General features: G+C 50.6%; 3 protein-coding genes and 2 long non-coding RNA genes across 8 annotated transcripts; 3 read left to right on the forward strand and 2 right to left on the reverse strand.

Annotated features, from left to right (window-relative positions):
• Positions 1-8,047: 8,047 nt before the first annotated feature.
• On the reverse strand, positions 8,048-40,933 carry LLGL2 (LLGL scribble cell polarity complex component 2). Of its 2 annotated transcripts, none has more exons than XM_021541656.3 (26): positions 40,852-40,933; positions 33,656-33,762; positions 27,449-27,546; positions 26,361-26,442; positions 24,991-25,106; positions 24,271-24,429; positions 23,406-23,568; positions 23,099-23,231; positions 22,260-22,314; positions 21,922-22,076; positions 18,469-18,686; positions 17,906-17,973; positions 16,801-16,954; positions 16,599-16,703; positions 15,554-15,846; positions 15,143-15,296; positions 14,712-14,862; positions 13,911-14,027; positions 13,230-13,396; positions 12,302-12,548; positions 11,452-11,602; positions 10,887-10,924; positions 10,394-10,441; positions 9,830-9,872; positions 9,060-9,121; positions 8,048-8,722 (listed from the first exon to the last, which is right to left on the reverse strand). In XM_021541656.3, exons 2-26 carry the CDS (start codon positions 33,728-33,730, stop codon positions 8,715-8,717), a joined length of 3,060 nt encoding a protein of 1,019 aa, XP_021397331.2. In that variant the 5' UTR covers positions 33,731-33,762; positions 40,852-40,933; the 3' UTR covers positions 8,048-8,714. The 2 variants fall into 2 exon arrangements, with proteins under 2 accessions (XP_021397331.2, XP_021397330.2); XM_021541655.3 differs by having other exon boundaries at positions 12,302-12,566.
• A 1,537-nt stretch (positions 40,934-42,470) lies between these two features.
• TSEN54 (tRNA splicing endonuclease subunit 54) lies at positions 42,471-52,323 on the reverse strand. 2 transcript variants are annotated; one of them, XM_021541653.2, is made up of 11 exons: positions 52,279-52,323; positions 51,942-52,094; positions 50,813-50,876; positions 50,589-50,672; positions 49,312-49,410; positions 48,305-48,357; positions 47,866-47,964; positions 46,132-46,760; positions 45,616-45,676; positions 44,812-44,928; positions 42,471-43,718 (listed from the first exon to the last, which is right to left on the reverse strand). In XM_021541653.2, exons 1-11 carry the CDS (start codon positions 52,305-52,307, stop codon positions 43,568-43,570), a joined length of 1,539 nt encoding a protein of 512 aa, XP_021397328.2. In that variant the 5' UTR covers positions 52,308-52,323; the 3' UTR covers positions 42,471-43,567. The 2 variants fall into 2 exon arrangements, with proteins under 2 accessions (XP_021397328.2, XP_021397327.2); XM_021541652.2 differs by having other exon boundaries at positions 44,806-44,928.
• A 27,333-nt stretch (positions 52,324-79,656) lies between these two features.
• Positions 79,657-82,146, forward strand: LOC144247228 (uncharacterized). The gene is made up of 3 exons (XR_013340945.1): positions 79,657-79,919; positions 80,875-81,159; positions 81,593-82,146. It is a non-coding gene; the product is annotated as an uncharacterized LOC144247228 (long non-coding RNA).
• A 9,171-nt stretch (positions 82,147-91,317) lies between these two features.
• LOC144247229 (nucleolar pre-ribosomal-associated protein 1-like) lies at positions 91,318-93,852 on the forward strand. 2 transcript variants are annotated; one of them, XR_013340946.1, is made up of 3 exons: positions 91,318-91,614; positions 91,850-92,020; positions 92,975-93,852. XR_013340946.1 is itself a non-coding variant. In XM_077787352.1 (3 exons), exons 1-3 carry the CDS (start codon positions 91,861-91,863, stop codon positions 93,700-93,702), a joined length of 381 nt encoding a protein of 126 aa, XP_077643478.1. In that variant the 5' UTR covers positions 91,758-91,860; the 3' UTR covers positions 93,703-93,852. The 2 variants fall into 2 exon arrangements, 1 of the variants encoding a protein (XP_077643478.1); XM_077787352.1 differs by lacking the exon at positions 91,318-91,614 and having other exon boundaries at positions 91,758-92,020; positions 92,975-93,171; positions 93,679-93,852.
• Positions 93,853-95,424: 1,572 nt separating this feature from the next.
• On the forward strand, positions 95,425-198,340 carry LOC144247230 (uncharacterized). Its single transcript, XR_013340947.1, has 3 exons — positions 95,425-95,540; positions 96,174-96,297; positions 197,017-198,340. It is a non-coding gene; the product is annotated as an uncharacterized LOC144247230 (long non-coding RNA).
• The last annotated feature ends 18,764 nt before the right edge of the window (positions 198,341-217,104 follow it).

Here is a 217,104-nt window from a genome sequence, read left to right on the forward strand (position 1 = left end):
CCTTAATGAATCTTGGAGAAAAGCCCTGGGGCTCTTAGCTTCTAATGCGTGTGTGGCAGGGAGGAGAAACTGCTCTGAAAAATTCAACTCTTGAGGAGGAGGAAATGGCTCTAACAAACTCCATCAGCATCAGGTGGAGCCTCTTCAAGGCTCTGCAAAGCCCAGGCAGCACCACAGCTGCTGCTTTGATTTCTGTGATTTGTCAGAAGCCTCAGACATTTGGGTTTCACCCTGGGAGGGCTGAGATGAAGCCACTGATCACATTCCCTTCAGACTCCTGTCTGCTCTGAGCTACCTGAGATGAGAAAGGCTAAACTGGTGCTGTGCAGATACTCCCTCCCCACCCCAGTCTCCAGCCTGGCTGTCCCAGCACCTCTAACCTGAATTCTCTGCACAGAATGAGCACATTTGTTTGCCTTTTAAAGTGCTCCTGGCAAGATGCTGGCAGTTGGTTCATATCTCGTTAAGGGAGAGGCAGATAAGCACCAGGAAAGATGAAACCCTTCCAGATTTCAGCTCCAGATCCCCAAGTAGACCGGATAGTGGCGTTTCCTAAAGATTTCTTCATTTATGCAAAATACCAGGTCCTTTCAGCCAGAATTCAGCCACTATGATTTAAAAAAGGTATAAGAGAGTGATAAAACATTAGAATCATCTTTTCACTGCAAATTCTTAAGTCAATTACATAAAGGAAAAGCTTTTGATGCTATTGCATAAAAGAGATATGAAAGGTAACTCAATTTTTAAAAATTACTAAATCACAAAAAAAAAAAAAAAAATTAGTAGAAACTAGCTGTGATTTGTCAGAGAAATTACACTTTGCATAAACTCCCAACCACCTTGTTTGCTTGGTCATAGCTCAGGTAAAGAGATTGGTCAAAGCTATTCTTAAGAAAATCTGGTTTTAAGATAAACCCCCTAAACATATAATTGGGTCTCCTCTTGGTTTGACTCCACAGCAAGTAGAACTGACGATTCAGGCAGGATTGAAGCCTGTAAGACTTGTTTAAAAAAATATTTTTTTAATGTATCCCCCCTCCTTCCCTCCACCCCTCATTGCATTCATATAAAATATCTCCACTCTTGCTTGCATATCATATGCTGCCTCATATTGACAGAAAATATTCTCCTTTGAGCCTGTACCCCAGGCTACTGAGGGAGAATTCCTGACCTCTCCTTCCTGACCTCTCACTGTTTCAAACTGGTAAGGGCTCTGCTGCTTTCTTCCAGCTATTTTAGGACGAGCCAAAAGGTCTCCAAGGGCCTCTTCCCCAGCCATAACCCGAGGAAGCCAAATCAAATATTCATTGCAAGGAGAAACCAAAACAATTAAGTTACATAGGTTTGAAACCAGCCTCCTTAAATATTTCAGGAGCACTTTGTTGCCCAATTGTCTGCCGTTCAGCAGGGCTGGATGATCCTGTTCCACTGCAAGGCAGTGGCCTGTGGCCCCAGCCCAGGGGTCAGAGACAACCCCAGGCTCTGGGCAGGGATGGACCCGAGCTGGGTGAGCTGGAGGACTCTGTCAGGGCTCAGACTTCTCCCTTCTAATCCACTGAGTGACCTCTGTGGTTTGTGTCTAAAAGGAGCAAACCGAGGAGGCAAGGCCAGGCAAGCTGACCCTAAATCCAGTCCTGGTTTGGTGGCAGCAGAGCTCCTGGCAGAGCAGTGCCAGCAGCATGGGCAGCAGCCAGAAACTGCCCCATGGCTCATCCCACTGCTCCTTCACTGCTGCTGTGCCCTGTGCTGCTCTCAGACTCTGCATGTGATGTTTGTACTTTCATTTTACTGGGCACACCTGGGTGGCCTCCAATGAGCCATCCTTGCTCTCCTTCCCCATTTCTGCATAGATGGGAACCATGGGTTTGATAGAGAATTCCTCTGAGTCAGTGAAATCCCCTGGATTTAAACTGGGTTTCAACCCAATTATACATGAAAGCAAGAGGCTTTTTAATGGTGGGGGGTGGGCTACAGCCCCAGGGCTGTTCTCCCGTGGGAAATGAGTGCTCTGCAGAAAGCAGCTGAGCCCCCAAATACAAATCAAAGGCTCAAAGTGGAATGTCAGATTGTGCAGACTGAAATGATTACACCCAGGTAGCTGAAAATCCCCAGCAGATTCTAATAAGCTTGTAGAGATAAAGGTAGAAGGAATCATGCAGCTAAGAGTGAGGTCTCACTTTACAGCCAAACTGATTTTGTGGGGCCACTCCTTCCTTCCAGTGTCTTCTGTTTTCCCCAGCTGTTTCCTTTACACCAGGCTGGTGGTCACCTCAGTGCAATTTGAGCTTACAGGTAAGTTGAACTTCCTCATGCTGAACTTCTTTCTAAATGAGAGGCCTGCTTGCCTGGAATTGCCCTTCCTGGTTATTCCCTTACTCCAGATCATAAGGCATTAGTTAGTTAAAAATTAAATTTAAAAGAACACATGAGCACCAAGAGAAGAAAGGGAGCAGGAACAAGCAACACAGGAGGGCAGAATAGACCTTGGCCACAAAGGTGAAACTCTTCTGGAGCTCCTGAGCACTGGAGGGAAAGAGGAGGAGGCTACAGGAAGGCCACTGTACCTGGAAGAAAGTTTGGACTGGAAACTAGGACAGAAGCATAAAGCATATTATCCTAGTGGAATAACAAACTTTCATGAGATATTGGGCCACTCACATTTTTTATGCCCTGTGATATTGTCCTTACCATTTTGAGGCACAGGCACTGTTGTTATGCTTTTCCTGAAGATCTGAAACAAACTGGGAGTCACTTGCTAAGCCAGGCATTTGAAGACACTCAAAGACTCTTCTCAAGGGGATTGCTTCCAAAACTTGACATTTATTTTATAGGATGACAAACATTTTCTCTCATTTAATATTAACTACCCTGTATCTTATGCTCTGTTCCACTGCAGATATTTAACTCCCTTAATCTTCTGCAGATAAATCCCTCTTCATTTTATGAGAAGTCTCACCTCTCCAGAGAGATCCTCACATAAATCTCATCAGATATCACTGTGACAAGGAAATGGTTTACAGAATTTGAGCCACTTCTGTGCAGGATACATTCCAGTGGAAAGCTCCTTCTGTGCATAAGCAGATCCAGAACAAATGTGAGCAAGTTCACCTGCAGAATCAAGCCTGGTCAGTCTTCTGAACAAGAAGTGATCACAGCTACTTTCTGTTTCTGCTCAAAGAAAATCCACCAGGTTAATGGTACCTGCATCCCATGTTATTAATTAATGAGGTACATGGAGTTATGATACATTAATTCATGCCTGTGAATTGAGTTACTGAGAAATGGGCATTTTTCTTGTGCACTAAAAATTACTAGTTGAAGATCTTAGCCTCAAACAGGATTTTTTAGTGGTTTAAACAAACCTCTAAGAAATAGCTGAATGGGCAGAGAACTGTCAGGAGGTGTCTGCCTGTGCAACATCAGTTAACAGAGATGAACTGGAGCAGGAGAGGTTTCTATCCAATCCAAGGTCTGAGGCTTTAAAAGGGCAAAGCACTTCAGAGAGATGACATGATATTATTTCACTTTGAAATCCTCATGCATCACTTATCACAGTTTCAAAAGAGGGTGTTTTAAGGATGGACCCTGGATGCTTCACAACAGGAATCCCAGTGCCTGGATTGACTGCTCTTAGCAAAGGGCTCCAGGAGACTTTAGGGCTGAGGTATTGCCACCTGCTCTGGAGCTTCAGTAAGTTAAGTATAAAATTAAACCAGTCTTTTTTAAAGGTTAAATCCATAGTAAGTAACCATCACTTAATGCTTAGATTGTATTATTTCCATAAACTGTACCTTATGGATCTACCTGGACAGAACTGAATTTCCTCATTTTTTTTTCACATCCTCATTACTGTTAATTTACATTCAAAACATCTTCCTGTAATGAAAGTACAGGCAAATATCACCAGGTCTGAACTGTGAGCAAACTGTCACAGCACTGACAAGATCACAGGTAATCAAACTGATTAAGGACTGTGATACCTTCTTTGGTCACAGCCTGCATTTTATCTGCTCTTATCTGTGTCAGAATGAAGTCAGGAGGATGTGTTTGTCTACAGAACAATCACACCCTTGAAAAACACCTCTCCCAAATTCTATTCCTGTGGCTAACCTGCAGTTTGGAATAAAGCTCCCCCAGCTATAGCTGAAGCCACTTTTGTCTCAATATACTGCCTAAGAAATAACACCAAGCCTTTTTATTCTGCCATATTCTCTGCTTCCTTGGACTTGTACCCCATCAAGGCTTGAGCTGCAATATCTGACTTTTGGGGTGATATTCAGCAGCTCAGAGATGTCTTTGTGTGGCCAATTAGGCTTTTTTAGGAGCTCAGCCTGCTTTTCAAGGGCTCAGCACAGCAATCTGATGCAGGTAAATTCTCTTTAAGGAAGGAGAGTGTGAGCAGAATCCAAGCTTCATTTCTTGAAGACCCTGCCTTAAGCAATCAGTGATTTGCTTTAAACAAATGAACAATATGTAGAGTCTGTAGGAATAAGCACACAAGGCACAGACTCATCTGCCAGAGGAACAAAAAGGAGGAAGAGATCCTTGTCTTTGGAAGGGCAAGAGTCAGGGACAGGCTGAGCTCTGCCCTTGGAGAGACAGGTCCTTCCAACCTCAGGTGACTGCCTGATGCTGTCAGCACATGCTCAGGACCATCCATCTTAATAGGGTCAAAAAGCTCTTTTAAAATTTAACTTAGCTCTGCATGCAAGAGCTGTGCCACAAAGAGCTAGAGATCAGTTTCCACTCATTCAGCAGGGGAAGAGCCTCAAAGTACCTTTTTATCTGTTTTCCTCCCTACTGAGACAGGCCACAAGTGCAAGGAGCCTTTTGGCTCTCCTGTCTTGGTTGTGTTCCCAGCAAACCCATCCCTCCCATCCCCATGGATGAGCCAATATGGATAAAAAGCAAGATGGAAATGAGCAGTTTGGTCATACATCAGTTTCATTACAAGAAAATCACACTTGGGAGAGGCCATTTCTACCTGGGCAACAGTTGGGACAGATTTATCAAAACCTGAATGATCTCAAGGACCATCCTACTGCTACAGCAGCCTTTTCACACAGGGATTTGGAAGTCCTCTGGGAAGCTGCACCTAACCCAGAAAGCTTATCAGACACCCCCATCATCAGGGTGGAGAAAAAGGTTGAGGAATAACCCAAGCACTTCGGGCAGATATTGAAGGAATTTTTCCACCTGGTTTATCCCAGGGAATCAGCTACAGCTGCAACACAACTTTGGGCTTTGCTTAAAAGAGATAAAGTCTAACGTGGTTTAGCAAGGACTCCTGGGTTTTAGAAGAAATTTTACACTAAAGTCTGTCTCATCTTTCAGCCATACCAATTCCTGCTCCTTTTAAAGACATCCCAATCCATGAGGCCACATAGGCAGTGGTTTGGAGGCTGAATTCAGGACCATAGTCCAGGCATGAAATCCTTTAAGTTGCCACAAACAATATTCTAAGAAACAGACCAATTAAGCTGTAAAAAAAATAATTCATTCTCTCACTAACCAGACAGGCCTCAGGCTTCATGACCAAGATGAAAAGTGCTTCTCCTTCCAACATTATGTTCTTCTAACAGAACTGTTAAACAAATTCTGCAAATATTCAACTGCTAAACATCTGAGGAAAGCTTGTATTACTATTGAAAAGTTAAAAAAAAAAAAAAAGAGCTCCAGGCCAAGCTTTTTTAGTAGAAAATTTGGCAGCAAACACACCACCCTATAAAAGAGCTCACATTACCAGAAAGCATTTGACCTAAAACTCGGGCTACTATGAAACAGCATCCCATATTAGGGACCCAGTGTGTACTCAGATGTGGAAAATTTGTTCCTGAGTTTTGATCCAAGACTGTCCCCTCTGCAGAGCAGCAGGTCTGTAAGGGTCAGGGAACACTGTGCCAGCATTGCTGGAAGGATTTTTTCAAGTCAGTGTTAACAGCAGCTCTGGTCCTGCAGCCAAGGGCCACTTGCCAGTGCCAGAGCCCAGTGAGGCTGCACAAAGCAGGAGAGGGGGGAAGCAGTGCCAAAGCCTGACTGGCAACAACCTTAATAAGGGCCAATGAACCCTCAGAGTGCTTCCAAGCATTAAAGCATTAGCTCTTGGAGAGGGCCAGCAAACTTCTATCAGATGCCAGACAAGGAGTTCAAGTGAAAAGTAGAGGTAGGCACAAAACTCGAGGGGTTTGGCAGCAGCTGAATCCTCTGATCAGAAGCAGGCCATTATTTTTAGTGTCAGCTGAGGGGCAGGCTAAGAGTAACCACAAGGCTCAGAAGGCAGTTCCTGAAAGGGAGAGATGAAAAGGGATTTTTTTTTTCCCCCCTCACTGCATTCAAAAGCTGCTTACATTCATTCATTGAAGGCTCACCCTTCATGATCATCTCATCCCATCACCGGTTTTACTTGCTGCTCATTTTCTGACAGCACCAAAAATACACCCTAATTCTGTCACAAGCCTTTCCATCCCTTCCTGCTCAACTCAGAACACTACTGAAAGCACAATTCATGAGTTCCAGTCTTGCCCTGTTTTGTTACTTTGAAATTTCTCCTGTATTTTAGGCATAGGAGCTCTAGAAGGACTCTTAATGTCTCTGCCTACAAGAAGTCAGGATCTCATTCCATTGAATCCTTCAGTTGCAAAGCTCTGCTAGAAAAAAAGAATCTGCTATATCTCAGCACATATCCTTAACTACTCAATCACATTTGTAGTCTGGCTTGTGCTTGAGGAAAATAAGAAGCCTGATTAATTTTTTTTTTTTTTTTTTGCTGTTGGTTTTGAATCTAAATGCACTTTAGAGTTTACAAAAAATGGTAGCATTTTTCTGACTCCCTCACTCTTCCAGTGGACCTACTGGAGTTTTCAAGTTATGTGGGTGAAATATAGGGAGAAGATAATAAATTGCTTCTGCCCTTTCTGAGTAGGACTGTCACATCTCTTCCTTCAAGCATGCCAACAAATAAATACTCAGAAAAGGCTTTAGAATCAATCCATCTGTGAGGAGCAGAAAGAAGTAGCTGGGTGCACCAGGATGATGCACATGCACAGGCTCCAGCTCACACCAGCTCAGAAGCTGCTTATTAAACCATAATTTCCTGTACATTTGCAGAATCAATGCCTGGCACAAGAGGTAGAAGCAGCAGGACACTTCCCTGCCAGCTTCAGTCCTGCAGCAAGAGACAAGGAAATATTGAAGCACACAGAAAAAAGGAAGTGAAAACTACTTGGGAAATGGAAACTGAAAGAGAAGGCTCTCTAAAACCTCATTAGCAATAAATTAGGTCTCAAAGGAGGTATTACTAATTTTAGAAGGAAGGGTGCCTGAAGCCCTGAAGCACCAGCAGAGCAACTCTGCAAGCATTTTCTCCTGCAGAACAGAATGTGCCATCCTAGTGCTGTAGGTAAGAAAGGATTCCTCAGCCTTGCTTGGGAAGATCAAGAGGGCTCCCAAAGAGAGGTAGAAACAGGAGGGCTTCCAAGGAGAGGTTTCCAAAGTGTGCCAAGGACAGTTACTCTGCTCCATTCCAGGAGGATTTAGTTCTTCCACTGTGACTGACTGTCACAGTGCTACAAGCAAGTTACAGTAGAGAAATTTCAGAATACTTTGTCCCTTTTCTTAGCAGGAAAAAAAAAAAAAGTGCTGTTAAGTGAGGGATAAAGGAAAGCAATTTTAAGGACGACCAAACTGCTCTCTGCAGAGTTTTACCAGCTTCAATTCCAAATCCACTGGCAGACAGCACAGCAGCACTGCCAGATCAATCCTGTCTCCCTTCAGTGTTATCGTGTACATTTATTCAGGACAAACCAGCAATGATCTTCCAGGGACTATAATCTGAACCAGTGCCCTTTCCTGGCATCCCCATAGGGATTGCAGGATGGTGACACGATCACTTTGCTCCTCCCACCCACCACCTTGCTTCGCCTCCAGGAGTGCTCTTTGCCTCCCTCAGCTCAGAGGGCAGCTCCACCTTCTCCCAGGGATTGGTGGGCAATATGAAAGAAGCTGTTGAAGGACAGAATAGATATGAGAGGAGACAAGGATCACAAAAGGGAATTCAGAGTTTTATTGCAAAAAAAAAAAAAAAAAAAAGAGCAATGTAGTGTTCAAACAAAAATCAAATTCAATTAGTTTTTCCTCCAATTTGAATGGCTACAAAAATAGATTCTACCCAAATCCATAAAGCCAGTTAACAGTACCATAACAAACAAACCCCAAAATTACTCATGCAGATACCATATACAGCAGTCACAGGAATCTAGCATATATTACTTAATGCTTTTTTCTTAAAGTAAATTTCTAAATGTTTCTTTTAAAACTGAAATACCCATAAGATTTTTAAAAAATGTACAAAAAATAATTGTTGGAGGTAACAGTGTGCGTTTATTAAAATCCTGCACCAAGGCAGTAAAACATTTATAATTTAAAACCCAGCCCAGTAGAAAAGAGAAATGTGCAAACATTTGAATGTTAGATGTACTCAGAGGCTTGTGGTGCATCAGACCTGGCATCCACTGCTGTCCTAAAGCAAGGTGGGCTCCAGCAGGAGAGGTCTCCAAGAGGCACTGAAGGGGAGCAGAGGCAGGAGCACAGCACTGGAGCTGCAGCTCCCAGTCTGGCTGCTGGCAGCACTGGTGCCTTCTCCCCAGGGACGGTTTGCCCAGTCAGTGGTGTTATGGCACTCGATCCAATGCCACGATGTCCTCCGTGAGTTCTGGTCAATCTGCTGCAGGAGGGAAGAATGCAAAAGCCATTTGAAAAGGCAGGCAGTGGAAGCTGATAGACTCAGATTGCTGCTGGGAGCTCTGGCTACCTCACCAGCTCCCTTGGTGATAAGGCTAAGAGTCAGGAGCCTTCAAATGATTTTTAGCTCTTCCTTTACCACTGGTGTAGCACGTAAGGTGCTGAGCAGTGTTCACACAATGCTCAGCCAGCAGATTCCCACCCTGAAAATTCAGGTCAGAGTTCTGCACAAAGCACTGAAATAAGCTGAAGCTTATTAAGAAATTTCATTCTACTTTCTGCTTCCTTTGGCTACTTCAAATACCTTTAGCCTCACCTACCTCCTCCATTACTTAGTCCATGTCCTAATGGACTTCTTGCCGAATTTTTTTCTGCATAACTCCTGCAATGACACAAGAAGAGATTCCTTATTGCAGTGCAGTCTCATGCCATCCACTCCCAGATGCCAACAGAAGACCAGGATGAGGCAGTGTCCAGAGGAAGTGCACAGAGCAGAGCATGTCAGGCAGTCACTGATCCTTCCACACCAGCAGTTACCAGTCCCATCAAGCTTCCTGCATCCTTTGCAGACAGTAGTCCTTTGCCTACACTTGGTAGCCCCTGACCATTCTAGGGAGATGAGATAAAGCCCCGCAGCCATGGTGGTAGCTCAGCTCTATTGTACAGACAGAATGGGAGCAGAGACACTGAACACATCCAAGGGACAGTGTCAAGCCAGGATTAAAACTCCAGAGTCCCATCCTTGACCAACTTAGCCCATGTGGCCTGCCCTTAGATCAGTATGGGTTGACACAAATAGAAACCTGTATGCGAATACTCAGAGTCCTGTTCCTTGGGGATGTGGGAATGTGATCTCTCCTGCTTTTCGGAGAGAAAGAGACAAAGCATTATTCATTAAAAAACGTCAAGGGACAGCATGTGAAAGAGAGCCTGCCTCTCATTATTGCCCTTTGGTACCTTGTGGGATGCACATGTGACCAGATTCCAGCAGAAGGATCCCTGCCATCGAGTGGCATCCCCCTGCTGCCACCTCAAGCTGCCCTCCCCTGCCAGCCCCAGCCATCAGGAAGAGAAGTTGGTTGATACTCACCCTCTGCCCCCCTCCAGAGTACTCTGGATCTCCTTCAGCACTTCTGGAAAGCAGAGAGTTAAAGCAGTGAGCCAAACCAGAGAGAATCTGCTTTCAGGCAGCTGCCTGACCACATTCCACCTCCTCACTGAGGAGCCTCCAGAACCTGCCTCCCACAGCTCAGAGGTCAGTCCTTAGATCATCGCTGCCTCTTCAACCAGGTTTTTACTGGGCAGGCTGGCACACAGGCCTGAAGCAGCCAGTTGCCAGAGGAAATGTTGCCAATCTCTGTGTAGGAGAGCCCCAAAGAAACTGTCTGTTCCAGCTGTCATCTTACACAAGTCCTATTGGAAATAAAGATCCTTCTCTTATCTCAGCAGGGAATGCAGCTCTGCAGAACAACCCCTGCCCAAGGGCATGGCTATCTGTCCAACCCCTCATTTCTGGGGATTCAAGAAAACCCAGCATTTCCAATCAGTAATTACAGATCCCTTGGAACTGGAGTTCACAAAATTCCCAGAAGCTTTCTTCTTTTCCCACCCAGAAAGGCACCTTCCCTCTCAGCAGCAAGACTATCTCACTCACTTTCGTCATTGAGTAAGGCATGTTCCATCAGCCTCCCAGACTTCCTTTCTGAAAAAAAGTAGGAAAAATTGTTTTACCTAACAATATTTTCCCCTTTTCCTGAAATAAGTGCAGTTTTGGAGAAATGCACAATTGAACTGGTTTTTCTTCCCACATAAAGTACTTTTTGACTTTACTGAATGCTTCACAACTAATCCTTAAAGTCTCTCACACACTTAACTGTTTTTCTCAGCAATACTGGTTTGGATAACAGAAGATCTAAGTCCAGACCTTTCCTCCAGCAAAACTCTATCCTTTAAGAGACTCTTCCACATGTAACTTACTTCAGAGCTATCAACTAAAATACAGTCCAGGCAGGTCACAATGTTTCCCCCACATGCTTCCTTATTTTTCCCTTTTTTTAGGTAGAAATTATCAACTGTAGCAATAGGAAAGACATTTTGAGATTTACACACACCATGCTACCCTCAGTACACTTATTTTTTTCACTTACCATCTTCTCCACAGTCACCTGAACTCCTTCCTGGTCCCCTAAAAAAGGAAAGGAGGCAGAAAACAATTACTGATGCTGAAGAACAGAGGTGCAGAGAATTCCTGTGTGTTCTTGGCAGCTACAAGAGGCTCCAGTGCACATCAACTAAGTGGTCTGCTGAGTGTGGGAAGGGCTTCACCATATGCAGGTGATGCAGAAGTATGCAGACACTACAGAACAGTTCTAAACTCCTGGAATAAAATTCCTATAGGATCTCTGTGAGTGTCAGATCTACTGTTACTCAGTGATGTTCCAAGAGAAGGAACATTGGATCTCTTTTCACAGAGCAACCTCAGCACTTGGGAACAAGCAAAGCAAGCCAGGGCTGTCTTTCTGGAGTTTGTGACTCCAGCTTAGGGATACCAGTTCCAAAACTTCCAGCTTTGTCCTACCACACGTACTCCAAAACCATCAGGGGAAGGTTGTATTTCCTGATGCCAGCCCCTCTACGGATGTTAACTTCAAAGGGGTTTTCTTTCCTCCCTGTTCAGACACAGTCAGTGTGCAAGAGTGTTACAGACATTACCTGGAATTCCTTGCAGCATTCTCTGTGCCAGATTTGTGCACGTGGTTGTTGCTTGTCACTTCTGGCATGTCCACGATGCACCGGGGCTCCACCAACCATTTGGTGGAAAGGGAAAACCTCTCAAACTCCGATGGTGAGATCAGATAGAAACCTGCAGGGGATTGGGAATTTGTGAGGGCACTGGGAATTAATAAAGGCAATTCTCAGGAAACAGTTCCAGAACTAAAGGTGATCCTAAAAAAGGAACAGATCTAGGCATGATCTATGTTTGGCAGGAAGGGTTTGTCTTTCCTTCTATCTAAGCAAGGGGGATCATTGAGGAAGATATTACTCCAGCTTTCTTCTGGTTAACCTGCAATTTAAGGTTATGCTGAGACAATTCTGTTGTCCTGTGCTGACACTTGGGAAAAGCAGCACAGAAAGATGCAAAAACTGAACTGAAAAGCAGCGATCCATCTTTAGCAGGATCCCAATTTTGCAATGTGAGTGCTGAGACACAAGGCATGTACAGGAGGCACAGTGGAGCCATTTCCCAGGGCCTGCTGCTTAGAGAGCCATTTGCCTCACACCAGACAAGAGGAGGGTGGCCAGGTGGAAGTGATCTAAGGGGCACATCCAAGCTGAAAACCACTATTCACTCCTGTATTCATTAACAGTAATGGAATAAACTCTCCCCTGCTTCTTCCAATTCATGTGCTGGTACCTGCTGGCAGCTAGTACTGCCCAGAAACACACAGTGAACACATTTCTCAGTCTCACACGTGTACACAGCCAGCTAAAAAACACTAAGCTGTTTCCCATTGTCTCAAACACACAACAAGAGGGGTGATCTGGGAGAAGCCCACCTCACCTTGGCCATATTTGGTGAAGACACAGGACGCAATGCCACTCACATCCTCCTTGCAGATGCAGGGGTAGCGGATCTGCAGCTTGAGGAAGGGCAGGGAGATGATCTGGATGTCTCCCAGGTTGGTCAGCACTGCCAGGTCGTTCTCACTGTAATCATCAGTCTTGCAGCTGCCAAAGTTGGCAACAGTCACCTTCCGTACCCTGCAGCCCTCCAGGGCTGTCAGCTTGAGCTTCAGTTTGGAGCTGACCTTGGGCAATGTGAAGACCTGTCACAGGAATGAGACACTGACACCTCTTCCTGCACAAAGGCAGCAGCAGCTCCCCAGGACATCTGCTGCTCCCTGCCTGGATAATGTTTCCATTCACAGGGAATGCACACAGGTGTAACCAGAGCCAATCCCCTGCTCATGGCATGAGAATGAATCAGCCACAGGCAGTGTGAAAATGTCTTTCTGTTCTGACATCAGTTTTACCCTTCAGGCTGTAACCACACTTCTCCCCCATTTTTTCAAAACTCTTCCCTATTTGGCTACAAATTAATACAGAAAGAGAGCAGGGTTTAAGTTAGTGTGCAAAACAAGAAACTTTTAAGCTACTTCACAAAAATACAAAAAAATTCCTGGTTCTGTACTAACAACAGAAAAGCTCTTACCCAAAAGCAGAGGCAGCCTTGTCCAAAGAGTATTAATGTAATACAGGCATAGAATTTCTATATTCAGCATGTGCAGCACTATGCTGAACACCAGTTTGCCAGCACACACCTGATTTATGGACTGTACCAAACAGAAGTGCTGTCCCAGGGCTGTTCTTCAGGTACAGGAGAACAAGCACTCCTGAGAGTTCTCTGTCCACTGAAGCAGAGCCCAGTGCTTTAGCAGATTTCATGCACAATTCATAGGCACCTCTCTCTCTCAATAGGTGCCACTCACCTTAAATTGCTCTTCAGATACCACCAGCAGCTGGTGGCTACCTTGCATATCAGGACTCTTGGAAAGGTCATGTGCTACTTCTAGTGGTTCTGGGAGGGGAGTGCTGCGTCCATCCAACACAAGTATCCCCACAACAGGAGCCCTGTGCATCAGCTGAATCTCTTTGGCTAGACAGGAGAGATAAGGAGGAAAAACAAACAGAAAAAACAAACAGGAGTCTAGTCAGAAACATTGTTAGAAACTCTTTCACACCCTCTCATCACTGGAGACCTATATACTGTGGTTATAGAAATGCTGCCTAAAAAGATTTGGTGGTGGTGAAGGGCATTAGGGCATTCTGATTGGACTGACCTGTGTTGAACAGAAACCATTGTCATATAAAGACAACAGGCCTAGCTGTCAGAACAAGGGACATGTGCAGCAAGGGTTGATGGCAAACTTCAGTGACAGCTGACAAAAATTTACATTTCTGAACTGATTAGGAAATGAGACTGAGACACATCAAGCAGTGCTGGAGCTCCAGCTCAGCTGCTGCAGTGAGCATTGCTTAGCTCAGACACTGCCACACTTGGCTCCAATCACTGATAAGCAGCACTAATTGAGCAACCCTACTTTTCTGGCCATAACTCCTGTGAGCCATAGCTCAGACCCAACAGAACCCTGCTTTCAGGAGGCACTTACCCTGCTCTGCCCTCACAGGCTCATCCATCCTCCTCTCAGCTGGAGGAACACGTAAACAGAAAGCATAGACTGTCCCTCCATTGGTGCCAGCCCACAGGGACGGGCAGTGCCGGGAGCCTGGAGTGACAAAAAAAATCCCATGAGCAAGACAACATCCATGATATAACAGCTTTCCTTGGCTGCACAAAACCTCCCTCTGTTTGCACCCTAAGTATCTTCATATTAGGGGAGACCTGCCAGGCACAAACTGCAAGTTCTTAACATTCTTTTCCTAATAAAGGTCCATCAGCAGCCCTTAGAAAGGGCACTGCACCTGAGCAAAGGCACAAGTACCACCACATGAACCACCACAATTTCTGTGTCAAGTTTTCACACATTTATATCACAGATGAGCAGAACAAACTTCTGCATGCTATCAGTTTGGGCTCTGATGCACAACCAGCCACCACCTTCACTAAAATTAAAAGGCCTTGCTGGAGACAGGGGTGAACTTTAGGGGAAAGAGAGAAGGAAAAGTTTATACTATAAAGTCAGATGCCAATATAGCACATTTGAAAAATCATACATAGAGACTTGATTCAAAGATGAATGGCCAGCTAACTGGATTAGCAAGGAGCCCAGAATGGCTAAATAACAATTCTACATGACAACATATGCTCTTGTTCTATATCAGTTTTTCAGCACAGCACAAAGTAGGACACAGGAGGTGCTGAGTTTTCCTGGCAGTAAATCCTAATACACTCCTTGGCAGAAGCAGTAAAAACCCATTTGGAAGAAGAGAGAGATGTTTTTCCTACTCACTGTCTCTCAGGAAGGTATCAGCAAAATACAAGGTTCGCACAAAGCCAGTGAAAGAGTCTTCTGCTGAGCGCGCTTCGATCTTGCGCTGGACCGGGGCCAGTTCCATCTCCTGCAACATGTCCTGGTCAAACTTGGCATTTGCTTCTTGCACCTTCACAGGTGAGGAGACACTCGGTCAGTAAGGGGTAGACACAGCAGGGAGAGAGAGGGAGCATGGCAGCAAGAGAAAGGCACACCAATGAACTTGTCCTCTGATCTTTTCTAAAAATGTGCCTGATTTTATCTAACAGGGCAGCATCAGAAATTGCCATTTTCCCCTCATACCAACAGCTATTGATTTGATAGCAGGGCTGAGACCACCTCCTGCTCCAGGCAGTCTCAGCAGGCTTCAAGCTGCAAACAGACAGACCCCAAAAAGGTGAACTCCTCACCTCTGAGGCATTCCCACCACCTCCTCTCCGCTTCCTACTGGACACGCGGCTTCTTCTGATCCGCCGGAATGACTGCCGGAGCGACTTCTTCAAGGATTTCACTCGGGACAGGGGACCTTCTAAGGCCAGCTGATCACTGGGATGCAGTGTGCACCTGGAAGAGGGAGACAGTAGCCACATGGTCACTTTCTACTGGGTGGCAATCACTCCCAAGAGTCCAACAGGACACACACAAATGTCAGAACACACACATATATTCTGGAAGATCTTCAAGAGTGGAAAAAAAAGCAGCAGAGCTTCTTGCTACAGTGACAGCTCTTGAGAAATCTTATCACACCTTGCTTTCTTAATAATTCCAGGTCATCATTAACATAAGGATTACCACAGACCCCCTGGAAAAATGACACTTACTTGACAAAGACCAGTCGCTTCTGCTGATGGTCAAAAAGCCCAAACCCATGACTGGTACCAAAGGCCACAAGCTTCCACTCCGAGTGCAGGGCCAAAGAGGTGACCACAGCTGGTGGCTGACATTGGACAAGGACAAATGGCTGAAAACCAGCTTCAAATCGAACAGGCCCATCTCGAGTTTTTAGCTTCTCATGACCTTTCCATCGATAGCCCTCTTGGTCCTGCAGGAGATCTGCTTCAGCATGGTCCACCATGTGTTCTGCATCCTCATCATTCAGCTCCATCACCAGCACCTGGAAGGAAGAGAACAATCTTTGCTGCAGCTTTTACTGTGCAGACAGATCTCCAAGCTGCAGCCTTTCCCTATAGCTGCTAAACTACTGCACCTCTCAGGACAGATAAATAACAGCAGATAATGTCTAAAACCAGCTAGAGAAAGCAGAAAATCCCAGGATGGTTTGGTTGGAAGGCACCTTAGAGATCACCGAGTTCTAACCCCTGCCATGCACAGGGACACCTTTTCTGGTCAGAGCTCCATCCAACCTCACCTTAAACACTTTTAAGGACAGAGCATCCACAACTGCTCCAGGCAACCTGTTACAGTGCCTCACCACCCTCACAGTAAAGTTCTTCCTATCTGATATATAATCTAAACCTACTCCCCCTTGTTCTGTCATTCCAGGACCTTGTAAGCAGTCTCTATCCATGTTTCTTGTCAGCTTTCAAGTACCAGGGTGAAATTATGTGACCCCAAACCTTCCCTTCTCCAGGCTGAACAATCCCAATTGTCTCAGCCTTTCCTTGCAGCAGAGCTTCTCTATCCCTCTAATCAACTTGGTGGCCTCCTCTGGACTGACTCCACCAGCTCCATGTCCTTCCTGTGCTGGATGCAGTGCTCACAAGAGCAGGGTTCCATGAATCACTTCCAGAAAACAGATCAATTTACCATGAGAGAAATTAGTGTTTTCAATTTTAGCAGATCTCCAGATGACACTGAAACCTGCCCTGAAAACAATGTTTATGCTGATTGTTCATATTCCAATACCTGTCCTGCTGTACCAGCTACAGCCAAGTATCCACTGTATTTACACAGGTAGATCTTCTGGATCCCAAGTCTTGGATCATCACTGTAAGGATCGAAGGTACCAACCTAGGCAAGAGAACAGAGAGGGGCTGGTCTTTAACTGGGGCAGGAATCAGAATTCCCCAGGTTTTCAGGAAACTTCTACCAGCAGCAGCTCTCTCACCTTGCGGAGTGGGGGCCATTCGTCCTCCCCCAGGGTGTTCATGTTGTCATTGGGATCAGCATCCGTGAGGAACACTCTCACTGTGCTCAGCTTATAAAGGAGGTGCAAGCAGACACCAGAGGCATCCCAAAACCTCACTGTGCCATCCTCATGCCTGGCAGGGAGGACACAGCAGCACACATCACACAGGAGAACAGCACGTGGAGGGGAAAACAGAAGGGAAAATACAAAAAAAAAACAATCCACAAGGAGAAAGATTTTTGGCTTCTTGTGTATTTTTTGTGGTTTTTCATTTTGTTTCTGGTTGTTGGGTTTTTTTCAATTCAGGTGTTCTTGGTGATCTGACATCATTATACTAATTTAAGATTATGCCAAAAAGACATGGAAAAGGCAAAAAGCTTAGCATATGGAAGGAAAAACTCATCCAGGCAAAAATACTGTTACTGTGAGGAAGGGAAAAAAAAAATTTTAAAAAATTTCAAGCTTTAATCTCAGTTCTCCAGGTGTAAATTTGCAAGTCTTCCAACACAAGGGTAGGAGCTTCTAACAAGCTCTATCAAGAATGAAATGTGAGGAACAGCCCCCTGAAAGTCTCAAAAGTGCTTTGAAAAGAAAATGACACATTTTTATGCAATGAGACAATCTCTTGCTAGCTACTTCCAACTCTTAGCTAGATCTGTTCATGCTGATCAAAGCAGACAGGAGTCCAAGCTAACCTCTATTTTAAGACTCAGAGTGTAAGGCACAGGCAAAATGCTGCAAAACATGAAAGATTAAGCTTCACTTTAACACTGCTGCCTTTGAACCAGGCTGGATTAGCGCCTGCACTCCTACACACTTTGGGAGTAGGGGCAATGGGTAACACATCAAGACTAAAAATCAGACACTTTCTGGGTTATCTGTGGACATCGTGACCTGTTTGCTTAGAAGCAACAAAATAAATTTGCTTTACAAAGCCAGCAGCACAGCTTTGAGAAGCTGCACTGTAAAGCTGCAGTCTCTGCCCTAAAAGATGATCAGACTTTAACTCCATTAGAAAATGTCAGTCAGTTGAAAAAGGAGAACTGGAACTGGAAAGGGCTCCCTGATGGTTCTCAGTACCTACCCTGTTAGCAGCAAGTCCCTCTGTGGAGGATCTGGAGCAATGTTGGTGCCACCATCAATCGGCCATGGCTACAAACACAGTAAGAGAAGTGTGTGACTGCCTAGGCAGTGACAGTGTGCAGAGAACAAAGTCAGCAGGAGGGCATGAACCCCAGTGCAAGTGGCAGTGAAACAGTCCATGCTGTCAGCTTTTGTTGGGATTAGATGTTCCCATTCTGACACCAGCTGTGCCTTTTAGAAGGCATTCTACACATTTCCTTGACAAGCTTCATGCTTTTACATGAGAACTTTGTTACCACCGACAGCTGGGAACACTCAGACTTCCCCTCTGGCTTGTCAAAGCTTAAAAAATATCACATTTTAATTCCCCAGTGTAACTGTACTGCTTTGGGAAAAGGCCTCTCTTGACCCTGTTAAGAGGCAGGACAGTGTCTGCTGGGGCTGAACCCTCTGCAGATCATCAGCAACACAGACCACCCACACCCTGGGCAGTCACACTGACCTGAACACGTAGGAACACGGGGGGGACATGGGGCAGGGGGAGGGGACACACGGCTGCCATACCATACTGGAGTAGTGAATGTTCTGCTTGCTCCCAGCGCTGATAATCCGCTCCCAGAGCTTCAGTGGGATGTTGGAGACGTGGTGAGAGCAGGTGATGGCTGAGCAGTGCAGGGAGGCCAGGTATGGAGGGTGCACTGCTGGCCAGCCTGCACTTTTCAAGTCTATGACCACAAGCTCTTCTTCTGCCAGCACCACCAGGGCAGAGGGGTCATCGAATTCTGCAGAAACAACATTCATTGTGGCTGACAAAACTGACCAGCCAAGGTCAGTGCAAACAAGCTTCCTGTAAGGCTGCTTTGAAAACTGTAATCACATACCTCCACATGAACGTTTTTGTTGAAAAAATCTTTAAATGCTTCTGTGTTAACTCAGCCTATTGAGTATGAATGGATCTGAAGACACTCACAGCAAATTTTACAAGATTTACTGCAAATTCATGTTTCTTTACATCACTCCTGGGACTGTGACAATGACTTTTAAGAGATTCCATTGCAGAGTATAAAATTAACAATGTTAACAATGACTAAATAACACAAAGTTCATAGTTACTACTGTAACAGCCAGAACTCCAAAGACTTTACCTGCAGCTAATTAACAGCACTGGGTGGAAAGACATGCATACACCCCAGCAGTGACCCATTTAGTGCTGTCCATCCAGGCTAAGCTGCTTAAACATGCTAATGCCTTGGGTTCTGCAGAATGCTTCTCTGCGCAAACTGACAAGTATTTACAATTCAGCTCTTTTACTTTTCATTTTCTTTTCTTCTCATATGTTGTGACACATCCTCTAGACTTTCTTTTTAAAGATGTGTACATCATCTAATAATTCTTATGTGTATTAGGAACAACTACAAAGGAAATATGTTAATATAAGTTGACTGGTGACATCTGACACAAACAAGAATTATAACTCAGGTTACAATGGAAAAATCTTGAGTGAAAAAAATTTAGTCTACAAGGACATTATTGCAGCAAGATTGACGAGTCAGCTACAGCAGCAAACTGGTGGAGAAAACCAAAACCACAGACCAGATCACAGCAGTGACAATTAACACAGCTACAGAAATCTGAATTAATATAAACCTGGATTGGGGTTGATAAACAATGAGCTATTAGTAAACTACCTATCTAGCTTTTCCCCAACCTTCCCTCCTTTACTTGGTTGATTACCTGGTATACACTTGCAAGACAGCACATACCAACACTGTTCACTCAGCAAAATTAAATTCAAGTAATTAGTACTTGGCATCACTAGTGAGGCACCCCAAGTTTCACCTCTGACTAGGCCCAGCCACAACACATCACTAATTAGTTCAGTTTCATAAAGAAAAAAATGTTTTCTATTCAGATTTACTTTGTTTTCCTATGTACCATCATTTGCAGTTGCCCACAGGACTTCACAATAAAGCTAATAATATCAGCCCTGCAGAAAGTGCTCTGTTTTAACAATTTTTTTCCCTGCAAAACCACACATCTGAGCTCATTTCTTGTGGCAAGAATCTATTTTAAGTTGCTGAAGTAGCAGGCACAGCAGTAAAATTTGCCATGATTGCCACACACTCACCCACCTAACTAAAAAAAAAAAAAAAAGTAACAGGAAGGGCTGGCCTTTTAAAAAACTGTTTCCACAGCATATTCAGGGTAGTGAAAAGTCACCAGCTACGACCATGCTGCAACGCATTAGCTTTGTGCTTATTAAATTAAGTGGCTTTGGTATACAATTAATACCTTGGTATTGCCATTGCAGGGAAGACTGCTTAAGGGCAAACAAGGCAAGCTATGTAGATCCACTAAGCTTAGGCAATCAGCCACAAGGAACCTTGTCAACCACAGAAACCTCATTTTATTGTCAAAAACTTCCTCATCTGAGTGCAACAGTTTCAGTTTCCTGTAGCAGCTCCTCTCTGAACCCACCAGCAGTGGTGTTAACTGGATAATTCAATTCCTGGGAAGTAGAAATATAAAGCCTGTTTGCTCAGTTATTTCATCCTAAAGGATTTCTAATCATGTCCAAAACCTGAACCCTAAGCAGTCCAACTCTGAACTAAAAACCTCAGATTTCTTTCATCTTTAATACTGTTGTTCCATTATCCAGAATCTCCACTCTGACAATTTCATAGAAAGGGTCTCCTTCCTTAACACCAAGAAGTATTGAACTTGAAGTGTGAAACAGTACCTCAAGTTTATCAGGACAGTGAGCTTGAAGATTTAGACCTGTAGGTTCTGCACACTTGGAGATGCTTAGAAAGGCAGTGTTGTGCAGGGAAAATCAGTAACAGACACACACAGGCACTTCTGCTCAGTTACACTTGGATCTCTCTGCTCTCTTTTCAGTGACCTGAGAGGGTCTGTTCAGATCTAGAAAGAGAGGCAAGAGGGAATCCAAAAGCTGTTTCCTTCTGCCTCTTTTCCCAAGACATTCCTCCCCTGGATCCATGCTCTGCTTGCCAGAGCAGGCCAGAGGGATCCAACCTGCACCGACAGACCAGGATGTGGAGCTGTGGCTGTCACCACCCTCCCTGGCAGGACACAGGACAAATTGGGTTGGAAACCAGTCTAGCAGGCAAATCAGAGACTAGAAAGCCTGAGAAGATCCAGTAACAGAAGATTTACTTAAAAGCTCCTAAGAAATTTGCAGTTTAGTTTGATCCTGCACATTTTTGGAGCTTGAAATAGCATTTTATACTCAGTTACTCCAAGTTAACCAGAAGCAAGAACTACACCAGCATTAAACAAAGAGTTATTGGGGAAAACCCTTTACAGTTTCATGAAAAGAATGTACAGTTACTGCAGAAGTAAGGGCAAGAAAGCTCTTCAACAGAAGCAAGAATCTGACAAGCTCTACACAATTCCAGGAATGAGAACTATTCAGTTTACATTCATGTTCAGCAGCAGTAAGGAAATTAAGTTCTCCATATACTGACCCTTGGTTCTCTGTCACCCTTTGCTGACTTGTTACCCAAAGCTCCAGACACAAATCCAGGTACTAATTAAAAGAAGCAGTGTCTCAGTGGGAGTAAATTCTGGTTTTAATTATTAGCCTCCTTTGAAGTGCTATTTCCAAACAACAATATTCAGATCCTCATTTCACGACCTGGTCACGTCCAATGTCCAGCTTACACAGATATAAGCTTAAGAGATCTTTTCTTATTAACAGAGTAGCCTATTTTTTCTTTTTTTTTTTTTTGAGGCATGTACGGCATTTGTAACCAGACATTTATTTACACCAGTGTTTTACATTTCACTTTTGAATGGGAATCTTTCACAGCTGGACTCAATCTTAAGGGTCTTTGCCAAATGAAATGATTCTGTGATTCTCTGCTGAAGTCCCAGAAACTCCCCAAACAACTGACTGACCTCCTTATCACATTTCATATGCTATTTATACCAGGCAGATTTCCACACACATACACAGCTACCCTAATTCCTCAGTAATGCCCTTCCATCACATACCTGCAGCAGGATCTGAACTGAAGATTATAAAGAAGTCTATCACCCGTGAGGTAAAGTCAAATGCTGTTTGCTGGCTGCCATGGATAACAGAGATACTGTGCCGGTCCCCATAGCTAGCTCGGGGCATTCCTCCTTGGAATATTATGTAAGGAAGCCTTAAGAGAAAGAAAGAGTTAAAGTGGTCTATGTTGAAGTAAGGAGCAAGAAATTTTTTTTTTTTTAAATGTCAAAGAAAGTTTGACAACAAGTCATTATAATGTTACTCTAAAGGGTTTATATGGCATTGCACGCTGCACCCATCAAATAGATGAGATTGGAGGGATACACCACAAACTCACCCATTTTTTGTTGTCTGCCAGTAGATCTTGGAGATGGCCTTGCAAGGAAAAGGACCTGAGAAAACAAAGTTATTTGCTACAATTCAAGAAGTGCATCTTTCAGCAAAAATTGCTGATTCTGCTTCAGCCAGGTCACCTCACCCTCCACCCCAAGGGGAGCCACCTAAATTAGTAGGAGACAGCACCACCTCCCTAGACCAAGCCACATCAGACAAATCTTCTGGGACATACTGACCACAGAACTCCACAGCAAAACACATCTTAGGCTCAGGGGCAGCTCTAAACCATGCTGCTGATGGCTACCAGGGAGTGAAAGTGCTGCTGGAGGAGCTGATTAACTAGAAAGGATTGCTAAAATCACAGCCATTCCTGAAACTAACATAAAGTGAGAGCTTTAGAAGCTTCTTTGCACTCGAAAGGTGAGGTCATCCCCATTTGATGGTTTCCAGCAAATCAGAAGCTTCATTTAATCACTGCTCAGGTCAACAAAAAATATACTCAGCTCACTATTAATTACACAGGATCCAAGCAACTCCTGCTGAACAGGACACCAGCTAAAACAAATAGCTGAATCATCAACACCCTTCTTCATAAGGGGCACTAATATTGTCAAGACTTGCTCTCCATGTTCAGGAGAGATTTCAACAATGCAAAGGAGTTTCAAATCCAAGAGAAAATCTGGGCTGAAATCCCTCAGTCGAGGCGTACAAGCCATTCAAGAGGCACTTCTGCATTTTGCTATTAAACACTAGGGAGAGCTCTGACTTGAATATCCTACACAAGCTCAGAATTAGTTTGAGTTTGGGCATATACACAACAGTTAAACCTCACTTACTGACCATAAGGCACAGTGTTTTCCAGAGGCTCTGCCTGCCTGCTGTCACTGGATACTGGCCACTGGCTGTAACTTCCATCGTAGTGACAACTAATGAATTTACTGCCATCCCTCTGCCAGTAAAGGTTCTCCAGTTGCTGAAAAGAAAGCCATACAAATGATTGCTCTCCAGAGAGTTTTTATCTCCCCAAAACAACCCGTTTTTACTAAAAAAGCAGCTTTGTCAGGCTCTCCCTGCACCTGATTTGTCTTCAGAGTGTCAGTGAGAGCTCTTCCTGCCCTGCTGAACTGACTCTGGATTGAATGAATACCTGGCTGCCCAGGAAATGGTGTGTTGCTTTGTTATTCTGCAGATCCCAGAGGACAATCAAGCCCCTACTGTATCCAATTAGGATCTGGTCTGGGTTCTTAGGATGCTCCCGAAGGGCCTCCACCAGCTCACAGGATCGCCTGTTGCAGTTATCTTCTGGTATCCTGCAGGAGCAGAGGAGAAAACCAAGAGAAGCTGATTCCAGGTACTCCCTGAAGGACTGGAACAAAAGGTGTAAGAACAAGAAATTAAGCAACTAAGTTGAAATAGGTAATTACAATCTTCCAACAAATCCTCCAAGTAGCAGAAATATCTTATGGGACAAATCACACCAGGCCTACCACATGGATATGCATCTAGTCCTGTACAAGGAAAGGCCAAGGTTTACAATGAATTCCAGGACTGGATCCCAGGACTGTAAAGACAGTTTGAACCACCCATCCTATTCTCTTACGGAATAAAGGTTAGATGGAAATGTCAGTAGAAGTGAAGGACAGTTTTCAGCAGCACCCAAGCAGTGATAAAAACCCCATTTGAACAAAGCAGCACCAGATATTCTGCTAGTAGTTGAAAAAATAAATGGGTAATTACAGCTAAACAAAATATTTTTTTTTCTAAAACTAAACACAAGGTTTGCAGATTCACCCCAAGTGTACACGCTCTATCTCCACAGTGACAACACCAGGCTGGAACAGGACAGAAATTGTTACTTAACACACACCAGGACCAAAAGTTACTTTCATGAGAGTCAGACAGATACGGACAATACCTAACACAACAGCGAGGCCCCAGCACATAATCTGGGGTGACACTTTAACAAAGGATGTGTCTGGTAATGGGATTCCACGTCTTGTTTGCTCACTCACCGCTGCAGCACAGCCTCGGGGGTGATGGTCCTGTCCTCCAGCACTCGGAACGAGGGCAGCTCCACCACAAAGATGTTGCCACTCTCTGTGCCGAGGTACAGCACTTCCCGTGAGGAATGGGGAAGCACGGCTGTCACCTGGGTGGCACTTGGTGGAGAGCTGGGGATGCAAAGAGACTTTTGTTACTGAATTTGGGAGAGGAAGCAACATAACAGGGACATTTATCAGTGGCATTTGTTTTGGAGGCATGATTTTTTTTTTTTTTAAGAAGGAAAACATCAGCTTTAAAATAAATTATGTCAGAAATGTTTGACAAATGCACAAAGAACCAGGCATCTTTTTTACAGAATTCTCTCTAAGTGTTCCTAAAAGTAGCTCACCTAAAACTGGCAAGATCAAGTGAAACTAAAACCACAACAGCATTTCCAACAGCATGACTTAAGGCATGGTTAGATTTACCTAACACTACGATTCACTCCTGTACTCACAGCAGTGAATGCACAATATTTTAAAAGATGTCACCCTTTGCACTGGTTGAGCACATTTAAAAGCTGGTCCCCAAAGCCCTAGCCAGCCCTTGGCTGGTTTCCATGGATGCCATTTCAATGGATTCAGAAGAGTGGCAGGGTGTAAGAACTGGACAGGCTCTAGCTTAAACAACAGCAGAATTTTCTGACCTGCTTATCTCCACACCAGCTCCAAGCCCCTCCTGTGCCTTACCCAGGTGGCCCCTTGAGGGTGAAACGATGCTCCTCCCGCAGCTCAGATGTTCCTCCATGCTGCTTCAGGCTCCAGAGGTGCAAGCTGTTATCATCCAGCAGTGTCACCAGCTGGCACTGCAAAATGACACAACTTGCTTTTTTAAGAATGCCAGTATTATATATAACACAGTAAATTTAGCAGTAGATTTGCTGCTGTTCATAATTCCCTGCTAAAACAGGACTGGGGAGCTGGTTCAGTTTTTTATGGCAGTGGTCAAACATTGCAGCAATGGGATTTGGGGGGTAGAGGAAGACAAGAAGTAGCCTAGAGGCTAAAAACCCTGTTATAAAGGCACATGTTATCACTGAGGGGGATGACAAGGATTTAGGAAGAAGATCAGCCTGTGCTGTAAAGCCCAGCCATGCAGCTGCAGGCTCTATCTCACCTCCTCCTTGCTCAGCACAGGTCTCCTGAACACACCCCAGCTTTGGGTGGGGCTGATATACTCTGCTACACCACACTCCTCACATTCTTCATGTCCAACCTCATTCTGGAGAGTTGTGTCAGAATCCTTTTATGAGCCCAGCCCTGCTGGCTGGATGTTCAAATTGGAGCATTTTACCTGCTGCAGCCACACCTGGTGCAACACTCCCCATGGGAGTTTCAGTTTATACCATTAGTTAAGCAAACAGACACCCAAAACCGCCTCAAGACTTAAATCCCTCTCATAAAGAGGCCACTTGTGCTACACTGGGGGCAACAGGGAACAAAGTCTGCGACCAAGACACCAGTCTGGACAGTCAAGGGAAAGTGGTTAGACAGCCACCAGACATTTGGAAAATTCTGCTTTCCTATTTTTAGAGTGTGGCAATAACTGTTCAACAATCCCCATGAGCAAAGAGTCGATACCCCCAAACAAAAAGGCAACAAACTTAACAGCAGATGAGGTTAGCAGTGCTGTTTTGAGCTCCTGAAAATAATTACATCAGCTCAGCAGCAGCTCCTGTTCTATCTGTTGTACAGAGGAAGGACTACACAGTCCTGCTGTAAAAATAGGGGCTGCAAAAGGAAAAGGAAGTTCTTGCTTCTGCAGCAGATTGCCTGAACTATCCTGGCCTTATTACCATTCCCAAGATGTTGCTGGAGATAAATGAGTAACAGTTATGAACAATAAAGCTACTCTTTAGTTTAAAGCTTCTCTTTTAGTTTTATTGAGCATCTCCACAGCAACAAGCGCCACCGAGAGCACAAAACACACTGGGATAAACACTCCCAACCAAGCAGCATTTGAATATACTTGGTAATAGGAGCCCAGATCCCTGGAATAAAATCAACACCTGTTTAGGAGAGATCTCCATAAGTCACAGAGGTACTGAAAATACACTCACCTGATCAGGTATAAAGTGAATCTGCATTACAGTGTTGTTTTCTTCATGTAAACCCATGAACTCCACCCCGGGAGCACCATATCTGATGAGTTTGTTGAGGATCTACAGTATTTAAGGTGATCCACAGCTACAATTAATTGATAAGAAGCTTGCTAGCAAGCAAGACAAAAAGAGATTAGTTTTAAACTACATTTTACTGTTGGTCAGCTGGACTGCAAAGAATCAATGCAAATCTACTTTTGATTTTACATGCTTGTAAAATTTGCAGGCTGTGCTCACTGTGGAAAACAGGGAAGTTCACTTCTTCCTTCAGTATATGCAGAAGAGGTGCCTGGACCCTGTTTTTTCTCAGGGATGTTCAGTGATTTCCCAGACACTACAATACTGCTTAACTAATTTGTAACCAGGAGACAGATGGCTACTGCCTGCTTGTGGAGTCCAGCCTCTCAGTACAAACAACACCAGCAGTGAATGATTAAACTGGCAGAGACAGCAGCAACTTTTCCTTTCTGGGCTGGGTGACATGACTGTTTTACAGCTCATCTAACGCTGGTCTCTGCCATGAGAGTCATCTCTCACACAGAAAAATCTGACAGACTGGATGTCATTAGCTACAAAAAATAACTTACCACCTTCAATGTTTAGGTCTTTAATTCCTGGATGGTCAAAAACTCAGGAAGTAGAAAGTATTTCTGACTTCAGCTTTAACCTTTGAAATAGAATTGCTTTAGGGGAAAAAAAAAAAAAAAAAAGGAACCCTGCCCCAAATATTTAAACAACCCTGGAATTTACAATGTGAAGGATTGCTAAACTTAGGCCAGATCTAGTCTGACCTTCTGCATAGCAAGAGCAGAGTCTTGTTTAACATCTGCATCAGCTCAGCTTCTGTTGGAGCTGTAGCTCAGCTCTGGGAAAGACAATCCCACACTGATCAGACCAAAAATTACTCCAAACCCTGGCAAACTGTTTCAGTGTTCCAGTAACCCTTGCTTGCAAATTCATACTTAATCTAACTTTTGAAGCATCTTCAAAGCTGCACTAATTCTGTTGAGGTTAGAGAACTCTCACCCAAGGTGTTCAAAGGATACAATTTGATGGCTCCTGATCGTGTCCCAATGGCCATGAGACGCAGAAAAGGGCTGTAGCCCAGGGCACTGGGCTGGTGGGGAAATCCATGTTCCACAGTCTGGGGGAGAGAAGGAAAATCATGATCAGCAGCTTGTTTCATGGGCATTGCTGGGCAGAAATTCAACATGGCATGGCAGTCTGAAAAACAGCGCTTAATGGCAGCTTTTTCTGCTGAAAGGTGTTCAAACCTTTTTGATTTGCTGAACAACAGCCTAATGATGGATGTGTGCCAAGAATCCCTGGCTCCACAGCCAGGATATCCAAAAGTGTAACAGAAATGAAAAAGAAATATTCTGAAAACAGTAGCCTGAGCAGCTCTTGATGTTAAGATTATAAATAACTCTGCATAAGCACAGCTTAGTCAGCCAATACAACACACTCCATCACTCCACATCAGCTGCACTTCTGTAAACCAACTGCTCAGCACAATTTCAAAGTCTGACACAAATACTGTGCACTGTAAGATGAGCTTTATCTGCCAAATTCCACACAGGTCAGCCTTCCTGACCCCTTTTTGGTGATTGACATGAAGAAATGGTGCAAAGCAATGCAGAGCTGTGAGTGAACATCAGTGCTCATCAAGGAAGCAAAACAGACTTTCTATGAGCAGCCAGGAAAACTAATGCAATCCATATCCTTTTTCCAGAGGGAACATGAGGAACACTGGAATTTAATGAGAGCAGGAGCCTGCTAGGCCACCTCAGAGTAATTCAAAGCCATTTGGGACTAGAAAGATGTCACTGTCACAGGGAGCAGCGTGGCTTGGCCTTGGTGGCTTCCCTAAAGTACACACCACACTGATGCATTGACACACCAGGAAATAATATCCTGCCATACTTACAGGATGCCACCAAGCTGCTTAGAAAACAGCTTAGTGAGGTTTTCAGAAGTGCTAATGCACAGCTCTTCTCCTGGTTTAGGCAAAACCAGTATGCACAACACACAGGTAAAGAGGACTGCTGTGCCCACAGATTAATAAGGAAGATTAAGAGGGATGCTTCCTGGAAAACGCTGATCCTTAAAGGCCCCATTTCTGGAAATTACCTTATTCTAAGGCAAGCTAGCCAGCTACAGAATAGGAATTCATTACACTCACTACTGAAAAAAAAAACAAAACCAAAAACGCAGAGAACTCTCCATCTACAGCACTTTCAACTCATTCCCATCCTCATTTCCATCATGTCTGAAGCAAAGCTACAACATCACTTAAGTTTTCTGCTTTGTTCAGCCTAAAAGTAACACCTGGACTTTATTTTCCTGCATAGTGATTTCCCAGCTTAATCCCCTGCAAGAGAATCAAATGGAGCTGGTTTCATTTCCGTGGTCAGGCCATAGCCCGAGGTGCCCCAGCTGCTGCAAAGCACTTTAATGTCCTGCTCAAAGACAGCACAGGAGGATCCAGCTGACTCCAGAGTCTGCCAGTTTGTTTCGGTTTTACTCGTTTGATCACAATTTCTAAGCTGCAAGAAAAGATCTCCCTCCTCTAAATACTGGGTACCCCAGCCTGAGGTTCTCTTAAGGGAAGATGAGACTCTTTAGAAGATAAAACTAAAAATATTGGAGCATTTCCCAATTTTCTGCTTGCCAACTCATTAGGCTGGGCAAAACAGTAAGATAGTATTTTTTTTTACCTTTTATAGGTGGTAAGCCAAGATTAGTACTACACAAGCTCCAAGACCACTGAGTTTACTTCCTTTTTTGATAACTTAATCTCCAGCCTTAGCTATTTATATTCTAAGAAGGTAATTTAAGTGTTAGGTTTGCATTATTAAAAACAAATTTTGAGAACTCAGTCTTTTTACTGTCCCACTTGAAACTGCTGCTAACCAACCTTTGCATAGCTACACATATAAAACTTACTAGAGAAGGCTGTATGAAATTAGGAATTTATCAATGGACTCCGAATTGAAACAGGGCAGTTTCCTGACCCAGCACAGGCAAAGAGGAATTTCTCTGCACTGTGATAGCTACTGAGGCAACACAGAAAAGCTTCCTAATTGTCAAAGTTGTGGGAGTATAAAGCTATGGTGCAAAATTCTGGGAAGAAGATCCAAGGTAATGTTATCTCAACAACAAATCAGACATTTAAATGAATCAGGTGTAGCACAGGCAATAAACACCATTCCACTCTCACCCAAAACAAAGTGAGGAACTTGTTAGGGAGACACCAGCGTAACTCCCCCTGATAGTTTTAGTTTCAACTTGTTCACAGTCACTGCACTGTCATGTTATCAGCACAACCAGGTGCAATTTTCAGTGACACATCAATTAGAAACTGTGATTATTCTAAGATTTCATCCATCCAAAAGATAAAGCTTTAGCCACAACTCTCAGAAAACCATGACTTATACAATACTGTACTGCCTGTTAGGAAGCTGTCAACACCAGCCTTAATATTGGCCTAATTATATCTTGGGTTTGATGTGTTAATTTGTAAAGACATTAGACAAGTCAATAAAAGCTTTAATTTTCGAGTATGGGACCTATGAACTGCACAACCAAGTGTGTATGATTCAGTAATAATAATAGAAGGATGATTTTTTTTTTTCCTCCAGGTTTTCATTCAACCAAAAATTTGAAGTACTCCCCAATTCCACAGACACGTTTACAAAAGAGAAGTATCAGTAACAACCACAGTGTGCTACACAACTGCTCATGGAGAGCAGTAAATGTAATAAAGGTTTCTGGTAGCTCTGAATCTTCAACCAAGATGCCCATAAGCTGCAACAAAGATAGTTCTCTCTTATGTCATTTGTTTCCACAGCTGGACAGTAAAGGCTTCAGGGTGGGTTTTGGGCTGCATTTGACACCACCCGGGTCAGGCATTCACATTCACTATCCTGATTACCCAGATCTTTTCCTTGTACTTATTTGCACCCAATTGTTAAATCACATCAAGGCTGCTTTGGGCTGCCCTCCCTCCCTCCCTCCCCTCGGCAGCTTTCATCAGTCAATCCTTTCACCTCCCCAGCAGGTAAACGCAGCAAGGGGGAGAGAAGGGGGCAGGAGGCAGCAGAGGTTACAATGGAGCCTTTCAGCAGAGCTGAAATAAGAAACTGGAGTGCCCACAATGTGCCCTCCTTCTCAAAAGGGTCTTTGTTTCTATGGGGAAAGGTAGGAGCTTTTTCTCATTCTCCACAGATTTGTCAGACTCAAGCAAGCCTGGTGTCAGCAACACTGACAAAAATGCTTCGTGTCAGTCATATTTACTGCAGGAAAAATGTGGCCAAACTGAACAGTTGTTCCAGCCCACACTAAAGCTGTGCTGATGAAATTCAGCTCTGTCTTCCTCCTTTCACTTGCCTCTGTTTCTCTCAGATTGTTTTATGACAGAGCAGAGACAAAACCAACCACAGGCAATACAAGCCCTGTCTCTTTGTTATTTTATCTTTTGAAGAAACAATGAAGCCTGTATGTGCTAACTCCAACTTTGCTTAGACACTAATTCAGATTTCAGGTAAGCTCTCCATCACACCCATCAGCAAAGGGGCAGGAAGGCTGAAAACAGGGGAAAAACCATGAAGCCATAAATTAAATGCAATGCTCCCAGTTGGGTAACATTCAGCTGTAAGACAGGCTGGTTCACCTGTGTGTTACCCATCATCTAGTCTGACAATGCCAGCCTGAACATGTTTCTTCTGCAGGGCTTGGACTGAGCCAAAGGCATCCAAATACTACTTCCAAAAGCAGGATAAACTCAAAAGAAGTAGACTGCCAAGTTCACATACCTTATCCTTCATTCTCTCCACTGAGCTAAAAACAGATTCTTGCAACAGGTACACACAAGTATGGGAAGTTCTTACTCATACAGAGAAACAGATATGCAAATTTAGGAAGGTGTTTTATGAAACAAACACAACTTTGAAGACAGTTTGAAGTGCTAGTCCAGTCATCAATCAGTCCTTTAAAACCATCTGGACCACCTCTTATGCAAAACAGAAATGCAAGAGAGAAGCAGTAGGAAGATCACAGCCTATTTACACCTGACAGAGTAAACAAACAAACAAAAATCCACCACCACCAATTAAATACACTTTCTTAATTGAAGTCCATTCTAGGTCAGCATGGTCAAATACACTCCACTACACTAACACTAAATCTGTGAGGCATCATGCATTTATATTCAACTTCAGTGTAAAACGAGGGCAGGAATCCCCAGCACCTTTAAGGTACAGACCATGCCTTTAGTCATGGCCCGCATCACACACTGAAGAGGTGCAAATCCACCGTGCAATTTCTCTGATCAGCAACTTTACAGGCCCACAAAATATTTCCCAAGCAGGTTCTTAACCAGAAGTCTTTCAAAGACCTCAAGTAACAAGTGTTTAAAAACCTGCTTACCAGCCCTAATGTGCTTGCTCTCATAGCACATTAGACCAGGACAGCTTTGGCACACAAAGCACTATGATTCTTGGCTCCTTAAAGCCACAGCCTTCAACAGCTCAGAATTAAGGTCTGACTTTCCCAGATTTTCTCATTTTACCTAGCTGTGAGTAGATGTTTAATGCATCAAAGGGTAGACGCTTTCAAATGACCCATTATCTCTAGAAATACTGGAATGGGACACACAAGACTTAGGAAAAAAAAAACAAAAACTCACTTTTATGCAAGAAATAAGTAGTGTGTAAAAGATTCTGGTATAATGTTCATTCTCTTCTGATTCTTATTAGAAAAGAACAAGTTACTGTGGCTTAAAGGTGCAAATGAATTTTACAAGGCCTTTAATTACCAAGCTGTTAATGAGAGCAAACATTAGGAAGTGTCCAAAGTAGTTGTCTCCCTAGAAACAAGATGTCATATTTACCTTCAGGACTGAATCAAATGGAGTCACAAATCCTGATGTCAGCTTCTAATATATTTGGAAGTTTTCCTCTGCTGCAAAAGTTACCTCCTTCAACCCTGTTTTGCATTATCCAAATTAGTGTGTCTCTGGCAGGTAAAGCTTAGCCAAACATTCTCATAAGAGAAAGGTATATTCAAGGAAGAGCCATCCCTAAAATAGCAGAGTTTTTCCAAGATATATATAATTTTAAATGCTTATAAGCAACTCCAACCCATCCCTGGGAAACTTTTCTGTAGCTGACACTGCATTTAGCCAGATGCAAACAATTCAGACCTGGTCTGCATTCACTGATTTTTCTACTGCATCTGCACTAGGATTTCCTGGTAGTAGCAGGCAGAAAACAGACCCGAAGCACTCTTGAGTTCCTTTGTCTCCCCAGTGGCAGGGAGGTATGCATGGAATTGGTGTTGCTCAGTACCAATTACATTAAATCATTTATCTCAAATATCCACAGTTCCACTTCAAGTATCCATCTACACTACAATTACAATGAATCAAGAAGGTTATTTCCTAGGCTGATTTCATTTATCCATTACACTTTGCAGCAAAATTCCATTTAAACCTTGGAAACACAAAACTTACAAGTATATTTCTGCTCCCCAAAGAAAGCATAAGTAGCCATTAGCCTAGCCATGATTTAATACTAGGCATTTTCAAAGATAAAAGCATTATGCTCCTGGCCAGAGCTAAAAAAGAAAAATATCCAGAGTGTTGGATAGATAGCACAGGCATTGCAATTTCTTCTTCACAGAGGGAAGGAAAAGATTTAGAAACACATTCAGACTAAGATAATAGTAAATTCATTATTAATGGCCATTGTGCTGCCTAGGTGCTAGCACAGCCTTTTAAATGCACATTTAAAGCAGGGGTACACTTGTAAATCCGAAGTATAACAAGGGACAAAGAACTCTGGCTTCAGCTGCATCACAAGCTGTGGTTTATATGTATCTTTAGAAAAATGTTTATTTTCCTAACAAGGACTACCTATAACAGAAACAGTTCCAGCACATAGCAGGACAAGTGACAGACCACTCAGAGGATAGAAAAGCTGCTGTGAAGATCTCTCCTTTCAACAAGTGCCACTCAACAGCATCACAATATCCTTCCTCTGAGAAAAGGAGACAGGATTGAGAACACGCCCAGGACCTTAAAGGAAACTACTCAGGCATGTTGGGGGAGAAAAAGGCAGAACTGAAAAAGAGAACAAACCAGCACCTCTCCTAAATTTAACTTTTCCACCCACACTCAAGTGGTTTTTCCCTTCTTTTGCAGGATGCAGTGGCTCAGGACAGATTTGCCTTGAAGTCTGAGGAAAGCCCCGTACCTTGTTAAACTGGAAAAGGTCACGCTTGAGCCTCTCTCGAACTGGGTCGTGGCCGGGTCTTAAGAACCTTCTCATTTTCCTTGCTGTAGTATCTTGGCAACAAAATCCTAACAAAATAGAAAAGAAGAGTCTATATAATTAAAAAAAAAAAACAAAAAAAACCAGCCAGAGCAGAAAGCAGGCAGAAGTAGGTTATTTATTTTGGTTTAGCAGGTAACAAATCACCCAGAGCAGACTGAGACAACATCACTATCGAGTGACTAAAACCTGATACCAGTCTAACACAGCTCTCTGGTGCAGCACTTCACAATTCTACTTTCACATTGATAAAGCAAACTAGTACAGGTAAAACAAGAGGATTCTGAAAAGGGTTTTGCACTTGGCCATTTTGTGATCCTTTGAGTTGATGCTATCCAAAGAAAAAGAAAAACTCCAGCATTTGCATAAACATTCAGACAAACCCAACCTAAAGGCCAACTCCCAGGCTCAGGCATTATTGACTAGCATCAGTTTTCACCCCAGGTAACCCTCCAGCTATTGAGCCAAAGAGAGAAAGAATCCCATTTTCAGGTCTCTCCATGGGCACGGCAGAAAGGGCGCTGCGCTGCCTGCAGGGGAGCTGCATTAATTATTAACTTGCTTTTGTAAAATATCAAGCCCAACTCCCCGCTTGAGGTGGGGGTAGGGAAGGGAATTTCGCACCTGCAATTCACTGTGCAGCTGAAGCACAAAGCAGCGTCCCGGTGGCCAGTCTCTCACAGAGACAGAAGAATCCAAGCAGGACAAATGAGACCTGATTCAAGAGCCAGAAATCACACGAAAAATCCCAAGCTCCAGCTTCCTACTCTGAACAGCTCAGGAGCTGTCACATCTCCCCTCTGCACAGGCACTAAGTGACAAGTAAACCCTGCCAACTCAAGAGCAAAAACTTGAATTCACATCCTGAAAACTTACCCTGGTGTTAGTGCTCCTGCCTGCCCTGGCCATTTCTCACAGTCTGCAGTTTACAGACACTTCACTCAGTATTTTATTTTAATTTGCTGGACAGAGAGCAATTTTCCAGCTACTCTGTACATGACACACATGTGCAGTGGGGCCAGAACTTCTGATGTGTAATGAAGTGTCAGAATGGATATTATACATGGTCAGAAGAGGTTCATACACACCTACAGTAAGATGGGGAGCAGGGGACTGATGTTGCATGAGAAAGAGAGGGGCCAGGAGCACCAAAGGAACTGGCAAGTGAAAAGAGGGGCTTGAACCCTTTCAGACAGTGGGGCTGGAGGTGAGTGACTATGGGGATGAGCTTTCACACCTATAGAGACAGGAACAGCACAGCTGGAAACAACTGCTTCTGTGCTCCTGCCAGCAACAATGGCCTTTGGATAATGACCTAAAGCAGCCACTCCTGAAGAGCTTGAGCTGTTTTTCAAAGGGTTCCTAGCAAGGCCTTGCACCAGCTGTGAAGGTCCAAAAGAAGGAAATGGTGTGATAAACAGGATGCTCCACAGGCATATTTTGAGAACTCCCTTTAGAAACTCCCTGAGCTTGAACTTGTACCTCTTTGTTGCACTACTGCCCTTTTACCTTTCCTGCTCACACTCCAACATCTCCAGCCACCTGTGCAGCACTGCCCTGAGCTCACCAAAGGCCTGTAATGCAGCCCTGGTTCAGAGGACCAGAGGATCACATGAGGATCAATCACCTGAGTCACTCAGGCCCTAGAATTACTAGGATCTACGTGACTGGAATATGTCACCTACGTGACATTCCAGTCACCGAGAATCACTGGCAGCACCAGCCACCAGAGAAAAACTGGCTCTGAGCAGGGCAGCTACAGCTGCTTGTGTTTGTGGGCCACCAGCACATGCAGGGTGAAGAATGTGCACAGAAACAAACCTATGAGGACCTTGGAAAAGAGAGGAAAAGTGTCGTTTACTTGGAAAGTAAATCCTTCTACAATGATTTAGCACCTCAACTGAAACTTCAAAAATAGTGTCAGATCATAAGACATCTTTTATTAGACATCCCTGAGAGAGAGACATATTTTCACAAAGCTACATTCACTTTAAGTTAGCAAAAGTTACAGAGCAGTGACAAGGTGCTGCGCAATGAAAGGACAGCACATGATGCCCATGTAGAATACACAACTTGCCCTTAGCCAGACAAGGAAAGGAAAGTGCCAAGAAGACACACCCTTTCCACTGTCAATCAATATCCTGGACCTGTTAAACGAGGCAAACCCACAGAGAAACTCTACTAATTACTGTCCCCACTTTAGAACAAAAGACCTCAGCTGTGCCAGCAGAGACAAAACTCAGTGTTAGGAGCAAAGAGGGGGCTTGTATTGAGAGAGACACAACTTTACATTTAAAAACTTGCTCGAATGTGTTATCCTAAAATATTAATGGCATCCTGAAGCATGCTGTTTGAGCCTGCTTATGCAAGAGCTCCAACAGTCACACTCCAGCCCACAACAACTTGTTCAACAGGCTAAGAAGTGTAGTAGTTCTCAACTGAGCAGTAACTCACTTGAAGAACCATCACCCTGAAGGGCTGAGAGGATCAGAGAAGGCAAACCACAAAAGTCACCTCTCACAGACTGATATACTTTGGTCAGTTTGTGACCAAAGAACCTTTGAGCATCACAGGATGGGAAAGGACGAGAGGACAAGCAGTTCTGAACAAAGGCAAAGAAGGAATAGCATCCACTGCAGCACAGGTTGTCCAAGAGTTATTATCACAAGTTTACAAGGCTCTTATCAAAGAGAATAATTTTGGTTTTAGTACAATAAGGAAGTATCTCTTCCAATTATAGAAATAGATTCCACAATCTGTATAATCTTATCTTCCAGATGCACATTTACATTTTAGCAGTTTAGTTTCTCTCCCACACACCTTTGGAGTCTTACATAAAACTCCAGCCCCAAGTGCTCTGCAGTTGTCTGCCAGTCAGCATTTACAACCATCTGGTAACAGTTGTGGCTACCAGTAGCCAGAGAGGAATTCTCCAGTAGCCTCTGAAGCTATGCCAGGTCTGCATGTATCTAATGTTCTTATTTTCCAGGGAAACAATTCTTTCGGCTTTCAAAGACAAGTCTTTTACCAGAAACTATGTGCAACATTCTCTTCTTTTAAGATGCATTGAGGGAAGCTGTCTAGAGGCAACAATAGCCCAAGGCTGAGCCAACCCAAGTTTTGCTGGTATTCAGGACATGGACACCTGACAGCAGAGCTCAGGGTGCCCCAACATCAAACTCCTGCTGCTTCCTTACCTGAATGCTCAGCTAAATATACAATAAAGTCGCCTTTTTCACCTCCTTGGATTAGATCCCGACACAAAGCAAAATCTCCTCACTATTCATGTGGAGAGGCAATGAAAGCATGAGTGGCAAGACAGTCCTGTTTCCAATCAGACACTAAGGAGCAGTTTAAGATCACAACCAGATTTCACTCTGTCCTCCTCACTCAGCTCCATTCATTTCAGACACCGTGAGATGTGGCATGTGAGCTCATATTCAACAGGAGGACAAATGCTCCTTCCCAGGAGCAGCATTAATTGTTCCTCAATTGCTGACTAGCAACTGCTGAGTGTCACCAATCCAGAGCTCCACGTTTTCCTTTGGCTTCCTTGCTTCTGCACACAGCAATGTATCTTGATGCCCATGCACAGCTTGCTGAGACACTCTCCATCATTTTCTCCATCAACTTGGCAAAGGCTGGCAGGGAACTACGCTGTGCAGAAATTTGTTGGACTTTTTCCTTACATCCTCTCATGAGAGTGGAATTTCCAGCCAAAATGCTGTAAGTCCCAATCACACAAGTTAATCCAGTCTAGCAAGAAGAGGAAACCCAGGTCAGAAGTTTTTATTACATAGACAGTATTAAGTGTGGATGCAGTCTCAAGTGAACCCCACAACAAAAACATACCCATAATAAGTTTATTTTGCTCACGTAGCAGATTTGCAAGGTACCATCTGTGTGCTTCCTTGGCAACCTTTACTCAGCTTGAACAGGTTTTCAATGGGATATAGTTCAAAAGCTTTCTTTTCAAAATGCCAGCAAGTATCTCAAGAACTCTTAAATCCTGCCTTGATTTAGGTTTCCTTCTCATTCCTTCCTCAGCACTCCTTCCTGCTTACAGGTCCTTAAAGAGAGAATATCTACCTATGCAGCTGATAACACTTTATCAACCCTGCTAAAATAAAAGAGGCCTTATCAAACAGCTTTGTTTGAACTCCAGGCAGTTGGTGCTGCTGAAACAAAAGGTCACTCCCATGGCCTTGTCTGAACCAGGTTCTCTCCTGCACCCAGGAGTTTGCCCTGTTGCTGTTACCAACACAGTCAACAGTGAGACAATAGAGGCTGGGTCAGCTGCACAGCAAAAAGCTCTTCCTTAGCACCAGCGATCTCACACCAACAGAACTGAGCAAAGTATCACTTAAACACCAGATTTATCACATTTTTCCATTACAGGTGCCATGACTCACTGTGAAAGGACAAATTTAAGAACAATTTTAGCTTGAAATCAATGAAACGAGCCTGAGCTATTCTTTAACTGTTCACCTCTACCACCCTGCTTGGCTGTGACACACTGTCAAGGCAGATACTCAAGAAAAGCACAAACCAAGCAGAACAGCTAAAGCAAGGGAAGGAGCAGTTGCAGTACACAGAGAGAAGTGTAAGACACCACCTCCTCTTCCCAGGAGAAGGAAGATGCTCTAACATTAATCTCAGTTTAATGAGACCATGCAGAGATCTCCTTTACACAACTGCTGAGCCACTGCTACCCCCTGCCACTTGCATTTTCATAAACAAGAGAGTGTTCAGGTGCACCTTGCATACAGTAGTCAGCAAGGAAAACCAAAAGATCCTTTAAAAGGAATTTACTTCAGTGAATCTGGAGAGACAGTGAAATGAACAACTGAACAGACTGTGGTAACACTATGTGCAAGTGGCTGCCCTCCTAAAACACAAACAATATTAAACAAACTATCAGACATCGATTCTCCAAGAAGCCTTTGAAAATAATTGAGAAGTAATCACACAACTCAGGCAAGTTCATGTACTGCCAACAGCCTTGTACTTGGAATTACCAGGAACCGCCCACCTGCAATGAATTTGGGAATTGTGCAAACCTTGTGTGTCATTAGGACTCCTATTGTGTTCTCCTTGTCATGGGGGCATGACAACACAAAGTTTCAAAATGCTACAGCAGAACAAAGTCTTTGCACTGAACAACATTATTGCCCATGATGCAAAACCTTTTGTAGGCTTTGCTAAGGAGCGTGAATCAAACAGAAAAGGGGCTTGTAACTTTGGAGCAGCACTTTACAAACAGTAGGTCAATGGAGCAAACCATGAAAGCATTTGCTTCATAAAGCAACATAAAGAGATCCAGCTTTGAGAAATGCGTATATGAGAACTGGAGTTTCCACACAATTTCTGCATAGAAACCAAACCAGTGCCTCCTTTGGTATTTTAAAGAAAAATTATTGTACTAGCAGTATCACATACTCTTATTGCCATGCAAGACATAGGTTTAAAACCTCCCTTGGTCTTTGACATTTCTCAAGCTTCTATTGTCAGCCAAGAAAAGCCACACCTCTTCCATAAGCAATTCCCAGGAATAATTATGTTACCATACCAAAGGCCACTGGAAGATAAAGGGCTCTCAACTGGTTTAACTCCTCCAGTACTTTTCTTTGGTCAGCTGTTATAGCAGATGCAATTTGTTCAAAACCAAATAAAAGACATTCCTCAGTACCATCCTATGAAGATGTTTGAGAACTCTTCTCCCTCTCCAATACCACAAACTATATAGAGCCCCTTGACAGGCTACAAGCAGCACTGAGCAGGATTAGGGACTGCTCACTACTGGCACAGATCATCCTCATCCTCTCCACGGGTCAGTCTACCCCGACAAGGAACGTGCCAGGATGCATGGAGGAGCCTTGGGACGTACCAGCACTTTGCATTCCACTTGCCAGAAGCAGCAACTTCCCGATTCAAAGTTAAGATCACCAGGCAGCTGCTCTGGGCACACAGCTTCAGCTGGGACTTGGTAAAGCCAGATATTCCAGTTGACTGAAGTGCTCTCAGATGACTACAAAGAGCAGCATTCCCCATCAAGTAAGACATGACAATGGACTTTTACTTCTACCATCTCAGTGGAGCTGTCCCCCTCTCCTGTCACACCAGCACAAGGTTTTGTGTCATTGGCTGCAGAAACACACACCCGGGAGTGTGATTCAACTGCTCTACACCATCAACAAAACTAAACACAAACAGGCAAAGCTTTCTCCAATACCAAGGTTAAGCCCCAGCTCCAGGAGGGGAGATACCAGCAAGAGCCTGTTCCCGTGGCACAATGAAGGGCAACCTGAGACAAAGGCTGAACAACTTCCTTCACCGTTTTATTACACCTGTTCGCTGCCTGCTGGAATCAACGTGCTCTTTCATTCAGCGAGTTCTCAACTTCGGGGAGGAGAAAGAAAAACCACTAGTAGTGACAAGATGCATTTAATACGGGCATAGGAAATAAAAAAGAGAGAAAATGCTAACAGAATATCCCACGGGACTCAGAGTCACTGCAGCTCTTGTCTTCTCCAAGACCCGCTGCTCGGAGCCAGCGGCAGCACTGGTGCTTGCGGGGCCGGGCTGCGAGCGGGGCACCGCTGCCCGCGGGACCGGGCGGGAGCGGCTCCCGCAGCCCCGCGGAGGCTCCGCGCGCCGGGAGCGGCCCCGGGCCGGTCCCGCTGCAGGGCCCGGCAGGAAGTCCCGGAGCGGCCACTGCCGCCACCTCCCCCGGGGAATCCCGGGATGCGGAGCTGCCGCGCTCCGGCCGTGCAGGCACAGCGCGGCGAGCCCGGGACCGGACGCAACAGCGAACAAAACGCCAGCAGCCCTCCGCTGCAAGTTCCACGGGGAGACACTGCCGGAGTCCCCGGGTGCGCCGGGGCTCCAGGTGTGGCCGGCCCGGCAGGGCGGAGAGCCGGGCACCGGCGGAGTGAACCCTCTCGGGGGAACCAGCGAGCACCTGCCGGCCCGGCCGCGCAGCCCAGCACGGGCGGGCATGGCGGGGCCGCCCCGGAGAGCTCCGCGGGGCCGTGCCGGCCGGACCCCGCGCCGGGACCCCTCCCGGGAGCGCCTCCCGCCTCCCGCCTCCCCGCGCGGCCCCAGCGAGCGGCGCTCACCTGCGGGGGCTGGGGCCGGGCCGCCCCGGCCGCGCTCCGCTCCGCGCCCGCTCCCCCTCAGCTGCGCGGCGGCCTCGCTCCGCGGGCACCTCCGGGCGGGGCGCGGCGGGGCGGGGCCGCCCCGTGGGCGGAGCCACGATATACAAACCGCGCGCGTGGGCGTGGCCTCGCATGCAAATAAGCCGCGGCTCTGCCTCCCTTTCGGCCAGCGCACTCATGAATAATTCAGCAGCGCGCTCGCTGTAGCCAATCAGGGAGCGGCACCGCGCGGCTCGGGGAGCGCGGGCAGCCGGCGCCGGGAAAAGGCCGGGAAAGGGCGGCGGGGAAAGCCGGGGCCGGGCTCCAGGGCCCTTCCTCCGGGCTCCAGCCCCGCGACGGAGCTCCCAGCTTTCACAGCCCTGCCTGCGAAAATAGGCAGACGTTGCAAAGAGTCGAAGCACTCGCTGGAGAGAGGAATACCAAGTCCCATTGCACCGCCCCGCAGCAGCCACCCTGCGTCCTGCTGCAGGGAACAGTAGATGGACAAGGAAGCTGTATTTATGTAAAGGGCAATGGCTAGGTGAAGGTCTGCCCTCTCTGCATCCATGCAAAAACTTGAAATTACCTCTGACAAGGGTCCAGTAACAGTATTTCACCCGCGTTTCCAAAAGTGATGTTTTTCAATTAAATATTTGGTTCTTTCATCTTCTTGCAATGAGCAGCTAATCTGCATCCCAGGCCAAAATGGAGCAGTGGTATCAGTCTGGATCATGCTCCTGTTCTGGGGTGGGTAAAGGCACCATCAGATGTTACAGTGCTGAGCAAGACAGCCACAGTTTCTCAATCCTCTCTGCAGTGGTTATTAAACTGTAATTGTCTTGTGCTGAATCAGGGAGTCTCTGCCCCAGTGAAACTCACTGGGTGGCTCTGGTAGACTTCATTGATACAATTCCACCTTGGCATAAAGAGATGAGACTGATTGAAATCAACAGGAGTGAGTTTGACCTAATTCCAGGACAAACTTGAGCTTTGTGGGTCAGGCTGCACTTCTCCTGGCTGCGCCTGTTCTTAGAAACTCCCTTGCCACTGCCTTTAATCTGTAAAACAGTCTGAGAGAATGCTGAGGGCAGCCGGGGCTGCCAACCCCGGCTTTAGCGAAAACTATCAGAGCCAAAGCCCTGCTGGAAGGAGGAAGAGGAAGGGGAGGGAGCGTGGGAGGAGCCGCCAGACCCCTCACCTCAGGAGAGCCCCGCCACTTCCAGCATCTGATAACTGGGGCGTGTGTGCGAAACAGGCGCTGGCAGCAGAGCCGCGGCACCCCGGGCTATGATACCTCTGAGCACGCAGGAGGAAGATGAACGAGGAAGAGGTGTGGAGTGCCGACAGGAACTGCACGCGGATGCAGGGACACCTCCGGGCTCTGAGTCACGCTGCCCTCCCCGGGGTCAGGGCAGCGGCTGCAGCCAAGCACGGCCGGCGTAGGAGCAGGGTTACCAGGGTTACGCAGCCACAGGGCTGCATGACCTTGAGCAGGCATTCACCAGCTGCTGCTTCTGCTCGGGTCCCAGTAGCCTCCACAGCCTCCCTCTGCATAATTTAACATTTCTAGGGTAATTAAGAAACGCACCAAGGAGCCTGCGTCGTTGGAAAAGGGTTTTTTTTATTGCTCAGCCTTCTCCACATGTCCAAAAGGAATTAAAAAAATACCAAATAAAACACATCTAAACCAGTTGCTATTACAGTTCTGAAAACTTTGATATCAAGCACAGCCATGCTTAGCTCACCTCCACCCACTGAGCAGACCTTCTGACACCTGGCACTTTTGGCATAGAGGCTAAAGCAAATTTGGTACCTAGATATGCTGGTGGAGACCAGATTGGAAAACTCATGAGGAATTTGGAGCCTTTTTCTTTACTCAGGGACCTCCCACGTGCAAGACAAATAACAAGGATCCACAGCCAGGAAAGAGGATGTTGGGCTGAAAGAGAGGGGCTGCAGCTCAGCCCTGGTGAGACTGCCAGATGCAGTGTGCTCATAGTGGTGGTCAAGTTTTAGCACGGCTTAACACTGGGTGGCCAAAATGAAGCTCAGGAGGCCAAGCTGCCATCTGCAATGCTCTGGGACTTTCTGTGGCCTCTGGCTCGTGAAACTGTGTTCAAGGCACAGTTTCCTGCTCTTGAGTGTCTGGACACTTTCCTCCAGGTGACTGAATTTATGGCTGTGCCTTTTTCAGACCAGACTCTGATCTGATGGTCGTTGACACAGCTGAATGACAGAGGCTCAGGCCACCAGCACTGATCAGCTTATTCTGTCCCTGATTTACCTCAGTGACACTCCAACCACTCCACTGATATAGCACAGTGGTTTACTTGTGACAAAAGGATCACCAGCAAAGTGTTTTCTAATGGTCCACAGTCAGCAAAAAATTACTCAGGAAAGCAGGCTGGTGGTCCATGAGGTGAGAAAGCCGGAGAGCCAGTGGTTTCAAGAACAAAGCAGTGTGTACTCCAGCCCAGAAAAGCCCAGCTAAGCCAAACAGACTTGTACGCTGTAAATTAACCATTATGCCTGAGCCATCTGTGTGGGTGAAGTCTGTAACAGCCAATAAAGTGGCCAACTTCCCAAAGTTCCAGTTATCCCAGGCTCTGTTTTCTGTAATATTTCATTAATCAGGAAAACAGCTCCTGAGTAAAGCTCTTCCTTTTATCCCATCCCATTTCTCCAAGTGATAGCAACTTCAGTGATTAATATCAACAGGCAGCTTGAACTCCTTCAGTGAATAGAAGGTGATTTCTCCATGATCCACCAGTGCAAAGACCAACGGGACATCCCCACTCAGATACGTCACCTGCTTCAAAGCCCGCAGGGAGGGGATCTGCTCATCAAAGCTACAGAGAGAAAAAAACATCCTGTTTGTTCTCCAAGCAAGAGGAACACAGAGGCAAAGCTGTCCTGGCCAGCCATCACAACAGCTCCCTTTGGCCTGAGGAGCTGGTGGTGATTCTCCTCATCCACTGCAGTCCGAGCAAAAAGCTGCCAGCCCTGAGAGTGAGTATCCAGTATGCCAGGAACTGGGAGCTGTTGAATCCTTTGCCAAAAACAAGGATAACTGCACACTGCTCCACGCTGTGCCCACTAGATACGGGTCACAGTGATATTGGCAAATGGTCAATCCACTGCAATCTTAATATCTTTGTGCTGGAAAGCTCTTTAGGTTGCTGAGATCAACATCTGACCTGCTTTCTCCCTCCTTTTAATTCTGCAGAGTATGTTAGCTCATCAAGGAAAATATTTATGCAACAAGGATCATCCTATTGGTTCATGACATACCTTGGTAAAACTGCATTACCACCTTCCTTGCTCTGTCTACTACAGCTGCAGAGAGCAGAGGGACAGTTTCAGTAAAGTAAAATGAGAAAAGGCAGAAACTGAACTTTGTACCTAGCTATGGAGTTTAAGTACCAGGTCCTGGATCCAGCAAGAAAGGGGACACCTACCCTCTGTTCTTGGTGATTTTAACATTACACTTGACAAAGATCAAAATGCTGAACCCATGGCTCAGAGCCTGTAGTAAGTTCTGCAGAAATTCTCTACAGAAATCCACAGTGAATCTGCACCGACTGAGGATTCAGCTCCCATAGCGCTGGGTTCTACCTGAATTTCACAAGCATTGCATAAAAGCTGTGGCTTCTTTCTCCTGACTCCCAGCGATACTCAGACATACTCAGAGCAGCAACCAGATGACCAAACAGTGTGGGTTGAATGCAAGGGCAGGGGGAAGGGGGGGAAACTGCCACAGACACCAACAAAGCAGGAGGAACTGAAAGAAAAAAAAAAATCCTGTGCGGGCAGGACCACCCTCAAATGAGACACTCTGATGATCTGTAAAGCTCACAAGATGCTGGGTCATTTACAGATCATTAGCACTTCTTTTCCACAACAACTGCAAAGTTTCAGAAACAGCACAAGACTCACTGGTACCTCCGAACACACATCCTGACATGGGGCTTCCCAGGGTTTGTCTTCTTAAATTTGGACACTGCGTCTGCTTGATACACGTTGAAGTCTATCTTCATGGCCTCTGGGTCCTCCTGCAGCCTGCAGGGGAACACACCCACACAGGTACGGGATTGAAACACTGCAGAGTATGAGTACAGCAGAGAAAAGAGAGAGCAAAAACTCCCTTCATTTTGGGTCTAGTTCTGACTAGTTTGGGTCTCCTGAAAGGCTTCACTCCTCAAAAGACTGAATTACTCCCTGCAACTGAATTACTTTCCAGAGCTTTCCTGTAGTCAGACCAGAGCAAGATCGTGGCTCACATCTACCCCACGCCCTCACAAGAAGCAGCACTAACAAAGTCAAGAGCAAAGCACTGCAGGGACTGCACACAAGCACCACACAGACTCTGAGGCAGAAGCAGAACCCCAAGTCCCAAAGCCAAGGTTTTGTAACCACTGAAGCAGGGATGGCAGCACATTCCAAGGATGAGGCACAGGTGAAACCCTATAAAACCTCTGGCTCTGCAGAGGGAAGGGCAGGATAAGATGCTGTTTTAATTGGCCTAGAAAGCCCTGGCTCTGTTGCTGCAGGACCTGGTATTCATGGAAATGTCACCCCCTCACTAGAGATGCTAGGGGGTCATGGAGCAGGGCTCTCTTGGCACCCTGGATATGTGTGGCAGCTCCTAAACTGCTGCTGGGAGCACCTCACAGACCTCACAAGCAGGGACAGTCCCAAGACACTCCTGCTCCCCAACAGCTCCAAGCTGACTGGCTGGATACTAACCGGGAGGCTCCATCCAGGATGTGGGAGGGCTGCAGCACACTGATCTGCTGGAGGAGCGCAGCTGGAGGGAGAAGGAACGAGAAAGGATCAGACCAGCAATTTCCCTCCCAGGGCACTCCAAGCACTCCACACCACCCACGAGCCTTCCTCCTCTGACAATGGTTGGCAGCTCCACAGTCACCACTGGCTACTTCAAAGACCTCAACTTCCTCATCTCCTCCCAGCACACAGCCCAGACACTCTGCAGTTGCTTTGCACCCTGACTGCACATGCCTAAAAGCCCAGCAGGAAGGACTGCAATACAGCAGGACATGGGGAACGGATTAGAAGCCCTCCCAAGGCCCTGTTTATCCTGGCACTTGAGTGGGTTATAGAAAGATTCTCCTGCTCAAAATACTGTCCCCAAAACTGATGTTCAGCTTCAACATGTCATCCCTTTTGCTGCTGCATACCAAGCACTCTTTCTCAGAGCTGGGGGGGAGAGAATGGTCCCTGTCAAGTTCCCAGAGCCACTACCTGGCGAGGTCACTTCTTCTGGCCACAGCAGCGGTGTGACAGCTTGGTCCCAGAGGTGTGCTGGTCGCTTCCAAACCCTCTGCTGTCTCCTCTGCTCCAAGAGGGCTTTGTACTCCTGCCAGTTGGAGCAGTGCCTCACCTCCTGGTCGGCATTGACACTGCTCTTGTACCTGCTCTCCCTCTCCCGCTGCTTCCTCTCCTTCCGTGACAGCTTCTCCTGTTTCTGGTTGATCTGTGTGCACCAGGAAGCTGCGTCCACCTCCCTGCCTGGCACATTCTCTGGCAGGAGCCTGCTGTCAGGGGAGGGCAGATGTGTGCACAGCTGGTCTGAGGCCATGTTGGGAAAGGTGATGGTGGTAAAATCCCAGCGAGGTGCATGGGTGCCAGTGCTGCTCTCCTCTCTCTTCTCAGCCTGCCTGCTGGAGGAGCTCAGAGAGTCCTTTTGTCCTGTATCAAGAGGAACTGGCATTGACTCCCCCTCTGCACTGCCAGCATCTGATTCCTTTGGCTGCACTGACAAGGGCTTTTCATCCATGGGAATGGAGTCTCCATAGTAGTTTCCATCTTTGCTGGAGGTCCCTCCAGCTTCTGAAAGGTCCTCATATACTTTATGTTTCTTCTCATGCAACCTAAAGACAAAGGAACAGTAAAAAATTCAGGAGAGCATGTGATAGAGCTTGCTTTCCTTTAAATTCTGCTTGCTCCCCGCTAACAGGAAGAAGGCAGTCTGCCAAGCCTGAAGGACAGCAAAGGTGGCAGGAACCCCCAGATAGGTCTGCAAACCCTTCACAACAACCTCCTTGTTTGAGACAAATGAGAAAATAAAAAGCAGGCCAAAACTAAACAGTGAATTGCCAAAGGCAGATTAAACTTCTGGGAAGTCATGCACAAGGTTTGACTTCAACGCCCAAGAGAATCTCAGCCTTGATTTGTATAGACAATGCTCCCAACCTGCCACACCAGGTCCACACCCTAGACACTGACCCAAACACCTCCATGCAAACACTATGGACTTCAGCCAAAGCAGCACAGACCAGGCAGAAACCTGCCTGCCAGCACCTCTTATTCGTGTGAGATTCAGACCCTGATTCCAGAGAAGATGGGGCAGTTCTTAGACCAGCAGTTTAATCTCCCAGTTCCTACAATCCCACAACTTCTTAGGCATTGATTCACTGTCAGCAGAGACTCTCCAGCCTCGTCCTCCCCGTTTCTGAAAGGCTGACGCCACCTCCTGGGAACTGTCAGAATTATGAGAAGAATTACTCATTGTCAGGTTGTGGTGATGTTTTGGACATGTGCAAGCCCTAGGACACAACTCTGCTCTCTGCTGCTGAGTCTTGGCAGGTAAGTTGGACTGAAGAGGTGGATAAATGCAAGATGTGCACTGTGGTAGCTGTGCTTCTGCTAAAAAAAAAAAAGAGTAGAGGAAGCACCTGACACGTGTTCCTTTTGCACTGGCCTCTCCACCCTTCTCTTGTGACATCTCAGCACCACGGGTGGAAGACTTGGGGACAACTTTCCCCTCTTAGCCCTGGCATGACACACACATGTGACAAAACGGAATACTGCAAAGCGTTCGGGAAAAGTGCTGCACTGCCTGGGGACAGCCAAGAGCAACGGTGCCAGACAAGGTCACCCCCAGCAGGAGGGCCTGGGGACACTGCAGCAAAGCAGCTGTTCCTGAGCCAGTATGGCCTGAAGGGGGTGGGAGAAGGCTTTGGGCTACATCCTTACCAGGGGCTGGAACTTCTCCTCCTCTTGCGATGGTGCTTCCCAGAGCTCTTGCAGTGACTTTCCAAGTTCAGCTGCCTCTCGTAGGGAGATGGGACAGTGCTGGAAGGAGAGACCAACACAGAGGTTAAGAGCAGGGTGATGTAGAGGAACTACCCTCTGCTCAGCCCCCAGGATACAGCAACCAAAGACAGAGAAAATGGCAAAGTGTGCCTAGGATGGCCCTCAGTTCATGCCCCATTTCATGTTCCAAATCACCTCCTCAGGAGGGAGGAGCAAGGAAGGGTAGAGTGCCACTTTTAGTCTTTAATCCTCTCAAGAGGTGGAATACAGGGCCAAAATCCTCTTCTCTGGTCCCACTCCCTGGGGCCAGGCAGTGGGTATAGAGGGTCTCAGGGTCTTCAGGAAGGAGAATGTAGCACGGGAAGGAAAAATTGGTTACCTGGGGTCAAATCTCAGTACAATATAACCCAGTTGCTTCAAGTGGCTGAACACCTTAGAGCAAAGGAAAGCAAGAAGATTAAATGACAGCTCTAAACACAAACAATTTACCACTATGACTGAGTGATGTCCTGGGGTTACTTTATGATGCTCATATCCCCATTCACCTCTTCAGCCCAGAAATAAGTTTTGCACCTTTAAGATTGGTTATGAGTGCAAAGGTGGGGGAAGAAGAAGCATGCAGTTTGTTTTCAGAAACTGCACTCACTCCTCCAAATTCCAGCTCCTGGACTGTGCTGTCTGCAGACAGACAGATGGTGGGACAGAGCTCTCCTTTGCTTTCAGTTAGTTTTTCACTAGCTGAGGCAGAAAAGTTCCCTGGACTGTGGTTTTTCTTTTGACCTGTTTCATCTTCTCTGGGCTGAACACCCAAAGGAGCACTGGCAGCTCACAACTGGCCCACTGGGCCAGGCCTGGGCCATGGCATTTCCAGCACCAGAGGGACTGATCAGAGACTGAGTGAGCCAAGCTATAACCCACGAAGGGGTCCCACAAAGGGGACTTTCTAGTCCTCTCTTTTGGAGCAGCAAGAGGTTTTATTGCTTAATGTATTTCATTTTCTTGTGCTGGTGAATGCTTTGCCTGTTAAATAAACAATTTTTTCTACTTTTCTCCAAGGAAATCTTTTTCCCAAACCAGTTGTGGGAGGGGCTGCTTGAATTTGCTTTCTAGAGGAAAACTATTTAGAGGTTTTTCTCCCAAAATTGCCCTAAACCAGGACAATGAACACACTGTGGCACTGGCAGAGGAGAAAATGCCAGGCTCAGGACCCACAGCAAAGGTGGGGAAATGGGAACTGAACACCTGGAAGAAGGTGAGTGGGAACAACTGAGGATGAATTCCGTCCCCGATCATCCTACCCTGCTTCCAGCCACTGGAAGAGCTTGTGTGGCAGAGGCTGGGCTTCCTGCCTTCATCCTCCTCCAACAGCTGGAGGTCCCAACACACCTGGTAATGTGACAGGCTCATTGCCTCCTGGCACAACAGGGTCTCGTAGGCTTCCTGGATTGACAGGGCCACATCTCTGTAAAAGAGCTGGACAGAGCCCTGCAGGGCAAAAGCTTGGTGTGAGACACAGGAACAAATCTATGCAAGCTCACACCCTGTCCTTTCCCACTGGTCCTAACAGCTGGGTGGTCCCAGCACCCTCCCTGACATGATATCCACCTCTCCCCATGTGCCACCTGGACTACTTACAGTCCCTTTCCCATACCCAGTTCCCCCATACCCTGGGTTTGATCAGCCAGGTAAGAATTTCCCACCCACAGCTCTCAGCTCCTGCTCCAGCATCTGTTCAGAGGATGCAGCTGGGAGCAAAATGCCCAGCTGCTAAAATAACCACTGCTTGGAGAGATAAATTAACTTTGATGATCTGAGTGATTCAGGATACAGCCCAACAACAAAAGCACTTATGACCAGCACAACTGAGAACTGGAGCAGAGGAATGAATGGCAGTTTCAGGTGGCATCAATTGGTGCCTCCTCAGAAGTATTTACTTCCTTTACAGACACAGAGATCCCATAGATAACTTTCCCAGGGAATAGCAAATGACCTCCAGGAGGCTGTTTTATGCTACACCTCTTTTTCCTCCTTTTTATATTTTTAAACGGTGTTTACTCATAAAGAAAACAAAACCCTAGAAACCTTTTCCATGCCATAGGCTGAAGGTATCTCACTGACCTTTTCTGCTTTTGGGGGCATTTTGTACTCAGCATCTGACTGATTTTTATTGCCATCAATTTGTTTACAAACTATTTATCAGAATGCCTGGGGTAAAAAAGCCCCATCTTTGCTGCCAAGATTTAAGAGATGGCATCAGACACTCACAATCTGTTTTGCTAAGGGATAAAAGTTCCCTTTAGATCAATGCACCAATTCTGGAAAGACCAAAAAAACCCCTCTCTACAGCAAAGAAATCCAGCTGAGCCTTATGCTGCATTTCTGCAAGCAGAGGAGCACTGAACACAATGTGGTCTCACTAGTCTGTCTGCCACAATTAAATTTATTTCTGCCATACATACTGGGAAGAAATCCCAATCAGCAGCCCCAAAGGTCTCTGCTTAAGATCAATGAGCTGGCCACAGATCCAACTAACACACTCGGTCAGTGACACAGGGGCTGCCTCAGAGTACGGAACCCATAGCCTGGTGACAAACAGGTCCATCAGCAACACACTAAAAGAGACAATTCCTTGTGAACCAGGTGTTATGCCTCATCCTACTTACACACTCCAGCAGGTACAGAGCTTCCTCGGGCAGCAGACATTGTTTGCCTCGTTCCGAGAACCCCATGGTGTGCCAGAACTTTCCCTGGAACAGGAGCACAAATCCCTGATGGGTTCTGGCTGTTCCCTAATGACAGCCAGGCTCCCTCCCTTTGCAAGAAGCAAATTAAAGAATCTGTGAGGCAGCAGGAGATGATGGCACTGAGCACACTCTGTAGCACTCACCGCAGGGGACTTCAGCTCCACAATGCCCTGCTCCGGTTTCCACTCAGCCTTCACCAGATTCCCCCTGAGAAGAATAAAGATTAGTTTGTTAACCCTGAGAAGGTTAAAGACTGAGGTTTGTTAACCCTGAGTAGGTTAAAGATTAGTTTGTTACTGTTAGTGTGGTCTACAGTCAGCTGCTGGTGTAGCAACACAAAACAAGCTCAGGAAGGTGTCAAAAAGGCAGGTTTCCAGGTGGCATTTTTACAAGGCTTTAGAAAGCCATCATCCTCTGGGTCTAGCAGCACACTTTATCATCACCAGCCAGTTAAAAGTGTCTTCAGTCAGCACCACAGAGACATGTCCACAGGCTACAGCAGCTTGCTGGAGATGCACAGCCTAAGCCAGGATATGTGGATATTGAGGAACTAACACAGGTTGCCCAGAGCAGCTGTGGCTGCCACATTGCTGTAAGTGTTCACAGCCAGGTTGGATGGGGCTCTGAGCAGTGGAAAGTGTCCTTGCCTATAGCAGGGAGTCCAATGGGGTGATCTTTAAGGTCCTTTCCAACCCAAACCATTCTGCGATTCTGTGTCATACAATTACTCGGTTGCTGCCAAGACATCCTCAAATCACTGTACCCCACCCATGGGAACTCACAGGGAAAAGTTAATAGTTGCAGGCCAAGCAGAGAAGGTGTACATTGAGAGGTGTGAATGTCTCCCAAGTGATAAGCACCAAAGTCTGGCAGCACTGTTGAACCCACCAAAACTGATAAACCAGGGACACTGACACCTGGTCAAATCTGCACAAGGCCACACAGGAGCATCAACAAGACACTCTGTAACTTGGATCATGCCCAAGGCGGCAGTGGCTCATACCTGCAAAGGTTACAGGATTATAGACGCACCTATAAAAACCAAGAGCCCTGTGAGGGACTTTCTGAAGCCACAGGTGTGCCACCATGTCCCTGCGCTCCTTCGGGGGCAGCCAGGCTGGTCGCACGGGCACTGAGTGGAGGAGAGCTGCGGGCGGCTTTACTGCGCTGACCAACACCTCCTGCTACCACATCTCGCTCCCACCCGTGACCCCGAGCTGCGCTCTGCCCGCACGGGGCAAAGCCATTCCCAGCTCCCAGGGATGGACTTACGGCCGCTCCGGGCGCTCCTCGCAGAGCAGCCGCCACTGCTCCTCGCAGCAGCGCCGCAGCCTCTCGGCCTGCCGGGCCGAGCCGTCGGGGAGCGAATCCTTCTGCCCGCGGGGGCTCCGCGGGGCCTGGCGAGCCTCGGGCTGCTCCGCCGTGCTGCGGGCGACAGCGGCGTGCTGAGGGGCGGCAGAGCGGACCGCGGCTCCCCCGGTACCGCCCTGGCGCCCGCATGGGTTCCGGTACTGCCTCCCCCATCCGCGATGCGCGGGCTCCCCGGGTGCTCCCGCGCCCTCCCGCAGCTCCGGTTCCCCGCCCCGCTTTCCCCTCCCGCCCGCCCCACCTGAGGCGGCGGGCCCCGCCGGCCTCCATGGGCACGCGCCGGGCCAGCGTCCTTCCGCCGCCGCGCGCGAGCGCCGCCCGGCGGGGCCGCGCCGCTAGCGCGCCCCCTGGCGGCCCGGAGGACCGGGCACCGGCAGGGAGCGGGGGGAAAAACAAACAGCTAAATTATTGCTAATTAATATTAGGTCCAGACTCGGATATCTGCTCTGTCCGCGGTTTCTGGGGAGAAGTGCAGCACCTGGAACACCCGTCCTTCCCTTCTTTCCCCCAACCATGCTGTCACAGGACCTTCTATCACGTTTTCCCCCTCCTCACTGCATTTTGCCCTTTCTTAAATACATTTCCCCAAAGAAAAACATTCTTAATTAATAAATTCTTAGTAATTATAATATAAATAATTCTTAAATTCTCACCAATTCTTAAAATCTTATCAATTCAATAAATTCTTCAGTACATTTCCCTAGCATCACTGACAGGCTGTGCCCTGCCATGGGTGTTGGAAGCACATGGGACCAGCCAGACCAGTCTGGAAGTGGCTGTGTCCTGCCCACTGGGGCAGGAGGATTGTCCCTTCAGTGGTGTCACTATTTCTCCTGGCTCAGGCTCCAGCAGTGGCTGGTGCCTTTGCTGGAGTGTGCAGCGATCCAGCGGGGCCTCACACCTCTGCCAGCATGGCTGGACTGGCTGCCAGGGAAGGCATGGACAGATCTGATGGGGAAACGCACCAAAAGTTCAAGTTTCACCTCAAACCCGTCTCCTGTTGCTGTGGGATATCTCACAGGAGGCACTGAGCCTCAAGTAGGAAAAACACAGCTTTTCTCCCCACTAGAATCCCTGGTTCCAGCTATGGTTTCCCAATAAAAGCCCTTTGAAAAGATGCCAACAAAAGGAGATGAATGTAAAAACCATTCCCTTCCATTTTCCATTTTAAATCATTGCAAATATTTAATTTTCGCTTCCGGCCTCATTATTTCCTCTCCCTGAATTGAGCCTTCACCTTGTGAGGGGGTCAAGTGATTTTGGCCAGCAGTGCCTCTCCATGGCACACGAGGAGACAAGGACCCCCCACCGAAGTTGTCCCCACCTCAAACTTGTGCTGCCCTGATAGACCCAAGGGAGCCCTACAAACTGACATCAGGAACCTGGACTGCTGAGTTTTCTTTCCCAGGGAAAATGGAAAAAGGATGTGCCCAGGGGCCCCTGGCCCTGGGCCCCTGGCCCTGACTGCAAAAAATCCTTATATCGAAGGATGGACCCCACACCGAAGTTGTCCCCACCTCAAACTTGTGCTGCCCTGATAGACCCAAGGGAGCCCTACAAACTGACATCAGGAACCTGGACTGCTGAGTTTTCTTTCCCAGGGAAAATGGAAAAAGGATGTGCCCAGGGGCCCCTGGCCCTGACTGCAAAAAATCCTTATATCGAAGGTTGGAACCCACACCGAAGTTGTCCCCACCTCAAACTTGTGCTGCCCTGATAGACCCAAGGGAGCCCTACAAACTGACATCAGGAACCTGGACTGCTGAGTTTTCTTTCCCAGGGAAAATGGAAAAAGGATGTGCCCAGGGGCCCCTGGCCCTGGGCCCCTGTCCCTGACTGGAAAAAATCCTTATATCGAAGGATGGACCCCACACCGAAGATGTCCCCACCTCAAACTTGTGCTGCCCTGATAGACCCAAGGGAGCCCTACAAACTGACATCAGGAACCTGGACTGCTGAGTTTTCTTTCCCAGGGAAAATGGAAAAAGGATGTGCCCAGGGGCCCCTGGCGCTGACTCCAAAAAATCCTTATATTGAAGGATGGAACCCACACCGAAGTTGTCCCCACCTCAAACTTGTGCTGCCCTGATAGACCCAAGGAAGCCCTACAAACTGACATCAGGAACCTGGACTGCTGAGTTTTCTTTCCCAGGGAAAATGGAAAAAGGATGTGCACAGGGGCCCCTGGCCCTGACTGCAAAAAATCCTTATATCGAAGGATGGACCCCACACCGAAGTTGTCCCCACCTCAAACTTGTGCTGCCCTGATAGACCCAAGAGAGCCCTACAAACTGACATCAGGAACCTAAACTGCTGAGTTTTCTTTCCCAGGGAAAATGGAAAAAGGATGTGCCCAGGGGCCCCTGGCCCTGACTGCAAAGAATCCTTATATCGAAGGATGGACCCCACACCGAAGATGTCCCCACCTCAAACTTGTGCTGCCCTGATAGACCCAAGGGAGCCCTACAAACTGACATCAGGAACCTAAACTGCTGAGTTTTCTTTCCCAGGGAAAATGGAAAAAGGATGTGCCCAGGGGCCCCTGGCCCTGACTGCAAAAAATCCTTATATCGAAGGATGGACCCCACACCGAAGTTGTCCCCACCTCAAACTTGTGCTGCCCTGATAGACCCAAGGGAGCCCTACAAACTGACATCAGGAACCTGGACTGCTGAGTTTTCTTTCCCAGGGAAAATGGAAAAAGGATGTGCCCAGGGGCCCCTGGCCCTGGGCCCCTGGCCCTGACTGCAAAAAATCCTTATATCGAAGGATGGACCCCACACCGAAGTTGTCCCCACCTCAAACTTGTGCTGCCCTGATAGACCCAAGGGAGCCCTACAAACTGACATCAGGAACCTGGACTGCTGAGTTTTCTTTCCCAGGGAAAATGGAAAAAGGATGTGCCCAGGGGCCCCTGGCCCTGGGCTGGGGCATCACTACAAAAAATCCTTATATCGAAGGATGGACCCCACACCGAAGTTGTCCCCACCTCAAACTTGGGCTGCCCTGATAGACCCAAGGGAGCCCTACAAACTGACATCAGGAACCTGGACTGCTGAGTTTTCTTTCCCAGGGAAAATGGAAAAAGGATGTGCCCAGGGGCCCCTGGCGCTGACTCCAAAAAATCCTTATATCGAAGGATGGAACCCACACCGAAGTTGTCCCCACCTCAAACTTGTGCTGCCCTGATACACCCAAGGGAGCCCTACAAACTGACATCAGGAACCTGGACTGCTGAGTTTTCTTTCCCAGGGAAAATGGAAAAAGGATGTGCCCAGGGGCCCCTGGCCCTGGGCCCCTGTCCCTGACTGGAAAAAATCCTTATATCGAAGGATGGACCCCACACCGAAGATGTCCCCACCTCAAACTTGTGCTGCCCTGATAGACCCAAGGGAGCCCTACAAACTGACATCAGGAACCTGGACTGCTGAGTTTTCTTTCCCAGGGAAAATGGAAAAAGGATGTGCCCAGGGGCCCCTGGCGCTGACTCCAAAAAATCCTTATATTGAAGGATGGAACCCACACCGAAGTTGTCCCCACCTCAAACTTGTGCTGCCCTGATAGACCCAAGGAAGCCCTACAAACTGACATCAGGAACCTGGACTGCTGAGTTTTCTTTCCCAGGGAAAATGGAAAAAGGATGTGCACAGGGGCCCCTGGCCCTGACTGCAAAAAATCCTTATATCGAAGGATGGACCCCACACCGAAGTTGTCCCCACCTCAAACTTGTGCTGCCCTGATAGACCCAAGAGAGCCCTACAAACTGACATCAGGAACCTAAACTGCTGAGTTTTCTTTCCCAGGGAAAATGGAAAAAGGATGTGCCCAGGGGCCCCTGGCCCTGACTGCAAAGAATCCTTATATCGAAGGATGGACCCCACACCGAAGATGTCCCCACCTCAAACTTGTGCTGCCCTGATAGACCCAAGGGAGCCCTACAAACTGACATCAGGAACCTAAACTGCTGAGTTTTCTTTCCCAGGGAAAATGGAAAAAGGATGTGCCCAGGGGCCCCTGGCCCTGACTGCAAAAAATCCTTATATCGAAGGATGGACCCCACACCGAAGTTGTCCCCACCTCAAACTTGTGCTGCCCTGATAGACCCAAGGGAGCCCTACAAACTGACATCAGGAACCGGGACTGCTGAGTTTTCTTTCCCAGGGAAAATGGAAAAAGGATGTGCCCAGGGGCCCCTGGCCCTGGGCCCCTGGCCCTGACTGCAAAAAATCCTTATATCGAAGGATGGACCCCACACCGAAGTTGTCCCCACCTCAAACTTGTGCTGCCCTGATAGACCCAAGGGAGCCCTACAAACTGACATCAGGAACCTGGACTGCTGAGTTTTCTTTCCCAGGGAAAATGGAAAAAGGATGTGCCCAGGGGGCCCTGGCCCTGGGCTGGGGCATCACTACAAAAAATCCTTATATCGAAGGATGGACCCCACACCGAAGTTGTCCCCACCTCAAACTTGGGCTGCCCTGATAGACCCAAGGGAGCCCTACAAACTGACATCAGGAACCTGGACTGCTGAGTTTTCTTTCCCAGGGAAAATGGAAAAAGGATGTGCCCAGGGGCCCCTGGCGCTGACTCCAAAAAATCCTTATATCGAAGGATGGAACCCACACCGAAGTTGTCCCCACCTCAAACTTGTGCTGCCCTGATACACCCAAGGGAGCCCTACAAACTGACATCAGGAACCTGGACTGATGAGTTTTCTTTCCCAGGGAAAATGGAAAAAGGATGTGCCCAGGGGCCCCTGGCTCTGGGCTGGGGCCTCACTACAAAAAATCCTTATATCGAAGGATGGACCCCACACCGAAGTTGTCCCCACCTCAAACTTGTGCTGCCCTGATAGACCCAAGGGAGCCCTACAAACTGACATCAGGAACCTGGACTGCTGAGTTTTCTTTCCCAGGGAAAATGGAAAAAGGATGTGCCCAGGGGCCCCTGGCCCTGACTGCAAAAAATCCTTATATCGAAGGTTGGACCCCACACCGAAGTTGTCCCCACCTCAAACTTGTGCTGCCCTGATAGACCCAAGGGAGCCCTACAAACTGACATCAGGAACCTGGACTGCTGAGTTTTCTTTCCCAGGGAAAATGGAAAAAGGATGTGCCCAGGGGCCCCTGGCCCTGACTGCAAAAAATCCTTATATCGAAGGATGGACCCCACACCGAAGTTGTCCCCACCTCAAACTTGTGCTGCCCTGATAGACCCAAGGGAGCCCTACAAACTGACATCAGGAACCTGGACTGCTGAGTTTTCTTTCCCAGGGAAAATGGAAAAAGGATGTGCCCAGGGGCCCCTGGACCTGGGCTGGGCCCTGACTGAAAAAAATCCTTATATCGAAGGATGGAGCCCAGACCAAAATTGTCCCCACCTCAAACTTGTGCTGCCCTGATAGACCCAAGGGAGCCCTACAAACTGACATCAGGAACCTGGACTGCTGAGTTTTCTTTCCCAGGGAAAATGGAAAAATGATGTGCCCAGGGTCCCCTGTCCCTGACTGCAAAAAATCCTAATATCGAAGGATGGACCCCACACCGAAGTTGTCCCCACCTCAAACTTGTGCTGCCCTGATAGACCCAAGGGAGCCCTACAAACTGACATCAGGAATCTGGACTGCTGAGTTTTCTTTCCCAGGGAAAATGGAAAAAGGATGTGCCCAGGGGCCCCTGGCCCTGGGCTGGGGCCTCACTACAAAAAATCCTTATATCGAAGGATGGACCCCACACCGAAGTTGTCCCCACCTCAAACTTGTGCTGCCCTGATAGACCCAAGGGAGCCCTACAAACTGACATCAGGAACCTGGACTGCTGAGTTTTCTTTCCCAGGGAAAATGGAAAAAGGATGTGCCCAGGGGCCCCTGGCCCTGACTGCAAAAAATCCTTATATCGAAGGTTGGAACCCACACCGAAGTTGTCCCCACCTCAAACTTGTGCTGCCCTGATAGACCCAAGGGAGCCCTACAAACTGACATCAGGAACCTGGACTGCTGAGTTTTCTTTCCCAGGGAAAATGGAAAAAGGATGTGCCCAGGGGCCCCTGGCCCTGACTGCAAAAAATCCTTATATCGAAGGTTGGAACCCACACCGAAGTTGTCCCCACCTCAAACTTGTGCTGCCCTGATAGACCCAAGGGAGCCCTACAAACTGACATCAGGAACCTGGACTGCTGAGTTTTCTTTCCCAGGGAAAATGGAAAAAGGATGTGCCCAGGGGCCCCTGGCCCTGGGCCCCTGCCCTGACTGCAAAAAATCCTTATATCGAAGGATGGACCCCACACCGAAGTTGTCCCCACCTCAAACTTGTGCTGCCCTGATAGACCCAAGGGAGCCCTACAAACTGACATCAGGAACCTGGACTGATGAGTTTTCTTTCCCAGGGAAAATGGAAAAAGGATGTGCCCAGGGGCCCCTGGCCCTGACTGCAAAAAATCCTTATATCGAAGGATGGACCCCACACCGAAGATGTCCCCACCTCAAACTTGTGCTGCCCTGATAGACCCAAGGGAGCCCTACAAACTGACATCAGGAACCTGGACTGCTGAGTTTTCTTTGCCAGGGAAAATGGAAAAAGGATGTGCCCAGGGGGCCCTGGCCCTGGGCTGGGGCCTCACTACAAAAAATCCTTATATCGAAGGATGGACCCCACACCGAAGTTGTCCCCACCTCAAACTTGTGCTGCCCTGATAGACCCAAGGGAGCCCTACAAACTGACATCAGGAACCTGGACTGCTGAGTTTTCTTTCCCAGGGAAAATGGAAAAAGGATGTGCCCAGGGGCCCCTGGCGCTGACTCCAAAAAATCCTTATATCGAAGGATGGAACCCACACCGAAGTTGTCCCCACCTCAAACTTGTGCTGCCCTGATAGACCCAAGAGAGCCCTACAAACTAAAATCAGGAACCTAAACTGCTGAGTTTTCTTTCCCAGGGAAAATGGAAAAAGGATGTGCCCAGGGGCCCCTGGCCCTGACTGCAAAAAATCCTTATATCGAAGGATGGACCCCACACCGAAGATGTCCCCACCTCAAACTTGTGCTGCCCTGATAGACCCAAGGGAGCCCTACAAACTGACATCAGGAACCTGGACTGCTGAGTTTTCTTTCCCAGGGAAAATGGAAAAAGGATGTGCCCAGGGGCCCCTGGCCCTGACTGCAAAAAATCCTTATATCGAAGGATGGACCCCACACCGAAGTTGTCCCCACCTCAAACTTGTGCTGCCCTGATAGACCCAAGAGAGCCCTATAAACTAACATCAGGAACCTGGACTGCTGAGTTTTCTTTCCCAGGGAAAATGGAAAAAGGATGTGCCCAGGGGCCCCTGGCCCTGGGCTGGGGCCTCACTACAAAAAATCCTTATATCGAAGGATGGACCCCACACCGAAGTTGTCCCCACCTCAAACTTGTGCTGCCCTGATAGACCCAAGGGAGCCCTACAAACAGACATCAGGAACCTGGACTGCTGAGTTTTCTTTCCCAGGGAAAATGGAAAAAGGATGTGCCCAGGGGCCCCTGGCCCTGGGCCCCTGGCCCTGACTGCAAAAAATCCTTATATCGAAGGATGCACCCCACACCGAAGTTGTCCCCACCTCAAACTTGTGCTGCCCTGATAGACCCAAGGGAGCCCTACAAACTGACATCAGGAACCTGGACTGCTGAGTTTTCTTTCCCAGGGAAAATGGAAAAAGGATGTGCCCAGGGGCCCCTGGCCCTGGGCCCCTGGCCCTGACTGCAAAAAATCCTTATATCGAAGGATGCACCCCACACCGAAGTTGTCCCCACCTCAAACTTGTGCTGCCCTGATACACCCAAGGGAGCCCTACAAACTGACATCAGGAACCTGGACTGCTGAGTTTTCTTTCCCAGGGAAAATGGAAAAAGGATGTGCACAGGGGCCCCTGGCCCTGACTGCAAAAAATCCTTATATCGAAGGATGGACCCCACACCGAAGTTGTCCCCACCTCAAACTTGTGCTGCCCTGATAGACCCAAGAGAGCCCTACAAACTGACATCAGGAACCTAAACTGCTGAGTTTTCTTTCCCAGGGAAAATGGAAAAAGGATGTGCCCAGGGGCCCCTGGCCCTGACTGCAAAGAATCCTTATATCGAAGGATGGACCCCACACCGAAGATGTCCCCACCTCAAACTTGTGCTGCCCTGATAGACCCAAGGGAGCCCTACAAACTGACATCAGGAACCTAAACTGCTGAGTTTTCTTTCCCAGGGAAAATGGAAAAAGGATGTGCCCAGGGGCCCCTGGCCCTGACTGCAAAAAATCCTTATATCGAAGGATGGACCCCACACCGAAGTTGTCCCCACCTCAAACTTGTGCTGCCCTGATAGACCCAAGGGAGCCCTACAAACTGACATCAGGAACCTGGACTGCTGAGTTTTCTTTCCCAGGGAAAATGGAAAAAGGATGAGCCCAGGGGCCCCTGGCCCTGGGCCCCCGGCCCTGACTGCAAAAAATCCTTATATCGAAGGATGGACCCCACACCGAAGTTGTCCCCACCTCAAATTTGTGCTGCCCTGATAGACCCAAGGGAGCCCTACAAACTGACATCAGGAACCTGGACTGCTGAGTTTTCTTTCCCAGGGAAAATGGAAAAAGGATGTGCCCAGGGGCCCCTGGCCCTGACTGCAAAAAATCCTTATATCGAAGGATGGACCCCACACCGAAGTTGTCCCCACCTCAAACTTGTGCTGCCCTGATAGACCCAAGGGAGCCCTACAAACTGACATCAGGAACCTGGACTGATGAGTTTTCTTTCCCAGGGAAAATGGAAAAAGGATGTGCCCAGGGGCCCCTGGCCCTGGGCTGGGCCCTGACTGCAAAAAATCCTTATATCGAAGGATGCACCCCACACCGAAGTTGTCCCCACCTCAAACTTGTGCTGCCCTGATAGACCCAAGGGAGCCCTACAAACTGACATCAGGAACCTGGACTGCTGAGTTTTATTTCCCAGGCAAAATGGCCAAAGGATGTGCCCAGGGGCCCCTGGACCTGGGCTGGGCCCTGACTGAAAAAAATCCTTATATCGAAGGATGGAGCCCAGACCAAAATTGTCCCCACCTCAAACTTGTGCTGCCCTGATACACCCAAGGGAGCCCTACAAACTGACATCAGGAACCTTGACTGCTGAGTTTTCTTTCCCAGGGAAAATGGAAAAAGGATGAGCCCAGGGGCCCCTGGCCCTGGGCCCCCGGCCCTGACTGCAAAAAATCCTTATATCGAAGGATGGACCCCACACCGAAGTTGTCCCCAACTCAAATTTGTGCTGCCCTGATAGACCCAAGGGAGCCCTACAAACTGACATCAGGAACCTGGACTGCTGAGTTTTCTTTCCCAGGGAAAATGGAAAAAGGATGTGCCCAGGGGCCCCTGGCCCTGACTGCAAAAAATCCTTATATCGAAGGATGGACCCCACACCGAAGCTGTCCCCACCTCAAACTTGTGCTGCCCTGATAGACCCAAGGGAGCCCTACAAACTGACATCAGGAACCTGGACTGCTGAGTTTTCTTTCCCAGGGAAAATGGAAAAAGGATGTGCCCAGGGGCCCCTGGCCCTGGGCTGGGGCCTCACTACAAAAAATCCTTATATCGAAGGATGGACCCCACACCGAAGTTGTCCCCACCTCAAACTTGTGCTGCCCTGATAGACCCAAGGGAGCCCTACAAACTGACATCAGGAACCTGGACTGCTGAGTTTTCTTTCCCAGGGAAAATGGAAAAAGGATGTGCCCAGGGGCCCCTGGCCCTGACTGCAAAAAATCCTTATATCGAAGGTTGGAACCCACACCGAAGTTGTCCCCACCTCAAACTTGTGCTGCCCTGATAGACCCAAGGGAGCCCTACAAACTGACATCAGGAACCTGGACTGCTGAGTTTTCTTTCCCAGGGAAAATGGAAAAAGGATGTGCCCAGGGGCCCCTGGCCCTGACTGCAAAAAATCCTTATATCGAAGGTTGGAACCCACACCGAAGTTGTCCCCACCTCAAACTTGTGCTGCCCTGATAGACCCAAGGGAGCCCTACAAACTGACATCAGGAACCTGGACTGCTGAGTTTTCTTTCCCAGGGAAAATGGAAAAAGGATGTGCCCAGGGGCCCCTGGTCCTGGGCCCCTGGCCCTGACTGCAAAAAATCCTTATATCGAAGGATGGACCCCACACCGAAGTTGTCCCCACCTCAAACTTGTGCTGCCCTGATAGACCCAAGGGAGCCCTACAAACTGACATCAGGAACCTGGACTGCTGAGTTTTCTTTCCCAGGGAAAATGGAAAAAGGATGTGCCCAGGGGCCCCTGGCGCTGACTCCAAAAAATCCTTATATCGAAGGATGGAACCCACACTGAAGTTGTCCCCACCTCAAACTTGTGCTGCCCTGATAGACCCAAGAGAGCCCTACAAACTAAAATCAGGAACCTAAACTGCTGAGTTTTCTTTCCCAGGGAAAATGGAAAAAGGATGTGCCCAGGGGCCCCTGGCCCTGACTGCAAAAAATCCTTATATAGAAGGATGGACCCCACACCGAAGATGTCCCCACCTCAAACTTGTGCTGCCCTGATAGACCCAAGGGAGCCCTACAAACTGACATCAGGAACCTGGACTGCTGAGTTTTCTTTCCCAGGGAAAATGGAAAAAGGATGTGCCCAGGGGCCCCTGGCCCTGACTGCAAAAAATCCTTATATCGAAGGATGGACCCCACACCGAAGTTGTCCCCACCTCAAACTTGTGCTGCCCTGATAGACCCAAGAGAGCCCTACAAACTAACATCAGGAACCTAAACTGCTGAGTTTTCTTTCCCAGGGAAAATGGAAAAAGGATGTGCCCAGGGGCCCCTGGCCCTGGGCTGGGGCCTCGCTACAAAAAATCCTTATATCGAAGGATGGACCCCACACCGAAGTTGTCCCCACCTCAAACTTGTGCTGCCCTGATAGACCCAAGGGAGCCCTACAAACTGACATCAGGAACCTGGACTGCTGAGTTTTCTTTCCCAGGGAAAATGGAAAAAGGATGTGCCCAGGGGCCCCTGGCCCTGGGCCCCTGGCCCTGACTGCAAAAAATCCTTATATCGAAGGATGGACCCCACACCGAAGTTGTCCCCACCTCAAACTTGTGCTGCCCTGATAGACCCAAGGGAGCCCTACAAACTGACATCAGGAACCTGGACTGCTGAGCTTTCTTTCCCAGGGAAAATGGAAAAAGGATGTGCCCAGGGGCCCCTGGCCCTGACTGCAAAGAATCCTTATATCGAAGGATGGACCCCACACCGAAGATGTCCCCACCTCAAACTTGTGCTGCCCTGATAGACCCAAGGGAGCCCTACAAACTGACATCAGGAACCTAAACTGCTGAGTTTTCTTTCCCAGGGAAAATGGAAAAAGGATGTGCCCAGGGGCCCCTGGCCCTGACTGCAAAGAATCCTTATATCGAAGGATGGACCCCACACCGAAGATGTCCCCACCTCAAACTTGTGCTGCCCTGATAGACCCAAGGGAGCCCTACAAACTGACATCAGGAACCTAAACTGCTGAGTTTTCTTTCCCAGGGAAAATGGAAAAAGGATGTGCCCAGGGGCCCCTGGCCCTGACTGCAAAGAATCCTTATATCGAAGGATGGACCCCACACCGAAGATGTCCCCACCTCAAACTTGTGCTGCCCTGATAGACCCAAGGGAGCCCTACAAACTGACATCAGGAACCTGGACTGCTGAGTTTTCTTTCCCAGGGAAAATGGAAAAAGGATGTGCCCAGGGGCCCCTGGCCCTGGGCTGGGCACTCACTGCAAAAAATCCTTATATCGAAGGATGGACCCCACACCGAAGATGTCCCCACCTCAAACTTGTGCTGCCCTGATAGACCCAAGGGAGCCCTACAAACTGACATCAGGAACCTGGACTGCTGAGTTTTCTTTCCCAGGGAAAATGGAAAAAGGATGTGCCCAGGGGCCCCTGGCCCTGACTCCAAAAAATCTTTATATCGAAGGATGGACCCCACACCGAAGTTGTCCCCACCTCAAACTTGTGCTGCCCTGATAGACCCAAGGGAGCCCTACAAACTGACATCAGGAACCTGGACTGCTGAGTTTTCTTTCCCAGGGAAAATGGAAAAAGGATGAGCCCAGGGGCCCCTGGCCCTGGGCCCCCGGCCCTGACTGCAAAAAATCCTTATATCGAAGGATGGACCCCACACCGAAGTTGTCCCCACCTCAAATTTGTGCTGCCCTGATAGACCCAAGGGAGCCCTACAAACTGACATCAGGAACCTGGACTGCTGAGTTTTCTTTCCCAGGGAAAATGGAAAAAGGATGTGCCCAGGGGCCCCTGGCCCTGGGCTGGGCACTCACTGCAAAAAATCCTTATATCGAAGGATGGACCCCACACCGAAGATGTCCCCACCTCAAACTTGTGCTGCCCTGATAGACCCAAGGGAGCCCTACAAACTGACATCAGGAACCTGGACTGCTGAGTTTTCTTTCCCAGGGAAAATGGCCAAAGGATGTCTCCAGGGGCCCCTGGCCCTGACTTCAAAGAATCCTTATATCGAAGGATGCACCCCACACCGAAGTTGTCCCCACCTCAAACTTGTGCTGCCCTGATAGACCCAAGGGTGCCCTACAAACTGACATCAGGAACCTGGACTGATGAGTTTTCTTTCCCAGGGAAAATGGAAAAAGGATGTGCCCAGGGGCCCCTGGCCCTGACTGCAAAAAATCCTTATATCGAAGGATGGATCCCACACCGAAGTTGTCCCCACCTTAAACTTGTGCTGCCCTGATAGACCCAAGGGAGCCCTACAAACTGACATCAGGAACCTGGACTGCTGAGTTTTCTTTCCCAGGGAAAATGGTCAAAGGATGTGCGCAGGGGCCCCTGGCCCTGGGCTGGGCCCTGACTGCAAAAAATCCTTATATCGAAGGATGGAACCCACACCGAAGTTGTCCCCACCTCAAACTTGTGCTGCCCTGATAGACCCAAGGGAGCCCTACAAACTGACATCAGGAACCTGGACTGCTGAGTTTTCTTTCCCAGGGAAAATGGAAAAAGGATGTGCCCAGGGGCCCCTGGCCCTGACTGCAAAAAATCCTTATATCGAAGGATGGACCCCACACCGAAGTTGTCCCCACCTCAAACTTGTGCTGCCCTGATAGACCCAAGAGAGCCCTATAAACTAACATCAGGAACCTGGACTGCTGAGTTTTCTTTCCCAGGGAAAATGGAAAAAGGATGTGCCCAGGGGCCCCTGGCCCTGGGCTGGGGCCTCACTACAAAAAATCCTTATATCGAAGGATGGACCCCACACCGAAGTTGTCCCCACCTCAAACTTGTGCTGCCCTGATAGACCCAAGGGAGCCCTACAAACTGACATCAGGAACCTGGACTGCTGAGTTTTCTTTCCCAGGGAAAATGGAAAAAGGATGTGCCCAGGGGCCCCTGGCCCTGGGCCCCTGGCCCTGACTGCAAAAAATCCTTATATCGAAGGATGCACCCCACACCGAAGTTGTCCCCACCTCAAACTTGTGCTGCCCTGATAGACCCAAGGGAGCCCTACAAACTGACATCAGGAACCTGGACTGCTGAGTTTTCTTTCCCAGGGAAAATGGAAAAAGGATGTGCACAGGGGCCCCTGGCCCTGACTGCAAAAAATCCTTATATCGAAGGATGGACCCCACAACGAAGTTGTCCCCACCTCAAACTTGTGCTGCCCTGATAGACCCAAGACAGCCCTACAAACTGACATCAGGAACCTAAACTGCTGAGTTTTCTTTCCCAGGGAAAATGGAAAAAGGATGTGCCCAGGGGCCCCTGGCCCTGACTGCAAAGAATCCTTATATCGAAGGATGGACCCCACACCGAAGATGTCCCCACCTCAAACTTGTGCTGCCCTGATAGACCCAAGGGAGCCCTACAAACTGACATCAGGAACCTAAACTGCTGAGTTTTCTTTCCCAGGGAAAATGGAAAAAGGATGTGCCCAGGGGCCCCTGGCCCTGACTGCAAAAAATCCTTATATCGAAGGATGGACCCCACACCGAAGTTGTCCCCACCTCAAACTTGTGCTGCCCTGATAGACCCAAGGGAGCCCTACAAACTGACATCAGGAACCTGGACTGCTGAGTTTTCTTTCCCAGGGAAAATGGAAAAAGGATGAGCCCAGGGGCCCCTGGCCCTGGGCCCCCGGCCCTGACTGCAAAAAATCCTTATATCGAAGGATGGACCCCACACCGAAGTTGTCCCCACCTCAAATTTGTGCTGCCCTGATAGACCCAAGGGAGCCCTACAAACTGACATCAGGAACCTGGACTGCTGAGTTTTCTTTCCCAGGGAAAATGGAAAAAGGATGTGCCCAGGGGCCCCTGGCCCTGACTGCAAAAAATCCTTATATCGAAGGATGGACCCCACACCGAAGTTGTCCCCACCTCAAACTTGTGCTGCCCTGATAGACCCAAGGGAGCCCTACAAACTGACATCAGGAACCTGGACTGCTGAGTTTTATTTCCCAGGCAAAATGGCCAAAGGATGTGCCCAGGGGCCCCTGGACCTGGGCTGGGCCCTGACTGAAAAAAATCCTTATATCGAAGGATGGAGCCCAGACCAAAATTGTCCCCACCTCAAACTTGTGCTGCCCTGATACACCCAAGGGAGCCCTACAAACTGACATCAGGAACCTTGACTGCTGAGTTTTCTTTCCCAGGGAAAATGGAAAAAGGATGAGCCCAGGGGCCCCTGGCCCTGGGCCCCCGGCCCTGACTGCAAAAAATCCTTATATCGAAGGATGGACCCCGCACCGAAGTTGTCCCCAACTCAAATTTGTGCTGCCCTGATAGACCCAAGGGAGCCCTACAAACTGACATCAGGAACCTGGACTGCTGAGTTTTCTTTCCCAGGGAAAATGGAAAAAGGATGTGCCCAGGGGCCCCTGGCCCTGACTGCAAAAAATCCTTATATCGAAGGATGGACCCCACACCGAAGCTGTCCCCACCTCAAACTTGTGCTGCCCTGATAGACCCAAGGGAGCCCTACAAACTGACATCAGGAACCTGGACTGCTGAGTTTTCTTTCCCAGGGAAAATGGAAAAAGGATGTGCCCAGGGGCCCCTGGCCCTGGGCTGGGGCCTCACTACAAAAAATCCTTATATCGAAGGATGGACCCCACACCGAAGTTGTCCCCACCTCAAACTTGTGCTGCCCTGATAGACCCAAGGGAGCCCTACAAACTGACATCAGGAACCTGGACTGCTGAGTTTTCTTTCCCAGGGAAAATGGAAAAAGGATGTGCCCAGGGGCCCCTGGCCCTGACTGCAAAAAATCCTTATATCGAAGGTTGGAACCCACACCGAAGTTGTCCCCACCTCAAACTTGTGCTGCCCTGATAGACCCAAGGGAGCCCTACAAACTGACATCAGGAACCTGGACTGCTGAGTTTTCTTTCCCAGGGAAAATGGAAAAAGGATGTGCCCAGGGGCCCCTGGCCCTGACTGCAAAAAATCCTTATATCGAAGGTTGGAACCCACACCGAAGTTGTCCCCACCTCAAACTTGTGCTGCCCTGATAGACCCAAGGGAGCCCTACAAACTGACATCAGGAACCTGGACTGCTGAGTTTTCTTTCCCAGGGAAAATGGAAAAAGGATGTGCCCAGGGGCCCCTGGCCCTGGGCCCCTGGCCCTGACTGCAAAAAATCCTTATATCGAAGGATGGACCCCACACCGAAGTTGTCCCCACCTCAAACTTGTGCTGCCCTGATAGACCCAAGGGAGCCCTACAAACTGACATCAGCAACCTGGACTGCTGAGTTTTCTTTCCCAGGGAAAATGGAAAAAGGATGTGCCCAGGGGCCCCTGGCCCTGACTGCAAAAAATCCTTATATCGAAGGATGGACCCCACACCGAAGTTGTCCCCACCTCAAACTTGTGCTGCCCTGATAGACCCAAGAGAGCCCTACAAACTAACATCAGGAACCTAAACTGCTGAGTTTTCTTTCCCAGGGAAAATGGAAAAAGGATGTGCCCAGGGGCCCCTGGCCCTGGGCTGGGGCCTCGCTACAAAAAATCCTTATATCGAAGGATGGACCCCACACCGAAGTTGTCCCCACCTCAAACTTGTGCTGCCCTGATAGACCCAAGGGAGCCCTACAAACTGACATCAGGAACCTGGACTGCTGAGTTTTCTTTCCCAGGGAAAATGGAAAAAGGATGTGCCCAGGGGCCCCTGGCCCTGGGCCCCTGGCCCTGACTGCAAAAAATCCTTATATCGAAGGATGCACCCCACACCGAAGTTGTCCCCACCTCAAACTTGTGCTGCCCTGATAGACCCAAGGGAGCCCTACAAACTGACATCAGGAACCTGGACTGCTGAGCTTTCTTTCCCAGGGAAAATGGAAAAAGGATGTGCCCAGGGGCCCCTGGCCCTGACTGCAAAAAATCCTTATATCGAAGGATGGACCCCACAACGAAGTTGTCCCCACCTCAAACTTGTGCTGCCCTGATAGACCCAAGAGAGCCCTACAAACTGACATCAGGAACCTAAACTGCTGAGTTTTCTTTCCCAGGGAAAATGGAAAAAGGATGTGCCCAGGGGCCCCTGGCCCTGACTGCAAAGAATCCTTATATCGAAGGATGGACCCCACACCGAAGATGTCCCCACCTCAAACTTGTGCTGCCCTGATAGACCCAAGGGAGCCCTACAAACTGACATCAGGAACCTAAACTGCTGAGTTTTCTTTCCCAGGGAAAATGGAAAAAGGATGTGCCCAGGGGCCCCTGGCCCTGACTGCAAAGAATCCTTATATCGAAGGATGGACCCCACACCGAAGATGTCCCCACCTCAAACTTGTGCTGCCCTGATAGACCCAAGGGAGCCCTACAAACTGACATCAGGAACCTAAACTGCTGAGTTTTCTTTCCCAGGGAAAATGGAAAAAGGATGTGCCCAGGGGCCCCTGGCCCTGACTGCAAAAAATCCTTATATCGAAGGATGGACCCCACACCGAAGCTGTCCCCACCTCAAACTTGTGCTGCCCTGATAGACCCAAGGGAGCCCTACAAACTGACATCAGGAACCTGGACTGCTGAGTTTTCTTTCCCAGGGAAAATGGAAAAAGGATGTGCCCAGGGGCCCCTGGCCCTGGGCTGGGCACTCACTGCAAAAAATCCTTATATCGAAGGATGGACCCCACACCGAAGATGTCCCCACCTCAAACTTGTGCTGCCCTGATAGACCCAAGGGAGCCCTACAAACTGACATCAGGAACCTGGACTGCTGAGTTTTCTTTCCCAGGGAAAATGGAAAAAGGATGTGCCCAGGGGCCCCTGGCCCTGGGCTGGGGCCTCACTACAAAAAATCCTTATATCGAAGGATGGACCCCACACCGAAGTTGTCCCCACCTCAAACTTGTGCTGCCCTGATAGACCCAAGGGTGCCCTACAAACTGACATCAGGAACCTGGACTGATGAGTTTTCTTTCCCAAGGAAAATGGAAAAAGGATGTGCCCAGGGGCCCCTGGCCCTGACTGCTGAAAATCCTTATATGGAAGGATGGAGCCCAGACCGAAGTTGTCCTCAACTCAAACTTGTGCTGCCCTGATAGACCGAAGGGAGGTCTACAAACTGACATGAGGAACCTGGACTGCTGAGTTTTCTTTCCCAGGGAAAATGGCCAAAGGATGTGCCCAGGTGATCCCCCAAATCCTGTTCAAAGTACTCACCGTCCTTCCATGAGACAGCCCTGGGAGCCCCCCATAAACTCCTCTTCTCCAGCAGCTCCATGCAAAAGCTGGATGTGGCAAAGCCTCGCCCTTAAATAACCTCCCCCCAGAGGGATCCGCCCCTCTTCCTCATCATCTTAACAGCTCACACCTGTGTCTGTTCTGAGCCCTCATCAAGTTAGCAGCTCACACCTGCCACTGTTGCCACTCTCCAACAGCATCTCTTGGTCTCTCCCTCTCCAGCACACAGCCCACTTCTCACAGACACAGATCCAACAAAACTCTGCTACAGGTGTCGGCTTTTCTTAATCCACCTGGTTACATGATTAAAACACATACATGCATTGATGGTCATTGAGAGAAAGCTTTTTCCTGGAGAAAACAATCCTTTTGCCGGCACACTTTGATACACCTTTGGAAAAAGCAGAATCTGCACAAACTCCTAAGACCCCTGCCGAGGAACCCAGCCCTGCCTGGGAAACCCAAAGCAGCAGACCTTGAAAAAGGAGGGGAAAAGTCAAGCTTGGAGTGGAAAAAGAGGATAGAACTACAGCAGGCTTTAAAAATGCCTGCACAGAGCAATAGTGGGAACCAGACACATTTATTCTTTCCTTGCTTTCTGCGATAACATAAATAGGAAGTAAGAACACGTTAAAAAAAAGGCAGAGCTAGAATTTTACAAGAATTTATTTTGGCAGGCTGCATGACAAACACCTCTTCCGGGACTGCGATGGCTTTTGGGGAATGTTAGAGAACAGAGGCAAAGGCCGGGAGCCCTTTTTGTTCCCTTCAGGACCTGCAGCCATTTTCCCTGGGAAAGAAAACTCAGCAGTCCAGGTTCCTGATGTCAGTTTGTAGGGCTCCCTTGGGTCTATCAGGGCAGCACAAGTTTAAGGTGGGGACAACTTCGGTGTGGGATCCATCCTTCGATATAAGGATTTTTTGCAGTGAGGCCCCAGCCCAGGGCCAGGGGCCCCTGGGCACATCCTTTTTCCATTTTCCTTGGGAAAGAAAACTCAGCAGTCAAGGTTCCTGATGTCAGATTGTAGGGCTCCCTTGGGTGTATCAGGGCAGCACAAGTTTGAGGTGGGGACAATTTTGGTCTGGGCTCCATCCTTCGATATAAGGATTTTTTGCAGTCAGGGCCCAGCCCAGGTCCAGGGCCCCCTGGGCACATCCTTTGGCCATTTTGCCTGGGAAAGAAAACTCAGCAGTCCAGGTTCCTGATGTCAGTTTGTAGGGCTCCCTTGGGTCTATCAGGGCAGCACAAGTTTGAGGTGGGGACAACTTCGGTGTGGGGTCCATCCTTCGATATAAGGATTCTTTGCAGTCAGGGCTAGGGGCCCCTGGGCACATCCTTTGGCCATTTTCCCTGGGAAAGAAAACTCAGCAGTCCAGGTTCCTGATGTCAGTTTGCAGGGCTCCCTTGGGTCTATCAGGGCAGCACAAGATTGAGGTGGGAACAACTTCGGTGTGTGGTCCATCCTTCGATATAAGGATTTTTTGCAGTCAGGGCCACGGGCCCAGGGCCAGGGGCTCCTGGGCACATCCTTTTTCCATTTTCCCTGGGAAAGAAAACTCAGCAGTCCAGGTTCCTGATGTCAGTTTGTAGGGCTCCCTTGGGTCTATCAGGGCAGCACAATTTTGAGGTGGGGACATCTTCAGTCTGGGCTCCATCCTTTGATATAAGGATTTTTTGCAGTCAGGGCCAAGCCCAGGGCTAGGGGCCCCTGGGCACATCCTTTGGCCATTTTCCCTGGGAAAGAAAACTCAGCAATCCAGGTTCCTGATGTCAGTTTGTAGGGTTCTCTTGGGTGTATCAGGGCAGCACAAGTTTGAGGTGGGGACAACTTCGGTGTGGGGTCCATCCTTCGATATAAGGATTCTTTGCAGTCAGGGCTCAGCCCAGGGCCACGGGCCCCTGGGCACATCCTTTTTCCATTTTCCCTGGGAAAGAAAACTCAGCAGTCCAGGTTGCTGATGTCAGTTTGTAGGGCTCCCTTGGGTGTATCAGGGCAGCACAAGTTTGAGGTGGGTGGAGTTTGGGCCCGGATTGTATTTTTCTATGTTCATATTTCCTGCACTCAGCTGCCCACCCAGGACTGCATGGTGCTCTGCGTGAATTCAAGCTCTTTTCTCTAGGAAATCATGCTCGCCAGTCCCGGTTCCTGAAGTCAGTTTTCGATTTTTGCTTGGGATCATCAAGGCAACCCCTCATCGACATGAAAGCAGCTTGGGTCCACAACACATCCTTCTCCATTCAGATTTCCAAGGGGCAACCCTTTTTTCATGGCTTCTGGCTCTTGGACTCTCTCACTGGCCCTATTCTGTGTGAAACATGGCTCTCCCTCTTCACTTCCTGATGTCAATTTTGAGGAGGTCCTTGTCTCTTCCAGGACAGGCAGAATTCTTGCTGTCAGCAGTTTTGCTGCTGGAGAAATCCTGTGCCATTCAGAACAAAAAGATGTATCAAGTCACCTGGGGCCACAGGCCTTGTGACCTGACCTCTGCCCTTTTTCCGTGTAAAACCTACCTCACCCTCCCTGTGTGTTGATGTGTGTTCACTGGAGGCGTGCTGCTCTCCAAAGGCAGTGAGAGTTCCTGGTGTTGGCAGCTGGTGTCTGCAAGAAATCATTCACTGTTTGCAATTTTGGAAGCACAATTCCTGTTTGGCCAGGGGAAAGACTGTTAATTATCTTGGCAATGAAAATCTGGCACCGCATTGTTGAAGGGTCTGGCAAAGGGCTGTGTAGGGGAGGGAACACCCCACAGGACCTTTCTTCACCTCATCCCCCACTCCTAGGTGTAGCAGCTCCCCGTGTGAGCAGCTGCTTTCAGTGCAGCTACCTGGGCACACCTGCACAGGGAGCTGCTAATCCAGAGGGGCTAACAGGGGTATCCCAAGTGTCCCTCCAGGAGCTATGGCTGGAACATCCAGCAGGGACCAGGGAGCAGCTGGACCCACCCGGGCACGAGCATCCCTTTGAGAAAATGCCAAGGGAAGAGCCCTCTTGCCAAGGGGCAGCACCTGAGCAGGCCGGGCAGCATGTGGGGTTCCACGGGAGAGCTTTCAACTTTCCCCTTTTATTGTGTCAGTCCCTCCTTAGAACCCCCAGACCTTCCACAGCGCTCCCAGAAAAAAGAGGGGTTATGGAGAGAAAAGGGGTTTAAATTGTGGGAAAAAGCTTCCTTTTCCATTATTTCTTGTGTTCAAATCATGAGGGAATCCATTTCCCCTGCAATTTGTAATGCAGGGTGTATTCAATATATATTCAAGTATTGTTTATAGAAAGATTTTTTTGTTTTTGTTTTTGTTTTTATTTGGTTAGAGGCAGGGCATTAATGGAAAAAATATGAATATACATTTTATTTTGATATTGTTCTAAATATGGAAATATATATTCAATGTATACAGATATATATAAAAATATAAAATAGAAATAAAAATAGTATTAGGAAGAGATAGACTATAAATAGCACCATACATCAATCTACATTTAAAATGTAAATTTGACTATAAATGCGAAAAATAGAAATAAATTTAAATGGAGTTTAAATAAAGGGTTTTTAAAAAAGATTTTTACTTGGATAGAGTCAGGTTTTTATTTTAATCAATATAAACCTTTTAGAACTCTAAATCTAACTATAGAAATATGTAAGCAATCTATTAAGATATGTATAAAATCTAAAATATAATAAAATATAATAAATGGAATAAATGTAAGGAATTATGAAAATACAATTATATATAAATATACATTATAAATCCGAATGTGAATATAAATGTGAAAAATGTAAAAATAAACTCTATTGAAATGCAGTTTAAGAGGAAAGGTTTTTTCTTTCGGTTCCTATCGGGTCCGAGGCAGGTTTTTTGTTCCGTTCTTTCCCGCGCGGATCTTTGGGGCATTCGCTGCTGACGGCGCAGTGCTGCCGCCGTGTGGGCAGAGAGCGGCACTGCAGCCCGCCGCCCGCGGCCGCCATCTTGGGAGTGGCGTGGCGCGGACTCGCTTGACCTTCTCGAGAGGGCGCGAAAACGAGGACGTTGAAATTCGAGGACCCGTGTCTGTTTTTTACACCGCCTGAATTGCCCGCACCGCCGGCGCCCCCCGACGGGATTTTCCGCGGCGGTTACGATGCCGTGCACACGGGCTGTGGGGTCAGGAGCGCCGCGAGCGTGCGGGTTTTTGGCGGGAGCCGACAGGCATCGGCAAAAGATGCCTGTCACCATCAAGGTCCCCACGGACCGCCATCTTGTCGCGGACTCACTTGACAAGTGCTGCCACCTTGTGGACACAGGGCGGTACTGCAGCCCCGCAGCCAGCGCGACCCCAAAACCACCGGGACGGCCCCGGGACCCCCAAAATTCCCTTACGGACCCCAAAAACACCCCTGGGACCCACAAAATTCCCTTCGGGACCCAGAACACCCCCCTGGGACCCACAAAATTCCCTTCAGAACCCAGATAACCCCCCTGGGACCACCAAAATTCCCTTCAGGACCCCGAAAACCCGCCTGGGACACCCAAAATTCCCATCAGGGTCCCCAAAATTCCTCCTGGGAAGCCCCCAAAACTCTTTGAGACCCCAAAATTCCCTTCAAGACGCCAAAATTCCTCATGGGACCCCCCAAAACCCCCTGAGACCCCCAAAATTCCCATCAGGGTCACCAAAATTATTTCTGGGACCCCCAAAAACTTCGTGAGACCCCCAAAATTCTTTTCAGGACCCCAAAACCTCCCCCAGGACCCTAAAAATTCTACTCGGGACCTCCAAAATTCCCCCCAAAAACCTCCGGAGACCCTCAAAATTCTCCCCAGGAGTCCAAACCTCTCCCTGGAATGCCTAAAATTCCATTTGGGACCCCAAAGCCCCCCTGGGAGCCCCAGAATTCCCTTCAGGACCCGGAAATTCCTCCTGGGACCCCCAAAAACCCCCTGGGACCCCCAAAATTCCCTTTGGGACCCCAAAACCCCCCTAGGACCCCCAAAATTCCCTTCAGGACCCCAAAATTCCTCCTGGGACCCCCCAGATACTTCCAGACACCCCCAAAATTCCCTTCAGAACCCCAAACCCTCCCCAGGACCCACAAAATTCTACTCGGGACCCCCAAAATTCCTCCCAAAAAAACCCTGAGACCCTGAAAATTCTCCCCAGGACTCCAAAACCCCCCCTGGGACCCCTCAAAATTCCCATCAGACTCCCCGAAATTCCTCCTGGGACCCCCCAAAACTCCTTGACACCCCAAAATTCCCTTCAGGACCCCGAAAGTCCTCATGGGACCCCCCAAAACTTCCTGAGACCCCCAAAATTCCCATCAGGGTCCCGGAAATTCCTCCTGGGACCCCCCAAAAACTTCGTGAGACCCCAAAATTCCCTTCAGAACCCCAAACATACCCCCAGGACCCTCAAAATTCCACCCAGGACTCCAAAACCCCCCCTGGAATGCCCAAAATTCCCTTCGGGACTCCAAAACCCCCCCTGGGACCCCTAAAAATTCCCATCAGAGTCCTCGAAATTCCTCCTGGGACCCCCCAAAACTCCTTGAGACCCCCAAAGTTTTCTTCAGGACCCCAAACCCACCCCCAGACCCCCCAAAATTCTACTCAGGACCCCCGAAATTCCTCCCAAAAAAACCGAGACCATCAAAATTCTCCCCAGGACTCCAAAACCCCCCCTGGGACTCCCAAAATTCCCTTCCGGACTCCAAAACCCTCCTGGGACCCCCAAAATTCCCATCGGGGTCACCAAAATTCCTCTTGGGACCCCCCAAAAACTCCCAGAGACCCCAAAATTCACTTCGGGACAATAAAACCTCCCCAGGACCCCCAAAATTCTACCTGGGACCCCCAAAATTCCTCCCAAAAAAGCCCTTAGACCCCCAAAATTCTCCCCAGGACTCCAAAACCCCCCCTGTGACTCCCAAAATTCCCTTCAGGACCCCGAAATTTTTCCTGGGACCCCCCAAAAACTCCAGAGACCAAAAAATTCCCTTTGGGACCCTCAAAACCCCGCCTGGGACCCCCAAAATTCCCTTTGGGACTCCAAAAACCCCCCTGGGACCCCCAAAATTCCCATCATGGTCCCCAAAATTCCTCCTGGGACCCCCCAAAAAACTCCCTGAGACCCAAAAATTCCCTTCAGGACCCCAAACCCTCCCCAGGACCCACAAAATTCTACTCGGGACCCCCAAAATTCCTCCCGAAAACCCCCTGAGACCCCCAAAATTCTCCCCAGGACTCCAAAACTCCCCCTGGGATGCCCAAAATTCCCTTCAGGACCCCAAAACCCCCCCTGGGACTCCCAAAATTCCCATCAGGGTCATCGAAATTCCTCCAGGTCCCCCCAAAAACCCCCTGAGACCCCTAAAATTCCCTTCCGGACCCCAACCCACCCCCTTGGAACTCCCAAAATTCCCATTGGGACCCCAAAACCCCCCCTGGTCCCCCAAAATTCCCTTCCAGACTCCAAAAACCCCCCCCGGGAGCCCCAAATTCCCATCGGGGTCCCCAAAATTCTTTCTGGGACCCCCCAAAAACTTCCTGAGACCCCAAAATTCACTTCAGGACCCCAAACCTCCCCCCCAGGACCTCCAAAATTCTACTCGGGACCCTCAAAATTCCACCCAAAAACCCCCTAAGACCCTCAAAATTTTCCCCAGGACTTCAAAACTCCCCCTATGACTCCCAAAATTCCCTTCGGGACCTCAAAACTTCCCCCAGGACCCACAAAATTCTACTCGGGACCCCAAAATTCCTCCCAAAACTCCCCTGAGACCCTCAAAATTCTCCCCAGGACTCCAAAAACCCCCTGGGACACCCAAAATTCCCTTCAGGACCCCAAAACCCCCCCTGGGACCCCCAGATTTCTTTTCAGGACCCCTGTGGGAACTCATAATGTCTCTCAGACATTTTTAGTGGTTCCAGGCCTTGGTCAGAAGCATTTGGGACCCTGGCAGGCAGCTGGAAACAGCTGTGATTGTGAGTTTGAGCCATGGAATGAGTTACCAACTTTGGAGGTGGAACAAGCAATCACAAAAGGTTAGATAGTATAGTAAAAGTAATTACAAAGTAGAGGGGAAATTTTTTTAGTATTGTACAAGGGGGTTTTAGCACATGTCCAGGGGGGTTTTCACTTTGTACATGGGGGTCAGGAGTTCTAAGATGGAGGAAAGTGGGCTGATCCTGTTCTTCCTCCTTCTTTTTCCTTACCTCCATGTTCTTGGTGATGTTGGCACTCACAGATTGGTTTAGAGTAGAAAAACACTTGGCAACGTAGGTAGTAGGTACTGGGGAATAATTGTAAACATGTTATACGTAATATATCTTATAAAAGATAGCAGCAACCCTGGGTGGGGGGAGAGACGAAGAAGGCAGCAGATCGAGAGGATGTCAGGGTGTGTGTGTGCCTCTGCCCAGGCCGCTGATCAAACAGCCGCAGTCCAAGAACATAATCTGTTAGATAACTAGCGATAAACTGCCTTGAGACTGAACAGCTAAAGCCTGCGGAGTTTTTCTTTGGAAGCACGGGTTGGAGGAGGAATTTCACCACATGAGACCCCAGAGAAAGGCTGGGGCTCTCACAGACCCCAAATTCCTCCTGGGACCCCCCACAAACTCCCAGAAGTCCCCAAAATTCCCGTCAGAACCCCAAACCCTCCCCAGGACACACAAAATTCCACTCGGGACCCCCAAAATTCCTCCCAAAAAACCCCCAAGACCCCTAAAATTCTCCCCAGGACACCACAAGCCCCCCTGGGACACCCCAAATTCCCATCAGGGTCCCTGAAATTCCTCCTGGGAGACCCAAAACCCCACTGAGACCCCCAAAATTCTCTTCGGGACCCCAAACCCCCCACCGGGAGCCCCAAAATTCCCATCAGGGTCCCCAAAATTCTTTCTGGGACCCCCCAAAAACTTCGTGAGACCTCAAAATTCCCTTCAGGACCCCAAACCCACCCCCAGGACCCTCAAAATTCTGGTTGGGACCCACAAAATTCCTCCCAAAACCCCCCTGAGACCATCAAAATTCCCTTTGGGACCCCAAAACCCCTCCCGGAACGCCCAAACTTCCATTTGGGACCCCAAAACCCCCCCTGGGACCTCCAAAATTCCCATCAGGGTCCTCGAAATTCCTCCTGAAACCCCCCAAAACTCCTTGAGACCCCAAAATTCCCTTCAGGACCCCTAAATTCCTCCTGGGACCCCCCAAAACCCCCTGAGACCCCCAAAATCCACTTGAGGACCCCAAACCCCCCCCAGGACCCACAAAATTCTACTTGGGACCCCCAAAATTCCTCCCCAAGACCCCCTGAGACCCCCAAAATTCTCTCCAGGACATCACAAGGCCCCCTGGGACACCCAAAAACCTCTCCAGGACCCCAAAATCCCCCCTGGGACTTCCAAAATTCCCTTTGGGACCCCAAAACCCCCCCTGGGACCCCCAAATTTCCCTTCAGGACCTCAAAATTCCTACTGGAACCCCCCAAAAACTCCCAGAAATCCCCAAAATTCCCTTCAGAACCCCAAACCCTCCCCAGGACCCACAAAATTCCACTCGGGACCCCCAAAATTCCACCCAAAACCCCCCTGAGACCCTCAAAATTCTCCCCAGGACTCCAAAACTCCCCCTGGGTTGGCCAAAATTCCCTTTGGGACTCCAAAACCCCCCCTGGGACCCCCAAAATTCCTATCAGGGTCCCTGAAATTCCTCCTGGGACCCCCCAAAACCCCCTGGGACCCCCAAAATTCTACTTCAGGACCCAAACCCTCCCCAGGACCCACAAAATTCTCTTTGGGACCCCAAAATTCCTCCCAAAAACCTCTTGAGATACCCAAAATTCTCCCCAGGACTCCAAAACCCCCCCTGGGACGCCCAAAATTCCCTTCAGGGCCCCCAAAACCCCACTGGGACCCCCAAAATTCCCTTCGGGACCCCAAAACACCCCCTGAACCCCCAAAATTCTATTTGTCACCCCAAAACACCTTCTGGGACCTCCAAATTTCTCTTTAGGACCCCTGAAATTTCTCCTGGGACCCCAAAAACTCCCTGAGACCCCCCCAAAAACCTCTCCAGGACCTCAAAACACCCCCTGGGATCCCCAAAATTCCCATCAGGGTCCCCAGAATTCCTCCTGGGACCCCCCAAAAACTCTCTGAGACCCCCTAAATTCCCTTCATGACTCCCCAAACCCCCTCTTGGGACTCCCAAAATTCCTCCTGGGATGCTGCAAAGACCTTCCAGAGCCCCCCAGGACCCCCCCAATTTTGGGTCCTCCCCCAATTCGGGGTTCCCCCCGATTTTTGGGTCCCCAGGCTGGTGGCTCATGAAGACGACCCCGACTCGGACCCCGAACTCCCCCCGGATTCAGCCCTCCATGTGTCCTTGGTATCAGAGGCTGGAATTGCAGAGTTGCCACTTTACCCGCAGACGTAATTTTTGATGTGGTTGTGCCACTTGAACAGTATTTGAAATCTGTTTGTGCTCTTGCAGCAGCATTTCCGAACCACAATGGAAATTTAGCCCTTCTGCCTGGGGCTGCTCACAGAATCGTGGAATCCCAGAAGGGTTTGGATGGGAAGGCACCTTTATTTAAAGCTCGTCCCGTTCCACCCCTGCCATGGGCAGGGACACCTTCCACCATGCCAGGGTGCTCCAAGCCCTGTCCAGCCTGGCCTTGGACACTTCCAGGGATCCGGGGGCAGCCACAGCTTCTGTGGGCAACCTGTGCTGGACAGCAGCTTTGAAAGGCAGAGTGAAGTACAGCTGGGATTTTTGTGCTGCCCCTAACTTTGAAATTGCCTGGCAAATGTGCCTTTGGGGTTTTTTGGGGTTTTTTGTTTTTTGGTGGGTTTTTTTTTAGGTTTTTTTGGGTGTTTTTTTTTTTTTCTTTTTTTTTTGTGACTAAAAAGCTACCTTGTGTTCCTGGAATGTTGCATTCTACCTCTGTTGTTTTCCCAGTAAGTCTGGATCCTCTGCTTACATTTTTTCCTTCGCTTATTAGATGTCGTGGATGTGCTGGCTGTTCTGATGGAGGGCAGTGATGGCTTAGATGAAGGAATTGTGTTCTCTTTCAATGAAGATGTGATTATCCAAACATTTCCCTTCAGTGCTGTTGTCCCTGCTGCATGAGCAGCCAGGAATATGCTGTTGTTTCAGTCTGAAAACGGAACAGGTACAGGGTTTTTTTTTATGTTTTATGTGTCATTTCTAGCAGTGGAGTGAAAGCAGCATCACTTCTACCCTCTTGTAATAATTTTTTACCATTTATCATTTTTTACCTTGAGACATTTTATTATCTTCCCTGCAGGCCGCAGGAGGTTCAGATTCACAGTGCTTTGTGCTCAAGAGGGGCATTGAAGCTCTGTAGGTGCTTCTGCCCTTTTTCCCTGACCCTGAAGAGAAGGGACACTGTCCCTGCATGGACAGTCTTGGTCTGGAAGTAGTTGGCCTCAGTAACAGCGTTTTAAGGGCAGAGCGTGGCGATCAGGAGAGGAAGGTGGTTCTCGTGCCTGTGGGCAGCTCTTCCCGAGAGCAGGGAGAGGGGACTGCATTGTTAAGTAGGAAGTGGATGCGTTTCCCAAGGAAAACTTCAGAAATTGAGCTCCAGGGGCAAACACTGTGAGGTTCTACCACCTCCTTGAGGACATCCTTAAAACCACCGGGGCATCAGCAGGGCTTGGAGTAGGACTGGCCAACCCCAGAGCACCTGACAAAGCCCTCTGTGTGTGTGGCAGTCGAGTAGCACCTGGGGGGTGCTGAAAGTCCCAGTTCTGAGAGAAAATTCTGTTTAACTTGTACACGTTGGCTGGGTGTGTCCCCCCAGTACAGCTCGGTTCTTCTCTGAGGCGGTGCCTGGCAGGGTCTCTCCCTGTTAAGGGCCGGGCGTGTTTTTGGCACAACACAGCAAAGGTGGATTATTTGCTTCAGCAAGAGCTGATGATGTCTGGAGGGTTTTTCAGGTACCTCAGCGGCCAGGAGCACCTGTCTAGGTCACTAGGAACACTTTTTGATCTCGTTCAGTTCTTTTCTGCATGAGGCTGTGTGGGCTGCTGGCAAGGCCCAAAGTAAGGAAGGTTGCCCCAGTGTCCATGCTCATGTCAATAGTTTAATTTATTTGGCTTTTCTAGGAGCAGACGTCGTGGAGGCCCTTGGTGCTGTTTTCACTGGCCTCCTGCACTCTCTGAGAGAACCCCTTGCTCCCTGCGTGGCGTTCCAGCTCTGTGACAAAGCTGATAAGTATCCTCAGCTCTACCAGTTTAACCAATACTATAGACTCTGGATGCCCAAGCAGTCCCAGGAACCTGTGGTATGGAATCCCTGAAGTCACTGAATTCTTGAGCCAGTATTCCTATAAAATCCTCGCAGTCGACAGAGGTTACATTTCCATCAGAAACAGCGTTTTTATTGAGGAGGTAATTCTGCATCTCTTGTTGATCGTGCTGGGGACACACGTTTGCTCCAGGGCTTTTCTCTGTTGACACAAGAGGTCTCTGTGGTGTTTGGGAGGCAATGCCAGGGCTCAGGACTCATACAGAGACTCCTCAGCAGGCACAGCAAAGCCTGGTGTGCGCTGTGGCCTCTGTTTACAGCACCCGGAGTTCCCCCGGGTGGGTGGAGGATCACAGGCCCCATGGCTGGGTTTGGTGAGTTTTTCTCAGCTCAGCAGTGTGAACACTCCAGATGCCCCTGGGGAGACTGCTGGGCAGCTCTGTTCTAGCAGGACTGCACGCCTGTGCTCCCAGAGCTTCAGTTCAGAGCTCATCTCAAAACAAAGGCAGCTGAAGAGATTTTTGTTTCATACTCATCACTGTTTTTCTCTTCTGCTTTTTGTTTCGCTTTAAACAGGTTGAAAACCACAAGGAGTTAAGCCAAGAGCCTCCTGTGGCACCGGATTCTGTATTTGCCGCTTTGCTGAAGGGAGCCTGGGAGAGAGGAAGCAGTACCTTCCTGGAAGATGGTGTTCAGACAAAGTGGAGAGACTTGGCTTCCCGGCTCCCCCCACCTGAGCAGCTTTTGCTGGGAGTAAAGCACGTGCTGCTGTACCCGAAACCCACAGTGGAGAACTTCAGCAGATAATACTGTAGTTATGCTTTGTTTACTTTATGGCACAAATTACAAATGACTTGGCTGCTAAAACTTAGGTTCTAGTGCTGTAGCTCTTTTTCCTCGACTTGGCTCTGAGGGCACGCAGCACCGTACAAAACTGCACCTAATTTGTAAACAAACGTCAGTTGTTCTGATTATTGAAGCCGGGCTTTATTCAGTTGAATTTCGAGTGTGTGCTGCGCCCAGGTCCTTTGTACAAATAGGGTACGGAGGGTGGGGGAACCAGAACTGCACATTCTTTGTGATATGTATGGGATTTTGGGGAGGTTAAATAAAAAGGAGATGCAAAATGAGGGAATTGCTTTTAGATGTAACTATTCTTGTCCTAAAGGAGCAAGTGTGTGTGTGTTGAAAGAGCCGCAAGCCTTTAGGGGCTGCAGTTTGTGTGCCCTGTGCTGAGGTGCCCTGAGGAAATGTGTGAGCCGGAGGGAGCCGGGGCCGGGCGGAGGGAGCCGAGCTGTGGGAATGGGCGAATGGAGGCGGGTGCGGGCGGGACTAGGCGAGCGTGGCCGAAAGCGGCCGAAAGGGGCCGAGGAGGCGAGCGGAGCCGAGCTTTGCCGAGTCCAGCCGAACCGAGCCGAGCTCTGCCGAGCGCAGCAGCCCTGGCAGGGCGGGGCGCCGGGAGGGATCCCCTCCTGTCCCTCTCTCTCCCGCTCCATGCTCCTGCCCGTGTTCAGTTACCTCTCTTTCCCCCGTTTCCGTGTCCCCCCCAAACCCGGCTCCTTCCTATCCTGTCCCTGCCCCGCTGCTCCGTCCATTACCCCTCTCTCCCTCCTCTGTGCCCCGTCCCTCTTGCCTCCCCTGCCGGCCTTTAAATCCGAATTATAAATCCGAATGTGAATATAAATATGAAAAATACAAAAATAAAATACATTGAAATGCAGTTTAAAAGAAAAGGTTTTTTCTTTTGGTTCTTGTTGGGTTAGAGGCAGGGTTTTTTTTGTTTGCGTTCTTTTCCGCGCGAGATGTTTCGGGGCATTTGCTACCGAGGACGTTCCGCAGGGGACGGCGCCCGTTCTTTTTTGCCGCCGGCCCCGCCCCGCGGCCCCGAGGCGAGCGGCGGCTCCCGGCGGTGGCGGGCGGCAGTGCTGCCTCCTTGTGGACAGAGAGCGGTACTGCAGCCCCCCAGCCAGCGCCCGGCAAAACCACCGAGACGGGGCGGGAAGGGCCAGAGCGGCCCAAAAACCACCGAGACGGGGCGGGAGGGGTGAGAGGCGGGAGCGAGCGGCGAGCGGGGCGGTGTCTGTGAGTGAGGGGAGGGCTGGAGGCGGCTCCGCGGCGCCGAGGATAGCGGCGGCGCGAGCGGCTTCCTGTCCCACGCCGGCCGCTGGCCGTACGACAACGCATTTGAGACTTTTTGTCCCTGCACGGCCACCGTTCGTATAAGAACGCAGTTTAGACTTTTTGTCCCTGTACGGCCGCCGTCCGTACGAGAACGCATTTCAAGCTTTCTGTCCATGTACGGCCGCCGTCCGTACGAGAACGCATTTCAAGCTTTCTGTGCCTGTACGGCCGCCGTCCGTACGAGAACGCATTTCTAGGTTTTTGTGCCTGTACGGCCGCCGTCCGTACGAGAACGCAGTTTAGACTTTTTGTCCCTGTACGAGCGCCGTCCGTACGAGAACGCATTTCAAGCTTTCTGTGCCTGTACGGCCGCCGTCCGTACGAGAACGCAGTTTAGACTTTTTGTGCCTGTACGGCCGCCGTCCGTACGAGAACACATTTCTAGGTTTTTGTGCCTGTACGGCCGCCGTCCGTACGAGAACGCATTTCAAGCTTTCTGTGCCTGTACGGCCGCCGTCCGTACGAGAACGCAGTTTAGACTTTTTGTGCCTGTACGGCCGCCGTCCGTACGAGAACGCAGTTTAGACTTTTTGCCTCTCTCTGGACGCCGTCCGTTCGAGAACGCAGTTGATGCTTTTTATCTCTCGGAGGCCGCCGTCCGTATTGGAACGCATTCGTTCTTTTCGGGCCCTCTCCGGCCGCTGTCCGTACCGGAACGGTTTCTGCCTTTCTGTCTCGCGCCGGCCGCCGTCCCCCACGTGTCGCGAGCCCGGCGCCGCCGTGATGGCGGCGAGCGGTGTGACCGGGCCCGGGCTCGCCCTGGAGGCGCTGCTGGAGATGGGATTCGGGACCCGGCGCGCGCGAGGGCGGCGGCACCGCTGGGACACCGAAGGAGTGCCGGGGACAGCGGGGGAGGGCGGGCGGGAGCAGCCGGAGTGGACCCGGTAACGGCACCGGGACCGGGAATGGGATTACTGGGGGGGTGGGGGGGCGGGGGTAGACACGGAAAGGCCCCGGAGACTCCGGGACTCCCGGGACGCCTCAGGCCCCTCCCGCGACCCCTGCAAAAATAACCGGGAGCCCCCCGGTCCCGCAGGGCGAAGGCGCTGGCGCTGACCGGGAACCGGGGAGTGGAAGCGGCCATGGACTGGTGAGAGGGGGACCCCAAAAACACCCCCGGGACCCCCAAAGAAACCCAGCGGGATCCCCGAAAAACAGCCCCGGGACCACCAAAGAAACCCAACGGGATCCCCCAAAAACAGCCTCGGGAATCCAAAAATTCCCTTCAGGAGCCCCAAAAATCCCCCTGGGACCCCCAAAATTCCATTCGGAACCCCAAAACCCTCTCGTTGTTATAAATTGTGACACGGCAATTTGAAGTGTCTTAATCCAATAAAGCAATTTTATTGAAAATAGCAAGCGAGTAAGGCAGGCAAAGCACAGCGCTGGGTTGGGACAGAACACAAAATGTTCTGTCCCAACCTTCCTTTTATCCCCCCCCTTCTCCTTGCAGGCGTGACTCTCCAGATGTAGTCTGAGTCTGGTCGTTGTGATAGCTTCTAAGTCTCTTCTTTTGAGATACAGCAAGCAGACCAGATACACACACCCAGGACTCTAATCTCAACCTCCTTATCACCTTGTAAGCAAATAAGCATTTCAAAGACACACCAGTACATTCTTATGCAAACCAAGGTAATCGAGCATATCACAGTGAACAAATGATCTTCCACTTATCTCATCGTGATCCCCAAAAACCTCCTGAGACCCCCAAAATTCCCTTCAGGACCCTAAACCCCCCCCAGGACCCCAAAATTTTACTCGGGACCCCCAAAATTCTTCCCAAAACCCCCCCCCTGAGATCCCCAAAATTCTCCCCAGGAATGCAAAACCCACCCCAGGATGCCCAAAATTCCCTTTGGGACTCCAAAAACCACCCTGAGACCCCCAAAATTCCCATCAGGGTCCCCAAAATTCCTCCTGTAACCCCCAAAAACACCCTGAGACCTCCAGAATATCCCTTCAGGACCCCAAAACCCCCCAGGACCTTCAAAAATCTATTTGGGACCCGCAAAATTTCTCCCAAAAACACCCTGGGACCCGCAAAATTCCCATCAGGGTCCCCAAAATTCCTCCTGGGACGCCCAAAATTCCCTTTGTGACCCCAAAAACCACCCTGAGACCCGCAAAATTCCCATCAGGGTCCCCAAAATTCCTCCTGGGACCCCCAAAAGCCCCCTGAAACCCCCAGAATTCTTTTTAGGAACCCAAAACTCCACCCAGGACCCCCAAAATTCTACTCGGGACCCCCAAAATTCCTCCCAAAAAACCCCTGAGACCCCCAAAATTCTCCCCAGGACTCCAAAACTTCCCCTGGGACTCCCAAAATTGCCTTTGGGACCCAAAAACCACCCTGAGACCCGCAAAATTCCCATCAGGGTCCCCAAAATTCCTCCTGGGACGCCCAAAAGCCTTCTGAGACCCCCAGAATTCTCTTCAGGAACCCAAAAACCCCCCAGGACCCCCAAAATTCTACTCGGGACCCCCAAAATTTCTACCAAAAACACCTTGAGACCCCCAAAATTCTCCCCAGGACTCCAAAACTTCCCCTGGGATTCCCAAAATTCCCATTGGGACCCCAAAACACCCCCCAGGACCTGCAAATTTCCCTTTAGGACCCCTGAAATTCCTCCTGGGATGCCCAAAAGCCCCCTGAAACCCCCAGAATTCTTTTTAGGAACCCAAAACCCCACCCAGGACCCCCAAAATTTTACTCAGGACCCCCAAAATTCCTCCCAAAAACCCCCTGAGACCCCCAAAATTCTCCCCAGTGCTCCAAAACTCCCCCTGGGACTCCCAAAATTCCCTTTGTGACCCCAAAAACCACCCTGAGACCCGCAAAATTCCCATCAGGGTCCCCAAAATTCCTCCTGGGACCCCCAAAAGCCCCCTGAAACCCCCAGAATTCTTTTTAGGAACCCAAAACTCCACCCAGGACCCCCAAAATTCTACTCGGGACCCCCAAAATTCCTCCCAAAAAACCCCTGAGACCCCCAAAATTCTCCCCAGGACTCCAAAACTTCCCCTGGGACTCCCAAAATTGCCTTTGGGACCCCAAAAACCACCCTGAGACCCGCAAAATTCCCATCAGGGTCCCCAAAATTCCTCCTGGGATGCCCAAAAGCCTTCTCAGACCCCCAGAATTCCCTTCAGGAACCCAAAAACCCCCCAGGACCCCCAAAATTCTACTCGGGCCCCCCAAAATTCCTACCAAAAACTCCCTGAGACCCCCAAAATTCTCCCCAGGACTCCAAAACCCCCCCTGGGACGCCCAAAATTCCCATTGGGACCCCAAAACACCCCCCAGGACCTGCAAATTTCCCTTTAGGACCCCTGAAATTCCTCCTGGGACGCCCAAAAACTTTCTGAGACCCCCAGAATTCTTTTTAGGAACCCAAAACCCCACCCAGGACCCCCAAAATTCCTCCCAAAAACCCCCTGAGACCCCCAAAATTCTCCCCAGTGCTCCAAAACTCCCCCTGGGACTCCCAAAATTCCCTTTGTGACCCCAAAAACCACCCTGAGACCCGCAAAATTCCCATCAGGGTCCCCAAAATTCCTCCTGGGACCCCCAAAAGCCCCCTGAAACCCCCAGAATTCTTTTTAGGAACCCAAAACTCCACCCAGGACCCCCAAAATTCTACTCGGGACCCCCAAAATTCCTCCCAAAAAACCCCTGAGACCCCCAAAATTCTCCCCAGGACTCCAAAACTTCCCCTGGGACTCCCAAAATTGCCTTTGGGACCCAAAAACCACCCTGAGACCCGCAAAATTCCCATCAGGGTCCCCAAAATTCCTCCTGGGACGCCCAAAAGCCTTCTGAGACCCCCAGAATTCTCTTCAGGAACCCAAAAACCCCCCAGGACCCCCAAAATTCTACTCGGGACCCCCAAAATTTCTACCAAAAACACCTTGAGACCCCCAAAATTCTCCCCAGGACTCCAAAACCCCCCCTGGGACGCCCAAAATTCCCATTGGGACCCCAAAACACCCCCCAGGACCTGCAAATTTCCCTTTAGGACCCCTGAAATTCCTCCTGGGATGCCCAAAAGCCCCCTGAAACCCCCAGAATTCTTTTTAGGAACCCAAAACCCCACCCAGGACCCCCAAAATTTTACTCAGGACCCCCAAAATTCCTCCCAAAAACCCCCTGAGACCCCCAAAATTCTCCCCAGTGCTCCAAAACTCCCCCTGGGACTCCCAAAATTCCCTTTGTGACCCCAAAAACCACCCTGAGACCCGCAAAATTCCCATCAGGGTCCCCAAAATTCCTCCTGGGACCCCCAAAAGCCCCCTGAAACCCCCAGAATTCTTTTTAGGAACCCAAAACTCCACCCAGGACCCCCAAAATTCTACTCGGGACCCCCAAAATTCCTCCCAAAAAACCCCTGAGACCCCCAAAATTCTCCCCAGGAGTCCAAAACTCCCCCTGGGATTCCCAAAATTCCCTTTGGGACCCCAAAAACCACCCTGAGACCCGCAAAATTCCCATCAGGGTCCCCAAAATTCCTCCTGGGATGCCCAAAAGCCTTCTCAGACCCCCAGAATTCCCTTCAGGAACCCAAAAACCCCCCAGGACCCCCAAAATTCTACTCGGGCCCCCCAAAATTCCTACCAAAAACTCCCTGAGACCCCCAAAATTCTCCCCAGGACTCCAAAACCCCCCCTGGGACGCCCAAAATTCCCATTGGGACCCCAAAACACCCCCCAGGACCTGCAAATTTCCCTTTAGGACCCCTGAAATTCCTCCTGGGACGCCCAAAAACTTTCTGAGACCCCCAGAATTCTTTTTAGGAACCCAAAACCCCACCCAGGACCCCCAAAATTTTACTCAGGACCCCCAAAATTCCTCCCAAAAACCCCCTGAGACCCCCAAAATTCTCCCCAGTGCTCCAAAACTCCCCCTGGGACTCCCAAAATTCCCTTTGTGACCCCAAAAACCACCCTGAGACCCGCAAAATTCCCATCAGGGTCCCCAAAATTCCTCCTGGGACCCCCAAAAGCCCCCTGAAACCCCCAGAATTCTTTTTAGGAACCCAAAACTCCACCCAGGACCCCCAAAATTCTACTCGGGACCCCCAAAATTCCTCCCAAAAAACCCCTGAGACCCCCAAAATTCTCCCCAGGACTCCAAAACTCCCCCTGGGACTCCCAAAATTCCCTTTGGGACCCAAAAACCACCCGGAGACCCGCAAAATTCCCATCAGGGTCCCCAAAATTCCTCCTGGGACGCCCAAAAGCCTTCTGAGACCCCCAGAATTCTCTTCAGGAACCCAAAAACCCCCCAGGACCCCCAAAATTCTACTCGGGACCCCCAAAATTTCTACCAAAAACACCTTGAGACCCCCAAAATTCTCCCCAGGACTCCAAAACCCCCCCTGGGACGCCCAAAATTCCCATTGGGACCCCAAAACACCCCCCAGGACCTGCAAATTTCCCTTTAGGACCCCTGAAATTCCTCCTGGGATGCCCAAAAGCCCCCTGAAACCCCCAGAATTCTTTTTAGGAACCCAAAACCCCACCCAGGACCCCCAAAATTTTACTCAGGACCCCCAAAATTCCTCCCAAAAACCCCCTGAGACCCCCAAAATTCTCCCCAGTGCTCCAAAACTCCCCCTGGGACTCCCAAAATTCCCTTTGTGACCCCAAAAACCACCCTGAGACCCGCAAAATTCCCATCAGGGTCCCCAAAATTCCTCCTGGGACCCCCAAAAGCCCCCTGAAACCCCCAGAATTCTTTTTAGGAACCCAAAACTCCACCCAGGACCCCCAAAATTCTACTCGGGACCCCCAAAATTCCTCCCAAAAAACCCCTGAGACCCCCAAAATTCTCCCCAGGACTCCAAAACTTCCCCTGGGACTCCCAAAATTGCCTTTGGGACCCCAAAAACCACCCTGAGACCCGCAAAATTCCCATCAGGGTCCCCAAAATTCCTCCTGGGATGCCCAAAAGCCTTCTCAGACCCCCAGAATTCCCTTCAGGAACCCAAAAACCCCCCAGGACCCCCAAAATTCTACTCGGGCCCCCCAAAATTCCTACCAAAAACTCCCTGAGACCCCCAAAATTCTCCCCAGGACTCCAAAACCCCCCCTGGGACGCCCAAAATTCCCATTGGGACCCCAAAACACCCCCCAGGACCTGCAAATTTCCCTTTAGGACCCCTGAAATTCCTCCTGGGACGCCCAAAAACTTTCTGAGACCCCCAGAATTCTTTTTAGGAACCCAAAACCCCACCCAGGACCCCCAAAATTTTACTCAGGACCCCCAAAATTCCTCCCAAAAACCCCCTGAGACCCCCAAAATTCTCCCCAGTGCTCCAAAACTCCCCCTGGGACTCCCAAAATTCCCTTTGTGACCCCAAAAACCACCCTGAGACCCGCAAAATTCCCATCAGGGTCCCCAAAATTCCTCCTGGGACCCCCAAAAGCCCCCTGAAACCCCCAGAATTCTTTTTAGGAACCCAAAACTCCACCCAGGACCCCCAAAATTCTACTCGGGACCCCCAAAATTCCTCCCAAAAAACCCCTGAGACCCCCAAAATTCTCCCCAGGACTCCAAAACTCCCCCTGGGACTCCCAAAATTCCCTTTGGGACCCAAAAACCACCCGGAGACCCGCAAAATTCCCATCAGGGTCCCCAAAATTCCTCCTGGGACGCCCAAAAGCCTTCTGAGACCCCCAGAATTCTCTTCAGGAACCCAAAAACCCCCCAGGACCCCCAAAATTCTACTCGGGCCCCCCAAAATTCCTACCAAAAACTCCCTGAGACCCCCAAAATTCTCCCCAGGACTCCAAAACCCCCCCTGGGACGCCCAAAATTCCCATTGGGACCCCAAAACACCCCCCAGGACCTGCAAATTTCCCTTTAGGACCCCTGAAATTCCTCCTGGGACGCCCAAAAACTTTCTGAGACCCCCAGAATTCTTTTTAGGAACCCAAAACCCCACCCAGGACCCCCAAAATTTTACTCAGGACCCCCAAAATTCCTCCCAAAAACCCCCTGAGACCCCCAAAATTCTCCCCAGTGCTCCAAAACTCCCCCTGGGACTCCCAAAATTCCCTTTGGGACCCCAAAAACCACCCTGAGACCCGCAAAATTCCCATCAGGGTCCCCAAAATTCCTCCTGGGACCCCCAAAAGGCCTCCTGAGACCCCCAGAATTGTTTCAGGACCCCAAAACCCCCCCAGGACCTTCAAAATTCTATTCGGGACCCCCAAAATTCCTCCCAAAAACCACCCGAGATCCCCAGAATTCTCCCCAATGCTCCAAAACTCCCCCTGGGACGCCCAAAATTCCCTTTGTGACCCCAAAAACCACCCTGAGACCCGCAAAATTCCCATCAGGGTCCCCAAAATTCCTCCTGGGACCCCCAAAAGCCTTCTCAGACCCCCAGAATTCTCTTCAGGAACCCAAAACCCCCACCAGGGCCCCCAAAATTCTACTCGGGCCCCCCAAAATTCCTCCCAAAAACCCCCTGAGACCCCCAAAATTCTGCCCAGGACTCCAAAACCCCCCCTGGGATGCCCAAAATTACCTTCAGGACCCCAAAACATCACCCAGGACCTCCAAATATCCCTTTAGTACCCCTAAAATTCCTCCTGGGACCCCAAAAACTCTCTGAGACCCCCAAAGTTCTCCCCAGGACTCCAAAATCCCCCCCTGGGATGCCCAAAATTCCCTTTGGGACCCCAAAACACCCACCAGGACCTGCAAATTTCCCTTTAGGACCCCTGAAATTCCTCCTGGGACACCAAAAACTCCCTGAGAGCCCCCCAAAAACCTCTCCAGGACCTTAAAACCCCCCCTGGGACCCCCAAAATTCCCATCAGGGTCCCCGAAATTCCTCCTGGGACCCGCAAAAACTCCCTGAGACCCCAGATTGCTCTTCACGACTCCCCAAAAATATCTGACACCCCAAAATTCCTCCTGGGATGCCCCAAAGGCCTTCCACAATCCCCCAGGACCCCCCCCGCCCCCCCCACTTTAGGGTTAGGGTTAGGGTTAGGGTTAGGGTTAGGGTTAGGGTTTGGGTTAGGGTTAGGGTTAGGGTCAGGTTAGGGTTAGGGTCAGGGTTAGGGTCAGGGTCAGGGTCAGGTAATTTTTGATGTGGTTGTGCCACTTGAACAGTATTTGAAATCTCTCTTCGTGTTCTTGCAGCAGCATTTTCGAACCACAATGGAAATTTAGCCCTTCTGCCTGGGGCTGCTCACAGAATCGTGGAATCCCAGAAGGGTTTGGATGGGAAGGCACCTTTATTTAAAGCTCGTCCCGTTCCACCCCTGCCATGGGCAGGGACACCTTCCACCATGCCAGGGTGCTCCAAGCCCTGTCCAGCCTGGCCTTGGACACTTCCAGGGATCCGGGGGCAGCCACAGCTTCTGTGGGCAACCTGTGCTGGACAGCAGCTTTGAAAGGCAGAGTGAAGTACAGCTGGGATTTTTGTGCTGCCCTTAACATTTTATTGCCTGGCAAATGTGCCTTTGGGGGGTTTTTGGGTTTTTTTTTTTTTTAGTTTTTTTGGGTGGTTTTTTTTTTTTTTTTCATTTTTTTGTGACTAAAAAGCTACCTTGTGTTCCTGGAATGTTGCATTCTACCTCTGTTGTTTTCCCAGTTAGTCTGGATCCTCTGCTTACATTTTTTCCTTCGCTTATTAGATGTCGTGGATATGCTGGCTGTTCTGATGGAGGGCAGTGATGGCTTAGATGAAGGAATTGTGTTCTCTTTCAATGAAGATGTGATTATCCAAACATTTCCCTTCAGTGCTGTTGTCCCTGCTGCATTAGCAGCCAGGAATATGCTGTTGTTTCAGTCTGAAAACGGAACAGGTACAGGTTTTTTTATGTTTTATGTGTCATTTCTAGCAGTGGAGTGAAAGCGGCATCATTTCTACCCTCTTGTAATAATTTTTTACCATTTATCATTTTTTACCTTGAGACATTTTATTATCTTCCCTGCAGGCCGCAGGAGGTTCAGATTCACAGTGCTTTGTGCTCAAGAGGGGCATTGAAGCTCTGTAGGTGCTTCTGCCCTTTTTCCCTGACCCTGAAGAGAAGGGACACTGTCCCTGCATGGACAGTCTTGGTGTGGAAGTAGCTGGCCTCAGTAACAGCGTTTTAAGGGCAGAGCGTGGCGATCAGGAGAGGAAGGTGGTTCTCGTGCCTGTGGGCAGCTCTTCCCGAGAGCAGGGAGAGGGGACTGCATTGTTAAGTAGGAAGTGGATGCATTTCCCAAGGAAAACTTCAGAAATTAAGCTCCAGGGGCAAACACTGTGAGGTTCTACCACCTCCTTGAGGACATCCTTAAAACCACCGGGGCATCAGCAGGGCTTGGAGCAGGACTGGCCAACCCCAGAGCACCTCACGAAGCCCTCTGTGTGTCTGTGGCAGTCGAGTAGCACCTGGGGGGTGCTGAAAGTCCCAGTTCTGAGAGAAAATTCTGTTTAACTTGTACACGTTGGCTGGGTGTGTCCCCCCAGTACAGCTCAGTTCTTCTCTGAGGCGGTGCCTGGCAGGGTCTCTCCCTGTTAAGGGCCGGGCGTGTTTTTGGCACAACACAGTGAAGGTGGATTATTTGCTTAAGCAAGAGCTGATGATGTCTGGAGGGTTTTTCAGGTTCCTCAGCGGCCAGGAGCATGTGTCTAGGTCACTAGGAACACTTTTTGATCTCGTTCAGTTCTTTTCTGTGTGAGGCTCTGTGGGCTGCTGGCAAGGCCCAAAATAAGGAAGGTTGCCCCAGTGTCTGTGCTCATGTCAATAGTTTAATTTATTTGGCTTTTCTAGGAGCAGACGTCGTGGAGGCCCTTGGTGCTGTTTTCACTGGCCTCCTGCACTCTCCGAGAGAACCCCTTGCTCCCTGCTTGACGTTCCATCTCTGTGACAAAGATCCCGAGTCCCTGAAAGCTGCTAATTATCCTCAGCTCTACCAGTTTAACCGATACTATAGGCTCTGGATGCCCAAGCAGTCCCAGGAACCTGTGGTATGGAATCCCTGAAGTCACTGAATTCTTGAGCCAGTATTCCTATAAAATCCTCACAGTTGACAGAGGTAACATTTCCATCAGAAACAGTGTTTTTATTGAGGAGGTAATTCTGCATCTCTTGTTGATCGTGCTGGGGACACACGTTTGCTCCAGGGCTTTTCTCTGATGGCACAAGAGGTCTCTGTGGTGTTTGGGAGGCGATGCCAGGGCTCAGGGCTCATACAGAGACTCCTCACCGGGCACAGCAGAGCCTGGTGTGTGCTGTGGCCTCTGTTTACAGCGCCCGGAGTTCCCCCGGGTGGGTGGAGGATCACAGGCCCCTGGGCTGGGTTTGGTGAGTTTTTCTCAGCTCAGCAGTGTGAACACTCCAGATTGCCCCTGGGGACACTGCTGGACAGCATCCATCCACTCTCTCCATCTACTCATTTGTACCCAGGAATGTAGGAAACTCTGACTGGGGACGGGCAGTAGTTTTGAAAATCATGCCCTAGCCTTTTTCTCTAGGAACGAACCAAGAGAGTGCCCTGAAAGCACCGGAGGGGCTGCAGGGGCTGAAGGGAACAGAAAGGGCTTCCGGCACCTTTTGCCTCCGTTCTCTGCCATTCCCCAAAAGGCGTCGCAGTCCTGGAAGAGGTGTTTGTCATGCAGCCTGCCAAAATAAAGACCTGTAAAATCCTAGCTCTGCCTTTTGTTTAACGTGTTCTTACTTCCTATTTATGTCATCACAGAAAGCAAGGAAGGAAGAAATGTGACTGGTTCCCACTATTGCTCCGTGCAGGCATTTTTAAAGGCTGCTGTACTTCTGTCCTCTTTTTCCACTCCAACCTTGACTTTTCCCCTCCTTTTTCGAGGTCTGCTGCTTTGGGTGTCCCAGGCAGGGGTGGGTTCCTCGGCAGGGGTCTTAGGAGTTGGTGCAGATTCTGCTTTTTGCCATGGTGTATCAAAGTGTGCCAGCAAAAGGACTGTTTTCTCCAGGGGAAAGCTTTCTCTCAATGACCATCAATGCATGTATGTGTTTTAATCGTGTAACCAGGTGCATTAAGAAAAGCCGACACCTGTAGCAGATTTGTGTTGGATCAGTGTCTGTGAGAAGTGGGCTGTGTCCTGGAGACGGAGAGACGCTGTTGGAGAGTGGCAACAGCAGCAGGTGTGAGTTGTTAAGATGATGAGGGCTCAGAACAGCTACAGGTGTGAGTTGTTAAGATGATGAGGGCTCAGAGCAGCCACAGGTGTGAGTTGTTAAGATGATGAGGGCTCAGAACAGCTACAGGTGTGAGTTGTTAAGATGATGAGGGCTCAGAGCAGCCACAGGTGTGAGCTGTGAGGATGATGAGGAGGGCTCAGAGCAGCCACAGGTGTGAGCTGTCAGGATGATGACGAGGGGCGTGTCCTGCCAGGGGGAGGTTATTTAAGGGTGGGGGTTTGCCTCAGCCAGGTTTTGCACGGAGCTGCTGGAGGAGTTTGTGGGGGGCTCGCGGGGCTGTCTCCTGGAAGGACGGTGGGCGCTTTGGACAGGGTCCGGGGAATCCCCTGGATACACACTTGGATACGTGGAACATTGCTCAAAGGAGGAGCCCAGGGACAAACCTTTGTGCCGAGAAGCAGCAGCCAAGCAGGTGAGCCGGTGCGCTTTTATAACAGGGACTTTTCCCCTTTCCCTTTGAAATTTCGTCATCCTGAGGTTGAATTGGAGGGGGCAGTCCTGTTGTCCCCCCTCTTAAGGGGTTTGGACTGAGGTAAAAAGCCCCCTTTTGCCATCATTTGAGGCAAGCCGCTTCTTTTCTGTTCTTCTAGGGGACGCAGTTGAAGGGGAGCGCACATTTCTTTTCCCTTGTTGGGGTGAGGTGAGCGCCGGAGCATGGCGTCAGTGTCGGGGCTTCAGAGGAAGGGAGCTGCAGCCGTGGCAGCGCTGGCAGGGCGGGGATCGCGCTGTGCCGCTGCATTCGGGGCGCTTCTTCTGCCCCCGGCCCGGCAGCGAAGGGTCCGGCGCGGAGCCCTGCCGGCAGTGCCGGGGCTGGCCGGGGCGGAAGGGGAGCTGGGCGCGGCTGGGCTGCCGCGGGCCCGCCGGAGCCGCGCCGGTGCGAGCCGTGCGGAGCCGAGCGGAGCTTTGGCCGGGCCGGCGGGCGGGGGAGGCGGCGCGGGCGCCGCGCCGGTGCCGGCCGGTGCCGCCGCTCCGTCCGCTCCGGGCGCGGGGCTCGGGCGCCGCCGGGGCCCCCCGGGCCCGGTGCCGGCCCCGCCGGGCCGGGGGCAGCGGGCGGGGGTCTGCTGGCGCGGCGCCGCCTCTTCCTGCCGGAGCCACGCTGCGCCCGGGGCCGGGAGCGCGGCTTCGCGTTCTCCAGCCTTCCTCGCTGCGGTGTTTCTTTAGGGTCTCATCAATGTGTTTTAAGGATTTTGGGGCTATTTTTAGAGCTCTTCTAGGAATATTTAGAGATATTTTTTAAAGGTTCTTTGGGGGTTTTTAGGGGTGTTTTAGGGGCTTTTTAAAGTAGAGTATTTTTATTGTATTTTAAGGGCATTCTGAGGCTATTTTCATGTTTTTGTCGGGGTTTTAAGACATTTTGAAGATGAGGGGTTTTTTAGGGCATTTTTGTGGGTTTTTTAGGGTCTTTTCATGGCATAGAGGCTGAGGGACAGCTTGAGGGTGACAGAGGCTGGGAGCTGAGGGAGGAACAGGGGAGGGGACAGTGGGTGACACAGAGAGATGCTGAGGGGGGCAGGGGCAGCTGGAGGGTGACACAGAGAAGCTGGGGGCTGAGGAGCAGAGGAGAGGGGGCTTGAGGGGCAAAGGGGGGTTCGAGGGTGACAGCCAGAGCCTGAGGGCTGGGGGGCTGAGGGAGGGGTCAGGGGTGAAGGGAGAGGGTCTGAGGGCTGGACAGTCCAGTGGAGATCAGGGCTACAGGGTACAGCTTAGGAGGCAAGTTAGGGTACAGGTGCAGCACCCCTCACCCAGCCCTAACCTCACCCTAAGCAGCCTTTTCCCTTTTCACCCCTAACAACAGCAGCACAGCACAGCAAGCCTGACAGCGAGACCACACCGGAAGCCTCCCAGTGGGACAGGGCAGCGACCCTCGCACCAGGACAACGCCAGAACCCTCAGAGGACAACAGGACCCGCTGCAAAAAGGTAGGGATGACATCTGTGGGCTAGAGGGCAACAGGAAGGGGTTTGGAGGCAGAGCAGGCTTCCTTGAGTGTTTTTTTTTGCAGGGCTATTAGGGGATTTTTGAAGGCTTTCTCTGGCATCTTTTAGAGAATTGTTATACCTTCCTAATGGCTATTTTAGAATTCCTTGGTGTATTTTTAGGGTCAGGATGAGGGCGAGACAGGATGCCCACTGAAAATGTGGAGCATTACTGGAATGCTTTGGGAAGGTGCCAGTGGAGGGCCAGTGGGTAAGGTGCCATGATGCTGGTCTGAAGGTTGTGAATTCTGAGCAAAGCAAAGTGGTTGTGGTTAGGGTTATATGGTGGCAGATTTCCCAAGGAGAAATCCAGCACAGAAAAAATCAAGCCGAAGCTTTGTACTGTCAGATTACAACAGGTATTCGGCATGAAAAAAAATCCCTGAGTACTTGGGGGTGGGAGATGCAAGATGAGGGAAATCCAGTGAGGATTTGACATTGAGGACGCAAAAGGAAACGTGGGACCAGAAAACCAAGGGGATCGCAGGGCCCTGCCAATGAATGAGGGATATCTACATAGTGAAAGCAAATTCAGAAGCCCAGATTCCTGATGTCAGTTTGTAGGGCTCCCTTGGGTGTATCAGGGCAGCACAAGTTTGAGTTGGGGACAACTTCGGTCTGGGCTCCCTCCTTCGATATAAGGAATTTTTGCAGTCAGGACCAGGGGCCACTGGGCACAACCTTTGGCCATTTTCCCTGGGAAAGAAAACTCAGCAGTCCAGGTTGCTGATGTCAGTTTGTAGGGCTCCCTTGGGTCTATCAGGGCAGCACAAGTTTGAGGTGGGGACAACTTTGATGTGGAGTCCATCCTTCGATATAAGGATTTTTTGTAGTGAGGCCCCAGCCCAGGGCCAGGGGCCCCTGGGCACATCCTTTGGCCATTTTCCCTGGGAAAGAAAACTCAGCAGTCCAGGTTCCTGATGTCAGTTTGTAGGGCTCCCTTGGGTGTATCAGGGCAGCACAAGTTTGAGGTGGGGACAACTTCGGTGTGGGGTCCATCCTTCGATATAAGGATTTTTTGCAGTCAGGGCCAGGGGCCCCCGGGCACAACCTTTTTCCATTTTCCCTGGGAAAGAAAACTCAGCAGTCCAGGTTCCTGATGTCAGTTTGTAGGGCTCCCTTGGGTGTATCAGGGCAGCATAAGTTTGAGGTGGGGACAACTTCGGTGTGGGGTCCATCCTTCGATATAAGGATTTTTTGCAGTCAGGGCCAGGGGCCCCCGGGCACAACCATTGGCCATTTCCCCTGCGAAAGAAAACTCAGCAGTCCAGGTTCCTGATGTCAGTTTGTAGAGCTCCCTTGGGTCTATCAGGGCAGCACAAGTTTGAGGTGGGGACCACGTCGGTGTGGGGTCCATCCTTCGATATAAGGATTCTTTGCAGTGAGGACCCTGCCCAGGGCCAGGGGCCCCTGGGCACATCCTTTTTCCATTTTCCCTGGGAAAGAAAACTCAGCAGTCCAGGTTCCTGATGTCAGTTTGTAGGGCTCCCTTGGGTGTATCAGGGCAGCACAAGTTTGAGGTGGGGACAACTTCGGTGTGGGGTCCATCCTTCGATATAAGGATTTTTTGCAGTCAGGGCCAGGGGCCCCTGGGCACAACCTTTGGCCATTTTCCCTGGGAAAGAAAACTCAGCAGTCCAGGTTCCTGATGTCAGTTTGTAGAGCTCCCTTGGGTCTATCAGGGCAGCATAAGTTTGAGGTGGGGACAACTTCGGTGTGGGGTCCATCCTTCGATATAAGGATTTTTTGCAGTCAGGGCCAGGGGTCCTTGGGCACATCCTTTTTCCATTTTCCCTGGGAAAGAAAACTCAGCAGTCCAGGTTCCTGATGTCAGTTTGTAGGGCTCCCTTGGGTGTATCAGGGCAGCACAAGTTTGAGGTGGGGACAACTTCGGTGTTGGGTCCATCCTTCGATATAAGGATTCTTTGCAGTGAGGACCCTGCCCAGGGCCAGGGGCCCCTGGGCACATCCTTTTTCCATTTTCCCTGGGAAAGAAAACTCAGCAGTCCAGGTTCCTGATGTCAGTTTGTAGGGCTCCCTTGGGTCTATCAGGGCAGCACAAGTTTAAGGTGGGGACAACTTTGGTGTGGGGTGCATCCTTCGATATAAGGATTTTTTGCAATGAGGTCCCTGCCCAGGGCCAGGCGCCCCCGGACACATCCTTTTTCATTTTCCCTGGGAAAGAAAACTCAGCAGTCCAGGTTCCTGATGTCAGTTTGTAGGGCTCCCTTGGGTCTATCAGGGCAGCACAAGTTTGAGGTGGGGACAACTTCGGTGTGGGGTCCATCCTTCGATATAAGGATTTTTTGCAGTCAGGGCCAGGGGCCCCCGGGCAGAACCATTTGCCATTTCCCCTGCGAAAGAAAACTCAGCAGTCCAGGTTCCTGATGTCAGTTTGTAGGGCTCCCTTGGGTCTATCAGGGCAGCACAAGTTTGAGGTGGGGACAACTTCGGTGTGGGGTCCATCCTTCGATATAAGGATTTTTTGCAGTCAGGGCCAGGGGCCCCCGGGCACAACCTTTGGCCATTTTCCCTGGGAAAGAAAACTCAGCAGTCCAGGTTGCTGATGTCAGTTTGTAGAGCTCCCTTGGGTCTATCAGGGCAGCACAAGTTTTTGGTGGGAACAAGTTCGGTGTGGGGTCCATCCTTCGATATAAGGATTTTTTACAGTGTGTTCCCTGCCCAGGGCCAGGGGCCCCCTGGGCACATCCTTTTTCCATTTTCCCTGGGAAAGAAAACTCAGCAGTCCAGGTTCCTGATGTCAGTTTGTAGGGCTCCCTTGGGTCTATCAGGGTAGCACAAGTTTGAGGTGGGGACAACTTCGGTGTGGGGTCCATCCTTCGATATAAGGATTTTATGCAGTCAGGGCCAGGGGCCCCTGGGCACATCCTTTTTCCATTTTCCCTGGGAAAGAAAACTCAGCAGTCCAGGTTCCTGATGTCAGTTTGTAGAGCTCCCTTGGGTGTATCAGGGCAGCACAAGTTTGAGGTGGGGACCACGTCGGTGTGGGGTCCATCCTTCGATATAAGGATTTTTTGCAGTCAGGGCCAGGGGCCCCTGGGCACATCCTTTTTCCATTTTCCCTGGGAAAGAAAACTCAGCAGTCCAGGTTCCTGATGTCAGTTTGTAGAGCTCCCTTGGGTCTATCAGGGCAGCACAAGTTTTTGGTGGGGACAACTTTGGTGTGGGGTGCATCCTTCGATATAAGGATTTTTTGGAATGAGGTCCCTGCCCAGGGCCAGTGGCCCCAGGGCACATCCTTTTTCCAATTTCCCTGGTAAAGAAAACTCAGCAGTCCAGGTTCCTGATGTCAGTTTGTAGGGCTCCCTTGGGTGTATCAGGGCAGCACAAGTTTGAGGTGGGGACAACTTCGGTGTGGGGTGCATCCTTCGATATAAGGATTTTTTGCAGTCAGGGCCAGGGGCCCCCGGGCACAACCTTTTTCCATTTCCCCTGCGAAAGAAAACTCAGCAGTCCAGGTTCCTGATGTCAGTTTGTAGGGCTCCCTTGGGTGTATCAGGGCAGCACAAGTTTGAGGTGGGGACAACTTCGGTGTGGGGTCCATCCTTCGATTTAAGGATTTTTTGCAGTCAGGGCCAGGGGCCCCTGGGCACATCCTTTTTCCATTTTCCCTGGGAAAGAAAACTCAGCAGTCCAGGTTCCTGATGTCAGTTTGTAGAGCTCCCTTGGGTCTATCAGGGCAGCACAAGTTTGAGGTGGGGACCACGTCGGTGTGGGGTCCATCCTTCGATATAAGGATTTTTTGCAGTCAGGGCCAGGGGTCCTTGGGCACATCCTTTTTCCATTTTCCCTGGGAAAGAAAACTCAGCAGTCCAGGTTCCTGATGTCAGTTTGTAGGGCTGCCTTGGGTGTATCAGGGCAGCACAAGTTTGAGGTGGGGACAACTTCGGTGTGGGGTCCATCCTTCCATATAAGGATTTTTTGCAGTCAGGGCCAGGGGCCCCTGGGCACAACCTTTGGCCATTTTCCCTGGGAAAGAAAACTCAGCAGTCCAGGTTCCTGATGTCAGTTTGTAGGGCTCCCTTGGGTCTATCAGGGCAGCACAAGTTTGAGGTGGGGACAACTTCGGTGTGGGGTCCATCCTTCGATATAAGGATTTTTTGCAGTGTGTTCCCTGCCCAGGGCCAGGGGCCCCCTGGGCACATCCTTTTTCCATTTTCCCTGGGAAAGAAAACTCAGCAGTCCAGGTTGCTGATGTCAGTTTGTAGGGCTCCCTTGCGTCTATCAGGGCAGCACAAGTTTGAGGTGGGGACCACGTCGGTGTGGGGTCCATCCTTCGATATAAGGATTTTTTGCAGTCAGGGCCAGGGGCCCCTGGGCACATCCTTTTTCCATTTTCCCTGGGAAAGAAAACTCAGCAGTCCAGGTTCCTGATGTCAGTTTGTAGGGCTCCCTTGGGTCTATCAGGGCAGCACAAGTTTGAGGTGGGGACAACTTCGGTGTGGGGTCCATCCTTCGATATAAGGATTCTTTGCAGTGAGGACCCTGCCCAGGGCCAGGGGCCCCTGGGCACATCCTTTTTCCATTTTCCCTGGGAAAGAAAACTCAGCAGTCCAGGTTCCTGATGTCAGTTTGTAGGGCTGCCTTGGGTGTATCAGGGCAGCACAAGTTTGAGGTGGGGACAACTTCGGTGTGGGGTCCATCCTTCGATATAAGGATTTTTTGCAGTCAGGGCCAGGGGCCCCTGGGCACAACCTTTGGCCATTTTCCCTGGGAAAGAAAACTCAGCAGTCCAGGTTCCTGATGTCAGTTTGTAGGGCTCCCTTGGGTCTATCAGGGCAGCACAAGTTTGAGGTGGGGACAACTTCGGTGTGGGGTCCATCCTTCGATATAAGGATTCTTTGCAGTCAGGGCCAGGGGCCCCTGGGCACATCCTTTGGCCATTTTCCCTGGGAAAGAAAACTCAGCAGTCCAGGTTCCTGATGTCAGTTTGTAGAGCTCCCTTGGGTGTATCAGGGCAGCACAAGTTTGAGGTGGGGACAACTTCGGTGTGGGGTCCATCCTTCGATATAAGGATTTTTTGCAGTCAGGGCCAGGGGTCCTTGGGCACATCCTTTTTCCATTTTCCCTGGGAAAGAAAACTCAGCAGTCCAGGTTCCTGATGTCTGTTTGTAGGGCTCCCTTGGGTGTATCAGGGCAGCACAAGTTTGAGGTGGGGACAACTTCGGTGTGGGGTCCATCCTTCGATATAAGGATTGTTTGCAGTGAGGACCCTGTCCAGGGCCAGGGGCCCCTGGGCACATCCTTTTTCCATTTTCCCTGGGAAAGAAAACTCAGCAGTCCAGGTTCCTGATGTCAGTTTGTAGAGCTCCCTTGGGTCTATCAGGGCAGCACAAGTTTGAGGTGGGGACAACTTCGGTGTGGGGTCCATCCTTCGATATAAGGATTCTTTGCAGTCAGGGCCAGGGGCCCCTGGGCACATCCTTTTTCCATTTTCCCTGGGAAAGAAAACTCAGCAGTCCAGGTTCCTGATGTCAGTTTGTAGAGCTCCCTTGGGTCTATCAGGGCAGCACAAGTTTTTGGTGGGGACAACTTTGGTGTGGGGTGCATCCTTCGATATAAGGATTTTTTGCAATGAGGTCCCTGCCCAGGGCCAGGCGCCCCCGGGCACATCCTTTTTCCATTTTCCCTGGGAAAGAAAACTCAGCAGTCCAGGTTCCTGATGTCAGTTTGTAGGGTTGCCTTGGGTGTATCAGGGCAGCACAAATTTGAGGTGGGGACAACTTCGGTGTGGGGTCCATCCTTCGATATAAGGATTTTTTGCAGTCAGGGCCAGGGGCCCCTGGGCACAACCTTTGGCCATTTTCCCTGGGAAAGAAAACTCAGCAGTCCAGGTTCCTGATGTCAGTTTGTAGGGCTCCCTTGGGTCTATCAGGGCAGCACAAGTTTGAGGTGGGGACAACTTCGGTGTGGGGTCTATCCTTCGATATAAGGATTCTTTGCAGTCAGTTCCAGGGGCCCCTGGGCACATCCTTTGGCCATTTTCCCTGGGAAAGAAAACTCAGCAGTCCAGGTTCCTGATGTCAGTTTGTAGAGCTCCCTTGGGTCTATCAGGGCAGCATAAGTTTGAGGTGGGGACAACTTCGGTGTGGGGTCCATCCTTTGATATAAGGATGTTTTGCAGTCAGGGCCAGGGGTCCTTGGGCACATCCTTTTTCCATTTTCCCTGGGAAAGAAAACTCAGCAGTCCAGGTTCCTGATGTCAGTTTGTAGGGCTCCCTTGGGTCTATCAGGGTAGCACAAGTTTGAGGTGGGGACAACTTCGGTGTGGGGTCCATCCTTCGATATAAGGATTTTATGCAGTCAGGGCCAGGGGCCCCTGGGCACATCCTTTTTCCATTTTCCCTGGGAAAGAAAACTCAGCAGTCCAGGTTCCTGATGTCAGTTTGTAGAGCTCCCTTGGGTCTATCAGGGTAGCACAAGTTTGAGGTGGGGACAACTTTGGTGTGGGGTGCATCCTTCGATATAAGGATTTTTTGCAATGAGGTCCCTGCCCAGGGCCAGTGGCCCCAGGGCACATCCTTTTTCCAATTTCCCTGGGAAAGAAAACTCAGCAGTCCAGGTTCCTGATGTCAGTTTGTAGGGCTCCCTTGGGTCTATCAGGGCAGCACAAGTTTGAGGTGGGGACAACTTCGGTGTGGGGTCCATCCTTCGATATAAGGATTTTTTGCAGTCAGGGCCAGGGGCCCCCGGGCACAACCTTTTACCATTTTCCCTGGGAAAGAAAACTCAGCAGTCCAGGTTCCTGATGTCAGTTTGTAGGGCTCCCTTGGGTCTATCAGGGCAGCACAAGTTTGAGGTGGGGACAACTTCGGTGTGGGGTCCATCCTTCGATATAAGGATTTTTTGCAGTCAGGGCCAGGGGCCCCTGGGCACATCCTTTTTCCATTTTCCCTGGGAAAGAAAACTCAGCAGTCCAGGTTCCTGATGTCAGTTTGTAGGGCTCCCTTGGGTCTATCAGGGCAGCACAAGTTTGAGGTGGGGACAACTTCGGTGTGGGGTCCATCCTTCGATATAAGGATTTTTTGCAGTCAGGGCCAGGGGCCCCCGGGCACAACCTTTGGCCATTTTCCCTGGGAATGAAAACTCAGCAGTACAGGTTCCTGATGTCAGTTTGTAGGGCTGCCTTGGGTGTATCAGGGCAGCACAAGTTTGAGGTGGGGACAACTTCGGTGTGGGGTCCATCCTTCGATATAAGGATTTTTTGCAGTCAGGGCCAGGGGCCCCTGGGCACAACCTTTGGCCATTTTCCCTGGGAAAGAAAACTCAGCAGTCCAGGTTCCTGATGTCAGTTTGTAGGGCTCCCTTGGGTCTATCAGGGCAGCACAAGTTTGAGGTGGGGACAACTTCGGTGTGGGGTCTATCCTTCGATATAAGGATTCTTTGCAGTCAGGGCCAGGGGCCCCTGGGCACAGCCTTTGGCCATTTTCCCTGGGAAAGAAAACTCAGCAGTCCAGGTTCCTGATGTCAGTTTGTAGAGCTCCCTTGGGTCTATCAGGGCAGCATAAGTTTGAGGTGGGGACAACTTCGGTGTGGGGTCCATCCTTCGATATAAGGATTTTTTGCAGTCAGGGCCAGGGGTCCTTGGGCACATCCTTTTTCCATTTTCCCTGGGAAAGAAAACTCAGCAGTCCAGGTTCCTGATGTCAGTTTGTAGGGCTCCCTTGGGTGTATCAGGGCAGCACAAGTTTGAGGTGGGGACAACTTCGGTGTGGGGTCCATCCTTCGATATAAGGATTCTTTGCAGTGAGGACCCTGCCCAGGGCCAGGGGCCCCTGGGCACATCCTTTTTCCATTTTCCCTGGGAAAGAAAACTCAGCAGTCCAGGTTCCTGATGTCAGTTTGTAGAGCTCCCTTGGGTCTATCGGGGCAGCACAAGTTTGAGGTGGGGACAACTTTGGTGTGGGGTGCATCCTTCGATATAAGGATTTTTTGCAGTCAGGGCCAGGGGCCCCTGGGCACATCCTTTGGCCATTTTCCCTGGGAAAGAAAACTCAGCAGTCCAGGTTCCTGATGTCAGTTTGTAGGGCTCCCTTGGGTCTATCAGGGCAGCACAAGTTTGAGGTGGGGACAACTTTGGTGTGGGGTGCATCCTTCGATATAAGGATTTTTTGCAGTCAGGGCCAGGGGCCCCTGGGCACATCCTTTTTCCATTTTCCCTGGGAAAGAAAACTCAGCAGTCCAGGTTCCTGATGTCAGTTTGTAGGGCTCCCTTGGGTCTATCAGGGCAGCACAAGTTTGAGGTGGGGACAACTTCGGTGTGGGGTGCATCCTTCGATATAAGGATTTTTTGCAGTCAGGGCCAGGGGCTCCTGGGCACATCCTTTGGCCATTTTCCCTGGGAAAGAAAACTCAGCAGTCCAGGTTCCTGATGTCAGTTTGTAGAGCTCCCTTGGGTCTATCAGGGCAGCACAAGTTTGAGGTGGGGACCACGTCGGTGTGGGGTCCATCCTTCGATATAAGGATTTTTTGCAGTCAGGGCCAGGGGCCCCCGGGCCAACCTTTGGCCATTTTCCCTGGGAAAGAAAACTCAGCAGTCCAGGTTGCTGATGTCAGTTTGTAGAGCTCCCTTGGGTCTATCAGGGCAGCACAAGTTTTTGGTGGGAACAAGTTCGGTGTGGGGTCCATCCTTCGATATAAGGATTTTTTGCAGTCAGGGCCAGGGGCCCCTGGGCACATCCTTTTTCCATTTTCCCTGGGAAAGAAAACTCAGCAGTCCAGGTTCCTGATGTCAGTTTGTAGAGCTCCCTTGGGTCTATCAGGGCAGCACAAGTTTTTGGTGGGGACAACTTTGGTGTGGGGTGCATCCTTCGATACAAGGATTTTTTGCAATGAGGTCCCTGCCCAGGGCCAGTGGCCCCAGGGCACATCCTTTTTCCAATTTCCCTGGGAAAGAAAACTCAGCAGTCCAGGTTCCTGATGTCAGTTTGTAGGGCTCCCTTGGGTCTATCAGGGCAGCACAAGTTTGAGGTGGGGACAACTTCGGTGTGGGGTCCATCCTTCGATATAAGGATTTTTTGCAGTCAGGGCCAGGGGCCCCCGGGCACAACCATTGGCCATTTCCCCTGCGAAAGAAAACTCAGCAGTCCAGGTTCCTGATGTCAGTTTGTAGGGCTCCCTTGGGTCTATCAGGGCAGCACAAGTTTGAGGTGGGGACAACTTCGGTGTGGGGTCCATCCTTCGATATAAGGATTTTTTGCAGTCAGGGCCAGGGGCCCCTGGGCACATCCTTTTTCCATTTTCCCTGGGAAAGAAAACTCAGCAGTCCAGGTTCCTGATGTCAGTTTGTAGGGCTCCCTTGGGTCTATCAGGGCAGCACAAGTTTGAGGTGGGGACAACTTCGGTGTGGGGTCCATCCTTCGATATAAGGATTTTTTGCAGTCAGGGCCAGGGGCCCCCGGGCCAACCTTTGGCCATTTTCCCTGGGAAAGAAAACTCAGCAGTCCAGGTTGCTGATGTCAGTTTGTAGAGCTCCCTTGGGTCTATCAGGGCAGCACAAGTTTTTGGTGGGAACAAGTTCGGTGTGGGGTCCATCCTTCGATATAAGGATTTTTTACAGTGTGTTCCCTGCCCAGGGCCAGGGGCCCCCTGGGCACATCCTTTTTCCATTTTCCCTGGGAAAGAAAACTCAGCAGTCCAGGTTCCTGATGTCAGTTTGTAGGGCTCCCTTGGGTCTATCAGGGTAGCACAAGTTTTTGGTGGGGACAACTTCGGTGTGGGGTCCATCCTTCGATATAAGGATTTTATGCAGTCAGGGCCAGGGGCCCCTGGGCACATCCTTTGGCCATTTTCCCTGGGAAAGAAAACTCAGCAGTCCAGGTTCCTGATGTCAGTTTGTAGGGCTCCCTTGGGTCTATCAGGGCAGCACAAGTTTGAGGTGGGGACAACTTTGGTGTGGGGTGCATCCTTCGATATAAGGATTTTTTGCAGTCAGGGCCAGGGGCCCCTGGGCACATCCTTTTTCCATTTTCCCTGGCAAAGAAAACTCAGCAGTCCAGGTTCCTGATGTCAGTTTGTAGGGCTCCCTTGGGTCTATCAGGGCAGCACAAGTTTGAGGTGGGGACAACTTCGGTGTGGGGTCCATCCTTCGATATAAGGATTCTTTGCAGTCAGGGCCAGGGGCCCCCGGGCACAACCTTTGGCCATTTTCCCTGGGAAAGAAAACTCAGCAGTCCAGGTTGCTGATGTCAGTTTGTAGAGCTCCCTTGGGTCTATCAGGGCAGCACAAGTTTTTGGTGGGAACAAGTTCAGTGTGGGGTCCATCCTTCGATATAAGGATTTTTTGCAGTGTGTTCCCTGCCCAGGGCCAGGGGCCCCCTGGGCACATCCTTTTTCCATTTTCCCTGGGAAAGAAAACTCAGCAGTCCAGGTTCCTGATGTCAGTTTGTAGGGCTCCCTTGGGTCTATCAGGGCAGCACAAGTTTGAGGTGGGGACAACTTCGGTGTGGGGTCCATCTTTCGATATAAGGATTTTATGCAGTCAGGGCCAGGGGCCCCTGGGCACATCCTTTTTCCATTTTCCCTGGGAAAGAAAACTCAGCAGTCCAGGTTCCTGATGTCAGTTTGTAGGGCTCCCTTGGGTGTATCAGGGCAGCACAAGTTTGAGGTGGGGACAACTTCGGTGTGGGGTCCATCCTTCGATATAAGGATTCTTTGCAGTGAGGACCCTGCCCAGGGCCAGGGGCCCCTGGGCACATCCTTTTTCCATTTTCCCTGGGAAAGAAAACTCAGCAGTCCAGGTTCCTGATGTCAGTTTGTAGAGCTCCCTTGGGTCTATCGGGGCAGCACAAGTTTGAGGTGGGGACAACTTTGGTGTGGGGTGCATCCTTCGATATAAGGATTTTTTGCAGTCAGGGCCAGGGGCCCCTGGGCACATCCTTTGGCCATTTTCCCTGGGAAAGAAAACTCAGCAGTCCAGGTTCCTGATGTCAGTTTGTAGGGCTCCCTTGGGTCTATCAGGGCAGCACAAGTTTGAGGTGGGGACAACTTTGGTGTGGGGTGCATCCTTCGATATAAGGATTTTTTGCAGTCAGGGCCAGGGGCCCCTGGGCACATCCTTTTTCCATTTTCCCTGGGAAAGAAAACTCAGCAGTCCAGGTTCCTGATGTTAGTTTGTAGAGCTCCCTTGGGTCTATCAGGGCAGCACAAGTTTTTGGTGGGGACAACTTTGGTGTGGGGTGCATCCTTCGATATAAGGATTTTTTGCAATGAGGTCCCTGCCCAGGGCCAGGCGCCCCCGGGCACATCCTTTGGCCATTTTCCCTGGGAAAGAAAACTCAGCAGTCCAGGTTCCTGATGTCAGTTTGTAGGGCTCCCTTGGGTCTATCAGGGCAGCACAAGTTTTTGGTGGGAACAAGTTCGGTGTGGGGTCCATCCTTCGATATAAGGATTTTTTACAGTGTGTTCCCTGCCCAGGGCCAGGGGCCCCCTGGGCACATCCTTTTTCCATTTTCCCTGGGAAAGAAAACTCAGCAGTCCAGGTTCCTGATGTCAGTTTGTAGGGCTCCCTTGGGTCTATCAGGGTAGAACAAATTTGAGGTGGGGACAACTTCGGTGTGGGGTCCATCCTTCGATATAAGGATTTTATGCAGTCAGGGCCAGGGGCCCCTGGGCACATCCTTTTTCCATTTTCCCTGGGAAAGAAAACTCAGCAGTCCAGGTTCCTGATGTCAGTTTGTAGAGCTCCCTTGGGTGTATCAGGGCAGCACAAGTTTGAGGTGGGGACCACGTCGGTGTGGGGTCCATCCTTCGATATAAGGATTTTTTGCAGTCAGGGCCAGGGGCCCCTGGGCACATCCTTTTTCCATTTTCCCTGGGAAAGAAAACTCAGCAGTCCAGGTTCCTGATGTCAGTTTGTAGAGCTCCCTTGGGTCTATCAGGGCAGCACAAGTTTTTGGTGGGGACAACTTTGGTGTGGGGTGCATCCTTCGATATAAGGATTTTTTGCAATGAGGTCCCTGCCCAGGGCCAGTGGCCCCAGGGCACATCCTTTTTCCATTTTCCCTGGGAAAGAAAACTCAGCAGTCCAGGTTCCTGATGTCAGTTTGTAGGGCTGCCTTGGGTGTATCAGGGCAGCACAAGTTTGAGGTGGGGACAACTTCGGTGTGGGGTCCATCCTTCGATATGAGGATTTTTTGCAGTCAGGGCCAGGGTCCCCTGGGCACATCCTTTTTCCATTTTCCCTGGGAAAGAAAACTCAGCAGTCCAGGTTCCTGATGTCAGTTTGTAGGGCTCCCTTGGGTCTATCAGGGCAGCACAAGTTTGAGGTGGGGACAACTTCGGTGTGGGGTCCATCCTTCGATATAAGGATTCTTTGCAGTGAGGACCCTGCCCAGGGCCAGGGGCCCCTGGGCACATCCTTTTTCCATTTTCCCTGGGAAAGAAAACTCAGCAGTCCAGGTTCCTGATGTCAGTTTGTAGAGCTCCCTTGGGTCTATCGGGGCAGCACAAGTTTGAGGTGGGGACAACTTTGGTGTGGGGTGCATCCTTCGATATAAGGATTTTTTGCAGTCAGGGCCAGGGGCCCCTGGGCACATCCTTTGGCCATTTTCCCTGGGAAAGAAAACTCAGCAGTCCAGGTTCCTGATGTCAGTTTGTAGGGCTCCCTTGGGTCTATCAGGGCAGCACAAGTTTGAGGTGGGGACAACTTTGGTGTGGGGTGCATCCTTCGATATAAGGATTTTTTGCAGTCAGGGCCAGGGGCCCCTGGGCACATCCTTTTTCCATTTTCCCTGGGAAAGAAAACTCAGCAGTCCAGGTTCCTGATGTCAGTTTGTAGGGCTCCCTTGGGTGTATCAGGGCAGCACAAGTTTGAGGTGGGGACAACTTCGGTGTGGGGTCCATCCTTCGATATAAGGATTTTTTGCAGTCAGGGCCAGGGGCCCCTGTGCACATCCTTTTTCCATTTTCCCTGGGAAAGAAAACTCAGCAGTCCAGGTTCCTGATGTCAGTTTGTAGAGCTCCCTTGGGTCTATCAGGGCAGCACAAGTTTTTGGTGGGGACAACTTTGGTGTGGGGTGCATCCTTCGATATAAGGATTTTTTGCAATGAGGACCCTGCCCAGGGCCAGGCGCCCCCGGGCACATCCTTTGGCCATTTTCCCTGGGAAAGAAAACTCAGCAGTCCAGGTTCCTGATGTCAGTTTGTAGGGCTCCCTTGGGTGTATCAGGGCAGCACAAGTTTGAGGTGGGGACAACTTCGGTGTGGGGTGCATCCTTCGATATAAGGATTTTTTGCAGTCAGGGCCAGGGGCCCCCGGGCACAACCTTTGGCCATTTTCCCTGGGAAAGAAAACTCAGCAGTCCAGGTTCCTGATGTCAGTTTGTAGGGCTCCCTTGGGTGTATCAGGGCAGCACAAGTTTGAGGTGGGGACAACTTCGGTGTGGGGTCCATCCTTCGATATAAGGATTTTTTGCAGTCAGGGCCAGGGGCCCCCGGGCACAACCATTTGCCATTTCCCCTGCGAAAGAAAACTCAGCAGTCCAGGTTCCTGATGTCAGTTTGTAGGGCTCCCTTGGGTCTATCAGGGCAGCACAAGTTTGAGGTGGGGACAACTTCGGTGTGGGGTCCATCCTTCGATATAAGGATTTTTTGCAGTCAGGGCCAGGGGCCCCCGGGCACAACCGTTGGCCATTTTCCCTGGGAAAGAAAACTCAGCAGTCCAGGTTCCTGATGTCAGTTTGTAGGGCTCCCTTGGGTGTATCAGGGCAGCACAAGTTTGAGGTGGGGACAACTTCGGTGTGGGGTCCATCCTTCGATATAAGGATTTTTTGCAGTCAGGGCCAGGGGCCCCCGGGCACAACCATTGGCCATTTCCCCTGCGAAAGAAAACTCAGCAGTCCAGGTTCCTGATGTCAGTTTGTAGGGCTCCCTTGGGTGTATCAAGGCAGCACAAGTTTGAGGTGGGGACAACTTCGGTGTGGGGTCCATCCTTCGATATAAGGATTTTTTGCAGTCAGGGCCAGGGGCCCCTGGGCACATCCTTTTTCCATTTTCCCTGGGAAAGAAAACTCAGCAGTCCAGGTTCCTGATGTCAGTTTGTAGGGCTCCCTTGGGTCTATCAGGGCAGCACAAGTTTGAGGTGGGGACAACTTCGGTGTGGGGTCCATCCTTCGATATAAGGATTTTTTGCAGTCAGGGCCAGGGGCCCCCGGGCACATCCTTTTTCCATTTTCCCTGGGAAAGAAAACTCAGCAGTCCAGGTTCCTGATGTCAGTTTGTAGAGCTCCCTTGGGTCTATCGGGGCAGCACAAGTTTTTGGTGGGGACAACTTTGGTGTGGGGTGCATCCTTCGATATAAGGATTTTTTGCAGTCAGGGCCAGGGGCCCCTGGGCACATCCTTTGGCCATTTTCCCTGGGAAAGAAAACTCAGCAGTCCAGGTTCCTGATGTCAGTTTGTAGGGCTCCCTTGGGTGTATCAGGGCAGCACAAGTTTGAGGTGGGGACAACTTCGGTGTGGGGTCCATCCTTCGATATAAGGATTCTTTGCAGTCAGGGCCAGGGGCCCCCGGGCACAACCTTTGGCCATTTTCCCTGGGAAAGAAAACTCAGCAGTCCAGGTTCCTGATGTCAGTTTGTAGAGCTCCCTTGGGTCTATCAGGGCAGCACAAGTTTTTGGTGGGAACAAGTTCGGTGTGGGGTCCATCCTTCGATATAAGGATTTTTTGCAGTGTGTTCCCTGCCCAGGGCCAGGGGCCCCCTGGGCACATCCTTTTTCCATTTTCCCTGGGAAAGAAAACTCAGCAGTCCAGGTTCCTGATGTCAGTTTGTAGGGCTCCCTTGGGTGTATCAGGGCAGCACAAGTTTGAGGTGGGGACAACTTTGGTGTCGGGTCCATCCTTCGATATAAGGATTTTTTGCAGTCAGGGCCAGGGGCCCCTGCACACATCCTTTTTCCATTTTCCCTGGGAAAGAAAACTCAGCAGTCCAGGTTCCTGATGTCAGTTTGTAGAGCTCCCTTGGGTCTATCAGGGCAGCACAAGTTTGAGGTGGGGACCACGTCGGTGTGGGGTCCATCCTTCGATATAAGGATTTTTTGCAGTCAGGGCCAGGGGTCCCTGGGCACATCCTTTTTCCATTTTCCCTGGGAAAGAAAACTCAGCAGTCCAGGTTCCTGATGTCAGTTTGTAGGGCTCCCTTGGGTCTATCAGGGCAGCACAAGTTTGAGGTGGGGACAACTTCGTTGTGGGGTCCATCCTTCGATATAAGGATTCTTTGCAGTGAGGACCCTGCCCAGGGCCAGGGGCCCCTGGGCTCATCCTTTTTCCATTTTCCCTGGGAAAGAAAACTCAGCAGTCCAGGTTCCTGATGTCAGTTTGTAGGGCTGCCTTGGGTGTATCAGGGCAGCACAAGTTTGAGGTGGGGACAACTTCGGTGTGGGGTCCATCCTTCGATATAAGGATTTTTTGCAGTCAGGGCCAGGGGCCCCTGGGCACAACCTTTGGCCATTTTCCCTGGGAAAGAAAACTCAGCAGTCCAGGTTCCTGATGTCAGTTTGTAGGGCTCCCTTGGGTGTATCAGGGCAGCACAAGTTTGAGGTGGGGACAACTTCGGTGTGGGGTCCATCCTTCGATATAAGGATTCTTTGCAGTCAGGGTCAGGGGCCCCTGGGCACATCCTTTGGCCATTTTCCCTGGGAAAGAAAACTCAGCAGTCCAGGTTCCTGATGTCAGTTTGTAGAGCTCCCTTGGGTCTATCAGGGCAGCATAAGTTTGAGGTGGGGACAACTTCGGTGTGGGGTCCATCCTTCGATATAAGGATTTTTTGCAGTCAGGGCCAGGGGTCCTTGGGCACATCCTTTTTCCATTTTCCCTGGGAAAGAAAACTCAGCAGTCCAGGTTCCTGATGTCAGTTTGTAGGGCTCCCTTGGGTGTATCAGGGCAGCACAAGTTTGAGGTGGGGACAACTTCGGTGTGGGGTCCATCCTTCGATATAAGGATTCTTTGCAGTGAGGACCCTGCCCAGGGCCAGGGGCCCCTGGGCACATCCTTTTTCCATTTTCCCTGGGAAAGAAAACTCAGCAGTCCAGGTTCCTGATGTCAGTTTGTAGAGCTCCCTTGGGTCTATCAGGGCAGCACAAGTTTTTGGTGGGGACAACTTTGGTGTGGGGTGCATCCTTCGATATAAGGATTTTTTGCAATGAGGTCCCTGCTCAGGGCCAGGCGCCCCCGGGCACATCCTTTTTCCATTTTCCCTGGGAAAGAAAACTCAGCAGTCCAGGTTCCTGATGTCAGTTTGTAGGGCTCCCTTGGGTCTATCAGGGCAGCACAAGTTTTTGGTGGGAACAAGTTCGGTGTGGGGTCCATCCTTCGATATAAGGATTTTTTGCAGTGTGTTCCCTGCCCAGGGCCAGGGGCCCCCTGGGCACATCCTTTTTCCATTTTCCCTGGGAAAGAAAACTCAGCAGTCCAGGTTCCTGATGTCAGTTTGTAGAGCTCCCTTGGGTCTATCAGGGCAGCACAAGTTTGAGGTGGGGACAACTTCGGTGTGGGGTCCATCCTTCGATATAAGGATTTTTTGCAGTCAGGGCCAGGGGTCCTTGGGCACATCCTTTTTCCATTTTCCCTGGGAAAGAAAACTCAGCAGTCCAGGTTCCTGATGTCAGTTTGTAGGGCTCCCTTGGGTGTATCAGGGCAGCACAAGTTTGAGGTGGGGACAACTTCGGTGTGGGGTCCATCCTTCGATATAAGGATTCTTTGCAGTGAGGACCCTGCCCAGGGCCAGGGGCCCCCGGGCACATCCTTTTTCCATTTTCCCTGGGAAAGAAAACTCAGCAGTCCAGGTTCCTGATGTCAGTTTGTAGAGCTCCCTTGGGTCTATCGGGGCAGCACAAGTTTTTGGTGGGGACAACTTTGGTGTGGGGTGCATCCTTCGATATAAGGATTTTTTGCAGTCAGGGCCAGGGGCCCCTGGGCACATCCTTTGGCCATTTTCCCTGGGAAAGAAAACTCAGCAGTCCAGGTTCCTGATGTCAGTTTGTAGGGCTCCCTTGGGTGTATCAGGGCAGCACAAGTTTGAGGTGGGGACAACTTCGGTGTGGGGTCCATCCTTCGATATAAGGATTCTTTGCAGTCAGGGCCAGAGGCCCCCGGGCACAACCGTTGGCCATTTTCCCTGGGAAAGAAAACTCAGCAGTCCAGGTTGCTGATGTCAGTTTGTAGAGCTCCCTTGGGTCTATCAGGGCAGCACAAGTTTTTGGTGGGAACAAGTTCGGTGTGGGGTCCATCCTTCGATATAAGGATTTTTTGCAGTGTGTTCCCTGCCCAGGGCCAGGGGCCCCCTGGGCACATCCTTTTTCCATTTTCCCTGGGAAAGAAAACTCAGCAGTCCAGGTTCCTGATGTCAGTTTGTAGGGCTCCCTTGGGTGTATCAGGGCTGCACAAGTTTAAGGTGGGGACAACTTCGGTGTGGGGTCCATCCTTCGATATAAGGATTTTTTGCAGTCAGGGCCAGGGGTCCCTGGGCACATCCTTTTTCCATTTTCCCTGGGAAAGAAAACTCAGCAGTCCAGGTTCCTGATGTCAGTTTGTAGGGCTCCCTTGGGTCTATCAGGGCAGCACAAGTTTGAGGTGGGGACAACTTCGGTGTGGGGTCCATCCTTCGATATAAGGATTTTTTGCAATGAGGTCCCTGCCCAGGGCCAGGCGCCCCCGGGCACATCCTTTTTCCATTTTCCCTGGGAAAGAAAACTCAGCAGTCCAGGTTCCTGATGTCAGTTTGTAGAGCTCCCTTGGGTCTATCAGGGCAGCACAAGTTTTTGGTGGGGACAACTTTGGTGTGGGGTGCATCCTTCGATATAAGGATTTTTTGCAATGAGGTCCCTGCCCAGGGCCAGTGGCCCCAGGGCACATCCTTTTTCCATTTTCCCTGGGAAAGAAAACTCAGCAGTCCAGGTTCCTGATGTCAGTTTGTAGGGCTCCCTTGGGTGTATCAGGGCAGCACAAGTTTGAGGTGGGGACAACTTCGGTGTGGGGTCCATCCTTCGATATAAGGATTCTTTGCAGTCAGGGCCAGGGGCCCCCGGGCACAACCTTTGGCCATTTTCCCTGGGAAAGAAAACTCAGCAGTCCAGGTTGCTGATGTCAGTTTGTAGAGCTCCCTTGGGTCTATCAGGGCAGCACAAGTTTTTGGTGGGAACAAGTTCAGTGTGGGGTCCATCCTTCGATATAAGGATTTTTTGCAGTGTGTTCCCTGCCCAGGGCCAGGGGCCCCTGGGCACATCCTTTTTCCATTTTCCCTGCGAAAGAAAACTCAGCAGTCCAGGTTCCTGATGTCAGTTTGTAGGGCTCCCTTGGGTCTATCAGGGCAGCACAAGTTTGAGGTGGGGACCACGTCGGTGTGGGGTCCATCCTTCGATATAAGGATTTTATGCAGTCAGGGCCACGGGCCCCTGGGCACATCCTTTTTCCATTTTCCCTGGGAAAGAAAACTCAGCAGTCCAGGTTCCTGATGTCAGTTTGTAGAGCTCCCTTGGGTCTATCAGGGCAGCACAAGTTTTTGGTGGGGACAACTTTGGTGTGGGGTGCATCCTTCGATATAAGGATTTTTTGCAATGAGGTCCCTGCCCAGGGCCAGGCGCCCCCGGGCACATCCTTTTTCCATTTTCCCTGGGAAAGAAAACTCATCAGTCCAGGTTCCTGATGTCAGTTTGTAGGGCTCCCTTGGGTCTATCAGGGCAGCACAAGTTTGAGGTGGGGACAACTTCGGTGTGGGGTCCATCCTTCGATATAAGGATTCTTTGCAGTCAGGGCCAGGGGCCCCTGGGCACATCCTTTTCCATTTTCCCTGGGAAAGAAAACTCAGCAGTCCAGGTTCCTGATGTCAGTTTGTAGAGCTCCCTTGGGTCTATCAGGGCAGCACAGGTTTTTGGTGGGGACAACTTTGGTGTGGGGTGCATCCTTCGATATAAGGATTTTTTGCAATGAGGTCCCTGCCCAGGGCCAGTGGCCCCAGGGCACATCCTTTTTCCAATTTCCCTGGGAAAGAAAACTCAGCAGTCCAGGTTCCTGATGTCAGTTTGTAGGGCTCCCTTGGGTCTATCAGGGCAGCACAAGTTTGAGGTGGGGACAACTTCGGTGTGGGGTGCATCCTTCGATATAAGGATTTTTTGCAGTCAGGGCCAGGGGCCCCCGGGCACAACCTTTTTCCATTTTGCCTGGGAAAGAAAACTCAGCAGTCCAGGTTCCTGATGTCAGTTTGTAGGGCTTCCTTGGGTGTATCAGGGCAGCACAAGTTTGAGGTGGGGACAACTTCGGTGTGGGGTCCATCCTTCGATATAAGGATTTTTTGCAGTCAGGGCCAGGGGCCCCCGGTCACAACCATTGGCCATTTCCCCTGCGAAAGAAAACTCAGCAGTCCAGGTTCCTGATGTCAGTTTGTAGGGCTCCCTTGGGTCTATCAGGGCAGCACAAGTTTGAGGTGGGGACAACTTCGGTGTGGGGTCCATCCTTCGATATAAGGATTTTTTGCAGTCAGGGCCAGGGGCCCCTGGGCACATCCTTTTTCCATTTTCCCTGGGAAAGAAAACTCAGCAGTCCAGGTTCCTGATGTCAGTTTGTAGAGCTCCCTTGGGTCTATCAGGGCAGCACAAGTTTGAGGTGGGGACCACGTCGGTGTGGGGTCCATCCTTCGATATAAGGATTTTTTGCAGTCAGGGCCAGGGGCCCCTGGGCACATCCTTTTTCCATTTTCCCTGGGAAAGAAAACTCAGCAGTCCAGGTTCCTGATGTCAGTTTGTAGGGCTCCCTTGGGTGTATCAGGGCAGCACAAGTTTGAGGTGGGGACAACTTCGGTGTGGGGTCCATCCTTCGATATAAGGATTCTTTGTAGTGAGGACCCTGCCCAGGGCCAGGGGCCCCTGGGCACATCCTTTTTCCATTTTCCCTGGGAAAGAAAACTCAGCAGTCCAGGTTCCTGATGTCAGTTTGTAGGGCTCCCTTGGGTGTATCAGGGCAGCACAAGTTTGAGGTGGGGACAACTTCGGTGTGGGGTCCATCCTTCGATATAAGGATTTTTTGCAGTCAGGGCCAGGGGCCCCTGGGCACATCCTTTTTCCATTTTCCCTGGGAAAGAAAACTCAGCAGTCCAGGTTGCTGATGTCAGTTTGTAGAGCTCCCTTGGGTCTATCAGGGCAGCACAAGTTTGAGGTGGGGACCACGTCGGTGTGGGGTCCATCCTTCGATATAAGGATTTTTTGCAGTCAGGGCCAGGGGTCCCTGGGCACATCCTTTTTCCATTTTCCCTGGGAAAGAAAACTCAGCAGTCCACGTTCCTGATGTCAATTTGTAGGGCTCCCTTGGGTCTATCAGGGCAGCACAAGTTTGAGGTGGGGACAACTTCGGTGTGGGGTCCATCCTTCGATATAAGGATTCTTTGCAGTCAGGGCCAGGGGCCCCTGGGCACATCCTTTGGCCATTTACCCTGGGAAAGAAAACTCAGCAGTCCAGGTTCCTGATGTCAGTTTGTAGAGCTCCCTTGGGTCTATCAGGGCAGCATAAGTTTGAGGTGGGGACAACTTCGGTGTGGGGTCCATCCTTCGATATAAGGATTTTTTTGCAGTCAGGGCCAGGGGTCCCTGGGCACATCCTTTTTCCATTTTCCCTGGGAAAGAAAACTCAGCAGTCCAGGTTCCTGATGTCAGTTTGTAGGGCTCCCTTGGGTGTATCAGGGCAGCACAAGTTTGAGGTGGGGACAACTTCGGTGTGGGGTCCATCCTTCGATATAAGGATTTTTTGCAGTCAGGGCCAGGGGCCCCTGGGCACATCCTTTTTCCATTTTCCCTGGGAAAGAAAACTCAGCAGTCCAGGTTCCTGATGTCAGTTTGTAGAGCTCCCTTGGGTCTATCAGGGCAGCACAAGTTTTTGGTGGGGACAACTTTGGTGTGGGGTGCATCCTTCGATATAAGGATTTTTTGCAATGAGGTCCCTGCCCGGGCCAGGCGCCCCCAGGCACATCCTTTTTCCATTTTCCCTGGGAAAGAAAACTCAGCAGTCCAGGTTCCTGATGTCAGTTTGCAGGGTTCCCTTGGGTCTATCAGGGCAGCACAAGTTTGAGGTGGGGACAACTTCGGTGTGGGGTCCATCCTTCGATATAAGGATTTTTTGCAGTCAGGGCCAGGGGCCCCCGGGCACAACCTTTGGCCATTTTCCCTGGGAAAGAAAACTCAGCAGTCCAGGTTCCTGATGTCAGTTTGTAGGGCTCCCTTGGGTCTATCAGGGCAGCACAAGTTTGAGGTGGGGACAACTTCGGTGTGGGGTCCATACTTCGATATAAGGATTTTTTGCAGTCAGGGCCAGGGGCCCCCGGGCACAATCATTGGCCATTTCCCCTGCGAAAGAAAACTCAGCAGTCCAGGTTCCTGATGTCAGTTTGTAGGGCTCCCTTGGGTGTATCAGGGCAGCACAAGTTTGAGGTGGGGACAACTTCGGTGTGGGGTCCATCCTTCGATATAAGGATTTTTTGCAGTCAGGGCCAGGGGCCCCCGGGCACAACCATTGGCCATTTCCCCTGCGAAAGAAAACTCAGCAGTCCAGGTTCCTGATGTCAGTTTGTAGGGCTCCCTTGGGTCTATCAGGGCAGCACAAGTTTGAGGTGGGGACAACTTCGGTGTGGGGTCCATCCTTCGATATAAGGATTTTATGCAGTCAGGGCCAGGGACCCCCGGGCACAACCTTTGGCCATTTTCCCTGGGAAAGAAAACTCAGCAGTCCAGGTTGCTGATGTCAGTTTGTAGAGCTCCCTTGGGTCTATCAGGGCAGCACAAGTTTTTGGTGGGAACAAGTTCGGTGTGGGGTCCATCCTTCGATATAAGGATTTTTTACAGTGTGTTCCCTGCCCAGGGCCAGGGGCCCCCTGGGCACATCCTTTTTCCATTTTCCCTGGGAAAGAAAACTCAGCAGTCCAGGTTCCTGATGTCAGTTTGTAGGGCTCCCTTGGGTCTATCAGGGTAGCACAAGTTTGAGGTGGGGACAACTTCGTTGTGGGGTCCATCCTTCGATATAAGGATTTTATGCAGTCAGGGCCAGGGGCCCCTGGGCACATCCTTTTTCCATTTTCCCTGGGAAAGAAAACTCAGCAGTCCAGGTTCCTGATGTCAGTTTGTAGAGCTCCCTTGGGTGTATCAGGGCAGCACAAGTTTGAGGTGGGGACAACGTCGGTGTGGGGTCCATCCTTCGATATAAGGATTTTTTGCAGTCAGGGCCAGGGGCCCCTGGGCACATCCTTTTTCCATTTTCCCTGGGAAAGAAAACTCAGCAGTCCAGGTTCCTGATGTCAGTTTGTAGAGCTCCCTTGGGTCTATCAGGGCAGCACAAGTTTTTGGTGGGGACAACTTTGGTGTGGGGTGCATCCTTCGATATAAGGATTTTTTGCAATGAGGTCCCTGCCCAGGGCCAGTGGCCCCAGGGCACATCCTTTTTCCAATTTCCCTGGGAAAGAAAACTCAGCAGTCCAGGTTCCTGATGTCAGTTTGTAGGGCTCCCTTGGGTGTATCAGGGCAGCACAAGTTTGAGGTGGGGACAACTTCGGTGTGGGGTGCATCCTTCGATATAAGGATTTTTTGCAGTCAGGGCCAGGGGCCCCCGGGCACAACCTTTTTCCATTTTCCCTGGGAAAGAAAACTCAGCAGTCCAGGTTCCTGATGTCAGTTTGTAGGGCTCCCTTGGGTGTATCAGGGCAGCACAAGTTTGAGGTGGGGACAACTTCGGTGTGGGGTCCATCCTTCGATATAAGGATTTTTTGCAGTCAGGGCCAGGGGCCCCCGGGCACAACCATTGGCCATTTCCCCTGCGAAAGAAAACTCAGCAGTCCAGGTTCCTGATGTCAGTTTGTAGGGCTCCCTTGGGTGTATCAGGGCAGCACAAGTTTGAGGTGGGGACAACTTCGGTGTGGGGTCCATCCTTCGATACAAGGATTTTTTGCAGTCAGGGCCAGGGGCCCCTGGGCACATCCTTTTTCCATTTTCCCTGGGAAAGAAAACTCAGCAGTCCAGGTTCCTGATGTCAGTTTGTAGAGCTCCCTTGGGTCTATCAGGGCAGCACAAGTTTGAGGTGGGGACCACGTCGGTGTGGGGTCCATCCTTCGATATAAGGATTTTTTGCAGTCAGGGCCAGGGGTCCCTGGGCACATCCTTTTTCCATTTTCCCTGGGAAAGAAAACTCAGCAGTCCAGGTTCCTGATGTCAGTTTGTAGGGCTCCCTTGGGTCTATCAGGGCAGCACAAGTTTGAGGTGGGGACAACTTCGGTGTGGGGTCCATCCTTCGATATAAGGATTTTTTGCAGTCAGGGCCAGGGGCCCCCGGGCACAACCTTTGGCCATTTTCCCTGGGAAAGAAAACTCAGCAGTCCAGGTTCCTGATGTCAGTTTGTAGGGCTGCCTTGGGTGTATCAGGGCAGCACAAGTTTGAGGTGGGGACAACTTCGGTGTGGGGTCCATCCTTCGATATAAGGATTTTTTGCAGTCAGGGCCAGGGGCCCCTGGGCACAACCTTTGGCCATTTTCCCTGGGAAAGAAAACTCAGCAGTCCAGGTTCCTGATGTCAGTTTGTAGAGCTCCCTTGCGTCTATCAGGGCAGCACAAGTTTGAGGTGGGGACAACTTCGGTGTGGGGTCCATCCTTCGATATAAGGATTCTTTGCAGTCAGGGCCAGGGGCCCCTGGGCACATCCTTTGGCCATTTTCCCTGGGAAAGAAAACTCAGCAGTCCAGGTTCCTGATGTCAGTTTGTAGAGCTCCCTTGGGTCTATCAGGGCAGCATAAGTTTGAGGTGGGGACAACTTCGGTGTGGGGTCCATCCTTCGATATAAGGATTTTTTGCAGTCAGGGCCAGGGGTCCCTGGGCACATCCTTTTTCCATTTTCCCTGGGAAAGAAAACTCAGCAGTCCAGGTTCCTGATGTCAGTTTGTAGGGCTCCCTTGGGTGTATCAGGGCAGCACAAGTTTGAGGTGGGGACAACTTCGGTGTGGGGTCCATCCTTCGATATAAGGATTTTTTGCAGTCAGGGCCAGGGGCCCCTGGGCACATCCTTTTTCCATTTTCCCTGGGAAAGAAAACTCAGCAGTCCAGGATCCTGATGTCAGTTTGTAGAGCTCCCTTGGGTCTATCAGGGCAGCACAAGTTTGAGGTGGGGACAACTTTGGTGTGGGGTGCATCCTTCGATATAAGGATTTTTTGCAATGAGATCCCTGCCCAGGGCCAGGCGCCCCCGGGCACATCCTTTTTCCATTTTCCCTGGGAAAGAAAACTCAGCAGTCCAGGTTCCTGATGTCAGTTTGTAGGGCTCCCTTGGGTCTATCAGGGCAGCACAAGTTTGAGGTGGGGACAACTTTGGTGTGGGGTGCATCCTTCGATATAAGGATTTTTTGCAGTCAGGGCCAGGGGCCCCCGGGCACATCCTTTTCCATTTTCCCTGGGAAAGAAAACTCAGCAGTCCAGGTTCCTGATGTCAGTTTGTAGGGCTCCCTTGGGTGTATCAGGGCAGCACAAGCTTGAGGTGGGGACAACTTCGGTGTGGGGTCCATACTTCGATATAAGGATTTTTTGCAGTCAGGGCCAGGGGCCCCCGGGCACAACCATTGGCCATTTCCCCTGCGAAAGAAAACTCAGCAGTCCAGGTTCCTGATGTCAGTTTGTAGGGCTCCCTTGGGTCTATCAGGGCAGCACAAGTTTTTGGTGGGAACAAGTTCGGTGTGGGGTCCATCCTTCGATATAAGGATTTTTTACAGTGTGTTCCCTGCCCAGGGCCAGGGGCCCCCTGGGCACATCCTTTTTCCATTTTCCCTGGGAAAGAAAACTCAGCAGTCCAGGTTCCTGATGTCAGTTTGTAGGGCTCCCTTGGGTCTATCAGGGTAGCACAAGTTTGAGGTGGGGACAACTTCGGTGTGGGGTCCATCCTTCGATATAAGGATTTTATGCAGTCAGGGCCAGGGGCCCCTGGGCACATCCTTTTTCCATTTTCCCTGGGAAAGAAAACTCAGCAGTCCAGGTTCCTGATGTCAGTTTGTAGAGCTCCCTTGGGTGTATCAGGGCAGCACAAGTTTGAGGTGGGGACAACTTCGGTGTGGGGTCCATCCTTCGATATAAGGATTTTTTGCAGTCAGGGCCAGGGGCCCCTGGGCACATCCTTTTTCCATTTTCCCTGGGAAAGAAAACTCAGCAGTCCAGGTTCCTGATGTCAGTTTGTAGAGCTCCCTTGGGTCTATCAGGGCAGCACAAGTTTTTGGTGGGGACAACTTTGGTGTGGGGTGCATCCTTCGATATAAGGATTTTTTGCAATGAGGTCCCTGCCCAGGGCCAGTGGCCCCAGGGCACATCCTTTTTCCAATTTCCCTGGGAAAGAAAACTCAGCAGTCCAGGTTCCTGATGTCAGTTTGTAGGGCTCCCTTGGGTGTATCAGGGCAGCACAAGTTTGAGGTGGGGACAACTTCGGTGTGGGGTGCATCCTTCGATATAAGGATTCTTTGCAGTCAGGGCCAGGGGCCCCCGGGCACAACCTTTGGCCATTTTCCCTGGGAAAGAAAACTCAGCAGTCCAGGTTCCTGATGTCAGTTTGTAGGGCTCCCTTGGGTCTATCAGGGCAGCACAAGTTTGAGGTGGGGACAACTTCGGTGTGGGGTCCATCCTTCGATATAAGGATTTTTTGCAGTCAGGGCCAGGGGCCCCCGGGCACAACCATTGGCCATTTCCCCTGCGAAAGAAAACTCAGCAGTCCAGGTTCCTGATGTCAGTTTGTAGAGCTCCCTTGGGTCTATCAGGGCAGCACAAGTTTGAGGTGGGGACAACTTTGGTGTGGGGTGCATCCTTCGATATAAGGATTTTTTGCAATGAGATCCCTGCCCAGGGCCAGGCGCCCCCGGGCACATCCTTTTTCCATTTTCCCTGGGAAAGAAAACTCAGCAGTCCAGGTTCCTGATGTCAGTTTGTAGGGCTCCCTTGGGTCTATCAGGGCAGCACAAGTTTGAGGTGGGGACAACTTCGGTGTGGGGTCCATCCTTCGATATAAGGATTTTTTGCAGTGTGTTCCCTGCCCAGGGCCAGGGGCCCCCTGGGCACATCCTTTTTCCATTTTCCCTGGGAAAGAAAACTCAGCAGTCCAGGTTCCTGATGTCAGTTTGTAGGGCTCCCTTGGGTCTATCAGGGCAGCACAAGTTTGAGGTGGGGACAACTTCGGTGTGGGGTCCATCCTTCGATATAAGGATTTTTTGCAGTCAGGGCCAGGGGCCCCTGGGCACAACCTTTGGCCATTTTCCCTGGGAAAGAAAACTCAGCAGTCCAGGTTCCTGATGTCAGTTTGTAGAGCTCCCTTGGGTCTATCAGGGCAGCACAAGTTTGAGGTGGAGACAACTTCGGTGTGGGGTCCATCCTTCGATATAAGGATTTTTTGCAGTCAGGGCCAGGGGTCCTTGGGCACATCCTTTTTCCATTTTCCCTGGGAAAGAAAACTCAGCAGTCCAGGTTCCTGATGTCAGTTTGTAGGGCTCCCTTGGGTGTATCAGGGCAGCACAAGTTTGAGGTGGGGACAACTTCGGTGTGGGGTCCATCCTTCGATATAAGGATTCTTTGCAGTGAGGACCCTGCCCAGGGCCAGGGGCCCCCGGGCACAACCTTTGGCCATTTTCCCTGGGAAAGAAAACTCAGCAGTCCAGGTTGCTGATGTCAGTTTGTAGAGCTCCCTTGGGTCTATCAGGGCAGCACAAGTTTTTGGTGGGAACAAGTTCGGTGTGGGGTCCATCCTTCGATATAAGGATTTTTTGCAGTGTGTTCCCTGCCCAGGGCCAGGGGCCCCCTGGGCACATCCTTTTTCCATTTTCCCTGGGAAAGAAAACTCAGCAGTCCAGGTTCCTGATGTCAGTTTGTAGGGCTCCCTTGGGTCTATCAGGGCAGCACAAGTTTGAGGTGGGGACAACTTTGGTGTGGGGTCCATCCTTCGATATAAGGATTTTTTGCAGTCAGGGCCAGGGGCCCCTGCACACATCCTTTTTCCATTTTCCCTGGGAAAGAAAACTCAGCAGTCCAGGTTCCTGATGTCAGTTTGTAGAGCTCCCTTGGGTCTATCAGGGCAGCACAAGTTTGAGGTGGGGACCACGTCGGTGTGGGGTCCATCCTTCGATATAAGGATTCTTTGCAGTCAGGGCCAGGGGCCCCTGGGCACATCCTTTTTCCATTTTCCCTGGGAAAGAAAACTCAGCAGTCCAGGTTCCTGATGTCAGTTTGTAGGGCTCCCTTGGGTCTATCAGGGCAGCACAAGTTTGAGGTGGGGACAACTTCGGTGTGGGGTCCATCCTTCGATATAAGGATTTTTTGCAGTCAGGGCCAGGGGCCCCTGGGCACATCCATTTTCCATTTTCCCTGGGAAAGAAAACTCAGCAGTCCAGGTTCCTGATGTCAGTTTGTAGAGCTCCCTTGGGTCTATCAGGGCAGCACAAGTTTTTGGTGGGGACAACTTTGGTGTGGGGTGCATCCTTCGATATAAGGATTTTTTGCAATGAGGTCCCTGCCCAGGGCCAGGCGCCCCCGGGCACATCCTTTTTCCATTTTCCCTGGGAAAGAAAACTCAGCAGTCCAGGTTCCTGATGTCAGTTTGTAGGGCTCCCTTGGGTCTATCAGGGCAGCACAAGTTTGAAGTGGGGACAACATCGGTGTGGGGTCCATCCTTCGATATAAGGATTTTTTGCAGTCAGGGCCAGGGGCCCCTGGGCACATCCTTTTTCCATTTTCCCTGGGAAAGAAAACTCAGCAGTCCAGGTTCCTGATGTCAGTTTGTAGAGCTCCCTTGGGTCTATCAGGGCAGCACAAGATTTTGGTGGGGACAACTTTGGTGTGGGGTGCATCCTTCGATATAAGGATTTTTTGCAATGAGGTCCCTGCCCAGGGCCAGTGGCCCCAGGGCACATCCTTTTTCCATTTTCCCTGGGAAAGAAAACTCAGCAGTCCAGGTTCCTGATGTCAGTTTGTAGAGCTCCCTTGGGTCTATCGGGGCAGCACAAGTTTTTGGTGGGGACAACTTTGGTGTGGGGTGCATCCTTCGATATAAGGATTTTTTGCAGTCAGGTCCAGGGGCCCCTGGGCACATCCTTTGGCCATTTTCCCTGGGAAAGAAAACTCAGCAGTCCAGGTTCCTGATGTCAGTTTGTAGGGCTCCCTTGGGTGTATCAGGGCAGCACAAGTTTGAGGTGGGGACAACTTCGGTGTGGGGTCCATCCTTCGATATAAGGATTCTTTGCAGTCAGGGCCAGGGGCCCCCGGGCACAACCTTTGGCCATTTTCCCTGGGAAAGAAAACTCAGCAGTCCAGGTTCCTGATGTCAGTTTGTAGAGCTCCCTTGGGTCTATCAGGGCAGCACAAGTTTTTGGTGGAAACAAGTTCGGTGTGGGGTCCATCCTTCGATATAAGGATTTTTTGCAGTGTGTTCCCTGCCCAGGGCCAGGGGCCCCCTGGGCACATCCTTTTTCCATTTTCCCTGGGAAAGAAAACTCAGCAGTCCAGGTTCCTGATGTCAGTTTGTAGGGCTCCCTTGGGTCTATCAGGGCAGCACAAGTTTGAGGTGGGGACAACTGTGGTGTCGGGTCCATCCTTCGATATAAGGATTTTTTGCAGTCAGGGCCAGGGGCCCCTGCACACATCCTTTTTCCATTTTCCCTGGGAAAGAAAACTCAGCAGTCCAGGTTCCTGATGTCAGTTTGTAGAGCTCCCTTGGGTCTATCAGGGCAGCACAAGTTTGAGGTGGGGACCACGTCGGTGTGGGGTCCATCCTTCGATATAAGGATTTTTTGCAGTCAGGGCCAGGGGTCCCTGGGCACATCCTTTTTCCATTTTCCCTGGGAAAGAAAACTCAGCAGTCCAGGTTCCTGATGTCAGTTTGTAGGGCTCCCTTGGGTCTATCAGGGCAGCACAAGTTTGAGGTGGGGACAACTTCGGTGTGGGGTCCATCCTTCGATATAAGGATTCTTTGCAGTGAGGACCCTGCCCAGGGCCAGTGGCCCCAGGGCACATCCTTTTTCCAATTTCCCTGGGAAAGAAAACTCAGCAGTCCAGGTTCCTGATGTCAGTTTGTAGGGCTCCCTTGGGTGTATCAGGGCAGCACAAGTTTGAGGTGGGGACAACTTCGGTGTGGGGTCCATCCTTCGATATAAGGATTTTTTGCAGTCAGGGCCAGGGGCCCCTGGGCACATCCTTTTTCCATTTTCCCTGGGAAAGAAAACTCAGCAGTCCAGGTTCCTGATGTCAGTTTGTAGGGCTCCCTTGGGTCTATCAGGGCAGCACAAGTTTGAGGTGGGGACAACTTCGGTGTGGGGTCCATCCTTCGATATAAGGATTTTTTGCAGTCAGGGCCAGGGGCCCCCGGGCACAACCTTTGGCCATTTTCCCTGGGAAAGAAAACTCAGCAGTCCAGGTTCCTGATGTCAGTTTGTAGGGCTGCCTTGGGTGTATCAGGGCAGCACAAGTTTGAGGTGGGGACAACTTCGGTGTGGGGTCCATCCTTCGATATAAGGATTTTTTGCAGTCAGGGCCAGGGGCCCCTGGGCACAACCTTTGGCCATTTTCCCTGGGAAAGAAAACTCAGCAGTCCAGGTTCCTGATGTCAGTTTGTAGGGCTCCCTTGGGTCTATCAGGGCAGCACAAGTTTGAGGTGGGGACCACGTCGGTGTGGGGTCCATCCTTCGATATAAGGATTTTTTGCAGTCAGGGCCAGGGGTCCCTGGGCACATCCTTTTTCCATTTTCCCTGGGAAAGAAAACTCAGCAGTCCAGGTTCCTGATGTCAGTTTGTAGGGCTCCCTTGGGTCTATCAGGGCAGCACAAGTTTGAGGTGGGGACAACTTCGGTGTGGGGTCCATCCTTCGATATAAGGATTCTTTGCAGTGAGGACCCTGCCCAGGGCCAGGGGCCCCAGGGCACATCCTTTTTCCATTTTCCCTGGGAAAGAAAACTCAGCAGTCCAGGTTCCTGATGTCAGTTTGTAGGGCTCCCTTGGGTCTATCAGGGCAGCACAAGTTTGAGGTGGGGACAACTTCGGTGTGGGGTCCATCCTTCGATATAAGGATTCTTTGCAGTCAGGGCCAGGGGCCCCTGGGCACATCCTTTGGCCATTTTCCCTGGGAAAGAAAACACAGCAGTCCAGGTTCCTGATGTCAGTTTGTAGAGCTCCCTTGGGTCTATCAGGGCAGCATAAGTTTGAGGTGGGGACAACTTCGGTGTGGGGTCCATCCTTCGATATAAGGATTTTTTGCAGTCAGGGCCAGGGGCCCCCGGGCACATCCTTTTTCCATTTTCCCTGGGAAAGAAAACTCAGCAGTCCAGGTTCCTGATGTCAGTTTGTAGAGCTCCCTTGGGTCTATCGGGGCAGCACAAGTTTTTGGTGGGGACAACTTTGGTGTGGGGTGCATCCTTCGATATAAGGATTTTTTGCAGTCAGGGCCAGGGGCCCCTGGGCACATCCTTTGGCCATTTTCCCTGGGAAAGAAAACTCAGCAGTCCAGGTTCCTGATGTCAGTTTGTAGGGCTCCCTTGGGTGTATCAGGGCAGCACAAGTTTGAGGTGGGGACAACTTCGGTGTGGGGTCCATCCTTCGATATAAGGATTCTTTGCAGTCAGGGCCAGGGGCCCCCGGGCACAACCTTTGGCCATTTTCCCTGGGAAAGAAAACTCAGCAGTCCAGGTTGCTGATGTCAGTTTGTAGAGCTCCCTTGGGTCTATCAGGGCAGCACAAGTTTTTGGTGGGAACAAGTTCGGTGTGGGGTCCATCCTTCGATATAAGGATTTTTTGCAGTCAGGGCCAGGGGCCCCTGCACACATCCTTTTTCCATTTTCCCTGGGAAAGAAAACTCAGCAGTCCAGGTTCCTGATGTCAGTTTGTAGAGCTCACTTGGGTCTATCAGGGCAGCACAAGTTTGAGGTGGGGACCACGTCGGTGTGGGGTCCATCCTTCGATATAAGGATTTTTTGCAGTCAGGGCCAGGGGTCCCTGGGCACATCCTTTTTCCATTTTCCCTGGGAAAGAAAACTCAGCAGTCCAGGTTCCTGATGTCAGTTTGTAGGGCTCCCTTGGGTCTATCAGGGCAGCACAAGTTTGAGGTGGGGACAACTTCGTTGTGGGGTCCATCCTTCGATATAAGGATTCTTTGCAGTGAGGACCCTGCCCAGGGCCAGGGGCCCCTGGGCACATCCTTTTTCCATTTTCCCTGGGAAAGAAAACTCAGCAGTCCAGGTTCCTGATGTCAGTTTGTAGGGCTCCCTTGGGTGTATCAGGGCAGCACAAGTTTGAGGTGGGGACAACTTTGGTGTGGGGTCCATCCTTCGATATAAGGATTTTTTGCAGTCAGGGCCAGGGGCCCCTGCACACATCCTTTTTCCATTTTCCCTGGGAAAGAAAACTCAGCAGTCCAGGTTCCTGATGTCAGTTTGTAGAGCTCCCTTGGGTCTATCAGGGCAGCACAAGTTTGAGGTGGGGACCACGTCGGTGTGGGGTCCATCCTTCGATATAAGGATTTTTTGCAGTCAGGGCCAGGGGTCCCTGGGCACATCCTTTTTCCATTTTCCCTGGGAAAGAAAACTCAGCAGTCCAGGTTCCTGATGTCAGTTTGTAGGGCTCCCTTGGGTGTATCAGGGCAGCACAAGTTTGAGGTGGGGACAACTTCGGTGTGGGGTCCATCCTTCGATATAAGGATTCTTTGCAGTGAGGACCCTGCCCAGGGCCAGGGGCCCCTGGGCACATCCTTTTTCCATTTTCCCTGGGAAAGAAAACTCAGCAGTCCAGGTTCCTGATGTCAGTTTGTAGACCTCCCTTGGGTCTATCAGGGCAGCACAAGTTTTTGGTGGGGACAACTTTGGTGTGGGGTGCATCCTTCGATATAAGGATTTTTTGCAGTCAGGGCCAGGGGCCCCTGGGCACATCCTTTGGCCATTTTCCCTGGGAAAGAAAACTCAGCAGTCCAGGTTCCTGATGTCAGTTTGTAGGGCTCCCTTGGGTGTATCAGGGCAGCACAAGTTTAAGGTGGGGACAACTTCGGTGTGGGGTCCATCCTTCGATATAAGGATTTTTTGCAGTCAGGGCCAGGGGCCCCTGGGCACATCCTTTTTCCATTTTCCCTGGGAAAGAAAACTCAGCAGTCCAGGTTCCTGATGTCAGTTTGTAGGGCTCCCTTGGGTCTATCAGGGCAGCACAAGTTTGAGGTGGGGACAACTTCGGTGTGGGGTCCATCCTTCGATATAAGGATTTTTTGCAGTCAGGGCCAGGGGCCCCTGGGCACATCCTTTTTCCATTTTCCCTGGGAAAGAAAACTCAGCAGTCCAGGTTCCTGATGTCAGTTTGTAGAGCTCCCTTGGGTCTATCAGGGCAGCACAAGTTTGAGGTGGGGACCACGTCGGTGTGGGGTCCATCCTTCGATATAAGGATTTTTTGCAGTGTGTTCCCTGCCCAGGGCCAGGGGCCCCCTGGGCACATCCTTTTTCCATTTTCCCTGGGAAAGAAAACTCAGCAGTCCAGGTTCCTGATGTCAGTTTGTAGGGCTGCCTTGGGTGTATCAGGGCAGCACAAGTTTGAGGTGGGGACAACTTCGGTGTGGGGTCCATCCTTCGATATAAGGATTCTTTGCAGTGAGGACTCTGCCCAGGGCCAGGGGCCCCTGGGCACATCCTTTTTCCATTTTCCCTGGGAAAGAAAACTCAGCAGTCCAGGTTCCTGATGTCAGTTTGTAGGGCTGCCTTGGGTGTATCAGGGCAGCACAAGTTTGAGGTGGGGACAACTTCGGTGTGGGGTCCATCCTTCGATATAAGGATTCTTTGCAGTCAGGGCCAGGGGCCCCTGGGCACATCCTTTGGCCATTTTCCCTGGGAAAGAAAACTCAGCAGTCCAGGTTCCTGATGTCAGTTTGTAGAGCTCCCTTGGGTCTATCGGGGCAGCACAAGTTTTTGGTGGGGACAACTTTGGTGTGGGGTGCATCCTTCGATATAAGGATTTTTTGCAGTCAGGGCCAGGGGCCCCTGGGCACATCCTTTGGCCATTTTCCCTGGGAAAGAAAACTCAGCAGTCCAGGTTCCTGATGTCAGTTTGTAGGGCTCCCTTGGGTCTATCAGGGCAGCACAAGTTTGAGGTGGGGACAACTTCGGTGTGGGGTCCATCCTTCGATATAAGGATTCTTTGCAGTCAGGGCCAGGGGCCCCTGGGCACATCCTTTGGCCATTTTCCCTGGGAAAGAAAACTCAGCAGTCCAGGTTCCTGATGTCAGTTTGTAGAGCTCCCTTGGGTCTATCGGGGCAGCACAAGTTTTTGGTGGGGACAACTTTGGTGTGGGGTGCATCCTTCGATATAAGGATTTTTTGCAGTCAGGGCCAGGGGCCCCTGGGCACATCCTTTGGCCATTTTCCCTGGGAAAGAAAACTCAGCAGTCCAGGTTCCTGATGTCAGTTTGTAGAGCTCCCTTGGGTCTATCGGGGCAGCACAAGTTTTTGGTGGGGACAACTTTGGTGTGGGGTGCATCCTTCGATATAAGGATTTTTTGCAGTCAGGGCCAGGGGCCCCTGGGCACATCCTTTTTCCATTTTCCCTGGGAAAGAAAACTCAGCAGTCCAGGTTCCTGATGTCAGTTTGTAGGGCTCCCTTGGGTCTATCAGGGCAGCACAAGTTTGAGGTGGGGACAACTTCGGTGTGGGGTCCATCCTTCGATATAAGGATTTTTTGCAATGAGGTCCCTGCCCAGGGCCAGGCGCCCCCGGGCACATCCTTTTTCCATTTTCCCTGGGAAAGAAAACTCAGCAGTCCAGGTTCCTGATGTCAGTTTGTAGAGCTCCCTTGGGTCTATCAGGGCAGCACAAGTTTTTGGTGGGGACAACTTTGGTGTGGGGTGCATCCTTCGATATAAGGATTTTTTGCAATGAGGTCCCTGCCCAGGGCCAGTGGCCCCAGGGCACATCCTTTTTCCATTTTCCCTGGGAAAGAAAACTCAGCAGTCCAGGTTCCTGATGTCAGTTTGTAGGGCTCCCTTGGGTCTATCAGGGCAGCACAAGTTTAAGGTGGGGACAACTTCGGTGTGGGGTCCATCCTTCGATATAAGGATTTTTTGCAGTCAGGGCCAGGGGTCCCTGGGCACATCCTTTTTCCATTTTCCCTGGGAAAGAAAACTCAGCAGTCCAGGTTCCTGATGTCAGTTTGTAGGGCTCCCTTGGGTCTATCAGGGCAGCACAAGTTTGAGGTGGGGACAACTTCGGTGTGGGGTCCATCCTTCGATATAAGGATTTTTTGCAATGAGGTCCCTGCCCAGGGCCAGGCGCCCCCGGGCACATCCTTTTTCCATTTTCCCTGGGAAAGAAAACTCAGCAGTCCAGGTTCCTGATGTCAGTTTGTAGAGCTCCCTTGGGTCTATCAGGGCAGCACAAGTTTTTGGTGGGGACAACTTTGGTGTGGGGTGCATCCTTCGATATAAGGATTTTTTGCAATGAGGTCCCTGCCCAGGGCCAGTGGCCCCAGGGCACATCCTTTTTCCATTTTCCCTGGGAAAGAAAACTCAGCAGTCCAGGTTCCTGATGTCAGTTTGTAGGGCTCCCTTGGGTCTATCAGGGCAGCACAAGTTTGAGGTGGGGACAACTTCGGTGTGGGGTCCATCCTTCGATATAAGGATTCTTTGCAGTCAGGGCCAGGGGCCCCCGGGCACAACCTTTGGCCATTTTCCCTGGGAAAGAAAACTCAGCAGTCCAGGTTGCTGATGTCAGTTTGTAGAGCTCCCTTGGGTCTATCAGGGCAGCACAAGTTTTTGGTGGGAACAAGTTCAGTGTGGGGTCCATCCTTCGATATAAGGATTTTTTGCAGTGTGTTCCCTGCCCAGGGCCAGGGGCCCCCTGGGCACATCCTTTTTCCATTTTCCCTGCGAAAGAAAACTCAGCAGTCCAGGTTCCTGATGTCAGTTTGTAGGGCTCCCTTGGGTCTATCAGGGCAGCACAAGTTTGAGGTGGGGACCACGTCGGTGTGGGGTCCATCCTTCGATATAAGGATTTTATGCAGTCAGGGCCAGGGGCCCCTGGGCACATCCTTTTTCCATTTTCCCTGGGAAAGAAAACTCAGCAGTCCAGGTTCCTGATGTCAGTTTGTAGAGCTCCCTTGGGTCTATCAGGGCAGCACAAGTTTGAGGTGGGGACCACGTCGGTGTGGGGTCCATCCTTCGATATAAGGATTTTTTGCAGTCAGGGCCAGGGGCCCCTGGGCACATCCTTTTTCCATTTTCCCTGGGAAAGAAAACTCAGCAGTCCAGGTTCCTGATGTCAGTTTGTAGAGCTCCCTTGGGTCTATCAGGGCAGCACAAGTTTTTGGTGGGGACAACTTTGGTGTGGGGTGCATCCTTCGATATAAGGATTTTTTGCAATGAGGTCCCTGCCCAGGGCCAGGCGCCCCCGGGCACATCCTTTTTCCATTTTCCCTGGGAAAGAAAACTCAGCAGTCCAGGTTCCTGATGTCAGTTTGTAGGGCTCCCTTGGGTCTATCAGGGCAGCACAAGTTTGAGGTGGGGACAACTTCGGTGTGGGGTGCATCCTTCGATATAAGGATTTTTTGCAGTCAGGGCCAGGGGCCCCCGGGCACAACCTTTTTCCATTTTCCCTGGGAAAGAAAACTCAGCAGTCCAGGTTCCTGATGTCAGTTTGTAGAGCTCCCTTGGGTGTATCAGGGCAGCACAAGTTTGAGGTGGGGACAACTTCGGTGTGGGGTCCATCCTTCGATATAAGGATTTTTTGCAGTCAGGGCCAGGGGCCCCCGGTCACAACCATTGGCCATTTCCCCTGCGAAAGAAAACTCAGCAGTCCAGGTTCCTGATGTCAGTTTGTAGGGCTTCCTTGGGTGTATCAGGGCAGCACAAGTTTGAGGTGGGGACAACTTCGGTGTGGGGTCCATCCTTCGATATAAGGATTTTTTGCAGTCAGGGCCAGGGGCCCCCGGTCACAACCATTGGCCATTTCCCCTGCGAAAGAAAACTCAGCAGTCCAGGTTCCTGATGTCAGTTTGTAGGGCTCCCTTGGGTCTATCAGGGCAGCACAAGTTTGAGGTGGGGACAACTTCGGTGTGGGGTGCATCCTTCGATATAAGGATTTTTTGCAGTCAGGGCCAGGGGCCCCTGGGCACATCCTTTTTCCATTTTCCCTGGGAAAGAAAACTCAGCAGTCCAGGTTCCTGATGTCAGTTTGTAGAGCTCCCTTGGGTCTATCAGGGCAGCACAAGTTTGAGGTGGGGACCACGTCGGTGTGGGGTCCATCCTTCGATATAAGGATTTTTTGCAGTCAGGGCCAGGGGCCCCTGGGCACATCCTTTTTCCATTTTCCCTGGGAAAGAAAACTCAGCAGTCCAGGTTCCTGATGTCAGTTTGTAGGGCTCCCTTGGGTGTATCAGGGCAGCACAAGTTTGAGGTGGGGACAACTTCGGTGTGGGGTCCATCCTTCGATATAAGGATTCTTTGCAGTGAGGACCCTGCCCAGGGCCAGGGGCCCCTGGGCACATCCTTTTTCCATTTTCCCTGGGAAAGAAAACTCAGCAGTCCAGGTTCCTGATGTCAGTTTGTAGGGCTGCCTTGGGTGTATCAGGGCAGCACAAGTTTGAGGTGGGGACAACTTCGGTGTGGGGTCCATCCTTCGATATAAGGATTTTTTGCAGTCAGGGCCAGGGGCCCCTGGGCACATCCTTTTTCCATTTTCCCTGGGAAAGAAAACTCAGCAGGCCAGGTTGCTGATGTCAGTTTGTAGAGCTCCCTTGGGTCTATCAGGGCAGCACAAGTTTGAGGTGGGGACCACGTCGGTGTGGGGTCCATCCTTCGATATAAGGATTTTTTGCAGTCAGGGCCAGGGGTCCCTGGGCACATCCTTTTTCCATTTTCCCTGGGAAAGAAAACTCAGCAGTCCAGGTTCCTGATGTCAATTTGTAGGGCTCCCTTGGGTCTATCAGGGCAGCACAAGTTTGAGGTGGGGACAACTTCGGTGTGGGGTCCATCCTTCGATATAAGGATTCTTTGCAGTCAGGGCCAGGGGCCCCTGGGCACATCCTTTGGCCATTTACCCTGGGAAAGAAAACTCAGCAGTCCAGGTTCCTGATGTCAGTTTGTAGAGCTCCCTTGGGTCTATCAGGGCAGCATAAGTTTGAGGTGGGGACAACTTCGGTGTGGGGTCCATCCTTCGATATAAGGATTTTTTTGCAGTCAGGGCCAGGGGTCCCTGGGCACATCCTTTTTCCATTTTCCCTGGGAAAGAAAACTCAGCAGTCCAGGTTCCTGATGTCAGTTTGTAGGGCTCCCTTGGGTGTATCAGGGCAGCACAAGTTTGAGGTGGGGACAACTTCGGTGTGGGGTCCATCCTTCGATATAAGGATTTTTTGCAGTCAGGGCCAGGGGCCCCTGGGCACATCCTTTGGCCATTTTCCCTGGGAAAGAAAACTCAGCAGTCCAGGTTCCTGATGTCAGTTTGTAGAGCTCCCTTGGGTCTATCGGGGCAGCACAAGTTTTTGGTGGGGACAACTTTGGTGTGGGGTGCATCCTTCGATATAAGGATTTTTTGCAGTCAGGGCCAGGGGCCCCTGGGCACATCCTTTGGCCATTTTCCCTGGGAAAGAAAACTCAGCAGTCCAGGTTCCTGATGTCAGTTTGTAGGGCTCCCTTGGGTCTATCAGGGCAGCACAAGTTTGAGGTGGGGACAACTTCGGTGTGGGGTCCATCCTTCGATATAAGGATTCTTTGCAGTCAGGGCCAGGGGCCCCTGGGCACATCCTTTGGCCATTTTCCCTGGGAAAGAAAACTCAGCAGTCCAGGTTCCTGATGTCAGTTTGTAGAGCTCCCTTGGGTCTATCGGGGCAGCACAAGTTTTTGGTGGGGACAACTTTGGTGTGGGGTGCATCCTTCGATATAAGGATTTTTTGCAGTCAGGGCCAGGGGCCCCTGGGCACATCCTTTGGCCATTTTCCCTGGGAAAGAAAACTCAGCAGTCCAGGTTCCTGATGTCAGTTTGTAGAGCTCCCTTGGGTCTATCGGGGCAGCACAAGTTTTTGGTGGGGACAACTTTGGTGTGGGGTGCATCCTTCGATATAAGGATTTTTTGCAGTCAGGGCCAGGGGCCCCTGGGCACATCCTTTTTCCATTTTCCCTGGGAAAGAAAACTCAGCAGTCCAGGTTCCTGATGTCAGTTTGTAGGGCTCCCTTGGGTCTATCAGGGCAGCACAAGTTTGAGGTGGGGACAACTTCGGTGTGGGGTCCATCCTTCGATATAAGGATTTTTTGCAATGAGGTCCCTGCCCAGGGCCAGGCGCCCCCGGGCACATCCTTTTTCCATTTTCCCTGGGAAAGAAAACTCAGCAGTCCAGGTTCCTGATGTCAGTTTGTAGAGCTCCCTTGGGTCTATCAGGGCAGCACAAGTTTTTGGTGGGGACAACTTTGGTGTGGGGTGCATCCTTCGATATAAGGATTTTTTGCAATGAGGTCCCTGCCCAGGGCCAGTGGCCCCAGGGCACATCCTTTTTCCATTTTCCCTGGGAAAGAAAACTCAGCAGTCCAGGTTCCTGATGTCAGTTTGTAGGGCTCCCTTGGGTCTATCAGGGCAGCACAAGTTTAAGGTGGGGACAACTTCGGTGTGGGGTCCATCCTTCGATATAAGGATTTTTTGCAGTCAGGGCCAGGGGTCCCTGGGCACATCCTTTTTCCATTTTCCCTGGGAAAGAAAACTCAGCAGTCCAGGTTCCTGATGTCAGTTTGTAGGGCTCCCTTGGGTCTATCAGGGCAGCACAAGTTTGAGGTGGGGACAACTTCGGTGTGGGGTCCATCCTTCGATATAAGGATTTTTTGCAATGAGGTCCCTGCCCAGGGCCAGGCGCCCCCGGGCACATCCTTTTTCCATTTTCCCTGGGAAAGAAAACTCAGCAGTCCAGGTTCCTGATGTCAGTTTGTAGAGCTCCCTTGGGTCTATCAGGGCAGCACAAGTTTTTGGTGGGGACAACTTTGGTGTGGGGTGCATCCTTCGATATAAGGATTTTTTGCAATGAGGTCCCTGCCCAGGGCCAGTGGCCCCAGGGCACATCCTTTTTCCATTTTCCCTGGGAAAGAAAACTCAGCAGTCCAGGTTCCTGATGTCAGTTTGTAGGGCTCCCTTGGGTCTATCAGGGCAGCACAAGTTTGAGGTGGGGACAACTTCGGTGTGGGGTCCATCCTTCGATATAAGGATTCTTTGCAGTCAGGGCCAGGGGCCCCCGGGCACAACCTTTGGCCATTTTCCCTGGGAAAGAAAACTCAGCAGTCCAGGTTGCTGATGTCAGTTTGTAGAGCTCCCTTGGGTCTATCGGGGCAGCACAAGTTTTTGGTGGGGACAACTTTGGTGTGGGGTGCATCCTTCGATATAAGGATTTTTTGCAGTCAGGGCCAGGGGCCCCTGGGCACATCCTTTTTCCATTTTCCCTGGGAAAGAAAACTCAGCAGTCCAGGTTCCTGATGTCAGTTTGTAGAGCTCCCTTGGGTCTATCAGGGCAGCACAAGTTTGAGGTGGGGACCACGTCGGTGTGGGGTCCATCCTTCGATATAAGGATTTTTTGCAGTCAGGGCCAGGGGCCCCTGGGCACATCCTTTTTCCATTTTCCCTGGGAAAGAAAACTCAGCAGTCCAGGTTCCTGATGTCAGTTTGTAGAGCTCCCTTGGGTCTATCAGGGCAGCACAAGTTTTTGGTGGGGACAACTTTGGTGTGGGGTGCATCCTTCGATATAAGGATTTTTTGCAATGAGGTCCCTGCCCAGGGCCAGGCGCCCCCGGGCACATCCTTTTTCCATTTTCCCTGGGAAAGAAAACTCAGCAGTCCAGGTTCCTGATGTCAGTTTGTAGGGCTCCCTTGGGTCTATCAGGGCAGCACAAGTTTGAGGTGGGGACAACTTCGGTGTGGGGTGCATCCTTCGATATAAGGATTTTTTGCAGTCAGGGCCAGGGGCCCCCGGGCACAACCTTTTTCCATTTTCCCTGGGAAAGAAAACTCAGCAGTCCAGGTTCCTGATGTCAGTTTGTAGAGCTCCCTTGGGTGTATCAGGGCAGCACAAGTTTGAGGTGGGGACAACTTCGGTGTGGGGTCCATCCTTCGATATAAGGATTTTTTGCAGTCAGGGCCAGGGGCCCCCGGTCACAACCATTGGCCATTTCCCCTGCGAAAGAAAACTCAGCAGTCCAGGTTCCTGATGTCAGTTTGTAGGGCTTCCTTGGGTGTATCAGGGCAGCACAAGTTTGAGGTGGGGACAACTTCGGTGTGGGGTCCATCCTTCGATATAAGGATTTTTTGCAGTCAGGGCCAGGGGCCCCCGGTCACAACCATTGGCCATTTCCCCTGCGAAAGAAAACTCAGCAGTCCAGGTTCCTGATGTCAGTTTGTAGGGCTCCCTTGGGTCTATCAGGGCAGCACAAGTTTGAGGTGGGGACAACTTCGGTGTGGGGTGCATCCTTCGATATAAGGATTTTTTGCAGTCAGGGCCAGGGGCCCCTGGGCACATCCTTTTTCCATTTTCCCTGGGAAAGAAAACTCAGCAGTCCAGGTTCCTGATGTCAGTTTGTAGAGCTCCCTTGGGTCTATCAGGGCAGCACAAGTTTGAGGTGGGGACCACGTCGGTGTGGGGTCCATCCTTCGATATAAGGATTTTTTGCAGTCAGGGCCAGGGGCCCCTGGGCACATCCTTTTTCCATTTTCCCTGGGAAAGAAAACTCAGCAGTCCAGGTTCCTGATGTCAGTTTGTAGGGCTCCCTTGGGTGTATCAGGGCAGCACAAGTTTGAGGTGGGGACAACTTCGGTGTGGGGTCCATCCTTCGATATAAGGATTCTTTGCAGTGAGGACCCTGCCCAGGGCCAGGGGCCCCTGGGCACATCCTTTTTCCATTTTCCCTGGGAAAGAAAACTCAGCAGTCCAGGTTCCTGATGTCAGTTTGTAGGGCTGCCTTGGGTGTATCAGGGCAGCACAAGTTTGAGGTGGGGACAACTTCGGTGTGGGGTCCATCCTTCGATATAAGGATTTTTTGCAGTCAGGGCCAGGGGCCCCTGGGCACATCCTTTTTCCATTTTCCCTGGGAAAGAAAACTCAGCAGGCCAGGTTGCTGATGTCAGTTTGTAGAGCTCCCTTGGGTCTATCAGGGCAGCACAAGTTTGAGGTGGGGACCACGTCGGTGTGGGGTCCATCCTTCGATATAAGGATTTTTTGCAGTCAGGGCCAGGGGTCCCTGGGCACATCCTTTTTCCATTTTCCCTGGGAAAGAAAACTCAGCAGTCCAGGTTCCTGATGTCAATTTGTAGGGCTCCCTTGGGTCTATCAGGGCAGCACAAGTTTGAGGTGGGGACAACTTCGGTGTGGGGTCCATCCTTCGATATAAGGATTCTTTGCAGTCAGGGCCAGGGGCCCCTGGGCACATCCTTTGGCCATTTACCCTGGGAAAGAAAACTCAGCAGTCCAGGTTCCTGATGTCAGTTTGTAGAGCTCCCTTGGGTCTATCAGGGCAGCATAAGTTTGAGGTGGGGACAACTTCGGTGTGGGGTCCATCCTTCGATATAAGGATTTTTTTGCAGTCAGGGCCAGGGGTCCCTGGGCACATCCTTTTTCCATTTTCCCTGGGAAAGAAAACTCAGCAGTCCAGGTTCCTGATGTCAGTTTGTAGGGCTCCCTTGGGTGTATCAGGGCAGCACAAGTTTGAGGTGGGGACAACTTCGGTGTGGGGTCCATCCTTCGATATAAGGATTTTTTGCAGTCAGGGCCAGGGGCCCCTGGGCACATCCTTTTTCCATTTTCCCTGGGAAAGAAAACTCAGCAGTCCAGGTTCCTGATGTCAGTTTGTAGAGCTCCCTTGGGTCTATCAGGGCAGCACAAGTTTTTGGTGGGGACAACTTTGGTGTGGGGTGCATCCTTCGATATAAGGATTTTTTGCAATGAGGTCCCTGCCAGGGCCAGGCGCCCCCAGGCACATCCTTTTTCCATTTTCCCTGGGAAAGAAAACTCAGCAGTCCAGGTTCCTGATGTCAGTTTGTAAGGCTCCCTTGGGTCTATCAGGGCAGCACAAGTTTGAGGTGGGGACAACTTCGGTGTGGGGTCCATCCTTCGATATAAGGATTTTTTGCAGTCAGGGCCAGGGGCCCCTGGGCACATCCTTTTCCATTTTCCCTGGGAAAGAAAACTCAGCAGTCCAGGTTCCTGATGTCAGTTTGTAGAGCTCCCTTGGGTCTATCAGGGCAGCACAAGTTTTTGGTGGGGACAACTTTGGTGTGGGGTGCATCCTTCGATATAAGGATTTTTTGCAATGAGGTCCCTGCCCAGGGCCAGGGGCCCCCTGGGCACATCCTTTTTCCATTTTCCCTGGGAAAGAAAACTCAGCAGTCCAGGTTCCTGATGTCAGTTTGTAGGGCTCCCTTGGGTCTATCAGGGCAGCACAAGTTTGAGGTGGGGACAACTTCGGTGTGGGGTCCATACTTCGATATAAGGATTTTTTGCAGTCAGGGCCAGGGGCCCCCGGGCACAATCATTGGCCATTTCCCCTGCGAAAGAAAACTCAGCAGTCCAGGTTCCTGATGTCAGTTTGTAGGGCTCCCTTGGGTGTATCAGGGCAGCACAAGTTTGAGGTGGGGACAACTTCGGTGTGGGGTCCATCCTTCGATATAAGGATTTTTTGCAGTCAGGGCCAGGGGTCCTTGGGCACAACCTTTTTCCATTTTCCCTGGGAAAGAAAACTCAGCAGTCCAGGTTCCTGATGTCAGTTTGTAGGGCTCCCTTGGGTCTATCAGGGCAGCACAAGTTTGAGGTGGGGACAACTTCGGTGTGGGGTGCATCCATCGATATAAGGATTTTTTGCAGTCAGGGCCAGGGGTCCCTGGGCACATCCTTTTTCCATTTTCCCTGGGAAAGAAAACTCAGCAGTCCAGGTTCCTGATGTCAGTTTGTAGAGCTCCCTTGGGTCTATCAGGGCAGCACAAGTTTAAGGTGGGGACCACGTCGGTGTGGGGTCCATCCTTCGATATAAGGATTTTTTGCAGTCAGGGCCAGGGGTCCCTGGGCACATCCTTTTTCCATTTTCCCTGCGAAAGAAAACTCAGCAGTCCAGGTTCCTGATGTCAGTTTGTAGGGCTCCCTTGGGTCTATCAGGGCAGCACAAGTTTGAGGTGGGGACAACTTCGGTGTGGGGTCCATCCTTCGATATAAGGATTTTTTGCAGTCAGGGCCAGGGGCCCCTGGGCACATCCTTTTTCCATTTTCCCTGGGAAAGAAAGCTCAGCAGTCCAGGTTCCTGATGTCAGTTTGTAGAGCTCTCTTGGGTCTATCAGGGCAGCACAAGTTTTTGGTGGGGACAACTTTGGTGTGGGGTGCATCCTTCGATATAAGGATTTTTTGCAATGAGGTCCCTGCCCAGGGCCAGTGGCCCCAGGGCACATCCTTTTTCCAATTTCCCTGGGAAAGAAAACTCAGCAGTCCAGGTTCCTGATGTCAGTTTGTAGGGCTCCCTTGGGTCTATCAGGGCAGCACAAGTTTGAGGTGGGGACAACTTCGGTGTGGGGTCCATCCTTCGATATAAGGATTTTTTGCAGTCAGGGCCAGGGGCCCCCGGGCACAACCTTTGGCCATTTTCCCTGGGAAAGAAAACTCAGCAGTCCAGGTTCCTGATGTCAGTTTTTAGGGCTCCCTTGGGTGTATCAGGGCAGCACAAGTTTGAGGTGGGGACAACTTCGGTGTGGGGTCCATCCTTCGATATAAGGATTTTTTGCAGTCAGGGCCAGGGGCCCCTGGGCACATCCTTTTTCCATTTTCCCTGGGAAAGAAAACTCAGCAGTCCAGGTTCCTGATGTCAGTTTGTAGGGCTCCCTTGGGTCTATCAGGGCAGCACAAGTTTTTGGTGGGGACAACTTCGGTGTGGGGTCCATCCTTCGATATAAGGATTCTTTGCAGTGAGGACCCTGGCCAGGGCCAGGGGCCCCTGGGCACATCCTTTTTCCATTTTCCCTGGGAAAGAAAACTCAGCAGTCCAGGTTCCTGATGTCAGTTTGTAGGGCTCCCTTGGGTGTATCAGGGCAGCACAAGTTTGAGGTGGGGACAACTTCGGTGTGGGGTCCATCCTTCGATATAAGGATTTTTTGCAGTCAGGGCCAGGGGCCCCTGGGCACATCCTTTTTCCATTTTCCCTGGGAAAGAAAACTCAGCAGTCCAGGTTCCTGATGTCAGTTTGTAGAGCTCCCTTGGGTCTATCAGGGCAGCACAATTTTTTGGTGGGGACAACTTTGGTGTGGGGTGCATCCATCGATATAAGGATTTTTTGCAATGAGGTCCCTGCCCAGGGCCAGGCGCCCCCGGGCACATCCTTTTTCCATTTTCCCTGGGAAAGAAAACTCAGCAGTCCAGGTTCCTGATGTCAGTTTGTAGGGCTCCCTTGGGTGTATCAGGGCAGCACAAGTTTGAGGTGGGGACAACTTCGGTGTGGGGTCCATCCTTCGATATAAGGATTTTTTGCAGTCAGGGCCAGGGGCCCCTGGGCACATCCTTTTTCCATTTTCCCTGGGAAAGAAAACTCAGCAGTCCAGGTTCCTGATGTCAGTTTGTAGGGCTCCCTTGGGTGTATCAGGGCAGCACAAGTGTGAGGTGGGGACAACTTCGGTGTGGGGTCCATCCTTCGATATAAGGATTCTTTGCAGTCAGGGCCAGGGGCCCCCGGGCACAACCTTTGGCCATTTTCCCTGGGAAAGAAAACTCAGCAGTCCAGGTTGCTGATGTCAGTTTGTAGAGCTCCCTTGGGTCTATCAGGGCAGCACAAGTTTTTGGTGGGAACAAGTTCGGTGTGGGGTCCATCCTTCGATATAAGAATTTTTTGCAGTGTGTTCCCTGCCCAGGGCCAGGGGCCCCCTGGGCACATCCTTTTTCCATTTTCCCTGGGAAAGAAAACTCAGCAGTCCAGGTTCCTGATGTCAATTTGTAGGGCTCCCTTGGGTCTATCAGGGCAGCACAAGTTTGAGGTGGGGACCACGTCGGTGTGGGGTCCATCCTTCGATATAAGGATTTTTTGCAGTCAGGGCCAGGGGCCCCTGGGCACATCCTTTTTCCATTTTCCCTGGGAAAGAAAACTCAGCAGTCCAGGTTCCTGATGTCAGTTTGTAGGGCTCCCTTGGGTCTATCAGGGCAGCACAAGTTTGATGTGGGGACAACTTCGGTGTGGGGTCCATCCTTCGATATAAGGATTCTTTGCAGTGAGGACCCTGCCCAGGGCCAGGGGCCCCTGGGCACATCCTTTTTCCATTTTCCCTGGGAAAGAAAACTCAGCAGTCCAGGTTCCTGATGTCAGTTTGTAGGGCTCCCTTGGGTCTATCAGGGCAGCACAAGTTTGAGGTGGGGACAACTTCGGTGTGGGGTCCATCCTTCGATATAAGGATTTTTTGCAGTCAGGGCCAGGGGTCCTTGGGCACATCCTTTTTCCATTTTCCCTGAGAAAGAAAACTCAGCAGTCCAGGTTCCTGATGTCAGTTTGTAGAGCTTCCTTGGGTCTATCAGGGCAGCACAAGTTTTTGGTGGGGACAACTTTGGTGTGGGGTGCATCCTTCGATATAAGGATTTTTTGCAATGAGGTCCCTGCCCAGGGCCAGTGGCCCCAGGGCACATCCTTTTTCCAATTTGCCTGGGAAAGAAAACTCAGCAGTCCAGGTTCCTGATGTCAGTTTGTAGGGCTCCCTTGGGTGTATCAGGGCAGCACAAGTTTGAGGTGGGGACAACTTCGGTGTGGGGTGCATCCTTCGATATAAGGATTTTTTGCAGTCAGGGCCAGGGGCCCCCGGGCACAACCTTTGGCCATTTTCCCTGGGAAAGAAAACTCAGCAGTCCAGGTTCCTGATGTCAGTTTGTAGGGCTCCCTTGGGTGTATCAGGGCAGCACAAGTTTGAGGTGGGGACAACTTCGGTGTGGGGTCCATCCTTCGATATAAGGATTTTTTGCAGTCAGGGCCAGGGGCCCCTGGGCACATCCTTTTTCCATTTTCCCTGGGAAAGAAAACTCAGCAGTCCAGGTTCCTGATGTCAGTTTGTAGGGCTCCCTTGGGTCTATCAGGGCAGCACAAGTTTGAGGTGGGGACAACTTCGGTGTGGGGTCCATCCTTCGATATAAGGATTCTTTGCAGTGAGGACCCTGCCCAGGGCCAGGGGCCCCTGGGCACATCCTTTTTCCATTTTCCCTGGGAAAGAAAACTCAGCAGTCCAGGTTCCTGATGTCAGTTTGTAGGGCTGCCTTGGGTGTATCAGGGCAGCACAAGTTTTTGGTGGGGACAACTTTGGTGTGGGGTGCATCCTTCGATATAAGGATTTTTTGCAGTCAGGGCCAGGGGCCCCTGGGCACATCCTTTGGCCATTTTCCCTGGGAAAGAAAACTCAGCAGTCCAGGTTCCTGATGTCAGTTTGTAGGGCTGCCTTGGGTGTATCAGGGCAGCACAAGTTTGAGGTGGGGACAACTTCGGTGTGGGGTCCATCCTTCGATATAAGGATTTTTTGCAGTCAGGGCCAGGGGCCCCTGGGCACAACCTTTGGCCATTTTCCCTGGGAAAGAAAACTCAGCAGTCCAGGTTCCTGATGTCAGTTTGTAGGGCTCCCTTGGGTCTATCAGGGCAGCACAAGTTTGAGGTGGGGACAACTTCGGTGTGGGGTCCATCCTTCGATATAAGGATTCTTTGCAGTCAGGGCCAGGGGCCCCTGGGACCATCCTTTGGCCATTTTTCCTGGGAAAGAAAACTCAGCAGTCCAGGTTCCTGATGTCAGTTTGTAGAGCTCCCTTGGGTCTATCAGGGCAGCATAAGTTTGAGGTGGGGACAACTTCGGTGTGGGGTCCATCCTTCGATATAAGGATTTTTTGCAGTCAGGGCCAGGGGTCCTTGGGCACATCCTTTTTCCATTTTCCCTGTGAAAGAAAACTCAGCAGTCCAGGTTCCTGATGTCAGTTTGTAGGGCTCCCTTGGGTGTATCAGGGCAGCACAAGTTTGAGGTGGGGACAACTTCGGTGTGGGGTCCATCCTTCGATATAAGGATTTTTTGCAGTCAGGGCCAGGGGCCCCTGGGCACATCCTTTTTCCATTTTCCCTGGGAAAGAAAACTCAGCAGTCCATGTTCCTGATGTCAGTTTGTAGAGCTCCCTTGGGTCTATCAGGGCAGCACAAGTTTTTGGTGGGGACAACTTTGGTGTGGGGTGCATCCTTCGATATAAGGATTTTTTGCAATGAGGACCCTGCCCAGGGCCAGGCGCCCCCGGGCACATCCTTTTTCCATTTTCCCTGGGAAAGAAAACTCAGCAGTCCAGGTTCCTGATGTCAGTTTGTAGAGCTCCCTTGGGTCTATCAGGGCAGCACAAGTTTTTGGTGGGGACAACTTTGGTGTGGGGTGCATCCTTCGATATAAGGATTTTTTGCAATGAGGACCCTGCCCAGGGCCAGGGGCCCCCGGGCACAACCTTTGGCCATTTTCCCTGGGAAAGAAAACTCAGCAGTCCAGGTTGCTGATGTCAGTTTGTAGAGCTCCCTTGGGTCTATCAGGGCAGCACAAGTTTTTGGTGGGAACAAGTTCGGTGTGGGGTCCATCCTTCGATATAAGGATTTTTTGCAGTGTGTTCCCTGCCCAGGGCCAGGGGCCCCCTGGGCACATCCTTTTTCCATTTTCCCTGGGAAAGAAAACTCAGCAGTCCAGGTTCCTGATGTCAGTTTGTAGGGCTCCCTTGGGTCTATCAGGGCAGCACAAGTTTGAGGTGGGGACCACGTCGGTGTGGGGTCCATCCTTCGATATAAGGATTTTTTGCAGTCAGGGCCAGGGGCCCCTGGGCACATCCTTTTTCCATTTTCCCTGGGAAAGAAAACTCAGCAGTCCAGGTTCCTGATGTCAGTTTATAGAGCTCCCTTGGGTCTATCAGGGCAGCACAAGTTTGAGGTGGGGACCACGTCGGTGTGGGGTCCATCCTTCGATATAAGGATTTTTTGCAGTCAGGGCCAGGGGTCCCTGGGCACATCCTTTTTCCATTTTCCCTGGGAAAGAAAACTCAGCAGTCCAGGTTCCTGATGTCAGTTTGTAGGGCTCCCTTGGGTGTATCAGGGCAGCACAAGTTTGAGGTGGGGACAACTTCGGTGTGGGGTCCATCCTTCGATATAAGGATTTTTTGCAGTCAGGGCCAGGGGCCCCTGGGCACAACCTTTGACCATTTTCCCTGGGAAAGAAAACTCAGCAGTCCAGGTTCCTGATGTCAGTTTGTAGGGCTCCCTTGGGTCTATCAGGGCAGCACAAGTTTGAGGTGGGGACAACTTCGGTGTGGGGTCCATCCTTCGATATAAGGATTCTTTGCAGTCAGGGCCAGGGGTCCTTGGGCACATCCTTTTTCCATTTTCCCTGGGAAAGAAAACTCAGCAGTCCAGGTTCCTGATGTCAGTTTGTAGAGCTCCCTTGGGTCTATCAGGGCAGCACAAGTTTGAGGTGGGGACAACTTCGGTGTGGGGTCCATCCTTCGATATAAGGATTTTTTGCAGTCAGGGCCAGGGGCCCCTGGGCACATCCTTTTTCCATTTTCCCTGGGAAAGAAAACTCAGCAGTCCAGGTTCCTGATGTCAGTTTGTAGAGCTTCCTTGGGTCTATCAGGGCAGCACAAGTTTTTGGTGGGGACAACTTTGGTGTGGGGTGCATCCTTCGATATAAGGATTTTTTGCAATGAGGTCCCTGCCCAGGGCCAGTGGCCCCAGGGCACATCCTTTTTCCAATTTCCCTGGGAAAGAAAACTCAGCAGTCCAGGTTCCTGATGTCAGTTTGTAGGGCTCCCTTGGGTCTATCAGGGCAGCACAAGTTTGAGGTGGGGACAACTTCGGTGTGGGGTGCATCCTTCGATATAAGGATTTTTTGCAGTCAGGGCCAGGGGCCCCCGGGCACAACCATTGGCCATTTCCCCTGCGAAAGAAAACTCAGCAGTCCAGGTTCCTGATGTCAGTTTGTAGAGCTCCCTTGGGTCTATCAGGGCAGCACAAGTTTGAGGTGGGGACAACTTCGGTGTGGGGTCCATCCTTCGATATAAGGATTCTTTGCAGTCAGGGCCAGGGGCCCCCGGGCACAACCTTTGGCCATTTTCCCTGGGAAAGAAAACTCAGCAGTCCAGGTTGCTGATGTCAGTTTGTAGAGCTCCCTTGGGTCTATCAGGGCAGCACAAGTTTTTGGTGGGAACAAGTTCGGTGTGGGGTCCATCCTTCGATATAAGGATTTTTTGCAGTCAGGGCCAGGGGCCCCTGGGCACATCCTTTTTCCATTTTCCCTGGGAAAGAAAACTCAGCAGTCCAGGTTCCTGATGTCAGTTTGTAGGGCTCCCTTGGGTCTATCAGGGCAGCACAAGTTTGAGGTGGGGACAACTTCGGTGTGGGGTCCATCCTTCGATATAAGGATTCTTTGCAGTGAGGACCCTGCCCAGGGCCAGGGGCCCCTGGGCACATCCTTTTTCCATTTTCCCTGGGAAAGAAAACTCAGCAGTCCAGGTTCCTGATGTCAGTTTGTAGGGCTCCCTTGGGTGTATCAGGGCAGCACAAGTTTGAGGTGGGGACAACTTCGGTGTGGGGTCCATCCTTCGATATAAGGATTTTTTGCAGTCAGGGCCAGGGGCCCCTGGGCACATCCTTTGGCCATTTTCCCTGGGAAAGAAAACTCAGCAGTCCAGGTTCCTGATGTCAGTTTGTAGGGCTGCCTTGGGTGTATCAGGGCAGCACAAGTTTGAGGTGGGGACAACTTCGGTGTGGGGTCCATCCTTCGATATAAGGATTTTTTGCAGTCAGGGCCAGGGGTCCTTGGGCACATCCTTTTTCCATTTTCCCTGGGAAAGAAAACTCAGCAGTCCAGGTTCCTGATGTCAGTTTGTAGGGCTCCCTTGGGTCTATCAGGGCAGCACAAGTTTGAGGTGGGGACAACTTCGGTGTGGGGTCCATCCTTCGATATAAGGATTTTTTGCAGTCAGGGCCAGGGGCCCCCGGGCACATCCTTTGGCCATTTTCCCTGGGAAAGAAAACTCAGCAGTCCAGGTTGCTGATGTCAGTTTGTAGAGCTCCCTTGGGTCTATCAGGGCAGCACAAGTTTTTGGTGGGAACAAGTTCGGTGTGGGGTCCATCCTTCGATATAAGGATTTTTTGCAGTGTGTTCCCTGCCCAGGGCCAGGGGCCCCCTGGGCACATCCTTTTTCCATTTTCCCTGGGAAAGAAAACTCAGCAGTCCAGGTTCCTGATGTCAGTTTATAGGGCTCCCTTGGGTCTATCAGGGCAGCACAAGTTTGAGGTGGGGACAACTTCGGTGTGGGGTCCATCCTTCAATATAAGGATTTTTTGCAGTCAGGGCCAGGGGCCCCTGGGCACATCCTTTTTCCATTTTCCCTGGGAAAGAAAACTCAGCAGTCCAGGTTCCTGATGTCAGTTTATAGAGCTCCCTTGGGTCTATCAGGGCAGCACAAGTTTGAGGTGGGGACCACGTCGGTGTGGGGTCCATCCTTCGATATAAGGATTTTTTGCAGTCAGGGCCAGGGGTCCCTGGGCACATCCTTTTTCCATTTTCCCTGGGAAAGAAAACTCAGCAGTCCAGGTTCCTGATGTCAGTTTGTAGGGCTCCCTTGGGTCTATCAGGGCAGCACAAGTTTGAGGTGGGGACAACTTCGGTGTGGGGTCCATCCTTCGATATAAGGATTTTTTGCAGTCAGGGCCAGGGGCCCCTGGGCACAACCTTTGGCCATTTTCCCTGGGAAAGAAAACTCAGCAGTCCAGGTTCCTGATGTCAGTTTGTAGGGCTCCCTTGGGTCTATCAGGGCAGCACAAGTTTGAGGTGGGGACAACTTCGGTGTGGGGTCCATCCTTCGATATAAGGATTCTTTGCAGTCAGGGCCAGGGGCCCCTGGGCACATCCTTTGGCCATTTTCCTTGGGAAAGAAAACTCAGCAGTCCAGGTTCCTGATGTCAGTTTGTAGAGCTCCCTTGGGTCTATCAGGGCAGCACAAGTTTTTGGTGGGGATAACTTTGGTGTGGGGTGCATCCTTCGATATAAGGATTTTTTGCAGTCAGGGCCAGGGGTCCTTGGGCACATCCTTTTTCCATTTTCCCTGGGAAAGAAAACTCAGCAGTCCAGGTTCCTGATGTCAGTTTGTAGAGCTCCCTTGGGTCTATCAGGGCAGCACAAGTTTTTGGTGGGGACATCTTTGGTGTGGGGTGCATCCATCGATATAAGGATTTTTTGCAATGAGGTCCCTGCCCAGGGCCAGGCGCCCCCGGGCACATCCTTTTTCCATTTTCCCTGGGAAAGAAAACTCAGCAGTCCAGGTTCCTGATGTCAGTTTGTAGGGCTCCCTTGGGTGTATCAGGGCAGCACAAGTTTGAGGTGGGGACAACTTCGTTGTGGGGTCCATCCTTCGATATAAGGATTCTTTGCAGTCAGGGCCAGGGGCCCCCGGGCACAACCTTTGGCCATTTTCCCTGGGAAAGAAAACTCAGCAGTCCAGGTTGCTGATGTCAGTTTGTAGAGCTCCCTTGGGTCTATCAGGGCAGCACAAGTTTTTGGTGGGAACAAGTTCGGTGTGGGGTCCATCCTTCGATATAAGGATTTTTTGCAGTGTGCTCCCTGCCCAGGGCCAGGGGCCCCCTGGGCACATCCTTTTTCCATTTTCCCTGGGAAAGAAAACTCAGCAGTCCAGGTTCCTGATGTCAGTTTGTAGGGCTCCCTTGGGTCTATCAGGGCAGCACAAGTTTGAGGTGGGGACCACGTCGGTGTGGGGTCCATCCTTCGATATAAGGATTTTTTGCAGTCAGGGCCAGGGGTCCCTGGGCACATCCTTTTTCCATTTTCCCTGGGAAAGAAAACTCAGCAGTCCAGGTTCCTGATGTCAGTTTGTAGGGCTCCCTTGGGTCTATCAGGGCAGCACAAGTTTGAGGTGGGGACAACTTCGGTGTGGGGTCCATCCTTCGATATAAGGATTTTTTGCAGTCAGGGCCAGGGGCCCCTGGGCACATCCTTTTTCCATTTTCCCTGGGAAAGAAAACTCAGCAGTCCAGGTTCCTGATGTCAGTTTGTAGAGCTCCCTTGGGTCTATCAGGGCAGCACAAGTTTTTGGTGGGGACAACTTTGGTGTGGGGTGCATCCTTCGATATAAGGATTTTTTGCAATGAGGACCCTGCCCAGGGCCAGGCGCCCCCGGGCACATCCTTTTTCCAATTTCCCTGGGAAAGAAAACTCAGCAGTCCAGGTTCCTGATGTCAGTTTGTAGGGCTCCCTTGGGTGTATCAGGGCAGCACAAGTTTGAGGTGGGGACAACTTCGGTGTGGGGTCCATCCTTCGATATAAGGATTTATTGCAGTCAGGGCCAGGGGCCCCTGGGCACATCCTTTTTCCATTTTCCCTGGGAAAGAAAACTCAGCAGTCCAGGTTCCTGATGTCAGTTTGTAGGGCTCCCTTGGGTCTATCAGGGCAGCACAAGTTTGAGGTGGGGACCACGTCGGTGTGGGGTCCATCCTTCGATATAAGGATTTTTTGCAGTCAGGGCCAGGGGTCCCTGGGCACATCCTTTTTCCATTTTCCCTGGGAAAGAAAACTCAGCAGTCCAGGTTCCTGATGTCAGTTTGTAGGGCTCCCTTGGGTCTATCAGGGCAGCACAAGTTTGAGGTGGGGACAACTTCGGTGTGGGGTCCATCCTTCGATATAAGGATTTTTTGCAGTCAGGGCCAGGGGCCCCTGGGCACATCCTTTTTCCATTTTCCCTGGGAAAGAAAACTCAGCAGTCCAGGTTCCTGATGTCAGTTTGTAGGGCTCCCTTGGGTCTATCAGGGCAGCACAAGTTTGAGGTGGGGACAACTTCGGTGTGGGGTCCATCCTTCGATATAAGGATTTTTTGCAGTCAGGGCCAGGGGCCCCTGGGCACATCCTTTGGCCATTTTCCTTGGGAAAGAAAACTCAGCAGTCCAGGTTCCTGATGTCAGTTTGTAGAGCTCCCTTGGGTCTATCAGGGCAGCATAAGTTTGAGGTGGGGACAACTTCGGTGTGGGGTCCATCCTTCGATATAAGGATTTTTTGCAGTCAGGGCCAGGGGTCCTTGGGCACATCCTTTTTCCATTTTCCCTGTGAAAGAAAACTCAGCAGTCCAGGTTCCTGATGTCAGTTTGTAGGGCTCCCTTGGGTCTATCAGGGCAGCACAAGTTTGAGGTGGGGACAACTTCGGTGTGGGGTCCATCCTTCGATATAAGGATTTTTTGCAGTCAGGGCCAGGGGCCCCTGGGCACATCCTTTTTCCATTTTCCCTGGGAAAGAAAACTCAGCAGTCCAGGTTCCTGATGTCAGTTTGTAGAGCTCCCTTGGGTCTATCAGGGCAGCACAATTTTTTGGTGGGGACAACTTTGGTGTGGGGTGCATCCATCGATATAAGGATTTTTTGCAATGAGGTCCCTGCCCAGGGCCAGGCGCCCCCGGGCACATCCTTTTTCCATTTTCCCTGGGAAAGAAAACTCAGCAGTCCAGGTTCCTGATGTCAGTTTGTAGGGCTCCCTTGGGTGTATCAGGGCAGCACAAGTTTGAGGTGGGGACAACTTCGGTGTGGGGTCCATCCTTCGATATAAGGATTCTTTGCAGTGAGGACCCTGCCCAGGGCCAGGGGCCCCTGGGCACATCCTTTTTCCATTTTCCCTGGGAAAGAAAACTCAGCAGTCCAGGTTCCTGATGTCAGTTTGTAGAGCTCCCTTGGGTCTATCGGGGCAGCACAAGTTTTTGGTGGGGACAACTTTGGTGTGGGGTGCATCCTTCGATATAAGGATTTTTTGCAGTCAGGGCCAGGGGCCCCCGGGCACATCCTTTTTCCATTTTCCCTGGGAAAGAAAACTCAGCAGTCCAGGTTCCTGATGTCAGTTTATAGGGCTCCCTTGGGTCTATCAGGGCAGCACAAGTTTGAGGTGGGGACAACTTCGGTGTGGGGTCCATCCTTCGATATAAGGATTCTTTGCAGTCAGGGCCAGGGGCCCCTGGGCACATCCTTTTTCCATTTTCCCTGGGAAAGAAAACTCAGCAGTCCAGGTTCCTGATGTCAGTTTGTAGGGCTCCCTTGGGTCTATCAGGGCAGCACAAGTTTGAGGTGGGGACAACTTCGGTGTTGGGTCCATCCTTCGATATAAGGATTCTTTGCAGTCAGGGCCAGGGGCCCCTGGGCACATCCTTTGGCCATTTTCCTTGGGAAAGAAAACTCAGCAGTCCAGGTTCCTGATGTCAGTTTGTAGAGCTCCCTTGGGTCTATCAGGGCAGCATAAGTTTGAGGTGGGGACAACTTCGGTGTGGGGTCCATCCTTCGATATAAGGATTTTTTGCAGTCAGGGCCAGGGGTCCTTGGGCACATCCTTTTTCCATTTTCCCTGGGAAAGAAAACTCAGCAGTCCAGGTTCCTGATGTCAGTTTGTAGAGCTCCCTTGGGTCTATCAGGGCAGCACAAGTTTTTGGTGGGGACAACTTTGGTGTGGGGTGCATCCTTCGATATAAGGATTTTTTGGAATGAGGTCCCTGCCCAGGGCCAGGCGCCCCCGGGCACATCCTTTTTCCATTTTCCCTGGGAAAGAAAACTCAGCAGTCCAGGTTCCTGATGTCAGTTTGTAGGGCTCCCTTGGGTGTATCAGGGCAGCACAAGTTTGAGGTGGGGACAACTTCGGTGTGGGATCCATCCTTCGATATAAGGATTTTTTGCAGTCAGGGCCAGGGGTCCCTGGGCACATCCTTTTTCCATTTTCCCTGGGAAAGAAAACTCAGCAGTCCAGGTTCCTGATGTCAGTTTGTAGGGCTCCCTTGGGTCTATCAGGGCAGCACAAGTTTGAGGTGGGGACAACTTCGGTGTGGGGTCCATCCTTCGATATAAGGATTTTTTGCAGTCAGGGCCAGGGGCCCCTGGGCACAACCTTTGGCCATTTTCCCTGGGAAAGAAAACTCAGCAGTCCAGGTTCCTGATGTCAGTTTGTAGAGCTCCCTTGGGTCTATCAGGGCAGCACAAGTTTTTGGTGGGGACAACTTTGGTGTGGGGTGCATCCTTCGATATAAGGATTTTTTGCAATGAGGTCCCTGCCCAGGGCCAGGCGCCCCCGGGCACATCCTTTTTCCATTTTCCCTGGGAAAGAAAACTCAGCAGTCCAGGTTCCTGATGTCAGTTTGTAGGGCTCCCTTGGGTGTATCAGGGCAGCACAAGTTTGAGGTGGGGACAACTTCGGTGTGGGGTCCATCCTTCGATATAAGGATTTTTTGCAGTCAGGGCCAGGGGTCCTTGGGCACATCCTTTTTCCATTTTCCCTGGGAAAGAAAACTCAGCAGTCCAGGTTCCTGATGTCAGTTTGTAGAGCTCCCTTGGGTCTATCAGGGCAGCACAAGTTTTTGGTGGGGACAACTTTGGTGTGGGGTGCATCCTTCGATATAAGGATTTTTTGCAATGAGGTCCCTGCCCAGGGCCAGGCGCCCCCGGGCACATCCTTTTTCCATTTTCCCTGGGAAAGAAAACTCAGCAGTCCAGGTTCCTGATGTCAGTTTGTAGGGCTCCCTTGGGTGTATCAGGGCAGCACAAGTTTGAGGTGGGGACAACTTCGTTGTGGGGTCCATCCTTCGATATAAGGATTCTTTGCAGTCAGGGCCAGGGGCCCCCGGGCACAACCTTTGGCCATTTTCCCTGGGAAAGAAAACTCAGCAGTCCAGGTTCCTGATGTCAGTTTGTAGAGCTCCCTTGGGTCTATCAGGGCAGCACAAGTTTTTGGTGGGAACAAGTTCGGTGTGGGGTCCATCCTTCGATATAAGGATTTTTTGCAGTGTGTTCCCTGCCCAGGGCCAGGGGCCCCATGGGCACATCCTTTTTCTATTTTCCCTGGGAAAGAAAACTCAGCAGTCCAGGTTCCTGATGTCAGTTTGTAGGGCTCCCTTGGGTCTATCAGGGCAGCACAAGTTTGAGGTGGGGACCACGTCGGTGTGGGGTCCATCCTTCGATATAAGGATTTTTTGCAGTCAGGGCCAGGGGTCCCTGGGCACATCCTTTTTCCATTTTCCCTGGGAAAGAAAACTCAGCAGTCCAGGTTCCTGATGTCAGTTTATAGAGCTCCCTTGGGTCTATCAATGCAGCACAAGTTTGAGGTGGGGACCACGTCGGTGTGGGGTCCATCCTTCGATATAAGGATTTTTTGCAGTCAGGGCCAGGGGCCCCTGGGCACAACCTTTGGCCATTTTCCCTGGGAAAGAAAACTCAGCAGTCCAGGTTCCTGATGTCAGTTTGTAGGGCTCCCTTGGGTGTATCAGGGCAGCACAAGTTTGAGGTGGGGACAACTTCGGTGTGGGGTCCATCCTTCGATATAAGGATTCTTTGCAGTCAGGGCCAGGGGCCCCTGGGCACATCCTTTGGCCATTTTCCTTGGGAAAGAAAACTCAGCAGTCCAGGTTCCTGATGTCAGTTTGTAGAGCTCCCTTGGGTCTATCAGGGCAGCATAAGTTTGAGGTGGGGACAACTTCGGTGTGGGGTCCATCCTTCGATATAAGGATTTTTTGCAGTCAGGGCCAGGGGTCCTTGGGCACATCCTTTTTCCATTTTCCCTGGGAAAGAAAACTCAGCAGTCCAGGTTCCTGATGTCAGTTTGTAGAGCTCCCTTGGGTCTATCAGGGCAGCACAAGTTTTTGGTGGGGACAACTTTGGTGTGGGGTGCATCCTTCGATATAAGGATTTTTTGGAATGAGGTCCCTGCCCAGGGCCAGGCGCCCCCGGGCACATCCTTTTTCCATTTTCCCTGGGAAAGAAAACTCAGCAGTCCAGGTTCCTGATGTCAGTTTGTAGGGCTCCCTTGGGTCTATCAGGGCAGCACAAGTTTGAGGTGGGGACAACTTCGGTGTGGGATCCATCCTTCGATATAAGGATTTTTTGCAGTCAGGGCCAGGGGCCCCTGGGCACATCCTTTTTCCATTTTCCCTGGGAAAGAAAACTCAGCAGTCCAGGTTCCTGATGTCAGTTTGTAGGGCTCCCTTGGGTCTATCAGGGCAGCACAAGTTTGAGGTGGGGACAACTTCGGTGTGGGGTCCATCCTTCGATATAAGGATTTTTTGCAGTCAGGGCCAGGGGCCCCTGGGCACAACCTTTGGCCATTTTCCCTGGGAAAGAAAACTCAGCAGTCCAGGTTCCTGATGTCAGTTTGTAGAGCTCCCTTGGGTCTATCAGGGCAGCATAAGTTTGAGGTGGGGACAACTTTGGTTTGGGGTCCATCCTTCGATATAAGGATTTTTTGCAGTCACGGCCAGGGGTCCTTGGGCACATCCTTTTTCCATTTTCCCTGGGAAAGAAAACTCAGCAGTCCAGGTTCCTGATGTCAGTTTGTAGGGCTCCCTTGGGTGTATCAGGGCAGCACAAGTTTTTGGTGGGGACAACTTTGGTGTGGGGTCCATCCTTCGATATAAGGATTTTTTGCAGTCAGGGCCAGGGGCCCCTGGGCACATCCTTTTTCCATTTTCCCTGGGAAAGAAAACTCAGCAGTCCAGGTTCCTGATGTCAGTTTGTAGAGCTCCCTTGGGTCTATCAGGGCAGCACAAGTTTTTGGTGGGGACAACTTTGGTGTGGGGTGCATCCTTCGATATAAGGATTTTTTGCAATAAGGTCCCTGCCCAGGGCCAGGCGCGCCCGGGCACATCCTTTTTCCATTTTCCCTGGGAAAGAAAACTCAGCAGTCCAGGTTCCTGATGTCAGTTTGTAGGGCTCCCTTGGGTGTATCAGGGCAGCACAAGTTTGAGGTGGGGACAACTTCGTTGTGGGGTCCATCCTTCGATATAAGGATTCTTTGCAGTCAGGGCCAGGGGCCCCCGGGCACAACCTTTGGCCATTTTCCCTGGGAAAGAAAACTCAGCAGTCCAGGTTGCTGATGTCAGTTTGTAGAGCTCCCTTGGGTCTATCAGGGCAGCACAAGTTTTTGGTGGGAACAAGTTCGGTGTGGGGTCCATCCTTCGATATAAGGATTTTTTGCAGTGTGTTCCCTGCCCAGGGCCAGGGGTCCCCTGGGCACATCCTTTTTCCATTTTCCCTGGGAAAGAAAACTCAGCAGTCCAGGTTCCTGATGTCAGTTTGTAGGGCTCCCTTGGGTGTATCAGGGCAGCACAAGTTTGAGGTGGGGACAACTTCGTTGTGGGGTCCATCCTTCGATATAAGGATTCTTTGCAGTCAGGGCCAGGGGCCCCCGGGCACAACCTTTGGCCATTTTCCCTGGGAAAGAAAACTCAGCAGTCCAGGTTCCTGATGTCAGTTTGTAGGGCTCCCTTGGGTCTATCAGGGCAGCACAAGTTTGAGGTGGGGACAACTTCGGTGTGGGGTCCATCCTTCGATATAAGGATTTTTTGCAGTCAGGGCCAGGGGCCCCTGGGCACATCCTTTTTCCATTTTCCCTGGGAAAGAAAACTCAGCAGTCCAGGTTCCTGATGTCAGTTTGTAGGGCTCCCTTGGGTCTATCAGGGCAGCACAAGTTTGAGGTGGGGACAACTTCGGTGTGGGGTCCATCCTTCGATATAAGGATTTTTTGCAGTCAGGGCCAGGGGCCCCTGGGCACAACCTTTGGCCATTTTCCCTGGGAAAGAAAACTCAGCAGTCCAGGTTCCTGATGTCAGTTTGTAGGGCTCCCTTGGGTCTATCAGGGCAGCACAAGTTTGAGGTGGGGACAACTTCGGTGTGGGGTCCATCCTTCGATATAAGGATTCTTTGCAGTCAGGGCCAGGGGCCCCTGGGCACATCCTTTGGCCATTTTCCTTGGGAAAGAAAACTCAGCAGTCCAGGTTCCTGATGTCAGTTTGTAGAGCTCCCTTGGGTCTATCAGGGCAGCATAAGTTTGAGGTGGGGACAACTTCGGTGTGGGGTCCATCCTTCGATATAAGGATTTTTTGCAGTCAGGGCCAGGGGTCCTTGGGCACATCCTTTTTCCATTTTCCCTGGGAAAGAAAACTCAGCAGTCCAGGTTCCTGATGTCAGTTTGTAGAGCTCCCTTGGGTCTATCAGGGCAGCACAAGTTTTTGGTGGGGACAACTTTGGTGTGGGGTGCATCCTTCGATATAAGGATTTTTTGCAATGAGGTCCCTGCCCAGGGCCAGGCGCCCCCGGGCACATCCTTTTTCCATTTTCCCTGGGAAAGAAAACTCAGCAGTCCAGGTTCCTGATGTCAGTTTGTAGGGCTCCCTTGGGTGTATCAGGGCAGCACAAGTTTGAGGTGGGGACAACTTCGTTGTGGGGTCCATCCTTCGATATAAGGATTCTTTGCAGTCAGGGCCAGGGGCCCCCGGGCACAACCTTTGGCCATTTTCCCTGGGAAAGAAAACTCAGCAGTCCAGGTTGCTGATGTCAGTTTGTAGAGCTCCCTTGGGTCTATCAGGGCAGCACAAGTTTTTGGTGGGAACAAGTTCGGTGTGGGGTCCATCCTTCGATATAAGGATTTTTTGCAGTGTGTTCCCTGCCCAGGGCCAGGGGCCCCATGGGCACATCCTTTTTCTATTTTCCCTGGGAAAGAAAACTCAGCAGTCCAGGTTCCTGATGTCAGTTTGTAGGGCTCCCTTGGGTCTATCAGGGCAGCACAAGTTTGAGGTGGGGACCACGTCGGTGTGGGGTCCATCCTTCGATATAAGGATTTTTTGCAGTCAGGGCCAGGGGTCCCTGGGCACATCCTTTTTCCATTTTCCCTGGGAAAGAAAACTCAGCAGTCCAGGTTCCTGATGTCAGTTTATAGAGCTCCCTTGGGTCTATCAATGCAGCACAAGTTTGAGGTGGGGACCACGTCGGTGTGGGGTCCATCCTTCGATATAAGGATTTTTTGCAGTCAGGGCCAGGGGTCCCTGGGCACATCCTTTTTCCATTTTCCCTGGGAAAGAAAACTCAGCAGTCCAGGTTCCTGATGTCAGTTTGTAGGGCTCCCTTGGGTCTATCAGGGCAGCACAAGTTTGAGGTGGGGACAACTTCGGTGTGGGGTCCATCCTTCGATATAAGGATTTTTTGCAGTCAGGGCCAGGGGCCCCTGGGCACATCCTTTTTCCATTTTCCCTGGGAAAGAAAACTCAGCAGTCCAGGTTCCTGATGTCAGTTTGTAGGGCTCCCTTGGGTCTATCAGGGCAGCACAAGTTTGAGGTGGGGACAACTTCGGTGTGGGGTCCATCCTTCGATATAAGGATTTTTTGCAGTCAGGGCCAGGGGCCCCTGGGCACATCCTTTTTCCATTTTCCCTGGGAAAGAAAACTCAGCAGTCCAGGTTCCTGATGTCAGTTTGTAGGGCTCCCTTGGGTCTATCAGGGCAGCACAAGTTTGAGGTGGGGACAACTTCGGTGTGGGGTCCATCCTTCGATATAAGGATTTTTTGCAGTCAGGGCCAGGGGCCCCTGGGCACATCCTTTGGCCATTTTCCTTGGGAAAGAAAACTCAGCAGTCCAGGTTCCTGATGTCAGTTTGTAGAGCTCCCTTGGGTCTATCAGGGCAGCATAAGTTTGAGGTGGGGACAACTTCGGTGTGGGGTCCATCCTTCGATATAAGGATTTTTTGCAGTCAGGGCCAGGGGTCCTTGGGCACATCCTTTTTCCATTTTCCCTGTGAAAGAAAACTCAGCAGTCCAGGTTCCTGATGTCAGTTTGTAGAGCTCCCTTGGGTCTATCAGGGCAGCACAAGTTTGAGGTGGGGACAACTTCGGTGTGGGGTCCATCCTTCGATATAAGGATTTTTTGCAGTCAGGGCCAGGGGCCCCTGGGCACATCCTTTTTCCATTTTCCCTGGGAAAGAAAACTCAGCAGTCCAGGTTCCTGATGTCAGTTTGTAGAGCTCCCTTGGGTCTATCAGGGCAGCACAAGTTTTTGGTGGGGACAACTTTGGTGTGGGGTGCATCCTTCGATATAAGGATTTTTTGCAATGAGGTCCCTGCCCAGGGCCAGGCGCCCCCGGGCACATCCTTTTTCCATTTTCCCTGGGAAAGAAAACTCAGCAGTCCAGGTTCCTGATGTCAGTTTGTAGGGCTCCCTTGGGTGTATCAGGGCAGCACAAGTTTGAGGTGGGGACAACTTCGTTGTGGGGTCCATCCTTCGATATAAGGATTCTTTGCAGTCAGGGCCAGGGGCCCCCGGGCACAACCTTTGGCCATTTTCCCTGGGAAAGAAAACTCAGCAGTCCAGGTTGCTGATGTCAGTTTGTAGAGCTCCCTTGGGTCTATCAGGGCAGCACAAGTTTTTGGTGGGAACAAGTTCGGTGTGGGGTCCATCCTTCGATATAAGGATTTTTTGCAGTGTGTTCCCTGCCCAGGGCCAGGGGCCCCATGGGCACATCCTTTTTCTATTTTCCCTGGGAAAGAAAACTCAGCAGTCCAGGTTCCTGATGTCAGTTTGTAGGGCTCCCTTGGGTCTATCAGGGCAGCACAAGTTTGAGGTGGGGACCACGTCGGTGTGGGGTCCATCCTTCGATATAAGGATTTTTTGCAGTCAGGGCCAGGGGTCCCTGGGCACATCCTTTTTCCATTTTCCCTGGGAAAGAAAACTCAGCAGTCCAGGTTCCTGATGTCAGTTTATAGAGCTCCCTTGGGTCTATCAATGCAGCACAAGTTTGAGGTGGGGACAACTTCGGTGTGGGATCCATCCTTCGATATAAGGATTTTTTGCAGTCAGGGCCAGGGGTCCTTGGGCACATCCTTTTTCCATTTTCCCTGGGAAAGAAAACTCAGCAGTCCAGGTTCCTGATGTCAGTTTGTAGGGCTCCCTTGGGTCTATCAGGGCAGCACAAGTTTGAGGTGGGGACAACTTTGGTGTGGGGTCCATCCTTCGATATAAGGATTTTTTGCAGTCAGGGCCAGGGGCCCCTGGGCACATCCTTTTTCCATTTTCCCTGGGAAAGAAAACTCAGCAGTCCAGGTTCCTGATGTCAGTTTGTAGAGCTCCCTTGGGTCTATCAGGGCAGCACAAGTTTTTGGTGGGGACAACTTTGGTGTGGGGTGCATCCTTCGATATAAGGATTTTTTGCAATGAGGTCCCTGCCCAGGGCCAGGCGCCCCCGGGCACATCCTTTTTCCATTTTCCCTGGGAAAGAAAACTCAGCAGTCCAGGTTCCTGATGTCAGTTTGTAGGGCTCCCTTGGGTGTATCAGGGCAGCACAAGTTTGAGGTGGGGACAACTTCGTTGTGGGGTCCATCCTTCGATATAAGGATTCTTTGCAGTCAGGGCCAGGGGCCCCCGGGCACAACCTTTGGCCATTTTCCCTGGGAAAGAAAACTCAGCAGTCCAGGTTGCTGATGTCAGTTTGTAGAGCTCCCTTGGGTCTATCAGGGCAGCACAAATTTTTGGTGGGAACAAGTTCGGTGTGGGGTCCATCCTTCGATATAAGGATTTTTTGCAGTGTGTTCCCTGCCCAGGGCCAGTGGCCCCATGGGCACATCCTTTTTCTATTTTCCCTGGGAAAGAAAACTCAGCAGTCCAGGTTCCTGATGTCAGTTTGTAGGGCTCCCTTGGGTCTATCAGGGAAGCACAAGTTTGAGGTGGGGACCACGTCGGTGTGGGGTCCATCCTTCGATATAAGGATTTTTTGCAGTCAGGGCCAGGGGTCCCTGGGCACATCCTTTTTCCATTTTCCCTGGGAAAGAAAACTCAGCAGTCCAGGTTCCTGATGTCAGTTTGTAGGGCTCCCTTGGGTGTATCAGGGCAGCACAAGTTTGAGGTGGGGACAACTTCGGTGTGGGGTCCATCCTTCGATATAAGGATTTTTTGCAGTCAGGGCCAGGGGTCCCTGGGCACATCCTTTTTCCATTTTCCCTGGGAAAGAAAACTCAGCAGTCCAGGTTCCTGATGTCAGTTTGTAGGGCTCCCTTGGGTCTATCAGGGCAGCACAAGTTTGAGGTGGGGACAACTTCGGTGTGGGGTCCATCCTTCGATATAAGGATTTTTTGCAGTCAGGGCCAGGGGCCCCTGGGCACATCCTTTTTCCATTTTCCCTGGGAAAGAAAACTCAGCAGTCCAGGTTCCTGATGTCAGTTTGTAGGGCTCCCTTGGGTCTATCAGGGCAGCACAAGTTTGAGGTGGGGACAACTTCGGTGTGGGGTCCATCCTTCGATATAAGGATTTTTTGCAGTCAGGGCCAGGGGCCCCTGGGCACATCCTTTTTCCATTTTCCCTGGGAAAGAAAACTCAGCAGTCCAGGTTCCTGATGTCAGTTTGTAGGGCTCCCTTGGGTGTATCAGGGCAGCACAAGTTTGAGGTGGGGACAACTTCGGTGTGGGGTCCATCCTTCGATATAAGGATTTTTTGCAGTCAGGGCCAGGGGCCCCTGGGCACATCCTTTGGCCATTTTCCTTGGGAAAGAAAACTCAGCAGTCCAGGTTCCTGATGTCAGTTTGTAGAGCTCCCTTGGGTCTATCAGGGCAGCATAAGTTTGAGGTGGGGACAACTTCGGTGTGGGGTCCATCCTTCGATATAAGGATTTTTTGCAGTCAGGGCCAGGGGTCCTTGGGCACATCCTTTTTCCATTTTCCCTGTGAAAGAAAACTCAGCAGTCCAGGTTCCTGATGTCAGTTTGTAGAGCTCCCTTGGGTCTATCAGGGCAGCACAAGTTTGAGGTGGGGACAACTTCGGTGTGGGGTCCATCCTTCGATATAAGGATTTTTTGCAGTCAGGGCCAGGGGCCCCTGGGCACATCCTTTTTCCATTTTCCCTGGGAAAGAAAACTCAGCAGTCCAGGTTCCTGATGTCAGTTTGTAGAGCTCCCTTGGGTCTATCAGGGCAGCACAGTTTTTTGGTGGGGACAACTTTGGTGTGGGGTGCATCCATCGATATAAGGATTTTTTGCAATGAGGTCCCTGCCCAGGGCCAGGGGCCCCTGGGCACATCCTTTTTCCATTTTCCCTGGGAAAGAAAACTCAGCAGTCCAGGTTCCTGATGTCAGTTTGTAGGGCTCCCTTGGGTCTATCAGGGCAGCACAAGTTTGAGGTGGGGACAACTTCGGTGTGGGGTCCATCCTTCGATATAAGGATTCTTTGCAGTGACGACCGTGCCCAGGGCCAGGGGCCCCTGGGCACATCCTTTTTCCATTTTCCCTGGGAAAGAAAACTCAGCAGTCCAGGTTCCTGATGTCAGTTTGTAGAGCTCCCTTGGGTCTATCGGGGCAGCACAAGTTTTTGGTGGGGACAACTTTGGTGTGGGGTGCATCCTTCGATATAAGGATTTTTTGCAGTCAGGGCCAGGGGCCCCTGGGCACATCCTTTTTCCATTTTCCCTGGGAAAGAAAACTCAGCAGTCCAGGTTCCTGATGTCAGTTTGTAGAGCTCCCTTGGGTGTATCAGGGCAGCACAAGTTTTTGGTGGGGACAACTTTGGTGTGGGGTGCATCCTTCGATATAAGGATTTTTTGCAATGAGGTCCCTGCCCAGGGCCAGGCGCCCCCGGGCACATCCTTTTTCCATTTTCCCTGGGAAAGAAAACTCAGCAGTCCAGGTTCCTGATGTCAGTTTGTAGGGCTCCCTTGGGTGTATCAGGGCAGCACAAGTTTGAGGTGGGGACAACTTCGTTGTGGGGTCCATCCTTCGATATAAGGATTCTTTGCAGTCAGGGCCAGGCGCCCCCGGGCACAACCTTTGGCCATTTTCCCTGGGAAAGAAAACTCAGCAGTCCAGGTTGCTGATGTCAGTTTGTAGAGCTCCCTTGGGTCTATCAGGGCAGCACAAGTTTTTGGTGGGAACAAGTTCGGTGTGGGGTCCATCCTTCGATATAAGGATTTTTTGCAGTGTGTTCCCTGCCCAGGGCCAGGGGCCCCCTGGGCACACCCTTTTTCCATTTTCCCTGGGAAAGAAAACTCAGCAGTCCAGGTTCCTGATGTCAGTTTGTAGGGCTCCCTTGGGTCTATCAGGGCAGCACAAGTTTGAGGTGGGGACAACTTCGGTGTGGGATCCATCCTTCGATATAAGGATTTTTTGCAGTCAGGGCCAGGGGCCCCTGGGCACAACCTTTGGCCATTTTCCCTGGGAAAGAAAACTCAGCAGTCCAGGTTCCTGATGTCAGTTTGTAGGGCTCCCTTGGGTCTATCAGGGCAGCACAAGTTTGAGGTGGGGACAACTTCGGTGTGGGGTCCATCCTTCGATATAAGGATTCTTTGCAGTCAGGGCCAGGGGCCCCTGGGCACATCCTTTGGCCATTTTCCTTGGGAAAGAAAACTCAGCAGTCCAGGTTCCTGATGTCAGTTTGTAGAGCTCCCTTGGGTCTATCAGGGCAGCATAAGTTTGAGGTGGGGACAACTTCGGTGTGGGGTCCATCCTTCGATATAAGGATTTTTTGCAGTCAGGGCCAGGGGTCCTTGGGCACATCCTTTTTCCATTTTCCCTGGGAAAGAAAACTCAGCAGTCCAGGTTCCTGATGTCAGTTTGTAGGGCTCCCTTGGGTGTATCAGGGCAGCACAAGTTTGAGGTGGGGACAACTTCGTTGTGGGGTCCATCCTTCGATATAAGGATTCTTTGCAGTCAGGGCCAGGGGCCCCCGGGCACAACCTTTGGCCATTTTCCCTGGGAGAGAAAACTCAGCAGTCCAGGTTGCTGATGTCAGTTTGTAGAGCTCCCTTGGGTCTATCAGGGCAGCACAAGTTTGAGGTGGGGACAACTTCGGTGTGGGGTCCATCCTTCGATATAAGGATTTTTTGCAGTGTGTTCCCTGCCCAGGGCCAGGGGCCCCATGGGCACATCCTTTTTCTATTTTCCCTGGGAAAGAAAACTCAGCAGTCCAGGTTCCTGATGTCAGTTTGTAGGGCTCCCTTGGGTCTATCAGGGCAGCACAAGTTTGAGGTGGGGACCACGTCGGTGTGGGGTCCATCCTTCGATATAAGGATTTTTTGCAGTCAGGGCCAGGGGTCCCTGGGCACATCCTTTTTCCATTTTCCCTGGGAAAGAAAACTCAGCAGTCCAGGTTGCTGATGTCAGTTTGTAGAGCTCCCTTGGGTCTATCAGGGCAGCACAAGTTTTTGGTGGGAACAAGTTCGGTGTGGGGTCCATCCTTCGATATAAGGATTTTTTGCAGTCAGGGCCAGGGGTCCCTGGGCACATCCTTTTTCCATTTTCCCTGGGAAAGAAAACTCAGCAGTCCAGGTTCCTGATGTCAGTTTGTAGGGCTCCCTTGGGTGTATCAGGGCAGCACAAGTTTGAGGTGGGGACAACTTCGGTGTGGGGTCCATCCTTCGATATAAGGATTTTTTGCAGTCAGGGCCAGGGGTCCCTGGGCACATCCTTTTTCCATTTTCCCTGGGAAAGAAAACTCAGCAGTCCAGGTTCCTGATGTCAGTTTGTAGAGCTCCCTTGGGTCTATCAGGGCAGCACAAGTTTTTGGTGGGGACAACTTTGGTGTGGGGTGCATCCTTCGATATAAGGATTTTTTGCAATGAGGGCCCTGCCCAGGGCCAGGCGCGCCCGGGCACATCCTTTTTCCATTTTCCCTGGGAAAGAAAACTCAGCAGTCCAGGTTCCTGATGTCAGTTTGTAGGGCTCCCTTGGGTGTATCAGGGCAGCACAAGTTTGAGGTGGGGACAACTTCGTTGTGGGGTCCATCCTTCGATATAAGGATTCTTTGCAGTCAGGGCCAGGGGCCCCCGGGCACAACCTTTGGCCATTTTCCCTGGGAAAGAAAACTCAGCAGTCCAGGTTGCTGATGTCAGTTTGTAGAGCTCCCTTGGGTCTATCAGGGCAGCACAAGTTTTTGGTGGGAACAAGTTCGGTGTGGGGTCCATCCTTCGATATAAGGATTTTTTGCAGTGTGTTCCCTGCCCAGGGCCAGGGGCCCCATGGGCACATCCTTTTTCTATTTTCCCTGGGAAAGAAAACTCAGCAGTCCAGGTTCCTGATGTCAGTTTGTAGGGCTCCCTTGGGTCTATCAGGGCAGCACAAGTTTGAGGTGGGGACAACTTCGGTGTGGGGTCCATCCTTCGATATAAGGATTTTTTGCAGTCAGGGCCAGGGGCCCCTGGGCACATCCTTTTTCCATTTTCCCTGGGAAAGAAAACTCAGCAGTCCAGGTTCCTGATGTCAGTTTGTAGGGCTCCCTTGGGTCTATCAGGGCAGCACAAGTTTGAGGTGGGGACAACTTCGGTGTGGGGTCCATCCTTCGATATAAGGATTTTTTGCAGTCAGGGCCAGGGGCCCCTGGGCACATCCTTTGGCCATTTTCCTTGGGAAAGAAAACTCAGCAGTCCAGGTTCCTGATGTCAGTTTGTAGAGCTCCCTTGGGTCTATCAGGGCAGCATAAGTTTGAGGTGGGGACAACTTCGGTGTGGGGTCCATCCTTCGATATAAGGATTTTTTGCAGTCAGGGCCAGGGGTCCTTGGGCACATCCTTTTTCCATTTTCCCTGTGAAAGAAAACTCAGCAGTCCAGGTTCCTGATGTCAGTTTGTAGAGCTCCCTTGGGTCTATCAGGGCAGCACAAGTTTGAGGTGGGGACAACTTCGGTGTGGGGTCCATCCTTCGATATAAGGATTTTTTGCAGTCAGGGCCAGGGGCCCCTGGGCACATCCTTTTTCCATTTTCCCTGGGAAAGAAAACTCAGCAGTCCAGGTTCCTGATGTCAGTTTGTAGAGCTCCCTTGGGTCTATCAGGGCAGCACAATTTTTTGGTGGGGACAACTTTGGTGTGGGGTGCATCCATCGATATAAGGATTTTTTGCAATGAGGTCCCTGCCCAGGGCCAGGCGCCCCCGGGCACATCCTTTTTCCATTTTCCCTGGGAAAGAAAACTCAGCAGTCCAGGTTCCTGATGTCAGTTTGTAGGGCTCCCTTGGGTGTATCAGGGCAGCACAAGTTTGAGGTGGGGACAACTTCGTTGTGGGGTCCATCCTTCGATATAAGGATTCTTTGCAGTCAGGGCCAGGGGCCCCCGGGCACAACCTTTGGCCATTTTCCCTGGGAAAGAAAACTCAGCAGTCCAGGTTGCTGATGTCAGTTTGTAGAGCTCCCTTGGGTCTATCAGGGCAGCACAAGTTTTTGGTGGGAACAAGTTCGGTGTGGGGTCCATCCTTCGATATAAGGATTTTTTGCAGTGTGTTCCCTGCCCAGGGCCAGGGGCCCCATGGGCACATCCTTTTTCTATTTTCCCTGGGAAAGAAAACTCAGCAGTCCAGGTTCCTGATGTCAGTTTATAGAGCTCCCTTGGGTCTATCAATGCAGCACAAGTTTGAGGTGGGGACCACGTCGGTGTGGGGTCCATCCTTCGATATAAGGATTTTTTGCAGTCAGGGCCAGGGGTCCCTGGGCACATCCTTTTTCCATTTTCCCTGGGAAAGAAAACTCAGCAGTCCAGGTTCCTGATGTCAGTTTGTAGGGCTCCCTTGGGTGTATCAGGGCAGCACAAGTTTGAGGTGGGGACAACTTCGGTGTGGGGTCCATCCTTCGATATAAGGATTTTTTGCAGTCAGGGCCAGGGGCCCCTGGGCACATCCTTTTTCCATTTTCCCTGGGAAAGAAAACTCAGCAGTCCAGGTTCCTGATGTCAGTTTGTAGAGCTCCCTTGGGTCTATCAGGGCAGCACAAGTTTTTGGTGGGGACAACTTTGGTGTGGGGTGCATCCTTCGATATAAGGATTTTTTGCAATGAGGTCCCTGCCCAGGGCCAGGCGCCCCCGGGCACATCCTTTTTCCATTTTCCCTGGGAAAGAAAACTCAGCAGTCCAGGTTCCTGATGTCAGTTTGTAGGGCTCCCTTGGGTGTATCAGGGCAGCACAAGTTTGAGGTGGGGACAACTTCGTTGTGGGGTCCATCCTTCGATATAAGGATTCTTTGCAGTCAGGGCCAGGGGCCCCCGGGCACAACCTTTGGCCATTTTCCCTGGGAAAGAAAACTCAGCAGTCCAGGTTGCTGATGTCAGTTTGTAGAGCTCCCTTGGGTCTATCAGGGCAGCACAAATTTTTGGTGGGAACAAGTTCGGTGTGGGGTCCATCCTTCGATATAAGGATTTTTTGCAGTGTGTTCCCTGCCCAGGGCCAGGGGCCCCATGGGCACATCCTTTTTCTATTTTCCCTGGGAAAGAAAACTCAGCAGTCCAGGTTCCTGATGTCAGTTTGTAGGGCTCCCTTGGGTCTATCAGGGCAGCACAAGTTTGAGGTGGGGACCACGTCGGTGTGGGGTCCATCCTTCGATATAAGGATTTTTTGCAGTCAGGGCCAGGGGTCCCTGGGCACATCCTTTTTCCATTTTCCCTGGGAAAGAAAACTCAGCAGTCCAGGTTCCTGATGTCAGTTTGTAGGGCTCCCTTGGGTGTATCAGGGCAGCACAAGTTTGAGGTGGGGACAACTTCGGTGTGGGGTCCATCCTTCGATATAAGGATTTTTTGCAGTCAGGGCCAGGGGTCCTTGGGCACATCCTTTTTCCATTTTCCCTGTGAAAGAAAACTCAGCAGTCCAGGTTCCTGATGTCAGTTTGTAGAGCTCCCTTGGGTCTATCAGGGCAGCACAAGTTTGAGGTGGGGACAACTTCGGTGTGGGGTCCATCCTTCGATATAAGGATTTTTTGCAGTCAGGGCCAGGGGCCCCTGGGCACATCCTTTTTCCATTTTCCCTGGGAAAGAAAACTCAGCAGTCCAGGTTCCTGATGTCAGTTTGTAGAGCTCCCTTGGGTCTATCAGGGCAGCACAGTTTTTTGGTGGGGACAACTTTGGTGTGGGGTGCATCCATCGATATAAGGATTTTTTGCAATGAGGTCCCTGCCCAGGGCCAGGCGCCCCCGGGCACATCCTTTTTCCATTTTCCCTGGGAAAGAAAACTCAGCAGTCCAGGTTCCTGATGTCAGTTTGTAGGGCTCCCTTGGGTCTATCAGGGCAGCACAAGTTTGAGGTGGGGACAACTTCGGTGTGGGGTCCATCCTTCGATATAAGGATTCTTTGCAGTGACGACCCTGCCCAGGGCCAGGGGCCCCTGCGCACATCCTTTTTCCATTTTCCCTGGGAAAGAAAACTCAGCAGTCCAGGTTCCTGATGTCAGTTTGTAGAGCTCCCTTGGGTCTATCGGGGCAGCACAAGTTTTTGGTGGGGACAACTTTGGTGTGGGGTGCATCCTTCGATATAAGGATTTTTTGCAGTCAGGGCCAGGGGCCCCTGGGCACATCCTTTTTCCATTTTCCCTGGGAAAGAAAACTCAGCAGTCCAGGTTCCTGATGTCAGTTTGTAGAGCTCCCTTGGGTGTATCAGGGCAGCACAAGTTTTTGGTGGGGACAACTTTGGTGTGGGGTGCATCCTTCGATATAAGGATTTTTTGCAATGAGGTCCCTGCCCAGGGCCAGGCGCCCCCGGGCACATCCTTTTTCCATTTTCCCTGGGAAAGAAAACTCAGCAGTCCAGGTTCCTGATGTCAGTTTGTAGGGCTCCCTTGGGTGTATCAGGGCAGCACAAGTTTGAGGTGGGGACAACTTCGTTGTGGGGTCCATCCTTCGATATAAGGATTCTTTGCAGTCAGGGCCAGGGGCCCCCGGGCACAACCTTTGGCCATTTTCCCTGGGAAAGAAAACTCAGCAGTCCAGGTTGCTGATGTCAGTTTGTAGAGCTCCCTTGGGTCTATCAGGGCAGCACAAGTTTTTGGTGGGAACAAGTTCGGTGTGGGGTCCATCCTTCGATATAAGGATTTTTTGCAGTGTGTTCCCTGCCCAGGGCCAGGGGCCCCCTGGGCACACCCTTTTTCCATTTTCCCTGGGAAAGAAAACTCAGCAGTCCAGGTTCCTGATGTCAGTTTGTAGGGCTCCCTTGGGTCTATCAGGGCAGCACAAGTTTGAGGTGGGGACAACTTCGGTGTGGGGTCCATCCTTCGATATAAGGATTCTTTGCAGTCAGGGCCAGGGGCCCCCGGGCACATCCTTTTTCCATTTTCCCTGGGAAAGAAAACTCAGCAGTCCAGGTTCCTGATGTCAGTTTGTAGGGCTCCCTTGGGTGTATCAGGGCAGCACAAGTTTGAGGTGGGGACAACTTCGGTGTGGGGTCCATCCTTCGATATAAGGATTTTTTGCAGTCAGGGCCAGGGGCCCCTGGGCACATCCTTTTTCCATTTTCCCTGGGAAAGAAAACTCAGCAGTCCAGGTTCCTGATGTCAGTTTGTAGAGCTCCCTTGGGTCTATCAGGGCAGCACAAGTTTTTGGTGGGGACAACTTTGGTGTGGGGTGCATCCTTCGATATAAGGATTTTTTGCAATGAGGTCCCTGCCCAGGGCCAGGCGCGCCCGGGCACATCCTTTTTCCATTTTCCCTGGGAAAGAAAACTCAGCAGTCCAGGTTCCTGATGTCAGTTTGTAGGGCTCCCTTGGGTGTATCAGGGCAGCACAAGTTTGAGGTGGGGACAACTTCGTTGTGGGGTCCATCCTTCGATATAAGGATTCTTTGCAGTCAGGGCCAGGGGCCCCCGGGCACAACCTTTGGCCATTTTCCCTGGGAAAGAAAACTCAGCAGTCCAGGTTGCTGATGTCAGTTTGTAGAGCTCCCTTGGGTCTATCAGGGCAGCACAAGTTTTTGGTGGGAACAAGTTCGGTGTGGGGTCCATCCTTCGATATAAGGATTTTTTGCAGTGTGTTCCCTGCCCAGGGCCAGGGGCCCCATGGGCACATCCTTTTTCTATTTTCCCTGGGAAAGAAAACTCAGCAGTCCAGGTTCCTGATGTCAGTTTGTAGGGCTCCCTTGGGTCTATCAGGGCAGCACAAGTTTGAGGTGGGGACAACTTCGGTGTGGGGTCCATCCTTCGATATAAGGATTTTTTGCAGTCAGGGCCAGGGGTCCCTGGGCACATCCTTTTTCCATTTTCCCTGGGAAAGAAAACTCAGCAGTCCAGGTTCCTGATGTCAGTTTGTAGGGCTCCCTTGGGTCTATCAGGGCAGCACAAGTTTGAGGTGGGGACAACTTCGGTGTGGGGTCCATCCTTCGATATAAGGATTTTTTGCAGTCAGGGCCAGGGGCCCCTGGGCACATCCTTTTTCCATTTTCCCTGGGAAAGAAAACTCAGCAGTCCAGGTTCCTGATGTCAGTTTGTAGGGCTCCCTTGGGTCTATCAGGGCAGCACAAGTTTGAGGTGGGGACAACTTCGGTGTGGGGTCCATCCTTCGATATAAGGATTTTTTGCAGTCAGGGCCAGGGGCCCCTGGGCACATCCTTTGGCCATTTTCCTTGGGAAAGAAAACTCAGCAGTCCAGGTTCCTGATGTCAGTTTGTAGAGCTCCCTTGGGTCTATCAGGGCAGCATAAGTTTGAGGTGGGGACAACTTCGGTGTGGGGTCCATCCTTCGATATAAGGATTTTTTGCAGTCAGGGCCAGGGGCCCCTGGGCACATCCTTTTTCCATTTTCCCTGGGAAAGAAAACTCAGCAGTCCAGGTTCCTGATGTCAGTTTGTAGAGCTCCCTTGGGTCTATCAGGGCAGCACAATTTTTTGGTGGGGACAACTTTGGTGTGGGGTGCATCCATCGATATAAGGATTTTTTGCAATGAGGTCCCTGCCCAGGGCCAGGCGCCCCCGGGCACATCCTTTTTCCATTTTCCCTGGGAAAGAAAACTCAGCAGTCCAGGTTCCTGATGTCAGTTTGTAGGGCTCCCTTGGGTCTATCAGGGCAGCACAAGTTTGAGGTGGGGACAACTTCGGTGTGGGGTCCATCCTTCGATATAAGGATTCTTTGCAGTCAGGGCCAGGGGCCCCTGGGCACATCCTTTGGCCATTTTCCTTGGGAAAGAAAACTCAGCAGTCCAGGTTCCTGATGTCAGTTTGTAGAGCTCCCTTGGGTCTATCAGGGCAGCATAAGTTTGAGGTGGGGACAACTTCGGTGTGGGGTCCATCCTTCGATATAAGGATTTTTTGCAGTCAGGGCCAGGGGTCCTTGGGCACATCCTTTTTCCATTTTCCCTGGGAAAGAAAACTCAGCAGTCCAGGTTCCTGATGTCAGTTTGTAGAGCTCCCTTGGGTCTATCAGGGCAGCACAAGTTTTTGGTGGGGACAACTTTGGTGTGGGGTGCATCCTTCGATATAAGGATTTTTTGCAATGAGGTCCCTGCCCAGGGCCAGGCGCCCCCGGGCACATCCTTTTTCCATTTTCCCTGGGAAAGAAAACTCAGCAGTCCAGGTTCCTGATGTCAGTTTGTAGGGCTCCCTTGGGTGTATCAGGGCAGCACAAGTTTGAGGTGGGGACAACTTCGTTGTGGGGTCCATCCTTCGATATAAGGATTCTTTGCAGTCAGGGCCAGGGGCCCCCGGGCACAACCTTTGGCCATTTTCCCTGGGAAAGAAAACTCAGCAGTCCAGGTTGCTGATGTCAGTTTGTAGAGCTCCCTTGGGTCTATCAGGGCAGCACAAGTTTTTGGTGGGGACAACTTTGGTGTGGGGTGCATCCTTCGATATAAGGATTTTTTGCAATGAGGTCCCTGCCCAGGGCCAGGCGCCCCCGGGCACATCCTTTTTCCATTTTCCCTGGGAAAGAAAACTCAGCAGTCCAGGTTCCTGATGTCAGTTTGTAGGGCTCCCTTGGGTCTATCAGGGCAGCACAAGTTTGAGGTGGGGACAACTTCGTTGTGGGGTCCATCCTTCGATATAAGGATTCTTTGCAGTCAGGGCCAGGGGCCCCCGGGCACAACCTTTGGCCATTTTCCCTGGGAAAGAAAACTCAGCAGTCCAGGTTGCTGATGTCAGTTTGTAGAGCTCCCTTGGGTCTATCAGGGCAGCACAAATTTTTGGTGGGAACAAGTTCGGTGTGGGGTCCATCCTTCGATATAAGGATTTTTTGCAGTGTGTTCCCTGCCCAGGGCCAGGGGCCCCATGGGCACATCCTTTTTCTATTTTCCCTGGGAAAGAAAACTCAGCAGTCCAGGTTCCTGATGTCAGTTTGTAGGGCTCCCTTGGGTCTATCAGGGCAGCACAAGTTTGAGGTGGGGACCACGTCGGTGTGGGGTCCATCCTTCGATATAAGGATTTTTTGCAGTCAGGGCCAGGGGTCCCTGGGCACATCCTTTTTCCATTTTCCCTGGGAAAGAAAACTCAGCAGTCCAGGTTCCTGATGTCAGTTTGTAGGGCTCCCTTGGGTCTATCAGGGCAGCACAAGTTTGAGGTGGGGACAACTTCGGTGTGGGGTCCATCCTTCGATATAAGGATTTTTTGCAGTCAGGGCCAGGGGCCCCTGGGCACATCCTTTTTCCATTTTCCCTGGGAAAGAAAACTCAGCAGTCCAGGTTCCTGATGTCAGTTTGTAGGGCTCCCTTGGGTCTATCAGGGCAGCACAAGTTTGAGGTGGGGACAACTTCGGTGTGGGGTCCATCCTTCGATATAAGGATTTTTTGCAGTCAGGGCCAGGGGCCCCTGGGCACATCCTTTTTCCATTTTCCCTGGGAAAGAAAACTCAGCAGTCCAGGTTCCTGATGTCAGTTTGTAGGGCTCCCTTGGGTGTATCAGGGCAGCACAAGTTTGAGGTGGGGACAACTTCGGTGTGGGGTCCATCCTTCGATATAAGGATTTTTTGCAGTCAGGGCCAGGGGCCCTGGGCACATCCTTTGGCCATTTTCCTTGGGAAAGAAAACTCAGCAGTCCAGGTTCCTGATGTCAGTTTGTAGAGCTCCCTTGGGTCTATCAGGGCAGCATAAGTTTGAGGTGGGGACAACTTCGGTGTGGGGTCCATCCTTCGATATAAGGATTTTTTGCAGTCAGGGCCAGGGGTCCTTGGGCACATCCTTTTTCCATTTTCCCTGTGAAAGAAAACTCAGCAGTCCAGGTTCCTGATGTCAGTTTGTAGAGCTCCCTTGGGTCTATCAGGGCAGCACAAGTTTGAGGTGGGGACAACTTCGGTGTGGGGTCCATCCTTCGATATAAGGATTTTTTGCAGTCAGGGCCAGGGGCCCCTGGGCACATCCTTTTTCCATTTTCCCTGGGAAAGAAAACTCAGCAGTCCAGGTTCCTGATGTCAGTTTGTAGAGCTCCCTTGGGTCTATCAGGGCAGCACAATTTTTTGGTGGGGACAACTTTGGTGTGGGGTGCATCCATCGATATAAGGATTTTTTGCAATGAGGTCCCTGCCCAGGGCCAGGCGCCCCCGGGCACATCCTTTTTCCATTTTCCCTGGGAAAGAAAACTCAGCAGTCCAGGTTCCTGATGTCAGTTTGTAGGGCTCCCTTGGGTCTATCAGGGCAGCACAAGTTTGAGGTGGGGACAACTTCGGTGTGGGGTCCATCCTTCGATATAAGGATTCTTTGCAGTGACGACCCTGCCCAGGGCCAGGGGCCCCTGGGCACATCCTTTTTCCATTTTCCCTGAGAAAGAAAACTCAGCAGTCCAGGTTCCTGATGTCAGTTTGTAGAGCTCCCTTGGGTCTATCGGGGCAGCACAAGTTTTTGGTGGGGACAACTTTGGTGTGGGGTGCATCCTTCGATATAAGGATTTTTTGCAGTCAGGGCCAGGGGCCCCTGGGCACATCCTTTTTCCATTTTCCCTGGGAAAGAAAACTCAGCAGTCCAGGTTCCTGATGTCAGTTTGTAGGGCTCCCTTGGGTCTATCAGGGCAGCACAAGTTTGAGGTGGGGACAACTTCGTTGTGGGGTCCATCCTTCGATATAAGGATTCTTTGCAGTCAGGGCCAGGGGCCCCCGGGCACAACCTTTGGCCATTTTCCCTGGGAAAGAAAACTCAGCAGTCCAGGTTGCTGATGTCAGTTTGTAGAGCTCCCTTGGGTCTATCAGGGCAGCACAAGTTTTTGGTGGGAACAAGTTCGGTGTGGGGTCCATCCTTCGATATAAGGATTTTTTGCAGTGTGTTCCCTGCCCAGGGCCAGGGGCCCCCTGGGCACACCCTTTTTCCATTTTCCCTGGGAAAGAAAACTCAGCAGTCCAGGTTCCTGATGTCAGTTTGTAGGGCTCCCTTGGGTCTATCAGGGCAGCACAAGTTTGAGGTGGGGACAACTTCGGTGTGGGGTCCATCCTTCGATATAAGGATTTTTTGCAGTCAGGGCCAGGGGCCCCTGGGCACATCCTTTTTCCATTTTCCCTGGGAAAGAAAACTCAGCAGTCCAGGTTCCTGATGTCAGTTTGTAGGGCTCCCTTGGGTGTATCAGGGCAGCACAAGTTTGAGGTGGGGACAACTTCGGTGTGGGATCCATCCTTCGATATAAGGATTTTTTGCAGTCAGGGCCAGGGGCCCCTGGGCACATCCTTTGGCCATTTTCCCTGGGAAAGAAAACTCAGCAGTCCAGGTTCCTGATGTCAGTTTGTAGGGCTCCCTTGGGTCTATCAGGGCAGCACAAGTTTGAGGTGGGGACAACTTCGGTGTGGGGTCCATCCTTCGATATAAGGATTCTTTGCAGTCAGGGCCAGGGGCCCCTGGGCACAACCTTTGGCCATTTTCCCTGGGAAAGAAAACTCAGCAGTCCAGGTTCCTGATGTCAGTTTGTAGGGCTCCCTTGGGTGTATCAGGGAAGCACAAGTTTGAGGTGGGGACAACTTCGGTGTGGGGTCCATCCTTCGATATAAGGATTTTTTGCAGTCAGGGCCAGGGGTCCCTGGGCACATCCTTTTTCCATTTTCCTTGGGAAAGAAAACTCAGCAGTCCAGGTTCCTGATGTCAGTTTGTAGGGCTCCCTTGGGTCTATCAGGGCAGCACAAGTTTGAGGTGGGGACAACTTCGGTGTGGGGTCCATCCTTCGATATAAGGATTTTTTGCAGTCAGGGCCAGGGGCCCCTGGGCACATCCTTTTTCCATTTTCCCTGTGAAAGAAAACTCAGCAGTCCAGGTTCCTGATGTCAGTTTGTAGAGCTCCCTTGGGTCTATCAGGGCAGCACAAGTTTGAGGTGGGGACAACTTCGGTGTGGGGTCCATCCTTCGATATAAGGATTTTTTGCAGTCAGGGCCAGGGGCCCCTGGGCACATCCTTTTTCCATTTTCCCTGGGAAAGAAAACTCAGCAGTCCAGGTTCCTGATGTCAGTTTGTAGAGCTCCCTTGGGTCTATCAGGGCAGCACAATTTTTTGGTGGGGACAACTTTGGTGTGGGGTGCATCCATCGATATAAGGATTTTTTGCAATGAGGTCCCTGCCCAGGGCCAGGCGCCCCCGGGCACATCCTTTTTCCATTTTCCCTGGGAAAGAAAACTCAGCAGTCCAGGTTCCTGATGTCAGTTTGTAGGGCTCCCTTGGGTCTATCAGGGCAGCACAAGTTTGAGGTGGGGACAACTTCGGTGTGGGGTCCATCCTTCGATATAAGGATTCTTTGCAGTGACGACCCTGCCCAGGGCCAGGGGCCCCTGGGCACATCCTTTTTCCATTTTCCCTGGGAAAGAAAACTCAGCAGTCCAGGTTCCTGATGTCAGTTTGTAGAGCTCCCTTGGGTCTATCGGGGCAGCACAAGTTTTTGGTGGGGACAACTTTGGTGTGGGGTGCATCCTTCGATATAAGGATTTTTTGCAGTCAGGGCCAGGGGCCCCTGGGCACATCCTTTTTCCATTTTCCCTGGGAAAGAAAACTCAGCAGTCCAGGTTCCTGATGTCAGTTTGTAGAGCTCCCTTGGGTGTATCAGGGCAGCACAAGTTTTTGGTGGGGACAACTTTGGTGTGGGGTGCATCCTTCGATATAAGGATTTTTTGCAATGAGGTCCCTGCCCAGGGCCAGGCGCCCCCGGGCACATCCTTTTTCCATTTTCCCTGGGAAAGAAAACTCAGCAGTCCAGGTTCCTGATGTCAGTTTGTAGGGCTCCCTTGGGTGTATCAGGGCAGCACAAGTTTGAGGTGGGGACAACTTCGTTGTGGGGTCCATCCTTCGATATAAGGATTCTTTGCAGTCAGGGCCAGGGGCCCCCGGGCACAACCTTTGGCCATTTTCCCTGGGAAAGAAAACTCAGCAGTCCAGGTTGCTGATGTCAGTTTGTAGAGCTCCCTTGGGTCTATCAGGGCAGCACAAGTTTTTGGTGGGAACAAGTTCGGTGTGGGGTCCATCCTTCGATATAAGGATTTTTTGCAGTGTGTTCCCTGCCCAGGGCCAGGGGCCCCCTGGGCACACCCTTTTTCCATTTTCCCTGGGAAAGAAAACTCAGCAGTCCAGGTTCCTGATGTCAGTTTGTAGGGCTCCCTTGGGTCTATCAGGGCAGCACAAGTTTGAGGTGGGGACAACTTCGGTGTGGGGTCCATCCTTCGATATAAGGATTTTTTGCAGTCAGGGCCAGGGGCCCCTGGGCACATCCTTTTTCCATTTTCCCTGGGAAAGAAAACTCAGCAGTCCAGGTTCCTGATGTCAGTTTGTAGGGCTCCCTTGGGTCTATCAGGGCAGCACAAGTTTGAGGTGGGGACAACTTCGGTGTGGGGTCCATCCTTCGATATAAGGATTTTTTGCAGTCAGGGCCAGGGGCCCCTGGGCACAACCTTTGGCCATTTTCCCTGGGAAAGAAAACTCAGCAGTCCAGGTTCCTGATGTCAGTTTGTAGGGCTCCCTTGGGTCTATCAGGGCAGCACAAGTTTGAGGTGGGGACAACTTCGGTGTGGGGTCCATCCTTCGATATAAGGATTCTTTGCAGTCAGGGCCAGGGGCCCCTGGGCACATCCTTTGGCCATTTTCCCTGGGAAAGAAAACTCAGCAGTCCAGGTTCCTGATGTCAGTTTGTAGAGCTCCCTTGGGTCTATCAGGGCAGCATAAGATTGAGGTGGGGACAACTTTGGTTTGGGGTCCATCCTTCGATATAAGGATTTTTTGCAGTCAGGGCCAGGGGTCCTTGGGCACATCCTTTTTCCATTTTCCCTGGGAAAGAAAACTCAGCAGTCCAGGTTCCTGATGTCAGTTTGTAGGGCTCCCTTGGGTGTATCAGGGCAGCACAAGTTTGAGGTGGGGACAACTTTGGTGTGGGGTCCATCCTTCGATATAAGGATTTTTTGCAGTCAGGGCCAGGGGCCCCTGGGCACATCCTTTTTCCATTTTCCCTGGGAAAGAAAACTCAGCAGTCCAGGTTCCTGATGTCAGTTTGTAGAGCTCCCTTGGGTCTATCAGGGCAGCACAAGTTTTTGGTGGGGACAACTTTGGTGTGGGGTGCATCCTTCGATATAAGGATTTTTTGCAATGAGGTCCCTGCCCAGGGCCAGGCGCGCCCGGGCACATCCTTTTTCCATTTTCCCTGGGAAAGAAAACTCAGCAGTCCAGGTTCCTGATGTCAGTTTGTAGGGCTCCCTTGGGTGTATCAGGGCAGCACAAGTTTGAGGTGGGGACAACTTCGTTGTGGGGTCCATCCTTCGATATAAGGATTCTTTGCAGTCAGGGCCAGGGGCCCCCGGGCACAACCTTTGGCCATTTTCCCTGGGAAAGAAAACTCAGCAGTCCAGGTTGCTGATGTCAGTTTGTAGAGCTCCCTTGGGTCTATCAGGGCAGCACAAGTTTTTGGTGGGAACAAGTTCGGTGTGGGGTCCATCCTTCGATATAAGGATTTTTTGCAGTGTGTTCCCTGCCCAGGGCCAGGGGTCCCCTGGGCACATCCTTTTTCCATTTTCCCTGGGAAAGAAAACTCAGCAGTCCAGGTTCCTGATGTCAGTTTGTAGGGCTCCCTTGGGTCTATCAGGGCAGCACAAGTTTGAGGTGGGGACAACTTCGGTGTGGGGTCCATCCTTCGATATAAGGATTTTTTGCAGTCAGGGCCAGGGGCCCCTGGGCACATCCTTTTTCCATTTTCCCTGGGAAAGAAAACTCAGCAGTCCAGGTTCCTGATGTCAGTTTGTAGGGCTCCCTTGGGTCTATCAGGGCAGCACAAGTTTGAGGTGGGGACAACTTCGGTGTGGGGTCCATCCTTCGATATAAGGATTTTTTGCAGTCAGGGCCAGGGGCCCCTGGGCACAACCTTTGGCCATTTTCCCTGGGAAAGAAAACTCAGCAGTCCAGGTTCCTGATGTCAGTTTGTAGGGCTCCCTTGGGTCTATCAGGGCAGCACAAGTTTGAGGTGGGGACAACTTCGGTGTGGGGTCCATCCTTCGATATAAGGATTCTTTGCAGTCAGGGCCAGGGGCCCCTGGGCACATCCTTTGGCCATTTTCCCTGGGAAAGAAAACTCAGCAGTCCAGGTTCCTGATGTCAGTTTGTAGAGCTCCCTTGGGTCTATCAGGGCAGCACAAGTTTTTGGTGGGGACAACTTTGGTGTGGGGTGCATCCTTCGATATAAGGATTTTTTGCAATGAGGTCCCTGCCCAGGGCCAGGCGCCCCCGGGCACATCCTTTTTCCATTTTCCCTGGGAAAGAAAACTCAGCAGTCCAGGTTCCTGATGTCAGTTTGTAGGGCTCCCTTGGGTGTATCAGGGCAGCACAAGTTTGAGGTGGGGACAACTTTGGTGTGGGGTCCATCCTTCGATATAAGGATTCTTTGCAGTCAGGGCCAGGGGCCCCCGGGCACAACCTTTGGCCATTTTCCCTGGGAAAGAAAACTCAGCAGTCCAGGTTGCTGATGTCAGTTTGTAGAGCTCCCTTGGGTCTATCAGGGCAGCACAAGTTTTTGGTGGGAACAAGTTCGGTGTGGGGTCCATCCTTCGATATAAGGATTTTTTGCAGTGTGTTCCCTGCCCAGGGCCAGGGGCCCCATGGGCACATCCTTTTTCTATTTTCTCTGGGAAAGAAAACTCAGCAGTCCAGGTTCCTGATGTCAGTTTGTAGGGCTCCCTTGGGTGTATCAGGGCAGCACAAGTTTGAGGTGGGGACATCTTTGGTGTGGGGTCCATCCTTCGATATAAGGAATTTTTGCAGTCAGGGCCAGGGGTCCCTGGGCACATCCTTTTTCCATTTTCCCTGGGAAAGAAAACTCAGCAGTCCAGGTTCCTGATGTCAGTTTATAGAGCTCCCTTGGGTCTATCAATGCAGCACAAGTTTGAGGTGGGGACCACGTCGGTGTGGGGTCCATCCTTCGATATAAGGATTTTTTGCAGTCAGGGCCAGGGGTCCCTGGGCACATCCTTTTTCCATTTTCCCTGGGAAAGAAAACTCAGCAGTCCAGGTTCCTGATGTCAGTTTGTAGGGCTCCCTTGGGTGTATCAGGGCAGCACAAGTTTGAGGTGGGGACAACTTCGGTGTGGGGTCCATCCTTCGATATAAGGATTTTTTGCAGTCAGGGCCAGGGGCCCCTGGGCACATCCTTTTTCCATTTTCCCTGGGAAAGAAAACTCAGCAGTCCAGGTTCCTGATGTCAGTTTGTAGGGCTCCCTTGGGTCTATCAGGGCAGCACAAGTTTGAGGTGGGGACAACTTCGGTGTGGGGTCCATCCTTCGATATAAGGATTTTTTGCAGTCAGGGCCAGGGGCCCCTGGGCACATCCTTTTTCCATTTTCCCTGGGAAAGAAAACTCAGCAGTCCAGGTTCCTGATGTCAGTTTGTAGGGCTCCCTTGGGTGTATCAGGGCAGCACAAGTTTGAGGTGGGGACAACTTCGGTGTGGGGTCCATCCTTCGATATAAGGATTTTTTGCAGTCAGGGCCAGGGGCCCCTGGGCACATCCTTTGGCCATTTTCCTTGGGAAAGAAAACTCAGCAGTCCAGGTTCCTGATGTCAGTTTGTAGAGCTCCCTTGGGTCTATCAGGGCAGCATAAGTTTGAGGTGGGGACAACTTCGGTGTGGGGTCCATCCTTCGATATAAGGATTTTTTGCAGTCAGGGCCAGGGGTCCTTGGGCACATCCTTTTTCCATTTTCCCTGGGAAAGAAAACTCAGCAGTCCAGGTTCCTGATGTCAGTTTGTAGAGCTCCCTTGGGTCTATCAGGGCAGCACAAGTTTTTGGTGGGGACAACTTTGGTGTGGGGTGCATCCTTCGATATAAGGATTTTTTGCAATGAGGTCCCTGCCCAGGGCCAGGCGCCCCCGGGCACATCCTTTTTCCATTTTCCCTGGGAAAGAAAACTCAGCAGTCCAGGTTCCTGATGTCAGTTTGTAGGGCTCCCTTGGGTGTATCAGGGCAGCACAAGTTTGAGGTGGGGACAACTTCGTTGTGGGGTCCATCCTTCGATATAAGGATTCTTTGCAGTCAGGGCCAGGGGCCCCCGGGCACAACCTTTGGCCATTTTCCCTGGGAAAGAAAACTCAGCAGTCCAGGTTCCTGATGTCAGTTTGTAGGGCTCCCTTGGGTGTATCAGGGCAGCACAAGTTTGAGGTGGGGACAACTTCGGTGTGGGATCCATCCTTCGATATAAGGATTTTTTGCAGTCAGGGCCAGGGGCCCCTGGGCACATCCTTTTTCCATTTTCCCTGGGAAAGAAAACTCAGCAGTCCAGGTTCCTGATGTCAGTTTGTAGGGCTCCCTTGGGTCTATCAGGGCAGCACAAGTTTGAGGTGGGGACAACTTCGGTGTGGGGTCCATCCTTCGATATAAGGATTTTTTGCAGTCAGGGCCAGGGGCCCCCGGGCACAACCTTTGGCCATTTTCCCTGGGAAAGAAAACTCAGCAGTCCAGGTTCCTGATGTCAGTTTGTAGGGCTCCCTTGGGTCTATCAGGGCAGCACAAGTTTGAGGTGGGGACAACTTCGGTGTGGGGTCCATCCTTCGATATAAGGATTCTTTGCAGTCAGGGCCAGGGGCCCCTGGGCACATCCTTTGGCCATTTTCCCTGGGAAAGAAAACTCAGCAGTCCAGGTTCCTGATGTCAGTTTGTAGAGCTCCCTTGGGTCTATCAGGGCAGCATAAGTTTGAGGTGGGGACAACTTTGGTTTGGGGTCCATCCTTCGATATAAGGATTTTTTGCAGTCAGGGCCAGGGGTCCTTGGGCACATCCTTTTTCCATTTTCCCTGGGAAAGAAAACTCAGCAGTCCAGGTTCCTGATGTCAGTTTGTAGGGCTCCCTTGGGTGTATCAGGGCAGCACAAGTTTGAGGTGGGGACAACTTTGGTGTGGGGTCCATCCTTCGATATAAGGATTTTTTGCAGTCAGGGCCAGGGGCCCCTGGGCACATCCTTTTTCCATTTTCCCTGGGAAAGAAAACTCAGCAGTCCAGGTTCCTGATGTCAGTTTGTAGAGCTCCCTTGGGTCTATCAGGGCAGCACAAGTTTTTGGTGGGGACAACTTTGGTGTGGGGTGCATCCTTCGATATAAGGATTTTTTGCAATGAGGTCCCTGCCCAGGGCCAGGCGCGCCCGGGCACATCCTTTTTCCATTTTCCCTGGGAAAGAAAACTCAGCAGTCCAGGTTCCTGATGTCAGTTTGTAGGGCTCCCTTGGGTGTATCAGGGCAGCACAAGTTTGAGGTGGGGACAACTTCGTTGTGGGGTCCATCCTTCGATATAAGGATTCTTTGCAGTCAGGGCCAGGGGCCCCCGGGCACAACCTTTGGCCATTTTCCCTGGGAAAGAAAACTCAGCAGTCCAGGTTGCTGATGTCAGTTTGTAGAGCTCCCTTGGGTCTATCAGGGCAGCACAAGTTTTTGGTGGGAACAAGTTCGGTGTGGGGTCCATCCTTCGATATAAGGATTTTTTGCAGTGTGTTCCCTGCCCAGGGCCAGGGGTCCCCTGGGCACATCCTTTTTCCATTTTCCCTGGGAAAGAAAACTCAGCAGTCCAGGTTCCTGATGTCAGTTTGTAGGGCTCCCTTGGGTCTATCAATGCAGCACAAGTTTGAGGTGGGGACCACGTCGGTGTGGGGTCCATCCTTCGATATAAGGATTTTTTGCAGTCAGGGCCAGGGGTCCCTGGGCACATCCTTTTTCCATTTTCCCTGGGAAAGAAAACTCAGCAGTCCAGGTTCCTGATGTCAGTTTGTAGGGCTCCCTTGGGTGTATCAGGGCAGCACAAGTTTGAGGTGGGGACAACTTCGGTGTGGGGTCCATCCTTCGATATAAGGATTTTTTGCAGTCAGGGCCAGGGGCCCCTGGGCACATCCTTTTTCCATTTTCCCTGGGAAAGAAAACTCAGCAGTCCAGGTTCCTGATGTCAGTTTGTAGAGCTCCCTTGGGTCTATCAGGGCAGCACAAGTTTTTGGTGGGGACAACTTTGGTGTGGGGTGCATCCTTCGATATAAGGATTTTTTGCAATGAGGTCCCTGCCCAGGGCCAGGCGCCCCCGGGCACATCCTTTTTCCATTTTCCCTGGGAAAGAAAACTCAGCAGTCCAGGTTCCTGATGTCAGTTTGTAGGGCTCCCTTGGGTGTATCAGGGCAGCACAAGTTTGAGGTGGGGACAACTTCGTTGTGGGGTCCATCCTTCGATATAAGGATTCTTTGCAGTCAGGGCCAGGGGCCCCCGGGCACAACCTTTGGCCATTTTCCCTGGGAAAGAAAACTCAGCAGTCCAGGTTGCTGATGTCAGTTTGTAGAGCTCCCTTGGGTCTATCAGGGCAGCACAAGTTTTTGGTGGGAACAAGTTCGGTGTGGGGTCCATCCTTCGATATAAGGATTTTTTGCAGTGTGTTCCCTGCCCAGGGCCAGGGGCCCCATGGGCACATCCTTTTTCTATTTTCCCTGGGAAAGAAAACTCAGCAGTCCAGGTTCCTGATGTCAGTTTGTAGGGCTCCCTTGGGTCTATCAGGGCAGCACAAGTTTGAGGTGGGGACCACGTCGGTGTGGGGTCCATCCTTCGATATAAGGATTTTTTGCAGTCAGGGCCAGGGGTCCCTGGGCACATCCTTTTTCCATTTTCCCTGGGAAAGAAAACTCAGCAGTCCAGGTTCCTGATGTCAGTTTGTAGGGCTCCCTTGGGTGTATCAGGGCAGCACAAGTTTGAGGTGGGGACAACTTCGGTGTGGGGTCCATCCTTCGATATAAGGATTTTTTGCAGTCAGGGCCAGGGGCCCCTGGGCACAACCTTTTTCCATTTTCCCTGGGAAAGAAAACTCAGCAGTCCAGGTTCCTGATGTCAGTTTGTAGGGCTCCCTTGGGTGTATCAGGGCAGCACAAGTTTGAGGTGGGGACAACTTCGGTGTGGGGTCCATCCTTCGATATAAGGATTTTTTGCAGTCAGGGCCAGGGGCCCCTGGGCACATCCTTTGGCCATTTTCCTTGGGAAAGAAAACTCAGCAGTCCAGGTTCCTGATGTCAGTTTGTAGAGCTCCCTTGGGTCTATCAGGGCAGCACAAGTTTGAGGTGGGGACAACTTCGGTGTGGGGTCCATCCTTCGATATAAGGATTTTTTGCAGTCAGGGCCAGGGGCCCCTGGGCACATCCTTTGGCCATTTTCCTTGGGAAAGAAAACTCAGCAGTCCAGGTTCCTGATGTCAGTTTGTAGAGCTCCCTTGGGTCTATCAGGGCAGCATAAGTTTGAGGTGGGGACAACTTCGGTGTGGGGTCCATCCTTCGATATAAGGATTTTTTGCAGTCAGGGCCAGGGGTCCTTGGGCACATCCTTTTTCCATTTTCCCTGGGAAAGAAAACTCAGCAGTCCAGGTTCCTGATGTCAGTTTGTAGAGCTCCCTTGGGTCTATCAGGGCAGCACAAGTTTGAGGTGGGGACAACTTCGTTGTGGGGTCCATCCTTCGATATAAGGATTCTTTGCAGTCAGGGCCAGGGGCCCCCGGGCACAACCTTTGGCCATTTTCCCTGGGAAAGAAAACTCAGCAGTCCAGGTTGCTGATGTCAGTTTGTAGAGCTCCCTTGGGTCTATCAGGGCAGCACAAGTTTTTGGTGGGAACAAGTTCGGTGTGGGGTCCATCCTTCGATATAAGGATTTTTTGCAGTGTGTTCCCTGCCCAGGGCCAGGGGCCCCATGGGCACATCCTTTTTCTATTTTCCCTGGGAAAGAAAACTCAGCAGTCCAGGTTCCTGATGTCAGTTTGTAGGGCTCCCTTGGGTCTATCAGGGCAGCACAAGTTTGAGGTGGGGACCACGTCGGTGTGGGGTCCATCCTTCGATATAAGGATTTTTTGCAGTCAGGGCCAGGGGTCCCTGGGCACATCCTTTTTCCATTTTCCCTGGGAAAGAAAACTCAGCAGTCCAGGTTCCTGATGTCAGTTTGTAGGGCTCCCTTGGGTGTATCAGGGCAGCACAAGTTTGAGGTGGGGACAACTTCGGTGTGGGGTCCATCCTTCGATATAAGGATTTTTTGCAGTCAGGGCCAGGGGCCCCTGGGCACATCCTTTTTCCATTTTCCCTGGGAAAGAAAACTCAGCAGTCCAGGTTCCTGATGTCAGTTTGTAGGGCTCCCTTGGGTCTATCAGGGCAGCACAAGTTTGAGGTGGGGACAACTTCGGTGTGGGGTCCATCCTTCGATATAAGGATTTTTTGCAGTCAGGGCCAGGGGCCCCTGGGCACATCCTTTTTCCATTTTCCCTGGGAAAGAAAACTCAGCAGTCCAGGTTCCTGATGTCAGTTTGTAGGGCTCCCTTGGGTGTATCAGGGCAGCACAAGTTTGAGGTGGGGACAACTTCGGTGTGGGGTCCATCCTTCGATATAAGGATTTTTTGCAGTCAGGGCCAGGGGCCCCTGGGCACATCCTTTGGCCATTTTCCTTGGGAAAGAAAACTCAGCAGTCCAGGTTCCTGATGTCAGTTTGTAGAGCTCCCTTGGGTCTATCAGGGCAGCATAAGTTTGAGGTGGGGACAACTTCGGTGTGGGGTCCATCCTTCGATATAAGGATTTTTTGCAGTCAGGGCCAGGGGTCCTTGGGCACATCCTTTTTCCATTTTCCCTGGGAAAGAAAACTCAGCAGTCCAGGTTCCTGATGTCAGTTTGTAGAGCTCCCTTGGGTCTATCAGGGCAGCACAAGTTTTTGGTGGGGACAACTTTGGTGTGGGGTGCATCCTTCGATATAAGGATTTTTTGCAATGAGGTCCCTGCCCAGGGCCAGGCGCCCCCGGGCACATCCTTTTTCCATTTTCCCTGGGAAAGAAAACTCAGCAGTCCAGGTTCCTGATGTCAGTTTGTAGGGCTCCCTTGGGTGTATCAGGGCAGCACAAGTTTGAGGTGGGGACAACTTCGTTGTGGGGTCCATCCTTCGATATAAGGATTCTTTGCAGTCAGGGCCAGGGGCCCCCGGGCACAACCTTTGGCCATTTTCCCTGGGAAAGAAAACTCAGCAGTCCAGGTTGCTGATGTCAGTTTGTAGAGCTCCCTTGGGTCTATCAGGGCAGCACAAGTTTTTGGTGGGAACAAGTTCGGTGTGGGGTCCATCCTTCGATATAAGGATTTTTTGCAGTGTGTTCCCTGCCCAGGGCCAGGGGCCCCATGGGCACATCCTTTTTCTATTTTCCCTGGGAAAGAAAACTCAGCAGTCCAGGTTCCTGATGTCAGTTTGTAGGGCTCCCTTGGGTCTATCAGGGCAGCACAAGTTTGAGGTGGGGACAACTTCGGTGTGGGGTCCATCCTTCGATATAAGGATTTTTTGCAGTCAGGGCCAGGGGCCCCTGGGCACATCCTTTTTCCATTTTCCCTGGGAAAGAAAACTCAGCAGTCCAGGTTCCTGATGTCAGTTTGTAGGGCTCCCTTGGGTCTATCAGGGCAGCACAAGTTTGAGGTGGGGACAACTTCGGTGTGGGGTCCATCCTTCGATATAAGGATTTTTTGCAGTCAGGGCCAGGGGCCCCTGGGCACATCCTTTGGCCATTTTCCTTGGGAAAGAAAACTCAGCAGTCCAGGTTCCTGATGTCAGTTTGTAGAGCTCCCTTGGGTCTATCAGGGCAGCATAAGTTTGAGGTGGGGACAACTTCGGTGTGGGGTCCATCCTTCGATATAAGGATTTTTTGCAGTCAGGGCCAGGGGTCCTTGGGCACATCCTTTTTCCATTTTCCCTGTGAAAGAAAACTCAGCAGTCCAGGTTCCTGATGTCAGTTTGTAGAGCTCCCTTGGGTCTATCAGGGCAGCACAAGTTTGAGGTGGGGACAACTTCGGTGTGGGGTCCATCCTTCGATATAAGGATTTTTTGCAGTCAGGGCCAGGGGCCCCTGGGCACATCCTTTTTCCATTTTCCCTGGGAAAGAAAACTCAGCAGTCCAGGTTCCTGATGTCAGTTTGTAGGGCTCCCTTGGGTCTATCAGGGCAGCACAAGTTTTTGGTGGGGACAACTTTGGTGTGGGGTGCATCCTTCGATATAAGGATTTTTTGCAATGAGGTCCCTGCCCAGGGCCAGGGGTCCCCTGGGCACATCCTTTTTCCATTTTCCCTGGGAAAGAAAACTCAGCAGTCCAGGTTCCTGATGTCAGTTTATAGAGCTCCCTTGGGTCTATCAATGCAGCACAAGTTTGAGGTGGGGACAACTTCGGTGTGGGGTCCATCCTTCGATATAAGGATTTTTTGCAGTCAGGGCCAGGGGCCCCTGGGCACATCCTTTTTCCATTTTCCCTGGGAAAGAAAACTCAGCAGTCCAGGTTCCTGATGTCAGTTTGTAGAGCTCCCTTGGGTCTATCAGGGCAGCACAAGTTTGAGGTGGGGACCACGTCGGTGTGGGGTCCATCCTTCGATATAAGGATTTTTTGCAGTCAGGGCCAGGGGTCCCTGGGCACATCCTTTTTCCATTTTCCCTGGGAAAGAAAACTCAGCAGTCCAGGTTCCTGATGTCAGTTTGTAGGGCTCCCTTGGGTCTATCAGGGCAGCACAAGTTTGAGGTGGGGACAACTTCGGTGTGGGGTCCATCCTTCGATATAAGGATTTTTTGCAGTCAGGGCCAGGGGCCCCTGGGCACATCCTTTTTCCATTTTCCCTGGGAAAGAAAACTCAGCAGTCCAGGTTCCTGATGTCAGTTTGTAGGGCTCCCTTGGGTCTATCAGGGCAGCACAAGTTTGAGGTGGGGACAACTTCGGTGTGGGGTCCATCCTTCGATATAAGGATTTTTTGCAGTCAGGGCCAGGGGCCCCTGGGCACAACCTTTGGCCATTTTCCCTGGGAAAGAAAACTCAGCAGTCCAGGTTCCTGATGTCAGTTTGTAGGGCTCCCTTGGGTCTATCAGGGCAGCACAAGTTTGAGGTGGGGACAACTTCGGTGTGGGGTCCATCCTTCGATATAAGGATTCTTTGCAGTCAGGGCCAGGGGCCCCTGGGCACATCCTTTGGCCATTTTCCTTGGGAAAGAAAACTCAGCAGTCCAGGTTCCTGATGTCAGTTTGTAGAGCTCCCTTGGGTCTATCAGGGCAGCATAAGTTTGAGGTGGGGACAACTTCGGTGTGGGGTCCATCCTTCGATATAAGGATTTTTTGCAGTCAGGGCCAGGGGCCCCTGGGCACATCCTTTTTCCATTTTCCCTGGGAAAGAAAACTCAGCAGTCCAGGTTCCTGATGTCAGTTTGTAGGGCTCCCTTGGGTCTATCAGGGCAGCACAAGTTTGAGGTGGGGACAACTTCGGTGTGGGGTCCATCCTTCGATATAAGGATTTTTTGCAGTCAGGGCCAGGGGCCCCTGGGCACAACCTTTGGCCATTTTCCCTGGGAAAGAAAACTCAGCAGTCCAGGTTCCTGATGTCAGTTTGTAGGGCTCCCTTGGGTCTATCAGGGCAGCACAAGTTTGAGGTGGGGACAACTTCGGTGTGGGGTCCATCCTTCGATATAAGGATTCTTTGCAGTCAGGGCCAGGGGCCCCTGGGCACATCCTTTGGCCATTTTCCCTGGGAAAGAAAACTCAGCAGTCCAGGTTCCTGATGTCAGTTTGTAGAGCTCCCTTGGGTCTATCAGGGCAGCACAAGTTTTTGGTGGGGACAACTTTGGTGTGGGGTGCATCCTTCGATATAAGGATTTTTTGCAATGAGGTCCCTGCCCAGGGCCAGGGGTCCCCTGGGCACATCCTTTTTCCATTTTCCCTGGGAAAGAAAACTCAGCAGTCCAGGTTCCTGATGTCACTTTGTAGGGCTCCCTTGGGTGTATCAGGGCAGCACAAGTTTGAGGTGGGGACAACTTCGGTGTGGGGTCCATCCTTCGATATAAGGATTTTTTGCAGTCAGGGCCAGGGGCCCCTGGGCACATCCTTTTTCCATTTTCCCTGGGAAAGAAAACTCAGCAGTCCAGGTTCCTGATGTCAGTTTGTAGAGCTCCCTTGGGTCTATCAGGGCAGCACAAGTTTGAGGTGGGGACCACGTCGGTGTGGGGTCCATCCTTCGATATAAGGATTTTTTGCAGTCAGGGCCAGGGGTCCCTGGGCACATCCTTTTTCCATTTTCCCTGGGAAAGAAAACTCAGCAGTCCAGGTTCCTGATGTCAGTTTGTAGGGCTCCCTTGGGTCTATCAGGGCAGCACAAGTTTGAGGTGGGGACAACTTCGTTGTGGGGTCCATCCTTCGATATAAGGATTCTTTGCAGTCAGGGCCAGGGGCCCCCGGGCATAACCTTTGGCCATTTTCCCTGGGAAAGAAAACTCAGCAGTCCAGGTTGCTGATGTCAGTTTGTAGAGCTCCCTTGGGTGTATCAGGGCAGCACAAGTTTGAGGTGGGGACAACTTCGGTGTGGGATCCATCCTTCGATATAAGGATTTTTTGCAGTCAGGGCCAGGGGCCCCTGGGCACATCCTTTTTCCATTTTCCCTGGGAAAGAAAACTCAGCAGTCCAGGTTCCTGATGTCAGTTTGTAGGGCTCCCTTGGGTCTATCAGGGCAGCACAAGTTTGAGGTGGGGACAACTTCGGTGTGGGGTCCATCCTTCGATATAAGGATTTTTTGCAGTCAGGGCCAGGGGCCCCTGGGCACAACCTTTGGCCATTTTCCCTGGGAAAGAAAACTCAGCAGTCCAGGTTCCTGATGTCAGTTTGTAGGGCTCCCTTGGGTCTATCAGGGCAGCACAAGTTTGAGGTGGGGACAACTTCGGTGTGGGGTGCATCCTTCGATATAAGGATTCTTTGCAGTCAGGGCCAGGGGCCCCTGGGCACATCCTTTGGCCATTTTCCCTGGGAAAGAAAACTCAGCAGTCCAGGTTGCTGATGTCAGTTTGTAGAGCTCCCTTGGGTCTATCAGGGCAGCATAAGTTTGAGGTGGGGACAACTTCGGTGTGGGGTCCATCCTTCGATATAAGGATTTTTTGCAGTCAGGGCCAGTGGTCCTTGGGCACATCCTTTTTCCATTTTCCCTGGGAAAGAAAACTCAGCAGTCCAGTTTCCTGATGTCAGTTTGTAGGGCTCCCTTGGGTGTATCAGGGCAGCACAAGTTTGAGGTGGGGACAACTTTGGTGTGGGGTCCATCCTTCGATATAAGGATTTTTTGCAGTCAGGGCCAGGGGCCCCTGGGCACATCCTTTTTCCATTTTCCCTGGGAAAGAAAACTCAGCAGTCCAGGTTCCTGATGTCAGTTTGTAGGGCTCCCTTGGGTGTATCAGGGCAGCACAAGTTTGAGGTGGGGACAACTTCGGTGTGGGATCCATCCTTCGATATAAGGATTTTTTGCAGTCAGGGCCAGGGGCCCCTGGGCACATCCTTTTTCCATTTTCCCTGGGAAAGAAAACTCAGCAGTCCAGGTTCCTGATGTCAGTTTGTAGGGCTCCCTTGGGTCTATCAGGGCAGCACAAGTTTGAGGTGGGGACAACTTCGGTGTGGGGTCCATCCTTCGATATAAGGATTTTTTGCAGTCAGGGCCAGGGGCCCCTGGGCACAACCTTTGGCCATTTTCCCTGGGAAAGAAAACTCAGCAGTCCAGGTTCCTGATGTCAGTTTGTAGGGCTCCCTTGGGTCTATCAGGGCAGCACAAGTTTGAGGTGGGGACAACTTCGGTGTGGGGTCCATCCTTCGATATAAGGATTCTTTGCAGTCAGGGCCAGGGGCCCCCGGGCACATCCTTTGGCCATTTTCCCTGGGAAAGAAAACTCAGCAGTCCAGGTTCCTGATGTCAGTTTGTAGAGCTCCCTTGGGTCTATCAGGGCAGCATAAGTTTGAGGTGGGGACAACTTTGGTTTGGGGTCCATCCTTCGATATAAGGATTTTTTGCAGTCAGGGCCAGGGGTCCTTGGGCACATCCTTTTTCCATTTTCCCTGGGAAAGAAAACTCAGCAGTCCAGGTTCCTGATGTCAGTTTGTAGGGCTCCCTTGGGTGTATCAGGGCAGCACAAGTTTGAGGTGGGGACAACTTTGGTGTGGGGTCCATCCTTCGATATAAGGATTTTTTGCAGTCAGGGCCAGGGGCCCCTGGGCACATCCTTTTTCCATTTTCCCTGGGAAAGAAAACTCAGCAGTCCAGGTTCCTGATGTCAGTTTGTAGAGCTCCCTTGGGTCTATCAGGGCAGCACAAGTTTTTGGTGGGGACAACTTTGGTGTGGGGTGCATCCTTCGATATAAGGATTTTTTGCAATGAGGTCCCTGCCCAGGGCCAGGCGCCCCCGGGCACATCCTTTTTCCATTTTCCCTGGGAAAGAAAACTCAGCAGTCCAGGTTCCTGATGTCAGTTTGTAGGGCTCCCTTGGGTGTATCAGGGCAGCACAAGTTTGAGGTGGGGACAACTTCGTTGTGGGGTCCATCCTTCGATATAAGGATTCTTTGCAGTCAGGGCCAGGGGCCCCCGGGCACAACCTTTGGCCATTTTCCCTGGGAAAGAAAACTCAGCAGTCCAGGTTGCTGATGTCAGTTTGTAGAGCTCCCTTGGGTCTATCAGGGCAGCACAAGTTTTTGGTGGGAACAAGTTCGGTGTGGGGTCCATCCTTCGATATAAGGATTTTTTGCAGTGTGTTCCCTGCCCAGGGCCAGGGGTCCCCTGGGCACATCCTTTTTCCATTTTCCCTGGGAAAGAAAACTCAGCAGTCCAGGTTCCTGATGTCAGTTTGTAGGGCTCCCTTGGGTGTATCAGGGCAGCACAAGTTTGAGGTGGGGACAACTTCGGTGTGGGGTCCATCCTTCGATATAAGGATTTTTTGCAGTCAGGGCCAGGGGCCCCTGGGCACATCCTTTTTCCATTTTCCCTGGGAAAGAAAACTCAGCAGTCCAGGTTCCTGATGTCAGTTTGTAGAGCTCCCTTGGGTCTATCAGGGCAGCACAAGTTTGAGGTGGGGACCACGTCGGTGTGGGGTCCATCCTTCGATATAAGGATTTTTTGCAGTCAGGGCCAGGGGTCCCTGGGCACATCCTTTTTCCATTTTCCCTGGGAAAGAAAACTCAGCAGTCCAGGTTCCTGATGTCAGTTTGTAGGGCTCCCTTGGGTCTATCAGGGCAGCACAAGTTTGAGGTGGGGACAACTTCGGTGTGGGGTCCATCCTTCGATATAAGGATTTTTTGCAGTCAGGGCCAGGGGCCCCTGGGCACATCCTTTTTCCATTTTCCCTGGGAAAGAAAACTCAGCAGTCCAGGTTCCTGATGTCAGTTTGTAGGGCTCCCTTGGGTGTATCAGGGCAGCACAAGTTTGAGGTGGGGACAACTTCGGTGTGGGGTCCATCCTTCGATATAAGGATTTTTTGCAGTCAGGGCCAGGGGCCCCTGGGCACATCCTTTTTCCATTTTCCCTGGGAAAGAAAACTCAGCAGTCCAGGTTCCTGATGTCAGTTTGTAGGGCTCCCTTGGGTGTATCAGGGCAGCACAATTTGAGGTGGGGACAACTTCGGTGTGGGGTCCATCCTTCGATATAAGGATTTTTTGCAGTCAGGGCCAGGGGCCCCTGGGCACAACCTTTGGCCATTTTCCCTGGGAAAGAAAACTCAGCAGTCCAGGTTCCTGATGTCAGTTTGTAGGGCTCCCTTGGGTCTATCAGGGCAGCACAAGTTTGAGGTGGGGACAACTTCGGTGTGGGGTCCATCCTTCGATATAAGGATTCTTTGCAGTCAGGGCCAGGGGCCCCTGGGCACATCCTTTGGCCATTTTCCCTGGGAAAGAAAACTCAGCAGTCCAGGTTCCTGATGTCAGTTTGTAGAGCTCCCTTGGGTCTATCAGGGCAGCACAAGTTTGAGGTGGGGACAACTTCGGTGTGGGGTCCATCCTTCGATAAAAGGATTTTTTGCAGTCAGGGCCAGGGGTCCTTGGGCACATCCTTTTTCCATTTTCCCTGGGAAAGAAAACTCAGCAGTCCAGGTTCCTGATGTCAGTTTGTAGAGCTCCCTTGGGTCTATCAGGGCAGCACAAGTTTTTGGTGGGGACAACTTTGGTGTGGGGTGCATCCTTCGATATAAGGATTTTTTGCAATGAGGTCCCTGCCCAGGGCCAGGCGCCCCCGGGCACATCCTTTTTCCATTTTCCCTGGGAAAGAAAACTCAGCAGTCCAGGTTCCTGATGTCAGTTTGTAGGGCTCCCTTGGGTGTATCAGGGCAGCACAAGTTTGAGGTGGGGACAACTTCGTTGTGGGGTCCATCCTTCGATATAAGGATTCTTTGCAGTCAGGGCCAGGGGCCCCCGGGCACAACCTTTGGCCATTTTCCCTGGGAAAGAAAACTCAGCAGTCCAGGTTGCTGATGTCAGTTTGTAGAGCTCCCTTGGGTCTATCAGGGCAGCACAAGTTTTTGGTGGGAACAAGTTCGGTGTGGGGTCCATCCTTCGATATAAGGATTTTTTGCAGTGTGTTCCCTGCCCAGGGCCAGGGGCCCCCTGGGCACATCCTTTTTCCATTTTCCCTGGGAAAGAAAACTCAGCAGTCCAGGTTCCTGATGTCAGTTTGTAGGGCTCCCTTGGGTGTATCAGGGCAGCACAAGTTTGAGGTGGGGACAACTTCGGTGTGGGGTCCATCCTTCGATATAAGGATTCTTTGCAGTCAGGGCCAGGGGCCCCTGGGCACATCCTTTGGCCATTTTCCCTGGGAAAGAAAACTCAGCAGTCCAGGTTCCTGATGTCAGTTTGTAGAGCTCCCTTGGGTCTATCAGGGCAGCATAAGTTTGAGGTGGGGACAACTTCGGTGTGGGGTCCATCCTTCGATATAAGGATTTTTTGCAGTCAGGGCCAGTGGTCCTTGGGCACATCCTTTTTCCATTTTCCCTGGGAAAGAAAACTCAGCAGTCCAGTTTCCTGATGTCAGTTTGTAGGGCTCCCTTGGGTGTATCAGGGCAGCACAAGTTTGAGGTGGGGACAACTTTGGTGTGGGGTCCATCCTTCGATATAAGGATTTTTTGCAGTCAGGGCCAGGGGCCCCTGGGCACATCCTTTTTCCATTTTCCCTGGGAAAGAAAACTCAGCAGTCCAGGTTGTTGATGTCAGTTTGTAGAGCTCCCTTGGGTCTATCAGGGCAGCACAAGTTTTTGGTGGGGACAACTTTGGTGTGGGGTGCATCCTTCGATATAAGGATTTTTTGCAATGAGGTCCCTGCCCAGGGCCAGGCGCGCCCGGGCACATCCTTTTTCCATTTTCCCTGGGAAAGAAAATTCAGCAGTCCAGGTTCCTGATGTCAGTTTGTAGGGCTCCCTTGGGTGTATCAGGGCAGCACAAGTTTGAGGTGGGGACAACTTCGTTGTGGGGTCCATCCTTCGATATAAGGATTCTTTGCAGTCAGGGCCAGGGGCCCCCGGGCACAACCTTTGGCCATTTTCCCTGGGAAAGAAAACTCAGCAGTCCAGGTTGTTGATGTCAGTTTGTAGAGCTCCCTTGGGTCTATCAGGGCAGCACAAGTTTTTGGTGGGAACAAGTTCGGTGTGGGGTCCATCCTTCGATGTAAGGATTTTTTGCAGTGTGTTCCCTGCCCAGGGCCTGGGGTCCCCTGGGCACATCCTTTTTCCATTTTCCCTGGGAAAGAAAACTCAGCAGTCCAGGTTCCTGATGTCAGTTTGTAGAGCTCCCTTGGGTGTATCAGGGCAGCACAAGTTTGAGGTGGGGACATCTTCGGTGTGGGGTCCATCCTTCGATATAAGGATTTTTTGCAGTCAGGGCCAGGGGCCCCTGGGCACATCCTTTTTCCATTTTCCCTGGGAAAGAAAACTCAGCAGTCCAGGTTCCTGATGTCAGTTTGTAGGGCTCCCTTGGGTCTATCAGGGCAGCACAAGTTTGAGGTGGGGACAACTTCGGTGTGGGGTCCATCCTTCGATATAAGGATTTTTTGCAGTCAGGGCCAGGGGCCCCTGGGCACATCCTTTTTCCATTTTCCCTGGGAAAGAAAACTCAGCAGTCCAGGTTCCTGATGTCAGTTTGTAGGGCTCCCTTGGGTCTATCAGGGCAGCACAAGTTTGAGGTGGGGACAACTTCGGTGTGGGGTCCATCCTTCGATATAAGGATTCTTTGCAGTCAGGGCCAGGGGCCCCTGGGCACATCCTTTTTCCATTTTCCCTGGGAAAGAAAACTCAGCAGTCCAGGTTCCTGATGTCAGTTTGTAGAGCTCCCTTGGGTCTATCAGGGCAGCACAAGTTTGAGGTGGGGACCCCCAAAAACTTCGTGAGACCCCCAAAATTCTTTTCAGGACCCCAAAACCTCCCCCAGGACCCTAAAAATTCTACTCGGGACCTCCAAAATTCCCCCCAAAAACCCCCGGAGACCCTCAAAATTCTCCCCAGGACTCCAAACCTCTCCCTGGAATGCCTAAAATTCCATTTGGGACCCCAAAACCCCCCTGGGAGCCCCAGAATTCCCTTCAGGACCCGGAAATTCCTCCTGGGACCCCCAAAAACCCCCTGGGATGCCCAAAATTCCCTTCAGGACCCCAAACCCCCCCTAAGATCCACAAAATTCTCCCCGGGACCCCCAAAATTCCTCCTAAAAACCCCCTGAGACCCCCAAAATCCTCTGCAGGACTACAAAACTCCCCCTAGGACCCCCAAAATTCCCATCAGGGACCCCAAAAGTCCTCATGAGACCCTCCAAAAACTCCCAGAGACCCCCAACATTCTCTTCAGAAACCCAACTCCCCCCTGGGACTCCCAAAATTCTACACGGGACCCCCAAAAACCCCCTGGGACACCCAAAATTATCCCCAGGACTCCAAAACCCCCCTGGGACCCAAAAAAAACCTATCAGGGTCCCCGAAATTCTTCCTGGGACCCCCAAAAACCCCCTGAGACCCCTAAAATTCCCTTCAGGACCCCAACCCACCCCCGTGGGATCCCTAAAATTCTACCCGGGACCCCCAAAATTCCTCCCAAAAACCCCCTGGGAGGCCCAAAATTTCCTTTCAGGACCCCAAAACTTCCCTTGTGCCTCCCAAAATTCCCATTGGGACCCCAAAACCCCCCCTGGGACCCCCAAAATTCCCTTCAGAACCCCAAACCCTCCCCAGAACCCACAAAATTCTACTCGGGACCCCCAAAATTCCTCCCAAAAAAACCCTGAGACCCTGAAAATTCCCCCCCCAGGACTCCAACCCCCCCCCCGGGACTCCCAAAATTCCCTTTGCGACCCCAAAACCCCCCCTGGGACCCACAATATTATACCCGGGACTCCCAAAATTCCTCCCAAAAACCCCCTGGGACGCTCAAAATTCCCTTCGGGACCCCAAAACCCCCCCTGGGACCCCCAAAATTCCCTTCAGGACCCCAAAATTCCTCCTGGGACCCCCCAAATACTTCCAGAGACCCCCAAAATTCCCTTCAGAACCCCAAACCCTCCCCAGGACCCACAAAATTCTACTCGGGACCCCCAAAATTCCTCCCAAAAAAACCCTGAGACCCTCAAAATTCTCCCCAGGACTCCAAAACCCCCCCTGGGACCCCTCAAAATTCCCATCAGGGTCCCTGAAATTCCTCCTGGGACCCCCCAAAACTCCTTGACACCCCAAAATTCCCTTCAGGACCCCGAAAGTCCTCATGGGACCCCCCAAAACCCCCTGAGACCCCCAAAATTCCCATCAGGGTCCCCGAAATTCCTCCTGGGACCCCCCAAAAACTTTGTGAGACCCCAAAATTCCCTTCAGAACCCCAAACGCACCCCCAGGACCCTCAAAATTCCACCCAGGACTCCAAAACCCCCCCTGGAACGCCCAAAATTCCCTTCGGGACTCCAAAACCCCCCCGGGACCCCTAAAAATTCCCATCAGAGTCCCCGAAATTCCTCCTGGGACCCCCCAAAACTCCTTGAGACCCCCAAAGTTTCCTTCAGGACCCCAAACCCACCCCCAGAACCCCCAAAATTCTACTCAGGACCCCCGAAATTCCTCCCAAAAAAACCCTGAGACTATCAAAATTCTCCCCAGGACTCCAAAACCCCCCCTGGGACTCCCAAAATTCCCTTCGGGACACCAAAACCCTCCTGGGACCCCCAAAATTCCCATCGGGGTCCCTAAAATTCCTCTTGGGACCCCCCCAAAAACTCCCAGAGACCCCAAAATTCACTTCAGGACCATAAAACCTCCCCAGGACCCCCAAAATTCTACCCGGGACCCCCAAAATTCTCCCCAGGACTCCAAAACTCCCCCTGGGACGCCCAAAATTCCCTTCAGGACCCCGAAGTTTTTCCTGGGACCCCCCAAAAACTCCAGAGACCAAAAAATTCCCTTTGGGACCCTCAAAACCCCGCCTGGGACCCCCAAAATTCCCTTCGGGACTCCAAAAACCCCCCTGGGACCCCCAAAATTCCCATCATGGTCCCCAAAATTCCTCCTGGGACCCCCCCAAAAACTCCCTGAGACCCAAAAATTCCCTTCAGGACCCCAAACCCTCCCCAGGACCCACAAAATTCCACTCGGGACCCCCAAAATTCCTCCCGAAAACCCCCTGAGACCCCCAAAATTCTCCCCAGGACTCCAAAACTCCCCCTGGGACGCCCAAAATTCCCTTCAGGACCCCAAAACCCCCCCTGGAACTCCCAAAATTCCCATCAGGGTCCCCAAAATTCCTCCAGGTACCCCCAAAAACCCCCTGAGACCCCTAAAATCCACTTGAGGACCCCAAACCCCCCCAGGACCCACAAAATTCTACTTGGGACGCCCAAAATTCCTCCCCAAGACCCCCTGAGACCCCCAAAATTCTCTCCAGGACATCACAAGGCCCCCTGGGACACCCAAAAACCTCTCCAGGACCGCAGAATCCCCCCTGGGACTTCCAAAATTCCCTTTGGGACCCCAAAACCCCCCCTGGGACCCCCAAATTTCCCTTCAGGACCCCAAAATTCCTACTGGAACCCCCCAAAAACTCCCAGAAAGCCCCAAAATTCCCTTCAGAACCCCAAACCCTCCCCAGGACCCACAAAATTCCACTCGGGACCCACAAAATTCCACCCAAAAACCCCCTGAGACCCTCAAAATTCTCCCCAGGACTCCAAAACTCCCCCTGGGTTGGCCAAAATTCCCTTTGGGACTCCAAAACCCCCGCTGGGACCCCCAAAATTCCTATCAGGGTCCCTGAAATTCCTCCTGGGACCCCCCAAAACCCCCTGAGACCCCCAAAATTCTACTTCAGGACCCAAACCCTCCCCAGGACCCACAAAATTCTCTTTGGGACCCCAAAATTCCTCCCAAAAACCTCTTGAGATACCCAAAATTCTCCCCAGGACTCCAAAACCCCCCCTGGGACGCCCAAAATTCCCTTCAGGACCCCCAAAACCCCACTGGGACCCCCAAAATTCTATTCGTCACCCCAAAACACCTTCTGGGACCTCCAAATTTCTCTTTAGGACCCCTGAAATTCCTCCTGGGACCCCCCACAAACTCCCAGAGGTCCCCAAAATTCCCGTCAGAACCCCAAACCCCCCCCCAGGACACACAAAATTCCACTCGGGACCCCCAAAATTCCTCCCAAAAAACCCCCGAGACCCCTAAAATTCTCCCCAGGACACCACAAGCCCCCCTGGGACACCCCAAATTCCCATCAGGGTCCCTGAAATTCCTCCTGGGAGACCCAAAACCCCACTGAGACCCCCAAAATTCTCTTTGGGACCCCAAACCCCCCCCCCCCCCAGGAGCCCCAAAATTCCCATCAGGGTCCCCGAAATTTTTTCTGGGACCCCCCAAAAACTTCGTGAGACCTCAAAATTCCCTTCAGGACCCCAAACCCACCCCCAGGACCCTCAAAATTCTGGTCGGGACCCACAAAATTCCTCCCAAAACCCCCCTGAGACCATCAAAATTCCCTTTGGGACCCCAAAACCCCTCCCGGAACGCCCAAACTTCCATTTGGGAACCCAAAAACCCCCGCTGGGACCCCCAAAATTCCTATCAGGGTCCCTGAAATTCCTCCTGGGACCCCCCAAAACCCCCTGAGACCCCCAAAATTCTACTTCAGGACCCAAACTCTCCCCAGGACCCACAAAATTCTCTTTGGGACCCCAAAATTCCTCCCAAAAACCTCTTGAGATACCCAAAATTCTCCCCAGGACTCCAAAACCCCCCCTGGGACGCCCAAAATTCCCTTCAGGACCCCCAAAACCCCACTGGGGTTAGGGGTTAGGGTTAGGGGTTAGGGTGTGACTTAAAATGACATTTATCACACTACTTAGAAAAATTGACAGCATGACTTTCTAACATTACACATACAATATTTATTATAACATTTGCAAAAAACCAATCACAGAATAAGCATTTTTCACAGTGGGGAAAATGGGAAAAATACGGGGGAAAGGGGAAGAAAAAGTGGGAAAAAAGCGAGGGAAAATGTATGAAAAAGAGAGGAAAAATATGGGGGGGGGAAATGAGGAAAAATGTGGGAAAAGGGAAAAATGTGGGGGGAAAAGCGGTGAAAAGTGGGAAAAAACCCAAGGAAACATCTTTTCCTCCTCCGAGTAATTTCTTCCCCATTATGGAGCTTTTTTCCTATTTTCCCCCCGTTTTTCCTCTTTTCCGGCTCTTATTCCCCTTTTTTCCCTCCTTTTCCCCACTCTAAATCCTATTTCCCCCTCCACCTTTTCCACATCCCCCTTTCCCTCCCCAAATCCCAGCAGCCGCACCCCAGACCTTTAATTTAAAATTAAACTTTATAAATCCGTGATCGCCCCCCCCTCCCCGCGCTCCCAGCCCCATTTCCCCCCTTTCCCGGCCTTCACCGCCCAAATTCCCACCCCGCTGCCTTCCCCATCCCCATTCCCCCTCCCAAACCCCATTTCTCCCCTCACAATGCTCGTTTTTCCCAGGAAATTCCCTCTTTTCTCTGGAAATTCCCGCTTTTCCCGCGCCCCCCCCCATCGCCTCACATGGCGGCCGCTTCTCCTCCGACCCAGCAAAAGAGCGCTACGGGGCTTCCCGGCCGCTTATATACCGGGACGCCTCCGTTTACGTAACGCATGCGCAGTTTCACTGTACGGCACCGAACACGCTTCCACCCTCGGTGCGTGTGTGGCGCATGCGCCGTGGCGATGTTACGGCGCAGCCGCCATGTTGGTTACGGGAATCCGCCTCAAAGGCCGCCGGGGTTGGTTTTAAGGGGCTAAAAATGCGCGCGGAGGTGACAAAGAGGGGACAAAAAGGGGGAAATGAGGGGACAAAAAGAGACACGCAGGCCTGGAGGGACACGCGGAGGGGAAATGGCCACTTACGCGTGGACGAAGAAGGGGAGAGCACTCATTGGACGAGGGCGAGGCACACTGACAAATCACAGCTCGCAGTGCGCGTGACGTCAGGGGTTTCTAGGCAGATTTACGGGGGACCACCTTTTCGGCTATTTAGGGGACCCCAAAAGTCCCAAGTCCCCCAACGTCCCAAGTCCCCCCAAGTCCCCTCCGCACCCCAAATCCCCCAAAATTCGTCCCAAAAATCCCACTAAAAAAAAATCCTCCCAAAAATCCACCCCAAAGTCCCTAAAAAATGCCCTAAAAATCAACCAAAAATCGCCCCAAACCTCCCCAAATCCCATAAAAATAAAATTACTTCCCAAGAATTTTCCGAATCTCCCAAAGAATCCATCCCAAATTCCTGAAATCTCAATTAAAAATCCTCCAAAATTAAAAAAAATTCTCAGTACAGACTAAAAACACCCCCAAAATCCTAAATAATCCCTAAAATCCCCTAAACCTGCCCGAATGTTAAAAAAACAAACAAACAAAAAAAAATCTGAAAAATCCCCTCCCCAGAAATCCCCAAATTTTCCCAAAAATTCGCAAAAAAACCCCAAACAAACAAAAAAACAAAAATACCAAAGAACCCACAATATTATTTATATAGTTTATAGAAACGGCTTTTTTATTGTTTTTATTTGGTTAGACGGAGGACTTTAGTGGAAAAAGTATGAATATACATTTTATTTTGATATCATTCTAAATACGGAAATATAAATTCAGTGTATACATATATATATAAAAATATAAAATAGAAATAAAAATAGTATTAGGCAGAGATAGACTATGAATAACACCATACATCAATCTACATTTAAAATGTAAATTTGACTATAAATGCGAAAAATAGAAATAAATTTAAACGGAGTTTAAATAAAGATTTTTTTTTAAGATTTTTACTTGGATAGAGGCAGGGTTTTATTTTAAGCAATATAAACCTTTTAGAACTCTAAATCTAACTATAGAAATATGTAAGCAATCTATTAAGATATGTATAAAAATATAAAATATAATAAAATATAATAAATGGAATAAATGTAAGGAATTATGAAAATACAATTATATATCAATATACATTATAAATCCGAATGTGAATATAAATGTGAAAAATGTAAAAATAAACTCTATTGAAATGCAGTTTAAGAGGAAAGGTTTTTTCTTTCGGTTCCTATCGGGTCCGAGGCAGGTTTTTTGTTCCGTTCTTTCCCGCGCGGATCTTTGGGGCATTCGCTGCTGACGGCGCAGTGCTGCCGCCGTGTGGGCAGAGAGCGGCACTGCAGCCCGCCGCCCGCGGCCGCCATCTTGGGAGTGGCGTGGCGCGGACTCGCTTGACCTTCTCGAGAGGGCGCGAAAACGAGGACGTTGAAATTCGAGGACCCGTGTCTGTTTTTTACACCGCCTGAATTGCCCGCACCGCCGGCGCCCCCCGACGGGATTTTCCGCGGCGGTTACGATGCCGTGAACACGGGCTGTGGGGTCAGGAGCGCCGCGAGCGTGCGGGTTTTTGGTGGGAGCCGACAGGCATCGGCAAAAAACGCCTGTCACCATCAAGGTCCCCACGGACCGCCATCTTGTCGCGGACTCACTTGACAAGTGCTGCCACCTTGTGGACACAGGGCGGTACTGCAGCCCCGCAGCCACCGCGACCCCAAAACCACCGGGACGGCCCCGGGATCCCCAAAATTCCCTTACGGACCCCAAAAACCCCCCTGGGACCCACAAAATTCCCTTCGGGACCCAGAACACCCCCCTGGAACCCTCAAAATTCCCTTCAGAACCCCGAAAACCCCCCTGGGACACCCAAAATTCCCATCAGGGTCCCCAAAATTCCTCCTGGGAAGCCCCCAAAACTCTTTGAGACCCCAAAATTCCCTTCAAGACGCCAAAATTCCTCATGGGACCCCCCAAAACCCCCTGAGACCCCCAGAATTCCCATCAGGGTCACCAAAATTATTTCTGGGACCCCCAAAAACTTCGTGAGACCCCCAAAATTCTTTTCAGGACCCAAAACCTCCCCCAGGACCCTAAAAATTCTACTCGGGACCTCCAAAATTCCCCCCAAAAACCCCCGGAGACCCTCAAAATTCTCCCCAGGATTCCAAACCTCTCCCTGGAATGCCTAAAATTCCATTTGGGACCCCAAAACCCCCCTGGGAGCCCCAGAATTCCCTTCAGGACCCGGAAATTCCTCCTGGGACCCCCAAAAACCCCCTGGGATGCCCAAAATTCCCTTCAGGACCCCAAACCCCCCCTAAGATCCACAAAATTCTACCCGGGACCCCCAAAATTCCTCCCAAAAACCCCCTGAGACCCCCAAAATCCTCTGCAGGACTACAAAACTCCCCCTAGGACCCCCAAAATTCCCATCAGGGACCCCAAAAGTCCTCATGGGACCCTCCAAAAACTCCCAGAGACCCCCAACATTCTCTTCAGAAACCCAACTCCCCCCTGGGACTCCCAAAATTCTACACGGGACCCCCAAAATTCCTCCCAAAAACACCCTGGGACACCCAAAATTATCCCCAGGACTCCAAAACCCCCCTGGGACCCAAAAAAAACCTATCAGGGTCCCCGAAATTCTTCCTGGGACCCCCAAAAACCCCCTGAGACCCCTAAAATTCCCTTCAGGACCCCAACCCACCCCCGTGGGATCCCTAAAATTCTACCCGGGACCCCCAAAATTCCTCCCAAAAACCCCCTGGGAGGCCCAAAATTTCCTTTCAGGACCCCAAAACTTCCCTTGTGCCTCCCAAAATTCCCATTGGGACCCCAAAACCCCCCCTGGGACCCCCAAAATTCCCTTCAGAACCCCAAACCCTCCCCAGAACCCACAAAATTCTACTCGGGACCCCCAAAATTCCTCCCAAAAAAACCCTGAGACCCTGAAAATTCCCCCCCCAGGACTCCAACCCCCCCCCGGGACTCCCAAAATTCCCTTTGCGACCCCAAAACCCCCCCTGGGACCCACAATATTATACCCGGGACTCCCAAAATTCCTCCCAAAAACCCCCTGGGACGCTCAAAATTCCCTTCGGGACCCCAAAACCCCCCCTGGGACCCCCAAAATTCCCTTCAGGACCCCAAAATTCCTCCTGGGACCCCCCAAATACTTCCAGAGACCCCCAAAATTCCCTTCAGAACCCCAAACCCTCCCCAGGACCCACAAAATTCTACTCGGGACCCCCAAAATTCCTCCCAAAAAAACCCTGAGACCCTCAAAATTCTCCCCAGGACTCCAAAACCCCCCCTGGGACCCCTCAAAATTCCCATCAGGGTCCCTAAAATTCCTCCTGGGACCCCCCAAAACTCCTTGACACCCCAAAATTCCCTTCAGGACCCCGAAAGTCCTCATGGGACCCCCCAAAACCCCCTGAGACCCCCAAAATTCCCATCAGGGTCCCCGAAATTCCTCCTGGGACCCCCCCAAAAACTTTGTGAGACCCCAAAATTCCCTTCAGAACCCCAAACGCACCCCCAGGACCCTCAAAATTCCACCCAGGACTCCAAAACCCCCCCTGGAACGCCCAAAATTCCCTTCGGGACTCCAAAACCCCCCCTGGGACCCCTAAAAATTCCCATCAGAGTCCCCGAAATTCCTCCTGGGACCCCCCAAAACTCCTTGAGACCCCCAAAGTTTCCTTCAGGACCCCAAACCCACCCCCAGAACCCCCAAAATTCTACTCAGGACCCCCGAAATTCCTCCCAAAAAAACCCTGAGACTATCAAAATTCTCCCCAGGACTCCAAAACCCCCCTTGGGACTCCCAAAATTCCCTTCGGGACACCAAAACCCTCCTGGGACCCCCAAAATTCCCATCGGGGTCCCCAAAATTCCTCTTGGGACCCCCCAAAAACTCCCAGAGACCCCAAAATTCACTTCAGGACCATAAAACCTCCCCAGGACCCCCAAAATTCTACCCGGGACCCCCAAAATTCTCCCCAGGACTCCAAAACTCCCCCTGGGACGCCCAAAATTCCCTTCAGGACCCCGAAGTTTTTCCTGGGACCCCCCAAAAACTCCAGAGACCAAGAAATTCCCTTTGGGACCCTCAAAACCCCGCCTGGGACCCCCAAAATTCCCTTCGGGACTCCAAAAACCCCCCTGGGACCCCCAAAATTCCCATCATGGTCCCCAAAATTCCTCCTGGGACCCCCCCAAAAACTCCCTGAGACCCAAAAATTCCCTTCAGGACCCCAAACCCTCCCCAGGACCCACAAAATTCCACTCGGGACCCCCAAAATTCCTCCCGAAAACCCCCTGAGACCCCCAAAATTCTCCCCAGGACTCCAAAACTCCCCCTGGGACGCCCAAAATTCCCTTCAGGACCCCAAAACCCCCCCTGGAACTCCCAAAATTCCCATCAGGGTCCCCAAAATTCCTCCAGGTACCCCCAAAAACCCCCTGAGACCCCTAAAATCCACTTGAGGACCCCAAACCCCCCCAGGACCCACAAAATTCTACTTGGGACGCCCAAAATTCCTCCCCAAGACCCCCAAAATTCTCTCCAGGACATCACAAGGCCCCCTGGGACACCCAAAAACCTCTCCAGGACCGCAGAATCCCCCTGGGACTTCCAAAATTCCCTTTGGGACCCCAAAACCCCCCCTGGGACCCCCAAATTTCCCTTCAGGACCCCAAAATTCCTACTGGAACCCCCCAAAAACTCCCAGAAAGCCCCAAAATTCCCTTCAGAACCCCAAACCCTCCCCAGGACCCACAAAATTCCACTCGGGACCCACAAAATTCCACCCAAAAACCCCCTGAGACCCTCAAAATTCTCCCCAGGACTCCAAAACTCCCCCTGGGTTGGCCAAAATTCCCTTTGGGACTCCAAAACCCCCGCTGGGACCCCCAAAATTCCTATCAGGGTCCCTGAAATTCCTCCTGGGACCCCCCAAAACCCCCTGAGACCCCCAAAATTCTACTTCAGGACCCAAACTCTCCCCAGGACCCACAAAATTCTCTTTGGGACCCCAAAATTCCTCCCAAAAACCTCTTGAGATACCCAAAATTCTCCCCAGGACTCCAAAACCCCCCCTGGGACGCCCAAAATTCCCTTCAGGACCCCCAAAACCCCACTGGGGTTAGGGGTTAGGGTTAGGGTTAGGGGTTAGGGTGTGACTTAAAATGACATTTATCACACTACTTAGAAAAATTGACAGCATGACTTTCTAACATTACACATACAATATTTATTATAACATTTGCAAAAAACCAATCACAGAATAAGCATTTTTCACAGTGGGGAAAATGGGAAAAATACGGGGGAAAGGGGAAGAAAAAGTGGGAAAAAAGCGAGGGAAAATGTATGAAAAAGAGAGGAAAAATATGGGGGGGGGAAATGAGGAAAAATGTGGGAAAAGGGAAAAATGTGGGGGGAAAAGCGGTGAAAAGTGGGAAAAAACCCAAGGAAACATCTTTTCCTCCTCCGAGTAATTTCTTCCCCATTATGGAGCTTTTTTCCTATTTTCCCCCCGTTTTTCCTCTTTTCCGGCTCTTATTCCCCTTTTTTCCCTCCTTTTCCCCACTCTAAATCCTATTTCCCCCTCCACCTTTTCCACATCCCCCTTTCCCTCCCCAAATCCCAGCAGCCGCACCCCAGACCTTTAATTTAAAATTAAACTTTATAAATCCGTGATCGCCCCCCCCTCCCCGCGCTCCCAGCCCCACTTCCCCCCTTTCCCGGCCTTCACCGCCCAAATTCCCACCCCGCTGCCTTCCCCATCCCCATTCCCCCTCCCAAACCCCATTTCTCCCCTCACAATGCTCGTTTTTCCCAGGAAATTCCCTCTTTTCTCTGGAAATTCCCGCTTTTCCCGCGCCCCCCCCCATCGCCTCACATGGCGGCCGCTTCTCCTCCGACCCAGCAAAAGAGCGCTACGGGGCTTCCCGGCCGCTTATATACCGGGACGCCTCCGTTTACGTAACGCATGCGCAGTTTCACTGTACGGCACCGAACACGCTTCCACCCTCGGTGCGTGTGTGGCGCATGCGCCGTGGCGATGTTACGGCGCAGCCGCCATGTTGGTTACGGGAATCCGCCTCAAAGGCCGCCGGGGTTGGTTTTAAGGGGCTAAAAATGCGCGCGGAGGTGACAAAGAGGGGACAAAAAGGGGGAAATGAGGGGACAAAAAGAGACACGCAGGCCTGGAGGGACACGCGGAGGGGAAATGGCCTCATTGGACGAGGGCGAGGCACACTGACAAATCACAGCTCGCAGTGCGCGTGACGTCAGGGGTTTCTAGGCAGATTTACGGGGGACCACCTTTTCGGCTATTTAGGGGACCCCAAAAGTCCCAAGTCCCCCCAAGTCCCCTCCGCACCCCAAATCCCCCAAAATTCGTCCCAAAAATCCCACTAAAAAAAAATCCTCCCAAAAATCCACCCCAAAGTCCCTAAAAAATGCCCTAAAAATCAACCAAAAATCGCCCCAAACCTCCCCAAATCCCATAAAAATAAAATTACTTCCCAAGAATTTTCCGAATCTCCCAAAGAATCCATCCCAAATTCCTGAAATCTCAATTAAAAATCCCCCAAAATTAAAAAAAAAATCTCAGGACAGACTAAAAACACCCCCAAAATCCCAAATAATCCCTAAAATCCCCTAAACCTGCCCGAATGTTAAAAAAAAAAAAAAAAAAAAAAATCTGAAAAATCCCCTCCCCAGAAATCCCCAAATTTTCCCAAAAATTCGCAAAAAAACCCCAAACAAACAAAAAAACAAAATTACCAAAGAACCCACAATATTATTTATATAGTTTATAGAAACGGCTTTTTTATTGTTTTTATTTGGTTAGACGGAGGACTTTAGTGGAAAAAGTATGAATATACATTTTATTTTGATATCATTCTAAATACGGAAATATAAATTCAGTGTATACATATATATATAAAAATATAAAATAGAAATAAAAATAGTATTAGGCAGAGATAGACTATGAATAACACCATACATCAATCTACATTTAAAATGTAAATTTGACTATAAATGCGAAAAATAGAAATAAATTTAAACGGAGTTTAAATAAAGATGTTTTTTTAAGATTTTTACTTGGATAGAGGCAGGGTTTTATTTTAAGCAATATAAACCTTTTAGAACTCTAAATCTAACTATAGAAATATGTAAGCAATCTATTAAGATATGTATAAAAATATAAAATATAATAAAATATAATAAATGGAATAAATGTAAGGAATTATGAAAATACAATTATATATCAATATACATTATAAATCCGAATGTGAATATAAATGTGAAAAATGTAAAAATAGACTCTATTGAAATGCAGAAATTGCCTTTGGGACCCCAAAACCCCCCCTGGGACCCCCAAATTTCCCTTCAGGACCCCAAAATTCCTACTGGAACCCCCCAAAAACTCCCAGAAACCCCCAAAATTCCCTTCAGAACCCCAAACCCTCCCCAGGACCCACAAAATTCCACTCGGGACCCACAAAATTCCACCCAAAAACCCCCTGAGACCCTCAAAATTCTCCCCAGGACTCCAAAACCCCCCCTGGGACGGCCAAAATTCCCTTTGGGACTCCAAAACCCCCGCTGGGACCCCTCAAAATTCCTATCAGGGTCCCTGAAATTCCTCCTGGGACCCCCCAAAACCCCCTGAGACCCCCAAAATTCTACTTCAGGACCCAAACCCTCCCCAGGACCCACAAAATTCTCTTTGGGACCCCAAAATTCCTCCCAAAAACCTCTTGAGATACCCAAAATTCTCCCCAGGACTCCAAAACCCCCCCTGGGACGCCCAAAATTCCCTTCAGGACCCCCAAAACCCCACTGGGACCCCCAAAATTCTATTCGTCACCCCAAAACACCTTCTGGGACCTCCAAATTTCTCTTTAGGACCCCTGAAATTCCTCCTGGGACCCCCCACAAACTCCCAGAGGTCCCCAAAATTCCCGTCAGAACCCCAAACCCTCCCCAGGACACACAAAATTCCACTCGGGACCCCCAAAATTCCTCCCAAAAAACCCCCGAGACCCCTAAAATTCTCCCCAGGACACCACAAGCCCCCCTGGGACACCCCAAATTCCCATCAGGGTCCCTGAAATTCCTCCTGGGAGACCCAAAACCCCACTGAGACCCCCAAAATTCTCTTCGGGACCCCAAACCCCCCCCCCCAGGAGCCCCAAAATTCCCATCAGGGTCCCCGAAATTCTTTCTGGGACCCCCCAAAAACTTCGTGAGACCTCAAAATTCCCTTCAGGACCCCAAACCCACCCCCAGGACCCTCAAAATTCTGGTCGGGACCCACAAAATTCCTCCCAAAACCCCCCTGAGACCATCAAAATTCCCTTTGGGACCCCAAAACCCCTCCCGGAACGCCCAAACTTCCATTTGGGAACCCAAAACCCCCGCTGGGACCCCCAAAATTCCTATCAGGGTCCCTGAAATTCCTCCTGGGACCCCCCAAAACCCCCTGAGACCCCCAAAATTCTACTTCAGGACCCAAACCCTCCCCAGGACCCACAAAATTCTCTTTGGGACCCCAAAATTCCTCCCAAAAACCTCTTGAGATACCCAAAATTCTCCCCAGGACTCCAAAACCCCCCCTGGGACGCCCAAAATTCCCTTCAGGACCCCCAAAACCCCACTGGGGTTAGGGGTTAGGGTTAGGGTGTGACTTAAAATGACATTTATCACACTACTTAGAAAAATTGACAGCATGGCTTTCTAACATTACACATACAATATTTATTATAACATTTGCAAAAAACCAATCACAGAATAAGCATTTTTCACAGTGGGGAAAATGGGAAAAATACGGGGGAAAGGGGAAGAAAAAGTGGGAAAAAAGCGAGGGAAAATGTATGAAAAAGAGAGGAAAAATATGGGGGGGGAAATGAGGAAAAATGTGGGAAAAGGGAAAAACGTGGGGGAAAAGCGGTGAAAAGTGGGAAAAAACCCAAGGAAACATCTTTTCCTCCTCCGAGTAATTTCTTCCCCATTATGGAGCTTTTTTCCTATTTTCCCCCCGTTTTTCCTCTTTTCCGGCTCTTATTCCCCTTTTTTCCCTCCTTTTCCCCACTCTAAATCCTATTTCCCCCTCCACCTTTTCCACATCCCCCTTTCCCTCCCCAAATCCCAGCAGCCGCACCCCAGACCTTTAATTTAAAATTAAACTTTATAAATCCGTGATCGCCCCCCCCTCCCCGCGCTCCCAGCCCCATTTCCCCCCTTTCCCGGCCTTCACCGCCCAAATTCCCACCCCGCTGCCTTCCCCATCCCCATTCCCCCTCCCAAACCCCATTTCTCCCCTCACAATGCTCGTTTTTCCCAGAAAATTCCCTCTTTTCTCTGGAAATTCCCGCTTTTCCCGCGCCCCCCCCCATCGCCTCACACGGCGGCCGCTTCTCCTCCGACCCAGCAAAAGAGCGCTACGGGGCTTCCCGGCCGCTTATATACCGGGACGCCTCCGTTTACGTAACGCATGCGCAGTTTCACTGTACGGCACCGAACACGCTTCCACCCTCGGTGCGTGTGTGGCGCATGCGCCGTGGCGATGTTACGGCGCAGCCGCCATGTTGGTTACGGGAATCCGCCTCAAAGGCCGCCGGGGTTGGTTTTAAGGGGCTAAAAATGCGCGCGGAGGTGACAAAGAGGGGACAAAAAGGGGGAAATGAGGGGACAAAAAGAGACACGCAGGCCTGGAGGGACACGCGGAGGGGAAATGGCCTCATTGGACGAGGGCGAGGCACACTGACAAATCACAGCTCGCAGTGCGCGTGACGTCAGGGGTTTCTAGGCAGATTTACGGGGGACCACCTTTTCGGCTATTTAGGGGACCCCAAAAGTCCCAAGTCCCCCCAAGTCCCCTCCGCACCCCAAATCCCCCAAAATTCGTCCCAAAAATCCCACTAAAAAAAAATCCTCCCAAAAATCCACCCCAAAGTCCCTAAAAAATGCCCTAAAAATCAACCAAAAATCGCCCCAAACCTCCCCAAATCCCATAAAAATAAAATTACTTCCCAAGAATTTTCCGAATCTCCCAAAGAATCCATCCCAAATTCCTGAAATCTCAATTAAAAATCCCCCAAAATTAAAAAAAAAATCTCAGGACAGACTAAAAACACCCCCAAAATCCCAAATAATCCCTAAAATCCCCTAAACCTGCCCGAATGTTAAAAAAAAAAAAAAAAAAAAAATCTGAAAAATCCCCTCCCCAGAAATCCCCAAATTTTCCCAAAAATTCGCAAAAAAACCCCAAACAAACAAAAAAACAAAAATACCAAAGAACCCACAATATTATTTATATAGTTTATAGAAACGGCTTTTTTATTGTTTTTATTTGGTTAGACGGAGGACTTTAGTGGAAAAAGTATGAATATACATTTTATTTTGATATCATTCTAAATACGGAAATATAAATTCAGTGTATACATATATATATAAAAATATAAAATAGAAATAAAAATAGTATTAGGCAGAGATAGACTATGAATAACACCATACATCAATCTACATTTAAAATGTAAATTTGACTATAAATGCGAAAAATAGAAATAAATTTAAACGGAGTTTAAATAAAGATGTTTTTTTAAGATTTTTACTTGGATAGAGGCAGGGTTTTATTTTAAGCAATATAAACCTTTTAGAACTCTAAATCTAACTATAGAAATATGTAAGCAATCTATTAAGATATGTATAAAAATATAAAATATAATAAAATATAATAAATGGAATAAATGTAAGGAATTATGAAAATACAATTATATATCAATATACATTATAAATCCGAATGTGAATATAAATGTGAAAAATGTAAAAATAAACTCTATTGAAATGCAGAAATTCCCTTTGGGACCCCAAAACCCCCCCTGGGACCCCCAAATTTCCCTTCAGGACCCCAAAATTCCTCCTGGGACCCCCCAAAACCCCCTGAGACCCCCAAAATTCTACTTCAGGACCCAAACCCTCCCCAGGACCCACAAAATTCTCTTTGGGACCCCAAAATTCCTCCCAAAAACCTCTTGAGATACCCAAAATTCTCCCCAGGACTCCAAAACCCCCCCTGGGACGCCCAAAATTCCCTTCAGGACCCCCAAAACCCCACTGGGGTTAGGGGTTAGGGTTAGGGTGTGACTTAAAATGACATTTATCACACTACTTAGAAAAATTGACAGCATGACTTTCTAACATTACACATACAATATTTATTATAACATTTGCAAAAAACCAATCACAGAATAAGCATTTTTCACAGTGGGGAAAATGGGAAAAATACGGGGGAAAGGGGAAGAAAAAGTGGGAAAAAAGCGAGGGAAAATGTATGAAAAAGAGAGGAAAAATATGGGGGGGGGAAATGAGGAAAAATGTGGGAAAAGGGAAAAATGTGGGGGGAAAAGCGGTGAAAAGTGGGAAAAAACCCAAGGAAACATCTTTTCCTCCTCCGAGTAATTTCTTCCCCATTATGGAGCTTTTTTCCTATTTTCCCCCCGTTTTTCCTCTTTTCCGGCTCTTATTCCCCTTTTTTCCCTCCTTTTCCCCACTCTAAATCCTATTTCCCCCTCCACCTTTTCCACATCCCCCTTTCCCTCCCCAAATCCCAGCAGCCGCACCCCAGACCTTTAATTTAAAATTAAACTTTATAAATCCGTGATCGCCCCCCCCTCCCCGCGCTCCCAGCCCCACTTCCCCCCTTTCCCGGCCTTCACCGCCCAAATTCCCACCCCGCTGCCTTCCCCATCCCCATTCCCCCTCCCAAACCCCATTTCTCCCCTCACAATGCTCGTTTTTCCCAGGAAATTCCCTCTTTTCTCTGGAAATTCCCGCTTTTCCCGCGCCCCCCCCCATCGCCTCACATGGCGGCCGCTTCTCCTCCGACCCAGCAAAAGAGCGCTACGGGGCTTCCCGGCCGCTTATATACCGGGACGCCTCCGTTTACGTAACGCATGCGCAGTTTCACTGTACGGCACCGAACACGCTTCCACCCTCGGTGCGTGTGTGGCGCATGCGCCGTGGCGATGTTACGGCGCAGCCGCCATGTTGGTTACGGGAATCCGCCTCAAAGGCCGCCGGGGTTGGTTTTAAGGGGCTAAAAATGCGCGCGGAGGTGACAAAGAAGGGACAAAAAGGGGGAAATGAGGGGACAAAAAGAGACACGCAGGCCTGGAGGGACACGCGGAGGGGAAATGGCCTCATTGGACGAGGGCGAGGCACACTGACAAATCACAGCTCGCAGTGCGCGTGACGTCAGGGGTTTCTAGGCAGATTTACGGGGGACCACCTTTTCGGCTATTTAGGGGACCCCAAAAGTCCCAAGTCCCCCCAAGTCCCCTCCGCACCCCAAATCCCCCAAAATTCGTCCCAAAAATCCCACTAAAAAAAAATCCTCCCAAAAATCCACCCCAAAGTCCCTAAAAAATGCCCTAAAAATCAACCAAAAATCGCCCCAAACCTCCCCAAATCCCATAAAAATAAAATTACTTCCCAAGAATTTTCCGAATCTCCCAAAGAATCCATCCCAAATTCCTGAAATCTCAATTAAAAATCCCCCAAAATTAAAAAAAAAATCTCAGGACAGAATAAAAACACCCCCAAAATCCCAAATAATCCCTAAAATCCCCTAAACCTGCCCGAATGTTAAAAAAAAAAAAAAAAAATTCTGAAAAATCCCCTCCCCAGAAATCCCCAAATTTTCCCAAAAATTCGCAAAAAAACCCCAAACAAACAAAAAAACAAAAATACCAAAGAACCCACAATATTATTTATATAGTTTATAGAAACGGCTTTTTTATTGTTTTTATTTGGTTAGACGGAGGACTTTAGTGGAAAAAGTATGAATATACATTTTATTTTGATATCATTCTAAATACGGAAATATAAATTCAGTGTATACATATATATATAAAAATATAAAATAGAAATAAAAATAGTATTAGGCAGAGATAGACTATGAATAACACCATACATCAATCTACATTTAAAATGTAAATTTGACTATAAATGCGAAAAATAGAAATAAATTTAAACGGAGTTTAAATAAAGATTTTTTTTTAAGATTTTTACTTGGATAGAGGCAGGGTTTTATTTTAAGCAATATAAACCTTTTAGAACTCTAAATCTAACTATAGAAATATGTAAGCAATCTATTAAGATATGTATAAAAATATAAAATATAATAAAATATAATAAATGGAATAAATGTAAGGAATTATGAAAATACAATTATATATCAATATACATTATAAATCCGAATGTGAATATAAATGTGAAAAATGTAAAAATAAACTCTATTGAAATGCAGAAATTCCCTTTGGGACCCCAAAACCCCCCCTGGGACCCCCAAATTTCCCTTCAGGACCCCAAAATTCCTACTGGAACCCCCCAAAAACTCCCAGAAACCCCCAAAATTCCCTTCAGAACCCCAAACCCTCCCCAGGACCCACAAAATTCCACTCGGGACCCACAAAATTCCACCCAAAAACCCCCTGAGACCCTCAAAATTCTCCCCAGGACTCCAAAACCCCCCCTGGGACGGCCAAAATTCCCTTTGGGACTCCAAAACCCCCGCTGGGACCCCCAAAATTCCTATCAGGGTCCCTGAAATTCCTCCTGGGACCCCCCAAAACCCCCTGAGACCCCCAAAATTCTACTTCAGGACCCAAACCCTCCCCAGGACCCACAAAATTCTCTTTGGGACCCCAAAATTCCTCCCAAAAACCTCTTGAGATACCCAAAATTCTCCCCAGGACTCCAAAACCCCCCCTGGGACGCCCAAAATTCCCTTCAGGACCCCCAAAACCCCACTGGGACCCCCAAAATTCTATTCGTCACCCCAAAACACCTTCTGGGACCTCCAAATTTCTCTTTAGGACCCCTGAAATTCCTCCTGGGACCCCCCACAAACTCCCAGAGGTCCCCAAAATTCCCGTCAGAACCCCAAACCCTCCCCAGGACACACAAAATTCCACTCGGGACCCCCAAAATTCCTCCCAAAAAACCCCCGAGACCCCTAAAATTCTCCCCAGGACACCACAAGCCCCCCTGGGACACCCCAAATTCCCATCAGGGTCCCTGAAATTCCTCCTGGGAGACCCAAAACCCCACTGAGACCCCCAAAATTCTCTTCGGGACCCCAAACCCCCCCCCCCAGGAGCCCCAAAATTCCCATCAGGGTCCCCGAAATTCTTTCTGGGACCCCCCAAAAACTTCGTGAGACCTCAAAATTCCCTTCAGGACCCCAAACCCACCCCCAGGACCCTCAAAATTCTGGTCGGGACCCACAAAATTCCTCCCAAAACCCCCCTGAGACCATCAAAATTCCCTTTGGGACCCCAAAACCCCTCCCGGAACGCCCAAACTTCCATTTGGGAACCCAAAAACCCCCGCTGGGACCCCCAAAATTCCTATCAGGGTCCCTGAAATTCCTCCTGGGACCCCCCAAAACCCCCTGAGACCCCCAAAATTCTACTTCAGGACCCAAACCCTCCCCAGGACCCACAAAATTCTCTTTGGGACCCCAAAATTCCTCCCAAAAACCTCTTGAGATACCCAAAATTCTCCGCAGGACTCCAAAACCCCCCCTGGGACGCCCAAAATTCCCTTCAGGACCCCCAAAACCCCACTGGGGTTAGGGGTTAGGGTTAGGGTGTGACTTAAAATGACATTTATCACACTACTTAGAAAAATTGACAGCATGACTTTCTAACATTACACATACAATATTTATTATAACATTTGCAAAAAACCAATCACAGAATAAGCATTTTTCACAGTGGGGAAAATGGGAAAAATACGGGGGAAAGGGGAAGAAAAAGTGGGAAAAAAGCGAGGGAAAATGTATGAAAAAGAGAGGAAAAATATGGGGGGGGAAATGAGGAAAAATGTGGGAAAAGGGAAAAATGTGGGGGGAAAAGCGGTGAAAAGTGGGAAAAAACCCAAGGAAACATCTTTTCCTCCTCCGAGTAATTTCTTCCCCATTATGGAGCTTTTTTCCTATTTTCCCCCCGTTTTTCCTCTTTTCCGGCTCTTATTCCCCTTTTTTCCCCTCCTTTTCCCCACTCTAAATCCTATTTCCCCCTCCACCTTTTCCACATCCCCCTTTCCCTCCCCAAATCCCAGCAGCCGCACCCCAGACCTTTAATTTAAAATTAAACTTTATAAATCCGTGATCGCCCCCCCTCCCCGCGCTCCCAGCCCCACTTCCCCCCTTTCCCGGCCTTCACCGCCCAAATTCCCACCCCGCTGCCTTCCCCATCCCCATTCCCCCTCCCAAACCCCATTTCTCCCCTCACAATGCTCGTTTTTCCCAGGAAATTCCCTCTTTTCTCTGGAAATTCCCGCTTTTCCCGCGCCCCCCCCCATCGCCTCACATGGCGGCCGCTTCTCCTCCGACCCAGCAAAAGAGCGCTACGGGGCTTCCCGGCCGCTTATATACCGGGACGCCTCCGTTTACGTAACGCATGCGCAGTTTCACTGTACGGCACCGAACACGCTTCCACCCTCGGTGCGTGTGTGGCGCATGCGCCGTGGCGATGTTACGGCGCAGCCGCCATGTTGGTTACGGGAATCCGCCTCAAAGGCCGCCGGGGTTGGTTTTAAGGGGCTAAAAATGCGCGCGGAGGTGACAAAGAGGGGACAAAAAGGGGGAAATGAGGGGACAAAAAGAGACACGCAGGCCTGGAGGGACACGCGGAGGGGAAATGGCCTCATTGGACGAGGGCGAGGCACACTGACAAATCACAGCTCGCAGTGCGCGTGACGTCAGGGGTTTCTAGGCAGATTTACGGGGGACCACCTTTTCGGCTATTTAGGGGACCCCAAAAGTCCCAAGTCCCCCCAAGTCCCCTCCGCACCCCAAATCCCCCAAAATTCGTCCCAAAAATCCCACTAAAAAAAAATCCTCCCAAAAATCCACCCCAAAGTCCCTAAAAAATGCCCTAAAAATCAACCAAAAATCGCCCCAAACCTCCCCAAATCCCATAAAAATAAAATTACTTCCCAAGAATTTTCCGAATCTCCCAAAGAATCCATCCCAAATTCCTGAAATCTCAATTAAAAATCCCCCAAAATTAAAAAAAAATCTCAGGACAGAATAAAAACACCCCCAAAATCCCAAATAATCCCTAAAATCCCCTAAACCTGCCCGAATGTTAAAAAAAAAAAAAAAAAAAATCTGAAAAATCCCCTCCCCAGAAATCCCCAAATTTTCCCAAAAATTCGCAAAAAAACCCCAAACAAACAAAAAAACAAAAATACCAAAGAACCCACAATATTATTTATATAGTTTATAGAAACGGCTTTTTTATTGTTTTTATTTGGTTAGACGGAGGACTTTAGTGGAAAAAGTATGAATATACATTTTATTTTGATATCATTCTAAATACGGAAATATAAATTCAGTGTATACATATATATATAAAAATATAAAATAGAAATAAAAATAGTATTAGGCAGAGATAGACTATGAATAACACCATACATCAATCTACATTTAAAATGTAAATTTGACTATAAATGCGAAAAATAGAAATAAATTTAAACGGAGTTTAAATAAAGATTTTTTTTTAAGATTTTTACTTGGATAGAGGCAGGATTTTATTTTAAGCAATATAAACCTTTTAGAACTCTAAATCTAACTATAGAAATATGTAAGCAATCTATTAAGATATGTATAAAAATATAAAATATAATAAAATATAATAAATGGAATAAATGTAAGGAATTATGAAAATACAATTATATATCAATATACATTATAAATCCGAATGTGAATATAAATGTGAAAAATGTAAAAATAAACTCTATTGAAATGCAGTTTAAGAGGAAAGGTTTTTTCTTTCGTTTCCTATCGGGTCCGAGGCAGGTTTTTTGTTCCGTTCTTTCCCGCGCGGATCTTTGGGGCATTCGCTGCTGACGGCGCAGTGCTGCCGCCGTGTGGGCAGAGAGAGGCACTGCAGCCCGCCGCCCGCGGCCGCCATCTTGGGAGTGGCGTGGCGCGGACTCGCTTGACCTTCTCGAGAGGGCGCGAAAACGAGGACGTTGAAATTCGAGGACCCGTGTCTGTTTTTTACACCGCCTGAATTGCCCGCACCGCCGGCGCCCCCCGACGGGATTTTCCGCGGCGGTTACGATGCCGTGAACACGGGCTGTGGGGTCAGGAGCGCCGCGAGCGTGCGGGTTTTTGGTGGGAGCCGACAGGCATCGGCAAAAAACGCCTGTCACCATCAAGGTCCCCACGGACCGCCATCTTGTCGCGGACTCACTTGACAAGTGCTGCCACCTTGTGGACACAGGGCGGTACTTCAGCCCCGCAGCCAGCGCGACCCCAAAACCACCGGGACGGCCCCGGGACCCCCAAAATTCCCTTACGGACCCCAAAACCCCTCCTGGGACCCACAAAATTCCCTTCGGGACCCAGAACACCCCCCTGGGACCCTCAAAATTCCCTTCAGAACCCCGAAAACCCCCCTGGGACACCCAAAATTCCCATCAGGGTCCCCAAAATTCCTCCTGGGAAGCCCCCAAAACTCTTTGAGACCCCAAAATTCCCTTCAAGACGCCAAAATTCCTCATGGGACCCCCCAAAACCCCCTGAGACCCCCAAAATTCCCATCAGGGTCACCAAAATTATTTCTGGGACCCCCAAAAACTTCGTGAGACCCCCAAAATTCTTTTCAGGACCCCAAAACCTCCCCCAGGACCCTAAAAATTCTACTCGGGACCTCCAAAATTCCCCCCAAAAACCCCCGGAGACCCTCAAAATTCTCCCCAGGACTCCAAACCTCTCCCTGGAATGCCTAAAATTCCATTTGGGACCCCAAAACCCCCCTGGGAGCCCCAGAATTCCCTTCAGGACCCGGAAATTCCTCCTGGGACCCCCAAAAAGCCCCTGGGATGCCCAAAATTCCCTTCAGGACCCCAAACCCCCCCTAAGATCCACAAAATTCTACCCGGGACCCCCAAAATTCCTCCCAAAAACCCCCTGAGACCCCCAAAATCCTCTGCAGGACTACAAAACTCCCCCTAGGACCCCCAAAATTCCCATCAGGGACCCCAAAAGTCCTCATGGGACCCTCCAAAAACTCCCAGAGACCCCCAACATTCTCTTCAGAAACCCAACTCCCCCCGGGACTCCCAAAATTCTACACGGGACCCCCAAAATTCCTCCCAAAAACCCCCTGGGACACCCAAAATTATCCCCAGGACTCCAAAACCCCCCTGGGACCCAAAAAAAACCTATCAGGGTCCCCGAAATTCTTCCTGGGACCCCCAAAAACCCCCTGAGACCCCTAAAATTCCCTTCAGGACCCCAACCCACCCCCGTGGGATCCCTAAAATTCTACCCGGGACCCCCAAAATTCCTCCCAAAAACCCCCTGGGAGGCCCAAAATTTCCTTTCAGGACCCCAAAACTTCCCTTGTGCCTCCCAAAATTCCCATTGGGACCCCAAAACCCCCCTGGGACCCCCAAAATTCCCTTCAGAACCCCAAACCCTCCCCAGAACCCACAAAATTCTACTCGGGACCCCCAAAATTCCTCCCAAAAAAACCCTGAGACCCTGAAAATTCCCCCCCCAGGACTCCAACCCCCCCCCGGGACTCCCAAAATTCCCTTTGCGACCCCAAACGCCCCCCTGGGACCCACAATATTATACCCGGGACTCCCAAAATTCCTCCCAAAAACCCCCTGGGATGCTCAAAATTCCCTTCGGGACCCCAAAACCCCCCCCGGGACCCCCAAAATTCCCTTCAGGACCCCAAAATTCCTCCTGGGACGCCCCAAATACTTCCAGAGACCCCCAAAATTCCCTTCAGAACCCCAAACCCTCCCCAGGACCCACAAAATTCTACTCGGGACCCGAAAAATTCCTCCCAAAAAAACCCTGAGACCCTCAAAATTCTCCCCAGGACTCCAAAACCCCCCCTGGGACCCCTCAAAATTCCCATCAGGGTCCCTGAAATTCCTCCTGGGACCCCCCAAAACTCCTTGACACCCCAAAATTCCTTTCAGGACCCCGAAAGTACTCATGGGACCCCCCAAAACCCCCTGAGACCCCCAAAATTCCCATCAGGGTCCCCGAAATTCCTCCTGGGACCCCCCAAAAACTTTGTGAGACCCCAAAATTCCCTTCAGAACCCCAAACGCACCCCCAGGACCCTCAAAATTCCACCCAGGACTCCAAAACCCCCCCTGGAACGCCCAAAATTCCCTTCGGGACTCCAAAACCCCCCCTGGGACCCCCAAAAATTCCCATCAGAGTCCCCGAAATTCCTCCTGGGACCCCCCCAAAACTCCTTGAGACCCCCAAAGTTTCCTTCAGGACCCCAAACCCACCCCCAGAACCCCCAAAATTCTACTCAGGACCCCCGAAATTCCTCCCAAAAAAACCCTGAGACCATCAAAATTCTCCCCAGGACTCCAAAACCCCCCCTGGGACTCCCAAAATTCCCTTCGGGACACCAAAACCCTCCTGGGACCCCCAAAATTCCCATCGGGGTCCCCAAAATTCCTCTTGAGACCCCCCAAAAACTCCCAGAGACCCCAAAATTCACTTCAGGACCATAAAACCTCCCCAGGACCCCCAAAATTCTACCCGGGACCCCCAAAATTCTCCCCAGGACTCCAAAACTCCCCCTGGGACGCCCAAAATTCCCTTCAGGACCCCGAAGCTTTTCCTGGGACCCCCCAAAAACTCCAGAGACCAAAAA

The sequence above is a fragment of the Lonchura striata genome, chromosome 19, assembly GCF_046129695.1.
Source record: "Lonchura striata isolate bLonStr1 chromosome 19, bLonStr1.mat, whole genome shotgun sequence".
In the NCBI taxonomy this organism is placed as follows: domain Eukaryota; kingdom Metazoa; phylum Chordata; class Aves; order Passeriformes; family Estrildidae; genus Lonchura; species Lonchura striata.

What these genes read in the sequence shown, in the direction of transcription:
- LLGL2 (XM_021541655.3), bottom strand. Translation starts at nt 33,730, where the DNA reads ATGAGAAGGTTCTTAAGACCCGGCCACGACCCAGTTCGAGAGAGGCTC. An exon ending in CGATCAGGAGCCATCAAATT is followed by an intron (nt 26,443 to 27,448) that starts GTATCCTTTGAA and finishes CAAACTCATCAG; the next exon opens with ATATGGTGCTCCCGGGGTGG. An exon ending in AATGCTGCAAGGAATTCCAG is followed by an intron (nt 10,925 to 11,451) that starts GTAATGTCTGTA and finishes TTCCTTTTTTAG; the next exon opens with GGGACCAGGAAGGAGTTCAG.
- TSEN54 (XM_021541652.2), bottom strand. Translation starts at nt 52,307, where the DNA reads ATGGAGGCCGGCGGGGCCCGCCGCCTCAG. An exon ending in AGGAGAAGTTCCAGCCCCTG is followed by an intron (nt 46,761 to 47,865) that starts GTAAGGATGTAG and finishes CTTTGTCTTTAG; the next exon opens with GTTGCATGAGAAGAAACATA. An exon ending in ATCCTGGATGGAGCCTCCCG is followed by an intron (nt 44,929 to 45,615) that starts GTTAGTATCCAG and finishes GTTCCCCTGCAG; the next exon opens with GCTGCAGGAGGACCCAGAGG.
- LOC144247229 (XM_077787352.1), top strand. Translation starts at nt 91,861, where the DNA reads ATGCTGGCTGTTCTGATGGAGGGCAGTGATGGCTTAGATGAAGGAATT. An exon ending in TCAGTCTGAAAACGGAACAG is followed by an intron (nt 92,021 to 92,974) that starts GTACAGGTTTTT and finishes TGGCTTTTCTAG; the next exon opens with GAGCAGACGTCGTGGAGGCC. An exon ending in AGCAGTCCCAGGAACCTGTG is followed by an intron (nt 93,172 to 93,678) that starts GTATGGAATCCC and finishes CTTTTTCTCTAG; the next exon opens with GAACGAACCAAGAGAGTGCC.